This window comes from Homalodisca vitripennis, chromosome 5 (genome assembly GCF_021130785.1).
Source record: "Homalodisca vitripennis isolate AUS2020 chromosome 5, UT_GWSS_2.1, whole genome shotgun sequence".
NCBI lineage: Eukaryota > Metazoa > Arthropoda > Insecta > Hemiptera > Cicadellidae > Homalodisca > Homalodisca vitripennis.
The window spans coordinates 162,869,742-163,095,756 of NC_060211.1; the positions used below are offsets into that span (position 1 = coordinate 162,869,742).

General features: G+C 32.6%; 4 protein-coding genes and 1 pseudogene across 5 annotated transcripts in view; 1 reads left to right on the forward strand and 4 right to left on the reverse strand.

The window, feature by feature from the left end:
- LOC124363693 (cytochrome P450 6k1-like) overlaps positions 1–29,136 on the reverse strand; it is a 44,727-nt gene extending 15,591 nt beyond the window's left edge. The window contains exon 1 of the mRNA XM_046818955.1: positions 29,038–29,136. Within this exon, the coding sequence (XP_046674911.1) occupies positions 29,038–29,136 (99 nt within the window). The remainder of the gene's footprint in view (positions 1–29,037) is intronic.
- A 127-nt stretch (positions 29,137–29,263) lies between these two features.
- Positions 29,264–51,054, reverse strand: LOC124363694 (annotated as a pseudogene).
- A 42,683-nt stretch (positions 51,055–93,737) lies between these two features.
- On the reverse strand, positions 93,738–158,517 carry LOC124363084 (condensin complex subunit 1). The gene is made up of 29 exons (XM_046818184.1): positions 158,225–158,517; positions 155,534–155,678; positions 152,937–153,074; positions 151,595–151,767; positions 148,473–148,627; positions 144,581–144,731; positions 141,272–141,514; positions 137,597–137,758; positions 135,106–135,276; positions 133,219–133,378; positions 128,807–128,972; positions 127,107–127,308; positions 123,952–124,221; positions 122,334–122,450; positions 121,147–121,229; positions 117,729–117,884; positions 116,142–116,265; positions 115,481–115,577; positions 113,093–113,273; positions 110,023–110,164; positions 108,093–108,217; positions 107,837–107,963; positions 105,040–105,167; positions 102,416–102,555; positions 99,446–99,584; positions 98,881–99,145; positions 96,039–96,207; positions 94,687–94,773; positions 93,738–93,920 (listed from the first exon to the last, which is right to left on the reverse strand). The coding sequence occupies exons 2-29, from the start codon at positions 155,649–155,651 to the stop codon at positions 93,844–93,846; spliced, it is 4,266 nt and encodes a 1,421-aa protein (XP_046674140.1). The 5' UTR covers positions 155,652–155,678; positions 158,225–158,517; the 3' UTR covers positions 93,738–93,843.
- A 2,681-nt stretch (positions 158,518–161,198) lies between these two features.
- On the forward strand, positions 161,199–194,753 carry LOC124363086 (probable C-mannosyltransferase DPY19L1). The gene is made up of 14 exons (XM_046818187.1): positions 161,199–161,748; positions 165,278–165,390; positions 169,584–169,721; positions 172,957–173,171; positions 176,787–176,844; positions 181,736–181,882; positions 183,051–183,203; positions 183,549–183,767; positions 187,927–188,126; positions 189,079–189,223; positions 190,273–190,384; positions 191,353–191,515; positions 192,688–192,813; positions 194,375–194,753. The coding sequence occupies exons 1-14, from the start codon at positions 161,628–161,630 to the stop codon at positions 194,568–194,570; spliced, it is 2,106 nt and encodes a 701-aa protein (XP_046674143.1). The 5' UTR covers positions 161,199–161,627; the 3' UTR covers positions 194,571–194,753.
- Positions 194,754–198,552: 3,799 nt separating this feature from the next.
- Positions 198,553–222,613, reverse strand: LOC124363085 (116 kDa U5 small nuclear ribonucleoprotein component). Of its 2 annotated transcripts, none has more exons than XM_046818185.1 (17): positions 222,441–222,613; positions 220,912–221,029; positions 220,214–220,446; positions 219,057–219,328; positions 218,610–218,859; positions 216,298–216,489; positions 215,468–215,694; positions 214,836–214,963; positions 212,760–212,953; positions 211,401–211,567; positions 209,804–209,983; positions 208,123–208,300; positions 206,713–206,884; positions 204,737–204,848; positions 203,084–203,228; positions 199,580–199,733; positions 198,553–198,818 (listed from the first exon to the last, which is right to left on the reverse strand). In XM_046818185.1, the coding sequence occupies exons 2-17, from the start codon at positions 221,026–221,028 to the stop codon at positions 198,615–198,617; spliced, it is 2,925 nt and encodes a 974-aa protein (XP_046674141.1). In that variant the 5' UTR covers position 221,029; positions 222,441–222,613; the 3' UTR covers positions 198,553–198,614. The 2 variants fall into 2 exon arrangements, with proteins under 2 accessions (XP_046674141.1, XP_046674142.1); XM_046818186.1 differs by having other exon boundaries at positions 220,912–221,032.
- Between the last annotated feature and the right edge of the window lie 3,402 nt (positions 222,614–226,015).

Here is a 226,015-nt window from a genome sequence, read left to right on the forward strand (position 1 = left end):
GGCTGCACCAACTAGTGCCAATCAACAATATTTTAGAAACGGAAATCAATGCATTTCGTTACAAACCGTTGACAGATTGCATGTAATAATAAACGAACACTGGCCTTCACATTCTCCCAATGGCAATACACGCTTTACTGTTATGTTATTGGTATGTAATGACATGAGAATAAATAAAGGAGGTAATTACCATCTGTTAACCGTGAATCACATTTTTAAAACAAGTACAAGCTCTTTGGTGTATATATAGCCAGTTGTTTTCAAGACTCTATAAAACGTTCATCGAAGTCTAAAGTCAGCTATATGATAGTTAATGAGAAATAGCTTATGTAGGGAGAATTGTTAGTTTTTATGGTTAACCGTTATTAAACCCTACGAAAATCCAACATTTTCTTAGTTGACGCTTATATAGTTACTTGGTGATAATTTCATAGTATATTACAGTATTTTTTTTTTTCCCTTGGCCGCATTAATTGCACTTTACTGTAATATACTTTTAGGACCCACAATTTAATGGAAACAATGGGTAACTGTCTTGGCTGGATTGGGATGTTGTCCCAATAACCTTTAGTTAAAATAGAAACTTAAGGCATAAGAATATTTGTTTTATATATAAATTAAACAAAAGTTTTTCTCTTTATTTAATTTTATGGAATACATTTTTAAATTATAGCAAACTAATCAAGGAGGCCTTCTATTGATTACGTGGTTTTAGTATTAAACACGCATAAATAATGTACAAAACTAAGACAAATTTTAATTTTTTGTTAAATGTTGCAAGTTTAAAGAATGTTGAAACCTAATCGGAACTAGGGTTATTACGTAAATTAAATTTATTATGAAATGTACATGTATGGAGACTGTTACATGAAATTGTAATAAAAATCAAATAACTCGGTTAAGCTTAAGGCACACTATTTTGTTTGCTTTGTTATTATGAACTATTATGCTTTGTTATGGGTCAAGATATGTCTCCAACAGCACCATAAAAACATGTTTTAATACGACTGTATAAATACCCTGCATAATATCGTTGAACTTACCCAATGCCACTAGCACTGAACATTAGTTATCTACTGTATATTTTAATAATACAGAACCACCAGCTGAAGGTAGTATCTAACAGTAACACTCTACTAACCGATGTGTTTTCACTGCACAATAAATAAAAACACAATAAATACCGATGTTTTTTAGTTTGATTTATTGTGTTAACAAACTAAAAAAACATCGGTATTTATTGTGTTATAAATTTATGAAATAATTTGCTAATTAAAAACAGTCAGTGAAAACACATTGGTTAGTAGAGTGAAAACGCCCGCCTAACGCATCAGAAATACGATGATCCAGTCAGAAATGGCAGTGCATACTGTACTTCACAATGTGTACCTAAAACAACCCGCCATTTCTGATTGGATAAACCTTTTGAGATGCGGTTTGTGGCATTCAACTCTACTAAGTGAGCTCTTTCAAATGAGGTATCACTCGACCCATGCTTTCATTTAAGATTTCCATGTTTTCCTCTGTGGGCCGTCCCCCCATGGTTGGCATGTCATGGTTAATAGCAAGGAAAACTAGTTTACATAGCCATATGACACTGTGCAAATTTTATAGATGTTATCTGCTATGGTTTGTAAAATATTAAGCCGTTACCCATACTTTTCAAACACCTTGTATATTTCTCATATAGAAATGAAACTTCATGAAACAGTTTAAGTCTATAGGACCTTTCTTTCTCGAAATATCATTCGGATATACAAGCACGAGTTATATTTTTCCAGTCCATAAAAAGATAGACATTGCTAACGCTCAGTCAATAATAATAAAACAAGTAATTGAAACAAAGTAACATTTTAACTATGGAAATGCTTGTGTTGTAGTTTGAAAACAAACTATTTCAGGAAGGTTTACTCCAGTTGTTTTCCATGGAAAGAGCAAGGAAGGAAGTAGAGAATGACGGTATCATAACTGCCAACGACGTCATTTCTCAAGTAACGTTATCATCTCTGATATTTTACAGTTGAAGAGTTTGCAACAATACATTCACCGACACATTATTCAGGTTTAAAATACCAAGATTTACTTGTGAATTATTGAAAACGTTCTGAAACAAAATTATCACTATAAAAGGTACCCATTTAACTGTTTTACTATTGTTGTATAAAAAAAAACCACTAAGAGTATGGGAAAATTTAAATACGGGACTTCACCTACTGTAAGATATATATTTGGAACTTAGTACCGAGCAATAAGGTTTTAATAGTTGTATGTCCTCTTGCGACCTGACATCAGTTATGAGGGTCATTATTATCATAGTAATAGCTTTTTATGCTAATGTTAGTAATTTATTAGTCAAAGCAGGGTTTTTTTAGAACCTTTAACGAAAAGAAATGTTGAAATAGTGTCATTCGCCATTTTTAAAGATTTTTAAAAAAGTGTCGCTTGAAAAATATTTAATACTCTGTTATACAATAGTACGCTGAAAAATACTACAAAGAATTAAAGCCATAAATATGTCGTTTTTATTTAGGAATTGCTAGAAAACATTAAACGCTTTCAAAATTGGTGGCATAATTTTGAAATTTCGAAACTCTAAATTCATATTTTAATTGCCACAAAAAAGTAAGTGAAATCATCCATTTAAACCTTTTTACAAATTAAGTAATTTTCGAGATACCAAATGAAGCTCAGTTAAAATGGACTCCATGCGATTGCCAGTAGTAATTTGTATCAGTTATTTGACTACTAAGCGTTTCCGTTTTTAGAAATTGGCAGTAAACGGACATATTCTAGACCAAAGTGTGTCAGGTCCAAGTATTGATTACCGGTTGTCAGCTTATTCAGGGTGTATTATTATGTCTGGAAACACCAAAATATATCATTTACATAATTTAAATCATAAATTTGAAAAAAAAAAAAACCCTTTTTCTTTATCAAATTCGTAGATAGAGGACTTGGGCATCTACTTTTGTGGAAACAATGTTTGTGGTTAATGGTCACCACCAACCGGGGGACGTTCCCTGCCGAGGGTTATCAGGTGATACTATTCTCTAATGGAAAGCCTATTACCTTGTGATACATAAATTTTTAAAAGGTTAATTAGCTTTTACTGAATTTGAATGCCACAAACCAGCATCTTAAGGGAATTATTTCTATCACGAAAAATAGAGCATTTTTTAGTATTGAAAATTTACTGATGTTCAAACCAATGTTAAATTTTAAACATGGTTTCTTGCCACAAAAATGTGTTACCACTAATTTTTTTAGCATTTTTTAAATTGTTCGCAATTTAAATAAAACATAAAATTTCATTTTATAGCTGGTTCTATTAGACACTCAAATTTGCCAGTTTTTATTACAGTTACATTTATGGAAATACTTATGTTTATTGATTCTTCTTATTACAAATAAATAAATATAATGTTATTTGCTGTTAGAAAAGTCTTACAAACAAACGTTTTACCTGCATTTGGTGTCAAAGCAAATTGTTTCGAACCTGTGTTCCTTCTTACGGTTTTTCGCACAATTGAAGCCAAATCTTGTGTAATAAATGATTTCGACAGAGGTTGCCCTAACATTTTCTTTCAGTTTGATCAAAACAATCTCCTCGTATTAATCCTGTTTCACTTAGGTCTTCCAAATTACTTATGAGGCCTTTCTTTCTTTAAACATTGGATTTTAAATGACCCCATAGGGAAAATAAATCGATTGGTGACAAATACCTGAGAGATCTTGGAGGCCATTCGGATTTCTCCTCTTCGGCCAAATTCCATTTATGAGGAAACCTTAAATCCAAATACTCTCTTACCTGTCTCCCATAATGGGGAGTGGGAGCCACCACTTCCTGCTGAAACCATTTACATGTATCAAAAGTATTCCTCCATGATGCAATTTGGAATAAGCTGGGGATTATTTCATTTTGGAAGCACTATTGTAGTAAAAGTTCGGCATTTAAATTTCCATTGGATGAAAAAGGGTTCCAAACTTATATTTTGTTACCTAAAATTCTCACACACATACGTTCAGGTTTTTTGTAGGTGGTCTGCTGTGAATGGGAACTCCTAGTAATTCCAATGTGGGTTTTCACTACGCCAGTAGTAACGGCAATTGTGCCTCGTTAAAACATTGGCATTTAGTGAAATAAAAGTTGCTCTCATCAGAAAATTAGTATGTTGTGTCAGAAAAAGTATAATCCTCTATTGTCTCTATCACATTTGCGCATCACCAAGTTCCCAACAAACTTCAAACTTCTTCTGTAGTAAATCATCCCTCACTTAACCTGTTGGACCTAGAATGAAACTTTAAATGGTTTTGTATTTATTAATTTTCGCAAAATTTTACTCACAGGACATAGGGTGCATAATCATGTTGCTGTGCAGCTTTTCTGGAGCGATGTTATAGATGGGTCTTCAATAAATGTTTGCAAAACATCTAGTGCATGTTCTTCATCTGTTGCAGATTGTATTCCTACCGACTTTGGCCGATTAGCGTTACACTCCCTTGCCATTTTCAAAACGCTCAATAGTATTTTGATATTGTTGAAACACTTTATGGGATTTCCACTTTCTGGGAAAGTGTCATTAAACAAATTACAAAACTTCCCGATACTGAGGAATTCTTTGACGATTCGCTCATTATCCTCGCATCATCAAACACGAGTTAACTTCGTTCTCTTTCAGACAATTCCAGTAAAAATGCCAAATTAAAAACTGAACTACTGTAATTAGATAACTTGTTGACATGCAATGCTTCAGAGGACACTGATTAACTCGACAGTGAATGATATGACCTTTGTCACATTGTGTATATTCCCAGCTTAGGGGGGGGGGGAAACCTGGGTTTTTTTTTTTTTTTTATCTAATGGGGGTGAAAGCTCCATGCTCAAACAAACTGAAACCTTGTAGGACCAGATGATTAATAACACAATAATGGTTTCTCGTCTGTGATTATAGGGGTGCTAGGATGACCTTTGTCTCTTTAAAACCTTCCTGCTGGACTGGAAAAAAAAAATAAAACCACACAAGTACAGATTCATAAGTAATCAGAGAAAGTTGAACTCATAAGTTTTATTTCGATTGATAATAAAAATCTGGTAAATTTGTACTCAATGTAAACCAGTCTTAAAAATAAATTGTTTATTTTCTATTTTAATTGAACATTTAAAAAATGCTTAAAAAAATTAGTGTAACACATTTTTGTGGCGAAGAACCATGTTTAAAATTACATTTGTTGAACATCAGGTTAAAATTTTCAATACTAAAAAATGCTCTATTTTTCTTGAGTAGGAATAATTCCCTTGGGAAGATGCGGGGTTTGTGGGCATTCAATTCAGTAAGCCTATTAACCTTTAAAATTATGTATCACAAGGATATAGGCTTCCATTAAGGAATATTCACCGATTACCCTTCGGGCATGGGACGTCCCCCCCGTTGGTGATTGAATGACCAAAACAATAAAATTGTTCCAAAAAGTAAGATGGCCTCAATCTCTAATCACGATTGTAAGAGGTTTCAATTTTATTATTTAAAATTATTTAAAGGAATAAATTTTTGGTGTTTCCCAGACATAATATAACACCCGGTATTTTTAACAATGGTTCCCTATTCTACTTGATTATTCATCACGTTCCGGAATATTCTCCTGGTGAAATACTAAAAGTACTGCATACGAGAATACATACTTATAATCTCTTTAATTTTATTTATAAAGCATATTAAATATTAATTCTTTTAAACGTAGAAAAGATACATACAATAGATCACTTAAAATATTTTAGTAAACATATTTATTATTTAACATATATTGTTTAGGTAATTTGTTATCTTCATTCTAAATGTTGAATACAATCAAAACACAAAGCATAAAAACCTAAACATCGTGATTGAATAGAGAAATAAGTTAATATAAATCACGAATTATATAAAGGTAATATTTGTTTGAAATTGAATTGAAGATAATAATGCAATATAAGTATATTTACAATCATTGTAAGGCATGGATATGTTTATGTTATATCCTGGGTATGGAAAAAAATTTGTAATTTAAGTAATTTAAGGTGTAATTTATAATAGTAAAGTTTTGGAAACAAAATTGATGCAATACTAAATTTAAAACGTCTTTTGATTTGTTTAATAAATGGCACGTTTAACTAATTTAAATAATTGTTTAATGTTGTATTTTAAACACATTATACGTATAAACTGTCAAAGACGAACCCCATATTGAAATAGAACTTATTATTTTATTTGCACGTTTTTGCTTACGTTTGTGTATTTGGTACTCTCACTCAGGTCTCTCAGTTTGATATTTTTCTTGCATCTCACCCAGGAAGTAAATTAGTCGTTTACGACTATTGGTTTGGGTTTATAGGTTAGTTCTAAAACAGTTTGTATTTGATATAATTCATTTTCCATCTCAAAAAGTATTTTCACAGATCTGAATGAACACAGTACAAGAATAGGTACACTCTGTTACTAGAATTTAAAATAGCTAATTTGAAATTAATGCCTATTATCACTATTGGCTACGAGATTAGCCTCTACAACTAAAGTATACAACATTAAAAATACGATTTAAAACACAGCAATTATTTTGTAATTCCAAGATGTATAGTTTATCTCATCTAAATATTGAAGGCTCGGATATTACACGGTAATTGCCACAAAACCGTATATTCCCCAAGAGAATCCGCTAATTAATGAAAGATAAAGTAAATTAGGCTAATTAATTACATGCAACCCTAGAGAACGAGCAATGAGGGAGATCAACCCCAATAATACATCCAATAATCAATAACATCTGTCCCAGATGATTCTCTCTGTAATAGAGAGCAGTGACAGAAACGATTCAATGTCTCCAGGTGGCAGCAGTGGAGTGCCTGTGAGTCGCACGTGTGTAACTGAGATGCTCTGTCTGGGGATATCGCTATTGTGTAGCGAACATTGGTATTTATTTATCACTCACTATATACGGTCCTTCGCCTACCCTTTAAAAATACTAGAAAAACATGAATGTGCTGTGAAGGAAACAGGATTTTCCGGACATTTGCCATAGTTCAGTGAAATAAGAAATCAGTAACACTACGCTTCGAGATCTGCAATCTGATCTCTTCTTGAGGTAAATAACTAAACCTAATACATAATTACAAACTAGGTTAAAATAAATCTGAAAATAGGTGAACTAGGTGAAATAAAATGAATTGGGATGAAGCCAACATAATACATCGGGAACCACATTTCTTCAAAAGGAAATTAATTGAGGCAACATATATTAAATTGGCAGACCAACCAATCAGTCAACCATGAGTCGAGATTAGGCCGCTTTTGTTGCCAATTCTAAAAAATGAACTAAAAAGAAAGCCAAAAGTATCAAACGAAATCAGATATTTATAAATAAACCAATGCGGAGTCACAATATGGTTTTAAGAAGTTCATCTCGTTCGAAACCAATAATAACGAAAGGGCCCATTCCTGTCCCCCTTCCTTTTTATTTCCGCCATCTTGATTTTGTCTACCCGTGACGATTGCCGTTGGCTAGTGCCCTCTGGTTCAGTCGTAGGTGGTTAATAGACGAATGCAGACGTATTGTGACCTGTATTCCGTAGTTCAGTTTTAAAGGTTGTGTATAGTTTTTTTATTAACGTTCATGGTTTTAGATTAGTGAAGTTGACAAACAACATGGTGGTTGTGATTCCTGACTTAGGCGTGCCACAACGCTTTGACAAGATTTGTTTATTTTAACCTCGTTTGTAATTATGTATTAGGTTAGTTATTACCTCAAGAAGAGATCAGATTGCAGATCTCGAAACGTAATGTTACTGATTTCTTGCTTCACTGAACAATTGCAAATGTCCGGAAAATCCTGTTTCCTTCACAATCCTTCCATCGTCAAAAAATAACCTTCAAACAAAGAAATGAATGTGCTGATAGGAGGAATGTTTGTTTGAATACACTGTGATGGCAATGTAATCCCTAAACACACAGTGTAGCACAATAACACATTAAGTATTTTTTGTAAATAATATTCTGGGAAAACGTGTAAAATCGCGTTAAAGATTAAACCCCACTACACATAAATAGCGCGCTGAAATAAAAGTTTTCATTTCTTCAATATGAGTCATATTTTATCGTAATACTACTTTGGTAGTACAACAATATATGGATAGTGTAAGATATTGATAGGGCATATGTTATCCTTCGCTAGTAGAAAAACTATCGTAAACGTTTTGTGGTCTGATTTCCTCGACGTTGATGGAAGTAAACGTCTGATAAGACGTCCTTTCGTTGCTTGAAGAAAACCCGCTAACTTTAACATGAGACTCATTGGCTCATAATATTGTTTACTGTACGTAATAGTGAAAAACTAGACGTTTACTCAGCGGGTAGTAACTTTAGATGGGGAGAAAGAAAACGGTTGCTACAAAATATTGTGTTAAATACCACTGATATGAAAATTTAGAGTCTCTTGCAAAGTTGCAAATAATCGTTGGTTTTCACGTATATTGGTTTATTTATTCCAAAATATAAGTCGTAGTAACTTATATTAGGAATCTAATATATATATATAAAATATTATTAACTTCACTTATAGGGTTATCTATATATATATATATATATATATATATATATATATATATATATATATAATTTTTCAATAAACATTGAATCACAAAAAGTACTTGGCTCCGCCGGGACTCGAACCCGGATCTCTCACTTGCCGGGTGAATGTGCTACCATTTCACCACAGAGCCCTCACTTTTTACGATTCAATTATTTTGTATTTGGCCTTTTCTTTCACATATGTGTTTAAATAACCAAACTAACATATGATCGGAAGACCATCTATATATATATATTAGACTGAATATTATAACAAAACTGTTGAATTTTACTACACAATAATGTAACAAAAGTTTGATGAAACAAGCGAGCACAGAAAGTCCGTTGTACATGTAATAGACTCGTGGTCTGCGAGTAACTAAAGGTTGGGTTAAAAAGCGACCGCAGCCTAACAGAGTCTACCAACTAACAGTGTGACCACTGCTGGTGCTGTTTAAATATTATAAGCGAAGGCATTCTGACTTATAGCATAGTTGATTATACTAAGTAAGTAGAACTTATTCACACAATAAATTACTTACTAAAAATATGCAAATTATATATCAATGTTTTTTCTTGATAGTAATTTTTCCTTTTTATTAACACATATAGAAGAGTTGACAGCATTTTATCATTACATAATTTGGGAATACCTTCCTTTAAATATAAGGTAAAAATACGTTAAACAACATGTTGCGTGACAGGCTTCAGTAAGGATACAAGGAGGGACATCTATTGGGCCTACGCGCCCACAGCAACATGAATCCTATCTGTAATATATACAAAAGTTCAGTGCATTAAATTTATTTCAAGTCAATAACTCAATTCGTTTTTCAGATATCCTTTGGACAGTTTAGTAGGCAAAGAGACAGGCAGAATATATGTTTTGCCAAACTGGTAAAAATAAGATTCGCTAATGGTCATTTATGGGCGTATTCGTACCCTCAAAAACAGTAATTTTGTTCAATACTATAAAATAGTATTGCTTTTATTATTACACTTAAACACCAAAAAGTGCACTTTGTCTTTTAACTGGTGCACTAAATTATTTCGGAATGTATGTCAAAACGTTGAGGTGGTAGTAATTTTTGTATATTTCTTATACGAAATTTTGTGTTGTGATTGAAAACAATATACTTGCGGGTAATAGTCGGACACAACATTCATTACTCAATATATGAGAAGGAAATGCTTATTCTATGAATTTTTGGCTGTTTTCACATACACATTTATATAAATATTTTACAATAATTATGCTAATGAATTAAAAGTTTAACTTTTGACGTCCCTTAAATATTGCGACGTTACGACGCGTTTCGTCAACACTGTGACATCCTGCATTTAATGTTTCCTTAAAGTTAAAATATTTAAATAAGTGATAGGACAATATAACATCGTTAAATGAATAATACACATATTTGATAAATCACAATTCAGTCACGATGCAGTGACCATATGGTAGCGCGGCGTCGTAGGACGGTTCAACGTTTGCAAACTACTGTGGGAAAGAAACTTGTTGATATTGGACTTTGTTCACCCGGACCATATCATTCTGCAGGTATGCATTAGCCGTGTCAAAAATCGGTGAATTAAACTTGATCCATTTATCTTATTAATTCAGTACGATTTAGGGGTCAAACTTTTTACTTCTGTCTGCATTAATTTAATTATTTTCGGAGAGCATTAAACTAATTTACTCTTGCCATTTTGTTGGAAATATTTGTAGGTTTTTGATTGTATGATCGCTAAATTAAAAAAGTTGATGTCCTCGCTGTACGAGGTGTTCCGTAATTTAGACCGTTGGTCGTTAGTACGCAGTCCTATTCCTTGATCAAGTTGACCCATAAAATTGGTTTTGAGATGATCTACCCGTTTTGAATCTAAATTAGTTACTTGGGGTTAATCCACTAAACTGATATTATGTAAACCTCACTTCAGTTTATATTACCCTTCGTCAGGTCTTCTACATTAAGTTATTTACTATTAAGTCGCCTTGAATATTATTTACACTCCTATTAAACCACAGCGTGTCCACGTTTTTGTATATATGTTTTTATAAATTTTGTGGTTAAAATGTATTGCCATAACTCCCAGAGTTACGTGCATTTGTTAGTTACTTTTTAGGATGACATTTCTTTGTTTTTAAGAAAAATGTGGTGTCATAGCTAATTACTATGTTTTGTTTTCTCCCGCCCGCCCCTCACACCCCACCCCCCCTCCCTTCTCCCTCTCTTAGCCCCCGGTCAAAATTTTGTGGTCAATTAGGCTTCTATTCCTTCCCCCGAAAGTATGTCTATGAAATTGTTCCCCCACCCCCCCCCCCCCCCCCCCCCCCTCTGTCCACTCGGTTATGTTTTTTACGCATTATATGACGACTAATGGGTACATTATTAAATCCTCCGGTTCATGCATGCGCGAACAAGTGGCCACTGCGTCGCTTGTAGCGAACTTGTGTTGTTGACGAATATGTGTATTATTTATTTGAGTGTTTTTGTGTCGTGGTACTAATGTTGTTTTATAAACTTACAACGAAAACGCTGATGCGTTATAAAGGAGGTATAAAGTTCAATTTCAGCCCCCTTCATTTGTATATAAACTAGAATGTAGAATCAAGTTTCTTTAATAAATACGATAGAAGAATGTGGGTCCACGAGAACAATTAAAATAACACTGCAGTGGTTTAGATGCCTCATAAGAGTCGTTATATGGAAGAAAGCTGAGATATTTAATTGTTGGTCATAGTATGTTATTATCTTACTAAATTATAAAATTGGCTGTATGTTGGTTACATAAACTAATTGTGGATAACATTATTAGACTATGGAAGTTTTTCTGAAAGCTGGATTTCAGACATAAATTACCACGTTTTCAGACGGGGGTTTTCGCTAACTAATAATGGAAAAATATACAAGGTCATCGAAAATTTAGGGCAGCCAAATTTTTATAAACTTATAAAAACAAAAACAGTCGTGTATTTATACATACCTGAACTGGTAAGACCACCACATGTCTAGGACAAAATATTGCATAAATTTGGTTTTGAAAGACCTGCTTCAATTAGATCTGAAGTTAAATTATACTTAAGTGTTTAGCATAATTTAATTCTTTTGAAGGGGAATCATCTAAAATAACCAAAAAAAAACAGTGATTTTTATGGGGTCGAAACTGTTTAATATATCAGAAATTGTCTATCGATCGTTAATATTTATATAAAAAAATACGTATATTTTGTACAGGATGTTTGCCACGCTCGAAACTATGTATTTTATGAATTGTGTCAAATGAGGAGCTATTCACCCCTAATGAATAAAAAATTAACCTCCTCTAGAGGGTATTGTAGGCGATTGATCGGGCTAATTCACTTTCGTTTTTCCCATTTTTTCTCTCATCTTCTCTAACTTTGAAAGTAAAGGGTTAAATTAAATCTAAATGCAAATCGATACTGTTCAATCAGTAAAATATCACTTCAAAAATATCAAATGACTATGACATTTGCTTTAGACGTATATAATGGACTTTTGGTAAGAGTACAAATTGGCATATATAAATCATGTTAAATAAAAATTGTCTATCAATTTATGGGCAGGCTCATGTTTTAGAGGGCCAGCAGAGCCAGAGCAACTAAAGGAGATACAATTTTACGGGATATTACTTTTCAATTGCAAATTGGCAGATTTCTATTGGCCAGTCATAGTTATTGATCTCAGCGAGTACGTCTTATAGCCCATCTTTTTTGAAAAACTGCTTTTGCTATAAACCTACATGTGCAACACCTGATCCGTTGCTTCTTCACTTCTCCCTAAAACGGAAATGTCCCTCATCCTTCCTTGATTCATGGGCACATGTTTCTTCATTCATCTTACAACGCGCTCAGATGAGTGAAAACCTGATGTAAATATTGAAACCTTACGTATTTGGGGAATGGCAAACCCCATAATATGGCGGTGTTGCCATAAACCTCTTAGCTCACCGGCCAGAAGATTCCTTTCAATCGTTTAGTCCACTGTAGTAGATATCCCTTGTTGACGTATGCATTTATTCAATTGGTTATAAATTATTACAAAGGCACTTCAATTAAATGATAAATACAACCAGGATTCTTATTTTCATTGTTATGGGAAAAAACTCCACCTATGAAATGTGGAAAATGGGTTTAAGCGACGAAACTTTACTTAGTCATTTTAAAATGTAAAATGTGCTTTCTAAGAAACACGTTCTTGCAGTCCAGTTTTCAGGCGGATGATGAATGTTGGGATATTAATGTTGCAGTTGCAGCCGGGTCTGTTGGTAAACTGACTCCCGGATGATTCGAAAACTTTGTTCCGCAAATGAACCCATATTGCGTAATGTTTGCGTTTTGACCGATACTTGTTTTAGAAAAATTGAAGCTGGAAACAGTAGTGTGAACTTAACTTGTAGGATTTAACAACATCTGTTTATTTAAGAAGTAATTGTTTGCTATTTTGCACGCGTAAGTCAACCGTGAAGCTAGTATTTCTTTTAAAATTAAAACAAACTTTGTAGATGATTAATAATAAAACTATTCAAAATGTCTGATGTGCATCATGCAAAAATTGTGTAATAGATAAAACCAATTAATTGATATAGGTCACATAGTTAAACTTTCTACGCCCTTCTATGTATAAGGATGCAGATGGAATTTAACTTGAATAATAGTTACGTACTGCCTCAGTTTGATTAAAAGTTAGATTTTATACAGAAAATTTTGAGGGATCCTGCAAATTTAGTTATAGTGTAAATTTGTAAAATGTTTAAGCATTTAAATTATTTGGCTTGAGTGTTAAACACAATATTATATTAAAATAATCCAAATACAAGTAGCATTCAAAGCATTATTTAGTGGACCACTAATCTCAGAGGAAGATTTCTCATCTGTAATAATCAATTCAATTTTAATTGCCATCACACCATCGGTAAAACAAATAATGAGATGGCTCTCAAGGTGAGAGAGAAGGTAGATCAGACTCGATATACATATAACTATTTGACTGTATCTAATTTCAACCTCCAAGTTGCCAGTTAAATCTTTTACTCTTTGTTTAAAATTAGTTATTGACTATGGAAAGTTTGAGAGGATAATATTATTTTTGGATATTTGCCATCGATATACTAAAATGTTCTAACGCTAAGTTCGAGATCTGCAATCTGATCCCTTCCTTAGGTGGAATAACTAACCTAACAATTTGCATTTTAAAGTAGATGTTAAAAATAAAAACATCTTACCAGAGCTGCTTGGAGTTCACACCAGGCGTTGTCACTGCACAGGATGGTAGGCACACGAGCACAAGTCACCGAGTGCGAGAAGTTAAGCACACATATAACACGTGACACCAGCACCAAGGGGGCGAAAGTGGGATACTAACGAGGAAAATCGATGTCAACACTTTCTTCGGCAGCACGGCGTAGTCATCTGATAACCAAATAGGACCAGGAAGGTGAATATCAAGAGGGGATAAGGGTAAAGGCAGCCGCTTCCTGTCCTATGTTTTGGTCCTATACCCTTTTGGTGATTTACATTGTGTAATATAACGGTGGCCAATTATCCGACATCCTATTATCCCTTTTATACACCATTTCGTTTATAAAACTCTCTCAGCCCCACGTATCGTAAAACTCGGATATTGACATTGGCCTTACCTTACCGCATAATTTACTGGGAGTTGTAGATGTGTGCGTGCTGCCAAGCTTATTGTGGAAGGATTTCCCTCGGTTTGGCCTCATCGTTTGAATTCGCCCATAGTTTGATTTGCCTACATATTCTTTTATTATGAGTAGGAGAGAACGTACTAAAGCTAGAACCTACTATTATGTGTATATGTGAGTTTTAAATGTTTACCACAGAGGGTTAATAAAATTGCTATTATAACCGATTCAATTACCAAAGCAAGGTGGATTAGGTTAACATTCTTTGCATGACGCCTAAACTCATGCCTGGTAAAAATAATTCTGGGACCACTGGCATCATAATTCTATGAATTAATCCCAAATGGCTATCATAATTATTTACGTCGAGAAAAGAATAACCAAAACAATATTAAATACGCCAGGTATAAAATGACATAGTTTATCTTAAAAATCTTTCCTTGTTATGGCCATTATACTTAACTTCAACGTTAAAAAACTGGATACTTTGTTATTAAGATTTACCAATTTACCAGTGTTAGTTGTCCAAGAAAAATGTTTTATGTAACACAGGATCAACATAGAAATAGGGAAATTTGGCTCTTAATTCCAGAATATTACCAAGCGTGACTTTTTTCGGAAACAAGGTAGAACGTTTTTTAGTTCACACTCCTTTATGCAACATTGCTACAACCCTATAAAATGTTGCAACTCAAGTATTAAGAGTATTAAACATATTTTTTTAATATAGTATTTCGTACTGAAAAAAATTACTAAAATATTTTAGAGAAACTATACAACACTATTGTATTATCACTTAATTTTACAGATTTATTTCTTTTTCTTGAACTATAAAGTGTATAATACTAGATAATTTAGATGTCCATTACTACTAGGTGCTTTAATCAAATTTTCGTGAGAATTATTAAAGCAAATATGATACTGTAACGAAACACCAATTATACTTTTAACGATCAAGATCTGAAAACGTAAACATTTTTGAAATGTAACTCTAAAAATAAGTTATCATTAAATACCCAGCACGCAGCACATTCTGTTTGTTCAACCTCAAGGTGGATGTTGAGGGGACCCTTCAAAGTTGGACTGGCAATGAGAACTGACTACCTTGGATTGACTGGTGTGTGGTATATTGTAACCTGTTACTTTTGGTTGTTTAAGGTTTTTTTTAGTTCTAGCTCATTTATCTATCTATTGTCTTTAGCAGGAGGATGGAGGACAATTAGACAGTTTATTCTGCTTAACCAATCCTATCCATGATAGAAATTCCCAATTCTGAAAGAAGTTAATATACCAACGGTATATCATGCAAATTCTTTGCCAAAACATGAATGTCAAAGCAACTTAATTTATTACAAACAATTATTCAAAAAGCTTAAATTGTTATTTTTTTTGTTTTTTTATACTTAGGAACAATAATTGAAACTGTAGTACCACTCTATTACGGACTAGTATAAAATTATCGTTAATGAAAACAATACATTTATTTTGTAATATTTCAGAGCACTAAAGATTTTAACTGAAATACTTACAGATAAGGATTAAATCAGGTCCTGTCAGCAAAAGATCACACTACAGAAGCAGAACCTGTCTCCTGCAGTAACCATCCTGCGGCTGCCCGCCATCGGCTTGTAATTAACGGAGTATGTACAGTAATTGTTCAGATCACGTTTCCTTAAATGAAATGTTAACGTGGACCGGGGTTAATTGGAGACTTGGCTTAAGTGAAGTATTTTTTTTGATATCATCAGTCCGCTGTTCTATTAGCTTGTTTTTTATCCTAACTACTAGAGAACTATGAAATCTTTCCAAAGGTTGAGTATTAGTCGTGCATGGATACACAATCGCTGTTTAAAACGGTTGGTTATTTAAAAACTTACTTATTTCGATACCCAAACTGATACTGGATGTCCATGTAAAATCAATGCCTCTTCCTCACAGTTCCGGCGTATTGTAGGTTTTGTTAATAAGTAATAATAAAGCTTTTTACTTTAGAGTATCGATTTGGAGTAAGTTGCATTAATGGAAAAACCCACAAACTGCCGCTGATATGCAAAATTTTACTTTTTTACAAAATAAACAGGTACATCTCTTTAGTATAAATGGAAAAAAAATGACAACAAACTGTAGATTTTGAATTCATTGCATGAAAAATTTTACAACTAAGTGCTAAAATCGAATAAATACAATTTAACAAGAGTGAAAAAAAGTTGAACTGAACCGATACTGTTGGTAAAATATTAGACATATTGAGATTTACTTAAAAGCTATCATGTTCGAAGTATGTTGACAAGTTTTGGAAAACGTTCTTCTACAGTTTCAGTTCCCTAATATAGATGGCGAGATGTTGTAACTGTAATGTGTCCTACCATCATGGATTAGCGCATCCTGTAGGATTGACGGAATTCCCACATGTATTGCCAAAGTTATCCTTTTGATACTGTATTACATACACAGGAGATAAGTCATTCTTGCGGATGAGGTATGCTTAGGTCCGGGACCATAATCGCAGTTAGTTTTGAGGTGTGCAGCAAGGCTGCGCCACGTTACTGTGATTGTTAACTTTCAAGTATTTCCTACCTGAGATTTTCACTCCGTAGAAGGGATGTTCGAAGTGCTCAGTTTTTTATCATTCTCAATTTACAGCTTTGGATGTGTTTTACATCTTATTGTAGCTAACACAACCAAATGCTAATATAGCCAATATTATTCATCCGCATTATTGTATAACTGTTTCTTTGGAGCAAAGAAACAGGTTGATTGCTTTACAGCGAAATACAGGAGAGCGGGGTCAATTGTAACAGTTTTCATTTAATAATTTTTATAGGCGCCATTTTTAGGCGGAAATTATTGAAATTTTGTGTGCAGGTACAGTAAATGTCCGATTTAACGCTACACATATTTTTAAAGTAGGGGACAATTATAACTTGTAAACCCTGATTTATAAAAATTATTAAAATATATGCAATATTGTTACAATCAGACTTACCCCAAGTGTGGGGCAAATGTAACGCGAAATGGGGGGCGAATGTTACAACTCTTTAAATATGAAGACGAACTATGTACAATTGGCAAGAGAATTTAAAAAAGCCTTGGAAACTAAAAATATATTTATTTTACCCATTATTATTTATTACTAATATGGTTCATCCTTATAGTGTTTTATTACTAATAACAAAAGAAAAATTTATACACTACTCCAAATTCACAGTTTGTGGCATATATAAGAACAAATCTCCTTTGGTGCAAATCTCATTTGCCCACTTCGTACAAGTCATACACTGTATGCCACTGTTCATTTGGTTTTTGACTTTTTGAATCAAGTTCCAAGGCAAAATAAGACAAAAACAGGCCCCTCAATCGTCGACACAACAAGATCCTGAAGTTTTTGTCTTGTTGACCTTTGTGGTTTTTTGTGTTTTCTTTTTGTCCGTGTTCTTTTTCTTGAAAAAGCTTTTTTAAAAAGTTTTTCTTTTTTTGTAAACTGTAATTTTTTTCTTCATATAGTTTTCATGTTCCAACTTCTGTTTAACAGGAGTGGCTGGTCCATATAGAGCATCTTTTTTGTTCTCCTGTTTTGCTTTTGTCATCTGAGGCTTGGGCATGTGGAAGTGGTCGGATGTTATCTGGCGAAACTATAGAAGCAGAAGATGTATGAAGGTTGTGGCGACCTAATAGTTTTTAGCACCATTAAAAATATGGCGTATCTCATCAATTTGGCATTTCGTTGTCTCTTCAACTTGGGCGTTTGTGCTAGGCATTCTGTAGCGTTGGTGGAAGTTGCAGGCTGCAGGATGTCTTCAATTGGGTTGCGTTGGACCGGCTCCAGCGGGATTGAAACTGTCAGGCTGAGGCTGGATAGTGACGCTTGCCGGGAGATAGTATCTTCATCCTGAGAACACTAGTCTGTCAAAAGGGTAAATGTCCGGTGCATTTGAACCCACTTTTGACATTGTTTTGGGGTAACTGCAAACGGCAAGGCTTTAGCACTACTAACCCTGGTATATTATAGATGTTAAGCGGTTCACCAGGATTATTTTTCCTCCAGTCCCGTCCGCACGCGTCATTAAAAAATTTTTTGAATGGGCCGAACACAGTCCCAATCCAATGGCTGGAGCTTGTGTGAGGTATGTGGAGGAAAAGACAGAAGAACATTGCCATTGTTTCTCTACAAAAATCAATGTAAGCATTTGAATAGTGAGGAAGCGTGGTTTATCAGCGATTAACAAAACCTTCCCCGCCATGGTTGGGGGCGCAAACTTAATGAAGTGTTCAAGAAATATTGGATGGAATTCTTCTTGATGGCATCCATCCAGAGCCATTGGCTGCTTCCAATGCAGACCAGCTGGACCATTAGTTTATAAAATAGGAGTGATAATTCTTCCTAGGAAAAATAAACATCGAGGAATACTAGTGCCTATGGCGTTTTTACAGCTATGCACCTAAGTGATTAGCGTTTCCCCTTTCATGAGAGTTGATTCCACTCAACCTGTTTTTGCTTCCCCTTTTAGCGACTATCTTGCCAGGGCTAGGAGCAGTATTAATACCTGTTTCGTCTAGGTTATATATATCTTGAGGCTCGAACTTGTAATCTACCATTACTTTGGACAGATTGTCAAAAAACATATTTACATTTTCCCGATTAAAATTCATTGCTCGTGACAAAGATGTTGATTCGGGAGACCTTATCGCCAAAGTTGGATTCCTTTTAAGGAAAGATGTGAACCAGTCACGTCCTGCCATTTGTGTGTCCACCCATTTTTCCGGCATTTTGCAACTGTTCCTTTGAGCGTACTGAAATGCTAGTTGTTTAACTTCTTTTGGAGTTAGGCCATAAAAGATGTCGGCACAAGATTTTATATAGGAGGCCAATTCTGTCTCCATTTCTACAGTAAACACTTTGTTATGAGGCTTGTACCCCATAATAGCATTGACATTGTTCTTTTTTTTGTCTAAGAATCGCTTTAGTGTTACATGGCAAATATTGTGAGCCTTTGCAGCAGCCCTAACAGAAAACTTCTGCTCCGTAACTAACTTAGCAGAGGCTTCAATTGTATCTTGCGATGGGCCCCGATCTGTCCGTCTGACACGATTTCGCACCATTCTGAAACAAAAAGAATAAAAATTCTTAGTGTTTCAGCTTTAAAATTTAGAAAATAAGCGTATTATATAATTTAAAAGAGGAAAAAGAATTGAAAACAAAGTGCGGGTCAATTGTAACACTGTTACAATTGACCCGCAACGAGCTGTTACATTTGCCCCACAGGTGCACGTTTCGCTTTGACCGAGCCCTGAACCTAACCTATTTGACTAATCGTTCTCCTAAATACAGTAAAGGATAGCGGAAGAAACGTAGAGAGCAGCAAACTTATTGTGATTATCATATACTACATACTAATTGTACTAGAAAACAAAAAACAATAATAACATGATTTTACTTACCTGGTATTTTTCACAAAACTTCAAAACAATCCAGTAAACAATAACCCGCTGACAGCCATAACACGTGGGGCGACACTAGAGCTACGGATGGACAACTAGGCGTGACTAGTAAATCTATTCGTCGCCAGATGGCAGCACAGTACACACTGTTACATTTGCCCCGTGTTACATTTGACCCCGCGCTCCCCCTAATTCACCAAAACTTAAAAAATCATCTGGACCAAAATAAATCCAACCATACAATTTATGTTGCAGTTATTGTAAGAATGTATATAAACGTTGTATGAAGTATAGGAAATATTTATAATGGCTTCTTTGAGCCCTTTCACTCACAGGTAGATTACTGTTGAATGTGCGATTGAAACTGACTTTGGTTTTGCATTAATGGTATCGGCAATGCTAGTAACAATAGCAACCCTTCCCAATGCGAAAGTGTTGGCAAAGTTAGGAGTTTGAGCGTACGAAAATACCCCCCCCCCCCCCCACCCCCCCCCCCCCCCACCCCCCCCCCCCCCCACCCCCCCCCCCCCCCACCCCCCCCCCCCCCCACCCCCCCCCCCCCCCACCAAATTTTTTTGCCCGAAACATAAACAACGATATATCGTTGTGTATCACTTTTCGGTAAATTCCCCTCACAACGATATATTGTTGCGTATCACCCAAAAGGGGTTTTAATTATCATTACTTTTAAACACAATTATTTTATTTTCATAAACCAGTTAGAGTTTAAAAAGGTAACAATATGAATAAAAAAAATATAACAGCATAAATTAAGAACACAATAGAATGAACAAATAAAAACAACGGTATAAATAATAACAAAATTTAAATAACCTACCTATAAATCGATTAACAACTGCTTAGAAAATGGCATAAACTAGGTTAAAATTTGTAGAAAATAAATTCGTCAAGAGAATAAAATGCCTTATTTATAAGTCATCTGCAAACATTTTTAGTTCTAAGTGTATGAGGTAATTTATTGAAACAATTGATTTGTAAATAAATATGGCTGATTAATTTTTTCTTAGTCTAAAAGAAGGTGCAAAGTTGTAGTACGCCACTTTAAATAGAGGAGTTTGCTCACACAACTACAAAAAATCAATAGCTCATTTAATTTTCGAAATGTCTTGTAGACAGATAGATGGACAAACTTTTTACATCCCCCTTTATCATATACATATATTTATATTCTTTACCTACATGTCATTTCTCATAAAAGAAAACTTGTGCTGACTCTATGGCAAGATAAACAATGAAAACAGCATTTTTGTTTTCTATTGTTGTTTTGTTTACTCACCTCCCTACTAATTAATAAGAAGTCCATTCACCCTTACTTCTTAGTTAGCAAACACTATTATCCTTAACATGCCATACTTTGTTGTAAAAGTTGTTTTATTAGAGAAAATATTGCAGATCACAGCAGGGGGGGTAGATCGTGAACTTAACACTTTTTCTTTATATTTCGATTATAAAGTTTTATAGTTTTGTAAATATTGTAATTAATTATATGTATGTGAAATATGAAAAATAACTTTGGTTGTTCAAAAAATAAAATTAGGCTAATTGTGAAATTTGTTAATTACCTTTCAGTTAATCGAGATTTTGGTGTAAATCAAGAAGAAAGACCATGCTTGTTAAATATGTATGGAGAATTTACGACAAGCTATTTCAAAAGTAACCAAGGTTTGGTTTTTAAAAAATTACCTAATCAGATAAATATATTTTACTGTATACATTTAAAAAGTACATATTTCCTCTGTTTTCTACAAAATTACTATAAAGATTTATCATCTTTTGATGAACTTAGAAATTCTTAGAAAAATTCTGCCGCCTGCGGTTTTAGCCAGCCAGTGATCGCATCTTTGAGTTTGTCATCGAAACACTGAAAGTTAACCCTACTTAGGTGCATGAAGAGATGATAATCACTCGGAGCCGGGCCGGGGCTGTAGGCTGGATGTTTGAAAATGCCCCATTTATATTCTTGAAAGGTGTGTGGTTAGTGGGGGGAAGCATTTCAAAATTGCTACTAGAAGTCAGTAATCCAAGGTACTTGTTTTGAATGGCCCTTCTTAATTAAGGTATATGTTTGCATTCCACTAACACCCCTACTATTTTAAAAAATTATATTTTTTTCAAAAACAATTCTGGCAAGTTTTTACATATCGTGAAAATGACCTGAGCTGGACTTACCTCGCACTGAGCTTGTTCTGAGGTTTCACTTTTCTAAAAAAGTCGCATTATTGGCTTCAGGACTGTTTTGGACTCTTGATTTGTCACAAGCTGTATTTAAAGCTTGCTTTCTTTTTCAAAATCTAAAAGATGGTTGTTCAAAGGTGTAATAAAAACTTTTTCAAATCTTTAATAAAAAAATTTACTTAATTTTAAAATTTTATTTACAATGACTGGTGCACACCAACATATTACAGCGGGTATTGAGCATCACGTCTTGCCTGGCAACCCTCCAACAACATAGGGTCACGAAGAACTTTGTTAATGGATACATTTTCACTGAGCCCCTTTCCTGCGCCGAGTCTTGATCTTGAACCTCTTTGCCAAGTGAGTTGCGGGCTGAGGTTCCAGAGGCCTGATGATGTACTCTTGTCCGAGGATCACCAGGAAACAATCTAATTTTGGGGAAAATGAAACTTTATTACATGAAAAAGTGCAATAATCCTTTGTGAACTAAATGTTTCTCAATTTAAAAAAAAATTACATATAAAGGTCTCCAATATTCATCTTACTATGACAATTTACATTATTTTTGCTCTACATGTTATGAAGTTATACTGTTTTTTGTTATCACTTGATTTTGGCTCTGTACGAATTCTTATTGTTTCCAGTGACAAAAAGAACAGTTTTTTTTCATTGGATACTTAAAGGGCTGAATGATAATTGTAATGCGGCTTTCTAAAAGACATTAAATAGTACACAAACGGTATAATAATTTCAATTTGGGGGAAGGCTTATTTTGACTGGCCGGCTGGGCTGGAATAAAGATACAGTTTACAACATTTAAATGTGTGATTTTTCACTGTGTACAATTTTCCCCAAATTCTCAAAACCCCAAATATGGTTTTTTTTGAAATTGGTTGCATCAAATGTTTGCATTTACCAAACAGTAATTTTTTTGGAAATGACAGAAAAATACTAAAACATACTGCCAAAAAACTAAAAAACAACAATTAAATAAATAAATAAAAATAAGGAACAAGTAATTAACTTTTATGAAAAGGGCATGGCTTCCTGACTGTAAAATGTTGTAAATCCAATACCAATCTGGGTTATTACCAAAACAGTCTTGTATTAAAAAGTATTAAAATCCCAAAAACATTTCAAATATTATTAATGTTATAAAAAAAATAAGCACAAGAAAATATATAAATATACAAACCTGCCTTTTTGGGAAAAAACCCCAACTAAAAAGGCAAAAGCTTGCCCTTGAGTGTGGGTCCTTAAATCTTTTTAAAAATTTTCCAAAAAAAGAGTCAAGGCAGGAATAAAAGCCAAAAATTGGTTTTTGGGGGGAGAGGGGGGAAAAGGGAAGCATTTGAGTTCCGTGTCCTTTTTTAAAAAAAATTTTCATCATTTTTTTTAAAACCCAAGCCCCCAAATTAAAGTTTTAAAAAAAAAATTTTTTTCAGTTTTTTAAAAAAGCCTAAGCACTATCTTTTTGGGGAAAAATTTTTGGGAAAAAAAACAAATAATTGTATTACTTCAAAAAGGGGCCCCCTTTTACTCAAGCCCAAAAACTTAATGGAGAAAAAAAAAAACCCCCAAAATTTTAAAGACATTAAATTAACCTAAAGAAAAAAAATTTTTCTGTGGGGGCCCCAAGAAATTTTTTTGAGTGATTTCAGTAGAACAAAATTTAAAAATAAAACAGCATGTTTTTTAAAAAAAATTTTTTTCCCCAAAAAAAATTTTTTTTTTGGGTGTAAATAATTTTTAAAAAAAAGGGTATATTTAACTTTCACCTGTTCTCAAATCATAAAAGCAATTTTTTGCATTTTAAAAAATTTTGAAAAAAAAATTAAAAGAGAAAAAAACACAGTGGAAAAAGGTTCCCCCCCCAAAAAAATTTGGGGGTAGATTTTTCCCCCCAAAAGGGGGTTTTTCCCCAAAAAATTTCCCCAAAACATATGACAGTACTTGAATTTGTTGGGAAAACCCCCCCGGGGGGAAAAAATAAAAAAAAAGTTAAATTTTCAGATGTATATAAAATTTTTGTGTTTTAAATTTTTTTTACTTTTTTTTTTGGGGAAAATTTATGTTACTTTTAGCCCTAACCCCCCGTATTTTTTTCCTGGTACCTATTTAGAAAATAATTTTAAAGGGGTTTGGGGGCAAAAACCCCCTATTTTGGGTTTTAAAAGCAAGGGTTTTTTTTGGGGCCCCCTCCTTTTAGAATTAATTCAAAAAACAACAAATTTTTAATTTCTTTGGTTTTTCCCAAAATATAAGTTTTTTAAAAATTTTTTTAAAAATTTCCGGGGTTTTTTTTTGCAGTAAAAAAAAAATTTTTTCACTTTTCCCAAAAAAAAAAAAAAAAAATTTCAAAATTTAAATTTTAAAACCGGTTTTTTAAATTTTAAAACCCGGGGGGGAAAAAAAGGGGGAAATTTTTAAAAAATTTTGGGTTTTGAACGAAAAAACCCCCTTTTTTAGAAAAAAATTTTCAGCTTTTTGGGGAAAAAGGGGTTTAAAAAAAAATAAAACCCAAAATTTTTTTAAAAAAACTTTAATCCCCCGGGGTATTAAAAATTTTTTTTGAAAAAAGGTTTTTTTTTGTTTAAATTTAAAAAACCCCTTTTTTGGTCCCCCCGGGCAAGCCCCCCCTGGGCCCACACCCTAAAAAGATTTTTGGGCCCCAATAACCTTGGGGGCGCGTTTTTCCCCCCAAAAGGGGGGGCCCAGTTTGCCACAAATTTCTGCTTCCCCGCTTAAAAACTTTTGGGGTTCCTTTTTTTTTTTTAAACCCAAAAAAGAAATTAAAAACCTTTTTAAAAGAAAATTTAAAAATTTTTTTTTTTTTTTTAAAAAATTTAAAATTTAAAAAATTTTTCCCCAAAAAAAAAAATTTTTGAAAAAAATTTTTAAAAATTTTTTTTTTAAAATTTATTTGGGGGAAAAAATATTTTTTAAAAATTTTTGGGGTCCACTTTTTATTCCCCAACGGGGATTTCCCCCTTTTCAAACCGGGGGAAAAAGGAACAAAAAGCCCTTTTTGTAGACTTTCGAAAATTTAAAAAACCCCTTTTAAAAAAATTTTTCCCCTTTGTTTTGGGTGTCCCCCCAAAAAAAATTGGGGGTTTTAAAAGGGCCTCCCTACAAGGGGAAACCCCCTGGCCCCCTTTCCCGCCTTAAAAAAATTTTGTTTTATTTTGGCCCAAAAAAAAAATAAATTTTTTAAAAGGGTTGAAAAAGCCAAAAACCCCGGGAAAAGGGGAAAAAAAGGGTCCAAAAATTCCCCTTTTACCCCTACTAAATTTTTTAAATTTTCCTTTAAAAACACCCAAAAACAATTTTTTCTTTTTAAAAAATTTTTTTTTGGGGGTTAAACCTTCCCAAAACCCAAAGGAAAAAAAGGGGTTAAAATTTTTTTTTTTCAAAATTTTAAAAAAAAAAAGCTGTTTTTTGAAAATTAAAACAAATTTTCCCCCAAAGAAAAAATTTTTTTTTGAAAACCCCGTTTTTTATTCCCTTTTTTTTTTTTTTTTTAAAAAATTTTAAAAAATTTTTTTTCCCCTTAAAAATTTTTAAAGAAACAAAGTTTTTTTAAATTTTTTAAAATTTAAGGGGAAAACCCCAATTTTTTTTAAATTTTAAATTTTTAAAAAAATGAAAAAAAATTTTTTTAAAAAAACCCCAAAAAAAAAAAAGGGTTTTTTGTTTTTCAAAGAAAAAAACTTTTTGGAAAAATTGAAAAAAAAATTAAGAAAAATTAGAGGGGAAATAAATTTTGAAGGGGGCCGCGGGCTGATTTGGGGGGAAAACCCGGGGAAAAGAGGCAAGGCAGGCCGCCATTCCCGGGGCCCCCAGGGACGCCCCCCGTAAAAAAAGGGGCGGAAAAGGGGAAAATAAGGGCCCCCCCGGAGGGGGAAACCCCCTTTCCCCCCCAAAAAAAAGACCCCCGGGGAACCTTTCAGAGAATTGGCTGGGAAACCCAAAAGGGGTTGGGGGAAAGAGAGTTTAAGGGGGAAATTTGGGAGAAATAAGGGGGGCCCCCACCGGGGCCCCCCCGGCCGGGGGACGGGGGGAGAAAACAAAGGGGGAAAACCCCCGGGGGGGGGCTTCCCCCCCCCACAAACCCAAGGGGGGGCCCCCCCCCCCCCCCCCCCCCCCCCCCCCCCAAAAAAAAAAAAAAAAGGGGGAGCAGGAAGGGCCCCCTCAGGGGAACCCCCGAGAAGCCCCCCCGGGGCCCGGGGGAAAGACCCCAACAAAAGAAGCAAATTTAAAGGAAAATTTTTTGGGGGGTTCCCCAAAAAAAAGAATGGGGGGAAAAACGGAAAATTTTAAAGGGGTAAAGAAAGGGGGAAATTTCCCAAAAAGCAAAGTTTGGGAAAAATAAAAACCCAAAACCCCTTTGGGGGGGAAAAACCCCCCCCAGGGAAAAACCCCCCAATTTTCCCCCCGCCCGCAAAGATTTTTAATTTTTCCCGGGGGTTTTGGGGCCAACCCAGGGGCCAAACCCCTTTTTTCCCCCGGGGGGCCCGGGGGGTTTTTTCAAGGGGGCCCTTTTTTTCCTTCAACGGGGCCAAAACCCGGGGCCAAAGGGGAAAAAATTTCCCCCCCCACCTACGGCCAACTCGGGCAGACCCCGGGGCCGGAGGGCAAGGGGTTTTTTTGGAAAAAACAAAAAAAAGGGGCCCCCTTTTTAAGCAAAATTTCCCCTTTTGCGGGGGTTTGGGAACCCAAACCCCCGGGACGGGGAAAACCCAAACCCCGAACCCCCAAGAAGGGGATATCACAATTGAAGGGGCGAGAGGAGACCAGATAGAAGGAGATGGGGAAGAGGAGGAGAGCCAAGTTTGCAGGAGACGTAACTGGACATGACAACCGATTCAGACGGCGCGATGGATGGAGAGAGTGGAGAGACAATGATCTAAAACTAAGTAATTATATTTATGTGAACGGAAGTGGCTTTAAGCCACCTCGTGGTCCAATACCGGTAACAGAATTAGAATTTTTTCAGTTGTTCTTCACAGACAGTTTAATCAACGAAATCGTGAATGAAACAAATAGGTTATGCCAAATTGAATATTCAAAAGAATACTCCTTTACCTAAAAAGTCCATCTGGTGGTCCTGGAGAGATATAACACTCTCTGAAATGAAAGCATTCTTAGGAGTGTTAATCAATATGGGGCCTTAATCCTAAACCAGAAATTGAGGACTACTTTTCTGCCGATTACACACCGACTACCAACCCATTTTTAAAGATATTTTTTCAAGGGATAGATTCCACCAAATATTTTGGAGTCTACAAATGTGAGTCCCCCTCCAAGTGGCCCTGTTGGAGGATTCTTTGACAAGGTCTGGGAAAGTGCGAAGAGTAGTCATGTACCTAGACAAAATGTATAGGCAATACTTCGTGCCTCAAGAAAACGTCAGTGTCCGACGAAAGTACGGTCGCTTTCAAAGGGAGAAGTTTGTTTCAAAATGTATAATAAGGACTAAGCCAAATAAATGGGGAATAAGGATATGGGTATTGTCTGATTCAGTAACTGGATATATTTGTGCTCTTGAGCCATATCTAGGCAAACCAACAACTGATAACATGAACAGGCAAGACGTAGGAGTTACCACTAGAGGTGGTGTTGCATTTAGTTGAAAAATTTGAAGAAGATTATGGTACAGTAGAAGGCCTACATGTTTTCACCGATCGCCTGTATACCAGCTTAGATTTGGCATCGGCATTGCATGATAAAAAAGTTCACCTAACTGGGACTATTCCAGCGAAATAGGAGAGGATTGCCCTCCCCAAGTGCAACCTATCAGAAAAGGGAAAAGATCCACTAAAAAAAGAGTTGTCAAGCCAGTAAAACTGAAGAAGGGGGAAATTAGGGCATTCAGGAAAGATGACAAATATTCGCTCGTACTGTGGAAAGATACAAACCGAAGTAACTATGCTAACAACCTTATTATGATAATTCAACGCAGGAAGTTAGCAGGATAAAAAAAGGTGGACGACAAGAAACTGTACAAAAACCTACCGTTGTGTGCAAGTACAACGAATGGATGGGGGGTGTGGATTTAATGGATCACTATATTTCTTCATACCCATTCATCCGTAAAAGTATTAAATGGTGGAGAAAAATTTTTTTTTGGCTAGTTTAGAAACGGCGCATTGTAAATTCTATGATCTTATTTAATAGTAACAAGCCACCAAATCAAAAAGTGTTACAAAGAAAGTTCTGGAAAAACCTTGTAAAACAACTGGTGGGAGAGGTCAGAAATGTAAATAAAATGGCGCTAGGAGCCGTCTGATCTTGTCGATGAACCAGCGACTGGACAATAAACTGCACCTGATATATCCACTTCAAAACAAGAAAGCAAGAGACTGTATTGTTTGTAGTGATCGAGGAGTAGGAGGAGTCCGCAAACGCACCATATACTTCTGCAAAACTTGTACTGCAAACCCAGGGATTTGCCCTGGTGAATGCTTTGAGAAGTATCACACTAAAAAAAATTTCAAAGAATAATTCATGTACATACAGACCAAAGACTCAAATCATGAAAACCATTAATTTCAGTGTGTTTAATTTGTTATAACTTTCACATGTTATAATTTAAAACAATTTTCAATAAGATTGTAATCCAAATATGTCTAGTGTTAAACTTAATTAAATCGTGTTATTACAAATTAACTTGTTATTATTTCAATCTAAAACCACACTTAATAACTATTTTATTATATATAAGAAAAACAGGTTTTGTGGTAAATTGAGGATGCTAGTTTGACGCTCATTAGGTATGTATGTAAATAATAGTAATTAAATAGGTTATGATCATAGTTCATTAATTGCAGTTAACTGAAAACATTTCATTGGTAAGTATATGTATAAAAAAACGTAATTTGTATGATTTTTTAATAATTATTTGTATTGAAACATGTGTTTTGAAAAACTGATTTTTCATTCCAGAACTTTTTCAATTTTTTCAATAGGACAATTTAAATATATTATACTTAATAATATAAAAATGAAAACTAAATCCTGCAATTATACGTATTTTAAATAATCAAAACAAATTGAAACATTGTATTTTTAATCAAAACAGTCTGTTTAAAATTTAAAAAAACAAAGTGCATACACAATGTCATTAGACACCACAAATTACGTTCCGATCTGGTGTGACGCAGGAGTGTAATATGGCCGCCGGGCTGGTGAACAGGCAGCTATGGCCATCAGAGTTGGCCGTGCCGATCTGACGGGACATTATCTGACATTCAGTTCCCGACCTGCTATAGAAACGAATGTGGCCAACTGTTACTGGCCACCCGATCTGAGAGGACAATACTTAAAAGACCGTTCCGAGGGAAAAGGGTTAATCCTATTTGTGATGATCAACCGTCATCCACCTACAAATTAAGCCAGTTTGGCTGTCCAAGATTACTTATTGATTTTTATTTACCTCACAACAAAAACGACTGGTATTCAGACTTTTACATAGGCTGTCAAGGTGTAGCTCATTTTTACCTAATGTTAAGCCAAGAAACTGACATGTGTTACCATTGGAATTGAAGGAACTTCTGCTGCTCAATTCTGACAAGAATCGTTGCCATGGCTGTACTGGTAGGCCAATGTTCACAATATAAATGTTTATTAGCTAAGTCCATTACTCATTATTACCTTGCATACATAAAATATGAACATGTATTTCCTTGAGTTTTTGGAAAGTCATCCGTGAATTCTAATAAAAAAAATTGGATCCAACAACGATCTCTGAGGAACACATTTATGTATTAGAAGAAATATGATTTTATTGCCTCTGTCTCACATTTTTAGGTGTAGTTCGTATCTCTACTAGTTATATCTGTTTCTGTTAGAAAGTTAACAAATGGATACACTAACGTTTACAAATGACCACTAATTTGTTTACTGGTTCCGGGTCCGTACCGAGAATCAATTCTTTGTTTAAAGTTTGTTGTTGACAATGGAAGATTTGAACAGGATAACAGGATTTTGAACATTTTCTATCGTTATAGTTACAAATGGTTACCTTTTGTAACCATAGTGATGGCAATATGTCCGTAATCCTATTAGCAATGAGGTCTGAAACGGTTGATATTGAGCATCTTAGGAAGACTGATGATACAATAGAATATAAATTTTTGTGAAAAACCACAGTTTCACAATAACAGGACTTTTATTTATTTTTCCCCGAATCTCCAGTAGTTTTATTGATTGATATTGTGACCCATATTATATCACAAAACTGGACAAAGTCGCAGGTGGTACAGTTCAATTACAATGTACAATGGGTAATTAAATCAATCAATTAATAATGATAAGTACTTTAATGTGTCTAGAAGAAAGATATGTATTGTTATATTGTATATAAACAATAAAAATTTAGTTTCCTCATATTTTAGAATTCTAAAAGGTAAGTTACTTTCTGGCCATCATTAATATATTGATATAATTAGAAGTTTAATAAAAATTATTAACTTATAGGACTTTAAGTAAGAACTAAGTATCTAACCTCCTCCCCCCTGTGCAATGGCTCTTGAGCAATGACAGCATCCAGAATCTTGAACTTGACATTCCGTATGGGTTCTTCACACAATGGGCCCTCTCTTGTGCCCCACTGAAATCCCTGTGACAAACACCACTTAATAGTTAGAAAGTAAGTAATTATGTAAACTTGATTTAACTACTAATTAGGAAACCTTTAAATGGGAGTACCATGAATGAAATAAGCATGAGTACGGTATAAATAGATCTTGCAATGAACTATAAGTTGCTACAATACAAATATTGTTGTCATTATGTCTTCTGCCCTATGATTTGAGTGTATTATATATGAAAACTAATAATAATATAAAAAAGCCAAATTTATTAGTAGTTCTGAACAATGAGAACATAATAGCATGTCATCCAGCCTGTGGCAGAGATTATTTTGTAGATTTATCATAAAATATCAACAATTCAAATTAATTATAAATATAAACAGGGATTTCAATTTTTATGACATAATACATTAACAGCAGTGGACGCACCTACCCCAACTGTCCTAAAAGTCAGTACATGACGGCTGGTTGCAGTGAAGGTGTTCTTTTTTTTAATTCCATGTTGATAATTAACAGAAGGTTTTATTTATCTAATTAAACCCTATCTATCACTCCTGGTTAATATTTGACATGTATGTCAAAGAACACCCGGCTTTCTGATAAAGGGTGTCTACCAATATCCTGGGGCCAAATTTGCAATGCTTCAGTAAAAATTTGGTTTTTTAATTGATTTATGATGTAATTTCCATTCGATTTTTTATTATGGATGTAATATATAGTACTAATGTACTAAAAATTATATTTACTTATAATTTTTTTCTTAATCATAAATTTATTTTAACTTTGAATTTACTGTGAAATAACGATAATAAAATCAATTCTCAAGACATTTATAATTTACACTAAAAATACGATTTCATAATGAACAAATACACAGAAATTCAAGTTAATACATACAAAAATAATTTCGATGACTTTTTCTGAAATATTGCGTTTTCATATTTAGCCTAACTTTATATACACATATCAATGCACACATGTTACTATTGACTACATAAAATTCTTTTAACGAACCTATATGATAAAAAAACGGTTCTTTCTGAATATTGCAATGTAAACATTTTACGATTTGAGTACATATTATACATATATTTTTTTTCTAAATGTCCAAAAATTTGGATGCACAATAAATTAGAAGATACCCCTAGCCGGTGACGAAGAAGCTCAATATGAACTCTTATGTTGTTTCAACATCAGAGACACATAAACTACATAATATAGTGTAATATAGGTGAACACCAACTTTTTTTAAATCTCTGACTCCAGATTCCAGAAGTCCGTCTTTGACAGTGTTACATCCCAGACGCTGAACTAAGAGGAAGGTGAAACTGGAGCTAAACTCAACATTCATATTGAATCAACCCTTCCCACCATAGCTATGTTATACTTCTGACATCTAAACACACAATATTACCTGGACTATTGAGTCTTTCACAGAGCCCAGCAGGGCCTTGTCCACCTCAGACGGTAGGGTGTCGTCAACCAGGATGTTGGGCCCAGTCACGTCAGGTCCGAACGCCCAGATAGAACGAGCAGCGAGTAAATCCCAGTCATACTTCGTTTGAAAGAACTCTCCCAACCTCTTTCTGTAAAAAATAATCACCATGTAAAAGTGGCTGAAAATGTTTTGATATTTTATCTTAAATTTTAATTTTATAACAATTATAAATCAAATCTAAAACAAAATATGTACAATTAAATGATTGTTATCAACAGACGAACTTTCCCAACTGCCGTCGTGTACCCAATCGGGTACACACCACGCCTTTGTAAAGTGCATCATGCACCTAATGGAGTACATGTTGCTATGAATTTCATTATTAAGTTTTTATTGTTTTCCTGTCTTGGTGGTTTGTTAATTTGATCCCGCGCTTAAATAAATACCTCAGACTATCGTGTACCCCATCAGGCGCAATATTGATTAATTTTTAAAGTAAATTAACTTTTTTAGGTACTCCTTGGGGTACACAGTGAAAAATTGAAATTAATTAATAATTTTTTTGTGCAAAATTGCGAAGCCTACATACCTTTCTTGTTATACTTTGACATGAAAAAACCAATTACAGTTTTTGCCATTATTATTTAAAAATTTGACACAAATAAAAGTTCAGAAAAATGTTGATGTCGTGAATGTGTTTACTATAATTAACAGCAAAATATCCCACTGATATGTTAACATTTTTACACAAAGTTTGTGAATCTATCATATTTACTATATGTACAATTACTCCATTTATTTACTCCATTAGGTTGAAAGTTTTGACATATAGAGGTAAATAATAATTTAATAAAAAGGGCTCTCAAAAGTGTAAAAAGAAGTAAGCATGGCATTAGAATTTAAGAGAGATGACTGGGAAGATAGAGTTATTTTTTATTCTTGAGCCACTGTAAAACCAAGCAATTTTAGAATCTACAGTACTCCTAACTTATATGTTTCTTTCAATCCAAAATAGACTGGATGATAAATGTGATGTGATGTGGTTTTTTTATTGTGATTACTCTTAAATGTCAAGATTTGATTGCACATTTACAAATATGTACTTGACTGATGTATTCTGTATTTAACCCTTTGACTGCCACGGTATTTTCCGAAGGGCATATGCATAAAGTGCCACGCTGTTTTTTCGCATATTTGTAAGCTTTTGGGAAAAAAGCTGTTGTAAAATAACTACCAAACAGATTTCCATCATTTTGTTGTTGTTTTTTTTCTTATTAAATGCAAAATATGATACATATCATTACAAATAAAATTTTATGTATAAAAATATAAAAATTTCAGTATTTATTAAAAAGTGTTTATACTTTTGTATAAAAAGTTAAGTTTCAACCTAATTTGAGTGTATACGGTATTTTTAAGATTTTTTTTCTTTTATAATGATAAAGGCCATATAATTCTAAATAAAACCCATGTGTAATATCTTATTCCAGAATTTTTTAAAAAACATGGCATTATATGTATTAACAAAATGCTGCCCGGTACTGACATTTTTATAAACTGTACTTTATTTGTCAGAGTTTAGAATTTACTTAGTAATTTACTTTTAATTTTTTAGTAGTTTTCCCAATAAATCTAATAAAACATCAATATAACATAAATAAATATGATTAGTAAATGTAGAAACAAATACTTGCTAACGTATTTACATAAAAGTTTACTTTTACTAAATAATAACCCCCAATAATATTTACACTGAAAATACACGTTTTTCGCTTGGACACAATTAAAAATCACTACATTACTTTTTGTAAAGAAATACAGTAAAATACTGTATAAGGTACTATTTTATTTTGTATTTACTCAAATGCTTGGTTATCGGCACATAAACAACAAGAAAGGCCGTTATGCAACACGGCACTCGTCCGCTACGTCGCATGACTGAAAGACAGAAATCATCGCACAGGTACTTCGGTATTATCACAGCCCACTATTTTTGGACGAGTTTTCCTTATCAGAGATCAAAATAAACTTCATTATACATTTCTTCTTCCATAATTAATCAAAAAATACTCGATGAGTCATACTTCCTATCTCCAAATCGTCTCCAAATAGACACACGAATAACCTGACATTTTCGAATAATGAAATGTTGTTCTTATAGTTTTTTTGATTTCATTGATTGTTGTAATAACTTGTAAATTCCAAAATAGGTTAAATAAAGTCAGTTGTTTTTAATTACTGTAATTTATTTTGTCCCCAATAAGGAAAAGTCGTCCAAAAATAGTGGCTTCTTGATAAGTACCCAAATAACGTAAGTTTCACAGATAAAATAGTAGAGAATCAACATAAAAATCGTATTTATCGTAGTTTGGAACCTATTGAATATAGCTGTCTGGTTATTTGGCCAAAATAATCTTGTACTATATAAAATATTGTCGGAATACGAAACGTCAAAATTGGCGACGCTGTGGCAGTCAAAGGGTTAATATTTTTATTTTAAGACACAAAAAACACAGATTTAAGTTACAATGGGCACTAAAATAATTTAAACTATTGTACTTTAATTAATAAAGCAGACTAAATATTTTCCCAATATTTATACATTATGCATTATTGAAAGGTATCTTAAATTTGTAGGTTTACTGGTTTTAAAAATTGATTTAGTTAACAGTGGTATTATTTTAGCTGGGTACTTGTAAAATTGTTAATATATTGACTTGTGAGTACAAAACTTATCACCTACTACGGAAGTGAAAACGGCTTACTTGTTCCACGAAATGTGAACCACTTGGTTCTCAATATCTTCGGCCAGTCCTTTTTTCCAACGGTTCAGCAATCATTGTAATCTTATTACGTTTATTAGGGGTCTCAGCGAAACACTTGAGAGAGGATGTTTCCACAACAGTCTCACAGAATGCCACCACTGGATCTGCCACTTTGATGTCTGTAATACAAGTTACATTTTTAATATACAATTACATTACTGTAATTTAAATATAAGGCCAAAGAAATCATTACACCAATCACAGACCACATCAATAACTATATTTATGTTTGTGGTAATATACATTAAGGATATGTCTTTTAAGAAAGGTATATTCTCTTCTTCAGTTAAATACTGTTCAACTAACACTACAACATTTATACCAAAACTTAGACAATGTATCAGATTGTCAAAAACAAAAAATAAAATTAGCTTAAAGAGCTTGGAATAGGAGACTGTACAATGGACCTAAGTGAGAAACAACACACCGTAAAAAATGAAGGTTTGAGGTTTTTGTCAAATCTCATCAATTCAACAAATCTCTTTATAAGATAATGAAAGCTACTGATAACTGAAATGACATTGTGTTGTGGGCCATGTGAATACCCAATTGGAAAGTAAATATAAATAGAATGTTTACCTAATGATCACTTAAATAGCTAAAATACGGGTAATTTTTGTTTTTGAGCTTTATACAACACTGTTTTATGTTTTGATGAAGTATTCAGTAAACAATGTTTTAAAACGCAGCCCATGCCTTTAATTGAAATTAACAACAATATTTATTCTTCAAAACTAAAAAAAGTAACAAGAAGATCTAGATTTTTTTGGGATGTTTACAACTTTTCGCACCGCTATTGTGTTTCTTAGTTATTTATGCTTTTTCATAAACAAAGATAAAATGATAGAAAATTTTATCACATTTGGAGAAAAACAAATATTGTTTTAATATATGCTGAAATATTGTGAAAGGGAGAGTAAGATTTCATTGCAGTGTAATATACCTGTACACAGCAAAGCACAGGAAGACTTAGCTAGAATGTATTAGTTACTTGCTTATTAACAAGATGATGAAAAAACAGACATTGTACGTGTGGTTCATAGTCTGATTGATACTGATTGTCAGTCTGATTAACATTTCGGTTCATGACAATCAGACTGCAGACTGATCGTCTAGCATCTAGTTTTTACATGTTTGAAAGTCATTAAACCTTTCTCACTGAAGATTGTTACTAAAATGACAAGCTAATGTTGCTCCAACAACAGAGGCCTTACCTGACATTAGCCTTTAGCATAGCATTAGAATAATGGTGATAAGTCAGGTTCACAGAGACTGGTAGAATAGCCACAGAGTGATGTAATGCTCATTGGAACAACTCAAATGCATTTTAATTAGTTTCAATTTTTTTTTACAAACATATTCTTTGAGATATTTTGGATTTTAATCTTACTAGATCCAAAATCTCATTTGCCAAAAGGTAATTAGAAAATAGATTAATAGATGCAACTAAACTCTGGTTATGAATACATTTTAAAACATTGCATTTTGGGGCTGAAAATTAAATTAGAGCGCAACAAAGAGTAGGTTTCTGCATACATCAAGACATGAAAGAGTTGATGTCTTTCAAAACAAGAATATGAGAGATGCAGAATAACTAACGGTATAGAGAAGTAGTCAAGCCTGATTAACTAACTCACCAATCTCAGAGTACATCTTGCGCAGATCATGCATGACACAGTCTAGATACAGCTCGCCGGTGCCTAGCACCACATGCTCCCCGGACTCCTCCACCCTGGTCGCCAGCAGTGGATATGACTTGTTCACCTTCCGTAGGCCATCCAACATCTTCGGCAACTCACTGGGGTTTACTGGTTCCACTGCAAGGCACAGCGTTGTCTTATTAATTCTCCCTCAACTTAATGGTTATTTTAAGGATGAAGTTTAAATTTGTATTTCCAATATAACTCTGCTTCAACTCAAGCTGAAGTACAGTCTTTTAATGAGCAAATTAATAATTAAAATCCCCAAATTTAAATTAAGATCAGATTCATTCAAAAACAGCTGTTACTTTTGATTGCTTATAAATAGTGAGTATTCCTTAAAAAGTTGCAACTAAATGAATATTTGTAATCTTATTTTACATCTGTGTGTTACATTAACATTTTATACTAGATAGAATTTTTATTCATTTCAAAGTAGATTATTCTTTATACTATTGTGGATCTCATTAATGCACAAAACTAATTGTTTTTGTGCTGTTATTTAGAATCATTACTTTTGTTAGTTTAGAGCACTTCATTATTACTGACAATAAAAATAATTTTCTATTTCATTATCAATCTAATAAAATAATAGATTTACTTTATTTACACTGGAATACATTATAAATATATTTTAATGTTTAATCAGAAACTCCATAATTTTGAAACCTTACAAGACAAAAATTATTATAAACATGTAAATTACTTTGGGCTTGATTTAGTTACAATTAATAAAAAAATTATGTTTAACATTATTCACTTATAATGGTTCAATTTTACTTTAAACGGCCACCATCTTGAAATCTTGAAACCTCTAGAGTTAACGAAAAATAAGTAAGAATAATATCAGAGATAAAATAAGTTATTAAATATCAGAGATATAATTTTTGCAAAAATAAAACAAATTCTACCAAGCTAATTACAAATATTGCCTCTATACTAGGTTTTAGTCTGAAACTGTTTAAGAACAGTGGTTCTTATTGTGTTCACATTCCAATGATGTATACTATTTAAAACCATACGCCTGCTATCTGGAAATCCTACAATATATTTAAAAATACGTAAGAACAAAACATTATTGTAATTGGCCTGATAATTCTAAAACACTTTTGATATGCGCTATAATTCATAATAACTAATATATAAACCACACTTATCCCAAGTGTAAATGGAGAGTATAAATTTTGCAATGCATTTCAACTATTGGAAAAGTCTCATAATATGGAAAAGCGCCCCTGTTACATCTAATATATCTAAATTTACATTTAGTGCACAAATATATTACAGAAATCACTATTTGAAATTCTTAATTCGAAATATTCAAAAACACCTTATGGTGGGAGAACAATATCACAATAATCTTACCAAGCTATCTAATAAAGCACAGAGAAAACAGGATGTCTTACCTGCAATTTTTATGACAGACTGTGTGTTAAACTTGAGAGGTTTGAAGATATAGATATCTTCTGTAGTGATCAAATCAGTGATTGTCGATGTCTTCACTATCGGCTGATCAATACCTTCGATCAACACCCAGTTGCCGGCTGGCACACGGTTCACTTCCACTTTGTATCTGCAGCAGAACGACAACAGAGATATCAGCCTCTTGTGTATAAAATTATGCCAATGGGCTAAGGAACTATACATAGTGTACTACACTCATACAAAATACAATAATGGTAATGTTTTCAATAACAGACACTTTGTACTGGTCAGGCATGATATTAATTTTTATAAAACTGTCATTATACAGAACTTTTTATAAAACAATTAATAAAAGACTATGTAGACTAAAGGAACCAATTTTATAACATACAGTAAAGCATCATAAATTCAGACATTAGATTTCCAGATTCGATTCCGGTAAACAAACCGAATGAGGTGTATACAACTGTTAAGCAAATGTATGATAATATTTTTTGTTAGGTTTGTTTATAGTTTGTTAATTTGTTTGTTTTACAAATTGTTATCTATGCTTTTTCGTACAAAAAATAGGACAAAATCACACTTTGGAAATCAGAAATTTTGCATACCCCTACCATCTACAATATATGCAGCAGACTTTTGGAAATTGCTCTTACGTAAATACAGTACTGCAAGCAACATATTACATATATGTACTAAAGAAACTACAATAATTTGTTAATTAGACTATATCAATCAGTGGACCCTAGAAGATAGTTTTCAAGGTGTCAGCTGATTTTTCCTACCAACTAGTAACAATCCCTGGCTTTCAGTCCTATTAATTCAAACAATTTTATCTATCTAGTATTGTTAGTATCGTTTACTTTTGAAATTAAGGTGAGAAATTTCTAATTTAATACTTTTTTGGTACTGAGCTATAAAACATAATTCTTGCATGGTGAGGGTTAAAAAAAAAAATCAATCTATGAGAAGGGGTTGCCAATTCATTCTGTTCTGTGGATGATATGGTTACAGTTACTGTCAAGTGTTTAATTTCCCAAGTATTCATACCCTCCACTTCCCACAAACCAAGTGAATTATGGCTGACAAATAATGAGATTTTTAAGTCAAAAACGTCTTTTTGCAGATTTATTTTGACAATACAGATAATTCAATAATCCGGAAAAGGTTCAGCCCCAATTACTTCAACTTGTTGACATCCTACTGTATATGTTACACTCTGTGATATGGTTGTAATACAACCCTAAGTACTTTCCAAGGTCTGTTAAATTTAAACAATTTTCTACCACAACAATTACTTTTATTTGCGTACTCCATCAACTTCACTGTTCAACATAAGAGCCTTGTGATAATGAAGCAATGTTTACCTCGCCTCGTATATCCAGAGTCTGCCGACAGTCAGTATCCTGGAGTCCTCTTCGTCTGCCAGTGTGTAGTTCTCGCCCAGGACTCTGACCTCTTGTCCAGCGTGCAGTGTTCCACTCATCACGCGGCCACATACTTGGAAGAAGGTACAGTCATCGGTGGGGTACATCTTTGTGCTATGTACCATCAGGCGACCCTAAAACAAGTTGTTTGTAATTTATTAAAACTTAAGTTTGACATAATTAAATCTTCATGGGCAGACATGGATATATCCACTAATGAATGTCCAAAAAATCCAGTTCTGAGCCTAAAAACCTTCTAAAAGATATTTTGCTGATTTTCGTCCATCCGCAAAGGGTTAAAATTTACAATAATATTTTGGAAAACCTACATTACAAATTATGTTAGTTTGCCTGCATTATCTGTTTATCAGAAACAAACAAGTTATTTCATTTTTAGTTGTGCTACGTTTATTTATTAATATCTACAAAAAACTTATAAAATAAGACACCACAAATATATAATGTAATTATTTGGACAAAATAAAAAAATGTTGATAGCTATTTTACGTATACTTTGAAATAGGCCTAATTTCTATAAACATTGTCAAGTTAGTTATAATTTTTATGATTTTACTAAGTTACAAACCAAAATGTCATACTGTGCAAAAGTTCTGCAATACCAATTTAATGTAAGTTTTGTATCAGCCATTGTAAAACATACAAGTTATATGAATATTTTGGAATCAACTAGTTTTTGGAAATTGATAATAAACACAAAAACAAAGTGAATAAGTATCTGGGAACATTGTTCTATCACACCTTGTTAATCTGTACAGTATTTTTAGTTGAAAAGTATAACTTTAAGGCATGGTGCACTCTGGTAAAAATTGTTGAACTATGGGTTGTTTCTATAACTTAACGTACTACTATAAAACCTAAAGCTGCTAAAAAAATAATTTCATTACTCTCAAAATAAAGGCTGTTTCAACATTTTCACACCTAACAAAAATAACTGACATTTGGTTTTTAAAAAACACCCAATCAGATAAACATTTTAGTATATAAATTTTAAAATTACATATTTCCACTATTTATTTTACTACATAATTGCCATTAAGATTTAAGCACATCATATCTTTTGCCTACCTTAGGAATGCCTTCTTCAACAAATTCAGCACCCAGCGCGTTTGCCAGCCAGTGACAGTGTCTTTTGAGTTCATCCCTATGTAAAGAGACCAACCAGCTCAATGGTCAATCTTCTCTAACTGTTTTGTTGATCTTGTCAATAACAAGTTCATCAATCACCACTGACGCCCCCCTTCCACTCTTTCTTCATAGTGGATATTTGTTCATTCACTTTTAAAACGAACAAACCCATTCACGTACATGGGTATGCCTTTGCCCATAAAGTTTGGCCCATAAACGGTACAAATTTTACTATGAATAGCTATGATGGAATATTGTATACTGTAAAAGAACCCAATAATTCAGTATGCTATAAAAAAACCTAATTATTCATTATGCTGTAAAAAAAACTAATTACAGCATGCACACCGCATTTGAATTGCAGCACACATTTTGCAAAGCTATAGAAAATGAACAAGCACTCGTACGACTTTCTAACTGCCATGTCTAGATGCCGACTGACCTGTTTCACACACTAGTGTGTGAAAAAGAGCACTACCCTTTCCACTACCAGCACTGTAAACGAAGGGTGGTTAATTTTTGAATTCTTTTCGTAATTGGATGCAAGGAACAAAGCTGCTGATAATAAGACCAAATGTTTAAACCTCATTTTTATGATCAATGTTAAATAACTGAGGATTTTCTTTTTCTCTCTTATTATTTATAGATATGCCTATGCAATAATACTGTAATAAATAATTTATGTCATTTGATTAATTCATGTACGTATTAATAACTATTATGTATCTATTTACTCATTCTAGTGATAAAACATGAATACATTCACTTGCACAGCTTTTGCATATTCACGGAACTAAAACAATCTAATTTTAATTATGCTTATCACAGATTATTCTACAGTTAAGAACATTGAAATAATTTTAACACTCACTTCTGGGTCACAGTTCAACATGTCTTGTGCAAGGTTCGAGTCCGTCGGACCTGAATAAATATGCTCAACTTTGGCTCGGGCACTGTCTGCCGGGGATGGAATATGTTGTATACACATGTCCACGAAACCTGTAAAATTATTAAACACAATGTAATAACACCGTTCCTTGTCATATAAATCTTAGTAATACTTACAATAATTAAAATATTATTGGTTAAATATTGTATAACACATTTTTGTTGTACTTTATTGTTTAAATATTCAAATGTAAACATTTCACACAAAAATTGAGAAGCGTTTAGATAGTTATTAATTACATCTTTAAAATGAGACCTCTCATAAAAAGTAAGGGCCTAAAAGTATTTGAAATGTAATATTGTTCTTATGGGGGTAAAACTCTTGGTTTACTACAGTGGAATTTAAACCTGCAAAAGTATGTTTTAATATACCTTAATACATACTAAAGAAGTGGTTCAAAAAATATTTAACAGTCAGTATAATCATATTTGTTATAAAATTGAAATTATGTACATTTTTATTTATGCATGACAACTATCTGTAAATGTTGATGAGGTTAATCTACAATTTACACAGAACAACAAACGTATTGCATGTCCAAGTAATAGTGACTCACCACTGAAATCGTTGACGAATCGCCCACATACAAGACGCAAGAGAGGGCGGATGTTTATCTTCATCTCCTCGCGTGTCAGATGAATGCCCAGCTCGTCCAAGGCAGCCGGGAGGGTTAGAATCTACGTCACCCACCACCTGAGCGAACAATTTGTACAAGGGCTCCAGGATAAACTCGACAAAGCTACGTTGTGCGCTGCCGTGTGGTGGTTTCTTGCTGAATTTGCGTCTGTAAAAAATACCTCCAGTTAGATTATTGTTACTTAAGCAATTACACACATAGATTTAATATTTTAACTCCTACTTTAGTCTATTCCTGATTATTTTGAATGATAAGTATTAGTTTTATATTTTTGTAATTTTATTCATAAACATGATGAATACATAAATAATGCCTTTTATTTTTAAGTAACTCCCAGTATATCCCTTCGTTTTTAGATTAACCCTTTGGATGCCAGCCCATTTTCCAAAAGTACTACCCAGAAACGCCAAGGGCATTTACAGCAGTTTTGCAAGCTTTCACTAAATGTATCATAACTTTTTTATTTTTTTAACAGATATTGATGATTTTTTTACCATTATTTTGCTTATGAAATGCCCTTGTTCTGTTTGGTAAATATTAGTTGCATAAATGTAATTTAAACTTATAAAAAAGTTAAAAATTAAGAAAAAAAAATTAAAAATTTCCAAAAAAAAAACATTTTTTTTAGCACAAATAAGTGGTTTAAAAGAAAATGTATGCTGATTTCCTGTTATAATCCTAGTAAACTATATCTAACCCTTAACCTAATTACATAATTTCAAAAGGCTACCTTATATAGAAGTCCAGTTATGATTTTTTTTACTAAATGTGACACGGGCACAGTTTTTGTAATTTGCATGGACGTTGTATGTAATGTTACACTATATTCACAAATCAATATTTGACACTATGCAAATCGGTACTTTGGGATTATACCAACCACACCACTATGAAGAACACAAAAATATAAATTTATAGATATATTATAAACAAACATTGTAGAACGAAAAAACAACTTTTTAATTACAAAATTACAAACTTACAAAGATTATTAATTGTTAATGAGGTCAGATTCGCTTAAACTTTTTTTCAATGAACTTAGAAACATTATAAAAACTATGTATTTGAGTAACAGAACTAACATTCCATCAATCAAAAAGCATTTCCAGGTATTTGTGATCGGTATTGTGGTCGCTGTTATCTTATCTTTCTCGAGAATCCCGATTACGGCAGGCCGCGCGGCATCACATGATTATTTTAAGTTTTTTGCACGGTACATAATTGCCTTTCCATTACAATTCAATTTATATTTCTGATCAGCCCCTCTAGAATTATATTTACTGATAGATACTATCTCGAGGGATGTATTTCTTTTCGTTGACATCAGCGCGAGCTTCGGAAGCACCTTCGGCCGGAGGCACTCGCATTTTGGGTGGCGGAGTTTGATCAAGAATAATGACAAGTTTTGTGTGTTTTTTTTTTTCAATAAAGAGTTTAGTTTTTATTTGGTAATGTTTGTTTTTGTTGAATTTTTGTGTTTGGAGAAATGTAGGGGTAAAATACGAAAGTACAACAAAGCGAACGGGCGGCGAGACTCTGCAATCACGTTATCTACTACACCGCTCGACTTTGACCTCTGTCTGAGGAAGGGGAGGGGTTTGCGATAAGACAATTCCTGTTTTATACTGACGAAATATTGTTCTACGCTAATCTAGTAATCAGTTAGAAGCTAAATGTCAACTGTCTGAGGATGGGGAGGGGTTTGCGATAAGACAATTCCTGTTTCATATCGACGAAATATTGTTTTTACGCTAATCTATTAATCAGTTTGAAGCTAAATGTCAAATAACGATTCATGTCTGGGTGTGGTCTGTATAATCCCAAAGTACCAATGAATCTAATAAAAGGGGCATCGTAAAAAATGCCCTAACAACAAAAGTAATGAGAGAATTACAAACGTAAACAACGCATAGCAACACGAACGTAACCTCAATCTCAACCAAACAATTCAACAGCTGCGAAGCTCAAATACGACCAAAACCAAACAGTCCATAAACGAATTAACTACTTTGTGGTTGCAAAGCAACTAATCGACTATCGATTAGTCAAAATTTCGCGGCAATAAGATAAACTATAAGAAAATTACAGGTGAAAAACGTGACGTACCTATATTACGGCCGTTGGCGATTTTCAGTTGAGTAGCCGACGGCCGTAATACCGGTACGTTGGCATCCAAAGGGTTAACTTACATCAGTAGTAAATACTAACTAAACATAGCAGAATTAAAATATCAAATATACTCGTAATTTTATAAAATAGAGTAAAATATATATTGAGGTTTTATTAAAAGTAATAAACAGCTATAAAGATAAGTTAATAATTAAGCATTGCATTCATGTAGTTTCTTGATACCACATTTTTATATTACTATTGAAAATAACCTCACCAAGTGACTTAAGGTATCTTTGTACATTTAGGACTAAAATGAGACAATTCCATTCTGCATATTTTCAAGCCTTAGTATTGTAAATATTAACGCAATATCTAAACGAATGTAATGCATGAATGAATAGAACTTATCAGACCTCCTACAAGGAAAATAGTAAAGTTATTAAGTTTGGTAGCTTACTCACGTTTTACTATTAAAATATATGTCTCCCCACAGGCGTCGAGCAAACTCTTTCACATTGACTCCTGGATAATGTTGAGCGTAGAGGTTGGCGAATGAGCGCAATGTGAAGCAGACTGCGTACTGGGCAGAGGCAAAACAAACATTGCCCAGCAGAGGGGAGACCACATGAGCTGTTTCCTCATCCGAGTACAAACTGTTAACATGATCATAACAATGTTACAAATAATCACTACTACCAAACCTCTAACTGGTTGTGTTCACTGTATTACTGTCATAAACAACTTTGTCTAGTTTCAAGCTTTTTGTGAAACTATTATATACCACTTAACAGTCCAAAAAATATATAACTCATTCAATATAAGCATCATTGTTTTCATAAAGCTTCAAGTAAGATTTAAGATTATTAACTTTCTGTAATCTTATCATCAGACCCATACTCAGACTGGTTTGTCCAGGAAATTTTATCAGAGCCCACAACACCGGAATTCAGGATTAAAACTAATAAATACTAATTAATAATTAATAGGAACATTAGCAGTCACTCTACATTAGAAATTATACATGAGAAAGAAATTGGTGACTTTTAAAATTAAAATTCACTGAGAACCAGTTGGAAAACTCTTTATATTAACTGGTTATATTACCATAAATTTATCAATAAAACTTGTATATATTTCTTATAACTTCCAATATCCATCAGTAATGAAATAAATAAAAATTATTATAAATGATGACATTTATAACAGAACATTATTGTCTTTATATTAAAAATACTATAATTTATTAAAATAACTTTAAAGAACACACTATTAATTCATAAAATGCTGAGAAAACATTCTGCCTCAGTTCAATTAGCATCCATTTTAGAGATTTTTAAAAATTCTGTTTTTTCCCAAGTTAAATTTATTTTGAATTTCTTGGAAGAAGAAATAAGAAACAACAATTTTTTTTCAAAGCCCTACCAGTTTTGCACATGGGTGAGTAACTCGATTATATTCATATGCAGCATGTCGCATCATAACAAAAAGCGTTGATAGCATTCGTTTTTTTTTTTCTTTGTTTAGTTTGTTATTGGAAGGTTTGAAAGAATTACAGGATTTAGGAAATTTGCCATTGTTACATACCTTTTGTAACATACAACAATGGAGAATACCCAAAATCCTGTTAGCACAGGTTTTTTTACCGATTTTTTCATGTGACACGCAATCCAATTTGCTTCCCGACAGTCATTAATCAATACATATTCACTTTCCTACACATTTCCAGCATTTTCGTGTTTTACAATGTACAAAACGGACTAAAATAAGACAATACAGATATTTTTGTATGCCACGTTTACTACAATTTTGATGGTACAGACATATCCGTATGCAGCGGTTTAAGAGTTAAAAATGTCGGAATATGTTAAAACCACTTTGTTTAAAAATAGTTTTTGTAAAATGTATCAATAGCCTTCAGTTAAGTTATGTACCACATAAAATTTTACCAAAATATGACCCATGTTATACAGTAAATTCTGTATACTAGTGCATAAACCTACTGTTTTTATCTAGTGATAGTGATGCACTGAAATGGTTATTCTTGTTTCAAGTATGAACTGGAAAGAGAACATCAGCGAGTTATATAAACTAAAAACCACATACAAATAGCGTTTATAACCTGAGCAGTCCGTTGACTTCGTCGACAATGTGTCTGATCTTGTAGTACGCGTCTTGAGGCGGTAGCTTCAACTCCAGCATGAGGCGGTCTATCTTGTTGATGCACACAGTGATGGCCAGCTTCTCCTGGACTGCGTGTTTTATCAGTCGTTCAGTGTTCAGCATCACACCTTCGGCTGCGTCCACAAACACCACCACTCCGTCTGACATACGCATTGCTGCAGTCACCTCGTCCGAGAAGTTCACATGACCTGAAACGAATGGGCAAAAAGTCACATTAATTAGTCTAAATATGAATGTACCTAATTAAATTCACTGGATAATGGAAAAAAAAAGACTCAATTTATATTATGAAAGGATATAAACCATTTCATCAGTTGAAATTTGTAGTTGTGATTGTTTTATCACTTTTTTATATTTGTAAAGTGTTATATTGTTAAAACTACGTACCAGGTGTATCAAATATGTTGAGCAGGTGAGACTTGGCTTTGATGTCAGGCAGCAGCAATGTGACCGGAGTGGCTTTGATGCTCACTCCCCGCTCCTGCTCGGTGAATAGAGTGTCTGTATAGCGCAGATTGCGTTCCTCTGTTGGCTCCCGGAATCCCGGATGTGTCTGCCGGATCAGGCAGTCCACAAGTGTTGTCTTGCCGTGGTGCAAATGTCCCACCAGGGCTACATTACGGATCAGATGTGGTGTATCCATCATGTCAGCCAAGAATCTATACAAAAAGGTTAGTTTATAGTTGTATCAAAAACATGGTTTGAATGTGCTTATTGAGTATTGAACCTTTCTATTTAGCTGACTTTCAATGTAAAATCCATAGTTTCCGTCTAAACACAGTAACACTGCCCCAAAAGAGACATTTTTATAAATCAATTATAATGTTTCTTTCAATAAATTTTAACTAATTAATTAAGGCTAATTTATTTTTATTGGAAACAATAATGATATTTATACTTCCTTCTATTTTTTATTAAGTAAAACATAAAAAACTTTGTATATATATGGGAATAATGTTTAAATGTGGGAAATACAGTTTCAAATACGTATAAAAATATGAAATAGTATTTCAACAAAACATAATTTTTTATTCATAAAAAAAAATATTTATGCAAAAAATTGTAAACAATAGCTATACTATACAAAAACACAGTAAATTTCTAAACAAACTTGGCATTAAAATAACATATTTATGTGTAAATGTGAATGAAAAACTAAAAATACTTGATAAAAAATATAAAATTCATTATAAATAAAAGAGCACAAGGAAAATATTTCCTTATCACAAATTTGGCACAAAAATCTTTTTTCTACACTTATCCCAGCCAAATTACATGTACTGTAAGCCTACTTGACAACAGGACTCCTGCCATCCCGCCCTCCTACTACTTATGGTTTGGACCCAGCTGTCCAGTGGTCAGTGATGCCAAAACAAGAAATGTCACTGAGTGTACAGTTCATTATTATTAGTATGTTATTATTGTATAATAAGAATCTCATAATATTTAAATTTATAAAAATGCGTTTTTCAAGATATCTGATACGTCGAACAATGGCCGAAAAGGGTTAAAGCAAAGAGTAAAGTACTTACTCCATATTGTAAACTGTCTCTGGCAAATCTTGTTCTTTTAACTGGAACTTCTTTTTCTTAATAGGAGCTACAAGAGGGACTGTAAGAGCTTGTGTGTCTTCTTCTTGAACTATTGTTTCTACGTCTGGTCCAAACACTTCTAGCGCAGCTGGATAATATCGCTTGTCTTCATGAAGGACCACAGACATGGGCGCAACCTCCATATCCTCCACCCCATCGTCAACACCGTCGTCCTGGAATATTACATTCGTATAATCTTATTTTTCTTTTATTGTTCTAAGTGCATACAAACTGCTTACAAATGCAGCTCAATAAAGGGACCATAATAACCACAATAAACAATAAAATCTTATGACGAGGAATTTGAACTTCCTAAAAAAACACAAATTCCACAATAACATAATATTGAATTTTTATGAAAGTTTTAGAATACCTGGGTATTTTGGTTTTAATTTAACCCTAGAACTGGCGGTCATTTCATCCTGTAGTGTCGGGCTGTTTTGGAGCTTCGCGCAAGGTTTTTTTAAAAAAATTATTAAAAAATATAAAATAAAAGCAATATAAATAAGAGTATATATTTTTGTGTTCAGAATTAAACGTTTAGAATTGCACTATATTGTAAAAATTAACCATCAAAAATTTTCTAATAAAACACTTTTTTTAATCAAATATAAAATTTACGAAAAATATTTCTTAAATTTGGGGGGGACCATACCTAGCAAATGAAGTTATAGTGAGAAATATTTATAAGTGAGATAGCCATTCGTTTCTGTGTCAAATTTTATCTAGTTTCAGAAAAACATAAACATTATACACATTTATGAAAGCATCATAAAGCTATAGAACAAAAAGCAGCGATGCGTATATAAATTCTGAAAATCGGGTGTACACGTAAGACTTTGGTTAAAAACAAGTTTTGCTAATACATTTATCTATGAATACATGTTATTTTGCATATTTTATTACTTAGAATTAAAATAGAATATACAGTAGTAATGAAATAATTACCATAAATTATTTTTTGAAAAGTTAAAAAAAGTTTAAATTTTGCCATTATTCAAAAAATTTTGCGAAAAAAATTTTCATTCAGCAAAATATAAAATAGTTTCTAAAGCTTGTACTATATCAAAATTTATAAATTTATGGTTTATAAGTAATAGGAAATATTATGTAGTTAGAAAACTATAAATATAACTAAAGATATTGAAAAAAAATATAGAATAACCCAAACAGTTATTATATATAACCAAAGAAAATTACAGGAAATATATATTTTATTGTGAAAACTATCTATTTACCAAAAATAAATAGTTACTTCAGAGCTAAAAGAGTGCTATAAATAACGTTTAGTAAGTGAAAAACAATAACAAACTATGTGAAATGAATTTTAGCCGAGTCATTTTGCCATAGCCTACACAAAGCCGGTAATTTCTCAAAACATATTTCAGTAAATAGAAATTGATTTATTCTAAAATATATATATGTTTTACACTACTACGACATCAAACAACACACTACACATTAAATACGACACTAAAACACGCGTGTAAAAACTATTAAAACTTACAAATATCCACAGCTCGGCACGAAAGTGATACAGAACGGCAGCGGCAATATGGCGGTCACAACAAACGGCGTCGCGTTTTCTTTTTTACCGTTCAAAAATAACAAGCTTGCTACGTCATAACCATAATACAAAGAGGAATAAAAACTCATCTGTTCCTTAGCATTTTTCTTCCCGAATTCAATGGTGCATGAATTATATCGATACGTTACGGAGTATATTATAAAAAAGTAATTATACGAGGGAATGTTTGACCGACAAAATTTTGACGGTTAACACCACAAAAGCGGCGCATTAACCGACATAATTATGTCGATATTAACAGTTCTAGGGTTAAATTCTTTCTTTTAAAATGTAATGTATTTTTGATGTGGAATACATTACAGTTAGTAAGTAATTACACTAGAATAAATTAGTAAGTATTTCTCGTGTTTAGGTGTTAGGGCATTTTTGTGGATCCGTGCAAAGTTGGCCCACTTTACCTATAACAATTCCTTAAAATGTACCATTCACATAGATGATATTATTCAACACAAATGGAGAATATAACAAATAATAAAACTAAAACTTTTTTACTTACATCATAATCACGCTGCTTCTGGCTCCCTTTCTACAATATCATCATCGTCGTCTTCTTCATCAGACTCTAGCTCCGGCCCAATGTAATTTCCAAACTCATCATACAAATCTGCATCCATCCTAATACAATTAAACAACATTTCAATAACCCTTTGCACTCAAAAAGCCATGAAGCCATGTTTGTGTATTTCATTACACAATTATTGTAAGCTACTCCAATATGCATAGATAAAATCAGATTATTTATTAGCCTCAAACTTTATAAACATTATCATTGTCATTGATCATTATAGGCTAGGTATATTATTTACTACAATTAGACTAGTATGATTTAGACTCTACATTATATTGATTTGAGGTCAGGAAAGTACTGATCGGAAATGCCACTGGCCATCAGTGCAGGCTTCAGTGGCACCAACCCGCCGCACATCGGATGAAAAAAAAAGAGAAAAAACTTCGAGATAGTACCTAAATTAAAACTCAGATCAAGTAAGCGCTCATTAATTTTTTATATTTATAACAACGTATCTATTTACCTACTTATATTATACAGCCTAATAACAAATAAAAGATGAGGGACAGAGAGGCGTCCTTCTCTGTGACACTAGTTCCCGATAATGTTCTAATGTTCCCGATAAGTTTTTTTATGTTCAGGTAAAATGTTCTAAAAAAACTATCAAGCTGAAATGTTGTATGATACAGTGATTTATGGCCAGTATAGAGATTTATACTAGCAGATTTATAAAAATAGGTTGATAATTTTTGTAAAACATTAAATTCAAAAATGTTAATCTTTATTTATTGCATTATGGAGTTTGATTTGATTTTTAAGGCAAACATTGATGTTCTTAATACAGTGTAAATATTAGTCACATCAATCTAACTATTGCTACCTTACAGCTAGCTACTGAATAAAGCCTTAGTAAGTTAGTATGTAATTAACATGAGAGCTCAAAAGTGACCGGCTCCCCATAAAATTGTAATACAAGCCTACGCTAAGTCAAATACTTGTAGAATAAAGTACAGTACCTTTATCGCAGAACTTGAGACCCCTTTTTAAACTTATTACCACACTTGAAATTATTAAACACGAGTTAGATCGATTCGACAACACTACAAAATCCAACACTTTAGAATACAAGGTTAGGTTAGTATTATTCCTAAAACAATCGTGTGTTGTCGTTCAGTGTTCGTTTGGATTGGGGTTGAAGTATTTACTGTTTACTCTATGTCTGTATGGACTATGGACTGCAGGTAGAAGAGAAAGTTTATTTCTTTCTCTTTGCTTTGATTTGTTTGTTAAGTAAACTACTTGTAACTGTATATTCGTCTATGAGAACCTAACAATACTGTATAAAAAAGGTACTACGCACGAATGCATACAATTTTCTTATTGTTTTGAAAATAAAAATAAAAAATTTAGTTTTTGTCAAACTCACTATCAAAATAAACATTCACTAATCCCTAGAACTCTAAGAAAGCAGTATAATGCGTTTTAGCAGAAAACATTGCTCAATAGTAGCCGTTCTAAGCTTTAGTTTAAATTTTAATTGTTAGTGAATACCAAAACAATTTTAGATTGATTGTAATTAATTATACGTGTCAGCCCTTTGAAATTATCGCTTTTTAAGCGTCCACAAAAACATTTATGGTAAACTAACCGGATCATTTTGTGAAATAGGGCCGTAATATAGATTATTTTTCCTACCGCATATAAGACTGACCGTAAGATTTATTGGGAAATTAATAAAAGTGTGAGTTTAAAAGTATTAATTTTGGTTTACAATGCGAAATGTGTAAAATAACAATTTGCATATATAGGAATGGCCTTTTTTATTGAATGTATGACAAAATGTGTAATCAATTGCCGTTATTAAATTTTCAATTGTGTCCTGCAAAACTTATAAAAGTATTTTTTTGAATGTTGAAGTATGCAATGCAATGCTATCACATATAAGATAAATATTAATGCTAGGAGAAGGAGTAATGGAAGAGCATATGCTTACACAGTCAAAGTGCTTAATCTTAAACAACAGACTACTGGATGCAATTGTTATGTCTTTAGTGAACTTGGGCCAATGAACCCATCTTATATACGCGCATACGCTTAGTGCAGCATCTTAAATCTGCCATTGTCACAGGCTTGGCTCCCGGAAACTGATATTTTTATATATGTCTAAAGAGATAAAAACAGTATGTTTACGAATACGTTGAAGGTGAATTTTTGTATCGTTTCAAAAGCAAAGAAACCTACACTACATCAGAGCTCTGCCTGGTTCACCCAGCAGCCGTTCAGTGTAATCCAGATGTAAAGAGGTTCTCATTGGGAGATGTTCCCTTTTTTATTGTGTTTGTTTTTCATGTAAACCCTACATTTATCAGCTATGAGAAACCACTGCGATCCAATGGAACATCTTTTTTGTTTACTCATTAAGAACTCGGATAAAATAAAAAATGAATCACAGTGGCCAAAGTAGACTAAAGAAACGAGAGTAGCTTATAATGTGTTGTGTGTTGTAGGTTAGTGATTGGTGAATGTTTCTAACTTATTCACTCAAAAAGAAGACCATTTCGCCAGTATATTATAGATACGTTCGAATAAAAATAAGTTAACGATTGAACTGTGTAAGAAACCATCACTACTCAAACAAACAAAGCGGAATGTAGTATTATGTTATATCTTTTCTGTATTAAAACAGCTGTTTATTTATTCTCAATATTTATGTTTACTGTTTACTTTCTATAAATTCATTTATCTAAATTTAGCTTTGTTTTAAGTTAAATAAAACCATGTTAGTGTGGTTCAAACCTTAATCCATTTCATAAAAGTTTATTATACTCTCGTTACTGGTTTGGCGACAAGAAGGCAAGGACCTGTTAAAAATATCGTATTTGCAGAAACTAAAATAACTCAACAAAGTATAATTTTAAGGTAGTCACAGCATTTGAAAGCTAAATTGAATATATTCGGGACACTTTCATTGGGGGGTTGACTTCGCAAACTATCTGGCAAAGATTTTTGGAAAACTTAGACTTCTCTCTTGATGTAGCATATATAATCAAACAGTTAATTTGGAGGCGACGGAAAATCGAGCTCTTTCTTGCAGTTCAATACCCTGCAATGCTCTCACTCAACTGACAAATGAAAAGTTTGGTGTCTACGATGATGCATCTGAATCGGTGACTGATTCGTTTTCCCATGAAGTCTCCTCACTTAAGAATCAATGTTATTTACGTGCACGACCTAGGCACCCACGAAACATGTCCCGCTAAGGATTCGATTTGCAATATTTGTGAGTAAAATGGACATTAGGCCGCAGTGTATAATTCTACAAAGCAATCTAGTGTAAAGAAGGATAAAAACTGTCAAAGTAAAAGGACAGAAGTAAACTCAATGACTTCATCCACACTGGCTGCATCTCAAAAATGTCTTTCCAAAGCAAAAGTTTCGCTGGTTATCAGAGGAAATCAAGTTGAAGCCTCGATCGATAAAGGGAGTTCTGATAGTTTTATATCTGAGACTGCCGTTAGAAGATACTACACTCGTAATACCTACGAAGCACCAAATATCCATGGCGTCAACCAGTCATGTGTCTTCTGCGCTCGGTCATTGTATTGTTGATATGGAATAAAAGTGACATAAATACCCGCAAACAAAACTCCTAATTCTACCTGATTTATGCGCTGATGTTGTGTTAGGACATGATATTCTTCACCAATATTCAACTGTAGGGTTAAAGGTTGGTGAAGGATGCCCACCCTTGAATATATGTAACCTTCTTAGTGCCAAAGTCCAGTCCCCGCTACTATTCAGTAATTTGTCTGATGATGTAAAACCAATTGCAATTAAGTGCCATCGCTACTCCGAAGAATTGCAAGTTCATTCAAATGAGGTTAAAAGACTGCTCTCGGAAGGAATAATTGAACCCAGTAGGTCGCCGTGGCGTGCCCAAGTAATTGTCATTAATAATGGACACAAAAGACGTTTTTGCCTCGACTACTTGCAATCTGTTTACAGGTTCACACAACTTGATGCATGTTCTTTACCACATATGGCATCATTTGTATCAAACTTTGCTCAGTATTTAGTACAGCTGATCTAAAGGAAATCATATCCTTCATAAAGAACGACCTTTCACGGCATTCGAAACTAAAGGAAAACTTTGGCAGTACACTTGAATTCCGTTTGGTATTATAAATGGAATAGCTTGTTTTCAAAGAACTCTTGATCAGATTATAAAATCACTTGTCATATATAAAGAATGTTTGAATTCAAATTAACTTAAAAATATGTACCTGATATATGGCTATTTCCTTTCAGAAATATCATAGGACTCCACCATATTACATTTTAAGTGATTCCAATAAGAATTTTACAAACTTAGGATTCCTCCACATCAAAATAGAATGCTGAGAAATTCGAGTTAGTACCTATTTAGTTTGTATTTCTAAAATTTGTTCCACTCTTGAAATTTAGGGTTCCAAATCACTGCCCTTCAAAACTTAAAATCCAACTATTCTGTTATAGTTCAGGGAGGTTGGAATATTTTTTAGTTGCCATTACGTAAGTTATATTGGACACTATATGAAACTTACTCATAGTAATAGTATATTTACATTCACATGAAACAGTAAACACCAATCTCGTGATCATTTGATAACGATCTTTCGTTATTGCAGATGAAAAATCGGTATTAGAAAAAAAACTGTAAGATAATTCAATTATATAAGACTGAAAATCCGTAATCGATCTCATTACTGCACTATTGACAGTGAGTGTGGGGAGCGCGGTCGGTAATTGAAATTTCCGCCTCATCATGCAGATAGCGTTATTGTGATTGACCTGCAGTCACTTAGAGCACGTTATCAATACAATATCGCTTTGTATTTTTATCTAGAGGAGGTTCTTAAACAAAGTCTCGTAATAAAAGTTGAAAATAATAAATTCATTTCTTAACTAACTAGAAATCATATTGGAAAAAATAAAACTAGAAATATAAAAAATTATATTGGAAAATGTTGTATTCCTTTATCTAGTGATACTACCAATAGAAATTATATGTTTAGTCACTGTGTGTCAGAATTCTTATTTATTGCTTGGTGACAATATTATTTATTAAAACACGATTATTTAACTGTTGTTATAAAAATAGTGCATACATTTATTATTCTAATTTTCCTGAGAATGTATTTTTTTTAACTAGACTTGACATATAGTGTTATTGTTTTCAAAGATATTTTGTTATTTTGTTCTTTTTTAAATTATACTAATACAATAGGACTATAAATAAATATTTTTCTCTCTCTCGATGCATGTCGTGATTAAGCGTAATAAAATTCAAAATTATTTTCTCTTAAAGTACCTATGTGGAAACGTTTTTTTATTTTAATTCATGCATTGGCAACCATGTCACCATATGATTGTAATAAATATCAAATGTATTCAATTATTTTTCATTCAACACTTCAAAAATGGATGTTGTTGTAACGTGAAACAGGTGGTGCCAGTTTAGAATAATATCGAGCAAGTGATTGATATCGGGGAGTTTTAAAATGTAAAGTTTCTAAGATATGGAGGTCAACCTCCCTGAGACATGGATGAATTGAATAAATCACAATTACTTATTCGTGTTTAAACGTAAAAAAGGTACGTTTAGTCGAAGAAAAATTAGATGAAATACGGAATGTTTTTTCAGTGCGACTTAACAAAACAATCAAAAGAGACTTCTAACCCCCGTTTCGTATGGTTTATTATAGAACAAGATAGAAGACTAGAAGATATAACTGAAGAGCTTCTTGTAGCCAAAGTACAGGTATGTCAGATTAATATTTCTTAGAATTGGTGTATGGACAGTATCTTAATTGCATTGAAGAATTTATGACAATTATGGTTAGACTATAGGCTAATGATAATGTAATATTATGATTCCCTCTCCATTATTTTAAGTCTTTTTTAAAACATTTGAGATATTATTCAGTAAAGGGGTACAACATTCCTTTGCTACAAATTGTTTGAACATTTGCTTGAAATATGAGATGTCTTTTTTTAAGCTAATCCTTAGTTGAGTTTCAAGAACTTTATTACATCATTCGTTAGGGGGCATGGTTTTCCCTATTCATAGACTCTTGAGAGAAGAGAATTCATTATTCTGCTCCACGTATTGCCTCAGGGACATAAAGACTTGCGAGCAGCATAGGTGAATGTTTACTTAAGCCACTTCACAATGTGTGTTGTTTTTTCAACAGGTAAATGATTAAAACATTAAATTTTGGAAACCAAAACTTTTTATGTAATGTCGTAAAAGGAACTAGTAGTTGAACGGGCTAATAGTAATGCCTCAGCACAGAGCTGACTGCACTGCTGTATCCCATGCTGATTGCGACAAACGAAAAAACATCCCTCGATATAGTATTGATCAGTAACTTATAATGTAAAATTCCAAAACGCAGACCATTAATGTTCACTAAATATTACAAAATCACCTAATAATATTACAACAAAACAAGAGTGTACTATCCTCAACTAGAGGACAATAGCCACCTCATTTGTTCCATAATGAAAATTAATGTAAAATTCCATGTCAAACTAAAAAACACAATCAGAAAACTTAATAGGGAGCAAAAATATCGTCTGCATGTAAAACATTTTCTTCATAGGTAGAAGGTAAATACATTGTTCTAGAAGCTTAACTACCATTACAACATAACTCAATTAATACAAAATGGCTAATGGTAATGACAAAACAAAGAGCAATGTTTTTATTTTTTAATCTACTAAGCAGCAAAAATCTGACCAATCATGAATCGGTTAATAATATGTAATAACGGGATGTGCAAATAAGATGTATGTTGGCAAACAAGACCGAGAGCACAGAGGGAAAAACAATCAAACTTCGCCGTAGATGTAGAAACTGTTGAAATGGCGAAGGGGAGACTTTAATAAGCGGCTTACACTCGTTATTCGGTTATTTGTATTGAACAATGCGATATATTATTCAACTTCGATATGTAAAAATCAAAACACAATAAAAGAGTTTTGATAAATTACCGTAACAAAAAGAATCTTGTAAATTACAGTTTTTAAAAACATAAATTTAACACTAACATTACAAAACAACAAAACCAACTATGGCCTAGACTTAGTATTAACGAAACCTTACAATATTTTTATAACTTGCCCAGTTTGATATCAATGAGTAACCGCTTTTGTAGAATGAAGGAAAGAATTCTCCGCATGGGTTATCAGGAACCAAGTCCACTTGTTGAAGTAACTTAAACAAAATCTCGTCACTTGTGAGAAATATCTCACATGATTTCCTCATATTCGTCGCCATTTCCAAAGTCTAAAAATATTAGTTAATTCGTGTTGTTTATTGTTTACATTTAAAAGTACTATAACTAATAAGTTGGAATCATGTGCTAAGTTAAATAAATTTTAATACGTCGAATTATTCCTTCGGATAAAAACATCGAATTCATTTGATAAAAACAACCGAAATAACGATGTGTAGGCCGCTTATTAAAGTTCTACCCATGACGAAAAAAGAACCAAATAACTTGTAAGGTATGCTCACATGCCTCACTCCATACAGCATTAGTTTTTATTATGGAGATGTGTTTGGTATTTCCACTCTCACCTCTAAAATTCCTTGTACTTTTTTTGCGTGAAAATTGTTATCTTGATTATCTCTTTCGGGTAGAGTACGATAAAGCGGACTCGTTCTTTATATCGCTTATTACCATTATCGCTACTTAGCTATATATAACGTAGCTTTTGCGGTCGAAGCGTTCATTCGTAGCAATGAATCAGTTATCATGGCTCAACGTGAATTCCGAACGCGGTTTCAAATTCCTCCTCGTGATTCAGTACCGGACCGCAAGTGTATTGTCTCACCCCCCCCCCCCCCCACCCCCCCCCCCCCCCACCCCCCCCCCCCCCCACCCCCCCCCCCCCCCACCCCCCCCCCCCCCCACCCCCCCCCCCCCCCACACTCAATGAACAGAAACAAAATAGTTAAACTACTATCTAGCTATAGTACATCCGTATGTACTGCACATTGTACACATTGGTTAACATTGTATTACATTGCATTACAAGTGTCTATAGTAGTGTTCTCAATGAACAGAAAACAAAATACAGTTAAACTACTGTCTAGCTATAGTACATCCGTATGTACTGCACATTGTACACATTGGTTAACATTGTATTTACATTGCATTACAAGTGTCTATAGTAGTATTCTCAATGAACAGAAACAAAATACAGTTAAATACTACTGTCTAGCTATAGTATATCCGTATGTACTGCACATTGTACACATTGGTTAACATTGTATTACATTGCATTACAAGTGTCTATAGTAGTGTTCTCAATGAACAGAAACAAAAATACAGTTAAACTACTGTCTAGCTATAGTACATCCGTATGTACTACACATTGTACACATTGGTTAACATTGTATTACATTGCATTACAAGTGTCTATAGTAGTATTCTCAATGAACAGAAACAAAATACAGTTAAACTATTGTCTAGCTATAGTACATCCGTATGTACTACACATTGGTTAACATTGTATTACATTGCATTACAAAGTGTCTATAGTAGTATTCTCAATGAACAGAAACAAAATACAGTTAAACTATTGTCTAGCTATAGTACATCCGTATGTACTACACATTGTACACATTGGTTAACATTGTATTACATTGCATTACAAGTGTCTATAGTAGTATTCTCAATGAACAGAAACAAAATACAGTTAAACTATTGTCTAGCTATAGTACATCCGTATGTACTGCACATTGTACACATTGGTTAACATTGTATTACATTGCATTACAAGTGTCTATAGTAGTATTCTCAATGAACAGAAACAAAATACAGTTAAACTATTGTCTAGCTATAGTACATCCGTATGTACTACACATTGTACACATTGGTTAACATTGTATTACATTGCATTACAAGTGTCTATAGTAGTATTCTCAATGAACAGAAACAAAATACAGTTAAACTATTGTCTAGCTATAGTACATCCGTATGTACTGCACATTGTACACATTGGTTAACATTGTATTACATTGCATTACAAGTGTCTATAGTAGTGTTCTCACTGAACAGAAACAAAAATACAGTTAAACTACTGTCTAGCTATAGTACATCCGTATGTACTGCACATTGTACACATTGGTTAACATTGTATTACATTGCATGACAAGTGTCTATAGTAGTGTTCTCAATGAACAGAAACAAAATACAGTTAAACTACTATCTAGCTATAGTACATCTGTATGTACTGCACATTGTACACATTGGTTAACATTGCATTACAAGTGTCTATAGTAGTGTTCTCAATGAACAGAAACAAAATAGTTAAACTACTATCTAGCTATAGTACATCCGTATGTACTGCACATTGTACACATTGGTTAACATTGTATTACATTGCATTACAAGTGTCTATAGTAGTGTTCTCAATGAACAGAAACAAAATACAGTTAACACAGAAAACTTACACCAACTATTCCTGCTTGGCTATCATATAATTATTTAAAGAGTAGTAATCCTTATCAATCAAGAAACTCTTAAGTTTGTTTTAAACTGTAAGAGTATTTTCATGTGCCATGTTGTTTGTTCAACATATGGCTTGTTTCGTATCATTCTATGTAACATAGATACAGGGTTAAGCGGGATGTTATATCCCTGAAACTAAAAAACTGCAGTCTCCAATTATAAAACACAGCATACTTTTACTGAATTTCCCGTACTCATACCACATTGTTACAGAATAGCCGTTCTAACCAATACCTCTCTATACAGGAGGTTCACAATTGACAAGAAATACAGACAGCTGAGACAGCCTAACCGTACTATATTGTAATGTGAGGCGCCGTCTTTGAATGGAAGCTGTTTTGTCTTGGCATGGTTGTCGTTCTTTTGGTTTGTGTTTGTTTGAGTTTGGTCAACTTCCAGTTGTTACGGAATCAGATTTCAGTGTTTACAAGGAATTTTGTAATATCGAAAATAACGAAGAAAAGTACCTCATGAGATGTGTTTGAATGGTGTTGTTTAAATCATTGTCTTACTTGACATCGGCAACATTTAAATACGAAGTAATACTTCCCTGTTAACAATAATGCAATGGAGCTATAAGGAACAGCTATAGGGTTAGCTGTTGGTGTTATGGAAGAGGAAAAGCGAAGCCTCCCACGCTGACCTGAAGTTTGGCTTGCGTTTAAAACTTGTTTTTTAGCTAGCTGTATAAAAACAGCATTTTTCACATTGGAGGTGCATTTTCTTATTTAAGACATTTTCCAGACAATACATACTAGTTGGAGCAAAGGAAACAAACATCATGCTGAGTGTAAGTATGATTTAGAAATATCTGACTTACATTTTATAATATTTTGATAAAATAAACAATGTTTTATTTTTAAATATTGCAATATGAAAAACACATGAAAACAGCGGTTTTATAATTTCCCTGTTGTTACTGGCATATATCGGGACGTATCAAATTAAAGTTCGAAGCCAAATAAAGTTAAGCAATTTGTAAAAAATTGATAATTGTAATATTGTAATAACGTGATTCAGTAATATTATAGTAATAAATAATTTTCTAGTTATAATATAAATACATATCTCCATTACCACACTTAAAAGTGACAGCTTTAAAAATGCGTAAAGAATAGATTATTACCTGAAGAACTGTGAAGGATGAGAAAAGTTCAAGTGAAATACGCGATGGTGGCGGAAAATGTAGAAACCACATTTTGCTTGAGAATCCACAACGTGTACTTCTCAGTAACCGTACTTCTCATATCTCTTGAAGGGCGAAGGATTCCTACTTTCAAAGTTACCTTGTGAGTGCAGCAGAAATAAATCCAAAACATATAACTCATCTGACTATCCAAAACACTGAAGTGGATTATTTCTGTAAGTTACCGAGAAACAGTGACACAAAACGTCTGCAGTAAAGTAGGATACAATATAATTCGCAGCTAAGACCGTATTTAGTCTAGAAGTTGTTGCAGGCGCCAAGCCGGCACTACTTAAATGTGTGGTTGCTTTCTGTCGTCTTTGGTTAACTTACTGTTGTGAATGTTCTGTTGACTGCTGTGTTAAAAATACATTTTTACTAACACTCTTACATTTTCTTACATGAATATTTTCTTAATCTATGCTCAAAAACTGTTGCAGAGAAGGTTGAAATAATAAATGTTGTTACTATTAACTTTACTCTATGTTTTCAAGGCTGTAAATGTAATCAAATTGAAAATAGTGATTACATTAACTAAATTTACAGCATAAAATACGTGTGGGATCATGGTATAAATAGCTGGCAAAATAAAAAAAACAATATGTTGTAATAAAAAAATGTTAAACAGAATAGTTTTTACGTTTAGCGGGCTCTTTAAGTAGATATTTCGCAAATTTAGAGACCATTGAGGCTTAGCCCGGAGGGATTTTTTTAAATAGGAATAGGCCTATATGTTAACAAGGAATCCTAATAATATCTATGTAACAAGTCAGTACAATCCTGTAGTGTTTACGTACCTGAACAGAATGCAAAAACGGGCAGCAAGGGAATGAGGAACTCATTCCTTATACAGCAGTGATAGTGAAAGTCAGCATGGGGAAAACTGAACAAGTTTTTGGTACTGGGATTTTATGTATTACGCCAGGTACAGCATTTTTCCAAAATCTAGTAGAGCGGGCTACACACAAAAAACATAATACTACTTGTTTAGAGTTTATAAACATCTCAACCAAGTACTGTTACGTTACACTTACCTCTTCTTGACTAAACTGTGAACATAACCTCAAATGTGTCACTGTATATCCGGGTCATCTCAGGTATATCCAGGTGTCACAAGGTCATCTAGGAGTCAAGTTTTTGGTACTAGGATTTTAGGTATTATGCCAGTTATAGCATTTTTCCAAAATCTAGTAGAGCGGGCTACACAAAAAAAAAAAAACATAATACTACTTTTTTAGAGTTTGTCAACATCTCAACCAAGTAGTCTACTGTTACGGTACAGTTAACTCTTCTTGACTAAACTTAACATAATCTCAAATTTGTCACTGTATAACCGGGTCATCTCAGGTATATCCGGGTGTCACAAGGTCATCTAGGAGTCAAGTTTTGGTACTAGGATTTTAGGTATTATGCCAGTTATAGCATTTTTCCAAAATCTAGTAGAGCGGGCTACACAAAAAAAAAACATAATACTACTTGTTTAGAGTTTGTCAACATCTCAACCAAGTACTGTTACGTTACACTTACCTCTTCTTGACTAAACTGTGAACATAACCTCAAATGTGTCACTGTATATCCGGGTCATCTCAGGTATATCCGGGTGTCACAAGGTCATCTAGGAGTCAAGTTTTGGTACTAGGATTTTAGGTATTATGCCAGTTATAGCATTTTTCCAAAATCTAGTAGAGCGGGCTACACAAAAAAAAACAATACTACTTGTTTAGAGTTTGTCAACATCTCAACCAAGTACTGTTACGTTACACTTACCTCTTCTTGACTAAACTGTGAACATAACCTCAAATGTGTCACTGTATATCCGGGTCATCTCAGGTATATCCGGGTGTCACAAGGTCATCTAGGAGTCAAGTTTTGGTACTAGGATTTTAGGTATTATGCCAGTTATAGCATTTTTCCAAAATCTAGTAGAGCGGGCTACACAAAAAAAAAACATAATACTACTTGTTTAGAGTTTGTCAACATCTCAACCAAGTAGTCTACTGTTACGGTACAGTTAACTCTTCTTGACTAAACTAAACATAATCTCAAATTTGTCACTGTATAACCGGGTCATCTCAGGTATATCCGGGTGTCACAAGGTCATCTAGGAGTCAAGTTTTGGTACTAGGATTTTAGGTATTATGCCAGTTATAGCATTTTTTTCCAAAATCTAGTAGAGCGGGCTACACAAAAAAAAAAACATAATACTACTTGTTTAGAGTTTGTCAACATCTCAACCAAGTACTGTTACGTTTACACTTACCTCTTCTTGACTAAACTGTGAACATAATCTCAAATGTGTCACTGTATATCCGGGTCATCTCAGGTATATCCGGGTGTCACAAGGTCATCTAGGAGTCAAGTTTTGGTACTAGGATTTTAGGTATTATGCCAGTTATAGCATTTTTCCAAAATCTAGTAGAGCGGGCTACACAAAAAAAACAATACTACTTGTTTAGAGTTTGTCAACATCTCAACCAAGTACTGTTACGTTACACTTACCTCTTCTTGACTAAACTGTGAACATAACCTCAAATGTGTCACTGTATATCCGGGTCATCTCAGGTATATCCGGGTGTCACAAGGTCATCTAGGAGTCAAGTTTTTGGTACTAGGATTTTAGGTATTATGCCAGTTATAGCATTTTTTCCAAAATCTAGTAGAGCGGGCTACACAAAAAAAAAACATAATACTACTTGTTTAGAGTTTGTCAACATCTCAACCAAGTAGTCTACTGTTACGGTACAGTTAACTCTTCTTGACTAAACTTAACATAATCTCAAATTTGTCACTGTATAACCGGGTCATCTCAGGTATATCCGGGTGTCACAAAGGTCATCTAGGAGTCAAGTTTTGGTACTAGGATTTTAGGTTTTATGCCAGTTACAGCATTTTTCCAAAATCTAGTAGAGCGGGCTACACACAAAAAACATAATACTACTTGTTAAGAGTTTATCAACCTCTCAACCAAGTACTGTTATTACACTTAACTCTTCTTCACTAAACTGTTAACATAACCTCAAATTTGCCACTGTATATCCGGGTCATCTCAGGTATATCCGGGTGTCACAAGGTCATCTCAGATATCCTGTTATTACTTGTGTGTAATTATGGATGTATTTTGTAATTATTCCTGTCGTTTACATACTACTTTTGACTCAAAAATAAAATAATCTGTTAAAACTGATAATGAAACTGTTAAAATGATCTACTAATATTTATATGGGTCACATTTGATTATTAACCGGTTTCTTTATTCTGGGTTTCGGGTTTTGAGTCAATTTAAAAAAGTAACATGCACTACTAAAATTCCTTTGGATAAAGTTATTACCTATTTGATTTTTACAGCTACAACTTTCTGTATATTTGTCCGTTTCGAATTTTCTTGCTTATTTATTTAGCTGATTAGAGTTTTAGTTAAATTGAACTTATAAACTCATCTTTATGAGTGGCGCAAAACTATTTTATGTATAGGATGAGGGGAAAATATGTACAACATAAGCTATAATTGCGTTTAAATTTGTGTAGGACTACTATGTGGACTGTCACCCACCTTATATTAGAGCATTTAGGTAAATATTCTTAGAAATACTAAATTTGAATATACTGGATGAAATGGGTTTCAAGATATAACATATACATTTTTAATAATTTTAAAACAATTCATTTTGACGTGACAACGTCTTAAATTAGGTTGCGGCTCGGAGTCACTCATGAAAAAGTGTAACGCCCGGTAACGTTACGATGCCCGTCCAGTGGGTCCGCCGCACGGGATCCGCACGGGATAAAGCAGATAACTATGTTTATTCGTGAAAATGTGGAGTGCTTAGATTCGTCATTTACAACAACTACAACAATAAAGGTAAATAATTGTACACTGATATTTCATTATCGTAAACTATGATTGATTGATTAATTGTTAGATTGACACAAAAGTTGAGAAACTGAGTTTATAGGTTATTTCATACTATTGACAAATGTTGATAGTGTTAAGTAAATTATTAGTTTAAATCACTCTGCAACCAATCGTAATTCAGTCGATTGAGAAGAAACAGCGCGTATTGCTAGTCAAACATTTAAAATAACAAATTATAACCTCTAACCTGTCATAACAGTGCGACCAAACAAACGAACTAAACCGACCAATCACCACGCGCGGAGTTAGAATTTAACTGTGTTTAGCAAGAATTTCAAATTCCAATTTTAGTAAATGTTTTATTCAACTTTACCATTTACAATAACAAATTTTAACTAATTTCAAATTATGTACAATGTTTTAGTAAACAAAATATATTTCTATAGTTAAAATTTGTGCAATTCTTATTTTCATTCAATTCCTTGTTCCTATTGTGCAATTTAATAATATTCATATCAATAAATATTCTACCGAGAAAAAGACGTTGTCACGTAAAATCTTCGCCCGTAAAACCGACTTTACAGGCAACCATAATTTTTTTTAATATATTTTTTATTTCGAACATCCTCAGTTTGATATACAATAAAATTCCAGAAGACACGACATGTGCCTAGCCATTCTTTTAAAAGGTCATATTTAAAATACAAAAGGTTATATAAAACACGTTTTTCATAAATATCATCCACTGGTATTCCAGTATTGCTTAAAAACTAAACTTATTTCACTTCATCGTTTTATTCTCTACTTGAGAAAACAATAAAAGGTCTACGCTTTGTCGGCAGAAAGTTCCTTTATTGAATAAGTTTAACACTCTCAGGCTGCTGCGGAGTGTTGACACAACAAGGGTTGCACATGAAAGGTTAACAGTTAGCCTACTTGTTTCATCCTGTTTGAATAGAAATGCAGTTAGTGTAAATTATATAATCTTTATGTTCCTTTGAGTGGGATATTATATGTTCTCTGGACTTTGTATATACTCGTAAATTCCTAAAATAAACAATATAGTATGGCATATATGCAAAATACATCAACAAATGCCACTTTTAAATATTTGCGTAGGTTAACAACCATCTTCTATAAATTTATCTTTTCTATTGCATATTTAATACTACCTAATATCTATAAGGCTGTTTTACAAAATTGGTTCACGTCGTAAAAGGGTCCAAATGTAATTTTAGAGTTACTTATTTACAACGATATTACAATAATATTAAGATTATAAAGACAAAACTAAAGTAATAAAGTAGTATTTGTTGTAATTGCAATTTGTATTGACTTTAAAATATAAGGAACTAGCTGTATCCCACGGCTTCGAACGCTTTTCGTAAGCGTTACCCGTGTATGTGCACTTCTGGCTCAAGTAAATTATATTTCCAACGCCGATGTAGAGTTTGCTTTGTTGCCACGATCAAGAAAATCTTTATATGTTAATAGCCATTGTACACGTACATGTGTTTTATTATAAAGTGGTCTAACACTCAAGCTTTAAGTGCAACCAGAAATTTATCTTCAAGACAAATATACATCATAACTTAGCGCCTTCAAATAGTGTTTGGCTATTAAATGTTCGTAACTGTCTCGTAATTGCAGTTTAAAATGTGCAGGCGCTTTGAAAACTATTATCTTTGGTAACGCCACCTGGAGGCGAGTTACATCAATAGACATAGCATAGAAACCTTCTTCGTGGAAAAATACATATACATACACATTTTTGTAATGATCAGTTAAATAGTTTACGATTCCATAAAGGACAAACACACAAACATTCATTTATATATAGATTGTGAGGAAGGATGAACTTTTCACTAACTTATATAGAAGATTAAAATAAGAACAGTTTGATAGACTTGTCGTAATTTATTTAAGGGTTTGTTACCTTATAAAATAAATATGTTTCCTTCATTATCATTTTCCTACTCAGTTTAGTTTTCAGACTCACGGTGTCCTGACCAAAGTGTTCCGATTCACACCGCTTTTATCATTGACTTCTACAAATATTTTTGCCTCACTTTGCACAGATGTTAAAATGAAACTGCCAATAATAAGTATCCGTCTGTACAGTTGAATAGAAAGGGGCGGACCTCTTCCGTGACTGGCTGAAGCTCTTCCAACCTACAATATGATAAATATGAGTTCTTTATGACAGGCTGCCAACTTTTGGATAATTTCAAGCTAATTAATTATTATTTTTTTCTCTTTTTTCTTTATTTATATAGCTTTTCTTACATTCTTTGGGTAGTATGTAGTTTTAAAAGTACTGTAGTATTACCCATTTTTATTTTTTATCACCAAAGTATGGACACAAAAGTTAATTCTTACAACCTAACTAACAATAATATTGCATATCTTGATTTCAAACTGTGTTTTGTTATGTCTAATCCCCCCCCCCGCCACGGTTTGACGCTTACCACGTCCAATGAGTTCACTCACTTCTGTAGATTCCAAACAGGTATTCTTAACATGTAGGTACAAAACCACATAGAAAAACTCAACAGAAGCAAAAATTGAGATATTTTTGGTATTTTAGATTTCAACTGAGTAGGTGTTTTATTATTAGGGACTGTATTTGGTGCATTCATCAATCGATGGTGCCAGAAATTGTTAATTTCATCTTTCAATCTGTAATTTTTGTCTTTTTATGTAAGTAAACGCAAAGGTATTAAACCTAGGTTTAGTTACGCGGTAATAAGTAGTGGTGAGTTATATTGCAAGAAGGCTGTCAAATAGTAAAATCCCCTCTAACAGCCTTTAGCTGTAATAAAATTATGAATTGTTTGATCTGTTGGATCATGTTTTATTACCGAAGGCACAGACATTGTTATGCTTAATCATGAACAAACAAGCATGTGCTGCTTACATCTATTGCCAAAATATTGAACTGGCAGTGTTGACATTGCATATGCAAGCAGTACGGCATCCAATTATTTGTATTTACTATCATTGTTACTACAAAATACGGTAATATTTGATTAATGGTTTCACTATTGATTGTTCAACTGTATCCCCAAATGTTCGGCCTACTCATCATAAGCATTCATTCAATTTTACTTTTGGGAACTATACATTTTTAAATTCTTCATACCTAAGAGTATTTCTAAAACAAAATATATCCTCATAATTTTGAAAAGTTTGAAAATTATTGATTTTTCATTAGATTATTAAATTTGGACTATGATTGGCTCGTTCATTTTATGTAATATTGGAACTAAGGGTAGTTTCTTTGAAGCAAGGTTAGAGTAGCCGAACAAATATTTTTGAGTACTTTCGTAGTCATGTTCTCCAGCGTACGTTCTATTGTCGTTTCTATCAAATCATTCTCATCCTTTAAAGTCTAATCTCCTGATGTAAAAATATATGGATTTGTTTTGCTGGCGTTAAAATGACACTGAAATTCTGGAAATATTGTTTTAAGATTTATCTACTTTTATTCTTGTTAGCTAAGTAGCGTATTTGCGTGTAAAACGGTAACAAAGAATGCTAAACTAATGAATAAAAATTATTTGAAATTCGTACCAAGTTTTTTTAGTTTGTTCCAAACTATGACTCATAAATTGTAATATTATATTGATTTACAAATCAAGATTCTATGAATAGTGCTTGAGTTGTATCGAGGAAAATTGACCAGTATACAGTTTTACAAAGACCATGTAATTGTTTAATTGTTTCTGACAATTTATTAAAAACAGATTTTTAATTGTTTGTCAAGATTACAATATTTTCTCGCTAGTAGTGAGTAGCTTATAATGAACTGAAACACATTACTCAGTTCAAAGCGAATTTTCATATTCTCTTTAATAAGCTAATGTTTTTCTACTAGCGGAAATAAAGAAAACATATTAAAAATATGAGTACCATTTTTAAAAGGTTAATAAGAGGTTATCGATTTGAGTTTATAATTTAAAATGAAACAATAAAATGATTTTATAATTTTTTGAGAAAGAAACAAATAATTCATAGATTTTAGAGTTTGCTAAGAAAATGTTTGAATTTCTCAATTACGTGTAAATTAGTACTGTATGAATCTTTGAAAATGTCTGTAAGTTATAAGGTTTATATAGATTTCAAAATATTATCTGACTGAAACGTTTATTTTTAACAAGGTTTTTGTAAAAATATGGTAATATGTTTTAAACCCTTAATAAAATATTATTATATTATATATTTGTATGAATGAAAAAATATCCAAATGAAAAGAATAATTTTTATTTGTATAAGAAGTTAATAAAGTAAAGCAATTGTTGTTCAAATGAATATTTGTCTATCGTATTTACAGTGAAGTTTTCTGAAGATCTCTGGGCTTATTATGAAATCTGCTGCTATGTAAAGATGTAAATACTAATGGATTCCAAGTAGAATAAAATATTTATTCAATATTTTGAAGAACTATAGGACTAAAAATATGTCTAAAGCATAATCAATTCTGTAAAAGAAGTTCTCTACAAAACTTTCACACATTGATTTATATTTAATGAACCGGAACTGCCAAAATAAAATCAAGTTATGTGCGGTCAAGTTTTTGTTCCTCCCCAACAAATCGTTGATACATGGAGCCACTGCCCCATTACTCGTGGTTTGAGCTAAGCTTAATGTTACGTATAAATGTTCTCTGAATCTCAGATCCACTCTTTTCGATTCTGTAAGTTTGTTTAACATACATACCAGTTCTGTACATACGCTGTACGTTTAGAAACAACTTTTTTCAAAAATACACATATCCTGTTTTCGTGTGTATAATATCAGCATAAAGTTAAGAGATCTTCTACTTTATGAGCGAAGCCTAGAGAAAGTATCATTAGCGTTCGGTACCAAGCAGTATAAGGACTTGTCCAATCCTACAGGGAATGGAAGGGACTCTCTATGCTATACCTCAGATACTTAACTCTCCAGGCGGGTAACCCATACAACCTTACCTTATAATGTAGAATATGTAACTTTTTGGTGAATTAAATGGTCATGCGAAGAAATTACCAATCCAGTCATCATGTTGATTGGAGGAAATAATTATCCTTTTTAAAATTGATAGTGATCATCGCCCATAACGAAGAGTCGGATATTTTCTTTTTACTACAAAACAAGGTACTCTCCCTAGGGATCTTTGTGTGAGAACAGACACATATTGTGAATAAAGGTATTTAACCCGACAGCAGTTGACATTCACTGTGTCACCTGACATGCAAGCTGATACTTCACAGTGAACCTGGAGTGAGTTCAACTTTCATAAAATAACTTTTTACTCTTACGCTTCACATTTGGTTGGTTCCACCAGTTTGCAACAAAAATTATTCAACTAGTTAAATTAGAATGAATGTACTTGGAGTACAATTTGAATTCGTTTCAAAGTATAACAGCTAGGTACCTACTATTAGGGTTAAGAATATTTTGTTCATTTAGTAATTGTAACTAACAGTATTAAAACTTTCGGCCCTAGGAGTCTACATTACTCTACACGCAGGGTGAAAATTCCCATAGGGAATCTTTACATTTGAAATGAATGAAATGAAAAATGCCTTTATTAAAGAGGCGGGGTTAGGGATATTAAGCCCTCTCTACCACTCAACCTCATATCGAATACAGAAAATGTACAATATTTTTGGTAAATTATTAACTTATTCTTTAAATAGAACAAACAAAAATGCTTAACCTATACAAAATTAAATTATCTTAAAGTAAAAATCTATATATTTAAATGAATACTTAAAATACAAAAGAAAATCTGTATACATTTTATGATAAATTAAGAGCAAGAAGCAAGAAACATTCAATCACTCTAACACACACCGATTGACCACATGACTGCAACAAGCAGCACCATCCGTCACCCCCACAGACCCCCATGCCCCCCCGCCCACCGGTCATCCCCGGCCCTCCTGCCCGGCAATTGGTGATGGTTCGGAAGTAAACTTTAAGCCGTTGGTCCCCAGGTTCAGTTTTAGAGAGGGCTCCTTAGCCCTAACTTCGCCTAGTAAAATAACACTACTTTACTTTACTTTTACTTTACAGGCCCCCCAGCAGCAAGCCCCTAACCCTCGCCCCGAAGCGTGCGCGGTCCTCAATACATCTGATGTCATCGGGGAGAGCGTTCCTAAGGCGACAAGCCTGAACAGTAACGGACTTATTAAAAACTGTTGAACGATGAATTGGAATTGATAGTAATGTGGCTCCCCTTCTTGTAGGTCGTTCACTAATATCGGACATACAGGTGAAATGATCGGACAGAAAAACAGGATATTTGGTTTTGGTAATTAAATGTTGAATAGAAAGAATACGGAATTTACATAGTTGATGAAATTTCATGAGTGACAATTGCTAAAATATTGCGTAACGTGCTCATGACGTCTGAGATTAAAAATAAATCTTATACAGTAGTTCTGAACAGCTGGAGTCGATTGTTGTACGATTGCTCAACGGTCATGTCACTGATCACGGCATCACAGTAGTAAAATTGTGGTAGTATATGGAGTCTTAATGAGCATCACCTTAACATTTAATGGCAAGTACAAGGCAAACCGCTCCAAACCGTGGATACCAGCAAAGACTCTTCTGCACGTTATCGTAACTTGGTTAGTCCATTTGAGATATCTGTGCATAGTGAGTCCGAGATTTGTCCTTTTGTTTTGGTAATTTAGTTCACAGCTGTTAAGTTTATTTTTCGGCGCGGTACCAAAACGAATTCTGTTTATCATTCTACAGCTACCAATTATCATTCCTTGCGTTTTGTTTACATTTAGTTTCAGTCCTTGTTGTATTGCCCAAAAGTTAATGGCCTCAATCAATATCCAAGTTGAGTATTGACACAAAAGTATCTAGTTTGTTTGGTAAACAGTGAACGTATATTTGCAGATCGTCGGCATTAATGTGAAACTTTTAATGTGTTATAACTGAAGTGACGTTGTTTGTATAAAGTGAGAATAAGAGAGGCTCGAGTACAGAGCCTTGTGGGACCCCCCGTGTAACAAGTTTCCAGTTAGACAATTTGTCCCCCTCCTTCACACATTCCTGACGTCCAGTAAGGTAAGACTCGACCCAATTAACACAACCATCGGAGAAACCATACTTGATACTAATTTGATAAGGAGGGGGTGGTATACGCAGTCAAAGGCCTTGGAGAAATCAAATAATATCAAAATTTCCACTAGTCTCATGTCCATTGCCAATCGGATATCATCAGTAATCTTCCATAAGGCTGTAGTCGAACTGTGGTTAGATCTGAAACCAGATTGGAATTTGGTCGGATATTGTAATTATTAAGATAAGAAGAAAAATGTTGGTGGACTACTCCTTCAAAACATTTTGAGAGACAAGAGAATGCTTTGGTCGTAGTTTAGAAGGAGTTTGAGGGTTAAATATTTTCTTCAAAGGGTGAACCAGGGCGCGCTTCCAAATATCTGTAAAATCAGAAGACTTCAATGAACAATTTAAAATAACAACTATAATAGACAGTGTGATTGGTAGGGTATCCTTCAGAAAGCGTAGAGGTATATTATCATCCCCGACCGCGTTGCTAGTCGTCCTCGAAAACGCGGCAAGCACGTCGGCCTCACTCACATGTGTAAACGAGAACCGCCAGCCGGCCACATCCCGAGGAGCAGCTCTCAGCTCGGCGACATAATCGCGAGCTGCAGATTCATCTATTGGTAAATTTACAAAATGGTTATTGATTACATCGAGGTCAAATGAAACGGGGGTATCGACATTTGACTTGCCAATACCTAGGTCCTTCACCCTGTTCCATAGCGACCTCGTGGATTGCCTCTGAGACAGAGTTCTATAATATCTAACTTTGCCTTTCTGATTTGCTGCTGCGTACCATTCTTCAGGCGTTTGTGTAATAAGCCCAATTTTGCGAAGACTTTGACCTTTTGGCCTTACGGAAAGTTGTGTCTCTATGTTTCTGTAAATCTTTTATGAAATCATTTATCCAAGGAGCGGGAACTTTAGAGATTCTTTTTGTGACAATCGGCGCATGTATATCGAATAAATTGATAAGGAAAGAATTAAAATAAATAACCATGTCATTCACGTTATTGGCGGTTGTAACCTCATGCCAGGGCAAAGCAGCAGCATCAGTGAGAAGAGCAACGTGATCTAAGTCTCTGCATTTAATGATTTTTGGCACAGATTTTGGAGTTTGGCATTTAGCGAAAAAAATTAGATCATGTTTTGAAAGTCCAGGGGCAGGAAGTTGTCCGTGGGGCCGGGTTGTGCCAAATAGTTGTCCCAAATGGGCCGGGTCGGAGACAGCCATGGTATCCAGCGAAGTGTCGGTTGTGGCAGTATGGTGAGTAGCTTGAAGTGGAAGTAAAGTTAGATTACAGGATTGCAACATTGTAGTCAAGTACGTTTGGTCGCAAGTAACAGATCCAATTAAGTCAGAGTTCAGGTCTCCCATCATAAAGACGTGACTGTAACGAGCCATAAGATTGATGTGTGCTCAAATTCTACAAGGTACCCTATATTTAGGGGTGTATAACAAACACCTACAAGAATATGCCTTTCGTTTACACTAACATCCAGAAACATATATTCTGGACGTCCCTCCCTAGTAGTGTCGGATAAGAATATGATAGAAGTAAAAAGGTGAGACCTGATATAAGCAGCGACTCCACGACCACGTTTGAGGAGGTCGGTCCTAAAAAGGCTATAACTAGCTAGTTCAACGGATTTGTCGCTTGTAACAGGCTTCAGCCAAGGCTCAGAAATTATGATATTGTCAGTATGTAGAAAATCAAAAATGGAACGAAATTCGTCAATATGACACTACAGTGTTTGTGCGTTAACGTGTGGTGACTCAAGAAATTTATTATAGGGAGCGAGAGAGGGGCAGAGAACCGTGGATAGGGAGGGCGGAGTGGCACATTTAACTGATTGTTAATATTTATGTAATATATTTATAATATCTTACCAGCCTAAGAGAGCTCCTTAACCACGTGTAATTGCAAATTGATTTAGAAACTTTATTCAAAATATTATTGTATATTCTTAAGATAATTCGATATTGTTGTAACAGAATAAAGAATGAATGAATATTTATTTCCTCATACGAATACAGATCACACATATACACAAAAACAGGAAATGATCTCCACATGGGCGTAGCCTGTGTGTGGAGATCGAGACGCGATCAGCAGCATGAATATATACTAATTAAAAGAATAAGTCCTGTAAAATCTTTGCATGGACAAATAGCGTAATGAAAACATGAAATTTACAACATAAATATGTATTAATGTTACTCATATATACTCGTAATATAAGAAAAAATAAAAAAAAACTAATGCATCATAGCCACAATAAAGTAAGTATTACACAGTAAGATGACTACCAGATAACAACGGCATAAATGAAAATGTGATGTTGAATGATTAATAAATAATAACAACAATTTTATCAGAAACGATAAAATAACAACGTACAATATTTATAGAAACGATCGCACTTCGAAGAGAGATGGCGGAGTATTCGCTTTTGTAAAATCTCATCTTACTGTATCCGTCCTTTACTCTCCTGATAACTCCAGGTTAGGGTGTCCTGAGTACATGATGATCGATATTAGTTGTAATGGAATACACGTTCTAGTTTATGTGTGCTACAGGCCACCTTGCCTGGGTTTTCATGTGGAACTCGAACACTCACTTATCAATTTTATGCCTCCTTACCGTCACGTCATTGTAATGGGGAGCTTTAACTGCAATTTACTGGGACGTGATAATTACGACAAGACTAACTTGACTAACCTCTTCCAATCCTGTAATTTAACTATTCTTCCACTGAACGCTACTCACCACACACTACTGCCGACAAATTTCTGGATGTTATGGTGGTTGCTGACCCGGATCGCGTTGTGCATCATGGACAATACCCTGCCCCTGGCCTTTCTCGTCATGACCTCATTTTCAGTGTTTACAGAGTATCTATTTATTCTTAAGGCGAGCCCCAAATTCCTATCCTTCAGAAATTAAAAATACAATGAGGTAATTCTAGCCCCTACTGTTGATCTTATGGTGAATAAATTTAGCTCTTTGGTTTCTTCTGTTTGTGACCAGCACGCTCCATTGGTGACGAGGAGGGTTACTAGGCGGCCAGCTCCCTGGATCACAGATGTTATACGTAATTTTCAGGCTCAAAGAGATTCTGCACTTCGTAAAGCAAAACGTACTGTCACCTGCTGATTGGATTGTGTATAAAATACTAAGGAACAGAGCCAAGCAACAAGTTCGCAATGCCAAAAGAAGATTTTATTATATACAATTGTCGGTCCAACAATCAACAAAATCTTTATGGAAAAAGGCGAAAGACCTTGGCATAGGTAAAGTTAATTGTCATAAGCCCATTGCAATTGATATAATTAATATAATCAACAAATACTTTGTAGATCTCCCTATTGATCTATCCGGTGCCCGTGATTATACCAATGAGTTGAGTGTTGCTCCACTTAATCGTGCTCGGCATCAGTTCTCTTTTGCTGGTGTGACTGAGACTGACGTTATGAGTGCAATCTTGAGGATTTCTAGAAACGCAGTTGGAGCCGATAAAATATCTATTAAATAGTTGAAATATATTCTTCCCGTAATCGTTCCTACAGTTACAAATATTTTTAACATCTCTTTCTTCTTAAATATTTTGGTCTGTTTGGAAACTTACTATTGTTCGCCCACTTCAATAATGTTCATGTCGTGGTGACCCCTCAGATTTAAGACCCATTAGCATTCTATAAGGTTTATCTAAATGCCTTGAGAGAGTGGTGCATCAGCAAGTACGTTTCTTTCTCGAATCCAATAACATTTTGTCCAACTTTCAATCAGGATTTCGTTCTAATCACAGTACAACCAGTGCTCTTTTAAAAATCACTGAAGATATATGTTCGGCAATAGACAAAAGGCTTGTTACCATTTTAAAGCTTTTTGATTTTTCTAAGGCTTTCGACTGCGTTTACCACCCATTGCTTCTTCTGAAACTGTCTAAAGTCGCATTCTCTGATGGCTGTGTGGAGTGGTTTGGGTTGTAACTGTCAGGTCGTCAGCAGTGTGTTAGGTCCAACGACAAAGACTCCTACTTGAAACCTGTAAATCGAGAGGTGCCACAAGGCTCTGTCCTAGGCCCTCTTCTTTTTTTCAATTTTCATCGAAGACTGAGATCAAATCAATTTAACTGCTAAGATAACTGCACTCACTTTTTTCACCTGCATGCCGACGACTTGCAAATTTACAGTCACTTTCCCGTTTTAAACTATCCAAACGTTGTTGCTGACATGAACACTGACATTGACACTATTGCAACATGAGCCTTCAACCACAGACTGAAACTTAACGAAAGCAAGACTCAAACTATTCTCATTCGAACTTCCACACTTCTGAGCAGTATCGACTTGAACAACTCTCCTACACTCATATTGAACGGTCATCCTCTTTCATCCAGTGACAAGATCAAAAGTCTTGGACTGACTATTACAAAAAGTCTTATTTGGGCCGATAATGTCACTGAGACTTGTAGCAGAGTATGTGCTGGTATTCATAGTCTTAAGCAATTCACTATTTCATTACCCTTGAATTTGAAAGTAATGGTAGTGAAGACCCTGATTTTCTGCCATTTCAATTACTGTAGTTATACATGACATGACGGTTGAGCTTTCGGACAGATTACAACGAGCTCAATATAATCTATATTTATGTAATCTACTCTATATAAATAAATGCCTAAAATATGCCTAATTTATATAAATATTCCGGCTGAGATGTTCACAGAAACAGAAAATGGATCTCGGTTGTCACATAATACTGAGCTTCATGATGCTATCCTGGTGACGTCTCCACATGCTGTATACGATATTGACAACATCACAATCAGTATGCCGGCTGAGATGTTCACAGAAACAGAGAATGGATCTCGGTTGTCACATAATACTGAGCTTCATGATGCTATCCTGGTGACGTCTCCACATGCTGTATACAATATTGACAACATCACAATCAGTATGCCGGCTGATATGTTCACAGATACAGAGAAAGGATCTCGGTTGACACGTAATACTGAGCTTCATGATTCTATCCTGGTAACGTCTCCACATGCTGTATACGATATTGACAACATCACAATCAGTATGCCGGCTGATATGTTCACAGAAACAGAGAAAGGATCTCGGTTGTCACGTAATACTGAGCTTCATGATTCTATCCTGGTAACGTCTCCACATGCTGTATACGATATTGACAACATCACAATCAGTATGCCGGCTGAGATGTTCACAGAAACAGAGAAAGGATCTCGGTTGTCACATAATACTGAGCTTCATGATGCTATCCTGGTGACGTCTCCACATGCTGTATACGATATTGACAACATCACAATCAGTATGCCGGCTGAGATGTTCACAGAAACAGAGAATGGATCTCGGTTGTCACATAATACTGAGCTTCATGATGCTATCCTGGTGACGTCTCCACATGCTATATACAATATTGACAACATCACAATCAGTATGCCGGCTGATATGTTCACAGATACAGAGAAAGGATCTCGGTTGACACGTAATACTGAGCTTCATGATTCTATCCTGGTAACGTCTCCACATGCTGTATACGATATTGACAACATCACAATCAGTATGCCGGCTGATATGTTCACAGAAACAGAGAAAGGATCTCGGTTGTCACGTAATACTGAGCTTCATGATTCTATCCTGGTAACGTCTCCACATGCTGTATACGATATTGACAACATCACAATCAGTATGCCGGCTGAGATGTTCACAGAAACAGAGAAAGGATCTCGGTTGTCACGTAATACTGAGCTCCTCGTTCCTTCCGCCAGCTGAACAATCCTAATATTTATTCTGTTGACAATTTTATTTAGCCCTCTGTTAAAATATATATTAGTTTAAAAGTTATTCCCTCTGTTAAAAGTTATTCATTAGTTTCATTAAATCCATTATTAATTAGTTCAAAACAATTCCTTGCTATCTTTTAAAACCATTTGTTCAGAATAATGATTAATGATGCCTTCTTTATGTGTCCATTTTTTAATTCCATATTCAAACTGCATTTTCTTAGAACACTAAAATGCCTCAAATATGACAGAGCACTAATCCTCTATTAGTTATACAAGTACCCAATAGGAATTAATTAATATTTTCTTTCATTTTTAAGTCTTGGAGTAATTTATTTTCTTATAATTTGTATTCTTATCCTTATCTATCCTACACAATCTTGTATAACCAATAACTATAGTAAAAAACCAAGAGTTAAGTTACCATCCACTTTTTGTTCTTCTACTGATAACAATCCCATGTCACGATACAATTTGTATTATCTTCCTAAATACTCATAGCATAAATATCAATAAATTTGTTTTATATTTTCTTCCAACTACATAACGATAAAATACTAGAATATATATACAACAGTTTTAAATGTTATAAAGTTAATTCAATTTCTTCACTTTATAGGGTGTTATGAATGTTTCCTAATGTCAATCTTAAAAGGATCCAACGCAATTCCAAACTACTGTTTAAAATCTTAGGAATTGACAGATTTTATGTTTTGACTTTATTAGTTACTCTAAGTGGGGTATCCATGCCATATTTCAACTTTCTACCTAGTGGAAAACGGTAGGAACAGTCAACACATTTCGTTTGCGTAATAAATAAGATTGATGAACGAAGATTGGGTAAAAGACAATACAAAAGTTGTTCAGCTATCAATCTTGGCAACTCCCAGGACTGTCTTCAGGTAAAATAAATGAAATTCCTTGGCAACTCTCTGATCAATGGTTTGTTTTCTTCACTTTCAACTAATATTTTTGGGTTATACGTGGACTTATAAAATAATAAATTAAATGACCTACATCTTACTTCTTGTGTGTTTTTCAAACATCATTTTTTAACAAATATTTGTATCGAGACTTTTAATTCCTGATAACCAAACATTCTTTCTAATAGAAATCTTGGGATATTAAGTACTGTATCTATATTTCTCTTTATATTTATCTTTAACGTCTATATATGTCTATTCTGAATCTGGTTTTGTATTTTCAATATTTCTTTTTTAGCCTAATGTTTTTAAATGTTTAAGTTTGAAAATCAAAGTCAAGTATACAGTGAGAGTCTGAAAAACATTTTTACTTGATGATATTATATGTAGGATATTTGTCAGTTTATTAACTGTACTTAAAATGGATAACTGACCAATTCTTATTACTTCTCAATTACAAATAAAATTATATCACTAAAGCTCTTATTTTTTGACCAGAGTATTAAAAATCTGAAACTGCATTGCAGTGGGAAAATAATAGGTATATCCGAGGAGTTACTATGACGTCAAGTGATTTTGTGAAACCGATTCCAATACATATTATCCTCCTATATTCCCCATTTTTAAAGTTGTTCATAAATATGACAAATCCTCTGTCATATACATAACTTGATGTTTTATCTTGTACCGTTTTTGTACTATATTTTAAAATTTAATCATAATATTTAATTCAACCTTTCAGTTATTGGAAGTAATATGACATATGCAGTTCATCAGTAGATCATACCAAAACTTCAACTTAAGGCTATAAGTGCAAGACGACGAGTTAAAAATGTACTTTTAAGCAGTTTTAAAAGGTAAAAAGTATAAAACACAAGTTTTACTAAATCTAAGAAATCAGGAGATCTGGAAACTGACTTCCTAAAATAAGTTCATTAAGGCTTATTGGGGCCTTAGAAGCCTTCCACTTGTGGTACTTGAAAAAAACTGTATGTTTTTATGAGTAATTGGTGAGAATAATTGAATTTTAAAATGAAAGTAAAGAATAAGTTGGTGGACGACAATGCTCTTCGAGGTCCACTTGATTCTTTGTGATCTTTTACGGTTTTAGGTCTAAACATTCTCAAACTCAAAATTTTCCAATTTTATTACTATACTAAATGTTTTAGTTCTAATTGGCATAAAACTGTTGCTTTAACATTCAAAACTATCTACGTACAGTCGTCAAGAACCTAAACAGTTTAAATTCAAAAGAATTCTCGAAATTACACGCAGATAATCTTGAATGGCTAAAGAAAGGAGTGATTCTTACGCAAAGAATGGCATGACAGTAAGCACTAACGATTCTTCGTTGAACCAATTTACCAATGAGATATTGAAATACCAATCTGTGGACTCTGGTGTGGAGCTAATATACATCCCCGTATAGTTTCTTCACAATTTAAATCCTCCTAGAATTCCACCTTACAGTGATTAGTTAAATGTTGGTGCTTCACTAACGCTTCTTCGTAACCTGATTCTTCCGAAACTTTGCAATAGCACTTGACTGCAAGTTAATAGCTTTACACAGAAACGTTATTGAAGTAACCATCTTCACAGAATACGATGTGGGAGAAACAGTTGTTCAACCTAGAATACCCTAGATTCCATCCTAATAGCACTTTTAATTTAAACGGCTGCAGTTTGATAGTAAGGTACGTTTCACCTTGGCAATAAACAAAGCGCAATCTCAGTTTTTGAAGTGGCAGAAGTTGATATAAGAAATCAGTTTCTCCCAGTGCCAGATGTATTTTATCTGTTCAAGTATATGCCCTCCTGACAGTCTGGCATTATTACAGTCTAAAAGGTGAACAAAAAATTGTTTCCCAGAAATTTTTATGAGAGCCTCTTTAAATTGTTTAAACCAAACAAGAGAAAAATAAACTTTTACGTAACTCTAACATTTCGATTCCTTAAATCACGTACCTTAAATAAATCACGGCACGGGCTAGACTAGTAGATAAATTCTTTATCCATGACTGTGTAAAATCTTCTGAGCACCATCACTCCAAAATTACAAATCAATATTTTGGATTATGTGTTTTAACTTTACTGATGGTATTATAGGAGAATTAAAACAGTTGAATACAGATGAAAAATTGTGTTTAAGGGGCAGCTGAAGATAATTTAACGGTTGCATGTATATGGCAGTTAAAAGTGCACTGGTAATAAGCACACAATCCGGTGTATCTTGAAATCAGTAGAAAAGTTTCCTCTAAGAAAGAAATCGAAGGTCATGCGCGCTAGCTCTGGTGAAGGTGGAAACATGAGGATTTCAAAACTTTTACAACTATGAAACGATAGCATTTTTCCTATCTTTGCACACTTAAAACCAACTTTCAGACAAGTAAATGAACTTTCAATTAACGTCAATAATTATATAGAACCGTTATCAAGCTAAAAATGGTGACTTTCAATCCATTTATCTAGTTCTGTTACGGTGGTACAACTACTTAACTCGTAACACATTAGAAGACAGTCGAAATTGGGCCAAATTTTAGGTAAAGATCGTTTAATGGCGCCGATATAAAATGTTATATAAAAAACACTGAACTTTCTAAATTATAAAATGTTACAATTACACTGTTCACTAATGGTCGACTCGGCAGCGTAAAGACATTCTCTGTAAAACTACTATTCTGAATAAAATATGGTAGGAGATTTGCCACGCACATATAAATGAAATGATTACAGCTCCGATATGAAAGTCAAAATATACTGTTGACAGGGATCAAAGAAGTCAAAGCGTGAAATTGGAAAACTTTGATATGTATGACGTGTTTCCACCCCAGAATGTTCAGGGTCTTGAGACGGTCTGACTACAACTCTGCAAGCAAGTGCCACAGTTTGAGCAACTTTAAGTGGAACAGTTTAAATCTCGGTTAGCAAAACCTCTCGTGTAAAACTACAACCACAAGATGTGACAAAACCTACTTGAATATTTTTGTTACGCTGTAAATTCAATTTGTTCGTCTCCTCCAGTTTCATTTCTTTCAATTTCCTGACGTTTTCTTGTACGAGTTTTCGTGGTTTAATATCGTCTGAGAAAATCAAGAGGGCTTTCTGTTATCTTAATCCCTCTTGATAATATTAAAACTATTGTTGCTTTTTGAAATCTGACATATGAGTAGAAAATAATTATTTATAAAATAAAATGAGTGGGTTAAATATATTTTAAGATGAAGTTATAAGAATTTAACTTTAAAATATTTTATAGTGTCCTACTCTATAAAAAATATACATAAAAAACTAATGAGCTATATCTAAAATTGCTAACACATATATATTTCCAAAATCTTTTTTACAGAATGATACAGCATTTAATATAAGAAACCAAATATTTAATTAAAACTGTCTAAATAATTGTATAACAGTGTTTATGTATAAGTATTTATTTCACATTATTTTTAATGGTGTAATGGCAAAATTAAAATAAAAATGGATGTCACGTTTAAAAAATTGCAACAAATGTTAATAAAAGGTCTAAGAATTGATTTTTATATCTACAAATAATTTCTTACATACGATCCTTTATTTAAATTTTTAAAAGATTTTTATTGCCTTACAAAAATATTGTCTGCGTCTATTTCTGACATAAAAGCACGTTTTTAATTCCGTATTTTGTACTAAAACAAACATTTAGTCATTGAGATAGTTTAAAACTTTAGTTTAAAACTCTCTTAAAATCAATTTGAGGCAAACCTTATTTATAAAATAAATATAATTCTTATTCCATTCTTCAAAACACATTGAATATTGCAGAGACCTTACGATGACAATATACTACTATCCAATACATTTAATATTGTTTAAAGTAGTAGTGTTAATTAGAAAGTTTTCATATTTTACATACTGGCACTTGAAATGTAGTTATTACGACCTTAATCGTCATTTTGACAGTCGATCAGCTGGTACGCTACCGAATGGTATGCCGCGTGGCATTTTATTCGGTTCAAAAATGTACATTAAAAAAGTAGAATTTTTAGTTTACCAGGCGAAGTTAGGATTAAGAAGTCTCCTCTAAGACAACCTGGGGACAACGGCTTTACTAATGTAATGTAACAAAAGAATAGCTATACAGTATGTATTATTCGGATTGCTAAATATGTGTATTTTGATATCGACGAACATAATGTAGGATAATATTCAAACCATTAATGTTCAGGAAACTGTTAGCTGAAGAATTGATGAAACCATGGTTCAACCGTCCCAAAACAGAAATCAATATGACCATACAAGGGGAAAAAAAGTTCAGGTAGACTTGTAAATGTAAAAATTAATGATGTTGGAGAACATTTACCGGTCAAATGTACCGTAAGACGGTGTGCAAGGTGTAGTACTAAAACCAAAGTAAATCGCTCTACAACTGCCTGCCAAAAATGCAAAGTCGCACTATGTAAAGAGTGCTTTGCTCCATTCCATGGAAAATAATCCAATTTTCATGGTGTGTTATTGTAACTGTTATTATTATACCTATATTGTTTTGCATTTTTATTTTTATGACTAGTAATAATCCTAATAAAACATTGTACCCACATATTATGGGTTGATTTACTTTGATCTTTTCGCTAACATAAGCCTATGATTATCATCCTTTGTATAGCTCATTTTACTAATATAATCCTAATATTTTCATTATAACACTTTTGTATTTTTACTATTAAATTGAAATTTTACAAGATTACTGTTGGATTAATTATTTGTATTTACCCTAAATAAGTGGTCAATATATTAACCACTGCCCATCAATGAACATTAGTTTACCTAAACGCTCGGTGGTTAGTTTATTGACCACCACTTATCAGCTGATATGGTAATGATAAAAATTATTTGATTGCATAATTTACATCAGAGTAATATATAGAATTAAGATTTTATTTCAGAAACTGTGTACAAAGAAAAAAATGTGTTGCCCACACAGAAAACTTTTGGGGTGGTCAGTTATTTAACCACTGACCGTTTGTGCAAAATCCATAAAACTATGCTTGCCCTATAAAGGGTTAAGGGGCCAGGTGACTTCCAAACCACTACCAACGGCCGGAAAGGAGGGCTGCTTGCAAGGACAGGATCGCTCAGCAGTCACCCATCTAAGCAGCCGCCACGCTCGACGTTGCTTGATTCGGTTATCTTGCGATAACCACCGTACTTACTGCATTGTTGAATGATGTATTATTGTACAAGGTGAAATTAGAGCTTAATAGCCCTCTCTGGAGACCGTCGGTTTGAAGATGACTTTCAAACCACCACCAATGGCCGGGTAGGCAGACTGCTTACAAAAACAGGTTGTTTGAAGGTTACTTTTGACGATGGAAGGATTGTGAAGGAAACAGGATTTTTTCCGGACATTTGCCATCGTTCAGTGAAACAATAAATCAGTAACACCACATTTCGAGATCTGAAATCTCTGATCTCTTCTTCAGGTAAAGAACTAACCTAATAGATAATTACAAACTATGTTAAAATAAACAAATCTTACCAAAGCGTTGTGGCACGCCTAAGTCACGAATCACAACCACCATGTTGTTTGTCAACTTCACTAACTCTATAAACATGCACTTAATAAAAAAAACTATACACAGCACTAATCATTAAAACTGAACTACGGATTACAGGTCACAATACGTCTTCGTTCGTCTTCTAACGACCTACGACTGCCCAGAGGGCGCTAGCCAATGGTAATCGTCACGGCAGACAAAAAAAAGGTTATTTTAACCTAGTTTGTAATTATGTATTAGGTTAGTTCTTTACCTGAAGAAGAGATCAGATTTCAGATCTCGAAACGTAGTGTTACTGATTTCTTGTTTCACTGAACGATGGCAAATGTCCGGAAAAATCCTGTTTCCTTCCAAAACAGGTTCTCTCAATGGCCACCCATCCAAGTAACAGCCTCGTTAGATGTTGCCGCGCCATTACCTGGAAAGTGCTACATTTATATACTTATTTTTAAAGAGGTTTCCGCCACGTTTTAGCGCGCTTATTTTGATTATATTTTTTTCTACCTTGAAAAAAGTCGATAACATAAGAAAAATCCGTAAATATGCTACGGTTCTCATCAAAATTACCGCAGGGACGTAGCTAGCGAAGGGTTCCAAAGGGTCCGGACCCTCCCCCTCCTCCAAATTCTCCATTGTCTGAATTACTTTTTTAGTAAACAATTATTAGTATTTAAATAATTCAGTATTACTGGCATGTACTGCTGAAACATGTTCTCTACATAGATACGGATCAAGAAGTGTTTAAGGAACAAAGTGGGGCCTTACTTTCTGTCCACCTTGGGAAAAAAATATCAGTTGTCTACCCTCTTCTCTCCTCCAAAGATTTTTCCTTCCTACGTCCTTGACTTATCGGCATTTTCTGTGGTCGTTCATCAAGTAAATAAAAAAATATTGGTTTTTGTTTCAACTCTTGTTTTGCATTGGTATCAATAGTTTTTTTAAAGCAAGATTTTCTTTCAAATGATGTCTTTTTGTCGTGAGTTACTTCCAATGACCCGGCATTCGTCCCTATAGCACCCACCGTTAATCGGCACTACAGAGATACAATGACCAAACCGATTAATATAAGTCTACTACAAGAGCTTTTCTTTTTTTAAACAGCCTGTTTGGTGAAAGCTGTCATCCATGAAATGAAAACTATCTTTATTATAAGTAAGTAAAGTAAAGATGCCTTATTTTACCAGGCGTCGTTAGGGCTAAGAAGCTCTCTCTAACACTTAACCTGGAGACCAACAGCTTAAAGGTGACTTCCGAACCACCATTAATAGACGGTGGTCACCCATCCAAGCAGCAGCCACGCTCGACTTTGATTGATCCGGTTTTCTTGCGATAACCGTTGCACCCGCTACACTTCGCCATTGGCTATTATAGAGGAGAAATAAGAAATATTTTATTTTCCATATGGTCTCTAAACACACAAATAAAAAAATAAAATAAAATGCTTCCTAGTACGAGACTGAACTGGCATGTCGAACAAAATTTACATTTCATCATAAATCACAAAGTGGGGTTGATATAAACATTCAAATTTAAAACATTACAGTGAGTTTAGCCTATACATTAAACTTACGGATTTCATTTTAATACAAATGGGCAAATAATAATTATCATATACCTTCATTCTGCATTCTCTAAAATTACCCCCTGCATGACTACAGGAACCACTACCGTAACCCACCAACCGCTGCAGAAATGTCCTAACTTCAACCCCAAAGTGATCATGCTTTTCATTATCTCTTTTATCTGAAAGAGAGATCCATAAAAGACTTTCAGAAACAGTGAAAAAATTTAATAATAAATGAGGTTTTCCTATGAACTGCAAATGGTAATAAAGATGCACCCGAGCAGTGTGCACAATAATATCAGACATAAAAACTAAATTTTGGTCCAAATAACTTCAACAGCCACTGTGAACCATTACCTAAAATAATAACAAATATGTTTGTATATTCTTTGGATTTTAATAGTGTTAATGTTGCTATGATGCATGATCATCAAGTCGTAGTTTGAAGATGAACCTGATACATTAATTATGTGGACACTTAATTAATAAATGCATAGTCATTAATTGTATAGTCATGTAATATATACTATCTCCATATTGATATCTCCGTACTCATGAAGCAACTTTTCTCGTCTTTCTCCAACACTAGTGAGGTTGCCATCGCCAAAGATTTCACAAAGAGTATATAATCCATATACTCCAGTTAGAACAAGATGGTGTCCAAGCGAGGATGTATTTCAACAAAGTGTTAAGTGAAGTTCGTTTTTATGTGCACAAAGGGCGATCTAAGTCCCAGTTGTTCTTATATTTACCTGAATATAAACTTGTATGTCTCTGGCGCTATCAAGAGTTTTACTGAGTTTCCACTGTAAGTTTTAGTGATAATATTCAACCAAGTCATTTATATACTTGCTTAAAGATATTTTTTGTATTGAAGGTGGTCTTGTAAAATAATTTTTTACAAGATAACTGTCGAAGTTGAAGCTACTGCGATGGATACTATTGCTGCAACATTTTGCACTAAACTATATGGTACTGTAATGTGACAATGTGACGGAGTGCAACTATTATCAGTCATCAACATCGTTCCATCACCATTAATCACACCCGGATCACTTCAGTCACTACTTAACCCTCCGGGACTGATTAATAGCAACCCTCCAGAATAATGAGTCCGTTTTTTGACTCACATACATTAAAAAATACATTAATATCTCAATCTTTGTATTCCAGTCTTACCACTATTCAATCTAAATCTTTAAACTTCCCCATTCTTAATATATTTACCAATCTTACATCCACAAAATCAAGTTATTTGAACCTCTGGAAGCATTCAGCATTATATTAGAAATGTAGCTTCGAAAAGTGTTTGATATAAGCATTTACTTTAACCTACAAGTACCTGAGGATGGATTTTCAATTTGAAATATACATTGTACAAATAAAATCTATAAAAAAGTGTTAAAAGGTTTATTATTGTATACTCATTCATCTCTCTTAAAAAGAGTATTATAACTGTTTTTTTTTTTTACTTCCTCAGTAATCAAGCAATATGTTTTTGCTATCCCCTTACTTGACTCTTTTGTTGACATCATCAATACACTCAGGGCGTTCCAACTTAGGTGAAGATTAGTAAAGCCATCATAATCCTAAAAAATTTAAATTTTAACCTTGATAGACTGAGGTCAATATCGATTACTCGAATTTTAATAATATATTTGAGAAATGGTATTTGATTGCATAACGTAAAATCTACTGTGCATTACTGTACTACAATACATTACTTAGGACATTGATGTACTGTACCACTTCCTTGAAACCAATAATGTAATATGCTCATCTCAATCTGGGTTCCATCGTAATCTCTCCGCAATTTCCGCCCTTTTGTATTTGTTTGAAAAGCAGTTTAGTTCTGAGTCAAAAGAGCAGTTTTACTCTCTTTTTTGATTTAATAAAACGGTTTTGACGTTATCCACCAGAAGAATCTCACAGTGACTTTAGGTTGGAATATTTGGGTCTAGGTTGGGATATGGCAGTCTTCTGGGAATTGTATTTTCTTCAAAATGTTAATATAATTTTGACTTTCTGGTCATCTGGAGTCTCGGACCACAAGAAAGTTTCAGACAATATTTTCTGTGAGATAGCGTCTTAACACTCCCCTCTTTACTAATGTATCATTGCACTGAATAACATTTTGAATAACACAATTTGTTTAAAATTCCAGAACATAGCTCCAACAATAAAAACTAAAATTAGTTAAAAACATACAAATTCAATACACAATTATAGAAGTTTAATTCTATACTTTGGTCCTAAATTATTTAACTCTTAATATTTAGGACAGAAACAGGTCGGAAAGGCAGTTTACTCTTCGTATGAAGTTTTCGAGTTTATTTTAATATGAGCAAAGCATTTACTTTCTGATAATATTATTTCTTTATTATAGTTTATTTTTATTTCATTTGTGGAATTGATGTAAACAAAATATGTTATATTGTATAAAATATACTAACTTCAAGTCAGATATTATTTAAAAGACGAGAATAATTCTTTACTTTGCTTGTGAACTTTGATAAAGATCTTTGTTTTTCAAATGTATTTATGAGTTGTAATGTTTCATAATTGTTTCCCGAAATTTCTTTTTTGCTATTGGAACAAGATATTTGTTTTGTTCTATTTAAATAGTAAAAATTTTATTTTAAAATTATTGGGAAAATAGCATAGAGATAGGTTAAATAGCTATTTAATTATTATATTGGTTTGCAGTGGGCAGTTTAACTTGTCTATACTATTTTTTCAATAATTTTCAAGTCTTGTATTTTCATAAAAAATGTTTAGAATAATGATTGTTTAACAGATTTTACTAGATTTTTCATTTGAAGCACAGTTGACAACATTCTTCATTTTTCAGTTGTTTTTCCTTTATTTCAGGCAAACATATTTTTTAAGAGATTATACAGTTGTTTTTAACAGATTTTTCATTCATATTTAACAGATTGTCTGTTTTTATTTCTATGGTCCTTTGGACAGTATGTTTCATTGACTTACTGTCGGCTCCAAAAGTAGTCCAGAAACCCCACATTTCTATCGACTAATATATATTAACGAGAAATATTTATTTTGTCTTCTTACAACTAAAACACACTTTATTCCTCAGTATGTTTTATTTTTTAATTGTTCAACATTAGTTATAAAAAAGGCATCCAATTAAAATTTGTGTCTTAAAACAGCCTGTTATTAATTTTAAAACGTCTTTGACCAGTCAATATAATGCAAATTAATTTTTTTGTAGCCTTGACAAGTGGAAAGTGCTTGTGCTAATTCATGAATATTGATGTGTTGTTATTCAATCGAAGCAGGATGAATATTCATTCACTGTCTCTGGTTTTGTCTATTGCTTCCCATAATGAACCCAACAATATTAATTAAGTGATTAACAAGTTCAATTTTTCCATAATTTTTATACAAAATGTAATACTAAGATGTAAATGTATATGAAAAAGAATTTTAACTCGGGTGAAAAGTTGTATTTTATTTTTGGATCACATTAAATAAAATGTGATTGACTCATTATTACCAAGTGTTATAACATTTTTTAGCCTACTGTGTATTATATAACAAAGATGTTGATAAATATCTACAGTTACAATAAAAAATTTAATATTGTTCCATTGCAAAATTTCAGAAATACATTATGAAAAATTAAATATTAATGTATGTAATATTGAATACAATATTATATTGTAATACAAAATTCTATTGTATGTAAAAAAAGAAACACCTCACTATGTGTTGATAACTGATTTAAGTAGGCTTATTTCCTCTCAATTATTTAAACATAAGAAAAAAGATTGCTAGGAGATGTTTAAGCCATTTCTACAAATCTGAAGATTTAACAGATCATTTGAAATTTTGTAAGCATTCAAGAGTATTTAAAGCCGCATACGAACACACTCACATGCACACCCGATTTTTTGTTATCGTTTTCAATTTCCTTGGTATCAGCATGTTTGGTGTGAAATAGCGGTGTTATCACTTCCTGTTGTTTAGCAGCAGTATCTGAGGGGACGTGGGTATCAATCCAATAACATCTGGTGGATGTTTGTTTCGCTTTGTATTACGATATTTCCTTTCCTATAGTGATCTATTGTTTAGTCATATGAATTTTGATTTACTAATAATTACATATCCCTCACAATATGGATAATACAAAGAGATACTTGTTCGAAAATACTAGAGAATTTAGGGAAATGAATGTTATAAAGAGCTATAAACACAAACTTTATATGGTAACAATATACAAATTGACTTAGTACTCTAAGGAATGTCTTTTAGAATAATTAATAATAATACTTAAAAATAAAATCTTTTCATTTTATTTCAGGGATGATAAACGAGTTTTAGAAAATAGGAGCAATACTTTACCATATCCTTATAAAAACTATGTGATAACAGTAATATTAGAAGACTAGTAGTTACCCGCGGCTTCGCACGCATTTTCCTGTTGAAAACTCGGACGGACAATATATTCATGTATTCTTATCTATGACATAATAAACACTCCTGAGATAATCGATAGTCACTCAAAGCTATTCCAATCTCCTGATCCATTTTAGATTTAAGTTTAAAGAACAGTATTTTAGGGTTCTAAAAATAAATTAGATAAGGCTGCAACAGAACACAATATTTTTTATGCAAAATATAGAGATACAACCTCTAGGCATATTGCAGATAAAATTTTGCAGAGTGAAGCAATGGATAGTTTTATCAAAAGAAGCTAGTATAGGAGAAAGATATATTACACTTCTAACAGCTGGAGCTATGTTTTTAAGGAGAAAATTGGGAATGGGAATCGAAGAATATTACAAATTTTTGCTTAATAAATGGAGAGAAAATCTGTGAATGTAAATTTTACCTAAAAGCGAAAAGATAAGATAAAATCTGCATTTAAATAGAAAATACCTGTTGGTATTCAATTCAATGAACATTAATTAAAAATTGTAAAAATTAGATATTTTTTTTAAATAGGCAATACCTACAATAAACTTGATAAACACGAGAAAAACAATAAAGGAATCGGAACAGAATTTTCCTATAAACAGTTGAAAGAACGTAAGATCATTGAAAAATGTATTAGATTTTGGGGAAGATCTACCAATTATAAAAAATGTTGTACCTTACGTTAGAAAAGCTGCCTTAATTGTAAAAAAGATGTGATTCCTATGGTAAGAAATATTTTAAATTAGTTAGGTAAAGAATTAATTAGATGTTACAGGATCTGGATTAGATTAAAAAACGTTAAATTATGTAAAAGCAAACATTTAAAAAATTTGAAACATTAAACTTTGGAGATTTAGAAGCAATTTGTAAGAATATTAAGAATTTCAGAGTAGTTTTCATGTGAGATATGTTACCTGAAAAATTTTAGAAATTGAGTGTGGAATTATAAATTTGGACTCTGTTTTAGGACGTGGAACTCACTGGATTTGTTACTACGTAAAAGATAAAATTTCTTACTATTTTGACTCATATTGAAGAATTGAAGACAAACCCTAACATTTCTGGAGGTCTTTTCAGAATTATGTATCAGAATTATGATTTTAAGAAAGTTTACTACAAAAATATGCAAATGCGTATTACAATCCCAAAGAATTTATAGAAAATAGGCAAATTTATGTCATTGATACTCGTACAATAAAGAGTTTGACTAATATCTCTGGTTCAAAGAATAATATAAATATGGATTTTCAAAACACTGTTACAAATGTGATTCGTTAAGTTGTTTTTGAGAAATGTTTAACATATGACATAATTAAAACTTATATTAGAGAAGTTCAGTACAGATTCTGGTATACTTTGTAAAAAATTAAATGATTTGTTATGTTATAAATATTGTAAAAAATGAAGGCCATTAGGATAAACTTATAAATTTTCAGAAAGAGGAGAAATTCTTGATAAAAGAAAGTTTGTAAAAACTGCAAATTAATCTCGTAAGAAAAGCCTAAACATAAGAAAAGAAAAAACAAATGAACACATTTGCATAATCTGATTAGAATATTGCAATATAAACCTCAGAAGCAAACAAAATTTGTTACAGAATTCAGAAAAAAATTGAAAAATTTGAATTATTTTTTGAAAATATTGAAAAAATCTATATATTATTTAAAGTATATAACAGATTTGTTGGTATAAATATGCATATTTATTATGAGAACATAATACCTGTATTTTTTTCACTACTTATGTATTATATACAATTTAATTATGGTTTCAAACCAGAGAATTTTGATGATTTTTTAGCACATTTAAGAAATAGATATCTTGATGAAAAACACGAATAATATGTTGATGAAAATAATTTACGATTATTCAAAAAAAGTTGTTATTTGGTACCAACATACATGGTGTAATGTTATTTGAAAGATAAAGAAGGTGCTACAATAAACTTTGTAGAATTAAGATTCATTCATTTCATGCAAACTTTTCAAAATATTTTGTAAGAGATTAATCAGTTGTTTTTAATAGATTTTTTTATAAATTTTGAACAGTTCCTCTTGTTTTTTTTTATTTTTATGGTCCTTTTCATTGGTTTACTGTCAGATCCAAAAGTGGTCTAGGAACCTCATATTACTATCTACTAATATTGTTTAACCCTTTTACTGCCGGACACTTTTTTTTAGTTTGTTGAAAAATGCCAGACTTTAATTTTACTGACTTGCTAAAAATGCCGGGCTGAAATTGACTAAAATGTAATGATTTTTTAAAAAAATCATGGATTCATTATTTTTTATCATAAATTGATAAACTTTATCTTGTTTTTTTTCCTTATAAGTTGAAATTTGCTACAAAAAATAATTTAAACATTTTTCTGTCATTAAAAAATATATATATTATGTCATGAAACAAAAATTCTAAATAAATAAAAATTATTTTTTGAGTTTGCACTTTAACAACTATATTTAAATATTAAACCACCATCATAATTATAATTTTTTATTGTATAGTAATTATATATAAACATTCCCAAAAAGTTTTAGGAACACACCTTGAAAAATACTGAAGCTGTGATGAATTTTTGAAATTGGTGCAATATCCTTGAATTTCAAGATAACACTTATTGATAACACTATATCACTTTATAATACATAAATCACTTTATTACATAAATCACTGTCCATTGATATTAAAATATAATATATAATAGAAAATTAAAGTTAAAAGGCACTTTGATCAATATTTACAAAAATATATATACATTTTTAGGTTCATAGGCCTGCTGATTAGCACTTGTGTTCCCCAAAACATGTGGGATGAACACCTTTTTTGCAGTTTTTGCAGGTGACAGGTGATCTTCTCTTACTCATTTTATTAATCGTAAAAATATGTAGATTTACAAATATAAATGTCAAATAAAGTGTAAAACACGAAACAACACAAGTGGAACTCACGACTAACGAGATCGACCATAACCTTATCAAACCAAACTCGAGTTATAACCAAAGACGTTCAGTAACAAAAATGGCTTCCATAGATTATAAAACCTGTTTTCTGTGTGTTGTCCATATAGTAATGAATAACACAGCTGAATTTCGATGCATTTGGACAACATTGAAAACCAGTATAAAACAAATACGAGACGGCTTTTATAGCGCACGTCGGCGATTTCCGCACAAACGGCAGAGTGCGCAAATAAGCACGTCGGCAGTTTTCGAACAAATCGCAACGTGCGCAATTGCGCACGTCGGCAGTAAAAGGGTTAAAATGGTAGGAAAATGCAACTCCAGATTGGACTGAAGGATTACATATATCATGAAAATGAAACACCGCCTTATTCCGACTACTCAAAAGAATGAGGTCATTCAATACAGGTGCTGATTATTAAAAAGATATTGAGGGCTGTGTTATTTTTATTTTGCAAAAAAAAGGGTCCTTTCTCTCGGAATGCTTTAATTGTGTAATTCTCCCAGTAATGTCACTTTTTTTATTTCCAAACGTACAAAACTGGAGTAAGTTCTAATAAAACAGGACTTGGCCATTTTTAAGTGCTTTTTTTTCTAATCACCAAACTGTATATCCAAGTTTACCTCACCAACTGCACATGTATGAGTGGGGGTTAATGCAAATAGTTTGAAAAAATGTCAAAAACTTTACTCATGTGAGATATTTTATTAACAGATGTTACTTGATCAAAGTATATATCATCTGATTTTGCTGTAATAAAGTATTAGATGCAGGGAAAGAAGGGAGAAATTCATTTACAAAACAACGATAATAAACGTGTTATTAAACAATAAATATTTAAATCGAAGATCCAATATACATAATTATATTGCGAAATATAATAATTAGCTTATTATTATTAACAATATTTAACTTTTCATTAAAACAATCTTGCTACACTTCGTCCACTTCGTGTCGTCTTCGGCACTGCTTTGAAAATTTCTTTTTCCTCTTCATCTAAAACATCAAATAGTTCAATTATAATCAATTAAATGCAACATTTCAAGAATAAGAGTTATATTTGTAAAACTGACATCCATTGTAACCATGATGATTCAATTCTCTAGTGTGTTTTTTTAACTCAGAAGTATTGCTAAAAATAAACAATTAATTGATAGATAATTACAGCAGTGAGGTTGATGACCAGTATCTGATGGTTAAACAGAATTCTAAATCCACATTTAGGAACAAGCCCATCAATCAGTTCTAATATCGAGTCAGCATACTTTGTACTGAGAAGTAGTACTATAAAAAGTACTGTGGTAAGGTTGACGATGACCAGTAACTGATGATAGACTGGAGTTCTAGGTTTCTTTGAGACCAGTCAATCAATTTCAATGCCAGGATCTACATTTCTCTTACAAAAACTATAATTATGAGCAATAAAGTATCTTTTCTTGACTTACAAGTTCTTTTGTCAGTATCTTCTAACTTCCAAATGTACTCTTACTTGGTTGAGGACATCAACATTAACTTTTCTTTAACCACCCAATGTTGATAATAATTACTCTACTAAAAAGAAACACATAAACTACAATTTATGCATATTAATTACTAGTAATATCCACAACATAAAATCCCTTAAAAAATTAAACTTTATAGTAAAATTAAAGAGTTTTGTTTCATTCCAAACTTTTAATAAAACTACGAGATTTTCATGTAGATACAATAACTAGCTCAAACAATCTCAATAAAATACAGTTAAATTATACACGAAACTCACCCTCGCTGTTATCCAAGTCAGCATTGTCATCTTCTGATTCCGAGGAATATTTTACTTTCTTATTCTTTTTTCCAGTCCTTTTATTTCCTGAAACAGCAAATCATTAACAATCTACGGGTTTCTGAATGAAAATAATAAAACTTGATAAGCATTAAATGTCTTTAAGAATAAATAAAATTTGTATTTGCCCAAAAAAGATGTAGGTAAACAGATTTTTTGTCTGAGGATAGTTATATCTTTTAAGAAATTAACTATTTCGGCATGAAAAATTTACTTTATATTTATTTTACAAATTGCTCCAACGGTTGAATATAGAAATAACTAATCAATATTATCGAAGAGTATAAAAATTAATGTCACTTTATTATATTAGTATTTTAACTTGCTAAATAGCAATAGACAATAGACAAAATTCAATAACAGTGTAAAATATAAGCTATATGAAACAAGAATTACTTTAATTTAGATTTAATCAGATTTATTCTATATCCGCCGGTGTGGTGAGCTCTTCAATCAGATTCATGCCTCCCCAAAGCCAAAATCTAGTTATGCCACTGTCTGAACCTTGTCTGACAATTCTAAACCTGTTTCATTATTACTCAAAGTAATGTTTTTATAAGGAATCAACATTGAATTTTGTGTATATTTAAGAAATACGATAGCAATTTTATCTAAGGCTACCAACAATGGGTTCAAGTAAAACTATTTAAAGAGATGAACCAATTTTCACTACAGTAGAATATATTAAAAGTTCACCACTTATACTTACAGAATTACTTAACATCATTAGAACAACAGAAAAAGTAACACATGACTGAGATGTTGGTTACTTCAATTGACCTTTTCGTTACTTTTATTTTACTTAAATCCTTTATGGTTTCCAAAATTTCCTGAGTATGCCTACAATTTGGAACACTTTCAACTTAATTTCCAAGATGCAAAATATGAATTCACATGTTTTGAAGGATTAAAATCTACTGGTGCAATCTATTAGCTTTAAATGTTATTTTTTACTTAAAACTAAATATAATAGCTACTTGTAATGAGCAAATCCAGAACTTTCAAATCTCAAATTTGATTTTGAATCTTAAAAAAATTATTCCTGAATTTCAAATCCTAATAACTTTATTTAACCTAATTATGATTTAAACAAAATCACCACCAATCCAATTTTTATCAGTCTTAAACCTTTGGAGACTGTCTGATAATATAATAAATAATTCAAGAACAGAAGATTTGCAGAGAGATTTTTTTTATTTTTTTATTTTTACTTTATTTTAAGATGAATTTTATTTTTACTACAATTATTATTTATACTGAATTCAAAATAACAACACAAGACAGTAGGTAACCTGGTGTTTTAGCTGGAGTTTTTCTGGGCGTTTTCCTGGGGTTTTTCGCAGGTGTCTTTGTTGGTAATGATGGTAACTCTGACACTGTGTCATCTGGGTCTTGTAAATGATCAGCTGATCCTTTGGTAATGACTTCATCGATAATGGTATTCAACTCGGCTCCAATTTCCTACTCAATAAAATATCATAGTTTGGGTAAGATATTTACAACACTCACTTATATAAATTTCACATCAAACCAATAAAACAGCTTATTAAGTAAACTATAAAAGTAAAGTGTCCTAGAAGATTAAGCCACTATTTTGTATTTTATTTTTAATACTCCAATACAATACAATGGTACAGCAATTCATACAGCACTAGCAAATTCTATATTTTACACCAAACAAAAGCAAAACTTGATAACTTTAGAGTTTAAATTTATTTAAAATTATTTTGCTAACTAATAATAAATTTTAAACTCCTATAAGCACATCCTAAGTAACATTTATGGAGCAAAACTGACAAACAGTGTATACTGGTCCTAACCATGAGGAGACAGGGGGTCCAATATCAACTCGAAATAATCATCAAATGCCTCCAACATAAAGGGTGTCCGTAAAGGTATACCAAGTTATTGCTCAGGTCAAGACAAACATTTCACCATATGAACATGGGTGTCTGATGCTTAGATTCCCATCTGTATGTGTTTTTTTAGAAAAAAAATTAATATCTTAAAAACTAATAAGTTTAATTATACCAAATTTGATCCAAATGTTTACGATAACAAGGCGAATTGCCAAAAAAATTATCATGAAATTATCTTCAGTATTTTCAAAATAGCGGACATTAAAACTTTAAATATCTTAAAAACCATAAGCTTTTCTCAAGAATTACATGAATAACAGTTTTTAGAGGATATTATCACAAATCTAATGACACCAACATTAATTTAAATCGAACAATAAATAACTGATTAAGAGCAAATGTACTGTGACAAGACATAGCCCACATTGAGGTTCTCAGTGAATAGCCAACAATACAAAAATTGAATAAACGGCAGCTCTCAACGTAGATTATATCTTGTTACAGAAAATCTATTATAGAGTTACAGGACACCCTGTATAAACAAATCTGCAAACCATTGTAAAACATAATAAATTTTTCATCTTAGTCAATTTGTATGTTTGTCATCTAGTACCAAAATGTCAGCCAATCAATTTTAAGTGAGTTTGAAATATTCATCACGTTTATTTTGTAATCAACGCTCTCCTTACCATTGATTCGCCTCCTAATGCACTTAAATTTTTCATCATCACTCTTTGTGTTGTGCTGCGATCATACAGCAGTTTGTTGGGGACTTCTTGGATTTTGTAACTAACTATGAAATAATTTTCTATTCAAAGTAATGTTACTCCTGCTTGGTTTGTTGCATCGTGTTGCTACCTATGAGTAATATAAAAAAAGCGTTTTTTTACATCACTCCATTGATAGTGTAAACTTTCTCTTTGCAAAACCAATTCTTTTTTTGTAATACACACAAGAAAAAGGAGGGAAAATTTAACAATGGGAATGAATTTAACTGTCTAACTTTTATTTAGTTCATATAATTAAGCTAAGCATACAAATCGTAATAATTTTATAAGAACAATACATAAACAATTTATTTAAAATTAAATTAAAAATGTTTATTTTAATGACATAATTGTAGGCCTAATATTTATTATGATAACATAATAGCGAATTTAATAAGATATACAACGATGTATGACAGTTTTCTTCAAGTAGTTGTTAAAATTAAAAAAATACAAGTAAGTATATGCGAGTGGTGGAAAAATTAATAAATTCAACTCAGTAGCACCAAAAGAGTGTTTAGTTAACTTCATATGGAGAGGGTTGTATGTATCTCTTTTAATTTCTACTCTTAGATTTTTTAACTGTCAAAAACTTATCATTCTCAGTACTTTTATAGTTTGTACGAAATTCCTTCAGTATATAATAAATATTTCATTGCTATAATAAATATTTCATTGCTACAATAAACTATTCTAATTTAGATTCCTTAATACCCAATGTGTGTTTAAATTTTTTAAATTTGCTATAAAACTGTTTTTTGAAGCATATTACACTACATTTGATGTGAAACTAGCATTACATATAATAATATAGGTATTTAGTCTATAGAAACAGGAAAAATGTTGAGGAAGAGGGTGGTGACGCAGAAGGTGGTCACAGATAACTAGAATTGTACAGAGAGTCCCATAACTCTCTGGACAAAGGTATTCCACGTTATTGCTCAGGTCAAGAAAAACATATATCAATGTATGAACATGGGTTTCTGATGCTCAGTTTCCCATCTGAGCTGTTGTTTATTTAGTTCTTGTATTGTTGGCTTTTCAGTGAGAACCTCAATGTGGCCATGTCTTGTCACAGTAAATTTGCTCTAAATCAGTTATTTATTATTTGATTTAAATAATGTTGGTGTCATTAGATTTGTGATAATATTCTCTAAAACCTGATATTCATGTAATTCTTGAGAAAAACTGGTGGTTTTAAGATATTCAAAGTTTTTTAGTTTTAATGGCCACCATTTTAAAAATACTACAGATAATTTCATGATAATTTGTTTGGTGATTGGCCTTGTTGTAAAAAAACATTTGAACCAAAATTTGGTACAATTGAACTTATTACTTTTTAAGATATTAATTATTTTATAAAAAACATATACAGAGAGACAGATAGGAAACTAAGCATCACAGGTCCATGCTCATATGGCGACAAGCTGATACAGAAGGCGGTCACAGAAAACTATAATTATATATAATTCTACAGGTATTTAGTCTATAGAAAAACGAAAATTTACCTTCAAACCCGGCTTGTTTGACCGAGTGACTGTGGCCACGATGTTGAGGAAGAGGGTGGCGACAGGCTGATACAGAAGGCGGTCACAGAAACAGTACGCATGATCTATCAATCGACGAAGGCTGCGGTCACTCCAGGGTAACAGCGACAAACAGAAAGCCAGGTCCTTCCACTGCCGTTCACATATTGATTCCTTCATCCGCTTGCAAAGCTTCTCCACCAAGTTCTCCAGTTGCTTCTCCTTCTGGATCTGGTCCATTATGTACCTAAAGAAAACCTCTCAATTGGTACAGAAATTTTATTGTTGTTCATTCTAGTATTATGTAATGTTGCTGAGAAATATGTGTACTTCATTAGTACTCATAAAAACTTCAGGGACTCATAACATAGCTCTCTAAACTTAAAAGTCCAATCCATAGAGAAAGGATACAAGCCTATGACATACCTGTTATTCAATAGTAAATCACTTGCAAAGCTGCTGGTAGAGATGTACAATCCAAAAAGGAAAAATTAACTGCTAAATAAATAAAATCTTAGCATGTATATAAAAGTATACCAACACTCACTTGAGTATAATTTCAAAGTTTTTCTCTTCAACAGTAACATCCGAGGCGGGATTGGAGAGATGTGAAATGATGTCTGGCAGAACATTGTACAACGTATTGCCTTTCAGAGACAGTTCAGAGAAGAACCTCTTCGCCAAATCTAGAAGCAAATTAATACATTATAACTTAAACAAGAAAATGTTTGGTCAGATTGCTAAAATATAACTGTCAACTTTGGAGCAATAATAAATGATTTTGTTTAAATTGTTTACTCAGAGAATAAAAAGATAAAGTCTTAATGTTGAACAAAATAAATACGTAAGAGGTTTGTGCAGAAAGTATCCAGCCTTCAGTTGCATTTTGCTTTTATTGCAAGTGACAGAGTGAGGGAGATCTTCACAGAAGAAGCAGGGCCTTACTTGTTAATTGACTCCCACACAAAGTTGGGGCTCATACCATTTTAATGAAGTTTAAGTGTCTTATCTGGATTTGCTAGTGTCACATTCTGATTAAAGAGTTGATTAAAGAATGTGAATCATTATTCCAGAAACTTAGACATTTTCCACACAATAATTATAAATCAATAATTTTCTTAGTAATTGATGTAGGCAATTAACACTTTCTTGATCACATCTAATTGTTTTTATTCAACTCTTTATCTGCTGTATGCAAGGATACTCCCAACCAGGACCAATTGCCATCACTGCTACTGTCGAACATTCCCACACCACGCTGTCAGCATCCTGAAAAAGTCATGTGTGCCTAGCCTATATTCAGTTGTCTACTATGTTTGTTCCGGTTGGCCAAAAGATAGGGTGATACATGTTCACAACACATGAAAAAAACTAGACATGAATCCCATTATATGTGTGAGAGGTGCGACATCTCTTTTTTTATAGTGCTGTGTTTTTCAGAACACCATGAACTAAAAACTTCTAGGATTATTTTCATAAAAAGTATAACTGTTCGTAAGTAAGTTTATATTTTATAATAGTTATATGCACAACTAAAACATCTTTGTTTTTGTAAAATTAATGTGTGAAACGAACTGTCTTATTTATGTACTAATTCAAAATTGGCCTATAAACTTTGAAATATTTTATTTACAAGGGTGAAATGAGAATACACAAAATAATTTTAAAACTCAAGAAAATAGTTATATAAAACACATATAGTTAGTTTTTATACCAAAGGTAATTAAAACAATTACAGCACTGACGAGTCTGTAAAATCTCAGTGCAACTGGCACATACGAGTGCACAATACACGTAGTGGTCAAAGAGTTAAATCCAAGTTGAGGGATCTGCACAGTTGTTCAATGTGGAGACTGGCCTCATTTCCTGTTTATTGAGAAGTAAGATCAATGGTTGGTAAAAAAACGACAGCCTTCACATTGTAATGGAGTACAACCTTCTAGTACATGCAGAAGTAGTGATATAGGAGCACTGAGGAGATGAATGTCGACACTGTGCGGCGGATATAATCAGAAGAGTTTCAGTCCCACATTAAATAACCTTCACAATCACTTGCATCATTTGTATGATAAGGTACTTTCCAGATAAATACCATCACATCCAATAGACAAAATAGACAAATCAATATTGATTTCATACTGTAAAGCCAAATAATATATGACAATCAAGTACACCTTATTTTCCTTATTTTCAAAATATCTCTGATGTTATTCTAAACTATTATATTTAAAACTATTCAATTCTAAATTCCTCCATAGGCATTCCATGTGAGGAAGTAATCACAAACATGGAAACAAATGAGAAAACAAGGGAACACAAGAGAAAACATAATGTAAAATACAGTTTGTAACTCAATTTGCTTAACTAGGTTTGTAGTAAACCTGCATTTACATACATTACATGAATATGCCATGGCTTGTATGTTCATTGCAAGAATAATAAGCATCAATAAATTGAAGTGTGACACACTGTACTTCTATGCATAGCATAATTATGTACAGTTAACATACAGCCATATCATCTTTGATTTCTGACTGGTTCTACACAAATAACCTGTTTTTAAACTTTTCTAAAACGGACATTGTGGAATTTTATTCCCAAACCTCCCAAAATGTTCCTAAAATTTATACATTTGGTGGCAATCCAATAAGTAGCAATTTTTCTATAAGTTTCTTAGGGGTCCATCTTTATTTTAATATGAAACGGAATACCCATATAAACACATTATAGAAGCAGCTAAATTCAGCTACATTAACTCTGAGCTGGCTTTCTACATTACCTCCGAACCAGTTCTTAAACTGAGTTACTCAGGCTTATTTGAGTCGGAATAATTTTTGGGGATTTTCTAGTGTCATCAACTTTAATAGAGTATTCAATCTTCAAAAGACAGCGTCTGTGCAATGAGACCAGATGAGAGCTGTAGCGAGCGTTTCCGATCCAGCGCAATCCTAACCTTGGCCTCATTTTCCATTCAACAATGTTTGTTTTTCAAAATACAAATATTTTTCCACATTTAAATAATGATCATAACACATGGCACAGAAATTACCTAATTTCAGATTCAACCTTTTCAAAAACTCAATTTTTTATTGTGGTCCTAAATTCTATGATTTACTTTCAAATGTAATCAAAATTCAAACAAATTCAAACAATTTCAAAAATCAATTAAAGGCTTATTTGATCGGGAAGGCGATCTACAGTCTCCACGAGGCTCTCGTGATACCCATGTCTTAATTAGACCAATTGTTTTTGTAGTAGAAATAATTTTAAAATTATTACAAGCATTTATTGTGTTTTACCTTTAGATTGTATGCTCTATCGTAAACAGTTCTGTTCTGTTGCTTTTCTATAACTACTTTTGATGTTTTGACTTGCACGGAAAGCCTTTGTGTTCTATTGTGTGAATAAATTATTCTTATTCTTATTATTCTTAATGGTGTGAAGAGTTGTTTCAATACAATTAATATGTTAAGCTCCATTTCACGCATTTAACACATTATTCACACACTGTACTTACCAACTATCTCTTCGTTTTCATCAACAATACACAATGCTACTTCTGAAATTTGGCCCTTGACTTTGACCATTTCATTTGTCACCAGGTGAGACAAGACCAGCAACGTATTGCGGCGTACCTTCCATGATTCATCTCTCAGTCTGAAAAATTAATTCAAATATTTAGAAAAATAATTTTGATAAAACATCAAAGAGGGCAAAAGTACAGGTTTTACCATCATAGTTTTTATACAATAGGAAGATCTGGCTTATCTTTCCCATATTGGAAGGCTACTCCTCTTCTTCTTAATATAAAAACATTAAAATTAACATAAAAATGGGATTTTTGTGCCCACTTGGCATTTTGACAATCACACAGAGAGATTCAATTTTAAAAGTCCTGTCACAAATAACAAAAAAGGTTGTACTTTTGCTGAGTCTTTAGTTGTTTGAGCCAAGATTTTTGTGAACACTTGTTTTTAAAATTGGCTCTTTGTTCTTTTTAATAAAGACAATTTGAAACCTAATCCCTCCTTTTCAACCCTCTTTGTTGTGTTCTTAGTTTTCCTTTTCTATCAATATTCACAAATGAAACCTCATTCTTCCAAAATCAATCTATAAAAATCTTGGACCAACCAAGTGAAGATTCAGTGAAAGTGCAATCTCTTTGTTTCTGAAATTGAATCACTGTAGTTGACAAAATACCCAACGTGCATAAAATATTCCATTTATCATCTTTTATTTTAAAGGCTCTATGTTAAAAAAAGATGAACAACTTTCCAATTTGATAAAGATAAGCAAGCTTTTCCTAGTCTCTACAAACACATTTTAAAAACCTTTCAATATGGTTAAGCAAATCACATTAATATTGAACTGTGATGATGCCTTATTTTCGACATTTGGCACATAGCGAATACTTACACAGACCTGTATAATAATTGTGTACAAAAAAATGTATAATGTCTACAAAATTCATGTTGAGATAACAAAAAGCTATATATGCAGTTACATATTGGAATTTTAACCAATCTTATTGAAAACAATAAAATTGCGTAAAATAATACAATGAGAGATGGAGGGTAGCAACATTTTCTAATTCAATCTCTCTAGTAACCTTCCAGAAAAAGATACAAAAATATAAATCCAATGACAAGATAACAGCCATTTGGGTATTGGATTTGTATAGCTTTTGTCAATCAAATAAATATCATTATTATTATCTTAACAATAGTTAACAAATAAAATAAAGAGCGTTAAATGTGTACAATTGATAACCAAGAGGTCATTTTTAAATATTTTTAAAATAAAATGAATAGAGTAGGAAGAAGCATATTAAAATAGTAAAACTTCCAATTGGGTAATTAGCAAATAGCATAAAAACAGAATACTAAGTTGCATACTTCAGAAATTGTATATGGTTCCATTCAAACGGTGAATGATTTAGAACTTATTAATCTGTATTTTAGTTTATTATCCTGTGTATTAGAAAGGATTAGAACTATGTAAGTATTTTAACAAAAGCTTTTGTATTATTACGATTATTAACACTTGTGATTATTAACCAATCAACACTTTAGAGTGCAGATTCCATGATTTGACATAATCACTACACACTTCATAAGAATGAAGAGTACATTATTTTACAGAATCAAGGTTTTAAATTTAACTAATAAAAAGTCTCTATCTGCAGATAGTTTTCATATTCTAAGACATCCCCTCTGTAAAGATCTCAATAACACAATTCACTATTATAATGTACAAACTGTATTAGTTTCGCAGTTATACAAATCAAAAGCTGTTTGCTTTGCATCGTTTTTGTTTTGTGAGTCAGCCGTTCATTCAGGTATTTCACTTCATAATTTTATAAATAATCCTGTACTTCAGAATAGTTGAACTTAAAGTGTAAAGGCAGGATGAAAGCTCTGTTCTGCCAATATTAAAATGTCTAGACACCTTATCTTTTTAACTGTTATTGGTTATTTAGGTTATTAGCTCACAAGTTTTTTGACACTGTGAATGTTGAGTTCAGCCCCAGTTTATCTTCCTCTCAGCGCAGCGTCTGGAATCTGATGCTGTCACAGACTTGACTCGTGGAATCTGGAGTCAGGTTCATCTGAAAAGATTTGTTTTTAAAGTCAGCAACGAAGAAGCTCAAAACGAGCTCTTTACATCGTTTCAACATCAGATACACCTAGACTACATAATATAGTGTAATCCAGGTGAAGAGGAATTCTCACTGACTCATCATTGCGCTGAGATTTGAACTGGAGCTGAACTCAATATTCGCATTGAACTAACCCTTCTCACCACAGCTACATTAGTGGTAGAGAGGACTTTATAGTCCTAACTTCGCCTCTAATAAAGACATTTTTCATTTCATTTCATTTCACAGCTACATTATGTGTAGAAAACTTAGTTTGCTCCACTGAGCTTAAAGATCATGTTAGAGGCATCGTAGTGCACTCAATTGTGCACCTGAAGCGAGGTTAGATGGATGTGTTGGTTTCCATACTAGTCTAACAAACATGCCCCTACTTTTTTATTCTATTATCATTACAACATGAGCTAAAATTAAAATGGAATTTAAACAGAAAATTATTAAAATCTGTTTAGTAAGTAAAGTATATATACACTTTTTTCTTGTACCTTGCATATAAAAACCTGGTCCAAGGCTCAACAGTGTTGGGGAATTTGAAAAGCAGGTCTCCGAAGGCAATTACCAAGGAAAGACGCACATTCTCTTCTGAACATTTCTCCAGCATGGTGACTAGCAACTATCAACAGAATAGTATGTTAAAACTTTGTTTGGAATTAGAGAATACTTCTGTAACCAGATGTTACAATCTGTACATTGTCATCAGGACTTGCATCTCTCAATCCAACAGGATCAGTTTGGTTTGCGAGGCCTGGGGTACTTCTCCAGTTGAATACCTTTTAAGGTTATAATTGTTGCTAGATGATTGGTATAAAGAAATAGTATAAATAAACACTACAAATACTCTGAAGTGACTGTGAGCTTGCATTGTCTGAAAACAATCCCAGAAAGTACTTCAAAAGAACGTTATTTTTTTACTTGTAGCAATAACAAATTTTCCGTTATCTAGATATTTGCCTTCCAATGATGGCTACATGAGCACAAAATGTTTATTGCTTCCACAAAAACAGAATTTATTTATTTTACAGAGTTTAACAATCTCCCAAATTTTTCCACCGATATTGAAAAACCATTCATTTATTTTAAATTTGATAGCCTAATTGAGCGAATTGATATTTTTTCATGTAACAGAAAATGTTTAAAACTTTTATTTTTTTATGGAATTTAATATTTAGACGGCTTATCATTGTAAAAGATTTTATGGGGTCAGGGTGAAGTTTTTGTGGATAAAATTTTTTAATGCTGCAATTCAAGTTACAGTGAAATTGTATCCTTCAAAAACAATGATGCGATTTTAAAACGAGTTTTTACAGGACAATAGTGACAGTAAAGGTGACCTTGAGTCAGTAATGCCTCCTAAAGTGCCAGTCCGTCCGCCACTTCACAGCCATATTCACAGTTTATAAAATACACTGAACCTCATACACATTTATCTAAAATTATGGGGTATGTCATTTCTTACATATACAATGTGACAAAAGCGAATATTCAATGTATTAGTAGGAGGTGATAAAATTTTATGATTCAGTAGTCGTCCATACTGTGTACAGACAACATATGGATGGACATGTGATTAAAGATTAGTAACCTGTATGTACAAAATCAAGGTATTTTTAGTTATTGCAGTCTATGTAGGTATTTATAATTTACCCTCACTAGATCATTTTACAATTCATCTTGTTGATTGTAAAACTGTACACCAAGCAATGGCCACTGCTAAAATGGTACAAGAAAATAAATCATTTCTTCAAGTATTTTTATACCATTAATAAGGAAAATGAATCAAAACGGAGAACTGCAGGATATGATGCACTGTTCAAAGTAGGAGATGGTCTTAACATTTTAGAATCCTTTAAAACATTTTATAAACCTGATTGTGATTTATTTTATAAATAAAGTAATGGTTTGTTTCATGGGACGTCTGTTTTTCAAACAGTATACACCTAAAAAAACTGACAAAATGGGGAATTATTGTGGTCAATTGCTTGTAGTATGACTCGTTATGTATTAGCCAATGAGGTTTATTTTGAAAAAAATTACAAAGAAATTAAGGACTTTTGCTGGATTGTTATGAATTTTGTCTGAACCATTTTGGGGTAAACACTCAAAGTATGCAATTTACTTTTTGAAAAAAAAAACACTGTATTAAAGGTAAAACTTGAGATGAATGTGTGGTATGGCCGGAAGAATTCAAAATCACCAAACTTTTCAAGCTGTCAGCAGAGAAATGTCAAGGAGTGATTGCAAACATAAGGCACAATTGTCATGATTAACATTTTATCTCTACAAACTCAGACCTCAATAAAATAAAGAAAAGCAGATATCTTCCAAGTATTATGGAATCACAAAACACAAAATCATAAACACTGAACTCAGAAGAGTATGTGAACTCTGTGTGTCAACAAAGAAAAAGACAACAAGAGAATTGAAATCTCACAGTAAAGACGTAAGCCTACATTTATTCATTTAATTTTTTATTACTAGTAATTATACCTAACATAACATTGAGATATCTGAAACTAACATAAACTATCAGCTAAGTAAACCATTGTTTTCAGGAACACCGATCAAAGGCCAACTACAATGAAAAAATTACTAATTATGGGTTCAAAAAGACTTATTTTTATACACAAAATGTATCTGTCTCATAAGAAACTATTTGAAAAAGCTATTTAAAAGTAATTATTTTATTATGTAGCAATCTATAAAAATCCTAATTTGTTTGTCAAAATAAAAAAATAAAATACATTTTTGTAATATGACAAATGTATATATGTTTGAATTAAAGCCTCTTTAACAAGCTTTAAAACTGTGTATAAGACATAATTTTAAGGAAAGCAATGCCGGAAATATAAACAAAGAAAGTACATTCTACAATATTATTGTATGGAGAGTTCAAGAATTCTAGCGGCTGCTAGAAACGTAATGGTCCAATGCTATTCGTACGGGACAGGGTTAATATCTGAATTTAAAAATCTGTTAAAAAAAAACCTATGCTATGTATTCCAAAGTCATATATATTTAGCCTTAAACCATATTTAAACATTTATTAATAAATCTACAATCTGATCAATACATTTATCTGCAGAATACTTATGTCATACATTTGGTTAACTTTTAAATTGTTTTTGAATAAACAAATACATTTTTTATTGAGATTTAAAACTATTTAATAGGATCTTTACGCCAAATGTGTGGCTACACCTATGGCTAGATCTATTAAATTTTAAAAATTACCCAAGTGACCTTTTACAACATGTTATATTCATTTGAATGCAATATATTCACCTGCATATTTTCATTGCAGAACACAGAAGAAACCATCATGGTTTCGGCCAGAGCTGTGGCTGCCACACAGGTAATCAGTGGATTCTGGTACTTCTTAGGATTTTTACAGACGTCAATGATCAACAAACTGTGGTCAAAAATAATACATTATGAAATGCGAATTCAACAACATTAATAAGTCCACTGTAAACATGCCTTTTATCAGTAATGTCACAGATCGAACTTCAAAATTTCACTACCAATAGACAAGGGATACCTGAATCCTGCGAGTACACCGTTTCCACAGACGACATCAGAGTCCAGCATATGCCTAACCTGCTCAGTTGCCATATCGTCAGCAGCTGCGAGTAGGTCTGACTCTGTTACAGTTTCTTCTTCTCCCTGCCAACACAAGGCGAGTCCACATTAAAATGGTGGTTTAAAAAAAGGTTCTAATAAAATTTCAGCCTATCTTTAAAAAAATTAACCAATCTTTTATATGTAAATCTCGTATTAAATTTAATGAACATAATTTTATTTATTCTTCCTACAGCCATTGTAATATAGAGTTCAACTGATGTAGCTGAAAAAAGAATCACAAAATATAATATTTTTCATAAACCCTACAACAAAACCTCGTCCAATGATCTAGAAAGCTAGGTCATCAGGTCCTATGTGACCAATTAAAGTTTGAGGCAATTTTAATAAATATTCTCTAATTTTCCTCCTGTGGAATGTGGTGATATCCCAACAGGTTGGGATGTAGACATTTAAGAATCTGTTTCTAACAAAATGAACAACAGCCACTTTTCTCAACATAGTTCAGGACCGATGGGTCGGTTATTTAATTTAATATCAATTTATAAGAATGGATCAGAGAGCTTTTTTATTGAATATCGATATAACTTTAATCTGGACTTATATCAATTGGATAATAAATTTAATTGGATTCAATTGTGAAATAGAATTAATTAAAATATTTAAACTTATAAGAACAGACAACAAAAACCTTTACAACAGTAGATATTTATATTCAAATAAAACAATTTGTTAATTTATGATAGTAGATAAGAAAATACAGAGAACATTTCAATCGTGCGCTTAACCCTCTCCTACTCAAATTACCATGACATGTCTAAGGCACTACAGGGTTGAATTGATTGGACCGCTTCGCCATAGGAGAACAAACTCGTGTTTTTTATCATATTAACAACTCTATTCGAACAAAACTATTACATGTTATACATCATTGTAAATTTTATTAAATCCTCTATACTTTGGTAGTATTTGAAAAATTATTAAGCCTATAATATAAATGAATACTCATTTGTACAAGAAATGTTCGTTTGTATTGTGAAATTAAAATTGGACTACAAGTCTTGTACAAATAACTGTAAAAACTACAAAACAATATGCCAGTAAAACAGTAGCTGCAGGAAGATACAAATAGGTCTTATCATTCTTTAAAATAGTAAAAGAAGTTGGAGGGAATTTTTATGAGAAAGGCTAAATCACTGTTAATGAAGAAATCAATAAAACGGGTTTATATTATTCCTAGATAGCACCACTAGACATAGAAACATGCAACGAACAAGGACAACAGTACTGCCATTAGATATTTCCATTAGTAATTCCAAAAGTAGCCAAATGGTGGCAGCACAAAGCAGAGAGCAATGAATGATAAAGCAATTGATGGCAATCTGTGGCGATTGACGTTGGCTCCAAGCTTCCCGCCATGACAATTCATGGCGATTGCCCGGGAGAGGGTTAAGTTACATGAGATGCAGCTGCAGATAAACCCCACAAGTATTCAATGGTTGAATTGATTAGGAAACCCACAATTAGATGATAGTCTACAAAAAATACATTGTAAATTACAACATGGTTGGACCGGGAGTGAAGAAATCATTTCAGTTTGGTACTTGTCACTTTTCAGTTTTAGGTCACTTTTTGGTGAGTATTCACACAGGTGTACATCTCTCTTCTTCACGATCACAAGTTGGTGCAACAATGAATTTTAATCTCACAGTGAAAATAAAGTAACACCTTCACAATATAAAAACAATGTATAAATCAAAAGCTCTAAAAACTTAAATGTCTGTTGTCAAAAACATTTGAAAAGAGAATAAATTTTAGTTTTAAAGTAGAAAACCTTATTAAAGTCAAGTAAATATAACAAAGCAATCTCTTTGATGAAAAAATCTAACCTTAGCTTGTTTGGATTTTATGGATCGTCTGGTTATTTCCTTAATTTTGTTTGAATCTCTCGATGGTGATAAAGTTTTGAACTTTGTTCTCAACTTTTGCTTCAACGTCTCCAAGTAATACCCTTCTAAAAACTGGGAATACCTGCAATAAAAAAATAATAAAATATAACTTATTATTACATGTAAGAAGCATATGGGCATACAATGTATTTCTGATTGTATAATGAAACAGATAAGACATAACTTTATAAAAAGTTAACGTGCTAAATTAATATGTACTACATGCTCATTATTCAAACTGTACTAAATTACATTTTACTTTACTTTGCAAGTTAAGAAACATACCTTTAGCTTTTACTGGCATCCTCTGTGCGCATTCAACAGGTAAAGAAAAGAAATCTATTTATTCAATCTTCACTAAATTACATTTTACAATAATTTGTGAGTACAGAAACATACCATTAGTGTTCACAGCCTTTCTAGGTGTGCATTTAACAGGTTAAAAGAAAAGAAATCTATTTATTCAATCTCCACTAAATTACATTTTACAATAATTTGTAAGCACAGAAACATACCATTAGTGTTCACAGCCTTTCTAGGTGTGCATTTAACAGGTTAAAAGAAAAGAAATCTATTTATTCAATCTCCACTAAATTACATTTTACAATAATTTGTAAGCACAGAAACATACCATTAGTGTTCACAGCCTTTCTAGGTGTGCATTTAACAGGTTAAAAGAAAAGAAATCTATTTATTCAATCTCCACTAAATTACATTTTACAATAATTTGTAAGCACAGAAACATACCATTAGTGTTCACAGCCTTTCTAGGTGTGCATTTAACAGGTTAAAAGAAAAGAAATCTATTTATTCAATCTCCACTAAATTACATTTTACAATAATTTGTAAGCACAGAAACATACCATTAGTGTTCACAGCCTTTCTAGGTGTGCATTTAACAGGTTAAAAGAAAAGAAATCTATTTATTCAATCTCCACTAAATTACATTTTACAATAATTTGTAAGCACAGAAACATACCATTAGTGTTCACAGCCTTTCTAGGTGTGCATTTAACAGGTTAAAAGAAAAGAAATCTATTTATTCAATCTCCACTAAATTACATTTTACAATACTTTGTAAGTACAGAAACATACCATTAGTGTTCACAGCCTTTCTAGGTGTGCATTTAACAGGTTAAAAGAAAAGAAATCTATTTATTCAATCTCCACTAAATTACATTTTACAATAATTTGTAAGCACAGAAACATACCATTAGTGTTCACAGCCTTTCTAGGTGTGCATTTAACAGGTTAAAAGAAAAGAAATCTATTTATTCAATCTTCACTAAATTACATTTTACAATAATTTGTAAGTACAGAAACATACCATTAGTGTTCACAGCCTTTCTAGGTGTGCATTTAACAGGTTAAAAGAAAAGAAATCTATTTATTCAACCAATCTACATGAAATAATACTTACACATCACTATATTATGTAGTGAATTAAAAAATATTACAATGAAATACTTAAAGTGAATTATAGCAATTTTCTAAAACTAAATATTTATCAAATAATGCTGTAAGAAAGTGGCCAGGAAAATATTTTGGAGGGGGTCCAGACAACTGATATTTTCTAGTAGTGGACAGAGAGTAAGGCCCCATTTTGTTCCTTAAAGTTTTTGACTTGTTTCTTTGTTGAGAACAATCTTTCAGCAGTGCATATCATTAATACTGAATTATTTAAATAATAATCATTTACTAAAAGATTAATTGAAAATTTGGTGGGTCCGGACCCCTTGGACCCCCGTCCTGGCTACGTCCTTGTAATGTTGGTAAAGTAAAGCAGATAAAATATATAATTACGAATACAAATTATTCAATAATCAGTTTAAAACTTGTATTAAAATTTGACACATTAAAATTACTAAATTAATGATGAGAACTAGATCGAATATTAGTTAGGCAAAAAGGGAAAATCTATAAAAGGGTTGAGCCCTAGGTCTCAAAGTGGTTTTACAACACTATAAAATAATATTTTATAACAATTAAGTTTAATAAAGATAGAGTCTTAATAGAACTGCTTTTAGAACTAATAACGTTATTTTGTTGATTAAAAAAATGTAATAATGTATAGATTTTAAAATGTTAACAAATAAAATGTTTCTCTGGAAACATTTGTAAATTGTACGCACAATTTTATCAAAACCAGGTAATTGGTATTGTCTCTATCACAATTTTAATATTATTTTCTAAATTGATTGAATTATAAACTTTGAACGAGATTTATTATTATGTTAAACATATATTTAGGCTATAAATAAAAAAACAAATATTTTCTTTAATCAAATGAGTGCCTTTTTTTAAATTATAGTTTTTGACCATGATTTATTGGATATAAAATATTAAACAATTACATTCTTATGTGTTCAAACATATCTGTTAGTTCACAAACTACATTTTTGTGTTCCAAATTTAAGAATTGTCAGAGCTCATTCTTTATGTGAAAATAGAGAAGCCATAACATCAAACAAAAAATTAAATCGAAACAAAATTCCAGAAATTCTATGTTATAATCAACATCACAAAAGTAATAAATACCAGAGGGCAAGGCAGAAAGCAAAATGTTTTTGATGATAAGAGCTAGAAGTATGTTTGTACAAAACAAGTACTTGGAAAGTATTTCAAATGTAATAATAACAATCTTTATCCTTAGTACAAATATGTACTGCATACACGACACTATGTCCATGGCATGAAGTTCTCCAATTGGGGTAACAGTTAGTGGCAACTCTTCCAGTACTATTTTATTACTGACAATTCATAGGTTACTTGTTTTTAAATCATGCTATGAATTTTACTTGCCATATTTTAGTGTAGTTCAAGTAAATTTTGTTTTGCTCTGTTATAAATTAAGAGATAATTTATTTTAACATTCATTCACTCTCTGCACATTTCCAGACTTCTGTTTATATGGATTTTTTCTATTTTCAAATAAAGAGTAAGCTCACTATGTGTATATATATATATTTATAAACCATAGAATTCCACCACTTAATCAGAAATCACTTACTTGAATGCAACGTGGCCAACAAGGAACAAGAATCTTAAAAATGTATCTGTCTTCACGTTCATCCTCTTAGACAGGTTTTTGTCTTTAACCACGTCCTCCCCCTGAATGGGATTTGTGTTTGGGTTGGAAATGGTATCATTACTAGTCGTGCAAGATTCGTTGATATTTAAAATCGTATTATCTGAAATGACAAAGAACTTATTTATTAGCAAGTTTTGTATAAAAGGGATAAATGAAACAGAAAGAGCAAGTGTTTAAAGAAGAGACATAAATTGTTATTTGTCTATAATATTACAAGTCACCTTATCAAGCATAAAAGAAAAATGCCTGAGAATAAAAATGAATTACTCTTGCTTCAAAAATTAAAATAAGCCTGTTCTTTCTACATCTCTCTGATTAATTTACTACAAAATTAATTTACTCATTGAATAATTTGCACTAAAACAGTATATGTACTCTACTCTATGTGCCATTCCTACTTTATATCTTTATTCCATCTTTTTATACAAAACATTTCATAGGAATAGAGTCAAATAAATATTCAAATCCTTACAACTAACTTACATAAAGTCTAATCTATTAACCCATTCAAGACATTGGACGGGCAGTTTCCGTCCTTCACTTCGCGCGCGGCCCAACGCCTAAGGACGGGCTGCACCCGTCCGCTAGACACGACATCGACGTAGTTGAATATTTGGCCGATAGATCGCAGAGGCATTCACATTTGCTGCATATTTTGATCTCAATATTGTAGTCTATGTTTTTCTTTTTCTTCGTTGCTGAAAATCATCTGATATTGCCTCAAATCATCTTGGCAAAACAGCTTTCTTTCGTTTGTAAACAGTCAAGATGCCATCTCGCAACCGGAATGATCTGTTCGTAAATTTGGAAGATTTTGCGGCTTACGTTGCTAATGTTTTAGATGAAAGTGGTGACGAGGAAAGTGACAGTGAACAAGATGACGTGATACATGAAAAGTCTGATGGTACAAACGTTGACAGCAGTAATAATGAAAGTGACGATAACCCACCGGCTAGGCTTTGTGATTTTGCGTGAAGTGTTGGACCAAATACTGTTAGTACAACGCGTTTTACCGGCAATCATGGAATAAATCCTATCATTTGGAGGCAGTTAAGAGAAAACTGCACTGAATCAGATGTGTGTTCAATCACTTCTGTGACGAAACCTGTTGGGCTCAGGTAACCCTTTGGTAGGCCTCCCGCTTGTGAAGAATCACCACTGCGCCTTCAAGGAAAGTTTTTTTGGGGCATTTTATTGAAAAGATACCTCCAACCACCAAAGCCAGGCCCTCAAGAAAATGTAAAGTTTGTGCCTCACAGGGGAAAAGAAAGTGAAACAGTGTACCAATGTAAAAAGTGTCATGTTCCACTTCATCTGGAAACATGATTTTGAGGTGTTTCACACCCAATCCAACTTGTAAAAGAAGTATAATAAAATTTTGTAAATAGTGTATATATATATATATATATATATATATTTTAAAAAATTAACGTTTTGTGTTCATACAATGACAAGGAATGACTAGAATAAATTTATAATATTCATAGCATGTTATACAGTAAGTGTTATGCAAAGTGCACCTGTTCTTACACGAAAGCATGGAAAATATCCAGTTCTGTAGTCCAAAAATTATAGTAATTTATTCAGTCACGAATGGGTTAAATTAATTACAATTATACAATCTCTATTTGGTTAGCATTCTGATAGAATAACTCCTCAATTGAGTAACAAGGAGACTCCATTAAATGTATTTTTTAAAGTTTTGGGAATTTAATACAGTCTTTATCTGATTTTATTGAACTGGGTAATACTTGAAGGAACTTTTGTCCGGAATAAGAAGTTTTTTTAATGCAAAACTCTGAATTATGTTTATTAAATGTAAATTTAAAACAGGTATTGTAACTACAATATTGAAGGTTCACTAAGTTGCTTGTTATTTTTTATGCATTCAAATATGTACAAACTATAGATATTAGTAGACGTAGATGCTTTAGTAGTTCGTACTAATAGCTCACACAGAGTTTGGCTTGCTAATACTCTATAACTTAAGTTTACACACTGCCCCTACCTCAGTAAGAATACTTTAAGAAGTATTTAAATTAAAATGTACTTTTAAACAGTTCATGACAACTTTGTCACAGTCAAAATGTCACTGACTAAAATGTACAACTTCTATGTTTATAGAAATTTATACTACACACAGTTAACGAATTAAATTTGTTTCCAAAGATTTTGCCATTTAAAATTACTGTTTTGCATATTATGGTGTCCAGGACTGTAAACCAAATTATTAATTAGGCTTGCCTACTAAGACTTGTCTATTTAAACTTGCTTAATGTAAGACAACTATTAGTTTTGTTACACTACCGTTATTTTGATCAGCTTCTAACGATGGGTCGAGTCTCATCATTTCAAACAAATCACAGAGTAGTTCCCCACATATTTCATTTGGCACTGAACAGAACTGTAACAGTAACAATACACACTAATTAAAAGTATTAACACTTTCTTAAATTTTAAAAATAAATTAAAACGTGGTGTATTTACATTAAAAATACAATAGTTTCCATCTTGAGTACTTAAAAAATTAAATTTTTAAATATTATAAAATTGTTTAAAATGAACTGCTTACTTCATTATTGCACAAATCTGGTATTAAATACAAAACTGTCAAAATTAATATTTAGAGAGATTGTTCAATAAATCATCTTTAAAACTTCATAAAATAAAAATATATACGTAAATATGTGTTATGTTATAAGTACAAAGCATTTCTTAAACATACGAGAGTACAATTTTGTTTGAAATAACAATAAACATAACATTTATAAGCTATTTTTGAGTTTGACAACATACAAACTACATAACAGTATGTTAGAATGACCAATCTATGGCCTATAGGGGTGATAAACATTTCTAAACCTTGTAATATGTGCAAGTCCTTACTAGAGGAAGAAAAAATCCACCGTAAATTATGATTTTGCCAGTTCTCAGGTTAAAAGCAGTTGTTACATCTTTTATCTCTTACCTCCATTATAACGTTAACTGCCTCCTCGGCCATTTGTATGAAAATTTCACTCCCCTCCAGCTTAGTGAAACTCTCTCTGATATTTCCTATTAATAAAGTGAACATTTCGTGATCAGGAGGATACCTAAAAAACAAGTTTTGTTTACAAATATACAACATATTTTACCATTGCTTAAATTTTACATTTAAAAAAATCCTAATAAAATAAAAGTATGTACAATAATTTCACTATTTATCTTTTTACACATCTAAATAAAATATTGTTATTTTCCTTGACACCATATCTGATTACAAATTTCACAAAATATGATAAACCCCTCGGTTTACTCCAGTGCTCCAGTTGTTTAACCACCACTTAGGCACAATGTTGTTATTAATCATTTATCAGCTGAAGGCACCGTTAAATTGGTACATTAGTGCCTGGTACATAATACTTGCTTCCTTTGTGGTTGGTAACAAGGTTAATCAGTGTACTACAGTTTGTAATGTACGCTACATTATGTCTGGAGTGAAGTGTAAACGTGTTAAGACTCCTTTGTGATCACTTACAAGTAACAGCTTGGTAGGTTTGGTCCTGTGCCGGATAAATCTAGATACATTTTTGAGTTAAAGCTAAAAGTGCTTTCACATTGTTCACAAAACCTCTGATGCCACATCTAGTACTGGATACACTCTGATGAACATCGTCATCACCCAAACAAAGGGCTAATCGACAAGTCAAGAAAGATTGTTTAAATGCGCACTTTCTACAACTCAACACACTGTGAGGTATTCATGTAATTCAAGAATTTTGGTTATGCTAGTAGCTCTTTCCTCTTGTATTAAATGAAAAATATTAAGTACTTGAAGAAGCATGTGGTGGTCAAGTACCATAATGCAACATTAAACGATAAAAACAACCATGTAGCTTGGTTGTTGAATTAGGCAGCAAACTTATACGAGGATGGGCATCAAAATCTGGTTGTCAATAAGATGAATTATGGTTGAATTATATAGAAAAGTATGCAGAAAGTTGCAGGAGCTTTCATGTAAAATTAAATTGTTAAAAATATATACTTCTCCATTTTAACTGATTTATTTCACTACTTATCTTTTTACATATGTCTAAATACCGTTAATTTATAAAGATCATTTAAAGAAAAAGATGGTTATTTTTCTTGACTACATATCTGATTTCAAATTTCACAAAATATGATAAACTCCTCAGCTAACCAATCCTATCACTTAAGTACCTAAGACTAACTTTTACAAAATCTGCAGATAATACTTGTGTGGTAAGTATGCATTTTTGCGCATTTAAATGGATCTTCTCAACAATGCTTACCAAAAATAAATATTTTTTAATGTAAGAAAAACATTGTTTTTAACTTGAAGTATATTAAATATTTTATACAAAAATTGTAGAAAAGTTACTGTAGTTCTTTTAATATTCAAATTCTAAAGCATCAAATTTACAACATGCAGGATATATCTAAAAACATTCCATTTTATGGTTCACAACACTTGGCAAACTCATTCATACTATATTTTGATAAAGATCATTGGAAAATTGTTAGTGGTTAAAAGTGAAACATTCATGCTTCTTACCTTTTTTCGTCAGGGGTGGCTTTGCACAATGAAATGTTTGAAATGATCTTGCAGGTAAGAAACACTAAGTCTACATTAGTTGGATCACTGCAATCCACACGCAGTCCTCTGTTGATGAGCAGGGGTAAATGGGTTTTAACCAACTCAGGATGTTCCCTTAAAACATGAGTTCATTTAGAGAGAATAAAACTTTGTTCCCAAATTATATTGATAGCACTGTCTAACTATTTCTAGGCTTATAATATTATTTTAATTTATGATGTAATTCATACAGTTATACGAGGTGTGGATAGAAAATAACCAGATTAATATTGGCGTAGCCACAGCACAAATGCAATAAGGCTGAATATCGTACGGCCAGTCATGTGACTTCCCCTCCCACCCCTCCTTGTGTTTCGTCTGGCTCCCGTACTTACAGTGCCTGTTGCGCCAGTTATAAGCAGTTAATCTTTTGTCTCTGCAGCAGGAAAAAATGTTGACTATCCAGAAAGAACAGCATGTGAATATCAAATTTCTTTTCAATTGGACAATCCGCAAGTGAAACATTTGTAATGTTACAACAAGTGTACGGTGACGACTGTTTATCATGAACACAAGTATTTGAGTTATTTAAATGATCTAAAGATGGCCGGGAAGACATGAATGATAACTTACACATTGGCAGACCATCGTTATCAAAAACTGATGCTAACATTGGAAAGATCTGTAATCTTGTTGACAATATCATCGGTTAACTATCCTCCACCAAGACAATGCTCCAGCTCACAAAGCTTTGTCAGTGAAGACGTTTTTGGCCAAACACAACATCCCCGTGTTAGATCATCCATCCTACTCACCTGACTTGGCCCCCTGTGACTTTTTTCACCTAAAGTCAGCTTTGAAAGGAATGAGATTTGACACTGTTGAAGCAGTACAAAAAAAGTGATGGAATTCATGAATAGGGTTACGGAAAATAACATGCAGCATAGTTACGCACAATGGAAAATTCACATGGAGCGGTGTAGACATCAAGGAGGAGAGTACATTGGAGGGGATAACATTAAATTGTAAATATTTGTAAATAAAATTTGTTTTCAGCCTCAGTCCGATTATTTTCTAGCCACAACTCATATATCACTCTTATTGAAGTCAAATTGTACAGGGAAATCGAGCTTTAATGGGCAAGAGGATTATGCAAATGTTACTCATTAATTATGTATTACAAAAACCTGAAAAATACAAACTTATTTTCTGAACTGGTACTTTCTCTCTTTTACATGTCTAAAGCCCAAACACATACATATAACCATACATTAAGATTAAAACATAATTAAAATGGCTACCCCGTTAACATTAATTTTTCCTTAGTATTTGGTTACAAATGATGAGTTGAAACTCAAATTTTCTGATTTACCTATGGTGCATTCGGTGCTGTGCTGTTTAATTTGTTAACTTTCAAACACACTTAATCTTATATTTAGGACTTCATGACCGAAGGAAACTTAAGAGCAAAAACTAAGTCGTAAAAATACAATTTTTTCGAAATTACAACAAAAACCATTTTTATACTATTTTTTAGTTTGACAACATACAAATTACACAATAGTATGATTTAATGACCAATCTATGACCTATGACCAACTTGTCCAAACCTTACCTAATTTATTATTTATATATAATAAATATTATTATTATTTTTATTTTATATCAATCATCAATTATCAATTCTATTTCTTTTACCTTTGTCAACTTAAAGGCTACATACAGTTAAGTATTAGAGCAGTCAGCACCAAAATAGTCCGATGAAATTTGAGGCGGTGTTGCCATATCGATCCTGACCACCATATGTTCCCGCGATGACATATGCATGGTCACATATTGTCTTGTTGATTTATAGTATATTTTTTGCAAACAGATGAATGAAATCAAATCAAAACTGGCAGATACACCATTTACCATCAGACTATTTTCAAGTGAGCTGCTGTAGTACACAGTATCTGTACAGTTGTTGATCTCCAATAATAAATAGCTTAAGAACATTTTAGTTTTTTGATTAGTTAATTATTGGTATACCAGTACCATAAAACAAAAATGACAAAAATTTCACATTTTTAGTCACCTTAAATGTTTATTAACATTTTATGTTTGAATATTTTTTTAAACTGTGTCTTGAGAAATACTTTGTTCAAAATTTAAGGGTAGTACTGTATAAATAACAGAGAAGTTTAAAACCACTGTTTTGTGCTTGCTGTGCACTGATAGACTTGGTCATACTAAATAGACTTGAACCCTCAAAAAACAAAAAAGAACTTTTATCTTTGGTTTATAAAAAATTAATAACTCTTTTTTCAAGAAAAAAAATCAAAACATGTTTTCAATCAAATTTTATGAATGTCAAAAGCTAAAAGCGATGTTTATGAAAAAACAAAGAGAACAAAACAATAAATCAGAAGTCTGGATGTTTTGACACAATAGAAGAAACTTGTTCTCCTATAATATGTTGTCTATAAAGATGCCTTTTTCATTGATGGGCCCGCATTTATATTCAAAGATTCAAATCTTTATTTGATACAAATCTTTACGTAATTTTAAATATTAAATTTACAGCATCTATTAGAAGTAGCAAATTTGTTCTTTTTGTTTTTAAATAGTTTTAGTAAAACAGTTCAGTATTTTAAAAGTTGTAGTATTTCTGGATTGATTCAAATTCACAAAACAGACTACACAACTTAATATAACAGCCTGGGATAGCCATTTGGACACAGCAGTCTGTGTAGTACCTTACACAGAACAGTCACTGTCTGTATTAATCTGGGATGTTACGCGGGTTCAGTCAGTTCACTGTCTTATTTTCAAATGCGTGGAAATAAAACTCCTGATTTACTTTTTGCACTCAAAAACTTTAGCAGAAAAAAGCTATAACGTTAATGGCTGGAATAGGACCTAGAGAGAATTGCAGAAACATTTTCAAAAACTGGAAAATATTGACAATAACATCCATTTACATCCTAGAAACCTTACTTTACTGCATAAGTAAAGGTCCTCCAAATCAAAGAGATCTACACAGCCATTACACTAGACAATCGGGGGGTTACACTCTACCAGTCCATAGAACAGCACTGTTTGAGAAAAAATCATCCATCATATGCTGGAATGAAACTCTTCAACAAACTACCAGATCATCTGAAAGACAACCCAGGATCTATAAAGAGAAACTTATGTTGTTGGCTGCAAGACCACTCATACTGCACACTCAATGAGTTCATTTCATGGAATGATGAATCAATTAGACCTCTCATTTAATAATGGAATTCACTTGTAAAAAGTGTTTGACTCTGTAACATGTCTTGATGATATTGTTAATAAAGCATATTGTCTATTGTCTACTGTCTATTGTCTAGCAAGCCTTATTTCCGAATATGCTTGTAAATGAACTTACTGTGTCACCATGCCTAGAAGAACCAGAGCAGTCTGTTTCTTGTATATTTCAATGTTCTGGGCCTTCACTCTGTCCAACAGTACCTGTAATATTATACACGATTACCAGTCTCAACCAGATCAGTACCATTACAAGTACTTAAATGTACACAGTCTTATTGACAAAATGGAAATGGGAGAATGATATTACATAATAACAAGAGGAAGCACATTTGAACACAGTACTTAATGTACAGCCTGACATTCTATTGGAAGCCTTAATCAAAACATGTAAGACATGGTCATCCCAACCTAGATTGTTATCACCGATTAGAAACTAAATATAGGCTATTTATCTGTACTATTTTCTGATCATCTGGCCAAACCTTCCAAGATTCTGTAGAGGACTTTATAATCCTAGCTTTGCCTCCGATAAAGTGATGCTTCATTTCATTTTTTTTTTTTTCATGTTGTCACATAACGTCATGTACAGTAATTAATTACTTGTAATTAATTAATTAATAGGTAGATGATATGTTGATTTGTTAAAAACACCTAACCTAAATTAAAATGTGAATAAATTTAAATTGTATAGATAAGACTTAATAGAATAAATTTAAATTGTATAGATAAGACATTAGAATAAACATAAAACATTGAACATTAAGCATTAATATAAATCAAATATAACTTGTATAGATAACATATATTAATAAGATTTAAACATAAAACATTAAACACTAAGCATTAAATTTAAAAATAGACAGTAAACAGAAAATAATCCCTAACACAACATGAACAAAGATACATAATTTTAATAATTATTAAAAACTTGCTTTTCAATTAAGAACTTATTTACACAGTAGAAACGCTTTTCCAGCAAATAGCCCTTCACTTTTTTCTTAAAAACCTCCAAACAATTCTCTAATTTGACATCATTGGGCAAATTACTATATAAACGAATTCCTCCATACAAAAGCAATTTCTCAAAGGCTCGTGCTATGTGTAAAGGATAAATAAGAGTACTATTGTGTCTGGTGGAATAATCTGTTCTTAATTTAATTCTTGCTTGTTTAATTGGAAACATATTAATATCGGATTAGTAGTATGTGTGAGAAGAGTAATATTAATCAAATTAATTTAAACTATTCTACAAGTCTTGTTGCAATATGTAAAACTTTACGAATCAGTAAATCTGGTCATACTTACATTTATGAACTCGTCATCAAGTTCCTTACTTTTCAGCCAACCAACAATCAGGCTTGTAAGAGCCTCCAGCTGCCCAAAGTCCAGAGAACTTGCTAGTTTACTTAGCCTGTTTACTTTCTGAAACAATACAAATGTTATTATATAGTATTTCAACCCAATGCAATACTGTTAACGAGAAACTAATGATTGTACCATACTATATTGATTAAAATTTGTAATTAATTAATAATTCTCTTATTATTATGGCATAGAATTACCCAAACTTTTAATTTCCTTTTATCTGTACTATTTTGCTACAAATTTATAAATAATCTTGAGCAGATTGTTTTAATAAAGCACACCTCTGATAACAATTTTGGATAAATGAACTCCACAGGTCCAAAAATTCATGTACTCACATAACATTTTCCTTTTTTAAACTCTGAAAAGATCCCAGTTTCAGAGAATTAAGGTCAACAAAATTGGATGGACCAACCTTACACTATTCCAAAAACTAATACTGAAACCTGCTTTGAATAATGGTGACAGTAAATATTATACAAAGTATGTGGAAATGGAAACAAACTATTCTTAAGGACCACTAGTAGAAAAATCTTTTAAGCTAAGCCTTAATCTGCAATATCTCTACTCCTGATCATGTATTTTGAATAGATTGTGTAACATTAGTATATATGGAGCAACAACTACAAAACTTTAGATAGGATACTAATGTTATAAAAGCATGCACTTCAAATAATTTTAAATCTAGGCCACTTTACTTCTACATTACATAATATAACATTACACTTCAAAGACCAAAAAATGATGACTGTGTACATGCTTTATGTATTTGAAACAATAATGCCTCTATCAACTAATCATTTGAAACCTTATCAATTGTGAGAAACTCCCATTCTTACACACATGCGTAGAGGGAGTTACTTTTGTAAAGCATAAACTGGATCTTTTTAAAAAGAAACCCTCATATCAGGAGCGAAAATGTTGTAATTATTTACCCCAGTAGATGAAAGACATCACAAACACAACTAAATTCAAATACAAATTAAAAAGACATTTATTAGAAAGACAGCTGTGTAATACAATTGAATATTTTGAAACTTGATTTAATACACTGTAAACTGTGGACATGTTCTTTATTTAGTTTGAACTATTTATTACTGTTAATTATACTATATTTTTCACTATTAATTTTAACATTATTAAATAACAATAATATAATATGTTTATGTTTTATATTTGAAGCAAGCCTCCATAATTTTTTATCTTGCTTATTGCCTCACACTCTGTACTTGTATAATATGTAGTTAAAAAAATTTACATACTATTCTTCTGCATTTTATACTTATGTATATGTACTTTAGTAAATAAAAAATTATTTATTTAATTCAACTGAATTAAACTTTATATTATTAATTGTTACAGTATTTTATTGTTTATTCCAATTACTTAAAATATTGTATTTATTAGGTTAAATAAACTTAACAAAACCACATGTTTGGAAAGGTTTGCATCACTCATCTTACTTGTATGTTGATTTGAAAGGTTTTAGCCATATTTATAATTTGTTCATATTTACTAGATATTTTTACAACTCAGATGATGATCTGACAACACTTACTTCAATTGCTTTTTCTCTTTTTGATGGTAAATCAACTGTGAGGTATAAAGTGCTATAAGCTGCAGTCACAGCTTCTTTGACTGCTGGTTCCTTTCTAAATACGAGACTTAGCATTTCCTGAACACCTTTTTCAGCTTTTGGAACACCAAATTGGTAGGTCGTTGAGAGAAAATTGATAGCCTCTAAAACCTCAGCAATGGATTCTTCATTTAAGATCAAAATAACATTCAGAACTGCATCTTCCACTTTTTTTGAAAATTCCAGACAATCCTAAAACAAACAAAAATGGTACTTTTGTCACAAAAACCAACAACAATAGTAGGTAGTACAGTTCTCAGATGGATTAATACTTAATAACTAGCAGTTGCCCGTGGCTTCGCACGCAATTTCCTGTTGAAAAACAGTACACTGTATTCACATATTCCTTTTCTATCACATTCTAAACATTCCTGACATAATTGATAGCTGTTCCTTCATGAGCCTCTTGGGCGCATTATGAAGGTATGTACCATATTTCCTGCCTCTATCTTATGTGTTTTTTTGCTAGGTGTTGATAAGTTATTCAGTACAATTAATTTATATGGATGAATCTTGATAAGTTAATTAGGTTATAAAGAATCAAATTCGGTCTATTAAAATGAATTTTCTGTCTAATATATTTCCAGTATTATTGTGGAGTTTGCTTTGTGCTCCAATCAAGCAAATCTATCAACAAAAAACCAATTTCGATCATAAATCGTCTTCTTTTGGGTCTTTTAATTTACCTTCGATCTAACCAAATTCGATTTCCTTATGTGCAAACATTCACGGCCTTGTATAATGAGGTGGTTTTATAACAGAGTTTAATGGTATTTGTATTGTATTAGATAGTTTATTGATTATTGGTGCAATCTAAATTTAAAATTAGGCAATAACTTCTTCTATGCAATCTGCATTACACTACTGATCAAGCACTTTACAATAATAATTTTCAAAATTTTAAATGTAAACAAATGTTTCTGCCTCTTTGATGAACTTCAGCTGAAAGTATTAACAGCTGTTAAGTATCAGTTCACTTTGTACTACATGTCGTAGCGCAGTCTGCCGGATCAAAGGTAAAACATTCCAAAATCAACAACAATTTATAAATAAAACATTAATTAAATAAACAATTTAAATTGGACAGAGTTGTAAATCTAAACCATTCTCGAATCCCCTTCAATACACACAAGAAATTTCATCAAAATCGGTCCAGTCGTTTAGGAAGGAGTTCAGTCACATACACATGAACACAAGAAATATATATATATATCAAGATTTTCCCAAAACAAAGCATATAAAATAATCATAAAATTCATATACATGTATAAAATATTGATTTTACTAACATTTATTTTTATTGTTTGCATTTTTTTATTTTTCCAAGTTTGTGTGCCAAGTTTCTCAAAATATTTATTTATCTACCATAAGGCCACATTATTAATTATTAGTTATTAAATGCTTAAGAAATTTGAAGCCATTTAAAAGAAAATATATTATTTTTTTTAAACCAAGCTATGAAAAACTATTACTGTACAGGAAAGTAAACAACATAAGCCAAAACATATGAACGTTTCTTGCTTTCTATGATGAATATAACCAGATTTCAACAATTGCGTTGAAACTAATCAGGCTTAATCATTCTGACATGTGCTCAAATTACAGAAGTAGTTTATACCTTTTTTAAATACTGAATGTTATTTTCCCAAGATATTGAATGAAAACAAAAAAGTTTAAACATTCGTAAAGCTACATGAATGATAGGGAAAATAATCATAAATTGTTGTTGCCCAATGAATTTCATGAATTCACACATTAAAACAAATCCTCTATATTTGCGACTCGGCCTGGGCCTAGTGAGCCTATTGATAAATCTACCACTGCATAATAGTATTAAAGAGAAATGTTAATTTAATATCTGAAGGATGATCAACAGCAAGGACAAGATATTTCAAGAACTCTATTGAGTTAAAAAAAAATTGTATTCAATGTGAACCAGAAAACTTTGATGAAGACCCAATAAAATTGTTGCTCTTTAACTGAACATAATTGTGGATTTCCATATAAAAAATTATAAACAAAACAGCATGCAAAATACATGTAATACAGGCTACAGGAGTGGTAGAGAGAAATAAAGCGAACCTTGAGGTCCTATAGGTTACCTTTTCAATCTTTGGCATGTGGTAAGTTCAGTTAATAATGCACTAAATTTCTCATAATGTCACACAATACTCAACATTGTATTGTGTTTTATAAATGTGGCTATGGTGGGAAGGGTTAATTCTGTTTGAATGTTTAGTTTAACTCCACTTCACATTACGCTTAATACAGCATCAGAAACGATGCAATACGAAAACGACCAAGAAATCATTGCAAGTACTAAGTAGTATTGCCTATGTTAGAGATGTAGCTTCGAAAAGTGTTTTATAATAAATAACATAATAATGAATAAGTTATTATTATGCTTATTCATATTATAATGATATTCTTTTCCGTCCAGCTGGATCTCTTCAGACGGACCTGGACTCCAGATTCCAGGAGTCAAGTCTGTGACAGTGTGTTCTATATACATCATTTTCAAAAACTCTTTTTCTCATTAGTGTGTTCACTCATCGCTTAAAAAACATATTATTACTTCAAAAACATTTAGGCAGATGCCTTGTTTATATTTACAGATATATAATTTACCTCTTACAATTGGTAACATAGATTACTATAAACTATATTTTGAAAATAGTTCACTGATCGTTCTGTTGCTTAGTTATTTTCTTTTAAGAGAATAAATCATCCTCCAATTGAAGACATCATAAGAAATAGTATTTTATATATAAAAATACCAAATGAACTTGACACTCAATTGGATATACATGCTACCTAATGTCATTCTGTTCAAAGTACTTGTCATTTCCCTGACAAATATTTCACAGTGATGCATTTTATCCTCTTATAATAAAGCCACCTTATAATAATAAATTGGTTTCATAAATTTATCAGAACACTGTTAGTCACACTTGCAACGCACTTGTCCAATAAGCTATATCATAAGTCAAATCAAGTTTAAAACATCAAAATATTTCATAAAGCAAAAAACCTGATGTGTTTAACATGTTTTGAGATAAAAGCAGCATGATACATACCATAAGGAAGGTAACCAATACTTTTTGCATTTTTAGCTCTTCTTGTTCCTTTGATACATCCTCATCCACAGCTTCCTCTTCTTCAGGTTTGTTACCATCCACCTCAGGCTGACACTCTTCCTCCGAAGGTGCATACATCATGAACATTTCCTTCATTATGGTGAGGTAATAGTTGAGTGTATTACTTGGCGGCATATCAGACCTAAAATTAACAACAAATTATTGTAAATTTATACACACACACATTATTTTCATAAGAAACATTCTGATTACCTTTTGGGGCATTCAGCTTTTGGGCTCAGTAAAGAAATGAAATTTCATTTAGCTAAGAGTCTATAGAGGGATGTTGCCAATTTCTTTTGTGTACTGAATGTTACTTTTTATTTTTCTATGTAACTGGTTTATTTTAGACAATATGTTAACATTTCTAAAAGCAATTCGCAAAATTATTTTAAATTACTCATCATAGTCTAATTCATCCTAGGTGTCATTTCATACCAAATCAACCAATGGTCCGAACCTTGACCTTTAAGATTTTTATGATTTATTTTATAGAATTTGTACCTACCAAGACTAGTTAAAATGAAAATGTTATACTTTTGGTTTTTGAGTGATAGGCTTTTTAAAATACACAAAAAGGTAGTTTTTAGTCATGTCTCAGTATTTTCTAAAACAACACAGCTAAAAAAACTATTAAAGCTAAAGAGTTCAAATTTTCTGCACTCTTTCTTTCTATTTTAAATGCTCTTTAATTTGATACATCACTTGATTATGTCTTGTATATTTTGAATTTTTCTTAATCCTCCCAAAAACGGGTTTTGAAAAACCCTTCAATTGTTTTCAAAACCTTATACGTTATTTACACTATAACTGACTACATATATGCAAAACTTCAGAAAGGGACGTAAATGGGTTCTTTTTTTTAATATTTTGCTAGTAAGCAAGTAAAATTTTGGTCCGATTTAAATTTTAAAAATGTTTCTTACTTTTATTTTATTTACTTAATTTTTGAACAGGACAATGAAGGGGAAACTTGCTGACTATTGTGGCAAAATAATCTTCACATGTGTATTCTTACCTTGATATATTAGAGAATATAAGTTTTAAATGAGTGAAGACTCACTTAGGTGCATACCGTCCCCAGAGGGTTTACTTCTGGCTGGTTTATACCTTTTAGTTGAACCCACACCGGGCACAGCAAAAAACCAATGTGTCACTTGAATCTGAGCAACCTTATGGATGTCCAAGAGTGGCACACCACTAACCGCAAATGTCGAGATTCTGGGGCACAAGGATAATTCGATAGGTATAGTCTACTTTGGGAGATGACTGTTGGAGTTGGTAGGGTTCGTTCCCTAAGGCTCAAAAGTTCTTGCCAGCCTAGACATAAGGGTATGCCACCCCCTGCCTGCTTTGACTGGAGAAGCTGGTTCAGAGAAGGCTTTCCCTTCTTCCGAAGGGTCATGACTAGAGATTAGTGTCCTAAATATTTCCTCACAAATGAACAGGAGGCAGTACCTTACCCATCAAGAATATTTTGTCACTCTGGAAGCAGAGCAAAGGTTCTTGTCCTAAGAGAACAAAAAAAGGCTCATACCAAGCTACTACTCAAGTCATGCTTTATAGCTATCATAACTTGAAAATTGTATAGCTTAGTAGAGTGTTTAATTTCTACAAAACCAACACTTGCCAATGCTTACTTGATAGTTTTAGCAGCTGGAAATGCCCGTTCAATGGTTCTTATCATGTTGTAAGCCTGCTCAAACTTTCTGTTTGTAAGAAATACAGCAACAGTTTTTATGTTTTCTTGTAGAGTGTCTTTAGTCAACAATTGAGTCAACTGAGACGCCTCCTCTTCTTCTTCACCTGTAATATTAGATCATAGTTTATATTTAACACATAACATTATTTCTTTACATGTTAAGAATATTAGTTTAAAGTATTCAACTTAAAAGAATAACAGCATTTCGGCCATTTTCCATTGTTATACTGATACTGATCAAAGCATACACTGGTATTCTTGTGTAACAGTACCAGACTCAAAACACCCCTTCTTCATTTTTTCACTTTTTAAAAAAAACCACTCAGTTATATTGTTTTAACCATAATAATATCTTTGAAGAGTTAAAATAACATTTAAACCATAATAACACCAAATAATAAAAACCCTTGTGATAAAACTACTGTGTTGGAGGACTAACCAAACCATTGCGACATTTCAGTAACTTTTTTATCCGCTAACTATTCGTAGCAAGGGCAGGCCCAAACTCCAAAACACTACAACTCTACTGCACTACTGATATTGATGACTTGAGGTCAAGTCAAAAAATTTATTGTACTATAGGTGGTCTGTTTCATTTGAAGTTTTGATCAAATAGATATATTATATATGTTACCGGCAAAGTGTAAAATCAGGCATTGTATAGAATACCTAGGCATTCTATACATTGCCAAAAGTAAGCAGGCAAAGTGTGAAATTTTAAACATTTCATACTTTGCTAGGCATTCTATAGAATGCCTGCTGGAGTTCAGGCAGAGTTCAAAAATCTGTCTGTTCCATTGTTTTCAAGTTACAACGTGCTTGCTCACCTACTCCCCCCGCCCATTCCCCGCTATAACGCTGCTCTCAGTTCTGTTCCGTCACGCCACAGTATTGTGCTAGGCCTACGCTTCAGTTCTGTTCTGTCATGCCACTGTATTGTTGCTTGAAAATGTCACAAGTGAACAGTAGTATCAGTAGTTCTAGTGATCGTTTATCGCTAATGAAAACTTCGTTTTAGTGCCGAACTTTAAAAATTCGGAATGCAAGTGCTAAAAATAGTGTTTTTTTGACTGAAGACGACTATAAGAAGCTGGTGTTGGAGGTCGAAGATGCCAAGGCCAAGCCCAGAAAGGAACCTCGTCACTACTGGCTACTCAACAGGTATGATGTAATGATCGTAGAAAATGTGCAAAAACTAATACACCCATTAAAACAAGGAGACAGTGTTGTAAAATTTTTATGTCCACGATTCAGATTTATTTACTGTTCTCTCATGAAGCTCATGTAGCTATTGGTCATGGTGGAAGAGATCGAATGTTAAAAGGAGCTAGATATTAAGTACAAAAAAATGTTACACGTCATGATGTTGAGCTATATATTAGTTTGTGTGAGCTATGTCAGAAGAAAACAAAAGGGTTCGAAAAGAGGAGTGGTAGTAAAGCCCCTGATTTCATCAGAATTTAATTCTCGTTGTCAAGTAGATTTAATTGATTTCCAGTCACAGCCCGACAGGGAGTTTAAGTTCATAATGGTCTATCAGGATCATTTGACAAAATTTGTGATTCTTAAACCTCTCAAAACCTAAAACCGCTGAGGAAGTAGCATATCACCTAGTTGATATTTTTACTCTCATTGGAGCACCAAGTATATTGCAGTCAGACAATGGAAGGGAGTTTGCAAACAAAATAGTTTACAATTTAAAAGATCATTGGCCTACGTTAAAAAATCGTTCATGGCAAACCACCGTCATTCTAAAAGTCAGGGTAGTGTAGAACGTGCAAACCAAGATATTGAAAACATGATTTCGACTTGGATGGAAGATGAAAAAACTGACCGTTGGAGTGAGGGATTGAGATTTGTGCAACTTATGAAAAATAGAGCTTTACATTCAGGAATCAAAAGAAACGCCCTATGAGGCTCTCTTCGGCTGTAAAGTAAAGGTCGGTCTTACAACATCTTCTCTGCCTCGAGACATTTTGGATTCCATTAAGAGCGAAGAAGATTTGGAAAGAGTGGTTAATAACATGCACACAACAGAAACACAAACAATGTCAAGTCTAGAACCTCCACTCCAAACCGATTCATAACACTTCAGAGTTAATGAGGCAACCGTTGATGTCTCGGTCAGTTCTAGCTTCTACAAATGTGTAGCGTTTGTTTGCAGCAAACTAATGAGAAACAAAACTGCACAAAATGTTTAGCGGACATACATATTTCATGTGGCCATTCAATTCAGGGGTGTGATGATACTGAAAAAACCCTGTTGTGTTTCCCTTGTTTTAATTCGGAAAATATTGATAAAGAGAGGACGAGGTCAAAAGCTTGTCTTGAAAAACAAGCTAAGAAGATGAAAGCTAATTCCGATAAAAAGTTTCCCCCCGTCACCAAAGGAGTCACTGTTCGTGTTCCAATTCCTGACGTTGACAAAGGAAGAGGTGACTTGAGAAATATTCTGGCAGTGGTCATGGATACGACAGAAGATGGGTTTTGCAAATTAGGGACCGCCAACGGGAGTTTTGAAACAACTGTACGCAAGGTTACAGTTTACAGTTTGCCAAAAAAGCCTAGTTCGAGTAGAAGACGTGGCCTGATCAAGAAACAGGACTTCGTACCGTTGCAACAGCTCAGTCAACAGGAAGCGGCCAAGGATTTGTGAGATGCACTTGCAAAACTAAATGTCAAACCAAACAATGTGCTTGTGTTAAAAACAATCAAAAATGCAACTCGAAGTGCCATAGTTCTCTTTCCTGCTGTAACAAGTAATTTCTTAAATTAATATTTCACTTTTAAATTTTACTCTAGTAAAATATGAGGATTTTCAGATCCTATGTTTAATACATTTCATGTTTGTTATTTGCAATAAACAATTTTTTAACAATGTTGTTCATTTTATACTTTGCCTGCAAAACTTTCGACATTCTATATAATGCCTAGGCATTATAACACAATGCCTAGGCAAAAGTTTGTACAATTGTTAAGAAATGAGTTTATTTCATACTTTGCCTGGATTCACTCGGCAATGTATACAATGCCTAGGTATTCCATACAATGCCTGAATTGTACACATTGCCGGTAACATATATAAATATTACTTGTAGCAACTGGATCCTAGAGCTGATGTTACAGCAAGGGAATTCCCACACTTTATTTGAGGTGGCGGAATCACGAGGAGTTGTGAATCCCCCTAGAGTGCAAAAAGTCAGCATGTTTCACTAAACGCTTTTCTCAGCTACAACTTCAAAAGTACGGAAAATCTGGAAGTTCCTGTGCCATTCATGTGCTATTTACTTTTTTTATGTATTGTATTTTGTATTAATGTTTTCTATATTTGTATAAGTGTAAGTACATTCTATTGTAAGTGAGTGTTATTTGTACTGCTTAGTATTGTTTATACTTTTTGCATATTATCTTGAGGTTGAATGGAATAGAGAGCTAAAACAGCCTTAACTCTGCCTCAAAAAATAAAATATATTTCGTTTCACTTTTTTCTGTTTACACATTTTTTTGATATTTTAAGCACAATACATTCAAATTGATCAGCATACAGCCTCAGACACTGGTGTAGTTTGATTTGATTTCATACAGTACGATTATTTATTATTCTAGATTAGTTATTTAACCTTTTCAAAATATTCCTTGTATGATTAACCTAAGTACCAAAATCGTTACAGTCCCATCAATTAAGTCAGATCAATTGTTTCCCCAGTTCAACACTAAAAATTTTCCTTTACTACTAAACATTGAATAGAAATTTAGGCTGTCAAAATCAGATAACTACTTTTTGCAAAATAATACTTGTTACATTATTAACTACACATCATACGATGCGTGATGCGGTCAACACTGGCAAGAAGTTGCACATGTTTTATGTCTGACAGTAAAATTACCAAAATGAATGGGGGGGTCAAGAGCTCTGGTGAGCACTGCTGCAACCAGTGTTGGACAGTTGAACACGAGAATTGGAAAGCAGTGTCGGACAGTAAAACTGTCTAGTGTAAACAGTACCTGTTCCACAAGCGGTGTCAGATAGTAACACTACATTGCCTATATGTCCTATACAGTCCTGTGTACAGACTTTGCTTGGACATTTTGTAACAACCAGTGACAGTGCTCAAAATAAAAATTGTTTGTTCTTGTTCACATTGTGCCACTACAGTGGATGCACAAGTTCCCGTGCAACTTTACTCCAGTGTAAATGCAGCCTTAGCAGCATTTCCTGTTAAGAAAAGGCAATATTTGTGGCAAAAGAGTATGTTACTGTGGGTACAGCTTGTTGAAAAATGTAATTTTTACTTTTCAATTATATAAATATAGTGCTTGAGACTCTCAAACAGTAAATTATAAACTTACTAAAGTTGATGATTGAAGACAAGAATATAATAATGTCAGGCTGTAGAGATTCCCAGATATTTTCACGAGACATATTTTTAAATGATCCAATTTTTCTTTCCAGAGTTTGCATTTGTTCTTCAGCAAGCAATAACTGGTTAGCTAGTTGCTGGATATTAAGCTAAAAGAAAGCAACAAACAAAATTAATACAATACAAAACCTATATCAATGTTTGATCTTGGATATATATATATATCACAATAAGGAATACATGTAAAAGTTGTTAAAGATGTATAGTTAAAAACTTTAAAAGTTATTTTAATATCACCTACTTGTATACTAAATTTATTCAAAATTGGTCTATGTTTTTGTTTAATCAAACATACATACACAGAGAGATATCTTTTATGAACCCACTTTCTTTTATTTGAGTGGTCTCAAAACGAATGTTTCAGCTGAAAACCAAAATTCAACACCAGAGATATGAGGGCTATTCAGAAAGTAAGGGACGTTTTAAAATTTAAGTGCAAGAAAAACATTTTATTACATACATATAAAAAAAGGGACTAAAATACTACATCTCTACATAATCACCATACAAATTCAGGCACTTATCATAGCGGTGGACAAGCTTTGAAATACCTGTGTCATAGAATTCTGCCACCTGTGATCTCAGCCACTAAGTGACGCGTATCTGAAGCTCCTCACCATTGTCAAAACACTGTGTTGCTAGTCAGGTCTTCATTTTCAGGAACAAGTGAAAATCACTTGGTGCAAGATCAGGACTGTAGGAGAGATGAGGAAAAATTTCTCAGTTGAACGAGTTCAAGAGTTCTTGTGTATGGTTTGCCATGTGAGGTCAGGTATTGTCATGCAAAAGCAAAATTTTGGATGACAATTTTCCTCAGCACTTGTTTTGGACAGCTCTCCTAAGGTTTTGCAATGTTTGGCAGTACCGTTCAAGAGTTTAGTGTTGCATCACGCTCGAGTAAATCAATAAAAAGAACACTTTGCTTGTCCCAGAACACTATTGCCACGATCTCGTATCTTCCTTTCCGACAAAGTTTGCAGACATTTCCTTGGTTTTTTAGGGGAACTTGTGTGCCCCCACTCTATGGACTGTAATTTTGTCTCACAATTCACATGTCTCACCCGGGTTTCATCTCCTATTATGATTCAATCTAGTAGCGCATCACCATGACTGTGGTAGGCCTCCAAAACATCAATCCTGCTCCCATTCGTTGTTCTATATGGTGATCTATAAGAATTTTTGGCACCCATATTGCACAACATTTGTGGCAGCCTAGCTTGAAACAATTTGAAACAATAAAGTTCGTGAAACATATGGGAAACATAGAAAAAACTCAGTTATTGTGAAACACGGTTTTCACAAATCTTTTTGTCAGCTTTGGCGACCAGATCGTCAGTCACAATGCTCTTCTCTTGATCATGAACGTCTGTTTTCCTATTTTTAAAATGAATGCACCAATTCCTGACAGAACTGTCAGTCATTACATTGTTCCCATACACCTCACACAGTTCCCATAGAATTTCTATTGGTTTTATGTTTTTTTTGTAAACAAAAAACATCACAGACCCCACTTCACAATTTTTTTATTGCAGGACACGTTTAAATTTGGATATATAAAAAGAATGGGCAGAGCAGAGATAACCCTGTAGTCACAGCTGGACACTGACCGAGGTGCCGAGCATGAGCACACCAATATAAACGTGATTAGCATGCGTCTGGCGACGTCAGGTGGAAACGTTCCTTACTTTCTGAACAGCCCTCGTATTTTCAATTAAAAATTACCTAGTACTTTGTCCCGACACAAAATGTGGACAAAACAATCAAAATAAAATAATTGTGTTATGAATGCCTTTGATCGGATATTAGAGCTTTTTACCTGGGCACCGTAAGGATTATGTTCCAATATAACCTTGAGCAGTGAGATGGCATGTTTACACACGTTACTGCTCCTGTCCAAGATTCTCTCAATTGCCAAGTCGACCACCATCAGAAATCTGATCTTTGGCACAGCATTGTTCTGTACTATTTTTTGCCACAACTGCAATACCTATAAATCATACAATAAATGTAGTCAATAATTACAAAAGTTATAAATTTAGTAATTATACATTTTTCTGAAACATATGTATTACGTGTGCATCAGTAATTATTAAATAATTTCCAAGAAGACTAAACTGTTCAAGGAACACTACCATTTTCAGCTCTTTGTTTTAATGTTTAAAACTGTTGTAATATTTAATTATTATTTATTAATTCATCAGCACACTCGTACTTCATACAATAGTGTATGAAATAATAACATCCTATATATGCATGTTACAATATTGTATTCATAAGTTTTCATGCACAATGAACAGTTATGCCTGTGTGGATAAAATCAAAATGCAATATTAAATTTTGTTTAAATCAACAATTGAGAAAAAAACAATAAAGTAAATGATTCATGAAATTCAACAAAATATGGTAGTTTCTAATAATTTGTGCTAAATATAACCAATGAGACCATTGGTTGTATTTAGTTTTTAGCTCTCTCTTTTCATTTACCATCGGTTGTCTGTGTGTTTTTTACTTTGTATTTTTGTATTTAAGAAACCAGTAAGGATACAAAACTAAAATTTGTTAGAATTATATTTCTTGACTCAAATCAAGAGAAAAATTAATATTTTATTACCTTGTCATGTTTTTAATATGGAATCACGGTTTATTCTTTAAAGATTACTCCCGTAAAAACTAATAACATTATAAAAATTGTTAAAGAATTATAATGTTGTAATGTCTAATTACAAACATGTTGACACCTAGATTATAAAGATTTGTCAATAAATAATGTAGATATAAGCTTTTGACTTTTATAATGCATGGGTGATGATGCTGTAAAAATCTAATCAATGAAAATTTTAAACATTACAACAGTTTAAAGCTTACATCTACATTATTTTTGGGCCATTTCTATGTTTTAGGTGTCAAAATGTTTGTATTTAGATGTCGCAACTTTTATTATACTTTAAAATTTTCATTTTGTTATGAGGTTTCACAGTATTTAGATTTAAAAATTTCAACAATCTGCCATCTTGAAACATAATATGATAATAAATATTAATTTTTCTCTTGATTGGAGGATGTAAGAAAAATAATCTTACCAAATTTAAGTTTTATAACTTGACTGGTTTCTGTAATAAAAAATAAAAACTAAAAAAACACACACACAGACAGACGTTGAACGAAAACAGATACCCCCATTGGTTGCATTTAGTTTTTAGCTCCTCCTCTTTTGGTCCATGGAACAATATCCTAAAGTTTGTGTGGAGAGTGTTGTTACACCCTGTATATATCTAGTAGCCATTACTTTGCAATATAATAAAAAAAAGTTCTTTACTACTATAAATAACTTAAGCACATTAATAATTTATCTTGGTTTAAATTAGAAACACAGTAGTTTAACATTTATAGTTATGTACTCATTAAGATTTTCATTGCAGAATTTTATTACCTTACACTGGTATCATAAACTTAATTTAGTTTGCGAGAAATATAAATTATTTATCTTCATTACACACACAAGGATCTGTTTTTTTAACACTATTTTTGAATTTGTAGACTAAAATAAAGTGTTTATTTATTCATTTCCAACTATTGTTTTTTTTTATTTATGTACAGAGAAAAATCAATAAAATCCATATTACTTTTAAAACATGGTACCTTTTTGTTTCATTAAAAAAGGAATAAAATAACAAAAATTCCAGTTAATGTTTTGGAGAGTATATTTTATGAAATAATAAGATAAAAGACAACAATTTGTAAATGTACCTCCATTGGTTTAATAAATAGTGTATTAATACTGACTTAGTTTAAATTGGCAGGCAGGTTTGTCACCTCCAGCAGAACAATAACTTCTACTATTATTTTAGCACAAGAATGAGCAGATGAGAAATTAAAGTAGTTTGTTTCATTTAATTTAGTTTGATAGGATAAAAAAATTATTGAAATTACCAATTAACGAAAACATAACATTGTGATGTTGGAGTAAACATTTTAATTTACAATAAATTATTAGTAAGGGTGAGGCAAATTAATGAGCAGAGAGAATTAAGCTAAGTACATGAACAGAGATTATAAAAATTCTATTTATCTATTGAAACAATAGCTACTTCCCTGATTCTTCTCTTCTAGTTTTACAATTTTGAAAATCATTTCTAGTTAAAAAGTACAAAATAAGGATACTAATCACGTCTTATTCCGTAATCATGACAGTAATTGCTACACTTGATCACTATTTTCCATTCCAGAGGGCATAAAAACTTACTTGCTAAATGAACCTAGTGTATTGTTATTTTGTAATAATTTTATAAATCTAAAAGTAATCCTACCCTGGAGCGAACAAAAGCGTTAGAATCCATTGTGTGCTCCTCCAGTAGCTCCAGGTAGAGGTCTCGTTGTTCTTTGGCATTATCGTCTAGTCCTTCATGAGACAGCTGATTCAGCAGAATCTCAGTCATCACAGATAAGACACAACAGCGCATCGAGTAGGGCTGTGGACAAACCGAATTTTTGTATAACCTAGTAGTTAACTTGTGTGTATGATCGTTGATTGTACTGGTTACACAGGAGATAAATCATTCACACGGACTTAGTGCGCTTAGGTCCAAGGGATTATTTCAGTTAGTTCTGAGGGCCGACATTAGGGTTGTGCCACGTAAATATGATCGTTAGCATTCAAATATTTGCCGCCTGAGATTTTATTCTACAGGTGGCAGTTCGAGCACTTTCTTTTGCCTGAATTCATAGAATTGGATGACTTATCTTTTGTGTAACTAATACAATTGGTAGGTATGAATAACAGAAGTATCAAGTAAAACTACAACAGCTACTTCCTTGGTTCTTCTCTCCTAGTTTTACTATTTTTTCAATAATTTATAGTTAAAAAGTACAGAAATAAAACTAGGTACCTATGTAACATTACATAAAACTGCAACAATAATTTATAAAAAATGTTTTGAGGATAGCTGTAAGCAAGCTTCAGAACATTTACTACGCAAAATTCCCAACCGAAATTATAGTTTTTAACTATTAAAAAAATCATATTTTCCTGGAATTTACCTCTGTAATTCTCATCATTCATTTGAACATCTTAAATGTAATTATTGCAAAAAGATTATAGCAACTGTGGCATTGTTGTACTTTGAGGCTATATAGAGGACAGTTTTAGGCTTGGTATCTTAGAATCAGGTTTCCTGTGTTACCATCACATTCATCCCTTAAATAACTCAGAACGTTGTAAAGATAAAGATGGCCAAGGGATAGAATTTGACACTAGGGGCATAGTTTTTATGTTCTAGCTAGTATTATAGCAGTCGAGAATTGTTATGTTCCAGATTCCACATCAAATTAAAGCATTCTCTTAATTACCACTTGTTATTGTGTTATTCTACAGTATGTCCACAAAATATAGAATGTATTAACAATATTAAATAACAGTGACTTAACATTACCCATCAAATTTTAGTACGCATCCATAAAATTAAGTTACTTTAATTTTAAATTTTAATGGACACTTTAATCCACCATCTTTGACTTAGTTTCAATTTTTTTTTATTAATAGTCATACATATAATTTTTTATTGTTTCTTTATTTTGAACCTAAGGTATACATATAATTTTTTATTGTTTCTTTATTTTGAACCTAAGGTATACATATAATTTTTATTGTTTCTTTATTTTGAACCTAAGGTATACATATAATTTTGTATTGTTTCTTTATGTTGCACCAAATGTACAAATCAGTTTTTTTTTTATATCTTAATTTATTAACTCTAACAATGATAAAAAGAATCAGCCACACCAATAATATTCTCTACTACCCGGATGATTTCCTTGCAAACAATAATTCCTTTGCCAATTCTTGTCCAAATCTAATTTTTCTTACAGTGCCATAATCACAAAATTCTAAAGCTATTTTTATATGGAATGTTATAGAATATTTTGGTTGTAGATATATCAATGTTTATGAACTAGTAGTTTTCGGTTGTTGTCACACCTGTACTATAATCTGCTGTGTTAGTATTTTGGGTTGTGATCTATTGAGTTGCAAAAGATAAAAATTTAGGTTCAGATCAAATTACAGATATTGATGAAAGAAGTGATGTAAAAAATAGCAGTTGTATAGATGAGCCAGAACATGGTTTAGATGTATCATTAGAGAATTATTCTTCTTGTAGCAGTGAGAAATATGTTTCAAACTTTGAAGGCCGGTGAACATAGTTTCATTACTGTATCTATAGATTGAGTATTTTTATAATTGAGCCATATGTGTGTAGTTTTTGTTGAATGTACATAAAAAAGGGAACAAAATAGCTATTTAACATTTCAATTATTATTTGTATAGTAAAGCAGTGGTTGTGAAAATTTTTAAAACGTAAACTTTAACTAGTTGTTTAACTTTGCAGATGATGTTGTCATATTTGCAGAAAATGTAGATGATTTGAGGTCACTAACTGGACTATTTATGAGTGAGGCAGAGAAAGTGGGGTTGAAGACGAATGATGCAAAAACTAAATATATGCACTTTAGAAGGAATCAAAATCAAAGAGGAGGACCCCTACAAATTGATGGGCATGTTTTCGAACAAGTGGAGAACTTTAAGTACCTTGGGGTCACAATATCAAATAAAAACACAGATGAACCAGAGATACAAAATAGGATCAACTCAGCAAATAGATGTGTATATGCATGCAATAGGATACTTTCAACCAAATCTCTCTCTCACAAAACTAAAACTAGAATATACAAAACAATTATATGTCCAGTGCTTTTGTACGGATCCGAAACGTGGAGGCTAAATAAGAAGGATGAGAAAAAGCTTCTAGTTTTCGAGAATAGAATTTTACGTAAAATTTATGGGCCATCATATGAACAAGGGGTATGGAGAAGAAAACATAATAGAGAAATCAGGGAGCTCTACAATAGTACAGATGTAATAGGAGAAATAAAGTGCAGAAGACTCCGTTGGGCAGGCCATGTTTTGAGAAGAGAAGAGGAATGCAAACTGAGGAGGGTAATGTATGGTAACCCAGAAGGAAGACGACCCCGTGGGAGACCGAAAGTGAGATGGTGGAACCAGGTAAAGGCTGATATGGAGAAGGTGGGCGCTTCAGAGGAAGATGCAGAGGACCGTTCAAGATGGAGGAGCTTTGTGGGTGCGGCTAAATATCACCTCCGATATAAATGGCCCTGGGAGTAAGTAAGAGTAAGAGTAAGTAAACTTTAACATTCAATAGGATTCGGATAAGTTCACTTATACTATTATTTTCTGATTCCTTAAAATATACAGATACAATTTTGGCTGTTAAAAACTTTTTGGCATCATTTAATTAAAATGGTCCGTCAATAAGGCTAAAAACACATATCACCTGGAGTAGGGTTAAAAATTTAGTCATGAAAAATGTAAAAATTTTAAATGTTTACTACCCAAAATTTATTTGTTGTCACACTGTTTTAAAACATTGTCTTAAGCATCAAACAATTTGAATAAACAAGCTCCTAAATGAAATAAGGGAAGTTCATGTTACAGAATCAATGAAGCATAAAAACTCAACCTTGTGAGAGCGAAAATTACAAATTGATACTTGCATTTTTGTATATAACTTTTGAACAGTCTAATATACAACAAAAATACTGTTTATAGTAATGAGCACTAAATTAAAAAAAAAGAAATAAAAATTATATTTGGTACTACTAAATCCTGGATTCAAGATAGCCAACAAGACACAAAAAAAAACTAAAATTTATTTTTATTTTTCGGATATATACTAAAAATTACCAAGTAGGCCTACAGTAATGTTAAATGACAAAATGTTTTATGCATTCCATAACTTAAGGACACACTGTATAAAACAATTTGATAAAAACAGCAGGTATTAGCCAGTAATAAGGCTTATCATCATTCATAACTACAATTTAACTTTTCTTAAAATTTATAGTTAATATATCTCACTTGGTAATTAGTAATAGATGACAAAACAACATCAACTTAAAGTATAACTTACATCTTCATCAAGATACTTGGTCAGCTCCTTAGTAGTTGGAATCATTATTTCCGGTTCAAGTTCTGCGACTTCCACTAGGAAGTTCGAGAAGTATCTGACGCTGGAAGTGTCTTGAACAGTGTCTGTCGAGTTCATCAGTTCTCTGACAATCTCGTTCACTAACGATTTCATGCCCAGCTCCCGGACAAACATGACCACACCATGTGCCAGGGGAGACACCACATGCTCATATAAGGTCAACAGCTGAAACATTGTATACAAAGCTATATATGTTACTCTGAACGTAAAGTACAAGATTTAAGAAGATATAAGGTCAACAGCTGAAACATTGTATACAAAGCTATATATGTTACTCTGAACGTAAAGTACAAGATTTAAGAAGATATAAGGTCAACAGCTGAAACATTTTATACAACGCTATATATGTTACTCTGAACGTAAAGTACAAGATTTAAGAAGATATAAGGTCAACAGCTGAAACATTTTATACAACGCTATATATGTTACTCTGAACGTAAAGTACAAGATTTAAGAAGATATAAGGTCAACAGCTGAAACATTTTATACAACGCTATACATGTTACTCTGAACGTAAAGTACAAGATTTAAGAAGATATAAGGTCAACAGCTGAAACATTTTATACAACGCTATACATGTTACTCTGAACGTAAAGTACAAGATTTAAGAAGATATAAGGTCAACAGCTGAAACATTTTATACAACGCTATATATGTTACTCTGAACGTAAAGTACAAGATTTAAGAAGATATAAGGTCAACAGCTGAAACATTTTATACAACGCTATACATGTTACTCTGAACGTAAAGTACAAGATTTAAGAAGATATAAGGTCAACAGCTGAAACATTTTATACAACGCTATACATGTTACTCTGAACGTAAAGTACAAGATTTAAGAAGATATAAGGTCAACAGCTGAAACATTTTATACAACGCTATACATGTTACTCTGAACGTAAAGTACAAGATTTAAGAAGATATAAGGTCAACAGCTGAAACATTTTATACAACGCTATATATGTTACTCTGAACGTAAAGTACAAGATTTAAGAAGATATAAGGTCAACAGCTGAAACATTGTATACAAAGCTATATATGTTACTCTGAACGTAAAGTACAAGATTTAAGAAGATATAAGGTCAACAGCTGAAACATTTTATACAACGCTATATATGTTACTCTGAACGTAAAGTACAAGATTTAAGAAGATATAAGGTCAACAGCTGAAACATTTTATACAACGCTATACATGTTACTCTGAACGTAAAGAACAAGATTTAAGAAGATATAAGGTCAACAGCTGAAACATTTTATACAACGCTATACATGTTACTCTGAATGTAAAGTACAAGATTTAAGAAGATATAAGGTCAACAGCTGAAACATTTTATACAACGCTATACATGTTACTCTGAACGTAAAGTACAAGATTTAAGAAGATATAAGGTCAACACCTGAAACATTTTATACAACGCTATATATGTTACTCTGAACGTAAAGTACAAGATTTAAGAAGATATAAGGTCAACAGCTGAAACATTTTATACAACGCTATATATGTTACTCTGAACGTAAAGTACAAGATTTAAGAAGATATAAGGTCAACAGCTGAAACATTTTATACAACGCTGTATATGTTACTCTGAACGTAAAGTACAAGATTTAAGAAGATATAAGGTCAACAGCTGAAACATTTTATACAACGCTATACATGTTACTCTGAACGTAAAGTACAAGATTTAAGAAGATATAAGGTCAACAGCTGAAACATTTTATACAACGCTATACATGTTACTCTGAACGTAAAGTACAAGATTTAAGAAGATATAAGGTCAACAGCTGAAACATTTTATACAACGCTATATATGTTACTCTGAACGTAAAGTACAAGATTTAAGAAGATATAAGGTCAACAGCTGAAACATTTTATACAACGCTATATATGTTACTCTGAACGTAAAGTACAAGATTTAAGAAGATATAAGGTCAACAGCTGAAACATTTTATACAACGCTATATATGTTACTCTGAACGTAAAGTACAAGATTTAAGAAGATATAAGGTCAACAGCTGAAACATTTTATACAACGCTATACATGTTACTCTGAACGTAAAGTACAAGATTTAAGAAGATATAAGGTCAACAGCTGAAACATTTTATACAACGCTGTATATGTTACTCTGAACGTAAAGTACAAGATTTAAGAAGATATAAGGTCAACACCTGAAACATTTTATACAACGCTATACATGTTACTCTGAAAGTAAAGTACAAGATTTAAGAAGATGACAAAGGTAGAGATGCCTGACTGTGTTCTGTCATGTCAATGTTTAAATTTTTGGACTACAACTATTCATTATTAATCAATTTTTATAACAGATTTGAGAAGGGCTCTTAGCCAGAAAGGCTAAAATAATTGTCATTACCATTCTAAAACTACTAGTTAGTAATAACAACACTTTTTTCATATTTTTTTTGGATGAAGCATTTTAAATTCATAGATTTCATATGTTAGGTGATCATTTGTGGAGTCACCTGATGATGAAACACTTGGAAACTACTACTAGTTTTACATTATTTCAAATTGCTCCAAGAATCTTTAAAGTACAAATCTAACTTTACGTGAAGACTGGTAAAATTACAAATAATAAGACGCAATAAAACACTGATATTATGAGTGTTGGGGTCTCAAAACGGTCACACCATATGCGTTAAACATTCCAGTTTGCTTCCAACAGTCATATATCAATGCATTTGTGAGACTTTAGTAACTATAAGACAATACGAATATTACTCTATGCCACGATTAGTGCGATTCTAATGGTACGGACACATGCCATGTTTTAAGGGTTAAATTTACTACTATATTTTCTTGAACCATCTACTTTCTTAAGATGTCTATTGTACACTCTAAATGAGGTTGTTACTGTTGAAACCATATTTATTTATATCTAAATTTGTTTTTATAATTTTCGTTTGAATTTAAAATTATTAATTTGTATTGCACATATTTCAAATCCTTATAATGGTTGAAATCGTTCTGGGTAAAGAGTTGATTACAATTATTATTTGTCTACGACATAAACAATAAGAAAAATTGTATATATACTTGCATATTATTATTTTTCTGCATTGACCTAAAAGACAAAAATACAACTGATAGAGCTTTGTTGAATATTATTGACACATTGGAATATTATTTCAATAGAATAAACACCATTTTACACTTTAAAGTGACTAAACATTTTGCTTGTACTTACTTAATCGTAAACCCAAAATAACATTACCTGAACGATCTTGACAACACAGCTGATGCCGTGGCTGTACCTCTTTATCAACAATCCCACCACTTGAAACAATGTCTCTCTCAGTGGTTTCTGCTTCACATGAGCGATGGTTTGCTCTTCCAGAGCCTTGTAGCAGGAGTTTGCACACATGCTAGACACAAAATAACTCAGTTTTAACTGTAAATGTGACATAATCATCACCACATTCCTTTCACTTAAGCTGACAGTCATCTGCTTTGTGTTCACACACAACACAATTTTAGGCTCTTTTTAAGATTTTTGTTAAACTTACGTACCACCAAAAATTGAATCGATTTATCGTGCATAAAACATTATTCTCTATAGAAAACTTTTAATAAAATTATTAGTGTACTAGCTAACTGATTTTTATAGTTTTTGTAGGCTTAATGTAGGTTTTCTTAAACATTCATATATGTGTTGCAGGTTTATATATAAAAATTACAACACATAATGAAATAGCAGAACAGATCTGACTAATATTATATATACATAGTGTAGAGTGTTCCACGAAGAGGTTTAACATTTGATTTTATATTACTTACTCATTTATGCACAGAATATTTTCAAACTCTACACAATTGATAAAGTAGGTTTTAAAAATATTCTGTGAAAATTAAAGCTCCCTAACAATTGTAGAAACAAAATAGTGACATATTAAAAATATGGCTTCCTAAAAAATTCATTTTTTGAATTACCTGATTTGATTACTACGTTGCAGTTTAAAAGAACAGCTGTTTAGTAACGCTTTTAGTTGATTGAAGAATATTGTTTGTGCCATAAAAACATAACCTAACCTCCTCCATTACAGTTTTACTGATATTGAAGTTCGAGAAATGGCTTTTAATGTTGAACAAAAAGGGAAGTGTTGTGGGTGGGCTATTGCTTTTGGCAACATTATAGAAGCAATTAGACAATAGGTTGCCTACCCAGGAGTTGAACCACCTAGCAATCCAACAATAACTAAGTTTATACTCTTAGCTTCAATAATGATGAGGAATTAAAAACAATGAATTGAAGAGGAACTTCCCCGGATAACACAGAATTTCTTCACAAGAGCTTACGACTCACTTGTTAAGCGCTGTTATCAGTGTGTCACTGTGGATGGATTACAGTTTGAATTATTGTGGACTGTAGATTTTTTAATAGACTATGTTCTAATTTTGTGATTGAAATGCTTTATTTATCTAGAATATGACAATAAACAATTTTACAAAACCAAAAATACTGTTTTTTTTACTGTTTTTAAAGTATAATTTTTCAAAATGCCACCATTTTGTTTCAACAATTGCTAGAGAGCTGACATTTTCACAGGATATTTTTAAAACCTATTTAGTGAATTGTGTAGAGTTTTAAAATGTTTGGTGCATAAATGGGCAAGTAATATAAAATCAAACTTTTAAACCTCTTCGTGGGACACCCGGTATACACACACACACACACACACACACACACACACACACACACACACACACACACACGCACGCACGCACACACACACACACACAGTGTGTCAGAGCCTCAGTTCTTTGAAATCCTCACCGCTTGACTATGTGATGTGCTCAAGACCTTGGGGATATCACGTTGATCGCTACAGCACATCCTGACATGTGAGTTGAAATTCCATCCTTATAAAATTCAGAAGCTTCACAAAAAATTTGATTGACGAAGAATTTTCTTTAAGAAAATGCTTAATGTTATTGCAAATGACAATGCTATTTTAAGGGGGCAATGTACCCAAAACATGTTTTTTAATTTCTGCCACTAATTAATCTTTTTGTTCATTAAAGTGTCTCTCTAGGACAGGGTTTAAAGAAAATATATTATTAACCCCCTCCCACCCCTCTTCAGGGGAAAGGGAGGGGGTTTTTCAAGAAAATTAGAATTCTTGTTTTACACCATAGCTGCTTTTGTATTGCACCTATTCCAAATTTTTTGATATTTTTTAAAGCTAATAAATAGCCTTACAAAGTGTAGTATGGAATTTTGTGTAGTTATCAAAATAGGTAAGTTACATTTTATTTTAATTTTTTCAAAAAATTATAATTTTCTACAAATGGAAAAAAATTATATTAGGAGTATGATTTAAAATATACTTGATCCCATACTACACTTTGTGCACTATGTATTGAAGATCATATGTACACAATATGAGGTCTCTAGGTCAATAAATAAAGAAGTTACGTTGTAAAACGTGTTGAAAAACACGGAAAAAACAAACTTACGGGAAAAGGCAAAAAACTTCATATGTTTACTATACCATGAAAAGTAAGACTATTTACATAATCATTGTTTTTGTGTTTGGTGTAAATATATTTTACACTCAAAAGAGTCCAGCCCCATAGGTAACACCTTTCTTTTTTTAATATCTTTTCTTCCTTTTTCATCTTTTTCAATTTAACTTCCTGACGGTATTTTTTTATACTTCAAGCTCAGTCTTTTCTTTGACTGCAACACTCTTCTTAGTATTGATTTTTAGTTGATTGCTTCATGACTAAATCAAATCTAATAGTCAAAATCACTAAATTGTTCAACAAAACACAAAAAACACATGTCATTCACAAAGTGAGGTTAGAGTAAAGTAACTGGAACTAATAGCTGATCACTGACAACAGCTGATCTACTGAGTGATTACCACACATAAAAAAGCTGGGATCTTCGTTCTGAAACTATGACATTCTAATATACTGAATACAGCAATAAAAACATTAGTAATGAATAGTTATATTATATATTATGAATATATATATATATATATGATATGAAGCTTGTCACTTATAATGGCCGCCTGGAGGAGACAAAATCAGCACTACACGCTAATAGATTTTATTTAAAAAAACACACACTTTTGGCAATGATAATGCAAAACCAATAATTGATTATTGTTTCCAATCATTTTAGAAGCTAAAAAATAAAATACAAATTTTTTTAGAAAAAATCAATTTTTTGGGTACGTTGCCCCCTTAATGATGAGTGATGAAACTTACTTCCATTAACAAGTAGAACTGCCACTATAGGCAGCTAATAACCCACAAGAGATGCATAAAAACCATTGCACAGTCCTAAGTTACGGTGTGGTGTGGGGTCTCGAAAATTGGTATCGATGTACCTTATTTTTTTAAAAGGGTGATTTAACTGTCACAGTTGTTTCTTAACTGTTGAACATGTTACGCACATTATTATAACCATAACTCGATGCTTTAGGGATCGATATGACAGAAATAAGGTTTGAATGGGATGGAACCACAGCCCACACAGTAATGCATCTGTGGAAATCATTAAGAAATGTTTCCTGATTTCGTGATTTCACATTTCGGCAATCTTCATTCGTCTGTTTGCTTGTCACATCTATCGCTGTGCAACTTCTTCTTACATGGGTCTCTTGAAATTCAATGTTTACTGTTGTCTATTCATTAACTCGAAGATTTAAAGGCTGCAATACGTCAAGAAATTACTGCTGTATCTTAGAACATTTTGACAAAATTTATCAAGAACTTTGAAGAAAGACTTTCAATGTGTATTAATGTAAAAGAACGCCATCTTTCCAATGTTATTTTAAATAAATAATTAAGTACTTTGGCATTATTAATGTCCAATTCTCAAATTGGGTTGTTTCCTGATTGTGTTTTTGTGAATAAAATAAACTTACTTATAGGGTTTTAAAATACATTCTTTTTGCGCCACCCTGTGTATATGTAGTATACCAATACTACTCGTATTTTAGTAACTGAAGATTATAAGAAAGCTACATGCCGATCATTTGCTCCCTTTGTTTATGTATTCTGTAGTTGGATTTACAGATCTAGTACATATTAATAAATTAAGAAATTTGTGATTTTTAAACAATATGTAAGTTTACAACCAATTTACTAACTTGATAAACTGTTCGTCGGGTACGGGTGGATCCCAAAGTTTGCTGATCTGCATTTGAAATAGCTGAAACAAGGCTATGAAAGCCAGCCGTTGGGTGTTGTCCCATTCCCAGCCACACTCGTCCAGTTTGCCTTTCTTCGTCTTCTTATTCTTTCCCTAACATACAGATGAGTAACATTTAACTAATACTGATGAACACAAAAAAACAATAAAACTAAACAAAAAAACAACACAATAAAACTAACACAAATCATTTAAAATAATACTTTCTGGTATTACTTTAAAATAAGTACAAATGTTTTTGAGTTTTTAAAAATATGTTCTGACAGAGACTGCTCTTTACTCATTTAAAGAATTTATGAGCTGAACAGCTTAAGCAATCTTAGATAACTTACTTTATATTAGTTATAAGAATTTGTAATACAGTGTAATGTAATGTTTATTGTATAAAATGTATTAAGTGAATAAGGATATGATACTTTGTTTGAAGTTTATTTTTGATGATGGAAGGATTGTGAAGGAAACACGATTTTTCCAGACATTTGCCATCGTTCAGTGAAACAAAAATATCCACAAACCTACCATCCCTCTCCGGCCCATCATTAGTTCTCGTGATTCACCTTGCAGGGAATCGTCTGAAGTACTCTTGGACATCTTGCCATTGGTAGGAAAAACTTACTCTTTTATAAAAAATTCCAGGGATTCCAGGGAAGTTGACTGAAACTGACAAACTAGTAAGTTTTGACGTTGAAAGTCTAATTCACAAATGTATTAGTTCTAGAAACTCTCTGAATTATTGAATCACGTCTCACAGAAGACCAAACATTAAAGGATAGAACTAAACTTCCCGTACCAGTAATTATGGAACTGTTTGAACTATGCACTCAATGCAATTATTTTGAGTTAGAGGGCAAAATTTATCGTCAAGATGGGGGATGGCAATGGGTTCTACACTGTCTCCTATTTTTGCCAATATCTTTATGGAGGAATTTGAGCCAAAGAGCTTATGCTCAGATAAGGATGGATTAAAAGAGGAATTTAATAAAGTTGAATCGGATCTTAGAAGCAATGGCTACCCTCAATTAGTAATAAATGAGTGCAAACGAACCAGAAAAATTATTCCTGAGTTAGAAAAACAGAATAATGATAAATTTGCGTTTATGTCAACCCCTTATGTGTCGGGATTATCAGAGAAAATTAGAAGAGTAGGTAGAAAGTACAACATTAGTTTACTAGTTTATTAGAAAGTACCACGTTTAAAACACACAATACTCTTAGACAAAGTCTCGTAAAAACAAAACCAAAAATGGCACACAGGATTCCAAAAACTGTGTTTACAGTATAAAATGTAGTTGCAATGGGAAATACACAGGCGAGACAAAAAGACATTAAACATAAGGATAAAAGAACACAAAGAAAACACAAGAAAGGGTCTCACAGAAAAGTAAAAAATTGCACACCATTGTTGGTTCGAAGACCATCATATGAATTGGGACAAAGCCAACATAATATATCGGGAACCACATTTCTTTAAAAGGAAATTAAGAGGCAACATACATTAAATTGACAGACCAATCAATCAGTCAACCATCAGTCAAGATTAGGCCGCTTTGGTTGCCAATTCTAAAAAATTAACTAAAAAGAAAACCAAAAGTATCAAGTGGATTAGATATTTGTAATAATCCAATGCGGAGTCACAGTATGGTTTTAAGAAGTTTATGTAGCATGAACCAATAATAATAATAATAAGAAAAAAAGGGCCCATTCCTGTCCCCCTTCCTTTTTATTGCCGCCATCTTGTTCTGCTGTGACGATTGCCATTTGCTATTGGCCTTTGGTCAGTCGTAGGTAGTTGGTAGATGAATGCAGATTGTGTAGTTCAGTTTTAATGATTAGTGTTGTGTATGGTTTTTATTAAGTGCATGTTTTTAGAGTTAGTCAAGTTGACACACAAAATGGTGTGATTCCTGACTTAGACGTGTCACAACGCTTTAGCATGATTTGTTTATTTTAACCTAGTTTGTAATTATGTATTAGGTCAGTAATTTACCTGAAGAAGCGTTCAGATTTCAGATCTCGAAATGTAGTGTTACTGATTTTTTTTGTTTCACTGAACAATGGCAAATGTCCGGAAAAATCATGTTTCCTTCTAGATATAATTAATTGAGTGAGTGAATACAAATATTTATTAAGTACTTTATATGAATAAACAAATATAACACAGCTTGTCAATAATTAGATCATACAATAGTAAATAAAACATAAATATAATCAATAAATAAAACTAAAAAAGTGATAATTTAACAAAATGCCTAATTTATATTTTTGTACTAACATTTACATTTTATTACAAGTCCCTTTAAATAAACAATATAAGATATAAAAAGAATGAATAACATTTAAATAAAAAAATTGTAAAAAAACAAATCATATGAAGAGACAAATAGAATATTTTACCATAAAGAAGTATTAAAGCAGCAACAAACAGAAAAAAAATTTTTTTAATTGGTATCATCAGCATAAATTATGGTTACTGACTTTTATGGAAGCTGGCAAGTCATTAACATTAAACTATACAAATAAAAATTAAATTCTGTTCATATAGTCTTATAAACACACCACTTGAAATTGACTATTTTTTTTACCCAAATGTTTTGATAATAGAAAAATTTTAGAAGTTGAAATATATAGAGTTGCCACGAAAATTGGAAATTCCAAGAGTTTCTCCTTTTACTACAGAAATTAAAAATTTGTATATTTTTTAGACTGATAGAGAACATAGGATAATATAGCGAACAAAGGTTGGAGAGACAAGGATTTACATTGTGTTGTATTAAAATTACAGATATTCATACTTTCAAAGAACGATAACAACGGGTACGAATGTGGACAGCCAGCCAGATGGCCTAGAAAGAACACAATATTTTTAGGGACAGCCTAATCCTACATTAAAGATAATAGTTTGGTTGTTTTGTGCCTTAACTTCCACTTCACTGATGTCTTTTTTTAAGACTTGCATCAAAGTAGCTATACATAGCATATTCTATAAAACGCTCATGCAAATACTGATTGTTTCAACTTTTCTCTTACAAAAAAATGTTGAAATGCTAGGGAAAAACTTACCTTTTCAGCAACAGCAGTACTGTTCTCAAAACTGATTTTATCATGAGCACAGCTGTGAAACTGTGTAAAGATGTACAAATTCATTTTTAAAATATTAAGAGTTCGTATTCTGGCATCTTCATCTGGAATATCTTCTATCACTGGCTCTATCAAGTAACTTAGCTGATTCAAACCTGGTGTATCAGACAAAAGCAAACAATGTATTAGGTTTACATCCACATTCTGTACAAGTAAAGTCTCTAATTCAGAAAATTACGCACGTCAATCTAACAATCTGAATCCAAGAACACAAAGCAAAGAGAAAACACTTTTTAGAATTAATAATAAACTGCAATCTAATATAACGTAAGTTTACGGAATATATTCCTAATTAATTTACTTTAACGCATTTACGTTGTCAAAGTCTAGAATATGATTTACACATTTCCTAACTGACCAGAGCGATTGGTGTTCCAAGGTGTGAATCCTCTAGGGCTGTCTCGAAATGGATTCGCGCGGAGCATGAGAGAAGGTGGAGGTTGCATCCGGGTTTGAGAATGACTAGAATGGTATTACAGTCACCTTCCTCCAGGGTGACTTTGGACCTTCTCTCATTAAATAGATCAATGTCTTCTCAGGTTATTGGTCTCATTACGGGGCATGGTCACCTGAGGAAGCATCTTCACAGAGTCGGCATCCTTCAGGAGGATCCGCTCTGTAGGTGTAATGAGCAGGAGGAAACTGCTGAGCACCTGCTCTTTGATTGCCCCGCAATAGCAAGAGAGCGGTATTTGGTAGTTTAGACAGCGGTATTTGGTAGGTGAATTTTCCCAGGAGGACTTGATAGGTTGTTTTCGGCGGTTTGTGGAACTGCTGAAATTGTAGACTGGTGGGCCTCATGGTGTGTTTCCGGGTGCGCAAAAAGCCCTTGAGGCTTAAGTGCATGGCAGTAGGCCGCCCCAAGGGAAAAAAAACTTACCAGTATCGCTGAGAATATTAATAATGACAATTTTAAAACCAGCAGCAATTAATCAACCCTTTATTAAAATTGTGAAGAGATAACAAAATTAAACATGAAATTGAATTTTCCTACATAGAACAATATATGCATGTGAAGTTTTAACAGTAATAATTTAAAAGATAACAAGAATGTTATATATATTTAGTGTCATTTAATCCATTTGGTATTATGAAAATAACTAAATTAATTTGGAACATATTATTTTATCTCTTTTTCAGGTGAAAATATTAGAACAAGGTTAAACATGCAGAAACATGTAGCTGAACATGCCAACATTAAGCTCCATACATATAAGTTGGTTTTCATTATTTTTTACATTCGAACTTTTTTATTTTTACTTACTTCCAAGAATTAGCTTATCAAATATTCTGCTAATTAATGACCACTCCATGCGGCTAAAATGTATCAGTACAGAATACAATGTGTCAAAATGATCCAAAATGTATGTACAGCCTTCTTCTTTGAACGAATCTATAGCACCTGCAATAAATCCGCAAACAATTAAAAACCACACACAAATATTAACAAAAATAAATAGCTTACATATATTGATCTAATAATACATTAATGACTAAAATTATAAAAATTATGAGGTTGATTCTGAAAGTAAATTTCAATTCATTATAGAAGAGCACCAATATAATTCTCTGTTTCCAGGTGTTTTATTACATTCAAACTAAACAATATTTTTACACTGACTGACACAGTAGCAATACAATAATTTCACAATGGAGGTTAAGAGTTATTACAAAACATGGTTACTAACACGTTCACTGATGTGATGATGACAACACCATGTCATTACCAGTTTGTTACCAACACGTTCACTGGTGTGATGATGACAACACCATGTCATTACCAGTTTGTTACTAACAGCAAGGCTTGCTTCATGATTAATATCGTTGTCAGCGCATAAGCTGATTTTACTAATTAGTGTTTCATAAAAATTATTAATTTTCATTATATTATTATTTATTACTATTATCATTCATTATTATTATTATTATTTTTCATTATTTTTTTTTAATTGAAAATATTTTATTTTCATAAGATGCAACTGACACGATTTGGTGTTTTCTTCTTTGATTTTGTTACATTATTTTGAAAAAACATTGTTTTTTCAATATACAAAACCCCAAAAATGGACTAGAGCCTGCGACTAATTTAAAAAATAAAATATAAAATAATTCCTCTAAATATCTTCTAACTGTTAGGATAAGTTTAAATTGTGTATCTCTAGTACCTTATGTCAATTAGAATCATAAAAGAACAAAAATAAATCAATGTTTCTGTTCATTTCACCATTACTGTTACTTCTTGTTAAAACTCTGGTTTACTTGTAGTCATGTTTAACAATCTGTGGTCATTGCTATTTTTCGTGTTAGAAAAATAAAAAATAAGAGAATTTTCTGATTTTTGTATTAATTTTTCAATGAACCCATGGAGTTTTCTGTAACAATCTTACAACCCATTTCTGCATTCATCGTGGATTTTGTCTCTCTCAAAACAAACTATATAATCTTCTGATACACTGATTTTAATTTCATATTATTATTTACAATCATCACTGATAATTCTCTGCCTATATATTGGAAAATAGACGGTATAATATACAGATATATCCACATTACTTAAGTTTTTGCTCACAACAAAATTACTGCAAGACACGTCATTCATAGTCTGCAAAATTTTAGTGGCAGTTATGATTTTGAAACCCTATAATGGAACATATCTGATAATAACGATTTTTAGTAGTTTTATTTCAATGCTAACATTTTATTTTTTCAATGCCGTATCAACAAATAATTGATTTAAACACACAGTAACATTACAAATTATACAAATTTTTAATAATTAAAAAGCCAAATAAACGCTTGTCTTATGATTATGAAATAACTAGCAGTTGCCCGTGGCTTCACACGCAATTTCCCATTGAAAAACAGTATACACTATATTCACATATTCTTTTTTCATCAGATTCTAAACATTGCTGAGATAATTGATAGTCGTTCCTTCGTGAGCCTCTTGGACGCATTATGAAGGTATGTACATATTTCCGGCCTGTATGTTTCGTGGTTTTTTGCTAGGTGTTGATAAATTATTCAGAACAATCAATTTATATGGATGAATCTCGATAAACTAATTAGGTTATAAAGAATCAAATTTGGTCTGTTAAAATTAATTTTCTGTCTAAGATATTTCCAGTATTATTGAGGAGTGTGCCTTCAAGAAAATGTATCAACGAAAACCAATTTCGATCATAAAGCGTCTTCTTTCGGCTCTTTTCATGTACCTTCGATCTAACCAAATTCGACTACATTACGTGCAAACATCCACGGAATTGTACAATGAGGTTGTTTTCATAATAGTGTTTAATAATATTTTCATTGCATTAGATAGTTTATTGATCATTGGTGCAATCTAAATGTAAAATTAGGCAATGACGTCTTCTATGCAACCTGCATTACACTACTGGTCAAGCACTTTACAATAACAATTTTATAAATTTTAAATGTAAACAAATGTTTCTGCCTCTTTGATGAACTTTAGCTGAAAGTATTAAAAGCTGTTAAGTATCAGTTCGCTTTGTATTACGTGTCATAGCGCAGTCTGTCGGATCCAATATAAAACACGTTTACGTTCTTATCATAACATTCGAATGTAAACAAACTAATTTTTCAATTTGAATTCGACTTTATTTGGTGAAATGAATGTGTTATGTGTGGTAAAAAGCACTCTAATTGTTAATTCAGACCAAAAGCTATACCTGTTCCAAATTTCAGCACAATTCGTATAGCAGTTACAGCGTGATTCGAGCACAAACCTCCAAACATCTAAACATACTGTAAACATCCAAACATCCAAATATCTAAACATTCAAACTTTCGCATTTATAATATTAGTGGGATGTAAACCCATAAATCCTAGTCAAAACTTACGTTCAACTGCTTCATTGATGTCATTTGGAGACAGAACTTCCTCCACTTTGTACTCTCCTGCAGAGGAGTTGCACAGTTCATCTCTTTGAAGGGGGATAACAAATTCAAAATGAGACATTTTAATTCCAAAACTTTGTTACAATATCTGTAAGAACAAGGACCAATTAATGATAGTATTAAATATATTATTTAATATATAAACAAATCTAAATATTAAATATGTGATATAATTTATCCATGTCAAAGACAGTGTCAGAAGGCATGATCATCCAGCCATCCACCAGGCAATAAAAAGATGAAGAACATGTTCAAAAGAATTTTTATAGTTTTTGCATTAAGTTATTTCTTTTATATCCCACTAAAACCGCATACTAAGAAATAACATAAAAAGCCCATATGATACTTGGAATAGACTGTAAAGCCAATTAAAAAGGTTAAATGAAACAAATGTGTAATTTAGCCATTTCACAACATCTAATGTTTTTCAAGAGGAAAATGCTAAAAAAGTAAATTAGGAAAACAGTTAAATTTTGGAAAGGCCAAAAACATTTTGTAATCTCTTAAAGGGAACCACTAGTTGAACGACAATAATGCCTGACTAGGCCTGACTAGTAATGTCTTCAGCTATCAGTGCCAAACCACTGATGGCAACAAGTGAAAAACATCCCTGGGATTTAGTAAAGATCAGTAAAATATAAAATTTCAAAGGGCTGATCACTAATGTTTGAGAACTAAAATTATTACAAACTGACCTAATCATATTAGTCTACGTAGAAGGGCAATGACCACTAACTACTACCATAGAAGAACACAAAGAATTTAAGATAAATTCACATTACAAAGTGAAAGAAAACAACACACCTTTTATGTCCACTCTGACAATAATAAGTAATATATTATTTTGAAGTGCACTCACAACACTAAATTTTATATTAAATATGCAGAATAACATCAATCACTTGCACCACAGTGGAGACTAACTATGACTATTTCTGTATATAACTGCGCCACCAAATTTAACCACGCAGGAAAAGTAAAGTAGAGATGCCCAAAAGTACTGAAAAACTCTTAAATTACCTTCAAATCAGTTATTAGACCTATTCTACTAGCTCAAATTCTCTCGTCCTTGATATACCCTCTTCTTAATTCAGATCCCTACTTCATTTGTAATCTTTACCCACTCAGGGACCCCGATTCCTCCTGGTCTCCTAGATCAATAAACTAATACAAATATAACCTAAAATTAAAATATTCATAATTTTTGCGCCATTTATGGTTTACAAAGGCCTAAGAATTCTTTGTGGGGCTACTTTAATAGTAAGCCTACACTCCTTATTCCATTATTTTGTTTCAATTTTTTTTATCAAAGAGGTCCGAGAGATTGAGCAGGAATAATGGCAGACTATCTAGCAAACCATATTTATAATTTTAGTAGTTTGGTATTATTCAGAGGCCACTATTTTTTAGGCCTCCAGTTGAGGGAAAAAATTACATTATTAGAAAGAACAGATTTTATTAGATATATGTGAAAATTACATATATCATTATGACACCATAAATTCTTCTTCTTCAGATAACTTCCTTCAATTGAAAATTTATAAAATTAATTTACACACTGCTCAAGATAAATTTCTAATCCAAACACTTTCAACTAACAGTTCTTGTTATTTGTCTCCTAAAAGGAAGCAATGAAGTAGGCCATTCTGTCCCTAATATACTTCTTGTTATTATGCAATATAATTAGGTTTATGTTAGGTTATCTTAAATATGTTTCTACTGGTAGTACCAAAGTTAAAGACAACCTTTACAAGTGTTCACGTGATACGAGCTTGAATTTGGGTACTATCTCAAGGGATGTTTTTCTTTCATTTCACTTACTGCTATCCAAGCAAGCTGTAGGTACTGTATTGTAATGAATCTCTGACATGTACGATTAGGCCAAAGATGGTTTTGTTGTTTTTAATGCTAGTGTTAGATTATATTTTTGTTGTAATTCACTATTTATGTTGTTGATGTTTTATAATTGTTCTTGCATACGATTATTATATATTATACAAGTTAGATAATATAGGCCTATCAGATTGTTTAATAATAACAATTGAATAACAAGTTATCAAAGTCTCCCCCTTTGTGAAAGTAAAAGTATACTACTTTAAGAAATTGTTAAAAGTGGTTTTCTAAAGTAAAAAATATTCTGGTCATACTCAACTACCACAGCAAATGAGTTTACTTTGTTTAATTTAATTTGAAAATACTATTACGTAATACGTTTTAAAAATACTGGTAATAATTAGGCCTAATTGTAAATAACTATAACTAGAATATTTTTCATTCAATAATTTATAATTAATTGACAGTTGATAATTTGATCTGCATTGATTTGAATACCATAGTGACCCTTTATTATACTGTGACCCTTATCAGTTGAGGGTTAACCAAAAATTCACTAAATCATATCTAACAATTTTTGTATTTTTGTGAATAAAAGTATTGCATTGTACCTATTACACTTTTGGTTCAAGTTCACAAAAATAAGTCATTTGAATCTTCAGGTTGTCAATAATCAATACTGCCAAGGTAGATTAGGCTTAGGAATAACACTGCATAATATTCCATTAGTTGACAACGGGTAATGGGCTAAGTTATTAGAAAGATACTTTGCTTTTGAAGTTATGAATATAAGTTACTTACCATCAATTCAAATTCATATATTAATAAACAAAAGAATTAACCTATCAGCCTACTTAAAAATAAATTAACTAGTCCTATTACACATTTGTTTTCAAAAGTTAATACGCGCGGTAAGTACACTTCTCTCTAAATAGGTTTAATGATTAGCTTTCGCCTTTCACTTGTGTAATAATCACAACTTGACAATTTTTTTAGTATTAATAAGTATCAATTGGATAAAGATAAAGTAAATAATCTAAAATGTTGTAAATTAAAACTTTGAAATTATTTTGTTAGTTTCTCGATTTAAAACTACCATTGGCTGTCTGTTAAGTTAAAACAAAAAATGTCTTAATTCAAAACTGTCACACAATAAGAGGCGGGAATAATAGTACAAAGAGAAAACACTTGATAATATGTGATATCAAAGGGAATGCATTAGCTCTCAAAACATTACCGTCTCTTCTACTGGTTCTACCTGGAAATTTTGCACGTTGTAGGAATGTAGTGAGTAAACTAATTCTTTATATTATATATAATTCAGATGGTCTTTAGCTTGTATGCTTATTAATATTTAAATCTGTCAACCTCTTTAATGAATTGCAGCTGAATATATCTACTGCTATTAAGTGTCAGTCAGTTAAATTTGGATTATAAAACATAAATATAACCACTATTTTTTCTAAATTGAAAAACCTCAATTATTAATTGGAAAACTTTTCCAAAATTACTTCCACGAACCTCATAGATTATTAAACAAAAATAAGAATTAGACAAATTGATCCAACGGTTGTCGAAATTAGAGCCAGTTATTCTCATAAATTTAAAATATCAGCCAAAATAATTTGTGAAGGGTCTAGTGGTTAGTTCGAAGGAGAGGTGCCTAATTTGGTATTTTTGCTTGCATTAAACTCTGACATTTACAACGTGTCTTTATCATGTTTGTTATTTGTGTTTTAATATCTGGCCGTAAGATAATATTTGAATAAAAGATTAACACGAATTTTATCTTGCAATATGTTTTTACTTTGGTTAAGGACCTTCTCTAGTTTTGGATTCAAGGGTGGAGAAGAAAAGCTAACCACCATGAGAGATCCATTATGGGCCTAGGATAACAAACACCCAAGAGCTGTGCTACTTGCATCTGTATAGAGGAAAAAGGGACAGTTAAAATCAGCCATAATCAGTACTAGATCAGAGATTAATCGAGTTTTGATTGCATTAAACGCAACACTTTGTTCATGCCTCCATTCTAAGTTTGATTCTTTTTTAGTTTAATGAGAGAGACTGCCAACTCAGCAGAATTAGGTATAAACCTCGAATAAAAGCCGCCATTAGCATAAGCCGTGTTAATTGTTTTGTATATCTAGAATTTGGTAACACATCTATAGGTTTGGTCCTATATGGATGGATTGAAACCACATTAATTTGAAAAACATGCAAGAAATGAATTTTTTTGACATGTTGACTGTTCATCCAAGGGAATTTGATTGTAAGTCGAATTCAAGTCTAAGAGTGTGAAAAGCCTTGAACGACCCAAATATTGAACAACCCTGACTCAATGGTTGGTATTGGAATTCATTCAAGATTCAAAATAATATTTAGTGTTCTATAGTTTACTACTAATCTGGTATTCCACCTTTCTGGGTACCAAAAATGCCGGAAAAAAGTAAAGGGATGTGAAAGGCTTATAATTTCCTTTACTAATAATTCGTCAACACGTTCAACTTCGGTGGAATTTTGATTGAGTATGCCATAAGACTTCTCTTTCCTAACCTTTTGAATTAGTATCTAGATACTGGAATAATAAGGACTTGAATTCGTTTGATTGCGGAATTGTAAGCTGATCTCCTATGATCAGGCCTTACAATGCTCTACCATTCTCCTGTTGATCTCTTATAACCAAGGTGAGAGGATTGAAATTTCTATTAGGAAAAATAGTGGTTTCCTAAGCTATATTCAAAACAACCTTATATTTAATAAAACAATCCATAACTTATAATAATGTTCAATACAAGTGATTTACTTTGAAATGAACCCATATTGCCATGTAGAAACTTGTTTATGACACCCCTATCATTAATTAGATTACAATATAATCTTTCTGATATAATACACCTTGAGGATCCCGTATCTACTAATCCACCAAGTTTCTTACTTTCTAAAGCTACATTCAGTACTAATTAGCGAGAGGAAGGGACTGCCAGTGTTCTTTTAATCTGCTTTGTTAAAGTTACACTCGTTGCCCTTTCCTCGCTTAAGATATCACAAGTAATTGAACAAAGCGTTATTATCCGTTATTCAGCTGAAGCCCCCGTTGACTTAGGATAAAATGTGAGAATCTATCCGTAACATAGTTAGTTTACCTAATAACTTTTGTACAAGGAAATTAAACGTGTAGTAAATGTTTTAATTGAGTTAATTTTTTCTACGCTGCATTGACATTTAGGCAAATAAGAAAGCTGGGCTAAAATTAAAGGTATCACATGATATCTCCTTCTTAACCTAAGTAGAGATGGTTGTTTAATGGTAAGATAAGAACTGTTAAACATCGACCACTTGAGGAGAAAACGATAAGAAAAACAAGCAGTACGTGTAATCTCAAACCAACGTCAAACGCGCTGTGGCTGTTTACATGGCTAGTCTTGACATCATGCAACCATTTTTCTGGAGCTAGGAATTATGGAAGTGATTACGTAACCATCTGTGCGGGGTTTTCAAAATCTTGTGTCAATTGATGGTTTTTGTTTCTTATATGCATTACGTTTTATAAGGTCTGAATCTTCTTGAGTGTTTTTAGGCTTCTTCTCAAAAGACAAATCTTATAAGAACTGATATAAAAACCATCAATTGACAAAAGATTTTGAAAACCCCGCGCAGATAGGTACGTCATCACTTCCCCTAATCCTATCTCCAGAAAAAGGTTGTATGACGTAACGACTAGTCGTGCAAGCAGCCACAGCCTGTTTGGCGTTGGTTTGTGATTTCACATGTTGCTTGTTTTTGTTATCGGTTTCGCCGCAAGTGGTAGTGGGCGATCGTGATTTTACTGTCACTCTACACAGTCTGTAGGTCTATTTACTTAGTACCTACCCCCCTCACGATTGGTGCAGTTGCCCATTGGTGAATTGGTGGTGGATAGTCAGTCATCTTTGATTTATATGTTTGATATGCGGTGCGGTTTAAAAATTAGATACATAGGTTAGAATTCAATCAAAACACTACCAAAAGATGTATTTTAACCTCTTCTATTTGTAAGCCTATTTGTTTGTTTGGAAGAGTATTGCAGCCTTCCTATAATTGGTCTGGATTGAAATTTGTATTGGCTTTTAAATAAATGATGATGTAGGGTAGGCTTGGTGTTAATTGTTTGTACGAAAACCGCAAAGATAGTATATAGTGTTGGTCCTATTCTGATCTCACAATGCATAAACGAGATAAAGGGCATAAAAGTGGTAAGAACACAAACACTAGTTCAAAATTGGATGTGCATCGGGGGTGGAGATATTCTAATCACCTTCGACGAATTTGCTTAATATCTTTGGGTAGGTATGTTACAAAAATGTTTATTATTGGGGCTTTGAGGTGTTGGCTCAAATTTTGTCTTTTTATTTTATACTGTTGGAAAATTAGGTATCAATTTACAATAACGTGACCATGGAAAGGTGTGTTCATTTTTTTTCCTGAAAACAATAGTGAAGAAAAAATTCGTCGGCAACGAAAATCAAAGGAGTTACGATTTTTTGAAATCCTCTGAAAACTCTGTTTTTGACAGTATATCTGGCAATTTTACTGAAATGATGACGTTAATCCTGTCAACGATGCCTGCCCGCTGCGCAGTGCTTGCTCTTTTAGAAAAAAAATTAACTCGAGCTTGCAAAAGTCGAATCCCAGATCACGTGATGCCCCTGATCCTTAACCCTCCAAGTGTTGTTCGACAAAATTTTGTCTGTTATTTTCTATCCTTAATGCAATAATGCCCGAAAGGCATCAATATAATACAATGATACACTTTCCCCCCAGTTTATATGCACCTGTGATAATAATACTTGGCTATAAATGCCCAACCCATGAAAAAAAGTCCATTTTTCATGGTCACGGTATTGTAAATAAATACCGAAAATTACCATGTTGATTACTATACAATATCTTCTGGACTCTGCACTAAATGTAGAGGAAACTTATTGCCCCCGCCCTCATAGTAGCCTAGGATAGGCCTGTGGTAAGCTCATCAGAATTGGAAAATAGACAAAGTTTGAACCGTTTAACAAGTAGCATACATATAATAAGTTTAGTCAGTAGAAACTCATTTTTTTTGTAGAATGGGTTTACCAATATTAGAAAGCAGTCATTTTTTTAAAAATGTTGATGTCTCCAAGGTCCTACCTCAACCTGGAAGTTTATTAAAAGATTTAATATATTGATGATGTAGATTAGATTTAGATTTAGTGAACCTTTTATTTGACATATCAATAAGACTTCTATTCCTAGTATTATATCTATGGACATACTTCTTAATATTAAGCTTTCTCATAATTTTCCTTAATGGTTATAATGACATTAAAAATATATAGGGATAGACTTTAATAAGCGGCCTACTCTCGTTATTCGATTGCTAGTCTCGAATGGTTCGGTTGTGTTTATCCGAAGTAGGCTATAATTCGATATTAGGCTACAATTTATTTAACTTATCATATGATTACAACTTATTATTATTTATTTATTATTATTTCAACGGCATCCGCCAATATACAATAATTTCACAACATTTTCATGCAACTTAAATATAACATCAACAAAATAAATAACAACTAATTAAATTACAGAAAGTAGTGATTATGCAGTGGAATAATAAATAAGTATTAAGATTTGTGAAATAATGTTACAATAGTGAAAAATCACAAACATCATCTCCAACTGATATTAAGGGGAAAAAAACTCTATCACTCATTACTGTTGCAGTCTCTTTTTAAGGTGTGCGATGCTGTCATAAAACATATCACCATCGGAAGGAATGCTGTTTCCACGCCTATGAAGTCGAGCAATAGGACCGTGATAGCTATAATTGTTTGAGTGGTGGCAGGTTGAAAACATATTTCTGGATCTGGTTCCAGCAGGCACCAAGAGGGATATCCTACTCAGAAGCTCTGGTGAATCGATCGCCCCGTTGATAAGCTTGTGCAGGAAAATAATATCAAACATTCTCCTTCTGCACTTATTAGTTATAGTAATTTTAATGTAAACAATAAACAACAAGAAGCAACTAATATTGTGAGACTTTGAAAATGGCGATGAATATGAGGAAAATATGCAAGATATTTCTCACAAGTGACGAGATTTGTTTAACCCTTTGAGGAGTAATGACGTTTTGGAATGTCACTAGGTTCTGTTCCACAGGTGTAACAGCTGAAACATGAAAATTCAACCCAGGAGTAAAAAAAAAACGTATTTTTTATAATTGATTACAAATAAAAATGTACAAAAGTTGGAAGGTTTACATTTTTTTTGTGATGTACAATTGTTTTTGGTGTGAAATTCCTCAAAACAAGGGTAGGCCTAAATACACAATGCTACATTGCAGTCTGGGCAGTGAAATGTGGTACCCTTCCTCTTCTTTTTACGGGTGGTTGTGTTGTAGCATACATAACACCGCTTTTGAGCTTTCCTTGCTTGATCTTCAGGAGTTGTTGTTGTTTCTAATAGATGGCGTGTGCGGCCTGTCCGCTCGAGAAATAAGATGGTTGATAATTATGTCTTATTTGCCAATTATCCTGCCTAAATAATTACACTATGGTTTGGTTTAAAATTAGCTTTAAATAGCTATATGGTTCTAAATGGATGCAAATAAAAACAAAACAAAAGAAAAAAATCAATTTCGTAACAAACAATAAATGACGTTCTGGAACGTCATTACTATTTTGAAGCAGTTTCCCGTACTACTCAAAGGGTTAAGTAACTTCAACATGTGGGTTTGGTTCCTGGTAACACATGGGAAGAATTATTTCCCCCATTTCACACAAAAGTGGTTACTTATTAATATAAAGCTAGGTAAGTTATAAATATTGTAAAGTTTCATTGATATTTATATCTAGGCCATAGTCGGTTTTGTTGTTTTGTAATGTTATTGTAGAATTTGTGTATTTGAAACTGTTAATGTACAAGATTCTTCTTGTTACGGTAATTTATTATAATTCATATTGTGTACGATTTTTACATACATCGAAGTTGGATAATATATCGAATTGTTCGATAATAGCAATCGTAATAACGAGTGTATTAAAGTAAACATTTACCGAAGGACTGTCCATATACACAAATCTAGAAATAACATTTTGTGTTTATTATTTTTCCACTTGATTTCCTTTTAATTTTGCACTTTTAAATATGAAATTAAAAATTCTGACAGTAACTGATTTAACATAAATCCAATAGTAAACAAATGATTGATACAACTGATTTTGGTGAACCTGTTAGCAGAGTTGGCTTATGATGTAATTTGCTATTATCTTTATATTAAATATGTAAAATCATCAAAATAGTGAATTGCAGTGATGATTTAGCTTGATTTGGATCATTTGTAGATTTTAAATGTTAAATCAACCAAAAAAAAAAATTTTAGATGTTGATCTTTCACATTTTTATTGATTTTTTGGGGGGAGAAATGATTAAATATTAACTATTTACTAAGTATATACATATATTTAGTAGTGGAAATGTAATATCACCTTCTAAGTAAAATGGTAATGGTTGAAGTTGAGAACATTACAGTGTGTCCTCTTCTCTTGGAAGTTGTTTTTTTTTTTCCTGATGTGTGTAGGAGGCAGTTCCAATCCTTTTTATCCACCCTAAACATCCTATTACTTCTAGAACCAATGCAAAGACGTTTTAGGCTTAAGTGCAATTGATGCTTCCTTACTTCTTACCTCATATAACAGAACAAATTACGATCTAGTAATAATATTGAGGTTCAGTACTTAACTAATTGTTTAAATACAGGCCTACTAGCAAACCATGTCAACATTATTGTATTTTATCAATTTTTCACTGTTAACTTATCTAATTTTTTTATTTCAGCTTGTGTGTTTGCGATACTCCATAATTTTCATGTGTCCACAATGTTTGAAAACGATCGCCATTTTTCTCACCTATCAACGCTTGAGAGAGAAATGACTTTCCATAGTGAAATGGTAAGCTATATGTCATTTATATAATTATAAAACATACAATCCCTTGATTATATTGATGTTTAATATAATTCTGTCATTTATTTATTTATAAAATGACCAAAACTCAATTATCATCATGACAATTATGTGCAAGGTTCTTGATAAAGTGCTTTTCATGCAGTGTTAAAAACCAATATCATAGGACGTAAATTCCAAAACTAAAATAACATTTTATGGACTTAAGTTATAACAATGTTTCAATCTCAAACCTTTTTGTAGAAGTCTTTTAAAATAAATGTACAATACTTTTTATAATAATAGTACTGTTATAGATTTAAAAAGAGGACTGGTCCCGAAAAGATAAGACAATTGATATGATACTAAAACAACTCACTTAAGTGAAACATTGGTAAAGTTGCATACAATAAGTAACAATCATCCTGGTATTTTACCATTATTTACAAGATATTTAAAGAGAAGCATATTCTAAAATGAATAAATAAAACCCCTATTATTTGACTCTGTTAAAAAATATATATGATTGAGTTAGTATATTTATCCCTACACTTACAATATTTACTATTAGAGAAGGATGTAATTACAATGAAGGATTACAGAGTTAAAGGAGCCAAAAAATTAATTGAAAATTATTAATTTAAAAACACTGATAGAGCAGTACAGTAAAACTTTCAAGGGGATTTTGTCAATGCTCCAGTTTTAGAAAAATGTTTAATAATAATGTGATATTTGAGTCTAATTTCTGGGGTAAAAGATAGTTAAAATGAGTTAAATTAAGGTTTTAATGTCATCTGTAGTTAAATTCAAATTTTCTACTGATGCACCAAGTAAGCATTTTTGCATGTTATAAAGATCTGCACATACACACATCGCACACAGATATACATTATGTTTTTACACCAGAATTTTTACACCAAATGAAGGAAGGTGACTTTTTCTTCTTTTCTTTCTTTTACCTTCATTACCTCATATTTTCCACCATGTTAATAGAGTTTTGCCACTTATGAGGTAGTAAATGCGACTATTAGCTAGCGTTATTGGCCCAGGATAGAATCTTCTTCCATGATCAAGCCATTGTATAAATGGTCTATGTCTGATAGATTACACAGGCCAACGAAAAATTTTTTTGTGAAAACTTTTTTTACTTTAATAGCTGATTTTTATAGATTTTTATGTGCTGAATCCAAATCTGGCCTTAGTTTTTTTGTATCACCCATAGTTTTTCTGCAATTTGGGTTTTTATGTAGTATACATTTTTATGTAGTTTCTTATGTAGTATAAATACGGTATATGGTGAAATTAATGAAACACTATGTTACATCATAATTATGAATATATTAATACAATAGGTTACTTGAAAGAGTTATACATGTGGTATAATACAGGTTCCATTAGTCATCTGGGATTGGTTTGTATTTTCTTTCCCTCTTTTCTTTGAAACTTCTTGTGTAGCTTTTTCTACGATGAGTCGCCTGCTGAACTTCTCTGTGAAGTGACCAACAGTAGTCCCCCATCATGTTAGTGTTCCAGCGGCCCTGATAGCGTTTTTTCCATCAGTTTAATGTCCTGGTGAAAACGCTCTCCTTGCTCCTCACTTACATCGCCCAAGTTTTCCGGGAAGTAATCAAGATGACTGTTCAGGAAGTGAACTTTCAGGCTCATCGAACATCCTAACTTTTTAAAGTTCTTTAACATGTTAGCAACAATAGCAACATATTCTGGATCTTTTTTATTCCCCAAGAACTTGGTAACCACTTGCTTGAATGACACCCATGCTTCTTTCTCATTTGAGGTCATTGTCGATTCAAAGTTAAGGTCTAACATCATTTTTCTAATGTCTGGTCCGACAAAGACGCCTTCTTTCAGTTTAGCTTCTGAAAGGTGTGGAAACTTTAGGCAGAGATACATAAAACATGGCCCATCTTTAGGCAAAGCCTTGACAAACTGTTTCATGAGGCCTAACTTTATGTGAAGAGGTGGTAGGAGCACTTTTTTTGGATCTACGAGGTTTTTGCGAAGAATGTTCTTTTCACCTGGTTTTAAAGATTCCCTAGCAGGCCAGTTCTTTTTGCACCAATGTTGATCTCTAGCCCTACTGTCCCATTCACACAAGAAACATGGAAACTTGGTAAAACCACCTTGTTGACCAAGTAGCATACATGTTACTTTTAAATCACCACATATCATCCAACCATGATCACAATAGCCTATTTTATTCAGCACTATTTCTAGGTTTTCATAGCTTTCTTTCATGTGTACAGAATGACCAACAGGTATAGATGCGAACTGGTTTCCATTGTGTAATAAAACAGCCTTTAAACTTCTTTTGGATGAGTCAATGAACAGCCTCCAGTCTTCCTTTTTGTACTCAACACCAAATTCATTCATCAGACCTGGAATGTCTGTACAGTACACCAAATCACCATCTTGTTCAAAAAAAACTTTGAAAATTGTTGCTCTCTCTTTCTATACACATAAATGCTGGTTCCAGCACCCAACAAGTTCTTTTCTTTTAGTCTAGAGCCAAGCAATTCAGCTTTTTCTTTAGTTAAGCCTAGATCCCTAACCAAGTCATTAAGTTCAATCTGAGTAAACAATTTAGGCTCTACATTTTCTGTAATACATCGAAATTCTTCATCATCTTGTTCATCTAACTCAGATTCTACATCATAAGATGGTTCAGTTTGAATGGAATCCAAATCCAAACCAACTGGGCTCGTCACGCAGCGGCCAGGCCTAACGGTACGATGACGAGCTCAGGTTGCAAAAGCGGTCTGCTTTTAAGTTTCCATCCAAATAGTTCTATTAATGTCTGATAGGTCAGGCGATCATCTTCACTTGTCAACTAAAAGTGTTTAACAACAGTCTATGTTTAGAGTTTTCAAAAGTTTTATAAATTTCCTACAGATCGCAGTTGTATGTTGAAGTTGAAAAATCATTCATATAAGTTTACTCTCTGCTTTTTAGCGCTTCTGATTGGGTTTTTTCTCAGTTGTTATTATAATAATTTTGAGGTTAGTGACACAGAAGTAAACGACGCAGACATACATGTTGGCGGGTTTAGTCTAGGCAATGGCCTGGATGTTGTAATCGCTTCGCCCGAGCTGCTTTATTTAGACTATGATTCAGACATCATCCCTGCCACCCTGGAACCTTTCTCGCATGTTATCGTTCCTACATCATGGATACCCCAGCAGGCCCATGTTCCATCTGAACGAATACCTTCATAGCTGAATTTTCTAATATGCAATAGCGAGTGATACGATGTGGCGCACCATTGCTGTCGTGCTGCTGCAAACCATAAATTAATTCGTGCTCGCTGGTGCCCGCCCGCCAAAACAATACAATCCGCAATGGTTTAAGCAAACTGGGCATATTACAGTCTTATATTTTAGGTGACATGGATTTTGACAACACTCTCCTGTCACAGGAACATAGACATCTGTTTGGATTTACCAAGAGTTATTTGTATTTCCAGTTCTTCTGTTTTTTATTTAACATGATTATTCCTTAGTATATCAAACTACTTTTTCATATATTTGTGTTCCATAACATGTTTTAGTTCATATATTTAGCGGAAACCCACATTTGTAATGCCAAAAAGTAAAGATCCACATTGGCATAAAAAAGGTCGAAAGCTGATTCCTCACGGATGACTCGTAAGAGCGATGTTTTGTTCAATTTGAAATATACAATACTTTCTGGAAATCCGTATAGAGTGAATAACGTACAGAACTGTAAAGTAGTACTATATACAGTAATACTTAAGGGCAGCTGATCGAAATACAAAGCCAAGAGCAACAATTTCTTTATTTTTAATATTGTTATAGTACAAATCCAGAGAAAGGGCTGCTCTAAAAATATCATTTACTGAGATCTAAAAATTAGACTAGTAGCTGCAACTGATCTCAATTTATAGGCTTAATTTGAAGCCGTTGTTGTCACTGAAAATAAATTGGAGTGCAACATAGAGAGCATAAATGTGGTTAGTTTTATAAACAAGGTATGTAAACCGGAAGTTACAGATTATAAACCTATACTTATTTGTAGAACTTTTCCTATCCAGGCCTCTCGAGTCCATCTTGAATTGATGATTGAACATTTTTTTTGAGATCAGCTCTAATAGTTTATATTTAGTTGTAATTTCTATGGTAGTGGTACTTGAGGGGTTTGCTCAGTTGTTTTATTTGTTTCAGGGAATGTATTATTCATACTACAAAAGAATAATAGAGGCACCTTCTTTTATGGATGGATTTCATCACATTACACACGACAACCTAACTGAGTACCCCTCAGTAATAAATACGCTGGAGAGATTTAATCTTTTACCTGAGGTAAAGCATTATAAAGTTTTTATTTTTAAAACCAATAAGCAGAGTCTTTTTTCTAACCTTCTTCAACCTACTTGTACTCAAACATTGTGTATACTCAACAATACTTTCAAATAAAATATCCTTCTATTCTCTAAAATATATATATATATATATATATATATATATATATGTACAGTTATGTTTTCAACTATCTGATAGTCTATAGAAAAAATACAAGCCTGAATAGTAAATTATTTTATTTCCTAAAGTATTTTAGTTTTTTTTTTTACTCACCGAGCATACAGTTTTTTTCCTTATGCAAGTAGCTTAATTTTATGTTACAATAGTGTAAAGAGACGATCTTTAAATTTTGGGAAGTGTCCATGATAAATAATTCACTTATGATGGTTTTGAATTTCTTGAATTACTCGGTTAACTTATTGAACAAGACCTTTAGTTGCAACTGACTCACATCTTTTTTTTGTTATGAAAATCAGGTTTTCCATTTCCAAATTACCTGCACCATTCATAAACAATTCTATCATCCAAAACTTTCCCACATATTTTGTATATTTCAATGCATTTATGCTTCTTGAAGTCTTCCTGTTTGAAGAAATGAAGGAAAAAGAAAATATATAGTTATACATATAACCTAATAAATATTGATGTACTGCTTATAAAACCTCACATGTTCCAAAAAAATAGTCAAGTAAAAAATACTCTTTGTCATGGAGGTAGCTGGAATTGATAAACCTATGTTTCAAAGGGTTAAGATGTTGCACAGGATTGAACAGATACTGTGTATATCTTCCCTTATATTTGGAACATTTATCATGTCTACTGCTTTGATTGTATTAGTTATACAAGAGATAAATCATTCATACGTAAGTGGTGTGTTGAGGTCCAGGGGATTATTTCAGTTAATTCTGAGGTCTGACGCTAGGGCTGCGCAACATAACTGATTGTTACCTGTCAGATATTTCCTACTTGATCTCTCACACCGTAGGTGACAGTCCGAGGGCTCACTTTAGTTGTGCGGGTCATTCCATGTGAAGTCATCCAGGGGATGTAATCCACCATCACTGTCAAATTTTGGGTATTATCTAAAACCCATTTATGAAACAAGTGTACAAAATTTCATTAGAATTTGTGATGGGGGTTATATTTTGATTTTTCTGAATGATTTGATATGGAATGAAATGAAATGAAATATACCTTTATGGAAGATGGAATGTCCCATACCTCAATTTATAGCATTTAATGAGTTATCTCTTGTGTAATTAATGCTGTCAAACTGCTAACTTGAGGCCTTAGTGGTCAAACAGTGTGAATGAATAAGTAGCAGTACCTTTCAGACGAGTATTTGAAATTGGTAGTTTTTTTTCATATATAAATAAATAAGTTTACTCAAAATGTATTTTTTATTGTTAACAGCATCATTTTTAACAAAATGTTCTTATGTCCTGTATCAGACCAATCTCAGACAAGATCTTAGATCTAATTCTCTTTTTTAATTACAAAAAAGAGTCCTTTGTTATAACACATAGACTCACTCCTAAGGGCAGTGATGCCAGTAGGCAATAATTAATTATTTTCAAACATATCCTAAACAAGCACTATTGGGTATAAAACTCAGGTTTCTTATTAGCCAACAGTAGGTTTAGTAGCTTTGTAATTTAATCAATAATGTCATAATTTAATAATTTATGGCCATCGATCGTTATTCAAGGATAAATATACTATATTCTAATTCACACAATGTTATTGGATTGTAAATAATAATTTATAATGTATACAAATATAAACAATGTTATAAGTGGTACATTGTTTATGGTAAACATTAACCCATTGCGGATCGTGAAAACGGCGCCGCGCGCGGGCCTTAGAGTACGAATTAATCCGTATTACAACGCAGCACCCGCAGTGTTTGCACGTCTACCTGCCTGCTTAGCGCGCTCGCTAATTATACATGTTTTGTTTGTTTATGTTGTTATTTATGTTATATAAAAATTATACAGATCATATTATACTAGAAAAAATGTAAAAATACAGGTACGTAACATTTTTACTAACGTTTTTTGCGTGTTGTAGCTGCTTGATGTAGGACGGATCAAATGTTTTACACAATAAAAAAATGTTCTAATAAAACTGTCACTTCAAGAAACAACTAATCTAATATTTACTAAATATTTACACTGTACTGAGACTGTCTTTTGTCTTAGTAGTGGATTTTGGTGTGATAGTCAATATTAGTATCCGCGTATTTATGAAAACGTGGACAAATACGCGTGATAGAACCGTCTCCATCCTCAATAACATTATCGGTATCACTTTCATCACTTCCATTTTCTAATAATAGTCTATCTAATTCAGATGATCGTAAATTGTCACCTATTTTATTTACGTACACGCACACGAGGCAAAGGAAAATCGAACGCCACGACTGTAAACTTTAGACAAACAATTTGTCGCAAATAATAACGTTATTGACCGATAACGAGGGGAGTATTTGTGGACGGTTACCAGAGATAAGATAGGAAGCCAGTCCAGGAAAACGGACTATAAATATCTCCGAGGCTTATAACAGCGATAAGCGCTCAAAACAAATGAGTCATCCGTACCATGTCATCCGCGTGAGGGTCACGTCATTGTGCTTTTGGTCCACGCCTCGCTCCGCGTCACCCTCACGTCGTTGATCCGCAATGGGTTAATATACAGTTATATATAATCTACAAATTAATGTTCTAACAGGCTTTTCGGTAAGTTTACTATTTATTATAGTTCATCTTATCAGTTTCAGAGGGTTAGAAAATGTTTTAATAAACATCAATAATACATCACATTATCTTTCTACACATAACGTAGCTATGGTGGGAAGGGTTGATTCAATGTGAATGTTGAGTTTAGCATAAGTTCACCTTCCTCTTAGTGCACCTGATGAGACATTTTGCACTCTATATTTTGTAGTCTTTCTGTCTCTGATGTCGAAACAATGCAAAGAGTTCATTTAGAGCTTCTTCATTGCTGACTTTTTTCAATGACTCCAAATTTCAGGAGTCAAGTCTGTGACAGTTTCAGATTCTAGATGTTCCACTGAGAGGAACGTAAACTGGAGCTGAACTCTACATTCACACACTCTCTTTATGTAACAAAAATATGTACAAATACCACAAGTATAAAGCACACCACATAAAAAAACCTGTTTGTCATTTAATTTGTTGTAACCTACTTTCCTGACAGTGATAATATTTTGAAGGTGCTAATCGGTGGTCTGTACCGCACGTTCGAGGCTGTGACAGAAAGGATGGGACTGGCCACCAAGAAGTGTTGGCAGGTAGAAAGAGGCAGTGGGCTGCCCCCAGTGACCAGCTGTGAAGGTCTGGGTGATCCCATGTATTTCTATCTAGAGGCTGCCTGGCTCTGTGCTAGTTTCACCACAGCATTTCTCTTCCTCTATGCTGTTTACCTGAGGTAACATGTCACCTTACTTGTTATCTTCATTATAATCCGTATTCTGTTTCTATAGTCCATGTGCAAATAAGATTTGTTCAATTCAAATATAATCTATCATTTTAGAGGATAGTATAGTCTGAGGGATGTATTCTCCCCCCGGGTGAACTAGGAACGATAGCTGCGAAAACAAAATTAATATGGAAAAAAATTATGTGCAGTTTGTCTAGTGTGCCATTTAGGTTTATCTTAACCTATTTCGTAATAGATATAGGCTAGTAATCATGATAAGTGAAATATCATCACTTCTTCACTAGACCCATACTTTAAAAATGCTCCTGACTCCTGCCAAAATTGCCAACTAAACCAGAGGCTACACTTTCATCCGCCCTGCATATTGTACGAAAAAGTTTAAGGCACTTGAAAAAGGGCCTCTTACTACTCTAAGTATATTACATAATATTACTTAGTTTTACTAGATATGCAATGCTATCCATCTGTTATACAAATTGACTAGATGGCTCTAGTAGTATCTAGCCAAAGTTACCATTAAACTCAAGAATCTTTATTGTCGGCCCACAATAACTGCATTGACAATGTCATCAGATGGTTTATAGATATACACAGTATAACACCAACATTAAAGAATAAAATAATACATACTACATACTTATGGTAAATAGTACAAGTCACAAAGCATAAAAACTAAAAGAATAAATTGTCTACATTACAAGAAAGCATTTCGTCTACTGTATAAAAAGCTTTTTGTTTTAACCATTTGAGCAAAGCATTTTAAAATTTTGTGCAAGAAACATCTTTGGCCGTTAAAGGTAGCTTATTAAATAATTTTACACCAACATAAAAGTATGTGTGCTGGGTCTTAGTTAGCCTAGCGTATTCTAAGTCAATAAGGTCTCGATATCTGGTGGAATAATCATGACCAGAGTTTCTAAGACTAAGTGTTTCAAGATTTTCTTTAACAAACATTAAACTTTGAAATATAAACATACAAGGTACAGTAAGAATATTATGTTCTTTAAAAAAAGGTTTACATGAGTCACTAAAGGCTATATTGAAAATTGTGTGTAAAGCTCTCTTTTGGCAAAGAAAAACCTCCTTAGCACCAGTTGAATTACCCCAGAGGAGAGTTCCATACAAAAGGTGTGAGTGGAAAAGTGCAAAGTACGCTTTTAATAGCAAGGTGAAGCTAGTACAAGTTTTGAGTTTTTTTAACAGAAAACTTACTCTGGATAAATGGGTACAAAGAATATCTGTATGACTTTTCCAGGTAAGCTTAGTGTCCAGGTTGATTCCAAGTAGCTTAGCAGAGTTATGTACAGAGTTATTTCTTAAACTAAAAGTAATATGTTCAGTCTTATCTTCGTTAATTTTTAAGCCATTAGCGGAAAACCAGAGGTCAGACCTTTCCTTCATGTAGCCAATCATAACCGAGTTAATTTCAGAGAGCAAGTTAGAGCACATCAAGGTAGTGTCGTCAACGTAGAGTACACTTTTATTAGGCGCAAATTTGGGAAGATCATTAATGAAGACCGTGAATAAGAAGGGACTCAGGACAGAGCCCTGGGGGACCCCGCTTATAACCTGCTTAAGGTCCGACCTCTGATCACCTATTTTAACAAACTGGTACCTAAACTAATATACGAGATAAATAGTGAAAGCTCATTGCCCTCAATTCCATAGTAATTTAGTTTTCTGATAAGCTCTTGGTGGGGCACAGTGTCAAAGGCCTTGGTTAGATCTAAGAATAAGGCATTAACTTCTTCTTTTTTTTCAAAACTATGAATAATGTATGACACCACACTTTCAACAGCCTTAATAGTGGATAAATTATGTCTAAAGCCAAATTGTGCTGACAGAAGTAATTGGTTTTGTTCAAAGTAATGTTCAATCTGACATTTAATAATACTTTCAAATAATTTAGATATAACTGGTACCAAGGCGATAGGTCGATAATTATTTACATTAGTTCTGTCTCCTTTTTTATATATAGACACAGTTACTGTTACTTTTAAGCATTGTGGAAAGACTCCGGTGTGAAACATCCAGTTTATAAGATAAGTTAAAGGATACAATATTTTCCTAATTATTTCTTTAAGTATAAAATTAGATAGTCCAAATACATCCTCAGCCCTGGAGTTACTTAGTCTGATAACAGTATTTAAAATATCAACAGGATTTACAGTATGCTATTTAAAAGGCAAAGCCTTTGGATTGTTTACACCGGATGACTCCAGCATGTCACTTGTACTAGCTAAATTTAGACTAACATTATCATTAGGCCTATTGACATAATTACAAATATTGATAAAATAATGATTAAAATCACTGACAGATATGGGGGGTTCGGTCAGGGAGCATTTCTTAGCGGTGCGCCTTGTTTCGTTATTAATCACAGTCCAAGCTGCTTTGCACATGTTTTTTGACCCCAATATAAATTTCATCGTTAGCATTCTTTTTTGCTATGTCTATTTGGGCACGATAAAACTTTTTAATCCTTTTGTGGACCTCCAATAAATCAGGATTAAGTTTACACTTATCATGACTTACATCTAGTAGTAACTTGATTTTAGTTAAAAAAGGTGTGTACCAATGTTTGGACTTCAAGATCTTATTGCTAGGATTCTTCAACTGTCAATCATTCCTAGTAAAACTAAGTGGACTCTAATGCAGTATTGATTCAAAGAGACAGACCTTCTCGGTTGGAGTCAAAAAGTGAGATACATTCATGCTACAGCATCTTAAAATTGTCTCAGCAATGAAGCATGATGATTATAGCTTGAGTTCCTGTTCTTCATCTATCCACTATCTTTTGGCCCTAAATATCATTTTTGCCTTTGGCGAAGACTAACTAATGGTAGGAAAGCAGAGATTAACACCCTCTTTGTGGCATAACACATTTATCGATTTATAAATAACAAGGGTTAAAGTTGAACACACCTAATTAGTTAAATTATGATAACTCTCATGCTGTAGTAATACGTTAATATTACTACACCTTCTCTGCCGCGGATTTGTTGACTTTAAGACAGCTGGAGTAATAGTTGAACAGTGTTTAGTTTTAGTATGTAATGTTCTTTGTATATAACATTGGATGTCCATTTCATTTGTGTAATGGATGTCCATTGTTATAACTTTTAACTTGACTATCAAACTGAAGATGTTGCTACTTTGATTGGAAAATCCCAGTTAAATGGAATGTTTGTAACAATATCACAATTCTTAAGATTATTATTTTTTGTCTGTATTATTGCATTTTTAGCAGCCTATGATTTATGTTTAGTTCTATTTGGTTTGTTCTATATGTTGATCAATACAATAACAATTGGGTCACAAATTATACATTAGGTGTCAGTCATAATTATTATAGATAACTTTCTGTCATTTCATTTGCAATGTTATTTCACAAATAAATACTTTAACTTCATTTATTTGATTTATGATCTAAATTAGTGTTTTATAGCTCTTTGTTATTATATTTTAATTGTTTAAGTAACTTCTACAATATTAACTGTATGTATTTTGTTTGAATTGACTATAGTTTTTGAATACATATACAATTATTTTCTCCTTTTTGAATTCTCTTAATTAGGTGTTGACAAAGTTTTGTTTTTGTAGTGACTCGATCATTGGTGGGATTTTAGCAGTCATTTGTTTTTTCTACAATCATGGTGAGGTAAGTGATTTAAGTATAAAAATTGTGTAAGTCCAAGAAACATATTTGGTCAGTAATTTGATTTTAACTATTAACCCTTAAAGCGTTAAAGAAAATTTTACCTGGACTCAATTAGCATGCACTTAAAGATGTTTAAAAAAATTCTGTTTTAGTCAAAGTTAAATTTATTTTCTGTCTCTTGAATTGAGAAATACAAAACACTTTTTTAAGTAGCTTTACCAATACTGGTGGTTGTGTTTTACGTGTACATGTGCCATATGAAGAAATTTGATTTTTATTAACAATGTCTTTTTACAACTAATATAATACCCTCTTTAACCCATTAACTACCAATTAAAATAAAAATATTTTTGCCCTCAGGTACCAAATTATTTTTTCATTTTGCAATAGAAATCATTGTGTGGTTGCTAAGGGTCAATTAAAAATATTAAACAACCACGTTAAAATTGTATTTTAAGTATTTAGTTGCCTAGCAACAATTTGATTTATATCAAATCTTCCACTAAAAATTATGTGGATCATTAATTTGCCTTGGCCACACCCAAGTTTGGGGGATGGTTGAGACCTTGTCACACAATTTTCTTAAATTTCTTCATCACCACTTTCATCCACAATTTCGTCATCAAAGTTACCATCATTCACTTCATTTTTACTTTCATTGAGTATGTTTTCCACAAAGTTACTAAAACTCAGAAAAGAACGTCATTTTGCCACAACATAATTTGAGGTGGCAGTCAACCAACTTCAAAATTGAACATCTTAACCCTTTGTGCGCCGCCGCTCCCGCGCGCCGTCGTTCGCTAGACCGCCAGACGTTTGAGCACCGCACGGATACAATACCGCCACTGCAAAATCACCCGTTTTTGCATGGTCACATATTAAATTACATAACTTTCGTAAATTTTGAGCTAGCCTTTTAGTTTTGGTTTTGTTTTTGAGGGGAAGAGATGTACTTTCAGTTGATGTAATAAATTAGTTTTATTATTTTTTTTACATTTGTTTAGTAGTATGTATGCCTGTCGTAATTAAAAAAATAGAAAATCTTAAGTTTGAGGTCCAAAAACACACTGAATAAGTAACTTGGGCTCAAATAACGTTTTTTAACCTAAAAGTACGTATTGTTTTGAGCATATACTAAAAGTTACAAATATATTCCACAGAAATTGCATAAAATAATGTAATTTAAGTAAAATTCAAAAAGTTTCAAAAATTCCGCTGTAGGATGAAGATACACTTGTTACTATAGAAACAAGTAAATATCAATATTTTATAGTTGAAATGAAGCAGAGCAATACAATTCAAAGTTGATATAAATATATTTTATATATATTATGTTTAAACTATAAGGACAAAGACGTAAAGTTCACAGAGCCACTATAGTGGCCCGCGGCGCTCAAGGTACCGCATACGGCGAGCCACTATAGTGGCCCGCGGCGCTCAAGGTACCGCATACAGCGAGCCACTATAGTGGCTCACGGCGGTCAAAGGGTTAAGAGACCATCGATATAATTGTATAGAAAAATTCCAAAATAATCTATATCGGAAATATTTTTGAATCCAAAATTACAAATTTAGCGTGAAGGGCAGTGTCCATCATCGGTAATTACGCAGACACTAACTAATGATGGGCACTATATACATCATTGGTAGGCAATGGGTTAAACAGAAGTTAAACACTTTTAACAACTATTCTTAAATAACCTGATATTAGTATATATAGTAATGCAGGTCCTGTGAATGCATTGTTTACATATTTCTATTGTGTTTGAAATAATGCATATATAGTTGTTCACTTATTTTACAAGTTGAGAAGATTTTTAAAGTTATTTATTGCTATTTGATTTTGTTGGTATATGTTTATTCATATTCTGGACAAGCTGACATGCATTTAGTGCATGGACGAGCGCACTGCAATAGTTCTGAGGCTAGACGGTTGTACCAAGAGAGCTTTCCTAACCGAATTTGTCCATGCGCAAACAGATTTTCAACCATACACCAACGTCTCTCAAAACTGGTTCTTTTGTGTCCAATCAGCACTATAATGCCAGTAGACTCTGATCCACTAGAACTGAAAACTGAACACATGGAACTTTGAAACATTGGAATTTCTGAAAACCCTGAAAAGATTACCAGAGAAATTATGCAATATATACATTGTGATAATGCAAGTGTTTGAAGGCTTCTAAAAGAGCAACTGTTACATCTCTAACACATTCTGAAAATCAAAATTCTTGGTTCACATGACTATTCTCCTCATCTTGTTATTTGTGAATGGATTTTAGAGAAATGTATTGATCCGAACTTTTACCCAGAGTGCTATTTACTGATGAGGCTCAATTTTCAAGGACAGCTATAGTTAATGTCCATAACCAATATGTTCGGGGGGATGGAAATCCACATGCCATCAGACAGAATCATCCACAACATCAATTTTCAGTAAATATTTGGGTTGGCATTTTAGGAAACAATCTGTTTTATGTTCATTCCTCCTCCTAGGTTCGGTGGAATGGTGTATTTCGAGAGAAGAGCTTCCTTCTTTACTAGATGATGTAGCTCTTCAGGTGCAACAAAATGTGTGGTTTATGTATGATGGGGCACCGAACTATAGCATTGCTTTCCCTGAACACCTACATCATAGTTTTCTAAATCAATGAATAGGTCCAGAAGGGCCATCTTAATTGCTAGCAAGGTCACCAGACCTAAATCCTTTGAAATTTTACCTATGGGGTCATTTGAAAACTTTATTGTATCCAATCTTCTCCAATAGAGAGCAAGAAGAATTACGATTAAGAATATCTAATAATAGGATGGAATTAATCAAGCAGAGGCCAGGAATCTTTCAACGGATCAATTCTTAGACCTGGGACTTCTACACATTTTTCCAATGTGGTTTCTGAGGCTTCGGGAATTTTCTCATGCTATTTGCTGAATTTATCTATGTGGTTTTTTACAGATTAATGGCCAAATAGTTTTAAAGACTGTATTGGAGTGCTTTTTCTGTTGTTAATAAAATATCTGAGTGTAATTCTTGTGGCTTATAATGTGTTAACAGAAGAGCTGTATCGTCTGCATGTATTATGGTTTCGATATTGTCATCCCGGATGAAGCTTGAAAATCATTAGTAAACAGAATGAAAAAGAAGGGGTCCATGACAAAACCCTGAGGCACTCCTCTGCTGACTGAGAGTTGTGTGACCTGTATATATGTGTTTTCCATTTATGTTTTGTTGAACTTCAGCTATTTGTTTGCATCCTTTCAAATTAGATGGCCACCCAGTTTTAGTTCTATTTCCAGAATTTAGAGTTTCCTGAAAATAATGTCTCAAGTATTCAAATGTCGTGTTATAATAGAGAATATTCAGAACAAAATCAAAATAAGGCACACTGAATAAACCAACTATACCCCAATTGTACATTTACAGGAATTGAAAAATATAGAACTTTAAGTATAGGGTGAGTCTAAAAGGACTTTACAACTTTGAAATTAAATAGATATTTAATGATTTTACTTACAGACTTTATATATGTGTCATTTTGTAGCAAATTACTTCAATTTGACTGCCGTAGTGCTGTAGTACCAAGTTCCGCCACTGCGAGCGCCAGCTTCGTCTGTACTAAAATGGCTACTTTCACTGGTGCGGAGCGTGCTCGCTGTGTGTTATTATTTCATGAAACAAACTCTGCTACAAGTGTTCAGTGTAGATTTCACACAGAATACGGAAGAGACTCTCCAAGCAGGCCTTCTATTTACAGTTGGCACAAGAATTTTGTCGAGACAGGTTGTTGTGTTCGTCATTAGGAATCGCCAGGTCGCCCACAGGTTAGTGATGCTACTGTGGAACATCCCGTAGTCCTAAAAAATCAACGTGACGTACAGCTGTGGAGACTGGAATTCCACAAAAGACAGTTTTGCGAGTGCTACGGAGACGTTTGCACTTAAAACCATACAGACTTACGATAGTGCAACATATCACTGATTTAGATAAAGCTGCTCGTGGAGGATTCTGTGCTGTAATGTTGGATCGAATTGGGGAAGATGAGACATTCCTGAACTCAATAATCTTCAGTGATGAGAGTACCTTTCATATCAGTGGTAAAGTGAACACCCATAACTGCAGAATCTGGGGGAACGAAAACACAAGAGAATCCCTTGAACAAGTTCGGGACAGCCAAAAGTGAATTTGTTTTGTGCGAAGAGTAAATTTAAAGTGTACGGGCCATTTTACTTCATGGAGACAACTGTCACTGGTATCATTTACCTTGATATGTTGCAGAATTTTTTGATTCTTCAAATTGATGAAGATGAACAACAGGATGCTCCTTTCTACTACCAGCAAGACGGAGCACCACCTCACTACCTAACAGATGTTAGGGATTTCCTAAACGGTCGTTTTACAGGTGCTGCATTGGGCGTTCAGGACCAATTGCTTGGCCACCTCGTTCCCCCGGTTTGACTCTTATGGATTTTTTTCTATGGGGTTTTATTAAAGATAAAGTGTATGTTCCACCTCTACCAGCCAGTCTTGCAGATCTAAGAAGAAGAATCACAGCTGCGGTTGCTGAAGTTACGCCAGATTTGCTAGAACGGGTGTGGCGAGAAATTGATTACCGGTGGGATGTTTGCCGTATCACTAATGGAATTCACATCGAACCGAAATAAGAATGTGACAATAAACTAGAAGTAATTTGCTACAAAATGAAACATATATCAAGTCTGTAAGTAAAGTAAATAAATATCTATATAATTTCAAAGTTGTAAAGTCCTTTTAGACTCACCCTGTATATTGCTAAAAATATATTTGTTATTGATTTTAATTGTTCCTTAGACATAGTTGAAACTGAGTACAAAAAAATGATAATATATCCTCTAATGATGCTGCTGTTATGCCCAGTGCACCAGAGTTCAGTGGACACCTCCTCTACGTGAGACGTTCGCCTACCCATTCTGTCTTCTACAAATGATGGCGGTTACAATCTCACTTAACCAAAATAGGAAAACAAATGAAGAATCTGTTTACAACCGTTACCATATTTTACAGGTAAAAACAACAAATATTGTAAAATGATACTGGAAGGATTGGTGCCAATATAAAGTAACTTAGATATTTTTTTTTTATCACCAATTCTCAATCCAGCATATTCTATTGTTTAAATATTTGAAAATACTATATGTACTACTTTAGAACATCTGATCCACTCACAACATTGCCATCTGTCTCAGTTTGTACTGTATATTGATCTTAAAACTGCAATTTTTTGTTGTATAATTATAGATTAATATTCATTAATCAATTAATTAACTGCGGAACATTACAGAATATTTATTATTAAAAATTATACAGTTTAAGCGTGACATTTGCAGCCTCCAGCAATATTATACGTTCTTGAAGAAGCTTAAATTCCTTTATAAATCAGTCAAGGTTCAACCAGGATCTTGGACAATTCTAGTCTATACCGGACATCTTATATTGTGAATTTTGTGTCAATAATCAACCTACCATACTAAATTTTACGCAAACATGAGAAAAACCTTCAAGTGATTATGGCAAAACATTTTAAAAAACTGTAAATGTAATTCATTGACTAAAACTTAATTTTTCTACCACGTACAACTGTTCTGAGAATAAAGCCCAAATTATTAATCAATATTCTATTACAAGTTTTCTAAATGAATCTCATGTAAGCAATAATTTTAATATTCATGTGATTTTTTTTAGTGAAATTTAAATAAACTTTGTCTTAGTAAACTCGTGTGTTTATTCATACCTTACGATTTAACAAATTAGTCCTGAGATAGAAACATAAATATTACCCAGAGAACAAATTCACATTTGTGAGTAATAACACAATCTTTATAACACACAAACAAATTAAACAGCTCTTTTCATAAGTCGCACTTCTACAGTTTAAATGTAATTAATTGATAGTTTCATTTAAAAATTGGCAATCAAAAATGCTCAATGTAACATAATAAATAATTCATTCTGGTAGTTTGTCAATTCATGATTACTATTTAAATTTCTGTAGAGAAAAATATTAATGTTTTGCTTGTCACCAGTATTACAAAGAGTAATCAGATTTTAGCTTTTATTTAGTTCTGGTTTCTTTTATATGGCATAAGAATTTTTTTATTTTGTATCAATTTTTTTTTATTTTACTCACTGTTTTAGAAAACGTAAATGATTTTACAAATGTTTTGTGTTGTAGGTTGTGTTAGTTGGAGGCACGTCATGGCTGTGTTTAACACTGTGGCAGTTTTCTCAGTTCTTCCTTACCACCCAGTTAATTGCAGTTCTGGTGTTGTATTTGTTCAATATCATCAGCCGATTTTCAGCACTCATCGTAGTTTTTGGTGTTGCGGTAAGTGATGAGTTACTAGAAGTGTGTGATGCATTGAACATTTTGTTTCATCCGTTATTGTAGATTCGTAACAAAATGTAAAGAATAAAAATGTTGCATTAAGATTAAGACTCCTTTTCTTGTAATTCCACCTTCGTTTCTTTTTTATGGATTAACATTCTCTTGATTAAAATATTTTAATATGACATCTAGATATTCATCAATGAAAGGATATATATATATATATATATATATATATATATATATAGTCGTTTGAGCATAGCTTGAAGCATTATTATAAATTTTTCCAGCTTAGGGCTTCATGTAAAAAAGTTGTCTATGTCTCAAGCTGTACACACATTTCAGATCGGGCTGACCCAAAGCTTGGTGGTCATGTTTGGCAATGAGCTGTTGTTGACGTCTCTGCTGACTTGTCTGGTCCTGTCGACCGCGGTAGCTCTGCTGTTTGTAGCTCCAGTGCTCCAGAACAGGTGGCACATCATTCCTCGATCAGCCACAATCCTAGCACTCATTGCAGCCTCCACTGTACTGCTCAAGAGTAGGGTCTTCACCGCTAACCAAGATGTAAGATTCATTATCAGTAGTGTGTGTTTCTTTCTGTAATGTTCACAATTGATATATCCAATACACATTATTCAAGAATTACTACTGTCAGTATGAAAAAAATGTTAGAAACTGAAGCTCTGCTATTCGGCTAATTTTAAACTTTTGGCATTTCGTTAACGCTCCTCCTTTCCGAGGTGCTGTTAACGTGCTTACTATGAAAGCAGTGTATAATATTGTTGTGCTGCTTGGTGTAGCACCTAAGCAAGCAGCTCTTGTGATGTGGAGAGATCTCTGTGCAGCATCTATCAGGATGGAAGACCTCATTTTCTAAAAGAAACTCAAGAGCTGGCTGTAGTGAAACAACTCTTTATACCATAAGAATAATGTTAAACTTCCAACACTTTTACGTCCTTATTTTCAGTTGTAGAATTATTGTAGATGTTTTATTTTAACCCATTGGCCAATTAAAATTCAAGTATTTTTACCCTCAGGTACCAAATTAATTTTTTTTTTTTTGCAATGGAAATTATTGTGTGGGTGCTTTAAGTGAATTTAAAATATTAAACGACCATATAACATGTTAAAATTGTATTTTATAATCTTGTATTTTAAGTATTTAGTTGCCTAGCAACAATTTGATTTATACCAGATCCACCACTAAACATAAAATTATGTGGATCATTAGCTTGTCTTGGCCACACCCAAGTTTGAAGGTTAGGCTTTGTCAAATAATTTTCTTCATCGCTACTTTCACATAAAATTTTGTCATCAAAGTTACCATCCCACACTTCATTTTTTCTTTAATTTAGTATGTTCTCCACAAAGTTACTAAAACTCTCAGAAAAGAATGACGTCATTTTACCGCGACGTAATTTGAGGCAGCAACTAATCACAACAAATTGATTGAAACAATTGATTTCAAGAGTCGACCAGCTTCAAAATCTAACATTTTAACAGACCATCATGTTATTCTTATAGACAAATGCTGAAATAAGTGATATCGGAAATATTATTCAACAAATTTACTAACTAAGCGTGACATGCAGCGCTTATCTTTTTAATTACGCCGACACTAACTGATGACAGGCAATATACGTCATTGATAGACAATGGGTTAAATCTATGATTAATATGCATCTAAAAACCAGACAGGATTATTACATGCTAACAAATAATTATCTGAAGTAATGTGAATTAAACCATTGTGGGTTTAAGTTATTCTTGACAAATGTACAATTATAGTGTCAAAAAATTATGTAAAAATGAACTAAGTTTAATAATTTATTAAGGATCATGTCAATTTTTTTATTACTTATTTTTAATAATTTGCCTATGTTATTAATTTTGTGTTTCAAGTTTAAATGTTCCTCTTTGATATTGTATTTTACCTAATTAATTATAGTGATGTAAGCCAAATTTGATGAGATGTCAATTTTGATGAGGACCCCTCGTTGCTGCGCCTATTGATGTAGGTCAAATTTAATGCGAGTGTAAATTTGATGAGAGTCCCAGGTTATAACACCAATTTGCTATGTGTCTCACTCCCACGTTGGTTACGATAATTTGCTGAAAGTCAGTTCTTTAGAATTATTCACTCACCATGTAGTTGTACGCGCCTTGTCACCAGTGGCACGTTGTTATACCATGTTGTTCATCATAGTATCGGTCGCCATCTTGCCCAATGCTAGCTGTATTTCCTCGTATTACTCAAAAATTATTAGATTTGAATGTCTCTGGTGTTATCACCAGAGACAAGTCTGTGTGTATGTCAGGGTTCCAAAATATATTAAGTAATAATTACAAAATTTAACATCACTCCACACTTTTTGTAAAAGGGATATTTAAAGAAAGTCAAAGCAAGTGACCACGAGATTAGTTTATTAAATGTCACACTCTCAACAATATTATAAACTCACTCACCTTGCAGTGCTTTGATAATTTTAAAAGTCTAAACAATATCCCATCCTTGATTAAATTTCAATATACTATACAACAGATCATTACTTTCCCAGGAGAACTAACACAACCTCCTTGCTTCGAGTCTGATGGTAGAAGAACGAATCTCCGTATAATACGACGGATACTGATTCAAAACAACACTCATCACTTCTCTCGTTCAAATCAGCGTCTTCACGAATAAATTTAATTTAATTCTTTCTTATAATTGTCGAAATTTATCACGTTTACTATAATTAATCAATTTAAGTATTTCTATTTTCTTTTATTAATTTTTCAAAGCTTTTTATTTAAATTTTTAGCAACATTTGCTTTATGACGTCATAAATTTACAAGTCATTCATACCACAATTGGCTCTTCTGCGTAATTCTATTTAATGTTTTTGTAAAACACGAATTTTGGTTATGTTTACTTCATTTTAATTAATCAAATCTTTTCCCGTATAAAGTTCAATAAATGTCTTCGTTATTAAATAAATCTCAATTCCGACAACATGTGATTCACTGATGTCACAGTCTGTCGATTCATTGACGTCACAGTCTGCCAATTCCCCGCGAATATTCAAATGTCGTAATTTGACCTGTTACAATAGCCTATTATTATTTGAATAAAGTTAAGAAATGAGACGAGTTAGTGTAAACATAATTCATGTAAATATTTAACACATTTGCTAACAATGGCTGTGTTATTGCTTTATTGCTTATCTCTCTCTCTCTCTATATATATATATATATATATATATATATATATATATATATATATAAATGAATGTTTGTGTTTTTGTCCTTTATGGAATTAAAAACTATGTGACCGATCATTATCAAAATTTGTATGTATATGTATTTTTCCACGGAGAAGGTTTATATGGTATGCCCATTGGTGTAACTCACCACCAGGTGGCCCTGCAAAATATAAAAGTTATCAAAGCACGTGCACATTATAAACTGCAATTACAAGAGAGCTACGTATATTAAATAGCCAAACATTATTTGAAGGCGCTAAGATTTTATATTTGTCTTTAAAATAAATTTCTGGTTGAACTTTAAGCTTTAGTGTTAGACCACTTTAATGTACATGTACAATGGCTATAAACATACACTTTTGACAGACTTTCTTGACTTCCTTGGCAACAAGGTAAACTCTACATCAGCGTTGGAAATATAATTCACTTGAACCAGAAGTGCTCATATACGGACAAAACTTACGAAAAGCTAGTTTTGAATATAAAAAAGCGAAATTTATCTTTCAATTTTGACTTATAACGCGTAATTAACTTTAAAATTTCTTGTTACATTTTACCAACTCTAATTTTTTTTTTTAGTTAGTGGTGGCTATTAGGAATAAATATAATACATTATCACAAAATAATGAGACCCCTATATTTTTTAACAAATTTTCAAATTTTACAAAAAATCGTCAGGATTTGCCATTGCATAGAACAATATTATAGGCCTATAACGACACAACAAATAAAGTAATAGCAAAATAAAAAGATAATATAAAGCTAAATACAACAGGAACACGAACAATAAATAAGGAAATATGGCAAAACAGCGTTGAACACTAAAATATGCAGTGCCGGGATATATCCGTTTACCGCGTAATGGTTCGCCGCAGACTGAGACTAAATCATGCCACGAGGGACAAAGCCACGCCCTCCCACCACTGCGACGCGCCAATGAGGTTCAAACTGTAACATCTGCTTTTCGGAACAAGCTTCAACACTCTCTTGAACTCTAGCAGATTCCACGGCAACTACAATTTATGAAATAACACAAAATAGACTTTGAAGGATATATCCATTTACCGCGTTTCGGTCAAAATTAGGCCTAACGGATATATCCGTTTGCCACGTGGGAAGGGTTACAAAAGTTTCTTGATTACTGTAAAACGACATTTGAATGTGTTCTTAACTCTTGCCAGTTTGGGTTTTCACTGTTAATGCTGAATTACTAGTAAAATCTTTATTTTGAAACAAAATGAATACACAGACACTTATCAGCTAACTTTGGCACACTCCAACCAAGCTGCTAAGTTCTTCGTCCATGGAAACTGAATAAAATTTTTTTAAATCTTGACAATGTTTCAAGTAATACTAATTGTCCAAACTGAAAATCAACAATAGTGTTTCAACTTTGTTATTTTTTAATTTTTTCTACAACATTTATACCAACATTATTGAATTTTTAAGCGTTTTTCGAATAAGTTTTCCTGTTATAGGCACATATAATAAATATTTTGAAGTCAAAACTGAGCAACTACAAGGATTTCCACTCCTTGCTGTACGTTTGCTCTGTGGAGTTTGATGTTCTCGGATGGGAGCCGGTGCTGAAGCTCTGTGAGACATGGCTGCTCCCAGCAGTGTTCTTTGTGCTGCTGTTGCTAGCAATACGATGGATCCAGTTGGCAGTGCTTTTCAGGCAAGTTGTCCTAATTCTTCTCAATCAGCCAAAATATAGGATTAGGATGAGGTAGATAACCTGTCTGTAATGTACAGTGACTAAACCGAGAAACCTACCTTCTTCGTTTTAACGAAAACGCCTATATTTCGATCCCCAATTTTGGGGAAATAATTTTTAACACCGAAAAATACCCCAAATTGTTACTTTTGGGGAGTAAATAGGGGTGAATTTTGAAAGATTTTCAAATTTAAAGGTAGGTCGAGCAAAAACCCCATTAGGGGTTCACTGATCATTTTTGAAAAAAGTTTAAATTCATTTTGCTTCTCGTGTAAAGGGTGGTTCAAAATGTCAAAGTTGTACAGTTCAACAGTATTTTTTACTATTATCTCACCAAAAATTTTTCCAAACCAAATTTTTATCCAAGGTTACTAAAGAAGTACTCATACTAAAAATTCGTTAACGTTATCATTTTTCAGTAGATTTCCAGTTTATTTAAATCGTTCAAATTCAAGATATTTTAAACTCCTAAAAACCTACAAAATCAAATAGCAAGTTATGGCTTTCATTACACCTATCAATTATGTTTAAAAACATCTCTTACAAAAAATGTTGTATTTAAAGTTTTGCTTTATCTTGGGATGGTTCAGAAATGGCTCTGAAAATACTAATTTTCATGATCTTTTACAGTGAGGTACGGCTCAACGTACCTTTACATTTGGGTGGTTACATTCTAAAGTGCCATTTTGGGGTATATTTGTGTGTTAAAAATTATTTTCTTGAATTCTTTGTGGTTGCAATATGCGGTTTTTTTTGTTAAAACAAAGAAAGTTTCTTGGTTCAGCCGCTATACATTGCGGACGGGTGGTCTACATTAGCCTGTATAACTGTTAACATATATTTCTTGTAGTAAACAATCTAGGTAATAAATTATGTTTTACGTTTAAATATAACAGACATCTCCATGTTATAGGTCTTTCAAGCACGTGGAGCCAGAAGTTGCATATAATGTTCTCCAGCTGGCAGCGTTTTCCATCATGGCTGCACTGGTAATGAGACTCAAATTGTTCTTCACACCTCACTTGTGTCTGATCTCATCTTTGGTATCGTCGAGGAAGGTGAGGCTTTAAGTCAGGATGTATTTGACTGCAGAAAAATATCATCGTTATTCTACAAAAGTTAAAAGGCATTTTAAAATAAATAGTGTAACTTGCTTTATTTTAAAATGTATTGCTTTCACTTGTTGTGTAAATATGAAATGAAATTGCCATCTTATGTAGGTCTCATGAAGTAGGCAGCTGCATTAGAATATGTCAGGTAGTAGAGATTGTATTACAATACAAACAACAAACAATGTTTATTTTGTTTAAAACATGTTAACATGTAACATAGTCTATAACGACTAATATTATGTGTATGTATGTTGATTTGGAATTACTAGTAACTTTATTAATCTTTTTTGGCTTTTTTCTGGGACTAACTACCTTTGTAAAACAAAGAAGCAGATGAGAAAGCCTACGTACAGTCTCCTTAGTCGTAAAATAAAGGTGAACATTTTCTACCTTCCTTAAGTCAGTTTGCATACACATATATAATTATAATTCATTATTATTCCCTTTTTTTATTATTATATTCAAATATTTATGTACTTTTGCAGTAGTATATTACAGTATAAATTATGTAGAGCAAAGTTTGAGCTAAGCGTAAATAATACACATAAATTTGTATCTAATCAATACACTTTTCAGTCATTAACCCTTATTTGCTAGATATGTATTATAGGAATTAGTATGTTTCGGACAGTCTACTTATAGCGTACCAAAGGTTAAAAGGGTCAATGTTGGTGTAATGTATTGATAAGTCCATCCAAATGCTTGATTCTGATTTAAAATTTTATTTGGATATAAGTATCAAGAATCTTTATTGTCGGCCCACAATAACTGCATTGACAATGTCATCAGATGGTTTATACATATACACAGTATAACACCAACATTAAAGAAGTAGATCTAAATGCAGTAGTACACTCTCGTTTATTGCAAAATAACAGTGGACATTTTCTACCTTCCTTCATATAATACAGTTATGAGATTGTGAAATTAACTGTCTTTTTCTGTGTGATATGGCTTGCTTAGATCTGTATTGTTATGATTATTTCTTTTTTCAGTATTTGGATAAGATTCAGTCAAATGAAGTAAGGCTTGCCCTGATTGTGATTCTGGTTGGTGGCATGAGCGTCAAAGGAATTTCAAACGTATCTCACCAAAGAAATATCATGGGTAGGTGTTACTATGGGAATTCAATTTACAAAGTGTATTGTTCATTTATTACTGTCGTTATATTTTATATCATTTAGAAAAAGTTAAATACTGTAGTTTTCAATTTGTATAACAAGTCAAAGTTCACTTATTACAAACTTGTAAATTTATTTTGAAAACTTATAATACTATTTAAGCGTTATATTATTTTAAAGAAGCATACAATTGTTTGGTAAAAACTGTGATCTTAAAACTGGATGCAACTTGCCCAAATATGCTAAATAAATCACAACACAAACTTAAACTGAAAGCAGATGAGGAAGACTGAAGTTCCTGAGCTCAGTGAAAAATTCTTGAGACTACACCAAGACATGAAATAACAGGAAATCCTGCCAAAATATAAGGCACCTACATTAATAAAGTTTACTACCAGCTCTTAAAGATTCCATTATTATTATCAACATTAAGAGGGGTTGCAAGGTACTGCTACCAACCCATCACTGTGACCAATATTGCAAATGTGATATTTGCTAAATAAGTTTTAGATTCTCAAACAAGAGCAAGATACTTTTAGGTTTTACACTAGCCATTTCTTTGGTTAGCATAGTAACCTTACCGAAGTGGTTGAACTATTTTGAGAGACCTTTAAATTCACAAATCAAATTATGTTTAAAAACAATGTTGAAAATTTTTCCATATATTATATGTTCTGCGCCTTGGGAGATGAAAGTGTATGTTTGAGATTGTATTGTATTTTCCTGAATAAAGTGATTTTGAACTTGAACACACACACACACACATCATTTTGAGTTGTAGGTTGTGTCTTACATTTTGGGATGGTTATCAAAAATTAGCAAGTTTCATTAAAAAGGAGATGCTGAAAATCAATTTTTAGTTTTTTAAGCTACTACTACTTATGAGACTTTTTGCTCGTGTTTTATACATACAAGTTCTTCTTTGAAAGAAAACATTTATTATTATTTGTGTAGGAGAGTACAGCAATCTGCCGTTAGAGGAGGTTCTCACATGGATAAAGACAAACACGGCTCCAACAGATGTGTTTGCAGGGCCTATGCCGATCATGTCGGCAGTGCTTCTGTCGACAAATAGGCCAGTTGTGAACCACCCTCATTACGAAGATGTCAAACTGAGGTAGGTAGTGCTTATTTAAATGAGATATTTACAGTGAAATTCCGTTTTAACAAAAACGTTGTTTCCCGCTGGCACAACCCGAGCTGACGTTATAAGCAGGAAACCTTATAAGCAAACTCAAATCTTTCATCACTGTTTTTATTGTCAAATCTCTGTATTAGCTATTATCTAGTGCTTGGTAGACACTGGAGTATTGATGTGTCAAAGCTGAATCTTAAATTCACTTAATCTTTGAATTAAAAAATCATATCGATGAAATTAGGTAACTGAATTAATCAATCTGCTTAGCTTAGCAGCATCAGCAATAATTATTGGACTGGGGTCATGTTCATGCTCCACCACAACCAGTTCGGAAATATGGAGGTGGCATTTTCTTCTTTATACCAAACTAGTAAACAATTAATAATATCGTCAAGAAAATAGTCTTGCATATTGTGTCTTGTGTGGCCAATTAATAGAGACTAAGAGTGAAACGGAATTGCCTAAGCTGTGAAAAGTTCTTTGTTGTATCAGTGTTGTTACAGTTTGGCGCTAGACGTTGCGGTAGATGGAAAAATTTAAGGTACTCAACCAAAATAAAGGAATACCATGATTTGATAAACAATATTTGGCTTGAAATTTACATATTCTATTTTTACATTCAAGCATTGGAGTACGTCAATTCAGTATGACGGTATCTGGCCACACAATACCGGGAATGCCTTATAGGAAATGCCGCATAGGGGAGGATAGACAGGGTATTCAGAGTCAACAAGCCATGTAGTTAGGACCTGATATCATGTTGAGTATGCAGTATCTGCCATTTATTTCTTTCGACATGTAAATCTAGATAATGTTCGGGTTCGGTAGGATCACGTTTTTTGGTGCAATAGAAATTTGGTAATATGTAGATCAATCGATATTTAAATCATTATCAGCCAGTTTCTAAATTAGTTTATTTGAGTGTGAGCTGTTTATTTAAAAGCTGGCTGATAATGATTTGATTGTTGATATCAAAGATATTTAAATTTCAAGTCATGAGCAACTGTTGTTTGAAAATCACAGCTGATCATTATCACCATCAGCTGTTTAAACAATGAGCTGAAAAATATCTAGAAAGCAAAATAACTAACTATGAAAAAAATTTTATTTGTAATGCAAATGTCATTGTTATCTTGTATCCTTTTTTCCAGGGAAAGGACATTAAAAGTTTACTCCGCCTTTAGCAGGAAACCTGCTGAGGAAGTATTCAAAACACTATCATCAATGCAAGTCAATTATCTAGTCATTTCTGATAGCTGGTGCTTCAGGAGAAGCAAGTAAGTAGAAAACTGTGTAGCGAGGTCATGTATTTTTACTTTAGTAGTTTGGTTATTTGTAAAAAGGCTCAAAGTTGAAAATTAGTTGTTTAATCCACAAAGTACTGTCACCACACTGTGATGTTTGTTTTATTTTGTCATGTTACATTGGATACAAACAAATTTGTAATTTTATATTACTGTAAGTGTAAAAGTTCCTTGCAGAAAGTTTATTGTTTAAAAAAAACATTATATTTACAATGTGCATACAATAATTCAGTTGTCTAAGAAGCTTGTGATCAGTTATTGGTTTTTAAATTGTCTAAAAACATAAGTCAAGCATTGTAGAATTTTTCTTCCAAAATGTTAAAAATAGGAACACCTATCATTATAATAAAGCAGTAACAGATATAAAAATTAATATTTATACAAATGATGTCCTTTATATCAAACTGACTAGGAGTAACTGAAGTTCTTAAGTTTGTGAGTAGTTTTAAGAGTGTTTATAAGGATTATAGTTAATTTTCATACCAAAATTAGGTTCTGCAATAAAATATTTTTTAATTAATTTTAAAATATTGACATTGTTTTTATAAATAGTATACATTTTTTTAATATTTGTCAGTATGTGATTTTAGATCATTAAAAATACAATAATACTGTGAATTTTTTAACTTCCTAAAAAACTTTAGAACATAAACTGCAGTTACTCAAAATACGGACTTAAAAAACATGGTTTTAGTGTCAACAGTCCTACTTTTTACCCTATTTTTATTAATATTTCACTGAATTGGGTTTTATATTTCAAAATTTTGATCTAAGAAATGCTGCCCCCATTATTGGAGTGTTTACAAAAAATTTACTATTGTAAACTAGCAGTATCTATTTCACTCTGTACATTGTAGTTTTGTAACATTCTTGTCCATATGTATGTTTGTATAAAGTGTTTTAAAACGTAATATGCTTTTTTAAATTGATTTTATTTTCTATAAATCATTTTTATGATGGGTTTTAATAGAATCGTTATGGAAATTTTGAATATTAAATGTAAGTAAATCGGTAATTTTTTACATATTGAGTAAACTTTGTATCACAATTATGTCAATTTATTGTATTTCTCTATGAAATTAAATACAAACAAATTCTAATTGTGATTAGTAAACATATTTTGTTGTTAAAATTTTTAGGGTTTAATATTTTTTTTTTTATTTCATATATGTAAACATTTAACTTTCAACAGCACTTAAAACTTTGATAAAACAGGTTGTAATCGACTGTTATAAACATATAATTTAAGTCAAGATAAAACCTAACGTACAACCAAAGGTGTGATTGTTGTGTATTCTCTCTACAGTTTAACATAACAAAAAAAACTTAGAAAATCAATAACTTTAGTTAATATATGAGGTGTTATCCGAAAGTATATATATCATAAAAACAAAACCTTTTAATGTTTCAAAATTATCAAAAAGTTTAACATATATCAATAAATTTAGGTGCAATCTAAAAATTTGGTATTTTGCGGGTAATATCTGAATGTAGTGTATGTTTTTGTACTTATAATGTGATTTGTTTATTCTAGGAATGGTTGCCATATGTTGGATCTGTGGGATATTGAGGATCCTACAAGCCGAGGTGAAGCTCCTCTCTGCCCTCAACTGTTTATGGGCTCGCCACTGCCGTTCCAAAGAGTTTTTGCCAACGATGTTTACGTTGTACTGAGATTACAACAGCCCTATGTGGAACTTAAAGGGCTCAAACGCTATCAGTCAAAATAAAACCTCATTACTTAATTAAAACTTTAATAATTTCATGTTATATGAGTACAATTATACTTTTATTATATCTTTTATGATACTCCTCAAGTATTCTAATGTTTTTTAGGAATACCTTTCAAACTGTGCCTGTGATATGTTTTTCGAATTGTATTTTATAATAAAATACATAATTTTAAAACATCACCTATGTTTTATTTATTTTCTCTTTAAAGCTATTATTTGTCATAACTGTTAGATTAATGTTTATTATAACTGTACTAAAAGGGAGTTTAATCAATCAATTATGGCAGTTGATCAATCATCAATAAATGGTATCTGAAAATAAAATACTGTGTACTAAATACAATGTAGAATAGAATATAATATCTTTATTGTCATTTATCAATGTAAACTGCAATAGACAACATCAATAAAACTGAAATTATATAACATCATGCATCATTTAGCAAGGTATTATAGACAGTACACTTCTCATGTCAAAAATTTAGTATGGTTTAATTATCATTACTGTTACACAATTCTTTTATTTTCATAAACCAGTTAGAGTTTAAAAAGGTAACAATATGAATAAAAAAACAGTAGCAGTCGTGGGACTACCGATAGAAGTGAAAACGGAACTATTAAGTTGAGAGTAATTAAAACTATATGCAAAAATTATATGAACTTTTTTATGTTTTTATTTATTAGTTACATATGATGGGTTAAACAAATCATGAACAAAATATAAATACAAAGTGGTTGAAAAAATAATTAATATACAATTATCTTAACAATATCTTAATAAAAAAGTACTGTACGTATTAAAGAATATTATTTTAATGAAAAAAAGTTCAATGCAATCATTATACTTGTTGTAATTGCTCAATATTAATAGTTAGTTAAACATAGAATACAAGTGAAGTTAACACCGTTGTAAATAATACAGTTATTGCTACGGATAAAGTATATAATTGCAATAACAATTAAACCCACAATATTTTTAAGACTAATAAATTAGTTAAATTAACTTGGTTCTTTCGTAAAGGTATTTTATTGCACAATAAACTAATTTATTGAGTTAATACGGTATCAGTGAGCCAATGCGCCAACTACAGTTCCGGCAGAAATGTTCACTCATCACTTCATACGCTACTACAGGCTAAACTAAACTTCCAATAAAAAAATGATAAATTACAAAAAAAATATTCATCTATTTTCACACAACTTTCTCGCTGACAAATTTTGTCTGACCAAAAAATAAAAAAAAAATCCTTGCTTACTACTTTTTTCTTGTCATTGTAAAACGCTATGTAAAATGTAAACAATAATCAAAATTATTTCGAAATTTTTTTTAATATTTAAAAATGTAACCAATAGATTGCCAATATTAAGAGCTTTAATTTGACGCATCTTACAGAATTGTACGACATTGGCTTCACTTTTAAATCGCGAGAGGAAGCCGTAAAGGTCACTGATTTTCGCAGTCTGTTTTCATACTCCGCCGGGACAGTTTTAACACAGCGAGACTGACTTTTTCATGCAGGTTAGTAGTCCGCGGCCAAGTCTACGGTTAAAAAAAACACAGCGAGACTGACTTTTTCATGCAGGTTAGTATCATTAGCATGTCGGTGACGCGAACCGAGGATTTTACCCTCTACCAAAACGCTCAACGCGCCTAAAGAAGTTTTCACTTCAAAAAATATAACAGCATAAATTAAGAACAAAATAGAATGAACAAATAAAAACAACGGTATAAATAATAACAGAATTAACCTTACCTATAAATCAATTAACCAATTCCAAATCAATTTAGAAAATGGCATAAACTAGGTTAAAATTTGTAGAAAATAAATTCATCAAGAGAATAAAATGCCTTATTTATAATAAGTCATCTGCAAACAGTTTTAGTTCTAAGTGTATGAGGTAATTTATTGAAACAATTGATTTGTAAATAAATATGGCTGACTAATTTTTTCTTAGTCTAAAAGAAGGTGCAAAGTTGTAGTACGCCACATTATAGAGGAGTTTGCTCACACAACTACAAAAAATCAATAGCTCATTTAATTTTCGAAATGTCCTGTAGACAGATAGATGGACAAACATTTTTACATCCCCCTTTATCATATACATATATTTATATTCTTTAGCTACATGTCATTTCTCATAAAATATAACTTGTGCTGACTCTATGGCAAGATAAACGATGAAAAAACAGCAGTTTGTTTTCTATTGTTGTTTTGTTTACTCACCTCCCTACTAATTAATAAGAAGTCCAGTTCACCCTTGCTTCTTAGTTAGCAAACACATGACCGCATTAACAATTGATAATCTTTGTAATTTTGTAATTAAAGAGTTGTTTTTTCGTTGTATCATGTTTTGTATCTATAAATTGATATTGTTGTGTTCTTCATAACTAGTGTAGTCGGTATAATCCCAAAGTACGATTTATTTTAGTATAGTGTAAAATATTGATTTGTGAATATAGTGTAACATTACATACAACGTCCATGCAACTTACAAAAAACTGTGCCCGTGTCACATTTAGTAAAAAAAATCACAACTGGACTTCTATATAAGATAGGCTTTTGAAATTTTGTAATTAGGTTAAGGGGTAGATATAGTTGACTAGGATATAACAGGAAATCAGCAAAAAATATTTTTGAAACCACTTATTTGTGCTAAAAAAAACACTTTTTTGAAAATTTTAATTTATTTTTATAAATTTTTTTATTTTTTTATAAGTTTAAATTACTTTTATGCAACTACAATTTACCAACTGAACAAGGGCTTTTCATAAGCAAAATAATGGTAAAGAAAATCATCAATATCTGTTCAAAAATAAAAAAGTTATGATACATTTTGTGAAAGCTTGCAAAACTGCTGAAAATGCCCTTGGCGTTTCTGGGTAGTACTTTTGGAAAATAGGCTGGCGTGCAAAGGGTTAATAGATGAGCACCTGGTGTGCATTGATTGTATGAACATTTGATTAGTATGGAACAGTACACAAATTCGTCTTTTATAGCAAAAATGTGTGTTGAGCATAACCTACGTCTGCATATCCATGATATTATGGAGCTTTGTTTTATACTACATTTTATATATGTATGTGAAATATGAAAAAATAACTTTTGTTGTTCAGAATCAATTAGGCTAATTGGGAAATTTGTTAATCACCTTTCAGTTAATCGAGATTTTGGTGTAAATCAAGAAGAAAGACCATGCTTGTTAAATATGTATGGAGAATACGACAGCTATTTCAAAAGTAACCAAGGTTTGGTTTTTAAAAAAATTACCTAATCAGATAAATATATTTTACTGTATACATTTAAAAAGTACATATTTCCTCTGTTTTCTACAAAATTACTATAAAGATTTATCATCTTTTGATGAACTTAGAAATTTCTTCTTAGAAAAATTCTGCCGCCTGCGGCTTTAGCCAGCCAGTGATTGCATCTTTGAGTTCGTCATCGAAACACTGAAAGTTAAGCTACTTAGGTGCATGAAGAGTTGATAATCACTCGAAGCTACTTAGGTGCATGAAGAGATGATAATCACTCGGAGCCAGGCCTGGGCTGTAGGCTGGATGTTTGAAAATGCCCCATTTATATTCTTGCAGGTGTGTGGTTAGTGAGGGGAAGCATTTCAAAATTGCTACTAGAAGTCAGTAATCCAAGGTACTTGTTTTGAATGGCCCTTCTTAATTTAAGGTATATGTTTGCATTCCACTAACACCCCTACTATTTTAAAAAAAAAATTATATTATATTTTTTCATTAACAATTCTGGCAAGTTTTTACATATCGTGAAAATGACCTGAGCTGGACTTATCTTCGCACTGAGCTTGTTCTGAGGTTTCACTTTTCTAGAAAGTCGCATTATTGGCTTCAGGACTGTTATTTTTTTTTAAATGGACTCTTGATTTGTCACAAGCTGTATTTAAAGCTTGCTTTCTTTTCCAAAATCTAAAAGATGGTTGTTCAAAGGTAGTAATAAAACTTCTCAAATCTTTAATATAAAATTTACTTAAGTTTAAATTATTTACAATGACTGGTGCACACTCAACATATTACAGCGGGTAGTTGAGCATCACGTCTTGCCTAGCAAGCTCCAACAACATAGGGTCATCGAAGAACTTGTTAATGGATACATCTTCACTGAGCCCTTTCCTGCGCCGAGTCTTGATCATGAACTCTCGTGCCAAGTGAGTTGCGGGCTGAGGTTCCAGAGGCCTGATGATGATACTCTTGTCCAGAGGATCACCAGGAACAATCTATTTGGGGAAAATGAAACTTTATCACATGAAAAAGTGCATAATCTCTTGTGAACTAAATGTTTCTCAATTAAAAAAAACAATTACACAAAAAGGTCTCCAATATTCATCTTTACTATGACAATTTACATTATATGTTGCTCTACGTGTTATGAAGTTATACTGTTTAGTTATCACTTGATTTGGCTCTGTACGAATTCTTATTGTTTCCAGTGACAAAAAGAACAGTCTTTTACATTGGATACTTAAAGACTGAATGATAATTGTAATACACCTTTCTAAAAGACAATAAATTAGTACACAAACGGCATGAATATATTTCATTAGGGGGAAGGCTTATTTTGACTGTCCAGCTGACTGGAATAAAGATACAGTTCCAACAGAACTGTGTGATTTTCACTGTGTAAAATTTTCTCCACAAATTCTCAAAACTCCAAATGCGGTACTCTTAAAATTGGTTGCATCAAATTTTTGCATTTGCCAAACAGTAATTTATTTGGAAATACATAAAAAATACTGCCAAAAACAATATACAACAATTTAAATTAAATTTAAACACTAAGTAACAAGTAATTAACATTTATGAAAAGTTATGGCTTCCTGACAGTAAAATTTTGTAACTCATAATACAACAATCTTAATTATTACCACATATAGATTAAGTTTAAGTCAATCCAAAATATATTAAATACTATAATCTTTTCAAATATTATTCATTTTATAAAAGAAATTAAGCACAAGAAAATATAAACGATACAAACCTGCCAGTGGTGAAACACAGAAAGGCAGAAAGCTTGACCCTGGGTGTGGGTCCTCAGGTCTGTTTCAAATCCAAAAGAGTCAATGGCAGGAATGAAAGCCTTGATGGTGTAGAGAGGAGAGCCAGGAACTGGAGCGTCTTGAGTTACGTGTCCTCTGTAACAAAAATTCCATCATGTTTGTTAACCATCTGACAAATTAAAGTTTTCAAAATAAAATATTTTAAGTGTATGAAAGCCTAAGCACTATCAACATTGGATATCTTGGAAATATCAAATAATGTTACGTTACTTATTCGTCACTTACTCAAGTCTCAAAACAACTTAATTGGAGATAGTGAAGCTAATTTCTAGACGTTATATTTATCTAATCTCTATCTTAACCTATAGCAGGACATTTTTGGGTGATACAGTAGGACATATTTATTACAATCCAGTATGTGTATATACATTTTTTCCCTAGAAATATATTATTGTGCAAATAATGTGAACAAAAGGTATATTTAGCTTTTGACTGGAAATCTTATTCCATCCATTGCCATCACTGCTTTCCATCCTCTAAATCACCTGATGTTCATATTAAATCAACTGCTAGACAACTTGTTTTTATAAGTCTCACATATTTTTGAGGTTATGATAAGGTATTAATCATCTTTTTATTAGTTTATTGTGTACAGTGTTTGTGAAGTGCATTTGTTTGTGTTGGATATGACACCTAGGAAGAGGAGATAGGTCATTACACTGAATGAACACTCTAGTATAACTGAAAAGTAAATTGTTAAAGACTGTGGCATCAAATTAGGAACAGTTGAATTTTGGATTCACTTCACCACATTCGAGATACTGTGGGAAAAAACACAAAAATATGGTTTAAAATGATCAGTGCAACTTTTAAAAATGGAAGGAATAACATTCACGATGAAGAAAGAAAAGATAGCCCTTCACTTGTCAGTGATGATCTAATTAACAAAACAAATGAAAAAGTTTGCAAGAGCCGTTGTTTCACAATTTTGGAACTTTTCGATCATTTCATTGATATTTCTCAGTCCTTTAACCCTTTGACCGCTGTGAGCCACTATAGTGGCTCGCTGTATGCGGTACCTTGAGCGCCGCGGGCCACTATAGTGGCTCGCCGTATGCGGTACCTTGAGCGCCGCGGGCCATTATAGTGGCTCTGTGAACTTTACGTCTTTGTCCTTATAGTTTAAACATAATATATATTAAATATATTTATATCAACTTTGAATTGTATTGCTCTGCTTCATTTCAACTATAAAATATTGATATTTACTTGTTTCTATAGTAACAAGTGTATCTTCATCCTACAGCGGAATTTTTGAAATTTTTTGAATTTTACTTAACCCTTTCAGGGCCAGGACCAAATATGAGATGTTGCAAAATTTTTTCACATATCTATCCCCTTGTGACTAGTCAAAAGTGCCAGGCTAAAATTGGCGATTTTGCAGTCTCTTAGATTAAAATTTATAACTTTTCATAAACATTAGAGAATGACCTAAAAGTTGCACCAAATTACTCGTATAGATATATACTATCAACAAAAAAATATAAAGATGTAGTTTTAAGTAATTTAAAATTTAAAAAAAATAATGTTTTAATGGATTACATAAAAAAAATTTAATTTTTTAATTTTTTTCGTAAATAACTAAAAAAGGAAAAATAATTTTACTGTAGAAAGCTATGTTATTATATTGTACATTTATAAAGGAACAACCATACAAAATTTTGTGTTATTTCTCTCATAAATAAATTTTTTATAACACATTTTGTATAAATACGCATAATTGTACTTCGCAACAAGTGATAAAGCAACTGACTCTTAACTGCAAGAAACTTAAAATAAATATTCACATTACGGATGTACCGGTAAACAGATGATTGTAGGATCCATAAGCAGTTTCAATACAGTTAAAAACACTGTTTACCAAGAAATATTTACACAATTTTATTTGAAATTTATTTACACTTTTTCTATTTACAAATATGCTACTTACAATTTCACTCCCGTGAGATCGCAAATTGTCAGTCATTGTAACTACTACACACAATATCTAAGCAGGTAACACTACTAATATTTACAACCACAAAATAAAATAATGAAGAAGAATCCAGCATACAATGGTACGATTGCACTAAAGCATAAAGAATTAACAACAATAGATCGAGTCACCTGATAATGTCACGTGACAATTACGAAATAAAAATGCATAGACCTCCAAAATAAAAATTATATTCATATTAAATATCTACAAATATACCAGGGAATAAAAAAACATAAAACTTTAATCATTTGATGTCGTATCTTTTAAAGAAAATTACGAATATCAAGGCGGCAATATATTGCCGCCTGGCCCGGAAAGGGTTAAATTACATTATTTTATGCAATTTCTGTGGAATATATTTGTAACTTTTAGTATATGCTCAAAACAATACGTACTTTTAGGTTAAAAAACGTTATTTGAGCCCAAGTTACTTATTCAGTGTGTTTTTGGACCTCAAACTTAAGATTATTTATTTTTTTTAATTACGACAGGCATACATACTACTAAACAAATGTAAAAAAAAATAATAAAACTGTAATTTATTACATCAACTGAAAGTACATCTCTTCCCCTCAAACACAAAACCAAAACTAAAAGGCTAGCTCAAAATTTACGAAAGTTATGTAATTTAATATGTGACCATGCAAAAACGGGTGATTTTGCCGTGGCGGTGCTCAAACGTCTGGCGGTCTAGCGAATGACGGCGCACGGGAGCGGCGGCGCACAAAGGGTTAAACAAAATAGTGACAGAGAAGCCATAAGATTTGTGCTTGTTGGGTGCCATGGCAATGCTTGCGCTCACAAAGCTCAAAGAACAAATGAACAAAAACTTTCGACCAAGTTCAAATGGGATATTTCTGATCATCCCCCCTACAGCCAGGACTTGCTGCTCTCTAGCGGCTTTCACCTGTTCTCGATCATGAAGCAGTGGCTTGCATCTCAACAATTTGCAAATGATGAAGAGCATAAAACGCAGTGATAGGTTTGCTGCATTCAAAGGCGGTAGGTAGATTTTTATGCAAAAGGTATTTCAAAGACTTACAAACATATGACTTGTACTTGAATTTGTTAGGAAACTGCATGGGAAAAATAGAGAAAAGTTACAGTTTTCAGATGTATATAATAATTTTTGTGTCTTAATTGTTTCTGAAAAAATATTGAAAATTTCATATTATTTACAATTCAGGTAATTAGAAATTTTGAAACAATGAAAAATGAAATTTAAATAACACGATTCTAACTCACTGTCAAATGGTCCTCAGCTGTATGAAATATACTATCACATCACAAAACATCAGCAACTCTGTAATACCAGTGGTGTATGACTCATGTAGGCTGTGTTAGTGTGTGTATTGAAATAAATGCCTAACTGGGTGTGCATCACATTGACTGCAGTTCAGATCCACTTGAGATACAGTAGAATTGATGATAAAGTAAGAGACACTACCTGCGCTTGGCTAGTACAGTGTAGACAGCAGACACACAGTCAGCTGGAGCTTGCACCTCCACAAACAAGTACGGCTCCATGAGTCTAGGAGTGGCCATCAGGAATGCTGAGTAAGCCACTCGCCTTGCCGTCGGAATGATTTGACCTGCAACAAAAATTGATAAATTTAAATGGATTTAGGTTTTGTTGCAAAACTTCAACATTTTACCGTATATGAAATTCCTGTTTTAATATATGAGTAAATAATAAGAATGTCCAGATACTTATGCAAAGTTAATGGGTGTGTATATATCAACCCTATTAGTGATGATCAATGGATTTACCTCACTACAAAAAAAAAAAAAAAAAAAAAAAAAAAAAAAAAAAAAAAAAAAAAAAAAAAAACTGGTGTTCAGACTTTTACATAAGTTGTCAAGGTGTGAGGTTTAGATAATTGTTTTTCTAATATTAAGCTAAGAAGCTGGCATGTGTTACCATTTGTACATTTGCAATTGCTAGGGACTTCAGTTGTTCATCTTTCTAGTGCAATCTTTTCTATTTGGTTTTATCTGGATTTACGACAAGATCGTTGCCATGGCTGCACTGGTAGGCCATGTTCAGCACATATAAATGTTTACAGCTAAGTCATACTCGTTGTTACCTTGGAGTAACAATGTGGTATCATCTGCATACATAAAGTATGAACATGTATTTCCCGGATTTTTTAAAAAGCTATTTGTGAAATATATAAAAATAATCAGAACCAACACTGATCCCTGAGGAACACCTTTATGTATTGGAAGAAAATTTTATTTTATTGTCTGTGTCAAACCTCTAGCTGTAGTTCATTTCTCTACTAGTCATCTCTGTCCTGTTAGATATAAAGAAAATGTGAAGGACTGAGCTATGGTACATTAAGTTCAAACAATTAGGTCTGAAACAGTTTATTGAGCATTTTGAAAGACTGATGATACAATGAAATATAAAAATTTGTGAAAACCACTGTTCCACAATAACAGAACTTTCTCTTGATTTTCCCTGAATCCCCAGTAGTTTATTGCTTGATATTGTGATACAAAATCTTCAAGTTTTGTGACACATTAATATCGCAACAATGATGATAAACTTCCATTATTATGGGTAATTAAAATCAATCAATAAAATGGTAAGTACTTGAATGTGTCTAGAAGAAAGATATAATAAAATTTAGTTCCTTATATTTTAAAAATTGTAAAAGATAAGTTAATTTCTGGACAGCATCAGTGTATTGATACAATTAGCACATTAATAAGAATTATTAACAATTCTTTGTTTGAAGGTTATTTTTGACGATGGAAGGATTGTGAAGGAAACAGGATTTTTCCGGACATTTGCCATCGTTTAAGTGAAACAAGAAAACAGTAACACTACGTTTCGAGATCTGCAATCTGATCTCTTCTTCAGGTAAAGAACTAACCTAATACATAATTACAAACTAGGTTAAAATAAACAAATCTTACTAAAGCGTTGTGGCACGCCTGAGTCAGGAATCACAACCAGATCTCGAAACGTAGTGTTACTGTTTTCTTGTTTCACTTAACGATGGCAAATGTCCGGAAAAATCCTGTTTCCTTCAATTATTAACACATAGACTTTAAGTATAATACTTAGTTCATGAATAACTAAGTATCTAACCTCCTCCCCTGTGCAATGGCTCTTGAGCAATGACTGCATCCAGGATCTTGAACTTGACATTCCGTATGGGTTCTTCACACAATGGGCCCTCTCTTGTGCCCCACTGAAATCCCTGTGACAAACATCAATCGATAGAATGTAAGTAACTACATAATTTTATCATCAATTAGGAAACCTATAAATCGAGTACCAAGAATCAAGTATGATATACAAAGTTAGGTTCATCTTGTAATTATAGATGAGCTGCTTTGAAAGCGACCTGCGCGAATATTTCATGTGTATAGGTGGAGGGAGGGGCAGGAGCTAGACCACGCCTACAGCCACCCCCTTTCACTGCTCGATATATTTCCTTTACAAGACACAAGTGGGAACCGAGTGCTTTCCCGCTATGTTTTTTATTCTAGTTGTTATGGAATAGCAAATATTATTATTTATGTTAAAAATAGTCTACTGCATCTATTTAATATGCTAGTATAATTAAGAAGTATTTTAACAAATGTTTATTGTTAACAGCTGTTGTTATTATTATAGCTTACTTTTTAAAAAAAAACAGCCGTTATGTAAGACATACTCTATGGGGGTAAAGTGGCAACTGAGGAGTGTGGTTGGTAAGGAATGTGGAGGGGGAAGTGAGTCCATGCTTCTTCTTCTTCACCACATCTCTCTCTCACTCACCCCCTCAACCCAATGTTCACTTATCAGATCACTTTCAAAGCGGCTCATCTATATTTATAAATGATACAATACAAATATTTTTGTGTCATTAAATCTTCCTATCTATGATTTCACTATTTATCATATGAAAACTGCTAATATGAAAAAAAAAAGCAATTTATTAGTAGTTCTGAACAATGTCAACATAATTTAATAGCATGTCATCCAGCCATGGCAGGGATTATTTTGTAGATTTATCATGAAAAATCAACAATTTAAATTAACTATAAACATAGCAGGGATTACATTTTATGACACGAGAGCAAACACTTTGACTGCAGTGGACGCACCTCTCGCTAACCCAACTGTCCTAAAGTCAGTACATGACTCTTGTTGCAGTGAAGGTGTTCTTTTTAATGCCATGTAGATAACTAACATAAGGTTTTATTTATCTAATTAAACCCTATCACCCCTGATTAATATTTGACATGCATGTCAAAGAACACCCGGCCTTCTGATACATGGTATCTCCCATGGTATCCTGGGGCCAAATTTGCAATGCTTCAGTAAAATTTTTTTTTAAATTGATTTATGATGTAATTTCCATTACATTTTTTATTATGGATGTAATATACTGCTCTGTACACTAATGTACTAAAAATTATATTTACTTATTATAATTGTTTTTAATCATAAATTTATTTTAACTTTTAATTTACTATGAAATAACGATAATAAAATCAATTCTCAAGACATCTATAGTAATTTACACTAAAATACGATTTCATAATGAACACATACATAACAATTCAAGTTAATACATACAGAAATAATTTCAATGACTTTTACAGAATTATTGTGTTTTTATATTAAGCCTACTTTATATACACATATCAATGCACACATGTTACTATTGACTACATAAAATTCTTTTAACGAACCTATAAGATAAAACGGTTCTTTCTGAATATTGCAATGTAAAAATTTTACAATTTGAGTACATATTATATATATATATTTTTTTTCTAAATGTCCAAAACTTTGGATGTACAATAAATTAGAAGATACCCCTAGCCGGTCACAAAGAAGCTCAATATGAACTCTTACGTTGTTTCAACATCAGAGACACATAAACTACGTAATATAGGTGAACACCAACAATTTTAAATCTCTGACTCCAGAGTCAAGTCTTTTGACAGTGTTACATCCCAGACGCTGCACTAAGAGGAAGGTGAACTGGAGCTAAACTCAACATTCATATTGAATCAACCCTTCCCACCATAGCTATGTTATACTTCTGACATCTGAACACACAATATTACCTGGACTATTGAGTCTTTCACAGAGCCCAGCAGGGCCTTGTCCACCTCAGATGGTAGGGTGTCATCAACCAGGATGTTGGGCCCAGTCACGTCAGGTCCGAACGCCCAGATAGAACGAGCAGCGAGTAAATCCCAGTCATACTTAGTTTGAAAGAACTCTCCCAACCTCTTTCTGTAAAAAATAATCACCATTTAAAAGTGGCTTATATTTTATCTTTGCTTAGATTTTATGATATTTTATCTTAAATAAATTTTAATTTTATAATAATTGTATATTAAATCTAAAACAATATGTACAATTAAATAATTGTTACCAACCAGCAAAATGTAATTTTTTTAAAGCTGCTTGGCCAAAATCACATATTTTAACCTCTTTAACACGTTCACAACGACAAGTACCTGATCGGGATTTTGTAGTGTGTCATGCGCTCAATGGGGTACACGTTGCTATGCATTTTATTATTGCGTTCTTATTGTTTTCCTGTCTTGGAGGTTTGTAAATTTGATCCTGCACTTAAATAAATACCTCAGACTATCGTGTACCCCATCGGGCGCAATATTGCTTAATTTTTTTAGGTACCCCTTGGAGTACACAGCAACGAGAAAAAATATGAAATCATTGTTTTTGTGCAAAACTACAAAGTCTAGATACCTTTCACGTTATACTTTGACGTGAAAAAACCAATTAGAGTTTTTTTGCCATTATTACTGAAAAATTCAGCGAATAAAAAAGTCCGGAAAAACGCTATGACTAACAGTAAAATATCCCACTGATATGTTAAAATGTTTACACAAAGTTTGTGAATCTATCATATTTACTACATATACATAACTCCATTAGGTTTAAAGTTTTGGCATATAGAGGTAAATAAATAATTTAATAAAAAGGGCTCTCAAAAGTGTAAAAAGAAGTAAGCATGGCATTAGAATTTAAGAGAGATGACTGGGAAGATATTATTCTTGAGCCACTGTAAACCAAGCAATTTTAGAATCTACTCTAACTTATATGTTTCTTTCAAACCAAAATAGACTGGATGATAAATGTGATTTTTTTTATTGTGATTACTCTCAAATGTCAAGATTTGATTGCACATTTACAAATATGTACTTGACTAATGTACTCTGTACTTAATATTTTTATTTTAAGACACAAAAAAACACAGATATAAGTTACAATGGGCACTAAAATAATTTAAAGTATTGTACTTTAATTAATAAAGCAGACTAAATATGTTCCCAATTTATACATTATGCATTACTGAAAGATATTTTAAATTTGTAGGTTTTCTGGTTTTAAAAACCGATTTAGTTAACAGTGGTACTATTTTAGCTGGGTACTTGTAAATTGTTAATAATATTGACTTGTAAGTACAAAACTTATCACCTACTATGAAAGTGAAAACGGCTTACTTATTCCACGAAATGTGAACCACTTGGTTTTCAATATCTTCAGCCAGTCCTTTTTCCAACGGTTCAGCAATCATTGTAATCTTATTACGTTTATTAGGAGTCTCAGCGAAACATTTGAGAGAGGATGTTTCCACAACAGTCTCACAGAATGCCACCACTGGATCTGCCACTTTGATGTCTGTAATACAAGTTACATTTTTAATATACAATTACATTACTGTAATTTACATATGAGGCCAAAGAAATCATTACACCAATCACAGTCCACATCAATAACTATATTTATGTTTGTGGTAATATACATTAAGGATATGTCTTTTAAGAAAGGTATATTCTCTTCTTCAGTTAAATACTGTTCAACTAACACTACAACATTTATACCAAAACTTAGACAATGTATCAGATTGTCAAAAACAAAAAATATAATTAGCTTAAAGAGCTTGGAATAGGAGACTGTACAATGGACCTAAGTGAGCAACAACAACAAATGAAGGTTTGAGGTTTTTGTCAAATCTCATCAATTCAACAAATCAACTCATCAAATGTAAGATAATGAAAAATACTGACAACTGAATTGACATTGTGTTGTGGGCCATGTGAATACCCAATTGGAAGGTAAATATAAATAAAATGTTTACCTAATGATCACTTAAATAGCTAAATACAGGTAATTTTTGTTTTTGAGCTTTATACAACACTGTTTTATGTTTTGATGAAGTATTCAGTAAACAATGTTTTAAAATGCAGCCCATGCCTTTAATTGAAATTAACAACAATATTTATTCTTCAAAACTAAAAAAAGTAACAAGAACACCTAGATTTTTTTTGTGGGTGTTTACAACTTTTTGCACTGCTATTGTGTTTCTTAGTTATTTATGTTTTTTCATAAACTAAGATAAAATTATAGAAAATTGTATCACATTTAGAGAAAACAAATATTGTTATTGTTTTTATATATACCGAAATATTGAATAAGGGAGAGTAACATTTCGTTGCAGTGTATTATATTTGTACATAGCAAAATACCAGGAAGACTTAACTAAAACTTATTACTTACTAGCTGATTAACAGGATGATGAAAAAAGACATTGAACGTGTGGTTCATAGCCTGATAGAAACTGATTGTCAGTCTGATTATCATTTCTGTTGAAGACAATCAGATTGATCGCCTAGCATCCAGTCATTACATGTTTTAAAGTCATTAAACCTTTCTCACCGAAGATTGTTACTCGATATGACAAGCTGATGTTGCTCCAACAACAGAAGCCATACCTGGACATTGGTCTTTAGCGTAAACGGTGATAAGGCAGGTTCAAAGAGATTGGTAGAATATCCACAGATTGATGTAATTCTCGTTGGAACAAATCAAATGTACTTTAATTAGTTCTATTTTTTTTACAAACATATTCTTTGAGATATTTTGGATTTTAATCTTACTAGATCCAAAATCTCATTTGCCAAAAGGTAATTCAAAAATAGTCTAATAGGCGCAACTGAACTCAAGTTATGAATAAATTTTAAAATGTAGCATTTTGGGGCTGAAAATAAATTATAGCACAACAAAGAGTAGGTTTCTGCATTACGAAATAGGAAAGAGTACATGTCTCTCATTACAAAAATATGAGCAATGTAGAATAACTAACGTTGTATAGAAGTAGTCAAGCTTGATTAACTAACTCACCAATCTCAGAGTACATCTTGCGCAGATCATGCATGACACAGTCTAGATACAGCTCGCCGGTGCCTAGCACCACATGCTCCCCGGACTCCTCCACTCTGGTCGCCAGCAGCGGATATGACTTGTTAACCTTCCGTAGGCCATCCAACATCTTCGGCAACTCACTCGGGTTTACTGGTTCCACTACAAGGCACAGCATTGTCTTATTAATTATCTCTCAACTTAATGGTTGTTTTAAGGTTACATTTAAATTTGTATTTCTAATATAACTCTGCTTCAACCTCAAGCTTAGGTACAGGTTTTCAATGAGCAAATTAATAATTAAAATCCCCAAATTTAAATTAAGATCAGATTCATTCAAAAACATCTGTACTTTGATTGTTTATAAGTAATGAGTGGTCCTTAAAAAGTTGCAATTAATACATATTTTTGTAATACAAACAAAAGTATAAATTATTTTCAATCTTTGTGTTTTTGAATTAACATTTTACACTAAGTGGAATTTTTAATAATTTCAAGGTAAATTATTCTTTATGCTATTGTGAATCTCATTAATGCACAAAACTAATTGATTTTGTGCTGTTATTGATAATGATTACTTCTGTTAGTTTTGAAAACTCCATTATTACCAACAATAAAAATCATTTTCTATTTCAATATCAATCTAATAAAATCATAGATTTACTTTATTTCACTAGAATACATTATAAATATATTTTAATGTTTAATCAGACACAAAATAAAATATCTTTTCCGGGTCAGTCACAAGAAAGGTAGATTTCACATGTGGCTAACATTTAGAAACTCCATAATTTTGAAACCTTACAAGACAAAAATTGTTATAAGAATATAAATTACTTTGTAAGAATGTGGACTTTATTTAGTTACAATTAATTCAAAATCATGTTTAAACCTATTCACTTATAATGGTTCAATTGTATACTTCTATAACTTTTAACTACCACTGTCTTGAAACTTCAAAAGTTAACGAAAAATATGTACAAATAATATCAGACAAAAAATAAGTGATAAAATATCAGAGATAACATTTTTGCAAAAATAAGACAAATTCTACCAAGCTACATACAGATATTGCCTCTATACCAGGTTTAGTCTGAATCTATTAAGAACAGTGGTTCTTATCATATTCAGATTCTTGCAATGTTGTATACAACTTAAAACCATACGCCTGCTATCTGGAAATCCTACAATATATTAAAAAATACGTAAGAACAAATATTATTGTAATTGGCCTGATAATTCAAAACACTCTTTAGTTTTTCACTATAATTTATAATAACTAATATATAACCAAACTTTTCCAAAGTTTCAATGGATGTTTGAATGGAGAGTATACATTTTGCAATGCATATCAACTATTGAAAAAGTCTCATAATATGGAAGAGCGCCCCTGTTACTAATTGAGAAATTCTTACACATGATTTAATCTTCATTCTCAAATATACATCTAATGCGCAATACATTACAGAAATCACTATTTTAAAATTCTACATTCGAAATATTCAGAAACACCTTATGGTGGGAGAACAATAATCTTATCAAGCTATCCAAATAGTGCAGAGAAAACCGTATGTCTTACCTGCTATTTTTATGACAGACTGTGTGTTAAACTTGAGAGGTTTGAAGATATAGATATCTTCTGTAGTGATCAAATCAGTGATTGTCGATGTCTTCACTATCGGCTGATCAATACCTTCGATCAACACCCAGTTGCCGGCTGGCACACGGTTCACTTCCACTTTGTATCTGCAGCAGAACGACAACAGAGATATCAGCCTCTTGTGTATAAAATGATGCCAATGGGCTAAGGAACTATACATGGGACACACTCATACAAAATACAATAATGGTAATGTTTTCAATAACAGACACTTTGTACTGGTCAGGCATGATATTAATTTTTATAAAACTGTCATTATACAGAACTTTTTATAAAACAATTAATAAAAGACTAAGTAGACTAAAGGAACCAATTTTATAACATACAGTAAAGCATCATAAATTCAGATATCCAAATTCGATTCCGGTAAACAAACCGAATGAGGTGTATACAACTGTACGCAAATGTATGATAATATTTTTTGTTATGTTTGTTTATAGTTTGTTAATTTGTTTGTTTTACAAATTGTTATATATGCTTTTTCGTACAAAAAATAGGACAAAATCACACTTTGGAAATCAAAATTTTGCATACCCCTACCATCTACAATATATGCAGCAGACTTTAGGAAATGCTCTTACGTAAATACAGTACTGCAAGCAACATATTACTAAAGAAACTACAATAATTTGTTAATTAGACTATATCAATCAGTGGACTGTAGAAGATAGATTTCAAGGTGTCTGCTGATTTTCCTACCAACTAGTAACAATCTCTGGCTTTCAGTCCTATTAATTCAAACAATTTTATCTATCTAGTATTGTTAGAATCGTTTACTTTTGAAATTAAGGTGAGAAATTTCTAATTTAATACTTTTTTGGTACTGAGCTATAAAACATAATTCTTGCATAGTGAGGGTTTAAAAAAGTCAATCGATGAGAAGGGGTTGCCAATTCATTCTGTTCTGTGGATGATATGGTTACAATTACTGTCAAGTGTTTAATTTCCCAAGTATTCATACCCTCCACTTCCCACAAACCAAGTGAATTATGGCAGACAAATAATGAGATTTTTAAGTCAAAAACGTCTTTTTGCAGATTTATTTTGACAATACAGATGATTCAATAATCCGGAAAAGGTTCAGCCCCAATTACTTCAACTTGTTGACATCCTACTGTATATGTTACACTCTGTAATACGGTTGTAATACAACCCTAAGTACTTTCCAAGGTCTGTTAAATTTAAACAATTTTCTACTACAACAAATACTTTTATTTGCGTACTCCATCAACTTCACTGTTCAACATAAGAGCCTTGTGATAATGAAGCAATGTTTACCTCGCCTCGTATATCCAGAGTCTGCCGACAGTCAGTATCCTGGAGTCCTCTTCGTCTGCCAGTGTGTAGTTCTCGCCCAGAACTCTGACCTCTTGTCCAGCGTGCAGTGTTCCACTCATCACGCGGCCACATACTTGGAAGAAGGTACAGTCGTCAGTGGGATACATCTTTGTGCTATGTACCATCAGGCGACCCTAAAACAAGTTGTTTGTAATTTATTAAAACTTAAGTTTGACATAATTAAATCTTCATGGGCAGACACGGATATATCCGCTAATGAATGTCCAAAAAATCCAGTTCTGAGCCTAAAAACCTTCTAAAAGATATTTTGCTGATTTTCGTCCATCCACAAAGGGTTAAAATTTACAATAATTTTGGAAATCCTACATTACAAATTATGTAGTTTGCCTGCATTATCCGTTTATTTTCTCATCAGAAACAAACAAGTTATTTCATTTTTAGTTGTGCTACGTTTATTTATTGATATCTACAAAAAACTTATAAAATAAGACACCACAAATATATAATGTAATTATTTTAACAAAATAAAAAAATGTTGATAGCTATTTTATGTATACTTTGAAATAGGCCTAATTTCTATAAACATTGTCCAGTTAGTTTTAATTTTTATGATTTTACTAAGTTACAAACCAAAATGTCATAATGTGCACAAGTTCAACAATACCAATTTAATGAAAGTTTTTATATCAGCCACTGTAAAACATACAAGTTATATGAATATTTTGGAATCAACTAGTTTGGAAATTGATAATAAACACAAAAACAAGTGAATAAGTATCTGGGAACATTGTTCTATCACACCTTGTTAATCTGTACAGTATTTTTAGTTGAGTTTAAGGCATGGTGCACTCTGGTAAAAATTGTTGAACTATGGGTTGTTTCTATAACCTAACGTACTACTATAAAACCTAAAGCTGCTAAAAAAATAATTTAATTACTCTCAAAATAACGGCTGTTTCAACATCTTCACAGCTAACAAAAATAACTAACGTTTGGTTTTAAAAAACACCCAATGAGATAAACATTTTATACATACATTTGAAAACTACATATTTCCACTATTTTACTACATAATTGCGATTAAGATTTAAGAACCTATCATATCTTTTGACTACCTTAGGAATGCCTTCTTCAACAAATTTTGCACTCAGCGCGTTTGCCAGCCAGTGACAGTGTCTTTGAGTTCATCCCTATGTAAAGAGACCAACCAGCTCAATAATTGTGAAACATCAATTTCTCAAACTGTTTTGTTAATCTTGTCAATAAATTCATCAACCACCACTGACGCCCTTCCACTTTTTCTTCGCTGTGGATGTTTGATCATTCACTTTTAAAACGAACAAACCCATTCACATACAAGGGTATGCCTTCACCCATAAAGTTTGGCCCATAAATGGCACAAATATTACTAAGAATAGCTGCCACAAAATATTGTATGCTGTAAAAAAACCTAATAATTCAGTTTGCTGTAAAAAAACCCCTAATTACAGCATGCACATCGCATTTGGTGGAAACTCAATCCCAGCCCACATTTTGCAAAGCTATAGAAAATGAACAAGCACTCGTACAACCTAACTAACACTAGACTGTGAAAGAGAGCACTACCCTTTCCACTACCAGCACTGTAAACAAACGGTGGTTAATTTTTAGAATACTTCTCTAATTGGATGTAAGAACCAAAAATTACCTATTTTTTCTTAATTATAAAAAGCTGCTTATAATAAGGCAAAATGTTTAGACCTCATTTTTACGATCAATTATAAATAACTGAGAATTTTCTTTTTCTCTCTTATTATTATAGATATGCCTATATAATAATACTCCAATCAATTATTTATGAAATTTGGTTTATTTATGTAAAAGTAAATGACTTATTATGTATTTATTTTTTCATAGGAACACAATGGCTTTACTCATTCTAGTGATACAATTTGAATACATTAAGTGTGCAAGTGGCACAGCTTTGCACATTCAGGGAACTAAAACAATCTAATTTTAATTCTGCTTATTAAAGATTATACAATAGTTAGGAGATTGAAATAATTTAACACTCACTTCTGGATCACAGTTCAACATGTCTTGAGCCAGGTTTGAGTCCGTCGGACCTGAATAAATATGCTCAACTTTGGCTCGGGCACTGTCTGCCGGGGATGGAATATGTTGTATACACATGTCCACGAAACCTGTAAAATTATTAAACACAATGTAATAACACCGTTCCTGTCATATAAATCTTAGTAATACTTACAATAATTAAAATATTATTGGTTAAATATTGTATAACACATTTTTTTGTACTTTATTGTTTAAATATTCAAATGTAAACATTTCACACAAAAATTGAGAAGCGTTTAGATAGTTATTAATTACATCTTTAAAATGAGACCTCTCATAAAAAGTAAGGGCCTAAAAGTATTTGAAATGTAATATTGTTCTTATGGGGGTAAAACTCTTGGTTTTACTACAGTGGAATTTAAAGCTGCAAAAGTATGTTTTAATATACCTTAATACATACTAAAGAAGTGGTTCAAAAAATATTTAACAGTCAGTATAATCATATTTGTTATAAAATTGAATTATGTACATTTTTATTTATGCATGACAACTATCTGTAAATGTTGATGAGGTTAATCTACAATTTACACAGAACAACAAACGTATTGCATGTCCAAGTAGTAGTAACTCACCACTGAAATCGTTGACGAATCGCCCACATACAAGACGCAAGAGAGGGCGGATGTTTATCTTCATCTCCTCGCGTGTCAGATGAATGCCCAGCTCGTCCAAGGCAGCCGGGAGGGTAGAATCCACGTCACCCACCACCTGAGCGAACAATTTGTACAAGGGCTCCAGGATAAACTCGACAAAGCTACGTTGTGCGCTGCCGTGTGGTGGTTTCTTGCTGAATTTGCGTCTGTAAAAAATACCTCCAGTTAGATTATTGTTACTTAAGCAATTACACACATAGATTTAATATTTTAACTCCTACTTTAGTCTATTCCTGATTATTTTGAATGATAAGTATTAGTTTTATATTTTTGTAATTTTATTCATAAACATGATGAATACATAAATAATGCCTTTTATTTTTAAGTAACTCCCAGTATATCCCTTCGTTTTTAGATTAACTTACATCAGTAGTAAATACTAACTAAACATAGCAGAATTAAAATATCAAATATACTCGTAATTTTATAAAATAGAGTAAAATATATATTGAGGTTTTATTAAAAGTAATAAACAGCTATAAAGATAACTGAATAATTAAGCATTGCATTCATGTAGTTTCTTGATACCACATTTTTATATTACTATTGAAAATAACCTCACCAAGTGACTTAAGGTATCTTTGTACATTTAGGACTAAAATGAGACCATTCCATTCTGCATATTTTCAAGCCTTAGTATTGTAAATATTAACGCAATATCTAAACGAATGTAATGCATGAATGAATAGAACTTATCAGACCTCCTACAAGGAAAATAGTAAAATTATTACGTTTAGTAGCTTACTCACGTTTTACTATTAAAATATATGTCTCCCCACAAGCGTCGAGCAAACTCTTTCACATTGACTCCTGGGTAATGTTGAGCGTAGAGGTTGGCGAATGAGCGCAATGTGAAGCAGACTGCGTACTGAGCAGAGGCAAAACAAACATTGCCCAGCAGAGGGGAGACCACATGAGCTGTTTCCTCATCCGAGTACAAACTGTTAACATGATCATAACAATGTTACAAATAATCACTACTACCAAACCTCTAACTGGTTGTGTTCACTGTATTAAATTGTCATAAACAACTTTTCTAGTTTCAAGCTTTTTGTGAAACTATTATATACCACCAACATTCCAAACAATATATAACTCAATATACGCATCATTGTTTTCAGAAAGCTTCAAGTAAGATTTAAGATTATTAACTTTGTGTAACCTTATCATCAGACCCACACTTCGACCGGGTATTCTAGAAAATTTTATCGGGGCTCGCAACACCGGAATCCATGAATTACTATACTAACTACGGAATAATACTAACTAACTAATTAATAGAAACATTAGCAGCCATACTACATTAAAAATTATACATGAGACAGGAATTGGTCACTTTTAAAATTCAAATTCACTGGGAACCAATTGGAAAACTCTTTCCTTTGCTATACTACAATTAATTTATCAATATAATATATAATATAAAACTCGTCTATATATTTATTATAACTTCCGAAAGCCATCAGTAATGAAATAAGTAAAAATGTCATCATTTATAAGAGAACATTATTGTCTTTATATAACAAAATACTGTATTTTATTGTTATTAACAGTACTTTAAATAACACAGTATCAATTCATAAAGTGCTTAAGTGCAGAGAAACATTTTGTCTCGGTTCATTTAGCTTCCATTTAGAGATTTTTAACAATTCTGTTTTTGCCAAGTTAAATTTATTTTGAATTTCTTGGAATTCTTTTTTTTTAAAGCCCTACCAGTTTTGCACATGGGTGAGTAACTCGATTATATTCATATGCAGCATGTCGCATCATAACAAAAAGTTTTGATAGCATTTGGGTTTTTTTCTTTGTTTAGTTTGTTATTGGAAGGTTTGAAAGAATTACAGGACTTAGGAAATTTGCCATCGTTATATACCTTTTGTAACATACAACAATGGAGAATGCCCAAAATCCTGTTAGCACTGGTTTTTTACTGATTTTTCATGTGACATGCAATCCAATTTGCTTCCCGACAGTCATTAATTAATACATATTCACTTTCCTACACATTTCCAGCATTGTCGTGAATTGCAATGTACAAAATGAACTAAATAGGACATTACAGATATTTTGTATGCCACATTTACTACAATTTTGATGGTACGGACATATCCGTATGCTGCGATTTGAGTTTAAAATGAAATATGTTAAAACCACATCGCTTAAAACTAGTTTTTGGAAAATTTATTAACCCATTGCGGATCACTGACGAGCTGGGCTCGTCACGCAACGGCCAGGCCTAACGGGACGATGACGAGCTCAGGTCGCAAAAGCGATCTGCTTTTAAGTTTCCCTCCAAATAGTTCTATTAGTGTCTGACAGATCTGGCGATCGTCTTCACTTGTCAACTAAGAGTGTTTAACAACGGTCTACGTTTAGAGTTTTCAAAAGTTTTATAAATATCCTACAGATCGCAGTTGTATGTCGAAGTTGAAAAATCATTCATATGAGTTTACTTTCTGCTTTTTAGCGCTTCTGATTGGGTGTTTTCCTCAGTTGTTATTATAATACTTTTGAGGTTAGTGACACAACTAATCGATGCAGACGTTCATATTGGCGGGTTTAGTCTAGACAATGGCCCGGATGTTGTAATCGCTTCGCCAGAGCCGCTTTATTTAGACTATGATTCAGACATCATCCCTGCCACCCCGGAACATTGCTCGCGTGTTATCGTTCCTACATCATGGATACCCCAGTAGGCTAATGTTCCATCTGAACGAATACCTTCACAGCTGAATTTTCTAGTATACAATAGCGAGCGATACGATGTGGCGCACCATTGCTGTTCATGCGGCCACTGCCGTAAATTAATTTGTGCCCGCGCGCCAAACCAATACGATCCACAATGGGTTAATAGCCTTCAGTTAAGTTATGTACCACATAAAATTTTACCAAAATATGACCCATGTTATACAGTAAATTCTGTATACTAGTGCATAAACTTACTGTTTTTATGTAGTGACAGTGATGTAATGAAATGGTTATTCTTGTTTCAAGTATGAACTGGAAAGAGAACATCAGCGAGTTATATAAACTAAAACCACATACAAATAGCGTTTATAACCTGAGCAGTCCGTTCACTTCGTCGACAATGTGTCTGATCTTGTAGTACGCGTCTTGAGGCGGTAGCTTCAACTCCAGCATGAGACGGTCTATCTTGTTGATGCACACAGTGATGGCCAGCTTCTCCTGGACTGCGTGTTTTATCAGTCGTTCAGTGTTTAGCATCACACCTTCAGCTGCGTCCACAAACACCACCACTCCGTCTGACATACGCATTGCTGCAGTCACCTCGTCCGAGAAGTTCACATGACCTGAAACGAATGGGCAAAAAGTCACATTAATTAGTCTAAATATGAATGTACCTAATTAAATTCACTGGATAATGGAAAAAAAAGACTCAATTTATATTATGAAAGGATATAAACCATTTCATCAGTTGAAATTTGTAGTTGTGATTGTTTTATCACTTTTTTATATTTGTAAAGTGTTATATTGTTAAACTACGTACCAGGTGTATCAAATATGTTGAGCAGGTGAGACTTGGCTTTGATGTCAGGCAGCAGCAATGTGACCGGAGTGGCTTTGATGCTCACTCCCCGCTCCTGCTCGGTGAATAGAGTGTCTGTATAGCGCAGATTGCGTTCCTCTGTTGGCTCCCGGAATCCCGGATGTGTCTGCCGGATCAGGCAGTCCACAAGTGTTGTCTTGCCGTGGTGCAAATGTCCCACCAGGGCTACATTACGGATCAGATGTGGTGTATCCATCATGTCAGCCAAGAATCTATACAAAAAGGTTAGTTTATAGTTGTATCAAAACATGGTTTGAATGTGCTTATTGAGTATTGAACCTTTCTATTTAGCTGACTTTCAATGTAAAATCCATAGTTTCCGTCTAAACACAGTAACACTGCCCCAAAAGAGACATTTTTATAAATCAATTATAATGTTTCTTTCAATAATTGCATTTTAACTAATTAATTAAGGCTAATTTGTTTTTATTGGAAACAATAATGATATTTATACTTCCTTCTATTTTTTATTAAGTAAAACATAAAAAACTTTGTATATATATGGGAATAATGTTTAAATGTGGGAAATACAGTTTCAAATACGTATAAAAATATGAATAGTATTTCAACAAAACATAATTTTTTATTCATAAAAAAAAATATTTATGCAAAAAATTGTAAACAATAGCTATACTATACAAAAACACAGTAAATTTCTAAACAAACTTGGCATTAAAATAACATATTTATGTGTAAATGTGAATGAAAAACTAAAAATACTTGATAAAAAAATATAAAGTTCATCATGTATAAATGACAGAGCACAAGGAAAATATTTCCTTATCGCAAATTTGGCACAAAAATCTTTTTTCTACACTTACCCCAGCCAAATTACATGATACTGTAAGCCTACTTGACAACAGACTCCTGCCATCCCGCCCTCCTACTACTTATGGTTTGGACCCAGCTGTCCAGTGGTCAGTGATGCCAAAACAAGAAATGTCACTGAACTTAAATGTTCAGTTCATTATTATTAGTATGTTATTATTGTATAATAAGAATCTCATAATATTTAAATTTATAAAATGCGTTTTTCAAGATATCTGATACGTCGAACACTGGCCGAAAAGGGTTAAAGCAAAGAGTAAAGTACTTACTCCATATTGTAAACTGTCTCTGGCAAATCTTGTTCTTTTAACTGGAACTTCTTTTTCTTAATAGGAGCTACAAGAGGGACTGTAAGAGCTTGTGTGTCTTCTTCTTGAACTATTGTTTCTACGTCTGGCCCAAACACTTCTAGCGCAGCTGGATAATATCGCTTGTCTTCATGAAGGACCACAGACATGGGCGCAACCTCCATATCCTCCACCCCATCGTCAACACCGTCGTCCTGGAATATTACATTCGTATAATCTTATTTGTCTTTTATTGTTCTAAGTGCATACAAACTGCTTACAAATGCAGCTCAATAAAGGGACCATAATAACCACAATAAACAATAAAATCTTATGACGAGGAATTTGAACTTCCTAAAAAACACAAATTCCACAATAACATAATATTGAATTTTTATGAAAATTTTAGAATACCTGGGTATTTTGGTTTTAATTTAAATTATTTCTTTTAAAATGTAATGTATTTTTGATGTGGAATACATTACAGTAGTAAGTAATTACACTAGAATAAATTAGTAAGTATTTCTCGTGTTTAGGTGTTAGGGCATTTTTGTGGATCCGTGCAAAGTTGGCCCACTTTACCTATAACAATTCCTTAAAATGTACTATTCACATAGATGATATTATTCAACACAAATGGAGAATATAACAAATAATAAAACTAAAACTTTTTTACTTACATCATAATCACGCTGCTCTGGCTCCCTTTCTACAATATCATCATCGTCGTCTTCTTCATCAGACTCTAGCTCCGGCCCAATGTAATTTCCAAACTCATCATACAAATCTGCATCCATCCTAATACAATTAAAACAACATTTCAATAACCCTTTGCACTCAAAAAGCCATGAAGCCATGTTTGTGTATTTCATTACACAATTATTGTAAGCTACTCCAATATGCATAGATAAAATCAGATTATTTATTAGCCTCAAACTTTATAAACATTATCATTGTCATTGATCATTATAGGCTAGGTATATTATTTACTACAATTAGACTAGTATGATTTAGACTCTACATTATATTGATTTGAGGTCAGGAAAGTACTGATCGGAAATGCCACTGGCCATCAGTGCAGGCTTCAGTGGCACCAACCCGCACATCGGATGAAAAAAAAGAGAAGGTATTTATTTACAATACCGTGACCATGAAAAATGGAGTTTTTTTCATGGGTTGGGCATTTATAGCCAAGTATTATTATCACAGGTGCATATAAACTGGGGGGAAAGTATATCATTGTATTATATTGATGCCTTTCGGCCATTATTGCATTAAGAATGGAAAATAACCGACAAAATTTTGTCGAACAACACTTGGAGGGTTAAGGATCAGGGGCATCACGTGATCTGGGATTCGACTTTTGCAAGCTCGAGTTAATTTTTTTTCTAAAAGAGCAAGCAGTGCGCAGCACTGCGCAGCGGGCAGGCATCGTTGACAGGATTAACGTCATCATTTCAGTAAAATTGCCAGAGGTACTGTCAAAAACAGAGTTTTCAAAGGATTTCAAAAAATCGTAACTCCCTTGATTTTCGTTGCCGACGAATTTTTTCTTCACTATTGTTTTCAGGAAAAATTGTAGTTTTCAGGAAAAAAAAAATTAACATACCTTTCCATGGTCACGATTTTGTAAATTGATACCAAAGAGAAAAAATTTCGAGATAGTACCTAAATTAAAACTCAGATCAAGTAAGCGCTCATTAATTTTTTATATTTATAACAACGTATCTATTTACCTACTTATATTATACAGCCTAATAACAAATAAAAGATGAGGACAGAGAGGCGTCCTTCTCTGTGACACTAGTTCCCGATAATTGAGTTTTTTATGTTCAGGTAAAATGTTCTAAAAAACTATCAAGCTGAAATGTTGTATGATACAGTGATTTATGGCCAGTATAGAGATTTATACTAGCAGATTTATAAAAATAGGTTGATAATTTTTGTAAACATTAAATTCAAAAATGTTAATCTTTATTTATTGCATTATGGAGTTTGATTTGATTTTTAAGGCAAACATTGATGTTCTTAACACAGTGTAAATATTAGTCACATCAATATAACTATTGCTACCTTACAGCTAGCTACTGCATAAAGCCTTAGTAAGTTAGTATGTAATTAACATGAGAGCTCAAAAGTGACCGGCTCCCCATAACATTGTAATACAAGCCTACGCTAAGTCAAATACTTGTAGAATAAAGTACAGTACCTTTATCGCAGAACTTGAGAACCCTTTAAACTTATTACCACACTTGAAATTATTAAACACGAGTTAGATCGATTCGACAACACTACAAAATCCAACACTTTAGAATACAAGGTTAGGTTAGTATTACTCCTAAAACAATCGTGTGTTGTCGTTCAGTGTTCGTTTGGATTGGGGTAGAAGTATTTACTGTTTACTCTATGTCTGTATGGACTATGGACTGCACGTAGAAGAGAAAGTTTATTTCTTTCTCTTTGCTTTGATTTGTTTGTTAATTAAACTACTTGTAACTGTATATTCGTCTATGAGAACCTAACAATACTGTATAAAAAAGGTAATACGCACGAATGCATACAATTTTCTTATTGTTTTGAAAATAAAAATAAAAATTTAGTTTTTGTCAAACTCACTATCAAAATAAACATTCACTAATCCCTAGAACTCTAAGAAAGTAGTATAATGCGTCTTAGCAGAAAACATTGCTCAATAGTAGCCGTTCTAAGCTTTAGTTTAAATTTTAATTGTTAGTGAATACCAAGACAATTTTAGATTGATTGTAATTAATTATACGTGTCAGCCCTTTCAAATTATCGCTTTTAAGAGTCCACAAAAACATTTATGGAAAACTAACCGGATCATTTTGTGAAATAGGACCGTAATATAGATTATTTTTCCTACCGCATATAAGACTGACCTAAGATTTATTGGGAAATTAATAAAAGTGTGAGTTTAAAAGTATTAATTTTGGTTTACAATGCGAAATGTGTAAAATAACAATTTGCATATATAGGAATGGTCCTTTTTTATTGAATGTATGACAAAATGTGTAATCAGTTGCAGTTATTACGTTTTCAATTGTGTCCTGCAAAACTTATAAAAGTATTTTTTTGAATGTTGAAGTATGCAATGCAATGCTATCACATATAAGATAAATATTAATGCTAGGAGAAGGAGTAATGGAAGAGCATATGCTTACACAGTCAAAGTGCTTAATCTTAAACAACAGACTACTGGATGCAATTGTTATGTCTTTAGTGAACTTGGACCAATGAACCCATCTTATATACGCGCATACGCTTAGTGCAGCATCTTAAATCTGCCATTGTCACAGGCTTGGCTCCCGAAAACTGATATTTTTATATATGTCTAAAGAGATAAAAACAGTATGTTACGAATACGTTGAAGGTGAATTTTTGTATCGTTTCAAAAGCAAAGAAACCTACACTACATCAGAGCTCTGCCTGGTTCACCCAGCAGCCGTTCAGTGTATGTAATCCAGATGTAAAGAGGTTCTCATTGGGAGATGTTCCCTTTTTTATTGTGTTTGTTTTTCATATAAACCCTACATTTATCAGCTATGAGAACCACTGCGATCCAATGGAACATCTTTTTTGTTTACTCATTAAGAACTCGGATAAAATAAAAAATGAATCACAGTGGCCAAAGTAGACTAAAGAAACGAGAGTAGCTTATAATGTGTTGAGTGTTGTAGGTTAGTGATTGGTGAATGTTTCTAACTTATTCACTCAAAAAGAAGACCATTTCGCCAGTATATTATAGATACGTTCGAATAAAAATAAGTTAACGATTGAACTGTGTAAGAAACCATCACTACTCAAACAAACAAAGCGGAATGTAGTATTATGTTATATCTTTTCTGTATTAAAACAGCTGTTTATTTATTCTCAATATTTATGTTTACTGTTTACTTTCTATAAATTTCATTTATCTAAATTTAGCTTTTAAGTTAAATAAAACCATGTTAGTGTGGTTCAAACCTTAATCCATTTCATAACAGTTTATTATACTCTCGTTACTGGTTGGCGACAAGAAGGCAAGGACCTGTTAAAAATATCGTATTTGCAGAAACTAAAATAACTCAACAAAGTATAATTTTAAGGTAGTCACAGCATGTGAAAAGCTAAATTGAATATATTCGGGACACTTTCATTAGGGGGTTGACTTCGCAAACTATCTGGCAAAGATTTTTGGAAAACTTAGACTTCTCTCTTGATGTAGCATATATAATCAAACAGTTAATTTGGAGGCGACTGAAAATCGAGCTCTTTCTTGCAGTTCAATACCCTGCAATGCTCTCACTCAACTGACAAATGAAAAGTTTGGTGTCTACGATGATGCATCTGAATCGGTGACTGATTCGTTTTTCCCATGAAGTCTCCTCACTTAAGAATCAATGTTATTTACGTGCACGACCTAGGCACCCACGAAACATGTCCCGCTAAGGATTCGATTTGCAATATTTGTGAGTAAAATGGACATTAGGCCGCAGTGTATAATTCTACAAAGCAATCTAGTGTAAAGAAGGATAAAAACTGTCAAAGTAAAAGGACAGAAGTAAACTCAATGACTTCATCCACACTGGCTGCATCTCAAAAATGTCTTTCCAAAGCAAAAGTTCCGCTGGTTATCAGAGGGAAATCAAGTTGAAGCCTCGATCGATAAAGGGAGTTCTGATAGTTTTATATCTGAGACTGCCGTTAGAAGATACTACACTCGTAATACCTACGAAGCACCAAATATCCATGGCGTCAACCAGTCATGTGTCTTCTGCGCTCGGTCATTGTATTGTTGATATGGAATAAAAGTGACATAAATACCCGCAAACAAAACTCCTAATTCTACCCGATTTATGCGCTGATGTTGTGTTAGGACATGATATTCTTCACCAATATTCAACTGTAGGGTTAAAGGTTGGTGAAGGATGCCCACCCTTGAATATATGTAACCTTCTTAGTGCCAAAGTCCAGTCCCCGCTACTATTCAGTAATTTGTCTGATGATGTAAAACCAATTGCAATTAAGTGCCATCGCTACTCCGAAGAATTAAGCAAGTTCATTCAAATGAGGTTAAAAGACTGCTCTCGGAAGGAATAATTGAACCCAGTAGGTCGCCGTGGCGTGCCCAAGTAATTGTCATTAATAATGGACACAAAAGACGTTTTTGCCTCGACTACTTGCAATCTGTTTACAGGTTCACACAATTTGATGCATGTTCTTTACCACATATGGTATATGGATTTTTGAAAATCATTTATATCAAACTTTGCTCAGTATTTAGTACAGCTGATCTAAAGAAATCATATCCTTCATAAAGAACGACCTTTCACAGCATTCGAAACTAAAGGAAAACTTTGGCAGTACACTTGAATTCCGTTTGGTATTATAAATGGAATAGCTTGTTTTCAAAGAACTCTTGATCAGATTATAAAATCACTTGTCATATATAAAGAATGTTTGAATTCAAATTAACTTAAAAATATGTACCTGATATGTGGCTATTTCCTTTCAGAAATATCATAGGACTCCACCATATTACATTTTAAGTGATTCCAATAAGAATTTTACAAACTTAGGATTCCTCCACATCAAATAGAATGCTGAGAAATTCGAGTTAGTATTTAGTTTGTATTTCTAAAATTTGTTCCACTCTTGAAATTTAGGGTTCCAAATCACTGCCCTTCAAACTTAAAATCCAACTATTCTGTTATAGTTCAGGAGGTTGGAATATTTTTTATTTGCCATTACGTAAGTTATATTGGACACTATATGAAACTTACT

Bases quoted from the DNA above. Each gene is read 5' to 3' on its own strand.
- LOC124363086 (XM_046818187.1), top strand. From the start codon at position 161,628: ATGCATAAACGAGATAAAGGGCATAAAAGTGGTAAGAACACAAACACT. The intron at 183,768-187,926 runs GTAAGATTCATT...TTCCTGTTATAG, and splicing joins TCTTCACCGCTAACCAAGAT to GCACATATAATAAATATTTT. The intron at 192,814-194,374 runs GTAAGTAGAAAA...TGTTTATTCTAG, and splicing joins TGGTGCTTCAGGAGAAGCAA to GAATGGTTGCCATATGTTGG.
- LOC124363084 (XM_046818184.1), bottom strand. From the start codon at position 155,651: ATGTCTCATTTTGAATTTGTTATCCCCCTTCAAAGAGATGAACTGTGC. The intron at 116,266-117,728 runs GTAAGAAGCATG...CTTGTTTTTTAG, and splicing joins GCCACCCCTGACGAAAAAAG to GTATCCTCCTGATCACGAAA. The intron at 107,964-108,092 runs GTATCCCTTGTC...TTTTGACCACAG, and splicing joins GGTGTACTCGCAGGATTCAG to TTTGTTGATCATTGACGTCT.
- LOC124363085 (XM_046818185.1), bottom strand. From the start codon at position 221,028: ATGGATGCAGATTTGTATGATGAGTTTGGAAATTACATTGGGCCGGAG. The intron at 220,447-220,911 runs GTAAGTAAAAAA...GTAATATTCCAG, and splicing joins CAGAGCAGCGTGATTATGAT to GACGACGGTGTTGACGATGG. The intron at 198,819-199,579 runs GTTTGTATCGTT...TTCCCCAAATAG, and splicing joins CTGTGTTTCACCACTGGCAG to ATTGTTCCTGGTGATCCTCT.